Source organism: Suncus etruscus, chromosome 16 (assembly GCF_024139225.1).
Source record: "Suncus etruscus isolate mSunEtr1 chromosome 16, mSunEtr1.pri.cur, whole genome shotgun sequence".
Classification (NCBI taxonomy): Eukaryota; Metazoa; Chordata; class Mammalia; order Eulipotyphla; family Soricidae; genus Suncus; species Suncus etruscus.
In genome coordinates this window covers 13,598,245-13,880,343 of record NC_064863.1, presented here as the reverse complement: position 1 = coordinate 13,880,343, position 282,099 = coordinate 13,598,245, and the positions used below count along the sequence as shown (strand labels likewise).

The 282,099-nt window shown below is 38.7% G+C and overlaps 2 protein-coding genes and 3 non-coding genes across 5 annotated transcripts; 2 read left to right on the top strand and 3 right to left on the bottom strand.

The window, feature by feature from the left end:
- Positions 1–58,444: 58,444 nt before the first annotated feature.
- LCORL (ligand dependent nuclear receptor corepressor like) lies at positions 58,445–183,079 on the top strand (the record flags this gene model as incomplete). The annotated part of the gene is made up of 7 exons (XM_049789968.1): positions 58,445–58,571; positions 116,237–116,302; positions 129,612–129,691; positions 131,027–131,156; positions 166,848–167,099; positions 179,948–180,041; positions 181,348–183,079. Coding segments are annotated over 7 exons (1,791 nt in total), but the record flags the coding sequence as incomplete, so codon positions are not given.
- On the bottom strand, positions 61,600–61,702 carry LOC126033156 (U6 spliceosomal RNA). Its single transcript, XR_007504303.1, has one exon. It is a non-coding gene; the product is annotated as a U6 spliceosomal RNA (small nuclear RNA).
- A 25,725-nt stretch (positions 183,080–208,804) lies between the features above and the next one.
- On the bottom strand, positions 208,805–208,908 carry LOC126033162 (U6 spliceosomal RNA). The gene has a single exon (XR_007504308.1). It is a non-coding gene; the product is annotated as a U6 spliceosomal RNA (small nuclear RNA).
- Positions 208,909–210,169: 1,261 nt separating this feature from the next.
- Positions 210,170–210,333, top strand: LOC126033126 (U1 spliceosomal RNA). Its single transcript, XR_007504280.1, has one exon. It is a non-coding gene; the product is annotated as a U1 spliceosomal RNA (small nuclear RNA).
- A 23,584-nt stretch (positions 210,334–233,917) lies between these two features.
- NCAPG (non-SMC condensin I complex subunit G) lies at positions 233,918–272,414 on the bottom strand. The gene is made up of 21 exons (XM_049789964.1): positions 272,256–272,414; positions 269,289–269,492; positions 267,778–268,006; positions 266,602–266,747; positions 264,252–264,336; positions 262,601–262,793; positions 262,039–262,188; positions 259,625–259,765; positions 258,985–259,108; positions 256,878–256,964; positions 253,242–253,421; positions 249,409–249,519; positions 244,844–244,963; positions 244,017–244,241; positions 241,349–241,530; positions 240,981–241,155; positions 238,864–239,025; positions 238,346–238,484; positions 237,781–237,867; positions 235,555–235,624; positions 233,918–234,315 (listed from the first exon to the last, which is right to left on the bottom strand). Exons 1-21 carry the CDS (start codon positions 272,364–272,366, stop codon positions 234,192–234,194), a joined length of 3,045 nt encoding a protein of 1,014 aa, XP_049645921.1. The 5' UTR covers positions 272,367–272,414; the 3' UTR covers positions 233,918–234,191.
- Between the last annotated feature and the right edge of the window lie 9,685 nt (positions 272,415–282,099).

Genomic DNA, 282,099 nt, shown 5'->3' with positions numbered 1-282,099 from the left:
ATGAAATTGAAAAAAACGAGAACACTCCCAAACAGCTTTTATAAAGCCAACATCACCTTGATACCAAAACCAGACAAAGATGCTGCCAAAAAAGAAAATTACAGACCAATATCTCTGATGAATGCAGATGCAAAGATCTTCAACAAAATCCTGGCAAATAGGATCCAATGCATCATCAAGAAGATCATACACTACGACCAAGTAGGTTTTATCCCAGGAATGCAAGGATGGTTTAACATCCATAAATATATCAACATCATAGACAACATCAACAAGAAGAAAAATAAAAATCACATGATCATATCAATAGACGCAGAGAAAGCATTTGATAAGGTCCAACACTCATTTTTTTTTTTTTTTGGTTTTTGGGCCACACCCGGCGGTGCTCAGGGGTTACTCCTGGCTATCTGCTCAGAAATAGCTCCTGGCAGGCACGGGACACCATATGGGACACCGGGATTCGAACCAACCACCTTTGGTCCTGGATCGGCTGCTTGCAAGGCAAATGTCACTGTGCTATCTCTCCGGGCCCCCAACACTCATTCTTGATCAAAACTCTCAGCAAGATGGGAATGGAAGGAACCTTTTTCAATCTAGTTGAAGCCATCTGCCACAAGCCAATGGCAAATATTATGCTCAATGGAGAAAAACTAAAAGCCTTTCCTCTAAATTCTGGTACAAGACAAGGCTATCATCTCTCACCACTCCTCTTCAACATAGTACTAGAAGTTCTTGCTATAGCAATCAGGCAAGAAAAAGATATCAAGGGAATCTAGATAGGAAAGGAAGAAGTCAAGCTCTCACTGTTTGCAGATGACATGACACTCTACTTAGAAAACCCTAAAGACTTTACCAAAAGAGCTTCTAGAAACAGTAGATGCATATAGCAAGGTAGCAGGCTACAAAATCAATGGTCTTTTTATACACCAGTAATGATAGGGAAGAGGAGGACATCAAGAAGGCAATCCCATTCACATTAGTGTCACACAAATTCAAATATCTTGGAGTCAACTTGACCAAAGATGTGAAGGACCTATACAAAAAAAAAAAAAAAAAACCAATAAAGCCCTGCTCCAAGAAATAAGAAAGGACACACGGAAATGGAATCACATACCCTGCTCATGGATTGGCAGGATTAACATCATTAAAATGGCAATACTCCCCAAAGCATTATACAGATATAATGTAATCCCTCTAAAGACACCCATGTGTCTAAAAACACTTCTTCAAAGAAGTGGATCAAACACTTATGTAATTCATCTGGAACAATAAACACCCTAGAATAGCTAAATCACTCCTAGGGAAATGGAAAATGAGAGGCATTACTTTCCCCAACTTTAAACTGTACTACAAAGCAATAGTTATCACAACAGCATGGTATTGGAATAAAGACAGACCCTCAGATCAGGGGAATAGGCTTGATTTCTCAGAGAACGTTCCCCAGACATACAAACACCTAATTTGTGACAAAGGAGCAAGAAATTCTAAGTGAAGAAAGAAAAACCTCTTCAACAAGTGGTGCTGGCAGAACTGGTTAGCCACTTGCAAAAAAGCGAACATAGATCCCCAGTTAACACTATGTACAAAGGTAAAGTCCAAATGAATTAAAGACCTTGATATCAGACCTGATACCATAGGTATATAGAACAACATATAGGTAAAACACTCCATGACATTGAGACTAAAGTCATCTTCAAGGAGGAATCTGCACTTTCCAAACAAGTGGAAGCAGAGATAAACAGATGGGCTGAGAAGCTTCTGCACCTCAAAAAAAAATAATGCCCAGGATACAAGAGCCACCCACTGAGTGGGAGAAGCTATTCACCCAATACCCATCAGATAAGGGGCTAATCTCCAAAATATACAAGACACTGACAGAACTTTACAAGGAAAAAAAAAACATATAATCTCATCAAAAAATGGGGAGAAGAAATGGACAGACACTTTGATAAAAAAAGAAATACAAATGGCCAAAAGGCACATGAAAAAATGCTCCTCATCACTAATCATCAGAGAGATGCAAATCAAAACAATGATGAGATACCATCTCACACCACAGAGATTGGCACACATCACAAATAATGAGAACAATCAGTGCTGGTGGGGATGTGGAGAGAAAGGAACTTTTATTTACTGCTGGTGGGAATGCCATCTAGTCCAACCTCTATGGGAAGAGATATGGAGATTCCTCCAAAAACTGGAAATTGAGCTCCCATTCGACCCAGCTATTCCACTCCTAGGGATATACCCTAGGAACACAAGAATACAATACAAAAACCCCTTCCTCACACCTCTATTTATTTCAGCACTATTCACAATAGCCAAGCTCTGGAAACAACCAAGATGCCCTTCAACAGACGAATGGCTAAAGAAATGGTGGTATATATACACAATGGAATATTATGCAGCCGTCAGGAGAGATGAAGTCATAAAATTTTCCTATACATGGATGTACATGGAATCTATCATGCTGAGTGAAATAAGTCAGAGGGAGAGAGAGATGCAGAATAGTCTCACTCATCCATGGGTTTTAAGAAAAATAAAAGTTATTTTTGCAACAATCCTGAGACAATGAGAGGAGGGCTGGAACTTCTAGCTCACTTCATGAAGCTCTCCACAAAGAGTAGTGAGTGAAGTTATAGAAATAACTGCACTGAGAACTACCATAACCATGTGAATGAATGAGGGAACTGGAAAGCCTGTCTAGAGTACAGGTGGGGGTGGGGTGGAATGGAGGGAGTTTTGGGATATTGGTGGTGGGAATGTTGCACTGGTGAACGGGGTGTTCTTTACATGACTGAAACCTAATCACAATCATATTTGTAATCAAGATGCTTAAATAAAGATATTATAAAAAAAATGGGTGGAGACACCCTGTATCTCTTAGGCTAAGGGAAGCTCCTTTCTAAATTCCCCAATATTTACCGCACCTTTGCAAAATTTAAAAAAAAACTTGCCACATTTGCTTCCCATTTTTAAATTTTTTATTTATTTACTTATTCTCTTTTACAGAACATAGAACATGAATCATCTTGTTCTGCCTCATATTTCTATGTTTTCCTACAAACTGAGGAAATAATAAAGTGGATGGAACCCAAGGATCAAGTAGTTTTAGGAGCACTGAGTGGATATAAAATATGGTAAAACCTAAATACCCAAGCCAAAGTGAATGACAATAGAATCAAGAGATCCAAACTACAACAAGCTAGTTGTTGTACAACAAAAAGTACCTTTTACACTAGCAGTCCAGAGGGCAAAGGGTAGAGATATGGGAGGTATGCTGGAAATTATGGCAAAGGGAGGTCAACACTGGTGGTGGGAATGGCCCTAATTCACTTGTTGCTATGTACCTGAAATACAACTGTGAAAGACTTGTAATTCACATTGATCTCAATAAAAATTATTAAAAAAAAAAAAACAACAAATGAGAGTTTGGAGCAGAAAAGACAGCAGCTTAGTAGACGGTATTGTTATTTTACTCAGAAAAATAATCCTTTCTAGTTGCATCATTATTTACCATTTCAAAATTTTAAAATAAATTGAAATAACCACCATTTATAATTTTATTATGTATCAGGCTATGCTAAATTTTATACTAAATTCATCTCATTCAATTTTCACAAAAATCCTATAAAATAGGAGTCATTTACCTTATCTTGTTTGTGAAGAAATTTTGGTGCAAAAAAATGTTAAAGAGACTCAACAGAGATTTTACTTGCTGATGGGATCTAAATGATTCTAATATTGAATCCTGTGGATTCATTTTATTTAACTTACTCTTAGCCACAGCGCTATCATTTTTCAATTAGGAAATAAAAAAAATGTCCACATCAACTTCATTTGAAATCTTTATTGAGGTCTACACAGAAAAATTTATATTCCTGATGGGGTACAGCAAAGATCCTTTTATTCCTGCTAACTCTTATTCTCAGCCATTATTAGAACTTGGGTAAAAAACTAACACAAGCTGTCACTAAAAGGTCTCTGTTAAAGATGGGATCAGCCGGGAGTGAGTAAACTTTCAACAGAAAATCTAAACAATTTTAAAATTTTCATATTTTGTATCAAACAAGTCCCATGTTTGGCAGTCCCAAAGAAGGCATGATAACACTTTGATGTTTGAAGGCTCCAAGTTCTTTCTTATATTTAACTCTCTCCTTCCTTTACAATTGTCTCCTTATTGTTCATCATGGCATGAAAGTTCTTTCCTTTCAATACTGAGTCCATGTTGTGGTTGAAAAGGGGAGAGAGACAACGAACATCTGGTCCAGTTGCCTTTAAGAAACTTTCTCAGGAGTTCCTTCACAGAACTTATGTTTACATATTGTCCAGAACTGTGTTTTGTGGCTACTAAGAGCTAAAAGGGAGATTGGAAAAGACATCCGAGTAATTAAATGTATTTCCATAAGATAACATCATCATTTGGTTAGTTGAGGTTGGGGGAATAGATATTTGTTTGACAACTCTGCACATCAATCCAAAGATAAAAGACTGTTCAGATTAAAAAGAAATCTTCCTTGGGACCAGAGCAGTGATGCAGCAGTAGGGCATTTGCCTTGCATGTGGCTGACCTAGAACAAATCATGGTTCCATCCCCCGGCATCCCATATGTCCCCCAAACCAGGAGCGATTTCTGAGCGCATAGCCAGGAGTAACCCCTAAACGTTACCACATGTGGCCCAAAAACAAAACCAAAAATCTTTCTTATTTATAATCATCCATCTTCACCTTTATCTGATGCCTTTAGTTTGGAATATATATATGTATATATATATATTTAAGAATAAAAATATTCATTGTTATGAATATAACATAATTGCTTATGACTTTTTTTTTTTTGCTTCTTGGGCCACACCCAGTGACACTCAGGGTTTACTCCTGGCTACGTGTTCAGAAATTGCCCCTGGCTTAGAGGACTATATGGGACTCTGGGGGATCAAACTTTGATCCTTCTTATGTTAGCACATGCAAGGCAAATGCCCTAAAGCCTGCCTCACCTCTCCAGTCCCTTATGACATGTTTTTCAACAAACATTTTCTTTTTATTTTTTTACTTTTATTTTATTGAAACCATTGTGATTTACAAAGTCCTTCATAGATGGGTTTTAGACATAAATCAGGGTCAATCCCACCCCCAGGGTCAACTTCTCTCTATCAATGTTCCCAGAGTATATCCCAACCACCACCCTTTATACCCCAGCCTGCCAGTATAACAAGCCCACTTAAAGTTTAAATGATTAGAGTTCAGGTCTCTTGAACACCCATTTTCTTTTAAATCTCCATTTAAATACTTTTGACTTTGAATCAAAAATCTCCAGAAATTTCCTTTTTGGTTTTTTTAAATCACTTGTGTACAAAGTTTGTCCTTTTTAATAATTCAGTTTAATACTCTTGAGAATTTAGAGCTATTGCTAGATCATAATAGATAGAATATATTAAAATATATTAAACTTCAGATGAAATATTTTCCTGCAAGAGTACTTTCCATGCATAGTAATTGTGAAATTGAAGAGTGAGGATTAGGATTTCCTAAAAGTTCAGTCTGTGAGCTATTCTCTACTTCCCTTTCTTCATTCTGTCTTAACTATAACAAGTAAAACTTTAAACCATAGGTAGACATCAAGAATATGGAAACTATGCTAAGTAGCCATAGCACCCACCTCCTTGTAGCTCTCCTCCCTTTCTCTTCCATTCCAAGAATTCATGCTTATAGAAAAATCAATAACTAAGCTCCAGTGGTAGAGTATGTATAGAGGAGAGTAAGAAAGCCAGTGTGAAGGAAACACAGCAGGTATAGGCAAAAGGAGAATTTATGTAATCAAGAGGAGCAGAAGCAGGAAGACAAGTGATAAAGCCATCTGATGGCATGGTAAGGACTTTGGCCTCTATCAGGTAGACAACTGGAGGCATATTTGCCACCCAAACATTTACACTGTAAATTGATAAAGCAGCATTTGTATTTACTTGTCTATAATCCAGACATAGCAAATGGACACATCCCCATAGAACTGTTTTTTGCAAGAATCATCTGTAGTTAAGGCAGAGGAAGAATCAAGGAATTGCAAAGACCATGCAAGCCAACCATGGCCCCAGCTCAGATCATCACATTACCTTACCACATAACATAAAATTACCGTATTTTTGTAGCATAAGATGCACATTTTTTCCCCAAAAGATGCGTCTTATGGAGCGAATGCCACTTATAGAGCTGAAGCCTGAGTGCAGGGGAGGAGAGCATTTAAAAACTATGTGCATCTTATGGTCAGGTGCATCTTATAGAGCGAAAAATACGATAGTTTGGAAGAAAATAGTTCTCAGCTAAAATAAAAGGATATATCCCTAAGTATGTTTCTCTTTTTTCTACCTGTCACAGACAATGGTTCCAAAACAAAGAGTTAATTGTTCCTTTGCCTTTTAGCATTTGCATCTCCTGGCTTCACAGAGACACTTTGGTTCCTGTATGTCTTTTAGTCTGGCTGGATGGTCTTTCTTAGTCCTCTTTGATGGTTCTTGATAATGTTCTTTTCAGAAATAAAACATCTTTCGACCTCTTTCTCCATATTCACACTATCCCTCAATGCTTCTTGCAAACTTATTTTTTATTCATGTTACCCCTTTGGTAACAATATTGAAAACCACAATGTCTAAAAAAATAGGAAGAATGGGAGAAAGAGAGGAGAGAGAGAGAGAGAGAAGAAAATGTCTGCTATAAAGGCAGAGGAGGGGAGTGCAAGAGGATAGGTAGAAAAAACTAGAGACATTGGTAGTGGGAAATATGCACTGGTGAAGGCTATTGGACATTTTATGACTGAAACCCAATCATGAACAACTTTGTAATTGTATTTAACTGTAATTCAATTAAAAAATGTATTCTGGGATGGAGGAATAACAATACAGGTAGGGCATTTACCTTGCATGTGGCCATCCACATTCAATCCCCAGCACCTTATATTGTCCCTGAACCTGCAGAAATAATTTCTGAGTGCAGAGCCAAGAGAAAACCCTAAGTACTACCAGGTGTGGCCCAAAACCCTAAATAAATAAATAAAGTATTACAAAATAAATTTTAAAAAGTTAAAACCTTGTTTTTCATTCCATTACTATGATGCTAACAATTTTTAATTTTGCATTTCCAGCCCAGACATTTTTTTGTTTGTTTTGTTTTTGGGCCGTGGTCCATCCTAGGTCAGTATGTGCAAGGCAAATGCCCTACCACTTGCACCACCGCTCCAGCCCCCCGCTCATACATCTTTTTTTAGACTTCAATAGCCTGTTCTGTATTTCTGCTTAACATGTTGAGCTAATCAAACTTATCAGGGAGGAATAAATTAATAGGTTTTGATCTTCCAAAGTCAACCTGTTTAGAAAACATAAATCACATGAAGCTTGTAAGACATTATTCATATCATCTTTCTCCTACCCTCTAAGCTCTTCATTTCATTCACAAGAGAAATGAAAGTCCTTCCAAATCTGCAGTCTGAACTTCTCAGAACTCTCCCCTTCACCTTTTAGATATTGGCTTCCACCTTTATTTTTTTAACAGAACCATAGAATATGAAACATCTTGTTCTGCCTCATATTTCTATGTCTCCCTACAAAATAAGAAGAAAAAAAAAAGTGGATGGGACCCAGTAGCCAAGTGGTCTTAGGACATTGAATAGAAATAAAAAAATGATCAGACCTGAATACTCAAACCAAAGTCAACGACAATAGAATCCAGAAACCCAAACTGTAACAGGCTATACACAAAAGGGACCTGTTATGCTCGCAGTCTAGTGGGCTAAGGGTGGAGTATGGGATGCATGCTGGAAACCAATGCAGAGAGAAGTCAACACTGGTGGTGGGAATGACCCCAATTCACTGTCACTACATACCTAAAATACAGCTGTGAAAAACTTGTAATTTACATAGGTCTCAATAAAAATTAAAAATCATAAAATAAAATAAAATAAATGAAAGACTTATTCCATAAAACAATAGAAACAAAGGCAAATATTATCTATATCAATATTTGTATTAATAACTATAAGGGATATAAATAACGAAATCAAGGGATATAAATAAAGAAAATGATTAATTTCAGTAAGAACTTCATAGTGCTTTATCTTTTTTGGGGGGGCCACACCCAGAGGTGCTCAGGGGTTACTCCTGGCTATCTGATTAGAAATAGCTTCTGGCAGGCACGGGGGACCTTATTGGACACCGGGATTCAAACCAACCACCTTAGGTCCTGGATCCGCTGCTTGCAAGGCAAACACCGCTTACTATCTCTCCGGGCCCATAGTTCTTTATCTTGCCATCTACCTATCCCCTCTTGTAGCTCCATAAAAGCTTTGAAAACAAACAGCTTTGCAATCCTAATAACTTTTAGAAAAGAAACCTACAGGGGCCAGAGAGTACAGAAGGCAGGGTGTTTGCCTTGCATAAGACTGATCTCTAACAACCCATATGGTTCTCTGACCACTAGCAGTAATGATCCTTGAGAGCAGAGACAGGAGTAAGTTCTGAGCACCATCAGGAATGGGGGAAGCAAAAGAAGAATAAAAGGAGGAGAAAGAGGAAGAAGAAACAAAGAAGGGGATGAGGAGGAGATGCAGAGGAGGAGGAGAATAAAGAGAAGGAAGAAAAGGAAAAAGAGAAGGGAGAGGAGGAAGGAGACAGCAGAAGAAGAAAAAGTATAAGGAGGAAGAAGGAAGAAAGAGAAGGAGGAGAAAAAGACAAGAGGAGGAGGAAGAGGAGGAAAGGAGGAGGAGAGAGCTTGGAATCCCCCCAAAAAATATTTTTATTATACATGAATTATTTGACCTGTCTAGTAGCTCCCTGGTGTTCTGTGTTCTTAAATTCTGAGAGTATCTTTATTGTTCAACCCTTACTCAGAAGGTCAAATCATCGCTGGCATCTGTCTCCTACAAATAAGTCAACAAGTCTTTAACTCTTGTGTAAATCGAAAGTTGTGACTCCAGTTAAATTCTTGTCTTCTCACTCAGAAGGTTAGTATTCCCCTACTTTAATTCATCCTTAGGGCTAGTCAGGGGCCAGGAATTTCGCCTAGGTCTAATTTCCCCTACATACAAACCTAGCAGATTAATTCAAATTAGTCAGTCCTGCTCTGCTTATTCTGCCCTGCCTATCTTTCCCTTGAAAACCCAAAGAGTGCTGATCCAAGCGTCTCTTCTTCCAGCCTCATCATACTGAGTGTGATCCCTGAGGTTCTGTAGGGTGCGATATTGTCCCCTTCTCAAAATTACTGCACATTCAAATTTTCTCTCAACAGCCTCAGTGCCACTCAGTCATATCTCCATTAATTAAGTACTGGTAAAACTTAAAAATACCTGAAATCTCCACTCAAAGCTCTCCTTGACCTGATTCAGAGACCAATCAAAGCTTTTTGCATAGAGCATTTCTTAAAAGGGGTGGAGAGTGTTTCCAGGGGAGTAATCTGTGATAATTATTTAGCACCACAGTTATTTGAGTTAGGATTAATTAACAGCTGGAATCAACAAGAAATTAAGTCTAAAACTATTTTTAAGTAATAAAATGTCTAAGGAAAGAATCATAAAAGTTCTAGCATGTTCTTAGAAGTCTAGAAGGTGAAACACATGCTCAGATTTGTACATTTACCCCCAAGAAAGACCCAAGAAAGGCCACTTGTCTCTCATTTCTGCCTGAACTGGAAGATCTTTGCAGGTAGGAAGTGAAGGTTAAGGCAGAATTGCAATTTCTGCCAGTTCATGTCCACAGATCCCTGGAGAAATTGTTGGTTCAAAGCATACAAGCAAATTCCTGTCTTAGCATTAGCTAACCATGATGTTAACTTCAAAAGAAAAAAGGTAATTTGAATAAAATAAAATCATTTACCTTACATAAATGAATTCCAGAAACTGGCTAAATAAGCAAATACAACAATAGCAAAAAGAAAAACAACAACAACAACAAACTGTAGAAAGAGGAAATTTAGTATCCTGAGAAGCCATAGTATTTAAAATGACTACTTTTCAACAAAATTATGAGAAATGAAACAAAACAGGAAAATATGACCATACATCAAGAAAAGAATTCTTTTTCTCCCCCTGTATGGAAATCAAAGTAACTATTAGACTTATTAAATAAAGAATGGAGATAAGCTTGTATGATGAATTCTCCAAGACTACCCACTTTTTTTCTTTTTTTTTAATTTTTATAATAATTTTTTATTTAAACACCTTGATTACAAACATGATTGTAGTTGGGTTTCTGTCATGTAAAGAACACCCCCCATCACCAGTGCAGCATTCCCATCACCAATGTCCCGATTCTCCCTCCTCCCCACCCCACCCCTGCCTGTACTCTACACAGGCTTTCTATTTCCCTCATACATTCTCATTGTTAGGATAGTTCTCAATGTAGTTATATCTCTAACTAAGCAAGATTACCCACTTTTGTGACTCACTAGAACACTAACCAACTCAGGAAGTTTTCATTTAAGTTATTACATTTTATTGCTGAAAAAGTTAGATTAATATTAGAAATCGGAAAAGCATAATGACAGTTTATTAGACAAGATACATGTTTCTAACTAACTTGTCCCATGGAGATATGTACAGTACTTACCAGAGAAAATATGTGACACAGTAAACTGATTACCACCACCCAGGGAAGTTTACCCATGTCCATGTCATAGAACTCAAGGCTTTTATTAAGAGTTAGTCATATTCTCTCATGAAAAATCATGACAAAATTTCACATACAATCATGATTAAACATCTAAAAAACTAGAAGTTGAAAAGAATGCCCTCAACCTGATAAAAGATCACTCCAGGGGCCAGTGAGATAGCATGGAGGTAGGGCATTTGCCTTACATGCAGAAGGATGGTGGTTGGAATCCCGGCATCCCATATGGTCCCCCGAGCCTGCCAGGAGCAATTTCTGAGTGTAGAGCCAGGAGTAACCCCTGAGTGCTGCCAACAACAATAAAAATAAATGTATGATGTCATACTTAGTGATTTAAAAATTGTAGTATTTTCCCAAGATCAGAAATAAGACCAAAATATTCACGTAGAGTCGTAGACCATTCAAGTTCACTATTATACTGAAGTTTCTACACAGAGACATTGACAAAAAAAAAAAAGAAATAAAATAGACACAGAATATTTTTAAAAGAAGTAAAATTTTTTTATTTAAATTTATTTACTTATATATAAAAATTCCAAAGGAATAAATATATACTATTCAACCTAGTAAGTTCAGCAAGGTAATGGTATACAAGATTATTATGTGAAAGTCAATTTTATTTATTCTATATAAGCAACATACATCCCAAAATATGAAATTAAGAAATTTTATTTTTAATACCATCTAAACAAATAAGATACTTAGAAATTAACAAAAATGCAAAAGGTAGACAACTTTTCAACCATAAAACATAGTTGAACATAATTAAGGATGTAATCCCATGATTACCAATTTGTAGCTCTGAGTACTGATATTGCAACAATCCATCTCTGATTTATAAAGTTAATAAGATTATACCTAAATCTCAGCTTCCACATTGGCAGAAACTGACAAGTTGATTTTTAAATTTCTGTGAAAGTTCATCAAATTGATATGCAAAGGAACCCAGAAAAGTCAGCTCAATCTAACATACCACAGTGATAGTACAGTGGGTAAAGCACTTGTGTTCCTGACCAGCTGACCCAGTTTGGTACCCCCTATGTTCTCCAGAGACCAACAGAAATGATCTGGATTGAAAGCCAGGATTGAGAGCTGGGTATGGCCCACCCCTCTTCCAAACAAATAAAGCTGGAGAACTTCCTGATTTAAAAGTTAGTTCAAATCTAATCAGTACAGTGTGATACTGACATAAGATCAATGAAAGAGAATGAGAATCCAAAAAAGAAATCCTACAAACTGATGGTTAACAGATTTTCAACAAGAGTCGAAAACAAGACCAGACAGGAGTTAAGAGAAATAGTACAGTGGGTAAGGTGCTTGCCTTGCACATAGCCATCCTGGGTTGAATCCCTGGCACTGCATCTGGTCTCCTGAGCACTGGCAGGACAGATCCCTGAGGACAAAGTCAGAATAAATGCTAAGCACAGCCAAGTATGGGCCAAAAACTTAAACATTAAAACAAAATCATCATAACCACACAGTGTGGCCCAAAACCCTCCCTTCATTTTTTAAAATAACTATAAACTATTTTCCTGAATGCTCTTAGAAATTCTTTTTAGAATTTAAGAGTTTCAATCTTTACAAAGACGTAACCCTGAATTGTATTTAACCTTGAGACTAGTCAATCACTTGCATGTTTAAAGTATTATGTTTAGTATTATACCAATATTATTGTTTTATACTTGAATGCTGCTGCACCAGGCCCATTGCCAGAGCACCAGGCTCCTTCCAGCATTAGCTCAGGATTTTTCCCCCCTTTCTCCATTTAACATCCTCAATTCTGGGGCCGGTGAGATAGTATGGAGTTAAGGTATTTGCCTTGCGTGCTGAAGGACAGTGGTTCAAATCCCGGCATCCCATATGGTCCCCTGAGCCTGCCAGGAGCGATTTCTGAGTGTAGAGCCAGGAGTAAACCCTGAGCACTGTCAGGTGTGACAAAAAAAATACCCTCAATTCCCAGTATTATTTTTATATTTATTTATATTTATATTTTATATTTAATATTAATTTTTATATTTCAGAATTTGCTTCCATTGGGGATTTGATTGTCTAATCCTGGCTTTGTGTCATCTGATCTTTGTCTTATTCTTTCTGACACTCTTCACTTAACATAATTTAACTTAACATAACTTTCACTTAACATAATTCAACATAAATTAGTAGAACAAAAAGCAGAGCACAAGAAGCAATCAGCTTAGGAAGACATTGAGAAAATTGTACTATCTATATAGTATATATTATAATGTTGCATTCTAAAAATATCTTTTTAATAGAATTCATTGTCTGCTTCTTTTTTTTTTCTTTTTGGGTCACACCCAGTGATGTTCAAGGGTTACTCCTGAAAGTTACTGCTATGTGCTCAGAAATTGCTCCTGGCTCAGGGGACCATATGAAAAGCCAGGGGATCGAACCCAGGTTGGTCCTAGGTCAGCCACGTTCAAGGCAAACACCCTACCACTGCACCACCACTCTGGCCCCTATTGTCTGCTTCTTTGAAAACACATATTCTTTTTAAGTATAAATGACTTTTATTGAAATTATTTTTCTGTATTTGAATTTTTGTCATGACATCCTCTGTCAATCTGTCATACTAAGTTTTAGTATGAATGGGACTATCTCTCTAACATATTTTTTTAAATTTTTATTATAGCACTATGATTTACCAACGTGTTCATACTACAGTCATTTCAGGCATTAAATGTTCCAGCACCAGGGGCCGGAGCAATAGGGCAACATTAGGGCATTTCCCTTTCACGAGGCTGACCCAGGACGAACCTGGTTTCAATTCCCGGCATCCCATCTAGTCCCTCAAGCCTGCCAGGAACAATTTCTGCGCACAGAGCCAGGAGGAACCCCTGACATCACTGGGTGTGACCCAAAAACCAAAAAAAAAAAGAAGGTCCAACATCAATCCCACCACCAGTGTGACCTTCTCTCCACCAATGTCCCTAGTTTCTTACCCACCGCCCCAGCCTCTCCCCTTGCAAGCACAAAGAAATTAACTTCATATTGTTTGGTGCAACTCAAAGGCAAACAGAATTATCAAAACTTAAATTCATAAGTGTCACTTTATAATAACTGCTCTATTTCTCTCCATGATTTTATTAAAATTGGTGTCTAAGGATTTGCTAACCTGTAGTTGATATTAGTTGAGTTTCTGTGCTACTGTCTCGAACATATTTTGTTGAGTTATTATTTCTTTTATTGAGATACTGACATATGTTTTAGGGGTTCAACTTAATGTGTCTTCAAAGTACACATCACTACTCCATACTTAGTACTGGTAATTGAGCTGTGTTCCTCTTGCTATCTCTGAACAGTGTAACAATTAAACTTGCATCTACCATTTAGCTAGAGTCAATATACAAGTGTGAAAGAAATTAAAACCAGATTCTCAAGTTCTTCTACTATTTCAAAATTACCTCAGTGAAACTGACAGAAAGACCCTGATCCCAATTTGTTGGGAGCTGACTGTCAAGTATTTACCAGCATTCTCCCCACTAGCACTTCCTTCCTTTTACTGTCAAAAGTGCCCTGGCCATGAGGGACAAATGCAGAGAAGCAGAGGAAGAGGAGAATTATTGGATTTTCTTTTCTGATTGACTGTTATCTTGAATTATTTCATCCCAATTTTATGTTTTCTAGCCCAATAGAACTCCAGGTATTTTTTAATCCTAATTTGAAAAGTTACTGCCTCTCCTCCTCCTTCTCATCTCTTCTTGTTCTTATTGTTCTTGTTGTTGTTCTTCTACTTCTTTTTCTTCATCTCTTTCTGCTCCTTCTTCTCCTTCTTTCTTCTCTTTCTTTTCCCCAGCATAATCTCACTTCTCCGTCTTTTTCTTTCTTCTGTTTTTCCTCCTCTAACATTTATTGATATATTTCTAGAGACAATGGAATGGTACTAAAGGTGAACTCCAAGTATGTTAACAGCCTGGAGGGAAGCCATTTTAAATCTGCTTATTTGGGGTTTGAGTACAACAGGTAAGCTAATTGTCTTGCACATAGCCAAGCATGGCTTAAACCTGGCCATTACATATCAACTCCAAATTATCTCCAGAAATTATTCCTGAGTTGAGAGCCAGGAGTAAGTCCTGAGCATTGTTGAGTGTGGCCCAAAAACAAAGAAAATCTGCTTCTTTTTAGAGAGATAATATGTGATGCAATAGTGACAGAAATAACTTTAAAATTTAACCTGACATAAATTTAAAAGATATATATAGATAGATAGATATAGATATATTATATCTGGTTCACCTAATTCTATTCTACATATTTCATTGAAGAACAATAACAAAAATAAAGCTAGACACAGATATCTGTATCCTGCATCAACTCTTTGTTCCAAGGAAAGCTTGGTCATCTGTGCCAGAATAAGAAGTAAGTCAGAGAGAGAGAGAAAAACGCAGAATTGTCTCACTCATCTATAGGTTTTAATAAAAATGAAAGACATTCTTGCAATAATAATTTTCAGACACAAAAGAGAAGAGAGCTGGAAGTTCCAGCTCACCTCAGGAAGCTCACCACAAAGAGTGATGAGTTTAGTAAGAGAAATAACTACATTTTGAACTGTCCTAAAAATGAGAATGTATGAGGGAAATGCCTGTTTAGAGTACAGGCGGGGGTCGGGTGGGGAGGAGGGAGACTTGGGACATTGGTGATGGGAATGTTGCACTGGTGATGGGTGGTGTTCTTTACATGACTGAAACCCTAACACAATCATGTATGTAATAAAGGTGTTTAAATAAAGAAAAAAAAGAAGTACAGACCTTTGGGTACAACAATAATTCTGAGCGCAGAGCCAGGAGTAACCCCTTAGTGCCATCGATATGACCCCAACCCCCACCAAAAATTATTAAATTAATTAGGGAGGGTCATTTACTATGCTTAGAAATCTGGAGTACTTCTCTGTGATTCTCAGCAAATCAAATCTGGCAGTTCTCCAAGAAGGCCTGAGGGGGCACTGGAGTCAGAAATTAGCCAGGTCACTGCATGGATGCTAGGGTCCTCCTCAGCTATACCTGGCAATGCATGAGGCACCTCTCTCTCTCTCTCTCTCTCTCTCTCTCTCTCTCTCTCTCTCTCTCTCTCTCTCTCTCTCTCTCTCTCTTTCTCTCTCTCTTTCTCTCTCTCTCTCTCTCTCTCTCTCTCTCTCTCTCTCTCTCTCTCTCTCTCAGCCCTCAATTACATTCTTAAAACAGATTATTTTGAAGTCAGGGTTTTGGTTTAAAGGAATGAATTACATGTTTAACATGCAAAAGATCCCAAACACAAATCTCACCAGCACTGCAGAAATTGCCTCTCACCACCCCCATGAGATCCGTGACCCCTAAATACCTCTGAATCAGAATAGAATCACATCACCAGGTTGACCATGAAACCAATTGGCCCTGTTGCCTGAGTCTCCCTGGAGTTGTTTATTATTTAGCAGGTCGCCACAGAGAGAAGCTATTTTATTTGCCACAATAGCATACTAACTACATGGAAAAATAACAGTTAATATATGTGGGAAAATGTATTCTTTGGTCGAAGGTTATTTTTTGTGTGCATTTGTATTCATTAGTCTCTTGTAAAAAAGTTCAGCTTTCTAACATTCTGAAGGACAATTGCTAGGAAACCAAAGTAAAAGCAGGGAAGCTAAAACCAATAAATTGGTGTTTTATTTCCAACTCTATGCCTTGAGCCTCAGTTTTCTCATTATCAAATCAAAGTACTGGTATTTTTCTTATTACATGTAGTTGGTACAAGAAACAAATGAGACAATAACATGAAAACAAATAGAAATTGCTGTCTGAGATTCGGGTTGTTTACTCAGAGTGATAACATTAGTTGCTTAATTATTTTCAGGAACAAAGGCAAAATTTGCTGGGAATATAGTCAAAATAGAGATAGATATGGTTTTGATGAGTTTGACAACAAAATATATTTTTTCTTAAGAAATAGGAGTCAAGGGCCCGGAGAGATAGCACAGCGGCATTTGCCTTGCAAGCAGCCGATCCAGGACCAAAGGTAGTTGGTTCAAATCCCAGTGTCCCATATGGTCCCCCTTGCCTGCCAGGAGCTATTTCTGAGCAGAGAGCCAGGAGTAACCCCTGAACATCGCCAGGTGTGACCCAAAAACCAAAACTCACACACACACACACACACACACACACACACAAAACAAACAAATAGGAGTCATGGTGCCAGAGTGATAGAACTGTGGTAGGGCATTTGCCTTTCATGAAGCTGATCCAAGTCAAACCTCAGTCCATCCCCAGAGTCCCCTATGGTTCCCCAAGCCAGGAGCAATTTCTGAGCAATACTCAGGAGTAACCCCTGAGTATCACCGGATGTGGCCCAAAAGCCCCCCCAAAAAAAAAAAAATAGACATAGAGTCAAGTAGTCAACTAGAAAAATGGCACCAAAGACTGAAGTACACGCTTTAGTTGCAAGTTCGACGCTGATTGGCACCTTATGGTTCCCTCGTGGTGCTCTACTCATGGCAACTGTAGAACAACGTTGGGAGCCTCTCTCTACAAAATGCATCAAGAATGGTCTCACTGTGTGTGAGACAACAACAGTAGTAACAAAATGAAACTCAATTCAACATGATACAGTTCTGGGCTGCTAAGAGAGTCCCGCATTATTCAAGTGGCTAAAATTGTAAATGGATACACAAAGAGTTAAATAATAGTTCATAACACTATTATCTTATTTATTTCCTACCTGATATAATGGGTTAAAGTTCATTTCTTATCTCCCACTCAAATCATACACTGTTTGAGGACAAAGTTCCTGTTTATTCCATCTTTGTAACCTTCATAGACTCTTTGGACATAATTTGAGATCTTTATAATTAGAAGTCAAAGGTACCCAATAAAAATGAAGCAACTGGGTTTTAAATTCAGGTCTATCTAATATTAAATAGCCTTGACATTTCCTGACACCAGCCCAGTGATAAACTAATCACTCATTTTGTAAAACAGAATTGAGGGTTCTATAGGTAAGAGAGTTCATGCTTACAGGTAAAATTTTAAGGAATTTCAAGACAGCAAGGTGTATTCCTGACTCATGTTCTTTTCCCACACTACCATTAAAACTCTCCACATTTTAACCCTTTGGCCCTTGGTTCTACACAAAGAAAAGATACCCAGGTCCCTTTAATCTTTTGAGCATAAAGCAATTAGCTGATGGCATTTCTCCACACCCAGAAAATCCCCAAGAAAAAAAAGGTAAACTAAATTTAAATTTTAATATTTCAAAAATTTCCTAAGGTAGTCAAACAATAAAACATTTCACCAGTTCCAAGTGCTATATTTCCTATATTGTCACTCTCTTCCCTCTTTAGACTTCACTGTAGCAGGAGAACAAAGTCAAAAGGTGTGTCTCCCTCAATGCTTGCTCATCCTTCCCTTGTTATGTACATCTGAATTTTTCAAAAAAGCAAAGCTGGAAATAAACTCCAGGAAAATCTATTAACAAGTGTTAATTTTTTAAAGAATATTCCTCAAATAATGTCTTCTGAAGAGCTTGACCAGCAAAGAAAGAGAAAGATGAAAGGAGAAAAGGGAGAGAAGAAGGAAGGAAAAAAATAGGGAGAAAAGAGGAATATAGAGGAAGGAGGGAATTAAAAGATAAAGAAGTGGAGTGAGAAAGAGGGAGAGAAGATGGGGTAAAGAGGAGAGGAGAGAAGAAAAGGAGGAGTGAAAGAGGAGGAAAAGAAGAGGAAGGGAGAGAGCAGAAAAACAACATGGAGGAGAGAGAGCAAAAGGAGAAAAAGAAGAACAGAAGAGAGGGGAGGAAAGAAAGGAAGAAATTAAAGAGAGATTAAGAGGGGGAAAAAAAAAAAACAAGGAAATAGGCAAGGGGAGAAAGAAGGCCAGCAGAGAGAAGAAAAAGAAAGAGGAAAAGGAGGCAGTGGCAGATAAAAGAGAATAAATAAGGAAGAAAAAAGAAAGTAGTTTAAAATGCTTAAAGAAACCATATACCTTATATTTGACAAGATATAGTCACTAGTTCTTACTTCCCTAAGGACAAAAGTGATGCCTCTGTCTTTCTTCCCCAAAGACTAGGAGAACTTGACCCCCAAAAGTGCTTAGCAAATGTTTGCTGGTCAAAATTTAAATGCATTTTTAATACTAAGTAGTCTGAAAGAGGCATAATTCAGGGCATGTTATCATTATATTTGACTGAGTTGCCCTTAGATATCTGTGTAGAAAAGCTTTTATTTAATTTCTTGGGAATCATATTCTGGGAAATGTTGATAAGTAAAGAAAAAACAAGTGAAAGAAAGACACTTTACTTTAAAGTCAAGGAAGATTTTGTTTGAATAAATTCTTCACTAGCCCTGGAGGCACTTATCTAGTGGTCTAAATTGGTTTCTTCAAAGAAGGGTATTCATTAGGACAGTCAAGATCTCAAAAATCTTAAATTCGATGAAGCTTCAGACATTATGAGAAAATTAAACAGATCAATTATAGAAAATTGTTTGACTCTGGCTTCTTTAGGTGTTGATGTTCCACAGACTTGGAATACACAAGTTTACTATCTTTATCAGATTTTTAAGATAAAATTTTAATTATTTATCTCAATGTTAAACCAATTTCTTAGAGATTAAGAACAATAACATCAAATATCTTGAGTGCTACTCACTGTTCTAGTTTTACAAGCAACAAAAGAACTAAAATGTCCTCAAGAATTTTTGAATTCTAAAACCTAGGGTTTATATTTTGAATGCTTTCTGAAACCAAATATTTTTTAAACAAGTTGCTGTCTTTTTAAAAATGTTGGTAATGAGTTTTTGCATGAATCACTTTATTTTCAGCTTGGCTGAAGTTTGCTTAGCTCCAGTTCTTCAAAGCAGATGGAAACACATTTAATTTCCAAGCTGAAAGGCAACCAGAACTTTCTTTGTACAATAGTTATATGTTAATGTATACAAACAACAATAAAAATCAAATATGAGTCTACCACCAAAAGTTTATTATCTCATTCTTTTCAGGATCCACTGTGATTGTACAAACCCAAATTTTCAGTATTGGATCAATTAAAGCAAATTAATTAGTGATTTGAAATTTAATCATCATCTTTAGGCATAACTAAAGAGTTTACTACATGAAAGCTTCTTGTAAAACTGTTAGAAAATGCCAATTACACAAAAATAGTAGAATGTTTATCATCTTCAGCCCAATTCACTGCTTTTCAGAAGTTAAAAAAAAAAATTAGATTGAGTGCGGATTTATCCAGAAGTACACAACTAATTAATAGAGAATTAGGAAATGTAAATTGTCTTCCAACATTAATGCTGAGTTATTCTTCTCCCTTCTTACAACAATTAAAAAAGGGAGAAGAAAAATCATGTGAAAACACTTGAGGTGTACAAAGAACTATAAATGGATACAAGAGTGAGAAACTACAGACTAGACTTGATAAAACACTTGAATAAGATGGTACTACTCATAACACTAGTCAGGATAGCACCAAAGAATACAGGTATCGATGAAAAGTGGGAAGCATGGGAATGCAGCTGTTGCAAAGAAGAGATTAATGGAATTAGAAACTGGAAGGTTCTAAATGAATCTTCAACACAAACATAACTGGCCAACACGAACTAACATGCTTTCCTTCACACTACAATGTGATTAGAACAACATAAAATAATTCTGGGGCCGGAGAGATAGCATGGAGGTTAGGCGTTTGCCTTTCATGCAGGAGGTCATCAGTTCGAATCCCGGTGTCCCATATGGTCCCCCGTGCTTGCCAGGAGCAATTTCTGAGCCTGGAGCCAGGAATAACCCCTGAGCACTGCCGGGTGTGACCCAAAAACCACAAAAAAAAAAAAAAATAATTCTGGACTGGAGCGATGGCACAAGCAGTTAGGTGTCTGCCTTGTCCACACTAGCCTAAGATGGACTGCGGTTCAATCCCCTGGAGTTCCATATGGTCCCCCAAGCCAGGAGTGATTTCTGAGCACATAGCCAGGAGTAACCCCTGAGGATCATCGGGTGTGGCCGAAAAACAAACAAAAAATAGAACAACATAAAATAATGATAAACATTATGTTTGTTCATTTTTTGGGCCACACCGGTGATGATCAGGGGTTACTCCTGGCTATGCACTCAGAAATCGCTCCTGGCCTGGAGGAACATAAGGGATGCCAGGGGATTGAACCGAGGTCCATCCTAGGTTTGATGGCAGGGTCCTTCCTAGGTTAGCGAGTGCAAGGCAAATGCTTTACCGCTTGCACCATCACTCCGGTCCCAGTGATAAACATTTTTTAAGGTCTCACTATGTATTGGATGATATTCTTAGTCTAGTCAACATTTCTTTTACATGCAAATATTTTACAGGAAAGCAATAAGGTGAATACTATTATAATTTCCAATTATAAATTAAAAACTGAGACTCTATGTGATTGAATATTTTACTTGGAGGCCAAAACTCAATATGTGATACAGTTAAAAGTTAAATCAAGCCATCTAATATCAAGAACTCATTATTATGCTATATAAAATCCATGTACAGCATCTAATACAAGACTTTCATAAATTTTCTTGTAAATTTTAAGGAAATCATTTTATATAAGAAATATTTGAATTGAGGATGGGAATGTTGCACTGGTGAAGGGGGGTGTTCTTTACATGACTGTAATCATACAACTATATAATCATATTTGTAATCATGGTGTTTAAATAAAGATAATTATAAAAAAAGAAAAAAAAAGAAATATTTGGGTTGCAAATATTCAATAAACTGTCTGATATTGGACTAAAAGTCATTTAAATGCAAAGATCCCAAATGTGATCACTTGACTATTTTTAACCTCAGCTATATTTGATTACATTTAAAAGTAATTTAAAAGCCAAGATCCAAAGCATAAAATATAAAGTGGTGAAAGGTACAAATAAATCAATATACCACAGGAAATAAGATTAGTGTTTTGTATCAACAAACTTAGCAAGACTAGCAGAGTCAGCTCTAAGTTATATATTAAAATATGGTCAGTTACCATGCTTGTGAAGTAGATAGCTTCTGAAATTCTACAATCCTGTTTCTCCCACATCTGCTACTTAACAGATATGCATCATGACATATTACCTCATTTCACCAACCTTCAATTTCTTTATATGAATAGTACAGAAAATGATACTTACTTTACATGCAATAATACTTAGCAAGTGAGGGATTATGACAATAATACAGCAACTGGGTACATGCATTGCATATGGCAGACATGAGTTCAATCTCTGGCACCCTCTATGCTCCCCCAGGCCCACCAGAAGTGATTCCTGAGCAGAAAGTCAGGAGTAAGCATGTGCCTCATATGCCAGGAGTGGTTCCCAAAGCAAAATATAGCTGATCCCAAAGAGAATACAATACCAACATAATAATACTTAGAAGTATTTATCACAGAGCCGGCCACACAACATACATTAAAATGAACATCAGTATTATGTAGGTTAAATTTTGCTTTGAAAATTATAGTTTATTTAAATATTATCATTAACAAATGGAATAAATTGTATTGAATTTTCATTCTCTTCTAAAGCTTTTTGATCCATTTGACCTTATACCTTCTCTACTTTTTAAAACTATGATTTACTACCATTAGTTTTCTGCTCACTTTTCTAGCATTAATTTCTTTCTTCTAATCTTTCATTGTAGGGTAGACAAGTGATTAGCTACTGGCATTCTTTGAATAGTCTTGGTCCTGTATTTTGCTGTCTGATGCTCTAGGTTTCCATCTGTGAATTCTTGCAAATAATTCCCCTCAAAAAAAAAAAAAAAACAACGACTTTTCAGTTGAAATTATATTTATTTCAACCATAGGTCTGGAAAAAACACTACTATCAAATCAGTTTCCTGAAATATCTTCTTTAGTCATAGCATAATTGGCTCAAAAGTTTTCATAAGTTTCTTGCAGGAGAAATGTTTTCGATGGCCATCTGTATCACAGTCTCAAATTAACTGCTACATTTGAATTGTGTCCTGCTCCAAATTTATTTATTAAAATACTAACCCTACAGTAATGCAGAATGTGCCCTAACTTAGAAACAGGATTGTTGTGATATAATTAGTTAAGATAAGGTCTCCTTGAATATGTGGGACCCTAATGTCGTTTGGTTATTGTCCTTATTAAAAAAAAAAAGATCACATGAAAAGAGACACATACAAAAAAAAAAAAAAAAAGCAGACAATGTGAAAACACAAGGTGAGTAGCATCTTCAAGGAACATCATCTTCAAGGACCACTGAGGTTGTAGCAAATCAGAGACAAGAGAGTTGCACAGAACAGTCTTCACAAGGAAATGACCTTGACTATTTCTCTCTCTCTCAGATATCCAACCTCCTGAACCGAGAGTGAATACATTTCTATTTCTGAGGCACCCAGATTTATAATACTATAATTGGACATCCATAACAAATGAATACATGATCTTTCTAGAGGGTAGTTAGACTTACCATTCTCAATATAATGAGTCACTATACTACTCTGTTTATATTTATGTTCACTTCAATTTTTTGTTTTAAAAACGTTCTTTCCAGTCTAGGAGATGTGAGTCAACCAGGGGTCCATTCCCAGAACCACATGGTCCTCCAAAGCACCAGTGGATGTGACCATGGAGACCCAGCATTGTTACTTCCCATTTAAGGAAAGCACGCACCAGACGTGGTTTTTCACTTCCCTGGTGCAGTGTCTTCCTTTAAAAGAATTATTTGCCAAAAGGCCCGCTTAGCGAAGTCAATCATTTGACCCTTTGCGTGGATCATTGGCGGTAATTCCAACATGGCTGTAACATTACATTTTTCTCTCTATTTGGCCACTATAGAAATCCAGCCTCAGCTCTCCTACAGACAAAGAAATGTCAGTACCAAAAGTCCGGCAAAAGCTCTCTGCTGACTAGTTCGTATAACTGCTGCCAACAGCTTGTTTTTCTGAGTCTAGTTCTATGATGGTAAACAATTATTTCTGTCCCCCCAAAATCTATTTTCCGGCTACTACATAAATCACTATAAATATCTCTGTCTCTCTCCTCCTGGTTTCTTGAAAAACCTGCTTTTTGCTAAACCAAAAACATCCCCAGCTCTAATTTCACTGCCCTCCAGCAGAGTTCTTTCTCACCTGAAGAATGGTCTTTTAATATGTTAATTTAAGGCTTGTTTCCCCCATTATACTGCTCTCCTGCTCTTTGAGAACACCTTGCATACCAGAATCTGTCCTTATAAAATGTCATCGGCTGAAAAATAAATTTGTCTCTCTTCCCTTGGGCGAGGGTGCCCTTACAAAGCATTCTGTGTGGTCTCATTTATTTCATATTTCATATTTGTCCACTCGTGCTCACGCTTCTCTCTCCGTGAAAGGTTCCCGGACCCCACGAAGGTTCTGTTTAGCAACAAACCCGTCCACAGCACAGCATATGATGAAGTCTGCCAGCAATATCAGGTACCACAGGGCCCAGGTAGCATCTAATCCTCAAGCCCTATCACCAAACTGCCAGACCAGTCAGTGGAGAATCCCAAGTGGGTCTCTAGGTTCCACTTTCCCTCCAGTCCCCCAAAATGTTTTCTTTTTCAATCCCAATTGCCTCCTAGAAACTTTACCAACTGATTCTCAAATGTGTATGGCAAAAAAAAAAAAAATGCCCAAATACTCTGGCAAAATAGTGTAAGAAATCATTTTATCAGGGGCCGGAGCAATAGCATAGTGGAAGGATGTTTGCCTTGTATGTGGCTGACCCAGGATGGACTTAGATTCAATCCCCCAGTATCCCATATGATCCCCTGAGCCAGGAGTGATTTCTGAGCTCCGAGCCAGGAATAACCGCTGAGAGTGTCACTGGGTGAGGCCCAAAAGCCAAAGAAAGATCATCTTATCAAATGCCAAAATTGATTATGAGGATCCTTTCATTGCCATAGTAAATTATGAGCACAGAGATAAATAAATTGATCACTGGGACAGAATTAGAGTGTCAGAAAACAACCATGTATGCATTGAAGTTTGAATACATCAAAGACATTGGGAGAGAAACCTGGGATTATAATTGTTCAAGAGATCATACTGAGATAGCTGCTTCTCCACGTGAAAAAAATGATCAAAATTAAAAAATAACAAAATAAAAACTATATACAACCTATATGTGTGTGTATATATATGGTAAAGATTTAAAACATAAGAAGCATAGGAGGGAAGCTTAAGACTTGAATAATAAAATAAAGCCTTATATGAGACACAGCTAAGGGAAAAACATACTTTCTTTTTTTCATTGAGAGACTTGATTAAAAAAGTAAAAATGAACCCCCCCCCCGAACAACTGAAGTTTAACTGACATGATATTTTTTTTAGAATATATAGCCTCTCAATAAACCAGAAAACATTTTTTTTTATTCAGGACTTTAAGGAATTTATGCAGCTGAGTATTTTCTATTACATTTCTGCTTTTTATTTGATGATAATATTATATAGGTCTTATTTCTATTTGATATGATTTAATTGTTTTTTCTTAAGCTTTTGGTTTCAGTTACCATAATTTACAATACTATTAATGATAAGGTTTCATGCATACAATGTCCCAGCATCACATACACCCAGAGTGTCATTTCTCCCCACTACTGTCTCAGAGTTCCCCCTAAAGTCTCTGTCCCCATCTCTGTTCCCCCCACCATGGTAAACTCAATCTGGACACTGATTCTCAGATTCAACTGTTTTGGCTCATTTATTATCCCCTTACTATCCCAATTTGGTAGATATGCTTTTAGGGTTCGGGGACTACTCAGAATTTTTCCACATAAGTTAATTTAATTATTTCTGCATAATTTCAACATAGAACGACCTTCATAGGAAAATACTACATCCAGATAGAGTCAGGAAACTTGTACATTCTCAGAAAGTCAGAAAAAATCTTGAGTATTCACAAAAGTAAATGACAAAACATAATGCACGTAGTCCAATGTCCAAAGAAGGAAGGTTAGATATGTTATAATATGTTAACACCTTGGATCTTTGGATTATTTTGTAGCAGCAAACTTCATGATTCAGAGTCATACACAACAATAGGAATATAAAGGTGAAATGGTGAAGGGCGCAGAAGCCATCTTGGGCCATGTGGTTTCCAGCTCCCTGAGACTGGATTTCATTCATCAGGGTTCCTGCCAGCAATCCTGCCTACTACAGAGAGTTCTTGGCTGGCTCTGCCCTCCTGCTGTGCCTTGAATGACCCTGAAGACTTGAAGGGAACTCTTTGCTTTGCTTGTCTGTCTTCCCTGAATACTTGAAGCTCTCCTCAGAGGCCTAGGAAGAGCACCCCCCCAAAAAACTGTCATCTAGAGGCCACAGAAGAGCACGGCTGCTCTGCTTCACGGCCACACACTCTTTCTAACCAATAAACCCCACCACAACATGCAGAAAAAAAATCACACTACAAGCGTGACAATGGGGAAATCTCGCAGGCAAACACCAAGCACAGAGAATGAAGATGATAGCTTGGATGACCTAAAACATTCCAACCATCTGATTAACCTCTCAAATAAGGAACTTAAAATAGCAATATGGAAGATGTTTGTAGAACTCAAAGAAAGCATAAATCAATCTAAACAGAACACAAAGACAAAAATCAGAAAACTCCAAACTGAAATAACAGATCTGAAAAACATGGTAGCTCAATGGAAAACCTCAATGGATGGCCTCGCCAGCAGGGTAACAGGAGCTGAGGAGAGAATTGGAGTACTGGAAGATGAGATGCAGAAAAACTCAACACAGCAGAAGACATTGGAAAAGAACCTTAAGACAAATAATCAGGCAATGGAAAATGTACTCAAGGAATGTGAACAGATGAAAATAGAAGTCTTTGATAAACTCAACAGAAACAACATAAGAATCATTGGAGTCCCAGAGACCCAGGAAGGTGATCCCAAGGAAGAATCAACTGTCAAAGACATCATCAAAGATATACTCCCAGAGTTAAAGACTACATGCAATCAAATCCTGCATGCCTGAAGGGTACAAGCTAAAAGAGACCCAAAGAAAAACACCCCAAGACATATCCTCCTTACAATGACAAATCCCACAGATAGAGATAGGATACTGAAAGCAGAAAGATCAAAAAGGGAAATTACATTCAAAGGAGCATCCCTAAGACTTACAGCAGATATGTCACCAGAAACTCTCAAAGCCAGAAGACAGTGGTGGGATATTGAGACAAGACTTAATGAAATGAAAGCTTCAAAGAGAATACTGCACCAGACCGACTCATGTTTAGGTTTGAAGGAAGAATACATAGCTTCATGGATAAACAACAGCTCAGAAACTTCACAGATGAAAAACCAGTCTTAAAGGAAAAACTGACAGGTCTACTTTAAGACAAGAGAGACCAACAAACACAGCAAACTTATCTACAAAGATGAGATTAAATCCTATGACAATCATCTCCCTCAATGTCAATGGACTAAATTCACCAATTAAAAGACACAGAGTGGCAAAATGGGTCAAAAAGATGAATCCAACCTTCTGCTGCCTACAAGAAACACACCTGAATAGTCAGAAGAAACATAGACTCAAAATCAAAGGCTGGAGGAATATCATCCAAGCAAACAACACCCTCAAAAAAGCTGGGGTGGCCATATTAATATCTCATGACACCAACTTTATACTCAGAAAAGTTGTAAGGGACAAAGATGGATGCTATGCACTAATAAAGGGATATGTGCAACAGGAAGAAATCAGACTATTAAACATAGATGCACTCAATGAAAGGCCAGCAAACTATCTAATACAGTTACTGACAAATTTGAAAGAAGAAATCAATAATAACACAGTAATTATGGGAGACCTCAACATAGCCCTATCAACACTTGATAGGTCAACCAGACTGAAACCCAACAAAAACATACTAGCCCTGAAAAGAGTAATGGAAGAAACAGGACTAGTAGATATATATAGGACACTTCATCCCAAAAAAACCAGGATACACATTCTTCTCCAATGTACATGAGTCATTCTCTAGGATATACTACATGCTGACACATAAAACATACCTCCATAAAATCAAGAGGATAGAAATCTTGCAGGCTACCTTTGCTGACCACAAGGCTCTGAAATTAGATGTGAACTAGAAAGGCTCACAAAAAAAAAAATTTTAACAATTGGAAATTAAACACCCTGCTACTGAACAACCAGTGGGTCCGAGATAAAATCAAAAGGAAATCAAAACTTTCCTGGAAACAAATGATAATGAAGACACAAACTGCCAGAATCTATGGAACACAGAAAAAGCGGTCAAGAGAAAAATTTATAGCTCTACAAGCACACATTAGAAAGGAAGAAGGGGCATACCTGAATAACTTAATGACACAGCTCACAAAATTAGAAAATGACCAACAAAAGGAACCAAAAATACAGAGACAGAAGAAAATAACAAAGCTGAAGCAGAAATCAATGAAGTGGAAAACCAAAAAAAAATCCGAAAAATCAATGAAAGCAGAAGTTGGTTCTTTGATAAAATAAACAAGATTGATAGACCATTGGCAAAACTCACAAAGAAAGAGAGAGAGAAACCTGATAACCTGTATTAGAAATAAAAAGGGCGAGATCATGACAGATATTGCAGAGATCCAAAGGGTAATCAGAGACTACTTTGAGAAACTTTATGCTACTAAACATGAGAACCTAGAAGAAATGGATAAATTCCTGGACACTTATAACCTTCCACAGTTAAATAAGAAGGATGTAGCATATCTAAACACCCCAAAACTACTGAGGAAATTGAAACTGCAATCAAACATCTGCCCAAAAAGAAAAGCCCAGGCCCAGGTGGATTTACTAATGAATTCTTTCAAATCTTTCAAGAGGAGCTACTATCAATCCTAGCCTGACTCTTCCATTAAATTGAAAAAACAGGAACACTCCCAAACAGCTTTTATGAAGCCAACATCACAAATCCTCAGATCAGTGGAATAGGCTTGAGTTCTCAGAGAACGTTCCCAGACATACAATCACCTAATTTTTGAAAAAGAAGCAAGAAATCCTAAGTGGAGCAAGAAAAAACTCTTCAACAAGTGGTGCTGGCAGAACTGGTTAGCCACTTTCAAAAAAGCGAACATAAACCCCCCAGTTAACATCATGTACAAAGGTAAAATCCAAATGGATTAAAGACCTTGATATCAGACCTGATACCATAAGGTATATAGAACAACAGGTAGGTAAAACACTCTATGACATTGAGACTAAAGGCATCTTCAAGGAAGAAACTGCACTTTCCAAACAAGTGGGAGCAGAGATCAACAGATGGGAATACATTAGGCTGAGAAGCTTCTGAACCTCAAAAGAAATACTGTCCAGGATACAAGAGCCACCCACCAAGTGGGAGAAACTATTCATCCAACACCCATCAGATATGGGGCTAATATCCAAAATATACAGGGCACTGACAAAACTTTATAAAAAAAATCTAATCCCATCAAAAAATGGGAAGAAATGAACAGACACTTTGATTAAAAAAGAAATACAAATGGCCAAAAGGCACATGGAAAAATGCTCCTCATCACTGATCATCAGGGAGATGCAAATCAAAACAATGATGAGATACCATCTCACACCACAGAGATTGGCAAACACCACAAAGAATGAGAACAATCAGTGCTGGTGGGGATGTGGAGAGTAAGGAACTCTTATCCACTGCTGGTGGGAATGCCATGTAGTCCTACCTCTATGGAAAGCAATATAGAGATTCCTTCAAAATCTGGAAATTGAGCTCCCATTCAACCCAGCTATTCCACTTCTAGGGATATACCCTAAGAACACAAGAATACAATACAAAAACCCCTTCCTTACACCTATATTTATTGCAGCACTATTCACAATAGCCTGGTTCTGGAAACAACCAAGATGCCCTTCAATAGACGAATGGCTAAAGAAACGATGGTACATATACACAATGGAATATTATGCAGCTGTCAGGAGAGATGAAGTCATGAAATTTTCCTGTACATGGATGTACATGGAATCTATCATGCTGAGTGAAATAAGTCAGAGGAGAGAGAGATGCAGAATAGTCTCACTCATCTATGGGTTTTAAGAAAAATAAAAGTCATTTTTTCAACAATCTTCAGAGACAATGATATGAGGGCTGGAACTTCCACTTACTTCATGAAGCTCTCCACAAAAAGTGATGAGTACAGCTATAGAAATAACTACACAGAGAACTACCATAATCATGTGAATGAATGAGGGAACTGGAAATCCTGTCTAGAGTACAGGTGGGGGTGGGGTGGGATGGAGGAAGATTTGGGACATTGGTGGTGGGAATGTTGCACGGGTGAAGGGGGTGTTCTTTACATGACTGAAACCTAATCACAGTCATGTATGTAATCAAGATGTTTAAATAAAGAAAAAAAATGATGAAATGGTGAAACTTATTAGCCATGAGTGAAAAACAGGCAGAACAGAGGAGGTAACATGAGTATGTTTTATAAGCTCCTTAGCAAGCAAACTTGAACACTGTGTTTACGGATACATACATAGATGGAATTTATTGCAAATATAAACCAAAGGAAGGATAAACATGACTTTGGAATCATTTCTCTGAGATAGAGAGGTGGAGAACATAACATAAAAGAAAGGCTTCTAAAAGAACATATAACATTGCAATACGTTAGGTCACATTCTTTTTAAGTTCAGTTATGGGATCAAAGTTCTTCATTTAATTTTATTATGCACCAAAGGTTACCTGCATATTGCATGTAATATATGATATTACATAATATTTAAATGAATAACAAAAATTAAGGGGACAAAACGATAGCACCAAGGATAAAGTGCTTGCCTTGTTGCAGTCTATCCAGGCTCAATCCCCAGCATCCCATATGATTTACTGAGCACCACCAGGAATGAACCTTGCACACAGATCCACGAGCACTGTTGGGTATATCCCAAACTCCCAAAACTTAATTACAAATATTTCTACATTCTGAGATAGGTTAGTTTTATCGTTTCTTTGCTATCATCAAAAGAAGTATATTTGGGACTTATTTTGCTATGTGAGAAAGAGATATTTTATGTTTACCACTTTTTCTAAGATTACAATATCAATTTCTATTGTTATATAGCACAATAACAAAAACTTAGCAGCCTAAAATATTCTTAACCCAGAGATCTATGAGTCAATCATTCAGTTTGGATGTGATTATCTTTTTACTCAGGACCTTTTGGAACTGAAATTAAGGTGCTGGCTGAAATGTTCTTTTTCCTGGAGGCTCTGGAGAAGAAACTACTTCCAAACTCATTCATTTGTTGGTGGAATCCAACCCTTGTGGTTGAACTAGGACCCCACTTTCAGCCTGGGGCCACTCCACTAAGACTCCTGGAGTCAGCCCAGAGACCTTAGCATCAACAACGGATTAGAATTCCTCTCACTTCAAACCCACTTCCAGAAAGAGTATACACCCTTTTCTGACTTCTGATTAGATCAATTCACCCACATCATCTCCTCCTTTTTAAAGCCACTAATTTGGAACCTTAATTCCATTTGAATTCTTTTTTAAATCTCCATCACAGCACAAACATTATTCATGCTGCATAGAATGATGTGAGAAGGAAATTTTGCTGATGGAGAGGACCACATACATAGCTTGGGAGTCATCTAGAATTCTGGTTAACAGAATCTCTTAGTTACCAAGCTTAATTTCTTTAATATCGTCTGCTCCTGTCACCACTTAACTCTTCTATATAAAACTCCTTAATAAAAATTCTTAAGTATTAAGGTTGCATTAAATAATGTTTCTGCATCTAATTATGTAAGAATTCTTCAAAATGTACCTAACTTCTTATACTCTCTTATAATCTTAGAAATTTAGGGAGCATAAATTCTTAGTCAGAATTTTACAAATTCTAAGAACGAGGTGATCTTATATATATATATATATAAATGAATCTGCTCTTGTAAAACAAATACTTGAAAACTAATACTTTTAAATCTCTTCTTCCCCCTAGATTGTCACCTTGAGAATCCTAGTTAGCATTTTGGGAACTGTTCTTCTTTTGAGTTGCCCCCATCAGCCCAAATCCAGGCCTCTTCATCCAAAGTAATAGGCCTTCAAATGGATCCACTCAGTTGCCTAACCACAATCAATAGAGCAGGTTTGACATTGAAACAAAATGGACTAATGAGATCTTTCTGGAGTTCATCATTGAAAACCTGAAATAAACACATAGGTTAGCAGCAGGTTCTAAACTTCCATGTTGAGGACAAAAACATCACTTAAAAAGTGTTTTTTTATCGCACGCTGACTGACTTATATTATACTCATTTCAAATAACTACTGCATTCTCTTATAACTATTTTACTAGCTATTATATTATATTCAAATAACTATTTGATATTTGTATATGCAACAATCTGGTCATTCCAGTATATCTGCTTACCATATAAAGTTATTAGATTATTTGTTTTTTTAATCCAATGTGAGAACATTTATGATTTACTCTCTTGGCAACTTTCAATACACACTGCAATATCATTAACTATAGTTGCCAGTCTGGATTTTGCAATCCCATGATATTTATTTTAAACCACAGATTTGTAATTTAAGCATCTCTGTTACTCTTCACACATTTTTTCACTTTGTGAGACAACAGCCATTCTGTTCTCTGTATCTCTGACTTCCATGTTGCCTGTTTACCTGTTTTGTTTCATTTATTAGCTTCCATCCTAAAGGAAACATTTTGCCTTCTAAGCAGACGTATCTCAGTACAACTCTTCCAAGGTACAACTCCCACTTTTTGATCAGCCATCTTTCCCCTCCTTATCAATTCTATCAGCAAAGCAAAGTAGGAAAAATAAAGCAGGAGGACAACAGAGAATTAATTATGCAGATAAGCAAATTCTACTTGACATGGTGAGTCCAGAGAGAGAAAAAGACAGAGGATAGACATAAATGACTTGTCAAATCCTGCTTTAGCAAAATACAGTCCTTCTTCTATTTGGGTTTCTTTAAGATATCCTTGTTTCCTTGTTTCTATCAAATAAATCACCCCTTATGATAAGTGGTTGTATTGTGCAGGTTTCTGCTACTTACTAATAAAAATGCTTCTACTAAGTAAAGAAACTGTATTCCATTCTAATCAGTGCTTTATTGTGCAAGACATTTTCGAGATAATTGCTCCAGAATTGCCTCCTGAGCTTCGGTTATGATTCATTTGATGACATACCTTAATTCTTTTTTAAGAATGTTAATAGCCAAAAGTCTTTCAAAGACATAACTTATAAAAGTGAGAACATGGAGAACACTTACGGAATATTCATTATATGTTGAATGACTTAATGGTTTTATAGTAACAAGTCAAGTTTAAGAAATAGACAGGAATTATATCTCCTTGGTTCCAATTCTGTCACATATTAACTAAGTTACTGTAAGCAATTGAAGAGGATAGTTCTGTGAGATGTACATAATATATAACCTTTAAAACACTTCCTGTCATGTACTAAGTGCTCAATAAATGTTAACCACTTTTAGCAGCCTTGCTAATAACATGATTACTTCATACTACGAGCAATGTGGACAGCAATGATTCACTACAAAGAAATGTCTGCTGTATGTTAAGAAATATTTCCGTCTTATGAACACATAGTCTATAAATAATATTTCAAACTCAAGAGAAAAAGAGTTTTAAGTTTCTTAATGACATAAATGGGTGAAGTTGTACACCTTCATATTTTAATTGTTTAAAATAAAATGACTTATGAAATACAGTAGTTTGCTTAGAATCACTTAATGCTTAAAATATTTTCCCACATTTGAGTAAATAAGTTTTAATGTTCTTCTCAGGAGAGTGTCTATTAATGATTCCATTTTTTATTACACTCATCCTTGGATATATATTGAGCATTTACTGTAGGCTCTGCTTTAGAATATAGTACTTAGCCCTGTGGATACAGCTGTGAGGTCCTGCCTGAGTGAAGCTGAAACTTTACTTATGAAATCAGAGAATGAAAAATAGATTATGTGATTACCTTTAACTATTGAAAGGTTATCAATAGTTAAATATTGATATTTAATATTTAAATATTATTTAAATATTTAATTAAATATTAATTTAATTAATTAAATGAGGACAATAAGTAGAACATCGAATTCAGATTACTTGGTGAAGTGCATGTCTGGCTAGGGTCTTACTTGGTGAAAAGTCAGCCTAGATGACTGTGCGTATCTCTCAGTCATGAAATCCACTTTTTCCATAAACTAGTCAAAAGTTCAAGTTCTGGTCATCTTTGGGAGTGGGAATATACCTGGTGATGCTCAGGGGTTAATCCTGCTTCTGAACTCGGGAATTACTTCTGCAGTGCTCCAGGACCATATGGGATACTGGGGATTTAATCCAGGTAGACTGCATGCAAGGCAAGTGCCTTACGTGCTATGCTATCTCTCCAGATACCTTTTTATTTTAATTATAGGTTTTCTAGTTTCCTAGTTCAGTAGTTTTGCTAGTGTTGAGTATAAGGGAAAAAAATGAATGTGATAAAAAGTATAGGTAGTTCAAACTATTTGGGAGGAAGAAGGGGTGAAAGCAGTTGGTCATGCCCAGCCTTGCTCAGTACTCTTTGGTTCTAGTATCAGGAGTTATCACTGAGGGTGCTCAGGATATGTGGTGCTGGGAGTTTAAATCAGGGCTGGATGCACATAAGACAAGTATTTTAACTCATGTTCTATCTTTCTGGCCCCACAGTATTTTTCAAGTGTATTTTCCTTTTTTGCAGCTTAACACCTAGATACAAAACTGAGAAGAGAGAGTGATCATTAAATGTGAATTTTATTTTAACTAACTTGTTCCTCAGTAATCCTTCCTGGACTGAGACCAGTTCAGGATGCCCAGATTTGGAGAATCTTGTATAAATATACAAAGCCAAAATTTATCTTCAGTTTTTCTTTCAGAGATTTCTGGCAATTGATTCCAGTTCTGGAACAATTACTGAGCCTCCTGGGAAACCTGGATGGCTCCAACTCTTAGATGGAATGAAATCTTTGGATATAACATGTATGGTTCACACTTGCTGCAATTTTTGAACAGCTGATAAAGCTAAATTAAACTATATTTATACAACTTTAATGGTAAGGTCTATTAAAAGCTCTCAACAAAATAATGAATTTGAAAGACATAGAAAATAAAAGTCTGATTTGAATCTCTTTCTACCCTTCCAAAAATTTAGAAAAGAAGTTTTGTAGCAGGAAGCTTATTATAGGGGTGTGTGTGTGTGTGTGTGTGTGTGTGTGTGTGTGTGTGTGTGTGTGTAGGGAGCATGTCATGAAGGTGAAGGGACACTGGGAAAATGGTAGAGAAAAATGGACACTCTGGTAGGGTGTGGTGCTGGAATGACTATGCAAGAATCCTAACTCTAATAGTATTGTAAACCATGGTGCCTAAAATAAAGTTGTGCAGATGTCCTATCTCCCACAACATTACCAGAATGCAAGATATATTTTGGAAAGAGAATCACAAGAGGCAAGTATTAAACTAACATGAAGTCCTACCAAAATGATCAGTGAGTCCCTTACCCCAAATGACTGCAGTTCTCATAAGATGGAAGAATGCCATCTAACATGAGGAGAGAGGTGAGAATGAGCATGTATAAAGCAAGACTCCCAAAACTTGCCAAGGAACCACTAGAAGCTAAGAGAAAAGGTGGAAAATTCTCTTACTGGTTAAGAAGGAGATTGATGCTGATAAATGTCTGAATATGTGACATTTAATCTCAGAGCTATGGGATAATACATTTCCATTGTTGTTGGGTTTTTCTGATCTTGAAGTCGTTTTTTCAAGTACTTTATTTAAACACTATAGTTGCACAGTTGTTCATAATCCAATTGTGGGTTTTTTTTTCACAGTTACAAAAGTATTTATGATTGAGTTTCAGTCATACAATGTACAACATCCTTCACTAGAGCATATTTCCCACTGCCAATGTCCCCATTTCCATTGTTTTAAACCATTCTGATTGCAGATTTTGGTCACAAGAAATCTGGCAACTAATACGCTCAGCTAATGTTCTATAAGATCCATTAAGAACCCCCTCAAAAAAATGAATAGCCCCACTGGGTGCTTCATCCTTTTCCCCTTTAGTAAAATAGAAGTTAGGGCAGAAATTGTAGCTCATGTCTGAGTACTCTGTTTACAACAACCAACAACAGCTAACTTGCAACTGAGTTTATGAAAACTATAATGTGGAGCTGAATTTATTTAGCTTAGAATTTTAGATTGTGTAAAGTGACCTTGCTGCCCTGTACCACAGAACTACCTTTCAAAGGAAAGTTAGACATTAGATACTAACAATGCTCAAAATTACACTTTGAAGAATAGTGAGTATCAGGCTTGTCCTTAAGATCTAAACTCTGAAAAAATAAAATATTTCTAAACCTGAAACATCCATAACAATAAAAATGTTTTTTTTAATTTATCTATATGACAAACATGTTTGTAATCATGGTGCTTGAATAAAGATATTATTAAAAAAAGAAAAATTAAAATAAAAAGAAAGAACACATTTTTGTCCTATGGGACAATATCAAGCAATCATATCTACATATAACATGTAGAAAAATAGTTAGGAGGTCCTGAGCAATAGTACAGCAAAAAAGGTGTTTGCCTTGCATACAAGGGTTCAATCCTTGGCATCCCTGGTTTCAATGCCTGGCAACTCATGTGGTCCCTTGAACCCCTCTGGATGAATTCCTGAGCACAAAGCCACTATAAACTCCTGTGCATAATTGTTGTGACCCACAAAACCAAACCCCTTTGAAATGAAGAATATTTCGGGAGAAGATAGTCAACTTTGTCCAAATTTAATAGCATCTCTAAACCACAGTTTGAACGAATCTTAAAAAGAATGTTACTACACCAAATCACATAAAAATAAAATTACTAAAAACAAATTATAACTTAAAAACATAAGAATTATGCAGGAGAAGAAAAGACACGTTATATAACATATAAAAATCAATTTCACGTTACCTAGCAAAAAGTGATAGCTAGGTGAAAATAAGACCAATTCTCAAGAGAAAAATACAGCCAATATAATACGGATGTACAATAATAAAGATGTACAATATAATAAATATTCCAGTATAATAATGAAAAATCTAAAATAAAACATAAATATATATTTAAAATAAATCTAAATATGATTTTAATGTATATCATAAGCAACTTAGTAGGGAAAAAGGGTGAAATAAAAAGAAAATCAATGACCAAAGGGAAAATGAGGCACATTCAGGCCAATATGTGAATAGAGATCTTTCTGGATGTCCAAGAGGAAACTGCATTTTCCAAACAAGTGAAAGCAGAGATTAACAGATGGGAATATATTAAGCTGAGAAGCTTCAGCACCTCAAAGGAAATAGTGCCCAGGATACAAGAGCCACCCACTGAGTGGGAGAAACTATTCACCAATACCCATCAGATAAGGGGCTAATATCCAAAATATACACGGCATTGACAGAACTTTACAAGAAAAAAACAATTAATCCCATCAAAAAATGATGAGAAGAAATGGACAGACACTTTGATAAAGAAGAAATACAAATGGCCAAAAGCCACATGAAAAAATGCTCCACATCACTAATAATCAGGGAGATGCAAATCAAAACAACTATGAGGTACCACCTCACACCACAGAGATTGGCACAAAGAATGAGAACAAGCAGCGTTGGCGGGGATGTGAAGAGAAAGAAACTCTTTTTCACTGCTGGTGGGAATGCTGTCTAGTCCAACCTTTATGGAAAGCAATATGGAGATTCCTCCAAAAACTGGAAATTGAGCTCCCATACAATCCAGCATACCACTCCTAGGGATATACCCTAGGAACACAAAAATACAATACAAAAATCTCTTCCTCACACCTATATTCATTGAGTGCTATTTACAATAGCCCGACTCTGGATACAACCAAGATGTCCTTCAACAGATGAATGGCTACAGAAACTATGGTACATATACACAAAGGAATATTATGCAGTCATTGAGAGAGATGAAGTCACAAAATTTTCCTATACATGGCTGTACATGGAATCTGTTGTGCTGAGTGAAATAAGTCAGAGGAAGAGAGATAGACACAGAATAGTCTCACTCATCTATGGGTTTTAAGAAAAATAAAAGAAATTCTTGCAATAATTTTCAGAGACAAAAGAGGAGGGCTGGAAGTTCCAGCTCATGACATGAAGCTCACCACAAAGAGTGATGAGTTTAGTTAGACTCAGAGAAATAACTACATTGAGAACTATCATAACAATGTGAATGAATGAGGGAAGTAGAAAGCCTGTCTTGAGTACAAGCGGGGGTGAGTGGGGAGGAAGGAGATTTGAGACATTGGTGATGGGAATGTTGCACTGGTGAAGGGGGTGTTCTTTACATGACTGAAACCCAACCACAATCATGTTTGTAATCAAGGTGTTTAAATAAAGATATTAATTAATAAAATAAGAAGAAAAAAGAAAAAAATTAAAAAACTAAATCTTCAGTCCATTTTTTCTCTTCTCTTCTTTTTCTTCTTCCTCTTTCTCTTATTCTTCCTTCTCCTCTTCTTCCTCTTCCTCATCCTCTTCTACTTTTCTTTCTTTCTCCTCCTCTTCTTCATTTTCTTCTTCCTCATCTTCCCCTTCCTGTTTTCTTGTCTTCTTTTCCTTCTTCCTGTTTCTTTTATTCTTTTTCTTCTTCCTCCTACACCACTTCCTCCTTTTATTCTTCTTCCTCTTCTTCCTCCTCTTTCTTCTCTTCTTTTTCTTCTTCCCCTTCTTCTTATTCATTTCGCTCTTCTAACTATTCCTCCAACACTTCTTAATATTCTCTTCTGGGTCCCTGGGACATCAAAGACTCCTATGCTGTTTCAGTTGAGTTTATCAAAGACTTCTATTTTCATCTGTTCACTGTTTTTTATTTTTATCTGTTAATCTGTTTTTTGAGTAGTTTGTTCATTGATCATTTGCTTTAAGGTTCTTTTCCAATATCTTCTGCTGTATGTAGTTGTTCTGCATCTCATCCTCTGGCTCACTGACCCCGTCCTCAGCTGCTGTTACTCCTTTGCAGAGGCTTTTCCTTGAGGTGTTCATTTCATCTACCGACTTTTTCAGACCTCTTATTTTAGTTGTAAGTTCTGTCATTATGATCTGTTCAGATCGATCTATGCTTGCTTTGAGTTCTTTGACCATCCTCCATATTACTACTCTAAACTCCTTATCTGAGAGGCTAACTAGGTAGTTGGTACTTTTCATGTCATCTTCATTCTCTATGCGTGGTGTTGTTTCCCACATTGCAACACTATATAGTGGTTTTTACTATGTGCTGTGCAGGGGGTTCGTGGTTTAAAAGATGTCCGTGCTCCTCTGGCTCCACCTAACTGGGTGGGGCCCTTACCAGATTTGGGCCCTGGAGATTGTGTTAGATGGCATCTTCTTGGCTGTCTTGTGCAGAAAAGCAGACAGGGAGCAAGGCAGCAGTCTTTTATAATGGCTCTCCTTATTGGGTGGGGCCCTTACCGGGTTTGGGCCCTGGGGATTGTGTTCAATGGAGTCGTCTTCTTGGCTGTCTTGTGCAGGAAAGCCCCTTTTACACTAGTTAGAAGAAACAATCATTTAGAAGCACATACTTTTAAATTCTAGAATACTTGCACATTCAGACTTGGGGATGTCTGGAGATGCAGACCTACAAAGATTAGAAAAACTCACTTTTAAAGGTAAAAAAAATTTTTTTGTTTTGTTTTTGGGTCATACCCAGTGGCGCTCAGGGGTTCCTTCTGACTCTGTGCTCAGAAATCGCTCCTGGCTCAGGGGACTATATGGGATACAGGGGATTGAACCTGGGTCTGTTCTGGGTCAATTGTGTGCAAGGTACTGCTGTATTACTGCTGTACTACCACTCCAGTCCCAGAAGCTAAAAAGTTGTATATATTCAAGTCAGAATATTAACTTTTGTTTTTGTTTGGTTTTTGGTTTTCAGGCCACACCCGTTTGATGCTCAGGGGTTACTCCTGGCTAAGCGCTCAGAAATTGCCCCTGGCTTGGGGGGACCATATGGGACGCCGGGACATAGAACCGTGGTCCTTTCCTTGGCTAGCATTTGCAAGGCAGACACCTTACCTCTAGCGCCACCTCGCCGGCCCCCAGAATATTAACTTTTAAAGCAAGATGGTTTATTTAAAAAAAAAATTTCCTAGAATCTACTTTTCGTTTAAACAAACCCTCAAGCGTATATGTAGCGGACTATTAACATTTCCAAGCAAATTTCTTCCTTATAGCACTTTTTAGTAATATAACTAAGTTTAAATTACTCTCCTCTATATTTTAAAAATAAAAATGTAGTGTATTTACTGAACAATGCCAATTAATAAGAGGTGGAACATTGTATAGGAAAGGCTGTGTTTTTATGGATGTTTCTAAAACTACCTCAATTATCTGGGAGAAAAATAAAACTACCAGTTTTTAAACAGTTGATCTTTCTAAACACTTTTCTTTTTTTCTTTCTCTCTCTCTTTCTCTCTCTTTCTCTTTTTTCTTTATTTCTTTCTTTCTTCTTTCTTTCTCTTTCTTTCTTCTTTTTTTCTCTCTTTCTCTCTTTCTTTCTTTCTTTCTTTCTTTCTTTCTTTCTTTCTTTCTTTCTTTCTTTCTTTCTTTCTTCTTTCTTTGTTGTTTTGGGCCATACCCAGTGTCGCTCAGGTTCTGCATTCAGAAATCTCCCCTAGCAGGATCAGGGGAACATATGGGATGCCAGGGATCTAACCCAGGTTCATCCCAGGTTGGCAGTGTGCAAGGCAAATGCCCTACCACTGTGTTATCACTCCAAAACCCACTTATTTTCTTTTTATTCCCTCCCTTTTTTTTTGGGCCACACCCGTTTGATGCTCAGGGATTACTCCTGGCTAAGCGCTCAGAAATTGCCCCTGGCTTAGGGGGGACCATATGGGACGCCAGTGGATCGAACCGCGGTCCCTCCTTGGCTAGCGCTTGCAAGGCAGACACCTTACCTCTAGTGCCACCTCTCTGGCCCCTATTCCCTCTTTTATTTATGTACTCACTAAGCTATTTACTGAGGCCCTGCCTTCTATAAGGAAGATTAACCTACAAACATGGGTTTTATTCTTAAATATTGTTTTTAAAATCATATGTTCGGATGAGGGGGTGTAGTCTTCCTTAGAGAACTTAAGAAATAAAGATTCTACACACACCACAAAAGCACCACCGGGAGAATAAATGATCCTGAACAGAGTCTATAGTTGATCCCATGACAATATATTCCAAGGAAGGAGAAACTCCATATTTCTTAGGCCAAGTGAATTCCTCTTTGAATGACCCCAATATCTACTGTGCCAGGGCAGGAGGGAAAAAACAAAAATACAAAAAGCACAAAACCTCGGGGTTTTTTTATATATTATTTTTTTATCTTCATTTATTATTATTATTTTTATTTACCTACCTATCTTTGGTAGATTTCTCTGTTTGGGTGTGATTATTGAAATTGTTGTCCCCAGTTATACTTATTTTTTTTTCTTCTCTTCTTTTCTTTTCTTTCTTTATGTGCTATGCCATGTTTCTTATTTCAAGACCATGGCGGTTTTCGTTTTGATTTGTTTTTGTTTGTTTCTTTTTGTTTTTGTTTGTCTGTTTTTCTTTGTTTTGTTTTTTTTGTTTGCTTGTTTTTTTTTGTGGTGCTAATCGATATAGCTGGAATCCTCACTGGATATTTGACACTTCTTTTGCTACTGGGGGAGTGTTTCACCTTCTTTATCTCCTTCATCTCTCAAAGCGTTGATGAGAGCCCCTAGAAGGATTCCGCCCATTTTCGGCATATTAGTCTCTTACCCCAGCTTATTACTTTTCTCTTTTTCAAACAAAACCATGCATCTTGAACTAGCTAGTCCTGCCTCCAGTTAGAGGGGGAAATAAGGGAGACATCAAGACCAAACAGGTGCAAGACTACTAAGTAGTAGGTCAGATACAGAGGGGACCACATATTCTAGCCTCCCTGAGGGTGAGGGAAGAGGAAATGGGAGGGAGGACAAAAATGGAGGTATAGGGAAGACAATCTGGTGATGGGAATCCCCCTTGATTTTATGTAAATATGTACCTAAAATAATATTGTCAACAATATGTAAGCCACGATGATCAAAATAAAAATTATATTAAAAAAAGAGAAATAAAGATTCTAAATCTAGCATTGAACCAGAGTCATTGGTACTTTGTATGAGGACAGAATATATCTCCCATTACAGTTACATTGTACTTGACTCAATGAAACATTAATGTGATAATAAGAGAGGTTTTTAATGTTGTGCATTGTCTTGCTTGTCCTGGTGCCAATACAACACATTTTTATGCACAACTTTCCCCAAGTACCATATATCCCAGCAGGAAGCCTGTGAAAAATACATGAACCTGCTCTGCCACCTGGAATCAAGGGGACATGAATCAGAAAAACCAAGAGCCCTTCAAGTTGGAAGAGGTAGGAAATGAATGGAAGGGAGGGTAGAAGGAAAAGAGGAAATGAGAAAAAAGTTAAGGAAATTTTAAAAGAAGACTTGGCTATTCAGTTAATAGAGTCAGACACAGAGACTAATTCTACTGGCATGGCTTTTTAGGCTCAGCCTGTAAGGAAAGCAGATTGTACTTAGATATGATTTCCAAGGAGATGTAAATGCCATCGAGACTGTTGGGAAAATGCGGATGGTGAAAGTGGAAAATGAAAGTGGAACGAGGCAATGGACAAACAAGGTAAGGGTGCTCAATGTGAAATGGAGAAACAAACCTATTGTCTAAGAGAATGAAGTGAGTAATAAAGTATGCAGTATATATTTTATATATAATGGATCTAAGGGTTTGCTAAGACTACTACATAATATTACACTGATGTAAACACAGATCATTACTTTCTTCTACTTCTGGAGGCTTCAATCAAATCTGAGATCCAGTCAGCAGCTGGATACCAATATGAGGTTCTCTCCCTAACTTGAAAGATGGCAGCCCTCTCCCGGTAGCCTGCTATGGTTTTCTGGTCATCACATTTCTGCTGCTCCTCTAAGTTCAAATGTCCTCTTCTTATCAGCACAGCACTCAGATTAGATTAAAGCCTGACCTAATGGCCTCATTTTAACAAAACCACTTTTTTATTAACATGTTGTACTGGTAAAAGGGGGTGTTCTTTTTATGACTGAAACCCAACTACAAACATGTTTGTAATCATGGTGCTTAAAGATATTATAAAAATAAAGACAGTCACATCTGTGACAGTGTAGTTGTCTCTTAAGCAGATAAGTTTTAGAAGTTAACCTAAAACTTCAATCTGCAACTAGAATAAATGTATTTTAAATGCACTGAATTATTGATATAACATTATTGAAAATGTAGATGGTAGAAAAAATGAATCATTTATAATGCCTAAAGTTAAAGTAAAAAATTGTGGTAAAGATATTATTTAGAGTATGGAGGGAATTGGGGACTGCCACGTGCTGCTGTAGAGTTATTTAGGGAACAGGTGATTAGAACAGTTCTCATTGACCTCAAGAATAATTATTAACAATAACAGTGGAAAGGTTCAAAAAAGTTTGCTGAGGGGAACAGGACTGGAAATGAGAATGGGTGTGGCAGATTTGGAGACTTTTTATGTATGTTTGTGTGTTTGTTGTTATTGTTGTTAACTCTCAGGGGTTATTCCTGGCTCTGCACTCAGAAATTGCTCCTGGCTTGGGGGACCACATGGGACCACAGGGAATCGAACCACAGTCCTTCCTAGGTCAGCTGGATACAAGGCAAATGCCCTACCACTGCGCCACCTTTCTGACCCCAGATTTGGGTGTCTTTTTTTTTAAATAAAAAGAAAAATCACTTGGCATTAGTTTTTCTAAATGACATATATTTATGACTTACTCTAATAAAATGCATAAATATTTCACTTCTTATTTGCCTTCCACCTATAATTGCCCTATTTCCAAAACATATAAGCTATTGAATAGCTAAGGCAAAGTATTCTTTTGTTTTTGTTTTTGTTTTTGGGCCACACCTGGCGGTGCTCAGGGGTGACTCCTGGCTGGCTGCTCAGAAATAGCTCCTGGCAGGCACGGGGGACCATATGGGACACCGGGATTCGAACCAACCACCTTTGGTCGTGGATGGCTGCTTGCAAGGCAAACGCCGCTGTGCTATCTCTCCGGGCCCAAGGCAAAGTATTCTTAAAGCATTTCTTACCTCTAGGACCTTGCAGATCGTTCTGCAAAATAACTAGAATATTCTACTCAAACAAACCAAAAAATAAGATCATGTCCTGTAGCAAACCAGCCCTTAAGATGGCCTTGGATGGTGGATGGAGGCCTTTGTTCTTAGGCCCCGGCCACGTGGCTCCATCCCCCATTAACCGGTGGGTTTGGGTCCAGGAAAGCTATGGGTATTGAACTCACTCACAGGCAGGCTTCTTGAGAGATAGCATCTTTATTCTGCCCTAGCCAACAGATGTGGCTGCTAACCATTTACGCATTTAGCCCTGCATTCTCGCTTATCCCTCAGCCATAGCTCTCCATCCAGGTAAAAGACCAAAAGGGCCAATCCTCTCTGGTCAAAGCCTTATCTAACCTTTCCAAGATTCCTCCCAGGAATGGGTGGGGTCTTGCAGGTAAGATCAAGTTACCTGGGAAGAATGGGGGGATGAGGCCACAATGTCCCTCCCCTATTGAAAACATTTCCAAAATCCTGCCATGCCTCCTGAGCACAGAAGGTCAATTTAACATGGCCAATCTGTTCCCAATTTTTTCCTAATCTTTTTTCATCATTCAGATCTTGCCATTTATGTTTTCCCCACATAGCTTAAGGTCCCTCTTCCATGCACTATGCTATACCTATCTTGAGTCTAATTTTAACTGTTAAAAATGTTCTTTTCTTTTCTAAATTTTAGCATCATTGTATTCTCCCAACGCACTGCCTTCATTTATTTTACTTCGTTAGGCACAATGAGAAGCAAAAAGTTTGGGAGAGTAGAAAATCTCATGTTCTTTCTCACTAAATGTACTGCAAATCCTTTAGCAAACTAGAAATGGGAAATGCTTAACTTTTCTGATCCATGTCCCCTTTGTTCCAGGTGGTGTATGTATTTTTCACAGGCTTCCTGCTGGGATATGTGGTACTTAGAGAAAGTTGTGCGTATAAAGGCATTATATTGGCACCAGGACAAGTAAGACAGTGCACAAAAGGAGGGGGAAGACAACACTAAGGATGAAGGTTCACAAATAAGATGGAGGGGAACTTGGTCCTTTTGTGATCTGGCTAAAGCCCACGGTGTGGATTAAAAGAAGCTATAATAAAACAATTTTAATAAAACATAAGCAATCTACTTTATAAGGTTTATATTATAAATATTGATACTGTAAAATAAAAGCACCCAATTTATATAAATGCTATCTGCATTAGAAATTTTTAGGGGAAATGAACAGTAATAGTATAGCTAAATAAAAACTCTAATTATGCTAAATTTGTCAAATAAATTTTGTAACATTTTATATATACTGCAGCTTTGTTTGAACTAAGAAAAGTATGAAAATCTGTTTTAAAGTAGTTGACATTTGGAAAGCTCTTTTTTTATTTTAACTTTCTTAAAGAGTGCTGGGAAACCCATGTTTTCAAAGAAAATGCTGTTTCGGCAGTAAGTTTTACATACTCCTCAAGGTGCGAAAATAAAGCCTTGAATCAAGGGATTCGCAGCAGAAAATGATGCTGCATTTTCAACTGAACTTAAAAAGTATGTGTGAAGAACTTATGCTCAAAAATGAGTATGTGCAAACTGAAATTCTCTGAGGAATAAAGGTGTGCTAACCGGCTTTCTATCTTAGCAATTGAGATTCCCCTAACAGCATGATGCAACTATTTCATTAGCTGCATGTGGATAACTCAATTCTTCTCACTCTCCATATTCCTTGAAAAACCTATCTGGGCAGCTATGCAGCACTACCAGTCAAATGCTGCCTTTACTCTTTCTGCCAAGTAGGACCATAATTGTCATTTCAATGTGATCATCTGTTTCAAATTGCTTCAGCTAGTGAGCAGTGAAAGTACTAGAGTGATTTGCCATTTTATTCCAATTCTTGAAAAGTAGAATGAAGAGCCAGAGAGAGAGAGAGAGAGAGAGAGAGAGAGAGTACAGAGGATAGCATGTTTGTCTTGCTCATGCACAACCCAGGATACTATCTCTCCTGCACCCCATAAATGGTCCCCCAATCCCAAGCAGGAGTGATACCTGAGCACACAGCAGGAGTAAGCCCTGAATACAGCTGAGGGTAGACACATTTTTTTTTATTACTTTTCTCTTCTTCAAACAAAACCATGTAACTTGAACTAGCTAGTCCTGCCCCCCAGTTAGAGGGGGAAATAAGGGAGGCACCAGGACCAAACAGGTGCAAGACTACTAAGTAGTAGGCTAGATACAGAGGGGACCACATATTCTAGCAACCCTGGGGGTGAGGGAAGAGGATATGGGAGGTAGGACAAAAACGGAGGTGTAGGGAGGACAATTTGGTGATGGGAATTTCCCCTGATTTTTATGTAAATATATACCTAAAATATTATTGTCAACAATATGTAAGCCACTATGATCAAAATAAAAATTATATTAAAAAAATAAAAATGAAAAGGAGGAAATAGGGCCGGAGAGATAGCATAGTAGTAAGGCGTTTGCCTTGCACGCAGCTGATCCAGGGCAGACACTGGTTTGAATCCCGGCATCCCATATGGTCCCCAGTGCCTGCCAGGGATGATTTCTGAGCGAAGAGCCAGAAGTAACTCCTGAGTGTCGCCACCGCCATGTGTGACCCATAAACCAGAAAAAAAAAAAAAAAGAGATTAAAAGGAGGAAATATGTGAACACTTTTTAAAATTTCCCTTTTTAAGGTGGTAAATAGAGTATTATTTTGTTTTGTGTTATTTGGGAAATAATGTCTAGTACAGAAAGTGATGATTTTTATGAAAGACAATTGGTTGTAAGAGATGGATGACTGCATTACAGCCTATGAAAACAATCTAAGTCAGAACCATTCTGTCCAATAAAGAGGCATATATCTACCATGAGGATTTGAAATTTAGCTAATATAGCTAATCTGTGTTCATTTACTCTCTTTCAAGTATAATACATAGAATACATAGAATCTCAAAGATAATATAAAATTGTATAAAGTATCTCATTGATAACTTATATTGACCATATATTGAAATGATAACATTTCAAATGTATAGAATTAATAAATCCTTAAAATTAATTACACTTTTATTTCATAAGTGCAACTACCAATTCTTTCAGAATTATTCAGAGAGTGGAGAAATAGTACAAGGATAAGGTACTTGCCTTGCACACAACCAACCTGGGTTCGATTCCCAGCACCCATTTGATCCCCTGAGTTTGCATGGGGGTGATCCTGGAGCACAGAGCCAGGAATAAACCCTGAGCATTATTGAGTGTGGTTCTAAAATTAAAAAGCGTTATTCACGTAGCTTGCATTTACGTTCTATGTTACAGTTCTAGGAAATGAAGCCAGTTTGCTTCACAATTTATGAGTCTAAAATGAGATTAGAATGATTAGAGATGAAACAAAAAGATAGTCTCTTATTTTGAATTACTTTTTAAAATGTAGTCACTGTGAAATTACAAAGTTATTCTTGATTGGGTTTTAGGCATCAGTGTCTACCTCCCTCCAAATATTTCCCCTCAATCCCATTTGCCTCCCACTTACCAGCCTGCTTCTATAAAAGGCATTTTATTTGTATGATATTGCACTGTGGTTTGCAATACTGTTGCTGATAAGGTTTATATACACATAACAGTTCACAATCTTTCAACACCAGGAAGGAGCCATTTTTAACACAAAGACTGTTATCAAATGCTAATATCTGATTTAAAAGTCTTAATTGGAGAAGTAGATTGTCTCTCTGAAGGAGGCCAGGATAAAGAAATATTTTTAAAAAATGATGGGGTTGGGAATGCTGTAAGCAGACCTCAAAGTGATTCTCAAACCATTGGACATAAGGGCTGAGGATATGAGGCTTCTGGGCCTTGTAGTCTAGGGGACACGTAGGTCACCCCAATGAAAAGACCAATGGGAAAATCTGGCTTGGGAATGGAAACAACCAAGAAGAAAGTCACCATAGTAAGAGACAAAGAAAAGCAGTAATTTTGATACTTAAACTTGTTGGATGTGTATAGCTACAGGTTTTTTTTTTTTTTTATAAATTTTTAATTCTGAAATTTCCAGAATTTTAATATATTCAAATTACCAAAAAAGCTCAATTTCAGTCCTTCAAAAACTAAGAAATCTAGAGCCAGAGATATGGCTCAATGGACAAGACTCTTGTCTTGCATGCAGACAAACTGAGTTCATTCCCCAGAACCCCATATGGTTCCCCGATTACTTGAGCACAGAGCTAAGAGTCAGTCCTGAGCATCACTGAGTGTGGCCTCAAAACAATAACAACAACAACAAAAACAACAAAAGGTCAATGAATTTAACAACATGAAATTGTAAGCATAGTGAAGTGGATAAAAAAATTAAATTCATGCAATTCCATAGACATGTCTCTGCTCAAGTAGCAGTGTTGTGTGGGGATGAAGAAAGGCATAAAGCTGTTATTATTGCTAAAATTCTTAAGAAGGTTCAGTCATCATACATCCATGAGGTTATCACTCATTAAGATCTCACTGAGATCTTCCATGCAAGGACTGTTTTTGACTCTGGGGAGGCAAAGACAAAAATTCAATCTCAGATACTGTGATTCTATGATTGTGTATCAACTCCAACTTATTATTCATTCTTTTTTTTTTTTTGGTTTTGGGGTCACACCCAGCAGCTCTCAGGTGTTACTCCTGGCTTTACACTCAGAAACCCTCCTGGCAGGCTTGGGGAACCATATGGGATGCAGGATTCAAGCCACCGTCCTTCTGCATGCAAGGCAAACAACCTATCATGTTGTCATCTATGTCATCTATCCGGCCCTTATTATTCATCCTTCTTGTTCACCCCAAGTGTCCCGATTCCTAGTCAAATCTGTTACAGAAATTTTGAATTCCTCTATCATCCTATTTAGAGTTGAGATTCTATCTGCTCAGTCTTGTTTAAGGAATTCCTTTATGCTCTCTCTCTCTCTCACTCTTTCTCTCACTCTCTCTCTCTATCTATCATCTATCTATCTATCTATCTATCTATCTATCTATCTATCTATCTATCTATCTATCTATCTATCTATCTATCTATCTATCTCTCCACCCTTTGGACTCCCTGACTCTTTGATATAAGGAAATATATTCCACAGCATTTTGAAAAGGAATGTCTGGGGGGGTGAATGTTCTAAGAATTTGAGAAGCTGAAAATCTCTAATCAGTTCCTGTAACTGACTTAGCTTGACCTATTTTGTAATTCTAGGTTGAAGATCATTTTCAGTTATAATTTGAAGATATTGACCCGTGGAGTTATTGCCATAGGTTGAAAAGTCCAATTACATTCCTTATCCATGGTATGTGGTCAGCTTTTTTTTTTTTTCCTCTCTGGAAGTTTTTCTTGTCCAAATATCTCAATATTTCTGAGATTCTGAGATTTCATTATTATGATATGGTTGGTACCATTTAATCTATAGACTCATTTTCCTCCATTCTGGGAACCTTTGTTGTTTTTATGATAATATTCTTCTGCTTATACTCTTTCTTGAATGCAAGCCTGTCAGATGTTGGACTTTGAGAACTGATTTTGAAATTTTATTTCCCATTAACTATCTCCATAGTTTTTACGATGTGACTTTGAAGAAATGTCCTATCTTTATCTTGCAACCTTCATACTGAGTTTCACCTTAATTCCATCTAATACTTTTAATTTCCAGAGCTTTGTCTTGATTTCTCATTGTTCTCTATTTCCATAAATCTTGTTTCCAAGTAATTCCTCTGTGAATGACACAATATCTACTCCTTGAAGATGGTATAATTGGAATTTTTCTTCTGGTCTTTACATTGTCTCTACTTTTCTTTGGATTCCTTTTATCTGCTTTCTTCTTTGTTGATCTTTTAAGTAAGATGTTTCCTTCAAATATGTAAGGATTCAGTGGCCAATGCAAACTTCTGTGTGATGCTCTTGAACTGCTATTGGATGTTCTATGTACACTGCGGGAATTATGAAAGGTCAGCCTGACTAAAGTTTGTTCAAGGATCAGGTAAGGTTTTTAATCTTGGGGCTATTTAAATGTCAGCATCTCTAACTCTTTTCATGAGACTTTTACTTTTCTCTTGAGAAGAATTTCCATTTTTTCTGCTCCAATGTCTGAACCTGTGATAGGTGTTCTACAAACAAGATAGGATGTTTAGCGAACTTTTCCTTAATAATCTGTTTCTTCTGCAACATTAACCTCCTCCTCTACTCATTGCATTCTCGAATTCATAATATCTCCAGTTTTGCTACCTCTAAAGAATAAATTACTGATCTCTTGAAGTAATAAATAATAAAAAGTCTTGAAGAACATCACGGAGGAGGTGGTTCTCACAGTTCCTTACACAGGTTTTCAACTTTTAGTACCAACCTTTTAGCTCTACTTCTCGCCCTCTTCCTTCTGCTTAGCCATTTCTGTTTCCTGGGGGGAAATTGGAGAAATAGAGATTGAGTGACGGATACTATACTCAGTATAGTTGTTGAAATCTATATTTAGATTTCTTTTTCTTTCAAGTTTCTGTGGTTGAGCTTAATGATTTTAGTGCATATGAGTAAGAACAGATGATGTGCCTATTAAATTTAAAAGCCTATAATAGGATAATATTAGACTATTCTCTACCCTCATTGTTGTATAAGTAATTATTAATTATAATTTAAAGCATCATTATAATTGAAATACTTAAATATTACAAATTTTGACACATTAACTACTACATTAAAATGTAAGGAGACTATACCAACTTTACATTTTAATTTTATTTTCTTTAGTAAGAGTTAAATCAGTATAATTTAACTGCTTCATTCTTTTTTTGGGGGGGCCACACCCATTTGATGCTCAGGGGTTACTCCTAGCTAAGCGCTCAGAAATCGCCCTTGGCTTGGGGGGGGACCATATGGGACGCCGGGGGATCAAACCGTGGTCCTTCCTTGGCTAGCACTTGCAAGGCAGACACCTTATCTCTAGCGCCACCTCGCCGGTCCCTGCTTCATTCTTTTTATTCTATCATTATTTCAGATCTTTTCACTTGCTGGGTGAATGAATATGGTTCACTATCATATTTCACTGCTTAACTTAATATGTTTTGGTAATATATTAAAACAAACTTCAACTTACTTGATTTTTTAGCTTTATTTCCGGTCTCTTTATCATAAAAAATTGGTATTTTATACTATTTCAATGTAAAAATAAATATTTTATTTATTTTAAGAACCAAGTCCTGGCTGTTGTCAGTATTTTGGACAATCTTTAAAAGTACAAATTAGGAGCCAAAGCGGCGGTGCAAGTGGTAAAGCATCTGCCTTGCTCATGCTAGCCTAGGTCAGACCACAGTTAGATCCCCTGGCGTCCTATATGGTCCCCCAAGCCAGGAGCAATTTCTGAGCTCATAGCCAGGAGTAAACCCCTGAGCATCACCATGCGTGGCCTCAAAATCAAAAATAAATAAATAAAGGTACAAGTTATGGCATTTTAGTAAGAAAAGTGATATGCTCATTTGTAAAAAAAAAAAAATTGTAGCTTATTTTTTATCAGTTTTGCTATGCAGAAAGACCAAATGACTTTAATATCTTGTTTGAAACATATCCCCCTATAAAATGAGCTCATATCAATTTCTTTTATCACTTAACATTTATGTCTCAACATTAAGGATTAAGCTCAAGTTTGGATTTATGAGTGGAGTTTGAGAATGGGGGTGGAAGTCCTGCATATTTCATGCTTTCTTAAAAACCCCAATTCTCTACCCATTAATCTCAATGAAACAAAATCTTTTAGATACCTTATAAAAGTAGAATACTAGTTTAAAATAATGGTCAATTCCCAGGTCTTCACTCTACAAGGTGGCAGAGTCGAATGATACAGTACCCTCACTAATGATTGATACATGACATCAATAATTTTAAGACAGAGAAGAATATAAGACACATAATCACTTTATCTCCTTTTTTGTTTGTTTATTTGTTTGTTTTTTGGGGCCATACACCTAGTTATGCGCTAAGAAATCGCTCCTGGCTTGGGGGACCATATGGGACACTAGGGGATCAAACCACAGTCCTTCCTAGGTCAGCCGTGTGCAAAGTAAACGCCCTACCACTTGCACCACCACTCCAGCCGCCACTTTACCTCCTTTTAATATCCAGTTCTTGTCCAGAGTTTAATCATCAACTCCCCATCATTGTCATAATGGTTCCTACTCTGTCCTCACTGCACTTCCCTCATTTCTATTGCCTTTGGACATTATCTTCATACTATGTTGGTTTGTATATATGTATATGAATATGAATATATGTGTATATGTATCACAAATAAGTGTGAATAATATGTTTAGGTCTTTTCTTAAGTTTTCAAAAAAATTTTATAGGGCCAGGCTGGAGGTTGGGCTGAGGGTGGGAGTGAATACAAGAAGATATTTGGGGTAACAGGTGTCCAGAATGAATTCTGGTGAAGGGACAATGGATGTTGAAATATTATTTGACTAAACTCAACTATTAACTATTTTTAACTCTCTATCTCATGGTGACTTTTTTTTTCCCATACCCGAGGGTGCTCAGGTTAGTTTTTAAAAATCAAGGGGCGGGGGGAGGATTTTCTGTTTTGTTCGTTTGAGAGTCATTTCTAGTGGAGCCTGCTTGGTGCTCATAGGTTGTTCCTGCGGGTGCTGAATGAGGGGGATATGCAGGGCTGGGAATCGAACCCTGGGCTCCTGCATGGAATGTACTTCAGCCCTTGAAGCTATCTCCCCAGCTCTAGTCCCTGGTCTTTAGATATCTGGTGTGTACTCAGCTTTACAGTTCAGAACTAAAGGAAATATAGTGATATGTTATATTTTGGGGGATGGTGGTTTGGGCCACTCCCAGCGGTGCTCAGGGGTCACTCCTGGCTATCTGCCCAGAAATCGCTCCTGGCAAGCATGGAGGACCGTATGGGACACTAGGATTCGAACCAACTACCTTAGGTTCTGGATCAGCTGCTTGCAAGGCAAACGCCGCTGTGCTATCTCTCCAGACCCGAAATGTTATATTTTTAAAGAAGCATATAGTGGTTCCACAAATATGACTTTAACATTATTAATCATTTCATGATTATCTATAGCATATAATAGACCTGTTTTACTATTAACAACTGTCAAATTTACACAAAGCACTTAGATTTTATTAAGCTATAATATGCATATTATTTTGTGCTACATGTCAATAATTGATAATTATGTAGGTATCTTGCAGTTCTATTAGCTTATAATTTATTTTTGCCGCACAAAAAATTAAATAGCTTAACAATATGTAAGCCACTATGGTCAAAATAAAAATTATATTTAAAAAATTAAATAGCTTTTACTTTTGAATAGATTCTTTAAAAGATACTATAATTATAGCCCTCTTTAATTTTATATGTACATGAATTTCAAACTCTCCTAATATATGTATATGTCTATATAATATGCTCCTAAAGTATACCCCATATTAGAACTTGGCTGCTAGATGGTAAATAGATCAAGAAACCACTAATCTGTCTAGTGGTTTAACTCTACTTGTACCATGCAAGAACTCTGAGAGATGTAAAGTTTTAAACTTATAATAGTAACCATGGATGACTATTATGGTGGTTTTATTATGGTAATGACCTCAGTTTGTTCAAATCTTTCTGCAATCATGCCCATTATTTATGTCGATTTTTGTTTTGTTCAGATGATTCACCTGAACCAACGGGTAAGTAGCAGCAAGTTCTCTTGTGTTGGGCCTATATAAATAGGCTCTAGATAGCCTCTTGATGATAAGACCCATGACTCAGTCATTCACATTACTTCTGTAAATAGGGAGTCAAACTCCAGGCTTGAGTGAGGCCATCTTGTATTTTATGGCTTTAACAATCCCAGCCAAGATCAGCAAAACCACTCCTAGATTTCTGCAGCAATTAACGAACAGTCATACTTTTAAACCACTAAATTATGAATTGGTTTTTGTGTACAACAGAAACAAAATCACATAATAGGCATAGCAAATAGAAAAACAAACCATCTCCCCAGAGAATATGAACATTTTTCTAGCATATATGTTATTATATTAAAATTTAGGAGAGATAGTAGCAGTGGCCCTCAAACTATGGCCCTCGGGCCACATATTATATTTGTATCTGTTTTGTTTCTTCATTGCAAAATAAGATATATGCAGTGTGCATAAGAATTCGTTCATAAGTTTTGTTTTTACTATAGTCAGACCCTCCAATGGTCTCAGGGACAGTGAACTGGCCCCCTGTTTAAAAAGTTTGAGGACCCCTGGTACAGAGGGTAGGGCACTTGACTTGTACATGGTTTGATCGCTGCCCAGGTTTGATGGCTGGCATCTCATATGGTCCCCCAATATGACCTTTTAGGGTGATTCCAGAGTACAAAACTGGGAGTCAGCCATGACCACTGCTTGCTAGGTGTGGCCCAGAAAACAAAACAAAATTATCTGTGACTATATCTTTTTAGTGTAAGATACAAATGTAGATATAATCCTCTCTTTACATTTATTTTATAAATAATAGATGATAGATAATATAATAATAAATAAATCAAATATTTATTAAAACATAAATATGAGATTCCCAATTAGTATTTGGAACAATCTTGGTTAAGATTTAAGACTCCTGGTGCCGGAGCAAAGATTTAAGACTCCTGTCGCTATTATTTACTGAGCTTTACAATAAAATCAAGTTGTTATATTTATATACTATATACTTCCCATCAAAAAGCTTTTACTTTCTCAGTCCAAATTTAGCATCATTTGTATACTTTATTATAGGTACTCATGATCTTATATTTCTTCCACAAATTTTAGAGATTTGATAGTCCCTAGTTCTGTTAATCTTTCCATCTCCTCTTCCTTGGAAATCTAGCCAGGGCTGGACACTGGTAAGGGTCATCCATCTCTGGTCACTCTGATGTCCTAGCTACCCTGAAGAAACAGTTGACTGAGTAGATCCAGGCCAGGCCAGCAAAACTGTCCAACTGAGCCACACACAGATTGCTATTTCCTAGAATTATGAACTGAACAAATAGTGTTAAGCTATTACATTTTGGAAGTGGTTTCTCATGCTTTCCAAGCTACCAGTGACATATCTCCTTTAAAGTTGCCATGACCATATGAACTGCTTAATCCAATAAAAAAAAAAGTCAAATCTGACAGATACCTTTAAGAACTGGATTGTGGTTTAACATCTTTGTTCCCTTATCACAATGGCTGGGGAGATTCCAGATGTTGGAGTCCTGTATATTGACATACAACTGAGGTCTACCCCACACCGACTTTTGAAATGTGAAAAAGTTAAAGTCATAAAAAAAAATCTTGGGCCCAGAGAGATAGCACAGCGGTATTTGCCTTGCAAGCACCCGATCCAGGACCTAAGGTGGTTGGTTCGAATCCCGGTGTCCCATATGGTCCCCTGTGCCTGCCAGGAGCTATTTCTGAGCAGACAGCCAGGAGTAACCCCTGAGCACCACCGGGTATGGCCCAAAAACCAAAATAAATACATAAATACATAAATAAATAAATAAATTAATTAATTAATTAAATAAATAAAAAGAAAATCTTTGTACTCAACTCCTGGGTTTGGATAACCTAGTCCTTTCTGATTCATATAGAACTTGATGCCTAGAAAGAAACACAATTATGAAAGAAAGAAACCTAAAATATGTGGCTGTGACTTAGCTCAGTGGGTGGCTGACAAGGAAACTGTTATGAGAGGCTGGAAAGTTGGCAATCCATTCTGTTATGGTCAAATATTTGCTAAAACTATTCATGTGTGACTCCCATTATTTCCCTTTCTAAAGAGGCATGTTTACCATGGTTATTCTGACCCTGTCCCACCATTCTGTGTGTTGTGTGTTGGGGTGGAGGGTGGGGGAGAATAGAGTCTGCTTTTTCAGGCAGCTATAACAATACAAGCTTTATCTAGTTCTAATGTAGTGACAGCTAAGCATCATCCAGATGCGGGAAGTCGAGGCTAATACCAGTATGGCATAAGAACTTTGGGGGTTGTCTCACTTGTGAAAAGGAGTGAATATATTTTGTGCAAAGAGAGGGAATCTATATTGGTGACTTGATGGAACCACTGTAGTAATTATTGGCTCTCTTCACCATATGTTATTTGTCTTCCTCTATGCAAACAGAGAATCACATTTCCCTGCTCCGTTAAAGATAGAACATGCCCAAATGATCTACTCTTGTCATTTAAAAAAGAACAGAATTGACTTGTATCACTTTCAGGAAGAACCAGTTCGCCATTCAACTTTTCTCTGCCTATCAAGCAACTGGAAGAAATTCTAATTTCCTAAGACTTCTCTCTCTTTGTTGGGTTCAAGAGTCCTACTCTCCTTTTTGAATGAACTTCTCACTAAGCAAGAAACATTTCTGTTGTTGCTGTTGTTTGAAATTACTAAAATGTACCCTTGGTTGTTTTCCTTCCTTCCTTCCTTCCCTTCCTTCCTTCCTTCCTTCCTTCCTTCCTTCTCTTCCTTCTTCCTCCCTTCCTTCCTTCCTTTCCTTTCCTTTCCTTTCCTTTTCCTTCCTCCTTCCTTTCATTTCCATCCTATCTTCCATTCATTTCCTTCCTTCCTTCCTTCCTTCCTTCTTCCTTCCTTCTTTCCTTCCTTCCTTCTCCTTACTCCTTCCTTCTCCTTACTTCCTTCCTGTCCTTCCTTCCTTTCCTTCCTCCTTCCTCCTTCCTTCCTCCTTCCTTCCTCTCTCTTTCTTTTTCTTTTCTTTTCTTCTCTTTTTTTTTTTTTTTTGCACCACAACAGAGTTCATTCTAAGTGATGTCGATTCTGTTAAACGTAGACCAGAAACCTTCAGTGACTGATATTCTGCGCAGTCCTTGGATATATAGGTTCGAGTGACAGAAACCTTCCATGGATAGTTCCAAAAGTGCCTTCAACTTGTGGTTTAAGCTTGTTCTCCTCTGTGAGTCTTCTAGAAGAGGTGATTATGAAAACTCCAACTGCATTTTATAAAAATAAATAAATAGTAAAAAAAACACTGAGGGGTGATAATGATTAATAATGAATGAACCACTTTCTCATATGGAGAAATAAAATAAATAAGGATAAAGCTATTTAAAAAAAAAAAGCGAGTCTAGAACTAAACTAAATTTCATAGGTGTTTCCAACAAGAATTCAAAGTACTGATCACAGATGGGCATGGTCTTAGCAAACTTTTGGTGTATCTTGATGTCCATTCTGTTTCCAGCTTGTGTTGCATAAATGCTCTGATGGATCCATAATGTCATTGTAGTCATGAACAAGAGTTCTCTTTCAGCAGAGAAACACTTTCTCTAACACTGCTAAGAATTCTTTGCATAATATTTTGCAAAGCACCAAGTCTGGTGCCAAGATGTCGCGGTGGAGACGTCCATCGCATAGCTAGCTGTCCACGAGGAATCTACATTTTGGGGACTATCAGAAGGCGGCCCTTTAAACTGAGCCTAGCCTAAACCTCCGAAACTAATATGGATGAAGCCCCATAGGTTTCTCCAATCATGGCAAATACTCTTCCAGTCCTGGAAACCAAAGCCAACTTTGGCAGCATCTTCAGTAGTCATTCAACGTGCAAACAAACAAACAAACAAACACTCTGCTTGCACCAAAACAGTGCTCATTCGAACTAATGTCGATTCCTGTTAAAAGTGGGACAGGGAAATCTTCAGTTGACCTGATGATCCTGCAGTCGTGGGACAATGTAGGTTGAGTGACAGAAATCTTCCGCGGATGGTTCCAAAAGTGCCTTCACTTGTGGTTTAGCTTGTTCTCCACTGTGAATTTTCTAGAAGAGTTTTCTATGAAAATTGCTGAGGCGAGGGCCTTCTCAAAAAAAAAAAAAAAAAAAAAACCCAAAACTTTTCAAAACTTAGCAGCATCCAAGAGCCTGGCTCTCCTCTCCAGGGGTTGCCATGCAGACGATTTCCACAACCACTTGAGCTTCGCAACGCCTCAAGCCTGGCTAGAGAACTGTCAGTCCAGTCCAGCCAGCCCGCCGGCAAGCCACACACAGCCTGGGACGTACAAGCCTTGGACAGCCGGTGCACCGCCTTTCCAGCGGAATACAAAGACCAGCATGCCCCGCGCCGCGAAAGCCGGGCAAGTGTACGAGAGCCGGGCGCGGGGGATGACGGGAAGTGAAGTTTGCGATGTTTCTGAAGCACGCTGAAGGAGGCGGGGAGAGGAAAAGGGGCGTGCCCAACCGCCGAAGGAGGCGTGGCTGGCCGATGTGTGGGCGTGGCGAGTCGGTGGAGGGGGCGTGGTCATCAGGCACGTGGGCGGGTCCGGTGGACGTAGGGGGCGTGGCGGGCGGAAGCGACCGCCGGGCTTCCTCCCCGCGCAGGCGCGTGAGGGCGCGGTGGGCGGGGCGGGGCGAGGCCGGACCACGCCGGGAGGCGCCGCGCCGCGCCGCTCGCGCCGCGGAGGTAGTGACACGTGTCAATCATCGGCGCCCTCCCCCTCCGCTCCCCCTGCCCGCCCCTCCCCGGCGGGGGGCGCGCGCCCCGGCCTCGTGCCTGCGCCGCCGCTCGTATGTAAATGAGGGCGCGTGACGCGGGACGCAGATGGACAAGGGAAGGGAGAGAATGGCCGCCGCCGCCGCCGCTGCCGCCGCCGCCGCCGCCGCCGCCGCCGCCGCTGCCGCCGCCGCCGCCGCCGCCCAGTGCCGGAGCCCGCGGTGCGCGGCCGAGCGGAGGGGCTTCCGGCGCGAGCTCGACTCCTGGCGCCACCGCCTCACGCACTGTGTAGGTAAGGGACGCCCGCTCGCACCCTCGCACCCGCGGCCCGTCCGGGGCTCGGCCCCTCTGAGCTTCGGCCCCTCATCGCCTCGGCCCCTCGTCGGCTCAGCCCCTCGGCGCCGCGGCCCCCCGGAGCCTCAGCCCTTCATCGATCAGCCCCCTCAAAGCATCAGCCCCTCAGCAGTCACCCGCTCAGAGTCTCAGCCCCTCGGAGTCTCAGCCCTTCAAGAGTCTCAGCCCCTCAACCCTCAGCGCCTTAGCCTCTCAGCCCCTCAGCCCCTCGGCCCCCCAGAGCCTCAGCCCCTGAAAGCATCAGCCCCCCAGCACCCTGGCCTCTCAGCCCCTCAGAGCCTCAGCCCCCCAACGCTCCCCCCTTCAGAGGCTCAGCCCCTCAGTCCCCCGACCCCCCAGAGCCTCAGCCCTCGGAGTGTCAGCCCTCCATCGATCAGCCAGCCCCTCGAAGCATCAGCCCCTCAGCACTCAGCCCCTCAGAGTCTCAGCCCTTCAGCCCTCAGCCCCTCGACGCCTCAACCTCTCAGGCCCTAGCCCCCCAGCCCCTCAGCCCCTCCGCCGACTTTGGCCGCGCTGCCCCGCTCCGCCTTTTGTCTAGGGGGCCGGTCCGGCCCGACCCGACCCGACCCGACCCGACCCGACCCAGCCTGCCCAGCTCCTCTCCCCCCGACCCCCCGCCTGCACATGTGAGGACTTGGGGACCCCCACCCCAAGTGGCCCACGCACACCGCCAGCACCCCCAGACTCCGCCGCTGCCGCACCCCACCCCCTGGCTGGCTGTCTATCTGGCCGGCTGGCAGGAGGAAGAGGCGGGCAGGGCCCTTCGCTGTCCACGCGAGTGGGGTGCGAGCTGGGCCGCACCCCCGTCCCCGACACGCACACGCACGCGAGGACCACACACACATGTGTGCGCCGAGGCAGACGCTTGCGCTCACGCCCCTTGGCTCAGCTCCTTGTTTTGCAGTGACAGAGAGAAGGGGGCCCCCCCACGACCACCCCTTCCTTCCAGGCTTCGGGGTGCCCCGCTCCACCTTCCTCCCCCGAGCCCCTCTGTGCGGGTCCCTTTTCGGAGCAGTTGTTCGTTGGTGCGGTGCGCTGACGGTTGGGACTTGAAGTTCTTCTTCCCCCTCCTTGTCTTGGGGAGTCGGGGACACCCGGGCTGGGATGGGTTTGGGGGTTCGGAGTGAGTTAGGCAGGCGTTGCCGTGGCTACGGGCCCCCACCCCATTCCCTTCTCGTCCTGCCTGCCTGTGCCCCCCACCATCATCACCCACATACCCGTGCACCCCTCTCTCGGGTGGCTGATCGCACCAGTGCGAACCTCGCCTTTCCTCACGCAGCCCCCCCCCCTCAATTTATTTCTCCTTTTTATTTATTTTTTCCTGCCCTTTCCGTGGGCTGCAAACTTAGGGGGCTCCGGACTTGCTGTCACTCTGCGGCTGATTCTACCAGGCTTGCTACGACACCCCGGGACCGCCCCTCTGTCCCTGTCCCAGTGCCTGTCGCTCTTCTCCAGCTGGGATTTGCTCCTTGGAATTCTGCCTTTGGGGTGCGGCTTGGCTTGGCTTGGCTTGGGCTTGGGGCTTGGTGCGCTCTGCTCTGCCCGCTGCCCTCCAGCAGGTGGGTCTGTCTGGTCTGGTCTCCGGGGCGCCCCCAGGGGTGCTGCGGGGTTTTTTTTTTCTTTTTCGGAGCAGCCTTGTTGGAATGGGGTGGCCGGCCTGTCTGTCTCGAACCAGGTCGCTGGGGCTTGAGTCCCTCTCCTCCACGCCTCCAGAGAGGCCGTCTCAGCACCCTGCTTTCCAGCTGTTCCTGCGCCCCCTCGCGCCCCTTTTCGCGCTGCCCCTCGGGCTGCGTCCCTGAACCTCTTTGCCCGGTTTCCTGCTGCTGGAGAGAAGCTCGCAGGGCAGAAACGGGTGCAAGGTGCTCTCAGGAACGTGCTCTGCAGATTCCGGGGGGCTGCAGGCAAGAGGGAAAGAAGTGGAGCTCTGTTTTGGGGAGCTGAGTGAGTGAGTGAGTGAGTGAGTGAGTGAGTGAGTGAGTGAGTGTGTGTGTGTGTGTGTGTGTGAGAGAGAGAGAGAGAGAGAGAGAGAGAGAGAGAGAGAGAGAGAGAGAGAGAGAGAGAGAGAGAGAGAGAGAGAATGTGACCGATTTACTCTTATTCTTAGAAGACATGGTTTTATTTTTATTTATTTATTTTTGTCTTCTAGGGAAGAGTCTTGGACTCGGCTTTAGTGGAATACCGTTTCTGTATGTCATTTTAGTTCTTGGAAAAAGTGTAAAACCTCACGGCATTTTCCCCCCTTTTTATATTGTAAAGATTGGGAGTTGGGCATATGGGGACAAAGGGGACGATTGGCAAGCAGAGATTCAGACTCTTGGCGGTGAGTGAGTTCACGTACAGCAGATGCGTGGTTTTCCGCGATACACACCTTTCTGGGCAGGGATTTAAGGTTCTTTCTGCCTTAGTCTGTGAAACTCAAAATTCTTCACGAAACGTTGTAGTCAAGCTTCTGGAATACAAAATGGTTCCATGTCTTGATTGCTGGTGGATCAAGATCTCTCACTGACAACCTGGTCACCACACTGGCCCCTGCTATTCTTTTCATCTTTAATGCTGAGGGCTTGGTGAATTTTTATATATTAGAATAGTTTGGGGTTTTTCCCTCTCATTTTGTTGTCCATTTAGGTGCTCTAAATATAGAAGAGACCTATAGTAAAAGTAGAGGTGCTTTTTCTTTTCTTTCTTTCTTTTTTTTTTTTTATAAAAAGTCAGTTTCATAGAAAAGGGACATTCGAATTCCAGTGCAATCCATTGAAAATTGGTCTTGTATTAATATCTGATATGTATTTTCTGCCTTATATTTTGTACCCTGTAACTGTACTGTACTTATAAGGAACTTTTTCCTGGCATGTAAGTGTACTTGAGGAATTTTTCCCAGCGTACATAGTCGTCCTAGCTAGGAGACCTGTTATGACTTACTATAATACTTTGATTTTGTTATTGTTCTTTTTATTTATTTTCTTCTTTGAACTACGGGACGCTTCATGAATTTGCGTGTCATCCTTGCACAGGGGCCATGCTGATCTCCTCTGTACCCTTCCGATTTTACTAAATGCGCTGCTGAAGCGAGCCCTTGTTATTGTTATTTTTAAATGAGCAATGTAACTTCAATGTTTTATTTTGCTTATTGGGCCACACCCAGCCACTTACTCGGGCTTACTCCTGGCTCTGTGCTCAGGGAGCATTCCTGGTAGGGGCTCAGGAACCAGTACAGGGAGGGGATTGAACCCAGGTTGCTGTGTGCAAGGCAAGCACCCTCACAACTGTACTATTTCTCCAGCCCCACAATGCAACCCTTTAACGGAATGGACACTAGTTAACTTTTTTCCTATGTGAAAAGCACTCATTCATGGTCTGAATTAAGACTGATAATAAGTCATTTTTACTATTGGTTTGTTACTCTGAACACTTTCTAAAACAACCATAGTCTTTTCCTTTGGTTTACTCATTCATGTCTTCAAGTGTGTGTGTAATATATATTTCTGCATCTTGAAATAACTCTTATCCTTTCTTCCCCCTAAGAAAATAAACCAAAAGTCTTTTGTTTTTTAAATGATTTGGAAATTGTAGGGAACATCTTAGAGTTGTTGTGAAACACCAGTGAGATTTTTTTGAGTATCAGTTCTTCGCCTGTTTTTGATTGTGCTTTGTGTAATTTCCCAGAGAAAGGTTTAGATGTTATTTAATTATTATTAATTATTATACAACGCTGCAATGCTGAGTATGTTCACCTCACACTTATAGTCAGATGCTTATTATGGATTATAGTAGATTATTCCCTACTACTCTATATTACAGATGATCTGGGTCTTCTGGAGCATATGGTATAATTAGTATCTGATAACCTCACAAAGTCTACTACAGTAGTGAAAGCTAGGACAAAGGAAATGTATTAATCTATTTAAACGTGATAAAGATTCTGTTCTGGAAGTAGGTCACCTTTTTGTTTTTAGAAGGGTGCTCACCCACCGGGGGGTATCAGGTCTGGCTTAGACTAGTAGTGGTAGAGGAGTAGAAATAATGGGGGAACAATCTCAGGGTCTTTCATGTGTGTGTGTGTGTGTGTGTGTGTGTGTGTGTGTGTGTGTGTGTGTGTGTGTGTGTGTGTGTGTTTCTAATTTTAATCTCTTTCATGTGGTGTGTGTGTGTTTCTAATTTTAATCTCTTTCATGTGGTGTGTGTGTGTGTGTTTTTCTAATTTTAATCTCTTTCATGTGGTGTGTGTGTGTGTGTGTGGTGTGTGTGTTTTTCTAATTTTAATCTCTAAAAAGCCAGACTACGCTATCATAATTAAAACCAGGAGATCTAGCATTGATATAATAATATATTCATGGTCCATGCCCAAATTTTAGCTATCTGTTAGTGTTCCCAGCAATCTAGGATCCTGCATTGCATTTTATTGTCTAAAGTTTTTGGTCCTTTTTGGATGCTACCTTGGCCTTTCTTGTATTTCTTGACCTTGACATTTCTTTAGACGTAGAGAACAGTTATTTTGTAGAATATCCCTCAGCTTGAATTTGTTGCTTTCTCGTGATTAATTTGGTTTTACCTATTTTTGGCAAGATCACAGAAGAGTTGCTCTGTCCTTTTCACTTTGTCCTATCTTCATGTTTCTGGTGTAGGCTTATCTTACTATGAATGTGGAGGAGGAGTTAGGGTGTTTGATATTCTTTATTTTTTCCCCCCGGAAATGTATTTATCCTTTGGTAATAGGAAATTTGTGGGAAATACTTTGAGGAACAGGATGTTTACATCAAAATCACACTCAAAACTTTTAACATGCATTGATGGTTTTCTATATTCCTTATTAAAATTGCTCACTGATACTTTTATCAAAGTAGTTTCTTACCATCTTCATTTTTATCAGTATGTACTTATAGATTCTTTAGTCAGTCATTAAATCCATTTTTATTCCAGTTTTTGGTCAGTCAAGTGAGAGCCCTATAAAGCTGGTTCCTGCAATTTTTGAGAAATCATACCCTCTTCAGTCCTTCCTGCCCCTGTTGTATTTTTGTTTTTATGTTTTGGCCTTTTTTGAAGACTTCCTTCCTGCCAAAACAGTATTGCTATTCCATGTTGTATTTTGCCTGCCTGACTAGCCCTAACATGAGCCATTTTTTCTAAAAACCTTCCAGTTTGTTTTATAAAGTCCCAATTATTTTGTTATAGACTCTAATAATCGGTACAACTGATTTGCCAAAATTAACATTTCAACGACTAAGCAAAGTCATAAAGATTTGATTAAAGCCGAATTGTAAATACCACTTTTTTTTTCCTATATTGTCCAGAGGAAATATATTTGGCATGGATATGTAATTTAAAAAACTTAAATAACCCTGTTTGGAAAAGTGACTTTAAATCTGCATTCCAATATTTTTAACAAAATGTACAAAATACTTTTACTTTGTTGCTTTGAAATCGTGTCTTTTATACATGCAGTGCATTTCATTTTGACCTAGCCACATTTCATGTGTGTAAATGACTGCATGTTGTATGACAAGAAAAATTGCCCCTTTGAACAGTTAAGAGTCCAGACAAGCCTTGATTATCAGATTACTACTTAATTTAAATTTGTTCATAATAACCAAATCTGTATCCTAATTGATCTCTTCCAGATCTTTTATTTGCTTTATATGTATTTGTATATATTGAATATATGTTGAATATTGAATAAGAATATGGATTCTGAATCTATATCACCTACATTTAAATCCTAATCTTTTTTTTTTTTTTTTTTTTGGTTTTTGGGTCACACCCGGCAGTGCTCAGGGATTATTCCTGGCTCCAGGCTCAGAAATTGCTCCTGGCAGGCACGGGGGACCATATGGGGCGCCGGGATTTGAACCAATGACCTCCTGCATGAAAGGCAAACGCCTTACCTCCATGCTATCTCTCCGGCCCCAAATCCTAATCTTTTAATTGACCTTAGCCATCTGTATTTCACTTATATATAAAGTGAAGATTAGGAAGTTTATTTTTGTTTTTTGGACCACACTGGCGGTGCTCAGGGTTTACTCCTGGCTCTGCACTCAAAAATCATTCCTGTCAGGCTTGGGGGAACCATATGGGATGCTGGGGATTGAACCTGGGTCTGTCCCAGGTTGGGCACGTGCATGGCAAATGCCCTACCACTGTGGCTCCGGCCCCCTAGGAAGTTTTTTTTTGAATTATCTGTCAGGAAACATTCCAAAAAAATTAGCTACTGTTACTGATTTAAAATAAAAATTATTAAAGTGCCTACCATGAGTTATAAAGTTACTTATAGTTGAGTTTTAGACATACTATGTTCTAGGACTGATCTCACCATCAGTGTCAACTTCCCTTCACCAGTAATCCCCAGGTTCTTTCTCCTACTTTCCCTTCCCCAATCTGCCATCTTGACCAGGCACCATTGTTTCTTTTGCTTTGTTTTGTTTTGTTTTGTTTTGTTTTGCTGCACCCAGCAGCCCTTACTGGTTACTCCTGGATATGTGAATTCAGAAATTACTCTTGGCAGGCTTCAGGGACCATATGGGATGCTGGGTATTAAACCTGGCTGGTGTGCTATTGTTCTAACCCTCTTTTAAGTCAGGCACCTTTTTAAATTCAGTTGTTAGACCTTGGGTCTCATGATTTTAGTGTTGTTGACAGTATGGTTCATATATTTAACTCTTTCATTCCTAAGCACCAGTGATGTACCTGAATCCCTTTGACCCCTATTCCATCCCCTACTTCTCAACTGTTTCCCTTGCTCCCTCCACTTTTCTTTCCTTCTCACCCCTTTATTCTGGACCAAGAATGATCTGGACATACCCCCTTTTAAGCCATTGCATTCCCCCCATTTAGTTTTTCTAAATAGTCTATGCTAAAACCTTCCTCTGGCTGACTTCATTTAACATGGTATGTTTCCAGTGCCATCCTTATAGCTGTATGGTATTGTATTCTATATATAAATCAAATCTTCACTATCTACTCATCTTTTCTTGGATGATTCCAAATCTCAGCTATTGTTTTGAGTGCTGAAGTGAGTAAGTAATGGCGTACATACATCCTTTTGAATTAATGTTTTTCTGTCCTAAAGATTAATCACCAAAAGTGGGATCACTGGGTCATATAGTAGCTCAATTTTGAATTTATTGAGAAACCTCTGAATTGTTTATCATAGGAGTTGGACCAGACAACATTCCCACCAGCAGTGGATGAGAGTTCCTTTTCACCACATCCCCACCAACACAGATTGTTCTCAGTATTTTTGATATGAGCCATTTTGGCTGGTGTAAGGTGAAATTTCATTGTTTTCTTGATTAGGATTTCCCTAATGATGAGTGATGATGAGCATTCTCTCCCCATTTTTTGAAGGGTTATTATTTTTTTTTGACTTTTTTGATTGATCTTTGTGAATACTTTATATGCCCTGCATATCCATCTGGATATTTATCTGCTGTGTTAAGTGCAAACATTTCCTCCACTCAAATGTCTTTTAATTTTAGCCCGTTTCTTTTACTGTAGACGCAGGGGTCTCAAACTCCAGGCCTGCAGGCCGTTTTCGGCCCTCTGTACCACATTTTGTGGCCCTGCCCTCGAGGAATCTTTTTTTTGTTTTGTTTTGTTTTAGTTGTTTGGGTCACACCCCCCAATGTTCAAGGCTTACTACTGACTTTGCACTCAAGGATCACCCCGACTTTGCCTCCTGAGGCCCCCAGGTAAATTGAGTTTGAGACACGTGCTGTAGAGAAACATACTTGATTAGTCCCATTTATTTACTTTTGAGCTATACTTAGTTGTTGCCAATGATATTGTATTATTGAAGACTCCTTGGAGGTCTAGGTCTTGCATTCTGCCTATATCTTTCTCAGTGTCCTTTATAGATCCAGGTCCTATCTCAAGGTCTGATCCACTTTCAATTGACTTGCGTAAGGTGTGAGATACGGATCCAACTGTAATTTCTGATATATGTTTACAATTCTCCTAGCATTATTTGTTGAGAAAGCTGTCTTTATTCCATTTCATCCTGTCAGCTCTTTTGTCAAAAATTAGCTATGGGGTTTGTCTTTGAAAATTCTTCTGACCCATTGGTCTAAAAGCCTGTATTTATTCCAGTACCATGCTGTTTTGATCACTATGGCTTTATAGCATAGCTTCAAGTTAGGTAATGAGTTGCCTCCAGTTTCTTAGTATTCAATATGGCTCTGGCTAATTGTGGTCTTTTATGATTCTACACAAACTTTATAATTGACTGTTTGTTCTAAGTATTTGAAGAATGTTGCCTGAATTTGATTAGGGATTGCATTGAACCTATCTAGTAGTTTAGGTGGGATGGTCATTTTGTCAGTATTGATTCTTAAGTCTAAGAGCATGAAATATTGTTCCATTGTCTAAAGTCTTCAGTTTCTCTTTTTTTAAGTGTTTTTGAGCTTTCTTGATATTGGCTTATTTCTAGGTACTTGATATTTTTGGACACTATTTTACCTCTTTCTCCTCTGATTTGTTACTTGATTTTGTTATTGTTTTTTGGGGGGATAATATCCAGTGGCACTTGGGTAACTCCTGGTTCTATGTTCAGAAATCGCACCTGGCAAGCTCGGGGACCATATGGGATGCTGGGAATTGAACCAACTGTCCTGAGTCAGCTGTGTGCAAGTCAAACACCCTACCTCTATGCTATCTCTCCGCCCTTTGTTATTTGATTTTTGTGTATTGACTTAGTAGCTTGCCACTTTGCTATATTGATTTATTGTTTCTAGGAACTTTGAGGGAGGCTCTGTAGGGTCTTCATTGTATATAATCATATAATCTGAAAATAGAGATAATTTGACTTCCTTTTCTTGCCTGATTACTCTTGCGAGGACTTCTAATGCAATGTTGAGTTCTCGAGAATGGAGAAGATGGACATAGCTTGATCTCAGCAGAAAGGCCTGATTTCTTCACCATTAAGAATAATGGGCTTTCCCCTCCCTTCCACTCCCTATGGGCTTTTTTTTTAAATAGGTAGCTGTTACTATCTTGAGAAAGGTTCCTTTCACTCCTTTATTGATAATTTTTATTATGAATGGTGTTGGATCTTTTCAGAAGCTTTCTCTGCATCGATTTTTATCTTTACTTTTATTGATGTGGTGTTTTATATTAATTGATTTGCATATTTGAACCATTCTTATATCAACCCCTGGGATAAGTCCCACTTGATCATGGTATTGGTTGTGTGTTTTTTAAATATGCTGTTGTTCGATTTGTTTGCTAAACTTTTGTTGAGGATTTTTACATCAATGTTTAGCAAGAAGATTGCTCTGAAGTTTCTTTTGGGTAATATCTCTGTTAGCTTTGGATATCACTGTCAAGTTGGATGTCAACTTCATTGAAGGTGTTAGTAGGATTCCTGTTTCTTTGATATTCTAATATTTTTAGAAACGCTTAGTTAAGAATCAGCGGCAGTAAGTATTTTGTGACAGTTTTGATAAAACTCACCTGTAAACCCTCTGGACCAAGATTTTTATTCTTGGGGATATTTAAAATTACTTTAAATTCCCTTGCTTGTGATTGGCCTGCTCAGACTTTCTACTTCCTCTTCATCTAGTTTTGGGAGATGATATGCTTCTAGGAATATGTCCATTTCTTCTAAGTTCTTCTGAGTTCTCCAGTTTAACAAAGTAGAGTTTTTCATAATAAGCTCTTATGATGTCTGGAATTTCTGGATGTGGATTGAAATTATTTTTATTGTGCTTCATGTACAGAATGGAATATTATACAGCTATAAATAATTATAAAATCATGTCTTGAATTTTTGTTTTAATTTCTCCCCCCTTCATTTATGATCTGATTTATTTGAACACTTGCTCTTCTTTCTTTGTTCCCAAGTCTAGCCAATAGTTTGTCTCTCTTGCTTAATTTCTATAAGAGTCAGATTCTGGTTTTATTGATTCTTTGTATTAATTTCTTGGTTTCTATACGATTGGCTTTTGCTTTAATTTTTATTATTTCTGTTCTTCAATGAGTTTTTAGATTCATTGTTTTGCCTCCCCACTGACATTTAAGGTTTGCATTTAGGTCAATTTTATCTTTTTTTTTTTTTAATTTCCTTATGTAGGCATATATTGCTATGAGTTTTACCCTAAGTACTACTTTTGCTGTGTCCTATTGATTTGGGTAACTTGTTTCTTCATTTTCGTTAGTCTCAAGGTATCTTATTTCTTCCTTGATTCTTCTTTGACCTAGCTGTTATTTATCAGCATGTTGTCAGTCTTCACATTAAACTCTTAATATTATATTAAGATTAATATATATTAATATATAAATAATATATTAATCATTAAAAGAAACTGTGGGGAAACTCTTAATATTAAAAGTTTCTTTTTATGGTTACTTTCTAGCTCTATGGCATTGTGGTCAGATAGGATGCTTAATATAATTCTTACGTTCGTGAATTTATGTCAATTAGACTCATATTCTAAAATGTGAGAATGTTCCACGTGACTAGAGAAGACCATGTATTCTGCTTTTTGAGGATTCCCACCTTTCCAGTTCCTCCTTTAGTGCTCTTGACTGATATTCTGGCTAGAGGATCTATCCAGTAGTGGCAATGGCTTGTTCAAGTTTCTCTTTACTAGTCTATTTCCAGCCAGGTGTTTCTTTACTTTTGTGAGCAAAAGCCATTCAATCTGCTTATCCAACATTCGGTGTTTTTATATTTATGAGTTAGTACTTTTTGGCCTATTTGTTCCCTTAATCAATCAGTAGTGTCCATCCCTGTCTTCAGTTTCTTTCTTTAGCTTGGGTGCAATTTGGTCTGAACGTTTTTTTCACCCATTAGTTTGTAATTATTTTTCTGACCTTTTACTCTGAGCCTGTGTCTATCCTTTGATTTTAGATATATATACTGTATACAAAAAAATGAAAATATTTTGTTTTCTAATCCATCCGCTCCACAAGTTTGTGCCTTTTGATGGGAAAGTTTAGGCCATTCACATTCCAGGATATTATTCATATAAAGGGTATGTCAGCCATTTTACTATTTAAGGTGGTTGCTTCCATAGTTGGCTATTGGTTTATGTAAGTGGACTCAGTACTTCATTCAGGGATAATTTGGTTATCAAAAATGTTGTTGCATCTTACTTGTCCTTTTATCTCTCCCAACTAAATGAGAGCTTTGTTGTGTAGTGAATACTAAGTTGTGAGTTTTAGTCATTCAGTAATTGATTGTGTCAATCTACTATTTCCATATGGAAGACGAATTGTAATTCTCTTATTTCCCTTATATTTAAGGTTTTTCTTTTCTCATTGCTTTAAGAAGCTTATCTCCAAAAGAGCTCCAACAATACCAAGGAAAAGAAAAAAAAAGAAGAAGAAGAAGAAGCTTATCTCCCTCCCTATCTCTTTTCCATTTTGATTCCTGTGTGTCTTGGTGTACTGTTTGAGACTATATTGTTTGGACCTCTTTTGTCCTCTTAAATTTTCACAGCTGCCTCCCTCCCTCCAGAGTGAGTGTTCAGCTATTATCTCTCCCACTACTTGTTCTTTCCCTTTCCTCTTTTCCTTACCTTCTGATATTCCTATACTTTAGAAATTTACATTTCCTCCTATTCCTTTGTTACTTTTCTGTTTGACTTACCAATGCTGACTTGTACTTGTCTTCAAGTTTGTCTGTATAGTTTTCCTGGTGAGATTCTGCTACTATGGTTTGCTAGTGTGTTCTTTATCTTCCTCAATTCCATTTGCATGGCATCGCTCATCTTCACAAGATGTTCCTCTGAGAGTTGTTTGAAATTTCTCATCTAAATGACTGCGGAATTTCGCTGGCAAATGCTTGCTTCATTTCTGTTGCCAGTGCAGTGTTGATTTTAGGTCCTCATCAGCCATGCTCAAGTGTTTTGATGGGCATGGGAACTTGCCTGGGGTTTATGTTCCTATCAGCAACTGCAGCTGAGTTCTTTGGTTTCCCCATTGTTCTTTGCGTTTTATGGGTGTTAATAGTAGAGGTTTAGATTCCCAGCTATATGAGAACTAATCTGTTGAGTTGTTTATACCAGCCGGCTACTAATAATACATCTGCCGTTCAGATCATTTTCCTTACCATGGAGTGTTATTTGAGTATGCCCAGTAAATTGTCAGCTTGTTAACACTGTTGAGTGGACTGAGATTTAAGGATATGGACTGTCTGAGAAGTAGGAATGCCACATCCCCCTGCCTAAATGTAAGAGATGTGTGTCATCATGCTTTCACATGCTGATGCTAGTGAGAGTGTGATTGTACGGTTTTGCATTTATAGGATAGACGGGATATGAAATGGGCCAATCTCTGGCCTAGGGATGATATACAACAGTGCAGGATAGAAGGATGGACCCCCAGGCTTGCAGGCGTGTGGCTGTGTGCGATTTCAGGATAGGGGGAACCTACCGTTACTGTTTTACACAAGTTTTAATTGCCTTAGAGCGTTATGATTTTTTTTTCAGCTAGATCCTGCTTGTTGAAAATGCTGAGAAACAATTAAAAGATCTTGAAGTATTTAAGAAAAAAAGATAGTAAAGAGCACAAGTGATCTGTTTCCTAGCCTAGAGCCTTAGAAATCAAGACTTCAGAATCTTAGTTTATGATTTAGTCTAATCTTACTTTTACGGGAAGTCCCAAAAGACACATAGCATTTCCATCTCTTAGGAATCTTTTGCCTGTGTAGAAACTATACAATAAATTAGTTTAAATTTTATTTAAAAATTCTTTGTCATATTAGCTCATCTTGAAACCATTCTTTGTTATTGTCTATACACTATTTTCCTTTTTTTTTAAAACATACCATTGTCTCAGAGCTTTGTATTCTGCAAAGTACATTGTACTTTCTGTCAGACTTCCTGCTCTATTTAGATTTAGCAGAATCAGTGGCAGAGGATATTGTCTACCTGTATAGTCCTCCATCTCCCTTTTTTTCCCCTTTTTTTGCTTGGTTTGGGAAGGTGAGAAACACACCCAGTGGTTCTAAGGGGCTATTTCCTATTCCAGATTGTGCTCAGGAATGACCCCTGGTGGTGCCCAGGGGACCTTATTCTTCCCAGGCTTCTAACCAGTCTATATGCAGGCAGGTGCCTTATCTCCTGTGCTCATTCCGGTTTTAACTTCTAAAGAAAATACGGAAGTGTCTACAGCCATACCACCTGAACGCGCCCGATCTCGTCAGAAAATACGGAAGCATTTCCTAAAGCAACCTCATTTAAAACATAGGTTAGACCTGTAAATAACATTTTAGATCATCAACTTGACACTTCTTTGTGGCTAATTTTTACCTTCAGTGCATTTGCCTTTTATACAGACTTTTGCCTCATTTTGTCTCTGTTGGCACATACATTTCAGAAAAGTAAATTTACTTTGTAATCTAGACTTTGATGAGAACTGATATAGGAGGTTTATAGTAAAAATGGCTTTTTCCAGACACTAGCAAATTTTTAATCTATTTGTATATGCATATGTTAGTTTATTTTTCTTCTGTTGGGACCACAGAAAAGATGATTATTGCACACGTGTTAAATAGAGCCACCAATGAAACAGAGTGAGTGCATAATGTCACAGGTCCAGAGTAAAGAATCTCAGAGACTTTGTCAGCTTAGAAAGCCAGAAATGATGTCACAAGTAACATGCATTATGAAAAATGGATAATGAGTAGCTGAGATAATGTATATATTACAGATATGTTATATCTATATTTTTCTGTAAAGTACACATTGATTACTTTTACATACAGAATTTTAAAATCAGTACACTCCTGGATTATTTTATGCTAATAAAAATAGTTTTCGTTTATTACTGTAAAATACCAGGAAAGAGTAAAAATTTTGTGCTCCCACAGACCAAGCAGGAAGAGAATTTTCTACTTTTATAGATGGTGGATAGGGATTATTACAGTGTTTCCCAACCATTTTCTGACTATAGCCCCTTTTGCTTCATTCCTATCCCTTTTTTCTAAAAGTTGTCCACCTGCCCAGTCTCCTGTGGTCACACCTCCCCTTTATATGATTGTTTTACCTGTGGCCCCTTTGGAATATTCCAGGGGACCACAGAGGGCTTGTTGACCCCAGATGAAAATCATTGGACTGCAGGCTAGTCTGGAACTTTCAGAACACCATGCTGTCTTATGTTCATACTCTGTCCTTTGACTCACGACTGTATGCCTCTTCTCCCAACATGGCTGCAATTATGTGGTAATTGGCATTCACCATGTTTCTCGTGACATGGCCCCTGACTTTCATACTTGGTCTTAAGTTCTTCATCACGGTGCAGCCTTGGGTACAGCAGCAAAGGCCTATCTAGGTACTATATATGCAAGTTTTCCTTCCTGGCTAGTCATCCAGTCTTTGAGCTACAACATAAAATGCTTTGGGGATGTGTAGTTCCTTTTTGTTTTGGTTTAAAAATTTTTTCTTCTTGGTATGTTATGGCCAGAATTCATGAGTTAGAGCAGGGTTTCTCAAGCTAGGAATCACGTTAGGATCTAAAGATGATTGTTTTTGAGATGGGATTTTGCCATGGAATTTGTTAGATAGGGAGTACTTTCTTGGATTAGTAATAATTTACAGCTACTTAGTGTTCTTTAATTGAAGACTATAGTAAATCAATTAGATATTTTCCTAATCGAGGTTTTTACTAAGAATTTAATGTCAGGGGTATTATCGGCCTGTTTATGCATCTTAAACAAATGATTTTTCTTTAATTTCCTATTGTCAGTCATCAAATCTCCTCAGTTTTACTGGGTGCTAGTTGATTGGGATGTCATTAGCTGTGTCTTCCTAGCTAGGTTTCTTAACTAGAACTAGCTTTAGGGTGCAGGGATCAAAACACTAGCTTTTTAAATGGTCAAATAGTGTTGAAGAATTCGGTGTGGAATGAAGACCAAAACATTGGACATTGAATTTCTTAACCCACTGTCTTCCTGGCTTGATGGGAACAGCTCAAGCAGCAGATTCCTTCTTGGATACAGGAAGCTTGACTCCAGCAAGTTTATCGTGTGATTTGTTCATTGCTAGTTGGCCATATAGGCAGAGTGAGCTTGACCATGCATGAAAAATGACCTTTGAAACATTAGTCTATCCAGCTCAGAACAACTATCTGGATGCTTTCACTATTAGTCATTCCTCTTTCCCTTGGGAGAATTGAACAGAGGTATAAAGAAAGGGAAGAAACTTTTCCCAAAATATTTCCCCTTAGTATAAATGTGTTGGGGGAGGCAATCCGTGGGTTGGGTAGAAAAACTTAACTATATACCCTAAGAATCAGATTTTGGATTTTCTTTTAATGAGCTCATTATTACCAAGGATATTAAATATTAGAGTTTATATAGATAGATAGATAGATAGATAGATAGATATGATGGAAAGACAGAGAAGGGAGTAATTAATTTTGATTTGAAGGATCTGAAATGCCTAGAGTCAAACAATTGAGTGACATCTGTAGCTGGCAAATAGTAATAGTAATAGTAAATGAGCCAGAGGTCTCAAACTCAGTTTACCTGCATGCTACTAGGAGGTAGGAACGGAAGTTTAAATCATGACCTCAAAAAGGAGGAAATGGCAAGCCTTTGAAGTTGTGTGTGGGGGTGTATTTAATGAATATGGGCACAATCAGATTAAGGCTGCTTGCTTTTGAATATCTATCTGTTGGTTGAGGTTTGAAGAGGTTTGTTTGTTTAATAGGTTTAAGCCCGAATTGAAGTACCATATACACTCCAGGATTAGCCTACCCAAATAGAAATCAACCCCTCCCCCAATTTTACCCTAAAAACTGGGAAAACTTAGTGACTTGAGTATAAGCTGAGGTGGAAAATGCAGCAGCCCTGGTAAATTTCAAAAAATAAAAATACTCAAAACAATTACAATAATTGAGGAATCTGTAGGTTAAATGTTTTTCTATATTTATAGCTAGAGAAAAAAATGTAAACTAGCAACAATAACTTTAAAACTTCAAATAAAATGCAAAAAACCATAGCTTAACAGGTCATCAAGCTAAATCACAAAGGTTAAAATCCTTCAGAACTGGTTTCCTCCTCTTCATTATCTGTATGTCCAAACAGAGCTTCAGTTCATCCAGCAGTATCTCATGTGAGGGTATCAGCATAGACATTGTCATCGTCACTGAGTTCACAGATATCATCATCACTGCTGTCAGTCTCATAGAAAGCACAGAATATTGTGAGTTCAATAGTTCAGTGGCATCCAGTTCAGTTCAGCCACAACTTGTGGACTGAGCTGAAGCACTGTCCCCTCCAGCAGACGGCAGAAGACTACTGGAGACTTCGTGCATTGGATTCAATTCGGTGCACACACACAAAATCAAATAACCTGTATGACCCGAGTATATATGGTAGTCCTTTTAAATCAAATCTGGGAAAATTAGTAATTTCCACTTCAATCTATTTAGATGTTGGAATGGCACAGTATTCTCAGATGATACCCCTCTGTTCCTAAAGAATTTCATAATGAAAGCAAGAAGAAAGATGGAACCCAAATAGACTTCCATAAACTGATAGGAGAGCTGTTAGGGGATTAATGTCATCAGGTCATCTGACATAGACCAGGTTAGCTTATCTGCCCATTCCTAGGCATAGTAGAAAAGCAGAGGAGAATAGGAGCTCTCATATAGGAGAATTGAGCTGTCTAGTGTTTCATTCCAGTATCACAAATTGCACTGTTGTTTTGCTTTCCTAGTGATGAAGAGAGGCTCAGGTTGTCCAAATGAAATATCCTTGATCATAGAAAACCAGGAGCAGGTGATATTCCCAAACCAAGACTGAAAGTTTCTACTGTTCTACCTGAGGATATACATATGCAGTATTATAGAAGTACTGGTACCATCATTATTTTGAGAGCCATCAAAGGAAAATATTCTGGACATTTAAACAGTATGGCTCAAACAGTAAAGCACATGCCTACAAGGCTCTGAGTTTTATCCCCAGAACCATATGTCCACCCCTCCCCACCTCAGCATTGCAGTTATGTTCCTGGTGGTCCCATGGGTAGTACCTGGTGGTGGCCCAGATTAAAAATATTTTAGTATTTGAAACATTTCTTTTCCCCCTTTTTTTTTAAAATTTTATTTTGGGCCTAAACTCTTTCCTTGCCCTGCCTTCAGGAATCACATTTGCCTGATTGTAAGTAATACCAGGGATCTAACCCAGATAGGCTCTGTGCAAAGCAAGTGACTTAACCCCCGTATTATCTCTCTGGCTCCTTTAAAACATTTTTTTTTTTTTTTTTTTTGTGGTTTTTGGGTCACACCCGGCAGTGCTCAGGGGTTACTCCTGGCTCCATGCTCAGAAATTGCTCCTGGCAGGCACGGGGGACCATATGGGACGCCGGGATTTGAACCGATGACCTTCTGCATGAAAGGCAAACGCCTTACCTCCATGCTATCGCTCCGGCCCCTAAAACATTTCTTGAACTCTTGAAATTGATGGTTTCTCTTTATTGTTGTTTTCAAACTTACTGGGTATTTCTATAGACCTATGTAAGTATTTAAATATATATTTGGATAGAAAAGAAGTAACTTTTTTTTCTTTATCAATTTCCAGTTCACTTTTTCAGTTTCTAGGAATCAGTCTAAGAACAGCACTATTTCTTTATGTGGAAAAAGTAGATACTTTGACATGCTGAGTGAAATGAGTCAGAGGGAGAGGGACAGACATAGAAGGCTTGCACTCACTTAAGGAATATTAAGAAATCATAGTATGAGAAGAATATCCAGAGACAGAAGAAACGAGGTCTTGGAGGACTAGTCCGTAGTAGGAAGTTTGCCACAAAGTGGGGGGGGGGGGGGGGGAGGGATGCCAGGGAAATTGGAGACCACTAGTGCCACTAGTGGTGAGAAGAGTACACTAGTGAAGGGATGGATGCTCAAACGTTATACCACCAACCTCAATCTTCAATAACTTTATAACTGTTCTTGTGGCTGTCCAATTTTTAAAAAAAGTAGATACTCTGACAAATAACTATCCTCTTAGTTACCTCTGATTAGGGGTACAGTTTACTCTCTTTAAGTGCCATTCAGCTCTCCTTTGTTTCCTTCTGCTTCCCATTTGAACAATTGGTTACTAACTTGGTCCCCTTGTGTGGAACCCAACAATAGTCCATACAGAGTAGAATTTGAAATTTGGGGCACTATGTCCTCTTAGAGCCTGGAAAGGAAAGGAGGGTCTCCATGTGTGATGTTAACGGGTAACAAGAATGAGCCTGCATGAGACAGCAAGCTGTGCACGATGTCAGGAGTGCTGAGAGGGTCAATATGGTGTCTGAGAGGGGACAGTTGCCTGGGGGGAAGGTCAGCTGGTCTTACTTTTTTAATCCAAATTTGAACAGTGTAAGTAAGTAGTAGTAGTAAGTCAGTAATTAGCATTGAGCTACTCAGAAGGTGGAAAGAAAGGCAGCTTGTGTTGAAAGCTTGAAATGAGGTTAGAATTCCTGCAAGGAGTAATCTTGATGCAAAGTGTTGAAGCCAAGGGTGAGAGTAGGAAAGCATGGTGGTGCGTATGTGGAGGGGGCTCAGCTTAGTCTGGGGTATTAGAGTCTGAGCAGGGCGAAGAGGATATTCTTGAATATCCTTTAGGAGTGGTATCAGACCTGAACAAGGAGGGAGGCTGATACAGTTGGCATAGTATCAGGGATATTGGGGCAGAGAGGGGAGTGGAAAGAGATCATTGAGAAATGAGAGAAGCTACTGTCGCGAAAGGATTAGAAATGTCACATATGTGTCAGATAAGTATATTAGGGATAAGAGGAGCCAGGACTCTCCCTGTTGGTGAAGGAATTTACAAATAGGAAATATACTCTCTATATGGTGTTGACTTGGAAAGGAAATACTCCTGTAAGCTCATGATTTCATTGTTGGGAGAGTTGAGTGTGTGTACATGTGCTTTCTTTTCTTTCTTTCTTTCTTTCTTTCTTTCTTTCTTCTTTCTTTCTTTCTTTCTTTCTTTCTTCTTCTTCTTTCTTTCTTTCTTTCTCTTTCTTCTTTTTTCTTTCTTTTTCTTTTCTTTTCTTTCTTTCTTTCTTTTCTTTTCTTTCTTTCTTTTTCTTTCTTTCTTTCTTCTTTCTCTTTCTTTCTTTCTTTCTTTCTTTCTTTCTTTCTTTCTTTCTTTCTTTCTTTCTTTCTTTATTTCTTTCTATCTTTCTTTCTTTTTTTTTTTTACTGAGGGGCTATTATTAATGGAACAGTGACAGCACAGTAGCAGTAAGCATAAAGTATCATTGTTAACTTTCTGGCTTTAATGTTTTTGTGTTGATTTTTGTTGTTGTTGTTGCTTTCTATTTGGGGCCTCATTCAGCGGTGTTCAGAGGTTTCTCTTGGCTCTACGCTCAGGAATTCCTTCTAGCAGTGCTCATGAGATCAAACTCTGTACCAACTATACTGTCATTGCTCTCTTCTAGGAAATAGTAAAGAACTCAAGGATAATGGGGGCATTTATAATAGACCATTTATTCTCAATGATTAGAAAAATAGCAAACTTTTTTTTGCCATATGTCAAATGTTTTATCCTAAAACATTAAGATTGTTAAAAATTTTTTTAAATAATGGCTTTATTTTGTATGTTGTTGAATTTATTACTTTAGCCCTTAAAATTCTCATAGTACTTTACACATATCTTGCATGTTTTGCTGATGGAATGATAGTACAGTGGATAGGGTATTTGCCTTGCATCCAGATGATCCTGATTTGATCCCAAGCACCACATATGGCCTCCTTACCACTGTTGGGTATATTAGTATATACGTGCACACAACACACATAAACACACACATACACACATATATTAGGTTTGTTCATTCCCTAAGAATTGGCTTTTGGAAAAAACTAATATTTACTGAAAACTTACCAGTTGTCAAACACTACTGAGTGTTTGTACTATCACATTTAATTTTCACATGTGAACTAATACAGTGTTTAACACTCATTGACATGAGAAAAGTGAGATTTAGAGAGACTGATTTGACAAAGAATTTCTGTCTAGTGAATATAACTGTAGAAAGCTCATCCAGGTCTAGTCAGAGTTGGTTTAAGAATAAACAAGTCTAATTAATTCTTCTTGATTAGGTTGTGGTATTTAGCAGTTCTTAGTAATGCTGTTTTATCTTTATTTTCAGAAGTTGGATTTCAGGGATAAGGATAGTCTTCTGTGTGTAGATCTCCTTAGCCTGGAGCAAGAGAAAACAAAAGCATTCTGTCTTTGAGTACACATATGAGAAGTAAAGGTTCCTTTCTTTTATAGTTGGAAGTGAGGGCTAATGAGAAAAGGGAGTAAGGAAAGAAAGTTTTTCTAGGATAGATTATCCATATTTAGTTTCTGTCTGGATTTAAAGTTATTTGTTTGCCAAGTCCAAGAATAGTGGCAATCACATTTCCATCTTTTTTCCCAAGAATTACAAATAGCCAAGTATAATACAGTGATTGATCAAATAGAATATGAAACTTCTTGTTCTATTTTTATTTCCTTTGACTCTAATCCTCTAGATCCATTTAGAGTATAGGAAAGTTCTGTGGAAAAGTTTAACATGGCATTTTTATGGCAAAATGCTAATTGTTGTTTTTATCTCTTAAAATGTTAATATTCCTGTTCTTCACATTGGTGTATATTTTAAAAGGTGTGGATGTTTCCTGTCAGTACATTATATTAATTTAAATTTTCAAGTTATCTTTTCGGTCTGATTCTTTCATCCTTGCTCATAGAGTTTTACTGATCTTTCCATTCTTGAGGTTCATTTTAAAATTGTCTGTTTTGGGACTTGGGTGATGGGAATGTTGCACTGGTGATGGGTGGTGTTCCTTTTATGACTGAAACCCAAACACAATCATGTATGTAATCAAGGTGTTTAAATAAAAAAAAAATTTAAAAAAAAAAATTAAAATTGTCTGTTTTATATTTTAAAAAAGGAATTTTAGGGACTGGAGTAATAGCGCAGTGTTAGGGTGTTTACCTTGCACGTGACTGACCCAGGGCAGATCTGAGTTCGATCCCTGGTCTCGCATATAGTCTCCTGAGCCAGGAGGGATTTCTCAGCGTGAGCCAGGAGTGTCACTGAGTGTGGCCCAACACCCCCCCCCCCCAAATAAAGGATTCTCAGCATTGGACATGGTCATATGCTACAATTCTTTTTTGCATCACTTGTAAAATAAAAATTTATGGGCAGGCATTTTACTAGGGGATTCAGATATATTATCTTTTTTAAAATTTTATTTTATTGAAAGCGTTGTGATTTACAAAGCCCTTCATAGTTGGGTTTCAGACATACAGTGAATCAGGGTCAATCCCATCACCAGTGTCGACCTCCCTCCACCATGTTCCCCAAGTGTATCCCAAAACATCCCCCCCAACCCCAGCCTGCTAGTATAATAGGCCCATTTTAAGTTTAGATTGTTAACATTGATTCCATTGTTGTTGCCTTTGGCATGGATATTTAGTTCTGTCCTTTTTTAACACCAGCAGTGTACCTGAGACCACTTGGCCCCTGACCCTCATCCTTGCATATTTGTGTTTCTCCTCTTCCACTCAATTTCTTTCCTTCTCCTTACTATACTCTGGGGCCAAGGGATTCAGGGCAGCTCCCATTTTAACCATTGCATTTCTTTATGCAGTTAATCTAAATACTACATATAAGTGATATCATTCTGTATTTATCCCTCTTCTTCTGGCTTACTTCATTTGCTACAGTATCTTCCAGTTCCATTCATGTTGCAGCAAATTGCATGATTGCATCATTCCTTACAGCTATGTAGTATTCCATTGTATATATTATCTTTAATGGGCTCAGTCTTGTAGGGAAAACAAGCCTCCCATATTTGAGTACGTAAAGTAAGATAGTAGAAGCAAGTACATAATTAAAGTTGTGATATAAGTAAGTTTAACTAATGGAAAACCATCGAAGGGTTCAGGTACAGAGGGGTGGTTTAATTTGTGGCTTTATTTTTGTACTTTGCCAATAAAGTAATAAAAGAATAGTATAGGCAAATCAGCATGGATATCAGCATAACCTCATTAAGAAAAATCGGAGAGCCTGAAATATAAGAGTAATAGGAATTTAAAAGATGTGAAATAGTTATTAACAGTTAATGGGTTTTAGTCATCAACTCTGGAACTATAGAAAAGAGAGGAAGACTCAAGAAACACACTTCCAGGTTTCTCTTCAAAGGTCTAATCAGATTGAAGAACTAGTATCCATGTTAGAATACATCAAGCATAATTGACTATCTGGGTAGTAGTTTTAGTATGAAAATCTTAAAGCCAGTTGCTAGAGAATATGTTATCAAGTCGTCCAGGGATACAGATCACAGATCAGAATTCCCATTTACTCACAGCAGATCAGAGTTTTCATATCTCAGCTGCTCTTCTGCAAGAATGTTGTGACATAAAGAAGCATTTTTAACATGCACATAACACCTAAGAACCTTAATAAATTGGCTATGTAGTGTTTAGTTATTTTTTCCCCTAAAATATGATCTCTTACTACATTTAGCATAGATGGGTATCTTTATGTTGATATTTTTGTTTATTTTACATGTGGATACTTTTATAATAAGTTCACAGTGTGAAATAATTTCCTTATGTCCCTTTCATTGTATTAAAGTTGGCAAAGTGAAAAATAATATAACTTGCTGCAGTTTTATACCTCCAAACCTTTGACATATAGTGATTTTTATCTTTAAAACTGCTTCTTGACACCTTCGTTTTCTGTTCTTTTAAGTTACTCACCTGTCTTAATATTTGATTTACTTGATCTTTTTCCACTTTTATCTTTTTCAGGTGTACTGAATATAGCATGCTGAAAACTAAACTCTTGATCTTTACCAAACACCAAGTCTATTCCCTGGTTTCATCTCAGTACGCCCACTTTCACAAATTGGAGACCTAGATGTTACTTTTCACTTCTTCTTCTCATCTGATAAGATCTTTTCAAACAATTATTATTCATTGTTTCCTTAAGTTTTTTCCCTCCAGTTTAGTACTTTGTACTTTGTCTCCTTCTATTCTACGGGTTTTCACTAAATAGTTTTCCCTTTTCTTTTGTGATTCTTTAATTTATCTTTTATGGCAATTAGTATCTAATATGGTGTTTACTCTGAACCCAGCAACAATTTCCTTTTTTTCTTTTAAATAATTTTTATTTTGACCACAGTGGATTACAAATCTTTCACAGTAATATTTCAGGTACATAGTGAATCAGGGGCATTCCCACCACCAATGTTGTCCTCTCTCCACCCCTGTTCCCAGCATGCATCCCATATCCCCCTCATTTGCCCCGAGTATCAGGTATCGATTCTGTTGTCATTGGCTCAATTTTTGAGGCAGAACAAGATGGTTCAAGTTATGTGGTTCTGTTAGAAGGAAAGGAAATAAAGGGGGGGGGGCAAAAATCAAACAAGCAAAAAAACAGGAGTCCTTCTAGAGGCTATAAATATCAATTTAAGAGAAGAAAGGGAAAAAGGAAGAAAAACATAACAAGAATACAAAAAAAAAAACCCAAAACCCAACAAAATAAAACCCGAAAAGCACCACAGCATTAAGCACCACAGCAATAAAGACAACAACCAAACAATAACCACGGTCCCGAGATAAAAACAAAACAAAGCACAAACAAGTAAACAAAAACCTAAAAAAACAAAAACAAGCAATAACAACAATGATTGTTTTGTTTTTGTTAAAAGGAAATTGTTGTTGGATTCAGAGTAAACAACACATTAGATAAGTTTTGATTTATATAGTAGGTACTTTATATTTTACTTTATTATTATTTATTGGTTTTGGGTCCGTTGCATGCACCATTTGAGGTTTCTCCCTAACCCCTATTCTTTTTTATCTGTTTCTCAATTTTTTTTGTTTGGTTTTTGGGCCACACCTGATGACGCTCAGGGGTTACTCCTGGCTATGCGTTCAGAAATCGCTCCTGGCTTGGGGGACCATATGGGATGCCAGGGGATCGAACTGTGGTCCATCCTAGGCTAGCACGGGCAAGGCAGATGCCTTACTGCTTGTGCCACTGCTCTGGCCTCCTGTTTCTCAATTTTTATATATTCCTTGAAAGTTAGATTTTAGTGATTACAAATGGGAGAACAAAAATAGGCTTTTAGACCAAACTGAATATTTTTTTTATATTGTCCTAACAAATACAGTTCTTCACAGATATTTGAATAATATTCAGTTAACTTTTTTGGCAGCTTGTTTTTAAGAATTGAGGTTCATCATAGGACAAAAATGGGGAGAGAAGGAAAATGTCTGCCTTAGCGGCAGGCAGGGGGAGGGCCCGAGAGAGATTGTGGGCATTGGTAGCAGGAAATATGTACTGGGGAAGGGGTGGGTGTTGGGCACTATATGTCATTATAATAACTTAGTAACCTATCTCACGGTGATTCTGTTTAAAAATTTAAATAAAGAGTTGAAGTTCATTCACATGAATCATACTTGTTTATGCATTCAATTGGAGTTTACTGTTACAGTTCTCTATTTTTATGGCAACTCTGTCCAACTATAAAAAATATTTGAAAATTGGGTATAATTTGTAAAAATTACTATGGGAAATTTTAGATAAAAATAAGAAAAAAGAATAAAAATAAAATAAGAATAAATGAATAAACAAAAGAATAAAAATAGAAAAGTATAATGAATCTCCTCCATTGATCTAGCTTTAACAATATTACAAATTTTAATTCTAATATTTAATATACATTTTTGTTAGAAAAATATTTATATGGTGATGATAGAATATGGAAATCTATTCCACGTTCTCATTAAATATTCCCTGATTATACATTTTGTTGCACCAGTTGTGCATCTATGCCAGAGTTGTGAAAGGTTTTTATCTTTATGACATCCTTTTGCTTATGTCAAAGTCCCTGAACATTTATCTTTATTGTCATGAAAATTACAACAATTTCTTTAAATGTTTCACGGGGAATTAGTTAAAGTAGTAATGCACATGCCTGGCTTGTGCCAGTTTTTTGAGTTCAATCTCTGGTGCCACATAGCTTTTACAAATGTGTCAATACTCAAAACAGCTTGGTACTTTTGTTTTTAGTATTTATTAAAAGTTCACATCAAAGCCCAGGAGTTAGCTCGACGGGCTGAGCACATGTTTTGCATGCAGAGGGACAAATTTAATTCACAGGATCACATGGTTTCCAACCATTGACTGGAGTAGCACATGAGCACTGACAGGTATGGTGCCCAAACAGAGCAAAGCCAGAGATAATGTAGTAACTCTTTAAGCTAGAGTTACCAGATAGTCTAGGTGTCACTTATTAACCTTGGAAAGTTTTTAGCTCTTCAGTCAAAATTATTTTTAAAAAAAAGTTGTTATATATTGATTTAGAAATCAGTACTTTAAAAGTATTTTTGTATTGGACCTTTGCAAGATTTTTAAATAGTCTTTTCTTGATATTTTTTTCTTCTTTTTTTTTTTTTTTTTTTGTGGTTTTTGGGTCACACCCGGCAGTGCTCAGGGGTTATTCCTGGCTCCAGGCTCAGAAATTGCTCCTGGCAGGCACAGGGGACCATATGGGGCGCGGGATTCGAACCGATGACCTCCTGCATGAAAGGCAAATGCCTTACCTCCATGCTATCTCTCCGGCCCCTTCTTCTTTTTTTTTAAGCTCAATATGTCTTTTTAAATATTTTTCCTAAAGTCAAAAGTGATATATTATTCTCTTTATAAAAATATTTATTACTGGGTCATATGAGAACTCACTTTTTTGAGGAAAGTCCATATTGTTTCCAAAAGGGCTAGACATCCCCCCTGCAGTGAATGATAGTCCTGTTCTCCCTACATTTGTGCCAACAGTGATAGTTCTTATTCTTTTTGATATGTGCCAGTATCTGTGGTGTTAGATGATATCTCATTGTTGTTTTTATTTTCACCTCCCTGATGATTAATGATGCTGAGCATTATTTCATATGCCTTTTTGGCCATCTGTATTCTTCTTTGAGGAAGTTTCTGTCCAACTATTCTTCTCATTTTGCATGGACTTAGATATTTTTGATATTTTTTTCTTGTTAAGCTCTATGACTGAAACTCAATCATGAACAACTTTGTAACTCTCTCATGCGATTGAATTAAATAATTTATTTGAAAAAAATTTTTATTGGTTCCCTACCAACCTTAAAATCTAAATTTTCAAATGGATTCACAGTTTTTCTCCTGTATGAATGCTGAAATAGCAGGTTAGGGCATAGACATTGTTAGATTAACAAATTATAGAGTCTAACAATGTGCTGCACTATAAAGAAAAAAATTTAGGTCTTAGACAATAGAGAATCTGAATCTTAAATCACAGTCCACAATTTTTAAAAACAGTGAACAAACAAAGGAATTCACATGCTCTAATAGACAAAGATACTAGTCCTGTCAAATCATTGAGCACAAAGAAAGCCTCAACCCTCCGTCTTTGTTAATGGGGAACTTAAAGCAATGCTTCATGTAATCAATGGCCAGGGAAATAAAGTAATCATTGGAAGAACAATTTAATTTACTTAACGAAGAACTGATTCAGGGTACCAATGAGACCATACAAATGAATTGAAGGAATTAAAGAGTAAAATAGCCATAACAACAGAAGTCTATACGTGAAGGACCATATTAGTGATCTTGAAGACAAAATTGTGGCCGTCACCAAGAATGAAGTGACAAAAGAGAGATAAGCAAATGGAAGAAAATGTGAGATTCGTGGTAGATAATAGCAAGAGGAATAATCTTCCAGTCATAGGAGTAACAGGAGAAAAAAAGCAAAAGGGGAAAAATAGCTGGCAGAAGAAATAATCAAGACATTTTTCTTTTTTTTTATTTTTTATTTTTTCCTGTTTTTTTTCTTTTCGGGTCACACCCGGCAGCGCTCAGGGGTTACTCCTGGCTCTACGCTCAGAAAACACTCCTGGCAGGCGTGGGGGACCATATGGGATGCTGGGATTCAAACCAATGACCTTCTGCATGAAAGGCAAACGCCTTACCTCCATGGAGAGAGGCTCCTGCAGAGATTCAATAGGCACAAAGAATACCAAACAAAATAACCTAAAAAAAAGAAACCAAAACCCAACACTAACACATATATTAATTAAAATGGTAAAATCAAAAGGCAGGCTACTTAAAGCAACAAGAGAGAAAAAAATATTCACACATAGGGAAACAATATAAAAATAGCAACGGACCTTCCGTGTGATATCTTACAAGACTGGAAAAAGAATGAAAATATTCAGAGTAATGAATGAAAACCATTTGTAGCCTAGAGTCCTCTACTGAAGAATTACTGAAAAGCCATCTATATTCCACACATATACACAAAAAATGACAACACTGTGCTTTGTATCATTAAACTTCCTTAATACCGATGGACTAAATACTCTATAAAAGGACACAGAGTAGTTAGTTGAATGGATCAGGAAAGAAAATGCATCCATCTGTTGCTTAGGATAAATACAGATTCAGAGAGAAAGGATGGAAAATAATCATAAAAGCCAATGGAAGAAAAATGTAAAGTCGGGGCATTTGTAATTTAGGTCTGTACTTACATCTGTACTTTATATTCAAATACCTATTCTTTATAAAGTAGATTATTAGAGACAGTGATGGAAAGTACCTTTTGGTTAAGGGAACAGCAATAGGTCAAGAAATACTTATGCATCAAATGAAGGGTCAGCAAAGTTTATAAAGCAGGGGTCTCAAACTCGCAGCCCGAGGGCTGTCTTGCGACCCTCTGTACAACATTTTGTGTGGCCTACAGCCGGCCATTCAAATACTGCAGTATTCGCGATTATTCGCTTACCGAATAATCACAATAAAACTCGCATTAGTAAGAAAAAAAAATCGCATAAACATTCGCATACCCCAAGCAGTTCCTTTCAGGGTAAGCAAATGTTTAATGCAACTTTTTGCGATTTTTTTCTTACTAATGCTATTTTTTATTGCGAATATTCGTAAGCAAATAATTGCAAATACTTTGTGCCTAGCGCATATGTTATTTCTGCTGCTCCTGCCCGCTGTTCTTTGCATTATCAGAGGCCTAAGGGAGAGAAGGGAGAGAAGTTTATAACAGAATGAGACTTTGTCATACCTTCATCATGACTTCATCAAAGCCTGCAGTGAAGAGAAAGATTGATGATGAGCACAGACAATTTCAGGAAAAGTGGGAGACGCAGTATTTCTTTGTTGAGCACAGGGGCATCCCCACATGTCTTACTTGCTCAGAGAAAGTTGTAGTATACAAGGGATACAACTTGAAATGCCATTATTCAACTAAACATGCTGAGGAATGTGCAGAATATGAAGGAAATGAGAGAGGCCAAGCGGCGTTGCCAGTCTATAAAGCATGTCTAATGAAGCAAACAAGATTTCTTTAAGAAAGCAACCAAAGAGAATGTTGCATCAGTCGAAGCTAGTTACATGGGTTAGTGAAATGATTGCTAAGGCAGGGAAACCATTCACAGAAGGAGAGTTTGTTAGAAAATGCATGTTACAGGCTGCAAGTATTATCTGTCTGGAAAAGAAAGGTCAGGTTAGCAAAATCAGCTTTTCTGCCAACACTGGCAGCGCATTTCTGACATGTCAAGTGACATTTATCATCAACTGTGTGAAAAAGCCAAATTGTTTTGATGCATACTCAGTTGCTCTTGATGAGGGCACAGATATAACAGACACTGCGCAGCTCACAATTTATGTCTGTGGTATTGATTGCAATTTTGAATTGAGAGAGGAGCTGCTCACAATAATTACAATGCATGGCCAGACCACCGCTAATGAGATATTTTGGCATCTGTGTGATGCCATTGAGAATGTGGGTTTGCCATGGAAGAGGTTTAGTGAATAATAACCGATGGAGAGCCATCGATGACAGGGAGGAAAAATGGACTGGTCGGCACTTGTTCAAAAAAATAACTTGAAGAGGTGGGTGTATGAGGCCATTGCTCTTCCCTGCATTATCATCAGCAGGCCCTTTGCAGTAAATGCCTGCCGTTCTTGACAGTGTGATGTCTGTTGTTGTGTAATGCTTCAACCAAATCAGATCCAGGGGCTTAAAGCACAGGGAAGGTTCTGTGCTTTTTTAGAGGAAATGGAGTCAGAATATGGAGATGTGCTCTATTTCACCAAGGTATGTTGGCTCAGCAGGGGAAATGTCCTGAAAAGATTTTTTTGAGTTGAGAGAAGTAAAAGCCTTCATGGAGAAGGATGGGAATGCTGTTTCTGAGTTGAGTGATCACAAATGGCTCATGGACTTAGCTTTTTCTTGTTGAACATCGCACATAAACTGAATGTACTAAACAAGATGTTACAAGGCCTGGGACAGCTTATCAGTGCTGCCTATGAGACAAATGTGAGAGCATTCTCCACAAATCTTATATTATGGAAATCCCAGCTCTCTCAGACAAACCTTTGCCATTCCCAGCATGCAAGGAACTTGTGGATGCAGGCATACCATTCAGTGGTGAGAAATATGTTGATGCTATTTTTAAGCTAGACAAGGAATCTGATCACAGATTTTCAGACTTCAAAAAGCACAGAGCCACTTTTCCCAATTTTTGTGGACCCCTTTTTCTTTGATGTGCAAGATGCCCCTCCTGTGCTTCAAATGGAGCTCATTGACCCTGCAATGCAACTCTGATCTCAAAGCCAAGTTCAGGGAGATTAGTGGAAAAGCAGACGTGCATGGGCAATTTTTGAGAGAATTGGCCCCCCCCCCCCCCCCCCCAGCTTCCCTGAGATTTCCCGAATGTTCAAGCGCACCATGTGCCTTTTTTGGAGCACATATTTGTGTGAAAAGTTATTCTCCACATTGAGCTTCAATAAGTCAAAGTACAGGTCTAGACTTAATGATGATCATCTTCAAGCCATACTGAGGGTCTCAACTGCTTTCTCTCTCAAGCCAAATGTGGTTCAGATTTGTGAGAAGAAGCGCTGTCAAGTCACTGGCAGCAAGGAATAGGCAAAAGATGCCATGTTCAGAGGAACTGTTCATGATCTTCACTCAATGTTCTACTCATGTTCAGAAGAAATAATTAAAACTCGTTAATAATGACGTTTGAGACTTTTTTTTTTGGTGAAATCCCCTTATTCGGCCCTGCCTCACCCCGACTTTACTTCTTGGGGGCCCCCAGGTTAAATTGAGTTTGAAACCCCTGTTATAACAGCTTTAACTTATAACCTAAAGAAACACCATTCATGCAACATAGTAATAGTGGGAGATGTAAACACTGTACATTCACCACTAGACAGATCAACCAAATAGACAAAAAGCTTAAGTGAGGAGTTAATAGAACTGGGATTGTTGGACATATACATAGCTCTTCTTCCCCCAAAGAAAGAATACACATTCTTCTTTAGTGCGCATGGAACATTTTTCAAAATGGGTCATGTGTTAGGTATTACTCAAACAAAGTAAATTTACAAATATAGAAATTCTACAGTGTACCTTCTCAGACTTAATGCCATTAAAGTATAAATGAATCACAGAAAGAAGATGGAGAAAACTTGCAACATGTGGAAGCTGAATAAAACATTGCCAAACAAACAGCAACTGGGTTAAAGAGGGAATCAAGGACAAAATAAAATGATTTCTTGAAACTAATGATATAAGCTGTTAGAATCTATGGGATGCAACAAAAGCTGTATTAAAGGGAAATTTATAGCATTGTAGGCTGACAGAAAGAAGAAAAAGCCCAAATCAATAAATTAACACACATCTCAAAAATCTGGAGGACTGTAAACAAACCTAAAAGGTAGTAGAAGGAGGGAAATAGTAAAAACGTGCAGAAATCAAGACCGTAAATCAAGAAAATAATTAAAAAGAATCAAGGAAATCAGGAAGTGGTTCTTGAAAAGAATAAACAAAATCTTATGATCTTAAACTAGATAAAGAAATGAATATAGAAGAAATGGACAGTTTCTTTCTTCCAAAGTGGATTGAGGAGGACGGAGCTTCAACAGGCCTGTCACAAGTAAGGAAATTGAAGCAGTAATTAAGACTCTCCCCAAGAACAATAGCCCTAATCTGGGGTGGGTTCATTGGTGTGTTCTAGTAAGCCTTCAGAGACAATTCACTACTTTTATTCATTAAGTTCCAAAGCATTGAAGACACAGGAATCTTTTCTAACACTTTCTGTGCAGTTAATAGTACACTAATACCCAAAGCAGAGAAATTTCAGAAAACTGAATTTTAGACCAGTCACCTGATGAACATCAGTGACAAAACTTCTTAACAAATCTTAGCTAACCAAGCCTAACAGCATATAAAAAAAATCATATATCCAGACAATTACAGTTCATCTCAGGTATGCAAAGATGGTTCAACATATGCAAAGCAATTAACATACTACACCACAGTAATACATGGAAAGAACCACATGGTCATATCAATTTATGCATAAAAGCTTTTGACAAGATCCAATATCCATTCATAAGAAAATTTTCAACATAATAGTTTTTGTTGTTGTTGTTGTTTTGTTTTGGGTCACACCCAGTTGTGCTCAGGGGTTACTCCTGGCTCTGTGCTCAGAAATCGCCCCTGGCTTGGGGGGGACCATATGGGATGCTATATATCTTCAATAATATATGAACGATGAAATTGAAATTCTTCCTATCATTTGCAAATCCCACTCTCTGTTTTCTATCCTGGAGGTGTCTGAATTTCCCTCTTGCTGACAGTCATCTATAAAGTACTAATAAATATATATTTCTCTAAATTATTTTCAATTTGAAAGTTGTATATTCTTTATGTTTTCTTCTAAGTGTCTCACAAAAGTTATTCATCCAGGCTTATATGTTTTGATAGTTTATCTTTCCTATCTTTAAATTTAGGTACCATGTTTACAATACTATGAGTATCATTTCAGGAATATAATATAACGTTGGCACACTACATCCACCATCAAATAACATCATCCTGCTAGATCTCCTCTCTATGTTTATTATTACTGCAGTTATTTATTCTCTTACTATGTGTCTGTATATTTCACTAATGAGAAAGGTGACTTCTCCCTTTGTTAAGCATGATGTCCACCTCCTCCATGAGTGTGGTAGAAAGATATTTTCTTATAACTGAGGAATATTCCATCATGTGTACATGCCACAGTTTCTTTATCTACTCATCTACTGTTGGGCTTTTTCCAGATGTTGGCTATTGTGAATAGTGTTGTAAATGAGCCCAAGAGTACAAATAACTTTTTGAATACTTTGGGAGTTTTATTGTTCCCTATTAATTTTAGCAATTCCTAAATTTTATTGTTCCCTATAAATATTTCCCAATAAATTTCAGGCCCATTCCCCTAAAAAAATGCCATAGGGAGTTTAATGGAAACTATTGTTTTTGCATAGTGATTTAGATATTGTCATTGTAACAATCTTAATTCTTCTAGTCCACTAACCAGGATTTGATTCCATTTTCTTGTGTTCAGTTCCTGTCAAAGTAGTTATTGGTAGTTTTCATTAAATCTTTCTTTTACATCCTTTGTTGATTTCCAGTTATTTGATTTGGGGGAACATTATTGTTTTATTTTTACCTCTTCAGTCTCATTGTTTGCATGAAATGAGAAATGTCACATGTACTTTGGTTTTTTCTTTTGTATCCTTCCGGAAATTTTACTGTATAGTTTATGGTTCCTTGTTTTTTTTTTGTTGGAATCTTTAGGGTTTTTTTATGTATATAGTATGTCATCTGTGAATTGTTATTTTTGCTGCTTCTTTGCCAATTTGAAACCTTTTGACATTTCTTGCTTAATCGCTGTGGCAAGGAGCCCAATACTGTGTTGAGAAATGATGAGAACAAACATCTTTGTCTTGTGTCTGACCTTAGAGGTAATAGGTATTTGCCACTGAGTATGATGTTAGTTGTGAATTTGTGATACATGACCTTTATAAAGTTGAGAAATGATCCTTCTATCCCATTTTGCTATTTTTTTTTAATCAATGGCTGTTGTATCTTGAATGCTTTCTCTGCACTTAATGTTTCTCATGGCTTTCATCTCCTTGTATTAATATGGTATGGCCCCCTAATTGATTTGTGAATATTAAACTTTTTTGTGAATATTAAATCTTTGTAGCCCCTGTAGTAAATGTCACTTGATCATAGTATATGATTTTTTTCATGTGTTACTGAATTTGATTCACTAAGATTTTGTTGAGGATCTATGTATCTCTTTGTAAGGGATATTTGTCTAATCATTTTGTGTGTGTGTGGTGTCTCTGCTTTTGGTATCAGTCATATGTTCTCATAAAAGCTGTTTGAAAGGATTCCTATTTCCTTGAGTTTCTGAAAGAGCAGAGTCTGAGAAAGAAAGGAAATGAGTCTTCTTTGAAGATTTGGAAAAATTCAGTAGTAGATCCATCTAGGCTGAGACTTGTTTCAGGGGACACTTTTGATTACTGTTTCTATTTCCAGATTAATAATTGATCTATTGGGGTGTTCTGTTCCATCCTGACTCAGTCTTGGGAGATAATAGGATTCCAAAAATGTACGTTTTCCCCCTAGGTTCTTCATAGACATAAAGTTTTTCATAATAATTTCTGATGATCGAATTCCTACGGTCTCTTGTAACTTCTCCCCTTTTACAACTGTCTTATTTATTGGTTTTCTCTTTTGTTTTTTCTTCTCTGTGAACTTAGCTAGGAGTTTGTCAGAATCTTGTTTATTCTTAAGGAAAATCATTATTCTTGTTTCTTTGGTCTTTGTGGGTATTTGGTTTCTATTTTGTTGATATTTACTCTTAAGATTGATTGTTTTCATTTTGCTTGCTTTGGGTTCCCGTGTGCTTTTTCTTGAAACTTAATGTATGCCGCCGGTAGGTTGTTTATTTGGTTTTATTCTTGTTTCCTGTTGAAGGTTTGCATTGCTATATTTTGTTTATCTGGCAGTTTGTGTCACATTCTCATTTGTTTCCAGGAATCTCTGTGTGTATGATATTTTAGTTACTATGATCTACAATACTGTTGATAATAGAGTTTCAAGCATAAGTGTTTCAGATTCAAATCCATGGCCAGTGTTTTGATCAAGGGTTCCCTCCCTTTACCATACTCATCACATCAAACTCATCTTTTTTCTTTTTTTTCAGTTGAATTCCTGTGTTTGGGACATATGCTTACAATAGAGTTGGCTCTTAACAGTTTTGATGAAAACAGTTAACTCACTGCTGAATCATCTAACCCCTAACGCACAGTGCTCTTTATGTTATCCTCATTGGCTTCTGCCATTCTCCCATTCCTCTTTTTTCCTTAACAGTCTTATTTCTGTAATCCAGAGCTAAGGGGTTGCCTATATTGACAACCTTCTTATGTCATGCTACTCTCTATGTACCACAGATGAATGATAACTTTAAATATTTTGGCTTCTCTCTCTGGCTTACTTCACTTAATATGATATCCCCTCCAGTTCCAGCCAAGTTGCAATGAACCTAATGATTTCATCCCTCCTTGTGGCAGCCTAGAATTGCATTGTATGTATATGACACAACTTCTTTATACACACGTCACTGAATATTTGGATATATCCAGTGCTCTGCTCCGTGGAATCTTTTAAATTCTTCATTATTTTCCTCTTTGACCCAGTTATTTGATAGTAAGTTGGTAGTTTACAAGGGTCTAATTCTTAATTTCAAAGCATTTTGCTTTGAGCAAATACATGATATGATTTCTCTCATTTTTATGGAATTTATGTCACAGCATGTTTATTTTTGGAATGTCCTGTGTGTACTAGAAAAGAATCTGGGGGTGGGGCATTTTGTATATGCCTATAAAGTAGTACTTCTTTTCTATTTATTCCTTGAGGTTCAAAATTGTATTAGGAATTATCTGCCTAACTTGTGTATATAATCTCCTACAACTTTTGTGTTACCATTAAGATATTTCTTATTTATATGATCTTTTGGTATATTTATGTTAATGGTGCTCTGTGCTTTATGTTTGGTGATTTCAGGCCATTGATGATCAGCGAGTTTATTTAAATGAAGGAATTTATTGCCATTATTTTGTATGGCTTGTGAATGCTTGTAAAGTTTGACATTACTTCTTTGTCCCTCTCTTTTTTTGTGAGGAATGTATACATCTGCTTTTTATGAGAAGTAGTCAGGTTCCAGTTGTCTTCATAGTCATGTCCTCTAATTATATATGTCTGAGATTATTGTTTAGTTCACCTTTGACATTATGACTTTATCCATTTTTAAATTCAAAACAGGTGAGCCTCCTGTGCAATGTACAAGACTATTTCTCTCCTTTTCTTGTTGTGTGCTGTCCGATATCTTTTTGCTCCCAAGTAGGGTCTTTGCTTTTTGTTTGTTTTGGGGCAACATTTGGCAGCACTCGGGTTACTCCTCTGGCTGTGAACTCAGAAATTACTCCTAGCATGTTTGGAGGACCACATGGGATGCCGAGAATTGAACCCAGTTGGCCATGTGCAAGGCAAACACCCTACCCGCTGTACCATGGCTCTGGCCCCTGGGTCTTTGCATTTTAAAGTACAGTTTTGAGTGATCCTTGCAAAGGTAGTTTAAATGACCGTGAATTTCTTTAGCTGTTGCTTTTCCATAAAATGTGTTTTACTTCATTGAATTTGAGTGATAGCCTAAATGAATAGCATATTCTTTTGAAGATACTTTGCCAAACCATTCTCTTCAGATCTGTAAGGTTTTGTTTGGCAGATCTGTTGTGGGTCTTTATGGGGTTCCTTTGAATGTGTTCTTATGTGTTCTTACTTTATATGTGTTTTCTTTGATCTTGCTACTCTCCGGACTATTTCTTTGTCTTTTGTCATTTTAAATTACAGTGTACCTTGAAATTCTTTATTTGGGCTTGTTTGTTTGGAACTTGAGCTTCATGGATCTGGATCCAAGGCCTGAGTCCTCAGATTGGGGACATGCTTATCTATAATTTATTTGGCCAGTAGTTCTTCCCTATTCTCTCATTCCTCCCTCCCTACCTCTCTCTCTCTCTCTCTCTTTTTTAGTTTTTGGGCCACACCCAGTAACGCTCAGGGGTTACCCCTGGCTATGCGCTCAGAAGTTGCTCCTGGCTTGGGGGACCATATGGGACGTGGGGGGATCAAACAGCGGTCTGTCCTGGCTAGCGCTAGCAAGGCAGGCACCTTACCTCTAGCACCACCGCGCCGGCCCCTCATTCCTCTCTCTTGAAGACTCCTATAATTCAGATACCATTGCTCTTTAACTTATCCCAATTTTCTGATACTATTTTCATTCTTTCTCCTCCTCTTCTTCCTCCTCTTCCTCCTCCTCTTCTTTTTCTTCCTTTTCCTCCTCCATATCTTCCTCCTCCTCCTCCCCCCACCATTAAAGTTGTTATCTAGGATCTTAAGTGCTAGGGACTTTAATCAAGTTTTTTATTTTTGCCCATTAATGTTTTGTGGACTTCATTTTGTCAGCTGTGCTGTGAGAGTTAGGGGTGATTGACGATCTGGTTTTCTGCAGGCTTGGGTATCAATCTAAGAGTTACATTCATCACTTCCAGTCATAATCTAAGGGTCACATTCACCAATTTATCACTTCAGTGCTTTTTCAACATCGAAGCACTGCTGGAACTTTGCAGTACAGACCAATGCTGCCTCCCTGTTTTCACAGTACCTGGCACCTCACTCTGCCTCAGTTGCTTCACTTTCAAGATTCATCAGTTGGCACACTCAGAACAGTTTTCCTCATTTTTCATATCAGACTTATGAATCTAGGTGTGTGCCTGGACTAAGATAGACTTCAGACGGGTACAGCACTGGTGAGATTCTAAACCATCATCTTAGCCTGAATTGAGCAAGTTGCTTCCCTGCCTGGGTTCACAAATATATGTTTGCCATTGCAAACGCCAGCTCTGGGCCCTTCTAGGTCCCAGTGCAACCTCCCACTCAATCCTTGTATGGATGGAGATCCAAGAGGTGAATTCAGGTTCACTGTTTCACCCCTCCTCCAAACTCAGGGGACATGTTGCTGAATTGCCTTACTGTTTGGTATCCTCTTGAGCAAAAACTAGCAAAATAAATGTTTGCTGGTCACATCTCAGTATTTCCTCTGTGAGCCTACTCGTGGAATCCTTTGGAAGTTTCTGTGTTTTGTTGCATTTTGGACCCAGTACAATCACCCTTCGCCGTTATCTGTCGTCTTGGCCCCCCATCTGTGTGTGACCCAACATTTCTATTGTTACCATTTTCTTGAATGACCACATTTAAAAGAAAGAAGCCAGATCCAAATCTCACACCTTATGCAAAAGGCCATTCAAACTGTATCAAAGACCTTGAGATCAGACCAGAATCCATAAAGTACAATGAGGAAAACATTGACAAAATACCTTCAAGATTTGGACCTCTAAGTTGTTTTTTTCTTTTTTTCTCTTTTTTTTAAAATATAATTTTTATTTTAATTATAGTGGCTTACATATCATTCACAGTAATATTCCAGGTACATATTTACATTGAATCAGGGGAATTCCCACCACCGAATTGTCCTCCCACAACTGCTCCCATCCTGCCTCCCATATCCTCCACTTTCCCCCCCAGGGGGTGCTAGAATGCGTGGTCCCTTCTGTGTCTAGTTTATTACTTCGTGGTCTTATAACTGTTTGGTCTTGGTGCCTCCATTACTGCCCCCTCTAATTGGGAGGCAGGACTAGAAAGTTCAAGTTATGTAGTTTTGTTTGAGGAAGAGAAAGGTAATATAATGGGGTAAAAATCGACTACGCCGACTATGAGCAGAGTCATTCTAGAGGCTCTCATCCTTGGTTTGAGGGACGAAGGGGAAAAGAAGAAAGTGAAACACCACAACAGTTCAAAAAGAGGAATCAAATAAGATATCCAGTGAGCACTGCAGCAATAAAAATATGCACCACATAGTTGCCATGGTCTTGAGATAGGAAATATGACAAGGCGCAAGGAGGAAGAAGAGAAAAGAGGAAAGAAAAAGTAAATATATAATTAAAAAAATGGACAACTACTTCAATATCTATCCCAAAACAAAGAAATTGACAAAAACTAGATAAAAAAATAATAAAAAATTAAAAAATTGAAATAAAAATAAAAAAGGATTATTTAGTGTTTTTTGTCTCCCCCCCCCCTACATAGGCACAGTAAATATTGGGGTCATCCGAAATGGGAATTTCCTTGGCCTAAGAGATACAGGGTTTCTCTACCCTTGGAATATATTGTCACGGGATTATCTATAGACTCCTTTCACGTTCATTTACTCTCCCCTTGGTGTTTTTGTGCCTTATGGAAGACTTCTGCTCCGATCTGGATGTTAAAAACAGACCTCTAAATCTAGAGGTCTCAGTCTGTGCACAGGTCAAGGAGTGGAACTTATGATGAGCCAGTTCTAATATATCCTGACAATGAGGAAATTGGGAGCAAATGGACATAAGAACAGGTTTTCCTACCTTACCAACTAATGATAAAACAAAATCAGAAGACTTACCACACTATGGGCTGTGCAAAAGCCAAGAACGTGATTTACAGATGACCAGCTGATAGAGCCATGACCGGGCAGTATGTATTCTGGGACCAAAAAGAAAGCCCTAGTCTAGGGTTTGGTCTACGTCCTGCATAACAATCATGACCTCCAATTCCAGAGTCCTGACTGAGGCAATTGCAACTGAACGGCTCTTCTGGAAACATAACGAAAGACAATATCCCAGGCTCCATCTGAGTTTCAGTGCAAGGGCCAAGACCACTAACCACAGAAGACAGATTAAAATGACATCGAGGAAACAGAACTTCTAAAATCACAAAGAAAGTCTTCATCATAAGTTCTACTCCTTTTTTTTCTCTCTTTTTTGGGGGGGAGTTTTTGGGTTACACCCAGTGGCGCTCCGGGTTACTCCTGGCTCTGCGCTCAGAAATCGCTTCTGGCAAGCTCAGGATCCCATATGGGATGCCAGGATTCAAACCACCACCCATCGTGGATCGTCTGTGTGCAAGGCAAACACCCTACCGCTGTGCTATTTGTCTGGCTCTCAAACTTTTTTTTCAGTGATACGATATGATTTCATTGGCAAAAGCAACAGATGCAGAAATGAGCAAATGGGACCGCATAAAATGAGTTTCTACATGGCAAACAAATCAGATTTAGGTTTAATGTCCAAGATATACCAAAAAAATTACCAAAAAACCTGTTTTAAAAATATATATGATAAAAGGAAATGAAGACATGTCTCTGACAAAAACAATGGTCTGTAGGGGCACGAAAAAGTGCTCATCATTACCTAATATCAGGAAAATCCAAATCAAGACAATGCAATATCTTACATGTGTGAGAATGATGCACATCAAAAAGAAACTTAATTTAAGAAGGGAGAAAAAAAATGAAACAATTTGTGCTGACAGAGATGTGGTGAAAAGGAACTTTCATCCACTGCCAGTGTGAATATTGTCTGATTCAAGCCCTATGGAAAACGGTATGGAGATTTCTCAGGAAAGTAAGACTAGAGTGTCCATAAAACCAAATAATTCCACCTCTTGGTATCTACCTCTAGGAAACAAAAAACATTCATCAAAAGGATACATGCACAGCATTATTCATTGCAACACTTAGCATTATTAACTAAGATATGGAATAAACCAAGTTGTCTATATGATTAGATAATGAAGTCATACTATATGTATGCAATGGAATTCTTTGTACTGCATAGAAGGATGAAATCCAGCCCTTTGTTCACTGCAACTTGGATGAAACTGGAAGGTGCTGTGGTAAGTGAAGTTAAGTCAGAAGAAGAAAATAAATAATGAATGTTCTCACTTACCTGTAGTATAAAGAATAACAGGACATGGGAATGCAAAGTAGCAAAGGCGAGGACACCTAAATTACCCTTGTCCTATATTATTGAGCAGAGAAAAATAGGGAAGTAAATAAGGGGACTGAGAATAGAAGAGGCAGAGGAAATGAGTTTCTCAAAGTGACTAAAATGTATTCATACAGTGACATTGTTTAGGTTTTGAATGGGATAACCATATATGGAAGATTGCCAATCTTTGGCCTCCCCCCCCCCCCATTTTCAGGGAAAATAAATCATTTGTTGCCTCCCTCCCCCCACAAACCTACCTCATAAAAATGAGCAAACAGAAATAGTTCCTCAGTTGCACCCAAGGCTGCCACTTCCCCCTTGTGTGTTTGTGATACCTACTTTGGGGAAACTGGTGTAAGTGATTTTGTATGGATTGTTTGATGTGCATATGTTACATAAGAGTATGTTAGGAAAAGAGATGAATTATTAAGGTATCATTGTTTTTTCCTCTTTTACTGTTTCTTCAGACATTTTGACCCAGTTTATTAGTGAGCTTTGAACCAGTATTGGCACTATTGATACTTCGAGCCAGACAGTTCTTTGTCACTGTGAGTTGTCCATTGTATTGGAGGGTCTTCCACATCTGTGATACATGTAGATATCTATAATTCTATTCATATGCTCATGCTTGGGCATGAAGGCCACTTTAGCACCTCTTAATAGAGACACCTTTATTAATAGAGGAACCACAGTCCTTAAGTCATTTTTATTAATAGAGCCTCTGTAGTCCTTAAGTCACAGTGGAAAATATCTTTGACATGTGCTAAGTAAATAGAAAGAACTAGAACAGAAAAGGGAGAAATTCTTGAAAGAGTAACAATGAAACTGAAGTGTTTTAGATTCTAAGAAATAGAAAAGAAACTAAACTAAGCAAGACAAAAATACAGTTGCTCTTGAAGCAAGGTAGGTTGTAAATAAGAAAGGTTGTGTGTGATTCTAGATATTTATTTGATCTGAGGAAATATAGCAGGTTGTTTTTATCTTACATTTTAGGTTGTGTTCTAAGCATTATCTTGAGAATACTTATTGTTCTATGGCCTCAGAGTGAAAATACTGCCTTATTTATTCAACTGACATTTGAGTGTGATGATCAGTGTGCTGACATAACAAATAAGATGGCATGGTTTCATCCTTATTGCAGCTTCTATGCATTTTATGATATTTATCATATAAAAGTATCAAAGATTTATTTATGTGATTTCACCCGCCTGCGTATAATTTCCCCTTTTTGCAGGTCTTTAAGTTAAAGGCAGTATACTTGTCTCTTCTTAACCACTTTGTTTCTAGAAAACCTGGTAGACTTACAAATATTTAAATGAATAATAGAGTAGTTGGAAGAGAGGTTTTTGTTTTGTTTTGGTGGCCACATCCCGTGGCACTCGAGCTATTCCTGGTTCTGCACTCAGAAATCTTTCCTGGCAAGCATGGGGAAGCATTTGAGGTGCTGGGGATCGTACCCGGGTTCATCCTGAGTCATTTGTGAGCAAGGCAAATGACCTGTCTGCTATGCTATCGCTCCAGCCCCTGGAAGAGATTTTTAAGAACTGTTCATGATTCTTTAGTATTGTGTTAGTTTCTTCGTGTTATCATTTCACTTAATCTAATATCCTCTAGTATTACCATATTGTTGCTGATCTAAAATTTTCCTTTTTTCTCACAAATAATTTATCTTTGTATATTACATCTTTATTCATTTGCCTGTTGTTCCATGTCTTTGCTATTGTGAAAAATATTGCAATAAGATTGTAGTTTTATTACTTCACATAAATAAGCAGAAATGGAATTGCTACATCATATGTAAGTTCTCTTTTTTAATTTTCTAAGTAACCTCCATTCTGCTTCACTAGGAGTACACAGGTTTTCTTTTTTTCACATCTCTCCAGTTCATATTATCTCTCATCTTTTTTGATGATAGCTGTTCATGGGGTGATATTTCAGTGTGGTTTTTATTTCTGTTTCCCTCTTTAGTGAAGGGTTGAGCTCCTTTTTTGTTTGTTTGTTTTGGGATCACACCCTGCAGCACTCAAAGGTTACTTCTGGCTCTGAGCTCAGAAATCACTCCTGAATGGCTCAGAGGACCATATGGGATGCTGAGGATCAAACCCAGGTTGGCCTCGTGCAAGGCAAATGCCCTACCCACTGTGCTATCAGTCCTTTGAGCTCTTTATTCATGTAACATTTGACAGTTTGTGTATCATCCATGAAAACTCATTTGGCTACACATTTTTTTCATTGGATACTTTATCTTTTTATTTTGGGGTGGTATGAGTCAGTAAATTTTGGATGATAACAATTCTCTAGGATATTTCAAATTTTTTTTCATGAATTTGGTTTTTTATTACATTCCAGTGCATGCAGAAGCTTTTAATTTTAATGACTAATAACCCAATTCTGTTGTTGTTGTTGTTGTTGTTGCATGAGCTTTTGACTTTCTAAGATTATTATTAAGGATCTTTTCCCCCATGTTGTCTTCTAGAAGTCTAGTCTAATGGTTTCAGTGATCTTGAAAATCGGATTTTACGAATGAGTTATCATTATTCAACCATGTTTCTGGGGTAGGAGTGGTGCTTAAAATGTGCTGTAGGCTGCAGGGAGCAGCTTTGTATGAATAGCTAATGCAGAGTTGTGTGTGGTTGCTTTTCTTAGGGTTGGAGTGTTGGCAGGAGTGAGGTGGGCATGAAGGCCTCTATGCTGAATCCAGTATTTCCTCTACTTGATCAATCAAGGACATATCTAAACTTATGATTAGAGAAGTGAAACCTACCAAATGATGGTATGAAATAACAGGTAATTAAATGTATCTTTAAAAATTTATTAAAAAATAGATACAGGGGGCCCGAGAGATAGAATGGAGGTAGGGCGTTTGCCTTGCCTGCTGAAGGATGGTGGTTCAAATCCCGCTATCCAATATGGTCCCCCAAGCCTGCCAGGAGCGATTTCTGAGCATAGAGCCAGGAATAAGCCCTGCCAGGTGTGACCCAAAAACAAAAAAAAAAAAACAGGACGGGCCAGAGTGGTAGCAAAGTGATAAGGAGTTTGCCTTGCATGCGGCTGACCCAAACAGACATGGGCTCTATTCCTGTCATCCTATATGGTCCCCCAAGCTAGGAGCAATTTCTGAGTGCAGAGCCAGGAGTAACAAAAAAAGATACAGGAAGTAATGGATAATTAAAGTTAAGCATAGGATGATGAATAACCATACTATAAACTGATGTATTCTGCATTACCCACTGATTATTTTAATCCTAATCATGAAAACTGATCTGATGGCTATTAGTTAAAATTATTTCTTAATAAAAATACATGTGCTAGAAAGTTTTTATTAAAAATATTAAATAATTTTATTATAACACTGATTTACATATGAAAGCTGTTTCATAATACAATTGTTTCAGGCATTAAGTGCGTCAACACCAATCCACCACCAGTGTGACCTTTCCTCCACCATTGTCCCCAGTTTCCCACCCACCCCCTTTACCTGTTTCATTAGCAGACACAAAAAATAATCACTTTATCTATTTTTTTTGTTTTATTTGGGTTTGGTTTGGGCCACCTGGTGATGCTAAAGGGTTACTCCTAGCTTTGAGCTCAGAAATAGCTCTTGGCTTGGGGGACCATATGGGACACTGGGATATTGAACCAAGGTCTGTCCTAGGTCAGCTGTGTGCAAGGCAAATGCACTACCGCTGAGATACCGCTCTGGCCCTAAAGTGGTATTGGTGATCCAAAGAGATTATGGAAATTAAATGTGACCTTTTACTTTTTTTTTTTTACCTTAGCCACTCTTTTGTCTAGGAAAGGACCCTTCTCCCCCACAAAATCATATTTTTTTCTTGTATATTTGTAATAGATTTAATGGCAATTTTTTTTTTTCGGTTTTTGGGCCACACCCAGCAGTGCTCAGGGGTTACTCCTGGCTGTGTGCTCAGAAATAGCTCCTGGCAGGCACAGGGGACCATATGGGACACCGGGATTCAAACCAACCACCTTTGGTCCTGGATCGGCTGCTTGCAAGGCAAACACCGCTGTGCTATCTCTCCGGGCCCTAATGGCAATATTTTTTAAACCAAAGATGGTTTGAGGACCAGAGAAAGAGTATAGAGGTTAATAATGGCACTTGACTTGCGGTTAATAATGGCACTTAACTTGTACACAGCTGAGGCTGGCTCAGATTTGATCCTGTCCACCCCTTCGAACTGTGAGAGCAGAGATGGGAATAAGCCCTGCACTCCTGGGTATAGCCCCAAAACTAAAATGAAATGAGTTTTGTTTTTGTTGTTGCTGTTTTAGCGTAGTTTAGAGTTTGTTACTATTATAAGCCTATCATGGGATAGAGTTAGCAGTCAAAATACATGAATGCAACTTTGTGTTTTGTGGAAGCAATAGATTTCCCAAGATGCTTACAGATACCCAAATTTCTAAGTCATGATTCACTTTTTGAATGAATTTTAATACTCTTTGAGTTGTAAAGACTTTATTGGACTATATACTTAGATTCTTAAAACGTGTAGCACACTAAGTACAGAAAGCATTTTAGAAAAACATAATAAAGGGGCCAGAGTGGTGGCGCAAGAGGTAGGGCGTTTGCCTTGCATGTGGCTGACCTAGGACAGACCGCAGTTCGATCCCCCAGCGTCCCATATGGTCCCCCCAAGCCAGGAGCAATTTCTGAGCCCATCTAAATCACAATGGTTTCAATAAAATAAAAGTAAAATAGTAAAAAGAAAATGGTTCTTGAAAAACATGTCTTAAGGGGCTGGAGAGGTGAGGCAGGCAGTAAGGCGTCATTTGCCTTGTATGTGCTAACCTAGGATGGACTGTGGTTCCATCCCCCAGCATCCCATATGGTCCCCAAAGCCAGGAGTAATTTCTGAGCACATAGCCAGGAGTAACCCCTGAACATCACCGGGTGTGGCCCCCAAAAAACAAAAAAGTAAAAGAAAAACATAATACGGAGGAATGGCAGCATCTATAGAGCCAAAGAAAGAGAGACAAGCAGCAGGATATTTGGGACTAACTGAGACAAGAAAACAGCACCTGGCTGGAATCAGATTGATGTTTGGGAGAGTATTTTGGCTAAGGTAAAGTAACTTAAATTCTTTACAATTTTTCAAATTTCTAATTAGTATTAGTTTTCTTTAGTTTCTACCTAAGCATTTAGAAGTTAGTTTTATGTCTCAAGGGAGAGACTGGATTCATCTTATGAACTCTTCTACAATATTCCAAACTCGAATATATCACACTATTTTTTTCATCCTTTTAGTCTCAGAATGCCCCTCCTTTTTTTGGTTTTTGGTTTGGGACCCACACTTGGTGGTGCCCAGGGGTTATCTTTTTTGGCTCTAGTATGCTTTTTAACTTGGGAAGGTAGTCTTTCTTGGAGGGTGGGAGTAGGGCAGATATGGAGCTGAGCCACACCTGACAGTTCTCAGGGCTTACTTACTCCTAGCTCTTTGCTCAGAAGTCACTCCGAGAAGGTCACTGGTGGGCTTGAGGGACCATATGCGGTGCCAGGGACTGAAAGTGAGTTGACCATGTGCAAGGCAAACAAACGCCCTTCCTGCCTTTCTATCGCTCTAGCTCCGAGAGGGCTCTTTGTGTTCATGCTGTAGTGTGTTTTTGCTTTCAAATCATTGTTCTGTCACTATACAATAGATGATTTTTCAGGGATAATGGGATTCATAATATTCCGTGAGCATGCAGAAAGCTTGTTACCTTTCCTCTTTCACCTCGACTCTTGACACCCATTATTCATTCTTTCATCTCTACTGTAACCCCTAAAATCATTCCTGGGTGACTTTATTGCTCTGAACAATAAACCCATCAAAACAACTAAACTTCACAGTTGACTTAATTCTCATTAATTATCTTCACTTTTCTTTGCCTCAAAAGTCATCATTTGACATGAAATTTTTTTGACAAGTATTATTAGGTATAATTTACAGAGTGCAGTTTTGAGTTTTGACATGCAAGCAGTTGGAGCACTGGCTCCTCCTCAGTAATCAAATTATTAAACAATTTCACCATTCCCAAAAGCCCACTTGCTCTTTGTGTTGGTTTTTTCATTACCTAAATTCAGAAACCGACAATCATTGATTTACTAGTTTTGATTTTTCTGGAGTATCATATTGATGAAATGATTACTCATATGGTTTATGTTTCATGACTTTACAGTATTAAAGAGCTTCATACTTTCATACTTATGAGTCTGGCTTCCTCCATTTAATAAGCATGTGAGATATATCCATTTCATTGCATGTATCAGTACAATTGGATCTTTCAACACACAAGTCAAACTACTTTGAATCCACTTACACATAGATTGTTTTGAAAATGCATGTTGTAAATTTATCTTATTGACAAATAGTACTATAAATCTTTTCCTCCTTTATTATTTTTCTGACAACATCTTTCATTCTCTAGCTGCATGGTAAAACTAAAGTATATATTAAAATACTAATTTCTCAAAATGATCATTAAGTTTGGGGAGAGATATACATGAAAAAAAATATACATGAGTTCTTGCCTGGAGGTTAGCAGACTGCTGTTAATGCCCATGTTGTTCCTTTAGTTCAGTGTTCTGTTGTACCATAGTTCTTATGGTCAAAAGTTGAAGGTGTTTGTAAGTTATCAGACTTGGGTAACTGAATGAAAATCTATGGCTGCATCTATATGTAAGTGTTGTTGGTGGTTGGCTGTTTATTATTATTATTATTATTATTATTATTATTATCTGTATTGGTAAATATTTTGTAATGAGATTGTTGTTATTATTATCTGTATTGGTAAATATTTTGTAATGAGATTGTTGGATCAGTGTTATGTTTAACTTTTCAGAAATTGTCAACTCGTTTTTCTAGGTTGGTTGTACCATCATATATATTCCACGGCAATTTATGAGAATGTTGTGCCCAATGACCAGCATGAGGTATTAGAAGTTTATTTTTGGTGGAGGGAAAATGTTACAGTGGTGAAGGATGGTGTACCTTTGATGACTGAAACCCAACTACGAACATTTTTGTAACCATTGTGCTTAAATAAAGAAGTTATTATTAAATGTTTATTTTAATATAGAGGTCAGACCTGACAGTGTTTGGGCCTCGGGAACCATTTTTGTTGTTTTTTTGTTTGTTTGTTCTTATCTTCTCTTTGTTTTTGTTTGAGGCCCATACCTGGTGGCACATAAGTTTTACTCTTGGCTGCTTTGCCCTCAGAGATCACTCCTGGCAGGCTCGAGGGACCATATGGGATGCCAAGGATCAAACCTGGGTTAGCCACGGACAAGGCAAATGCTGTGCCTGCTGTGCTCTAGGCCCCTTCCAATTCCTGTTCTTGCTCAAGGGTTCCTGTGGTACCCAGGATTTAACTGTACTTTGTATAAGCTAATCATGTACTTTATTTACTCTAGCCATTTCTTTTTAGTCATTCTAATCGTTTGGTAGGCATTGATACTTTATTGAGGCGGTAATGTCCAAATCACTGATAATGTTGAGCATCTATTCATGTACTTATTTGCTGTGCATGTTTTCTTTGAAATGCTATTGTCACTTTAACCATTTTAAAAATCACTTCTTTATTTTGTTCATTTATTTTATTTTTGCACCACACCTGAAGGTAGTCAGGGTTTACTCCTGGGTCTGTGTTCAGGAATCACCTCTGAAGACACTTAAGGAACTGTACGCAGTGCCAGGTATCAAAGCAGCTTGGCTGTAAGCAAGGCAAACCCTCTATCTATTACATTCTCTCTCTGACCCAAGACTTGTTTGCTTGCTGAATGTTAAGACTGCAAGTCTTTCAACCTGGAGTGATAGCACAGTGGGTAAAGTGCCCTGCACGTGGCTGACCTGATTTTGATCCCTGGCACCTATCTGGTCCCCCAAGCCTGCTAGGAGCAATCCTTGAGCACTGAGCTGAGCAAAGCCAGGTGAGGCCCAAATGTAAAAATACTTTTTCAAGTCCGTTATCAGATATGATTGTAAAGTATTAACAGGTCTAAACAATATTGCTAATATTTTTTTATTTAATCACCATGCATTTACAAAGTTTTTCGTGATTGGGTTTCAGGCATATGATATTTTCAACACCAGTCTTTTCACCAGTGCCCTTCCCACTCCTATTTGTCTCCCACCCACCAGTCTGCTTCTATGATAGGTGTGCGCGCACACATGTGTGTGTGTGTTTTATAAATTTTTGCACCATGGTATCCAGTACTGTGGCTGATACATAACACTTTTACTACCTTTCAGTATCATCACCTCCTCCCAGTTGAACACCCCTGCCTATTCAATGCCCCAGTCCTCTTAGGTGACATGTTTCCTACTGAAGACCAGTCCTCATAGTCTTGAGTGTTCATTAATCCACCATTATATTTTTGTAATTTTATTTTATTGAAACAGTTGTGTTCTACAGACTCCTTCATAGTTGAATTTCACATGTACAATGTGTCAGTGTTCTTCACACCACCTGTTGTCTTCTAGCCTGCCAGTGTAACAGGCCCCTTTGAGTTTAGATTGTTAAAGTTTAGGTCCCTTGAATTTATTTTCGTTGGCTTCAGGTCTTGGATATTTAGTTCTGTCCTTATTTATTTCCCCAACAATGCATCCCAGACCACATCCACCATTATGTTTCTTTCTCTTTTGCGAGGCCACACCGAGTGATGCTCAGGGGTTACTCCTGGCTATGCACTCAGAAATCGCTCCTGAATTGGGGAACCATATAGGATGCTGGGGATTGAACCGAGGTCCGTCCTGATCAACCGTGTGTAAGGCAAAACACCCTATCTATAGCTGTGCTATCGCTCTGTCTCCATTATGTTTCTTTATATCACATAAAGGAGAGAGATCATTCTGCATCAGTCTCTCTCCCTCTGACTAACTTGACTTAACAAGGTACTTTCCAGGTGCCTGCATGCAGCAACAAATGACTTTGTCTTTTCTTATGACAGTAATAAATAATCCATGGTGCCTCCCATCATCTATTCTTGGACACTTCGGTTGTTTCCATATTTTGGCTATTGCAAAAAATGCTGTAAGAAGCACAGGGCTTCAAATGTCTTTTCTCCATTTTGTTTTTGAGTCTTTGAGGTAGATTCCAAAAAGTGGGATTGCTGAGTCAAATGGAAGCTCAATGTCTCGGTTCTTTAAAGAATGTCCATATTGTTTTTCAGATGATAGTCCCATCGGTAGTGAATGAGTGTCCCTTTTTCCCCTATATACACCAGCACTAGTTGTTCTTTTTGTTGTGTGCCAGTCTCTGTGGTGTGAGATATTTCAATGTGGTTTTGATTTGCATCTCCCTAATGATTAGTGACATAGAGCATTTTTTCATGTGCCTTTTGGCCACCTGTATTTCTTCTTTGAGGAAGTTTTTGTTCATCTCTTCTCACCTAATTTTCTTTTAAAGTTCTGTTCGTGCCTTGTATATCTTTGATATTAACTCCTTATCAGATGAATGTTGAGTAAATAATTTCACTCATTCCATGGGAAGTCTTTGTATTCTGGTTATTTATTTTGAGATACAAAAGCTCCTTAAATTTAATGCAATCTCTTTTGTTTATCTTTGCTTCCACTTGCTTGGTCAGTTGACATTTCATTCTTGAAGATGCCTTTAGCTTCAATGTCATCAAGAGTTTTGTCTACATTTTCCTCTAGGTACATAGATTCAGGTCTGCTATCGAGGTCTTTAATTCATGCTAATTTGAATTTTGCTAATAGTATTAGAAAAAGGCCTGAGTTAATTTTTTTGCATGTAGCTGATCAATTTTCCCAACACCACTTGTTGAAGAGGCTTTCCTTGCCCTACTTTTTGTTTCCTTATAAAAAATGAACTGATCATATATCTAAAGGTCTGTCTTATGATATTCAGTTTTATTTCATTGATCTGAGGCCTGTCTATTTCAGTACCATGCTGTCTTAATTACTACTGTTGAGTAGTACAGTTTGAAATTGAGGAAAGTGATGATTTCCATCCTTTTTTTTGTACTTCAAGGATTGCTCTGCGGGGTATGGGGTGGGGTACGGTCAAAGGCATGATTTTTTTAGAGAAGTCAAAGTGGGAAAATATATTTTCTATTTATCTTCTAATTGATCGTTTTGGGGAATCTTCATTAGTTTCTTCAATAGATCCACCTATTGGTGGATCTTATTTTTATGCATGAACGATCCTTCAAAAGAAAACACTTTTCTTCTAGTGCTATGCTGATCTTTTGATAATCAGTACTCTCCAGTTTTGTATTGTCTGAAATATCTTTATTTTCAGTTTGGAAGACTGATGCTAGGTAGACAATACTGTTGAAAGCTTTTCAGTACTGTAAGACTCCTCTGACAGTAGTCTCCCCACTGTCTCATAAGACACACTATAATTTTTTTTTGTTTTTGTGTGTAAGTTATCAAGTGTTCAGAATTTTGATTATTATTAACTGGACACTCTAGCTAAGTAGCAAAAAAATTTTTGTTCTTTTTTTTTGAAGTAGCAAAATTTTAATCATTTGAAGAGGACTTAGGGTTTTACCACAAGTGAATTGTAAGAGAATCGATAGCTATGTCATTGAAACTGGTGGGAGAATACCCAGAACAGATGTACTAAATATGTCAGACACATTTTTGATGACCATAAAAAATATAAATCAAGTCCAAATATATTTATAAATTTTCTATCTTTATTAAAGACATAACTAAGGGGTCAGAGATAACACAGCAAGTATGGCATTTACCTTACTCTGAGCCAACTCAGGTTTGATCCCAACATCCCATCTAGTCTCCTGAGACTTCCAAGAGTGGTAAAACAATAAACAAAAAATATTATTTAAATACTAGTAAGAACAATTTTAATCATAAAATAGTAATGCTTGTTGTTGTGCTCACTCAGAATTTGAAAAGAACATTAATGAAGAACCTAAAAACAAACCTAAAAGGAAATAGATATGTTGGACTACTAAGTTATAGACAACTCATGGACTTGGGGAAAAAATATGCAGATAGATAATATAACAATAGAAACAAAAAGCATGTTTGGTTTGAGGATCAAACTCAAACTCTGGGGCTTTTCTAAGGTGGATATTTTTGTTTAAGATTTCCCCCAAAATTGAGGTGGGACTTCTAAGAATCTACAAGGGTAAAAGCAGCTAGACCTAAAAAATGTTTTCTCTGAGCAGGAATAAGAAACGTAATGAGATACTGAATTATTCCTGAATTAGTGAAGCCCTGAAATTGGTTTGAACTAGGCTACAGTCTGAATGTTTGTGTGCCTCCAAAATGTATACAATGAGCACCTGATACCCTGATGTAATTTCATTTATGAAGTGGAGCATTTCAGTTAGTGACTAGGTCCATAGGGTTGATTCTTATGAGAGAGCTTAAGTCTTACCCTTGTAAAGAAGCCCCTTAATTAGCTTGCTTCTGTTCTTAGGGAAGAAGACTTAATCAGAAGTTATTCTAGGGGGTGGAGCAGTGGCGCAAGCGATAGAACATTTGCCTTACATGTGGCTAACCTAGGACGGACTGCAATTCGATCCCCCAGCGTCCCATATGGACCCCCAAACCGGGAGCTATTTCTGAGAGCAGAGCCAGGAGTTACCCCTGGAGCACTTCCAGGTGTGGCCCAAAAACCAAAAAAAAAAAAAAAGAAGTTAGTTCATATAACCTATAGCACAGCCGCCATCATAGAAGATAGAATGATAAGCACATAATAAAATATTTTCAAAAGCATATAAAGCAAAAAATTGAAAGGTGAAAAGAATTAGACAAAAACAGTTTTATCTGAGATTTTACTTTTTTTCCAACAAATGAGAATGATTAAAAGAACACAAGTTAATATGTTAAACTAATGAACAGTCAACATTTTTTAAATACAAAATTTGTTCAAGCATATGTGTAGACTTTTCAAATATTGTTCATTATATGCTTAAAATAAAATCTACGGTTTGCGAAAGATTAATAAACCAAGCCAGTCAGGCTTCAGTCTGAACCATGAGGTGTCAGCCAAAACTGACTTTTCTTTATTATCCCAGAACAAATTCTACCAGGATGGGGGAGGGCAGAGTGATCCAGGTGGACTTTTACATAGCAAAGGAGAGATTTTAACAAAAAGAGGAAGTTGGGGGGGTACCATTTTTTGGGTTAATTGTGGATAAAGTCTTACAACACATCATTTTCAAAGTTTATATGACAAGATTAAAATCATATTGGGCGTTTTCTTTTATTACAGTGTAAGTAAGTTAGAAATCTATAAAAGTATAGCTTGTGCCTGCATATATGGAACCTTAATGAAACTAGAAGATGTTTTCACTGAATGGTAAGAAATGGAAGAAACTAAAGAATTTGGTAGGTGAAATGAAGAATTCACTGAAAGTCTTCAGCAGCAGAGTCATTGTAGCTGAGGACCAGATCAGTAAATCAATGGTATTCAGCATCATTTCCCCACCACTTGATAGATCAAATAGACTAGGCTATCAAAAGATTAAGCACAAAAATACAGAATTTGAAGGAATAAATGGTAATGAGGGGTTTAGTAGACATGTATAGGGCTTTTCATCCCCACAGAACTGAAGGCACAGTTTTCTCCAGTGCACATGGGGCATTCTCCGTGATAGACAAACTACATGTGCAATTGCCTCCGCTCCTGCCCTTTACTGGGAGAGAATTCCGGCCAGCAGCTTTCTCTCAACCGGGACAGAAGGCAGAAGGCAACTACAAATAATTCGCGAGTGTTAAGCTCTTTTGTGAACACCTAAAAAATTAAGCTGTAGAAGTTAGTAAAACGCTCAGGGTGATGTGTGTGCCAGTCGAGAGGCTTTATTGAGGGGAGAGCAGGGTTTTTATGCCCTGCTCCAGTGGGAGGAGTAGTAACATAGGATTGAAACATAAACCAATCAGATTTGTACAAGTACAACAATTTTAATCAATGGGAGCACATTTTGATGGCGGGAAGGATAAGAAGGAACCTGGCAGGATGGGGGGAGGGGAAGCAAATTCTTAAACAAATAGCTAATTGATATTTACGCAAATACAATTTTTTGTTTAGCCTATATTCCATTTAGATCTTTCTTTTGTGCAAGCAATAAGGATCACAGTTTAAACTTTACAAAAACATATCTATAACTATATGCTTGAGAGCAGACACAAAAACAGGTTCCATGGAAGGGTTAAGGAATCTGGTTAAGCCAGATTCTGTGTGCTGAGCTAAATTTATTTGCAGAGTTTTCTGTTGGCTCGGGGCTATGCAAACTTTATGGCTATCAGGCAGGCGGTGGAACATTGAATCATGTGGGGTGCGTGGTCACCCACATACATGCTCTGCCATCAAGCATCTATCAAAACATACCTCCATCAAGCCAAGAGGATAGAATTGTATCAACCATCTTCTTAGATTATGAAGCATTAAAGTTAGAAGTAAACCACAAACAAAATGAAGAAGTAACTCACACTTGGAACTGAACAGCTCACTACTGAACCAGTGGGTCAGAGAGGAAATCAGAGCAGAAATCAAAAGATCCTTAGAAGCAAACAAGAATGAGGACTTAGCTACTAGAACTGTTGGTACACAGCAAAAGTGATATATGTAAGCATTCATCAGTAAGGAAGACTGTCCTCACATAAATAACTTAACTGCACAGTTTAAGAAATTGGGAAACGAGCAACAAAAGGAATCCAAAGCTGGCAGGAGGAAGGAACACATAAAAGTTAAAGCAGAAATTAATGACTTAGAGCCCAAAAGATTAATTAAACCAAGAGCTGGCTCTTTAAAAAAAATAAATAAATAAACAAGATTGATAAACAAGTAGCAGGATAGGATTTACAAAGAAAGAGAACCCCAGTTAACCTTTTCATTTCATTAAGGGAGATATTACATCAGATATCACAGAAATTAAAAGAATCACCGGAATTTCTTTGAAAATATCTATGATACCAAACAAGAAATCCTAGGAAAAATATGCATACATGTTTGGCTGAACCAAAATGTATACTTACTGAATAGTAGTAATTAAGAATGTGGTACTGGAATAAGGACAGACCCTGAGATTAGTCAAATAGAATAGAGAATCTAGAGACAGGCCCATAGGTAAAGAGTCAGTCAGTCTTCAATAAAGGAGCAAAAAAAGATGAAGTGATGCAAGAAAAGCCTCTTCAAGTGGTGCTAGAAAAAAATGATTAGTTAGCCACATTTAAAAAAAAATAACTCAGACCTCTTTCTAATACCGTGTACAAACAGCAAATAAAAATGGTTTAAAGACCTTTATCATATTGGAACTTATTAGATATATACAAAAATATTGACAGAACGTTACATAACATTGAAGCTCGAGACATCTTTAAGGCTGACATGCCACTGGCCAAACAAATGGAAGTAATGATAGACAAATGGGAATGCATTAAATGAAGAAACTTCTGCACCTCAAAAGAAATAACTACAAGAACACAAAGACAATGCACTGATTGGGGGAAACCTATTTGCCCACCAATCATCTGATAAAGGGCTGATAGCCAAAACATATAAAGCACTGGTACAAGAAAAGAAATTTAACCCCAATCAAAAGATATATAGAAATTTCCTCAAAGAAAAAATGCAAATGGCCAGGGGGCATATTAAAAATGTTCTTTATTACTAAGCATAAAAGAAATGCAAATCTAGTGAGGTGGAGCTAGAAGTAAGGTGTCTGTCTGCCTTGCAAATGCTAGCCAAGGAAGGACCCAGATTCGATCCCCCCAGCATCCCATATGGTCCCCCCAAGCCAGGGGCAATTTCTGAGCGCTTAGCCAGGAGTAACCTCTAAGCATCAAACGGGTGTGGCCCAAAAAAACAAAAACAAACAAAAAAAAGAAATGCAAATCAAAGCAATGAGATGCCACCTAACACCAGAGAGACTGGCACTCATCAAAAAGAACTAGAAGGGACTTTATGGACCACGGCTACGAAGAGACCTCAGTTAAAATTTGAACAACAATAAACCCTTCAGAAAGACTATTTCCAATTTGTATCTATGATGTATTTGTTCCACTATTAGTCAGAACATCCTGTATTTTCTCACCTTTTCCCCTGGAGAGTAGAAGAGAGAATATTGACATTCTTAAGAGGGCAGCATTACTCTGATATCAAAACTAAGTAAGTATGAAAGAAATGCATAGGCTAATTTAATACTTCACGATGGGGCCAGAGTGGTGGTGCATGCGGTAGGGCGTTTGCCTTGCATGCACGAACCCAGGACAGATTGAAGTTCCATATCCTGGAGTCCCATATGGTCCCCCAAACCAGGAGTGATTTCTGAGCGCATAGCCAGGAGTGATCCCTGAACATCCCCGTCCTCGAGTGTGGCCCAGAAAGAAAAAAAAAAACTTCATGGCAATATTGGGGTTTTCCAACCTGAAAGAATGCTGAATTAACTTTCATTGTGTGTCATCATTACTAAAATTTAGAAAGAAACAAAATTTAATGATTATTTAATAGGCTCAAAATAATTTTCACAGATATTAGCAAGTAGCTCATGATAGAGAGCCTCTATCAAAGAAGAAGATTCTTTAATGTGATTGTGTTACCAATTTTTAAAATACTTAGCAAACATTGTATTTAGTGATGGTACTTTTGGTTCCTTTACTATTTAGGGTATAAGACAAAGAAGCTTGCTATCACCCTTAAATTTTAGTATCATATTCAGGATCTTAGTGAAGGCATACAGATACTAAAGCAATAAGGAGTCACAGGAGAAAACCAAGTTATCATTACCTGTAGATAATAATATCGATATGTAGAGACTTATAAGCTATAAATTAAAATTGGAGCTTAGTAGAGGTGCAGAAAGCCAATAAACAAACCTCAGTTGTATTTCTCTAAACCTACAAAAACACATTTTAAAATTAGGTTACCTGGGAGCCAAAACAGCACAGCAGGTTGGGCATTTGCCTAACACACTGCCAACCCCAGATTCAATCCCCAGCTCCCATATGGTTCCCCTAGCCTGCCAGGAGTAATTTCCGATTGATGAGCCAAGAATAACCTGAATGCTGCCTGGTGTGCCCCCTCCAAATAATGATACCACTAACAGTAGCCCCAATACTATGCAGTCTGAATAAATCAGCAGGATTAATAAATTTAACATAATAATTAATATCAATAAACAGATATTCAATTAATATTGGAATATTACTACTTAATATTAATGCTGATATAATGCATCAATTTCATATTAGTAAATTAATATGTATAAGACCTTGATCTTACATAGTGCAGAGTTGAGAAATCCAACAGAACCAAGTATAATTCCTTGTTCTTTCCAGACTTAACTCTTAGAATTGATTTAGAGTAGGCTTATGTGGGGAGACATTGTTCTTTTTTTTTTTTTTTAACTCATTGTAGAATAGCACTTCTAAATTAGGTACTTAATATGTTTTTTAGGATCATATTGAGCACATCAAATAGAATATATTGAGTTTAGGCTCATTCAGCCAGTTTTCCTGCTAATAAGTATTTTCTACAAGTCATCATTAGTTGTAAAGTGCGTTTCTTCGTGATCTATTTAGATGTGTCACTTTTTGACTGATGCATTGATATTAATATTCACTTGATGTTACATGACATACTTTTTTGATAACATTCCTGATCTAGCTATCTATCCATGCTTGGCAAGGGGACTGAAGCTCAGTGCTTGTTCTCGTGCTTGGCTGGCAGTGCTGTGCCCCTGATCTTCAGTGCTCGGGGACCACCAAGACTCTGGGCCTGGAGGTGCAGAAGGGGTTGGGAGGGAGGGGGATGGGAGGGTATAGTGCTGGAAATTGAATCCTGGGCCTTGAACATGCCAAGGCTCTACCACTAGGTCTACATTGCCCCAGCACTTGGGAAAGTTTCTTTTTAAAATCATTTTGCTTTGTAATTTACAACTGAGAAATATATAGTAGATAATTGCTTTTTGAGATCTAGCAGGGCATCTTCATAATTTTCTTTTCTGCCACCCACCAGAAGTCATCCTTAGACTCCAGAGCATTGCTTGGGATAATAGTGCTTCTAATTAGTATTTCTAAATAGTAGAATACTTGTTAAATTTTAAAACTCGATGTTGCTAATCTGACATGTTTTTTAGTAATGTTTTTCTCCTGAAACATGGTGATTCATACTGTTGATCAAAACGTTATATTTGGTTTTTAAATTTAAGCTATTTGCATTAGACTTTCCATAACAAGAATTTTCCCTCCATTGCCAAGGTTGTAGATCAGTGGTAAAACACTGAACTTGCATGCATGAGACCCTTCAGTTTAATTCCTGGGGGAATCTCTTAACAGCTATTCATTCTTGAGGTCGGAACGATAGCATGGAGGTAAGGCATTTGCCTTGCATGCAGAAGGACAGTGGTTCGAATCCCGGCATCCCATATGCCCTAGCTATTCATTCTTATAATTAAAGTCAAAGATAACTACTTTCTTCTGGGGCTAAAGAGATAGCATAGCAGCTACGGCATTTGCCTTACACAAGGTTCGATTCGTGGCACCCCATATGGTTCCCTGAATCTCACCAGGAGTGATTCCTAAGCACACAGCCTATAGTAAGTCCTGAGAACCACTGGGTGTGGCCCACGAGCCCATGTTCTTCTAAGTTAATGTTTTTTAATAACAAATACAAACAGGTTCTCTTTTCTAATTATTTCCCTCTCCACAGATTGATTATGAAAGAAATATGCCCATAATAGAGCTGTGTAATTCTCTGATACTCATTGTGTGGTTCTTTGCCTTGGTATGTTATATATTGTCTAGTTCAACTTAGTACAACTAAAGGTGAAATGTCATAGTATGTCAAATTGTAAAGTTTTGATTCATAGTATTATAGATTTTGATTATTTTGAAGTTAATTTTTCCAGTAATTAATAAGCTTTCTTTCTTTAAAAATGCAGGTTTTGAGAGTATTTTAGAAGGGCTTTATGGACCACGGCTACGAAGAGACCTCAGTTTATTTGAAGGTAATTTTTAATTTTTACTTAAAATCGTTCACTTCAGTTTATAAATAAACATGGTTGTTCTATAGTGACTTCATGTTCAATATAGATTTGTGACTTTTACTTAGAAAATACACTGAAATGAAAATTTCTCAAACAGTATTCTTGTTGTTACATAATAATATTGTAATGGGGGGATTGGGTTTGGGCCATATCCAGCTGTGCTAAGGTCTTAGTCCTGGCCCAGTGCTCAGGGTGGTACTGGAAGGATAGTGTATAATACTAGGAATTGAAACCAGGGTCAGCTGCTTACAAGGCAAGTGCCTTATCCTTTGTCTTGTCTCTCAAACCCCTTTTAATAATTTTAAAATAGCCATGTACACCAAAGATTGAGTGCACCCACCCAGCCTGGGTTTGTAGGACTGATATTTTAAGGGCTCCAACTTTGTTTTAGCCGGGGACAATCAGACTCTTTCAGTTGTACTCAAGGGCCATCAGGGGTCTCCTCCACATTCTTGGGTTGCTAGGTATTGTATAAAATCCAGCTCAGAGCCTTCCATGTACTAGGCATGTGCTCTATGACTCAAGCTGTCTCTCAGGCCCCTATCACAACTTTAAAAAACATTCACTCCACTAATTAAACGGAAAATATTGAAATTACATTTTTACTATTCATTACATATTCAGTCTTAGTCTTAGAGGACTTAGAAAGTTTTTATTAAAAAATTTTCTACTACTTCTTGTTAACAAATAGCTTGTAACTCAGGTTATCACTCTGAGAACCCAACCATTGTTTTCGGAGTTTTCTATATGTTATTCTAGAAGCCCTAGAATAAATGAATGATCTAGAAGATGCTCATCATGGTATGATTTAGGTAGACATCTAAAATTTATAGGACAGTTTGCTTACAAAATAGGTGGTACTGATTTTCTGCTTTGTTTTTGGATTGACAGACCTAATTCTTGTTTCTGATTTATTTTTGTACTAGCTCTGTTACCTTTTATTCTGGCCCCCTCATTTTACTAAGACCCATGTGTCTCTAAAAATAACTATGTTCTGTATATATGGTCTGTATAAATATTTTGAGGGAATGGTAGGATTGTGAGAGTAATTAAAAGTTTTCTTTTCTACTAATTTTGATGTGGATAATTGAATTATGGAGCATAGAGTCAAAAGTATCTCTGAAAGCCTGTTTATTGAATGTTAGCTGTGCAAAACTTCACTTTAAAGGATAAGGAACCAAGATGTATTTATTATTGCCAACATATCTCAACTTAAATTGTTTTTCATCATAGTTTAAGTCTGAACTTGTTAAATTACCTAATACATTTATTGGTTATCTTGACTTACATTGTGATTCATTTTAGTCTTTCTTTTTTTGTGGGGGGAAGCAGTTTCCCATCCTATAGTTTTTCAACTCAGATCCTCACACATGCAGATCAAGTGGTACTTTGTTACTGAGCAACTTTCATGTCATCAACTATTTTTTTTTGAGCTTACAAATGAATGAAGGAGAAATCTAAAGAAATTAAAATTTTATCTGTCTTCATTTTTCTTGAGTTTTCCTTTCTTAAATTGTTATCTTCATTTAAAAATTACTACTACTAGGACCGGAGAGATAGCACAGCGGTAAGGCGTTTGCCTTAGATGCAGAAGGACGGTGGTTCAAATCCTGGCATCCCATATAGTCCCCCGAGCCTGCCAGGAGCGATTTCTGAGCAGAGATCCAGGAGTAACCCCCGAGTGCTGCTGGGTGTGACCCTGTGACCTGAAAACAAACAAACAAAATTACTATTACTACTATCATTTTATGTCACTTTTTGTTCTTTTAAGAAGATATATGAAATTCTGGATTTTCTTGTGGGTAGAAATGTTTGGGCCATACCTGGTGATGCTCATTCAGGTTTTACTCTTGGCTCTGCACTCAGGAGGCTGTGCACTCAAGCTATGCTTGAGAACCATAGGGAATTGCCATAAGAGTCAAACCTGAGTTGACTTCATGCAAAGCAGGCACCCTACCTACTGTACTGTCACTCCGGCCAAGGATATCAGTTCAACTACAAATATCAAGTGACTCTATTACAGTTTAATGGATTTATTGGTTTTGCTGTACTTTGTGTGCAGTTTAATGAATTTAGTACTTTCTTGTACTTTTTAATGAATTTAGTACTTTCTTGTACTTGTGTCCTCTTTTCTTCCTTTGTGAAGATGAGCTATAAAATGTACCATGTTTTGAAACTCAGTTCAAACATGGTCACATGTTTACCCTTTTTATTTCAAATGTTCTAGTTTTTTCTCAATCTTTTCTTCGATAACTTTTTTCTTTTTTCCTTGCTTGTCTTTTTTGAGGATTCCCCCCCCCAAATTGCTCTACTTAAAATTATAACCTTAAATATTATGGTTGTTATAGTGAAAAATTCCTATCTGAAAAATTAAGGCAGCTATACATTTAAAAAAATGTTAAAACATTGTAATAACAGTATAGAATCCTTTGTAATTTGGATATTTCTCAAAGTAATAAGACTAGAGCATCTATATATGCATCAGAGGTCCCACTTTTTGAACATCCTCCCTCTCCCAAAAAATATATGCATACCTATACATTCATTGCAGAACTTAGTTCAATAGCCAGGATAAGGAAACAAACCAAATATCTAATAACAAATAAAGAAGCTCTGGCATATATAGTACATAGACAAAATGGAATATTATGTAGCTATAAAATGAAATCTTGCAGTTCTGCAACTTGGATGGAAATGGGCATGCCGTGTTACATGTGTTACATGAAATCAGTTTGAGGGAGAAGTACATATACTTATTTTACTGCTCTGATATATAGAACAACAAAATGGGGGAATAAAATAATGTCAGAACCTCAGCCTTAAAATACACTGAGATTACCAAGTGGGATTGGGTCAATGAAGAAGAGTATTAAAAATAACATAAGCACATTAGTAGGAAGTCTTAGTATACATGAAACTGCTAACACTATTGGGAATTTCTTACCTAAACTTGTACCTAAACTTACCTAAACTTTTTACCTAAACTGTTGTACTTTTTCAAGTACTTGAAAAAGTACAATATAGGAAAACCAGTAGGGACACATCAGAACTCAATGACTATTGCAGTCCTGGGCCATTCCAGATAAATCTATTAGAATAAACTTTAGACAACCTATAAATAAATATATATATGTGTATATATATGTGTATGTATATATATATATATATATATATATATATATATATATATAAGCTATCCATTATAGATTTATCCGTCTTGTTTTTACCATTATTGAAAATGGTTTGCGTGAGATAGTACAGGAGATAGAGAGCTTGCCTTGCACATAGCTAACTCAAATTGATCTCTGGTACCTCATGTGTTCCCGAGTCACCCAGGAGTGAACTGAGTGCTGAACCTTGAGCAGTACCTGAACAGAGCTGAGTGTGACCCCCCCCCAATATCATCCCCCTCAAATAATAAAAATAGTTTATTAATTAGGTCCTGGGACTACAGATGTAGATATTTCTTTCTCATTTGTATGTAGGGTCTGGAAAGATAGTCCAGGAATTAAGGCAAGTGCCTTTTATGTTGCCAACCTAAATTTAATTCCTACATTTAAGTACCACATAGTTCCTCAAGCTTAACAACAACCCCATAGTACCTCCAGAGCCGCTCAGGTATGACCGGATATACCGAGCAACACTATATTCTCAGGCCCTCACTTTGAATTACAGGCCATGTGGACAGAGAAAGGCCTGCAGAGACAGCCAGGCCTCCAGGAGTGCCACTGGGGAACCTTCCTATTACTCTCCCCTCCCCCCCAAAAAAACATTATGCTTGTAGGAATCACAAATTAGTCTATGTTTTCAGGTAAACTGTATATAGTGACTGACTGGCTAAAACTCAGCAGGAGTCAAATAAATAGATTAGCAGAGTACTCACATATATAATGCATGCATTATTTTTATTATAAAATTAAACATAATATGTTGGCTACATTTATGCAGATTGATTTCATCTTGAAAACCTATTCTTTTTTGTGGAAGTGCATTCTGTTATACTGCTACCTTAAAAATCAATTTTGAAACAGTATTTTAAACTTCAAGTGTTTTTGTATATCTTTTTTAAGAGGTTTATATTTTAGGATTTAAATTTAATCCAGAGCCATCTCCAGGTTGAATAGTTTTGAGAAAAAAAGCTCTTAAAATGCTAATTTTTAATTTGATGAAATAAAAACAAGTTTCAGCCGTCTGTTTTTGATCTATTCTCATGACATTTTGTCCTTTGGAGGAAAACATAACTACATGTCATTTAGAAACAAATCCTCTAAAATGCTTTGAGTATCTTAAAGTTTGAACTTTTCAACTACTGCCAGATAAGTTTCCTTTGTTTTCTGTTCCTCTTAACCTCCATCAAACCCACTTTTTCTTCTGTCATGAGACATATATACAGATTTCTTTTTTCTACTATAGCAAATCCTTTTTTATATTACCAGTGAACCAGTTTTCAAGTATCATCTGTGTGTGATTTGGGTTATTTTCAAAACTCTGAGAAGAGTACAGCAGACTTATTTAAACTTTCTGGTAGGTTCTTTCTTAGTGGCTTTTCTTAGGTCTGTCTAAAGTCTCAAGGGAGATTACATATAAAATCTAAAAGCTCCATGGTTTTCATATTAAAAACAAAGATTAGGCTAGTTCAGAGGTAGTAAGTGGTCTCAAGGTCACCCTAAGATCTAGCTACCTATGGAGAATCAAAGATGAAAACTTGTGATGTGAAAATTACATGGTGCTCAAATGTTATTGTTCAAATAATATTTTGATGGCCAGAGAGATAGTACAGCAGATACAGTATTTAACTTGCCAGGGTTGATCTCCCACGCCCTATATAGTCCCCCAAATCCTGCCAGGAATGATCTTTGAGTGCAGAGCCCAGGGAAGTCGAGCACTGCTAGGTGTGGTCCAACAGCAAACAAACCAAAAAGCATTTTGAATGGGGGTCGAAGATGTGGTTCAAGTCCTAGAATCTATGTTGGGTACCACCAATAGAACCAGGGTCACCACTGAGGGTACCACTTGGGTACCCAGGCTCTGACCACTGCTGAGTATGGTACCCACAAAATATTGTAAAGGAAATTTTTGTTGTAAACAACCCATTCTCATTGTTGACATTATGTATGACTGATTAGGTACTGGACTTGATACTGATTTGGTACTATATAGTTTGTTTAGTCGTGGTGACAAAATCTGGGCTACAAATTTAAAATATTTATTATTGGCTAATATGGAAAATTATCTGCTCTGACTTATACCAATTATGAAGCGTAATCTCTTTTGGTTTAATATTCCTATTTAACCCCACCATGCTGTGATGGAGACACCAAAACTTTTACAATAAATTTTGATTTGTGAACTATTTTGAATCCTTATTTTAAGTGTATTTGCAGGATGAGAGAAAAATGAATAGGTTTGGATTTCTTTCTTCAAGTACTACATGGCCTGACATATTAAAAAGTCAGTATTTTAAATATGAATTCATAGTTACTTATGTTAAAATCAGAGAATATAATAAAATATAAAGATAAGTTTTGCATTAGCCTCTATACATTATACTTTATATATATTAGCCTATATACATTCTACTCATCAAATACGTTATACTTATCAAATGTTTCAGCCATGGTGATTATATAATACTAAGGTTGGAGAAACAGGCTAAAAACCAAACAGTAAAATATTAATCAAATTATGCAATCTTTCTATGATAGACTGTACTTAGCTCAAATAGATCTTAATATATTTGTATATTATAAATGGCCATGTAATATTCTGATCATGATTTTTTTTGGGGGGGCCACACCTGGTGATGCTCAGGGGTTACTCCTAGTTTGCGGGATTATAGGGGACGCCAGGGGATTGAACTGGGTCCGACCTAGGCTAGTGCAGGCAAGGCAGCCTTACTGCTTGCACCACCTCTCTGGCCCCTGCTCATAAATTTTTAACAGTATTTTTAGAGTAGATTTAAATTTACAGAAGGTATGTGTAAAATAAGTTTTCTCATATATTCTCCTCTCCCCACTTTTAGATTCCCCTATAATTTTATTTTTCAATATTGTCCATTTGTTGCCGTAGATGAATCAGTACATGACAATTAAAGCCCAAAGTTACAATAAGGTCACTCTTACTTAGTTATGGGTGTTTGACTATCTGCACAATGTCATAATTTTGTCACTACCCTAAAATCTCTAATCTCCAACCCTCACCTAGCTTCTATCCCTAGTCCATGTCATAATTAAGGAACATTTTTACTGCCTCTCTAGTTGTTCTTCAAAATCATCTGATGGGAATGATGCAGTATATACGTTTTGGAGGCTCAAATTTTTACTGTGTAAATGGCATTTAAGTTCTTCTTTTGTTATTTTTATTTATTTTTATAGTTTGTTGTTGTTGTTGATGATGATGGTGATGATGATTAACGATGTCCTGTATGGTTGTACCAGTTTGTTTATCTATTTTTCTATTTGAAGGATATCCTGGTCACTTTCATGTTTTGGCAGTTATGAATGATATTTGTGTGCTGTAAATATTATGTGCAGGAATTTTCTTGAATAGTTTTTAGCGCACGAGGGTAAATACCTCATGCAGTATTGCCTCATCAGATGAAAAGGCAATATTCAGCGCTGTAAGAAACTGTCAAGTATCTTCATAAGTGTCTGTTATTTTGCATTTCTGTCAACAGTGAATTTATTCATTCCTTTTATTCCACATCCTCATCAACAGTTCATGTTGTTAATGTTTTGAACTTTTAACTATAAAGAATTGTCTGGTTATAATAAGATTAATAGTCGGTCATTTGCTACTTTCTAATGACATGATATTAAGCACTTTTCATATACTTATTTTCTGTCTGCATATGTTCTTAGATGAGCTCTACATATTCGAACAAGTTTTGTCCTTTGTTTGTGGGGGCACACTTACTCCTGGCTCTGCACTCAAGTCCTGGTAAGACCATATGGGCTGCCAAATATCAAACTTACGCCAGCTGTATGCAAAGCAAACACTGTCCAGCTGTGCTATCAGTTGGGCTGCAAGTGTTACGTATTTTGATTGAATAATAGGATAGTGGATAATTGGATAATGATGTAAAAAAGAAATGTGTGAGGAAATGCTTCTCAGCCTACATTTTCTGTAATAAAATATAGAGAAACTGTTGTGAGTTGGTTATCTTGGAAGTACAAAATTATTGATTTAGGGGCCTGAGCAGTAGTTCATGCTTTGCATGATGCTGACTTAAGTTTCATTCTGGCATCTCATATGGTCTTTTGAGTACCGCCAGGAGTGATTTCTGAATGCAGAGCCAGGAGTAAACCCCGAGTATCTCCTAGTGTGGCTCCAAAACAAACAGAATTTCTTTAATAGATTTAGTCCTATTGAGTTTGTATTTTTCTTGTGTGCAATATGGTAAGTGATGTTTTTCAAATATGTCCATTTCATTTAACATCACTAAATTTATGAACAACTATTGTTTATAATATTCTTTCTTTACTCTTTCATTTTTTAAAAAGGCATAGAAGGCTCGAGTGCAAAATGGGATAGTGTGATTAAAATTCTTTGCCTAATTTCACATTTGTAAATATAGAGAAATTTTAATTATGAAAAAATTTAAAAGATATATAGATATATGTACTATTTTGTTTCCTGTATTGAGGATTTTGAGTTATGGTATTGTTTTTGGATCAATTGATTTGCATCTGCTGTGTTTTGAAGTGAAATCCCATTAACTTTTCCCAATATAAAACTTTTTTTTAAAAATGTGGAAATTACTTGATTTCATGGGGCATGAGGCAAGCCCACAGCAGATCTTAATGTTCGGAAGGAGATGCCACCCTTGTGGGCATTAGATAGAGGGCACCGTTCTGGTTGATGTTGTAACCATCTCCAGAACAAATCCACAGCAACAAAAAGAAAAAAATAAATTTTTTAAATAAAAACAAAATAAAATAAAACTTTTTTAATATAAAAAATTGTTTCTTTGAACTTTTCAACATGATATTTTCATAATTAGGAATTAAGTTTTAGTTAAGTTGTACAATTGTTCCTAAAAGTCAACAATATTCTCGACTCTTTTGACTTTTCACTGGAATTTATATTTATAATTGGGCACTCCAGTTTTTTTTTTCTTATGGTAAAAATACTGAAGACAATAAAACATCCTAAAAAAATTAGATGGCAGTCGCATCTATTGTACTTACTAGATAGATGTACTAACTAGATGTTTTTTGTATGTTTTTTGTTTAATTTTTACTACTGCTTTCTGATGCAACATTATCGCTTTCATCTTATAAATGAGAAAAATCCAAGCTCAGAGAAGTTAATCTGCCCCCAGGTCTCCTACTATTAGAAAGCTTTTGGGTTCAGCATCAAGGCTGATAACATTGTCACAGCCTGGCTCTTTTTAAAATCATAATAATATATATCCATAGAAGAAAATTGATCTTTTCAGGTTTCATTATAGCATTCTCTTTGTGTGGGGGTGAGTGGGGGGTTCTCCCAGTCGGTACCCACAGGCTCCACACCTTAGTGATACTGGCTGGCTGGTGGGTCAGTCTGAAGGCCTGAGCTTGGCACACTGCTTGGGGCCCTTTAATGTTGGTGTCTACCACAATACCCTGACAGTGCTCAGGGAGCCCTAGGATCACATCCAGTAATACTTGGGAGGTCATGTGACTCCCAGAATCTAACGTTACTATTTCCTCTGCCTGATATACTCGCCCTTCAGTATTTCCCCCAACCTCCAACATAGCCTTCCAGATATGGTACTTGATTTGACCTTATGGATCTTATACATATCTTCATATATTACAGATTCAAAATTAATTTAGCAAAATGTGGTGACATTTTTATAATTGTGGATTATTTATTTAGCTCGATAAGCATTTATTTTCGGTAATATTTTCTTTTTTTTTTTTTTTTTTTTTGGTTTTTGGGTCACACCCTGTGACGCTCAGGGGTTACTCCTGGCTATGCGCTCAGAAGTTGCTCCTGGCTTCTTGGGGGACCATATGGGATGCCGGGGGATCGAACCGCGGTCCGTCCTAGGCTAGCACAGGCAAGGCAGGCACCTTACCTCCAGCGCCACCACCCGGCCCCAATTTTCGGTAATATTTTCTTAAAGAGAGTAGATTTAATAAAAAAAAATGTAATGATAAGCTAAGAATGCCTTATTTTTATCCAATAGTTAGAATTGTCTCACATTTTTTTGTTCCATGAAATATGGGCTGATCTCATTCAGCTGTAGTATAGAGAAAAATGAGTCAAGATTGTAGACCGTATCAATCTATATTGAATGACCTTGACTACTAGAATTCAGACCTAAGCATGCCAGGTATTTTGGTAAAGGGGGTGAGGGAAATAAATAGGCTGCTGGAAAGTCACATGGGAACATAAGTGGAGAGAGTCTAGAGCACATATGGGAGATCACAGTGGGCACCCAAACCATAACTGTCAGTCAGCACATAATAGGGGGGACAGGGGTAAAGGGACATTGAACTAGAGATGACCAAGAAGTGGAATTGGGGGATTTGTGAATATGTAACTGATGTTTGGGGTATCATAATTTTGAATGCTTTTATAATTAAACTATATAATTTGAAAAAAAATTAATAAGAAAATAAGTGGGTTTTTTGGGCTAACAGGCTCCTCATAAAAGCTTGATAAAACCTTACAGCCATTTTTCAAACACTGTTGTCCAAGCCTAAAAGCTATTATTTCAAGAAACCCATTATCAGATTTTTTTGCATAGCACATATTTATGAGGCTGTCATATAAAGACATTAAATTTCCCTGAACCACTCAGAATTTTGTGTACTTTCCCAATTGTGTGAGGATCGCATTGCATGACAGCACCTGAGCCTGTTGATAGGGCCAAGGAACCAGTTGACTGTAGCGGCTGTGGATGTGCTTTTATAAAATTTCTTGGTGACTCGAAGTCACAGACGAGTAATGGCTTTATTGGGCAAGTTCTTCTCCGTGATGATAGATCAGAAAGAAAGTAACCTGCTATATACCTCCCCAAACCCCAGCTTCGAGTGGTAAAAATGTCTTCCAAACTTTGTCTGTCTATGCTAGAACTCCCAGAAGAATTCTTCATGATTAAACAAACATTCCAGAGTCGGGGTGAGTGATTCTGTTCTAAGGTTGAGGAGAGAGTTAGAAAAACAAACCTAGGCTCTGGAGAGATAGCACAGTGGTAGATTAGGGCATTTAGCCTTGCACATGGCAGACCAGAACAGACCTAGTTTGATTCCCAGCATCTCATATGGTCCCTGAGTCTGCCAGTAGTGATTTCTGAACGCAGAGCCAAGAGTAATTCCTGAGCACTACCAAGTGTGGCCCTATAACCACAAGTCCCCACCCTCTCCCCCCAAAAAAGAAAGACAAATCTACACAGCTCCAATTCCTTCTGTTGTTGGGGAAGAATAAAGGAGTTCTCAGGCAGAGCCTGAGACTAGGACTATTCCCAGAAGCACCCAGTCAATCAGGCTGGATGGTTCAGTGCTTGAGCCTGGTAATGCAATTTCTCTCAGGCTCAGTGACTATCAGAGCCACCCTGGGGTGATGAAAGGCCAGTAGGGACACACTTGGTTGCTTAGGACCCTCCAGGGCTATACACAGTATTACTGGAGTGGAAGGCTGTCAGGTGCTGGGAGTGAACTCAGGTCTTTGTGCCCTTTGACCCCTGAGCCATCGCCATGGTCCCAGTTCTGAGTTTTTGAGGGTACTGATCATTGAAACTTTCTTTTTCTGATTTGTCAAATTGTTTCTTTTTTTTTTTTCTGATTTTTATTTAATGATGCAAAGAAGAAGGACAAGGTAAAGTTACAGTGGAAGAACAATCACCCAAAACAGAGTTCTCAGAAGAAATCCCCCTGCTGACACCTTTTGAACTTACAGTCAAAGAACATTAAGAAAAATAAGACAGAACCCATGTCCAATTACTTTGTCCCTGAAGACCCCAGATTGTAGTACATTATAACATTTCTTAGCAGTACACCAAGCAATCTAAAGCCATGAAATTTATGTAACTCCTTAAACTTGAAGGCATAGTAGTTTACAATAATATGCACTTGCATATTAGTTTAAGTTAACCTCAAAAGTTTAAGTGGGTTTTTTTTAAGGTTTACAGTCCAAGGAGCACAGTAAAAATGGTGTTAGAGTGGCAATTATCATTTGCATAGGCCCACTAAAGTATGGGGAACATGGAAAGGAAAAGCGGCTTAAATACAAGGAGACCCTACCCCTGAAGTTTCCTGGCATAAGACCAACTTTAGGCTCCAGGCAAACTAGTTTGTTCAAGATTTGTCAAATTGTTTACAAAAGGTGATATATTTTCTTTAACGGGTATTTATATTTCTTCTGCAAACTAACTTTATGATACATACATATATGATGGTGTGGGATTTCAGAAAGTTGTTGGTCATTCTATATTGTTGATAACTAACCTTTCTGTGATATCTTGTAGTTTATTAAGTAATGTCACTTTTACAAAATTGGATTCACAGGTTAGGTGGGGAAGGAAATCCTAAAGATGAGGAAATAAAAATAACAGTACTGATTTGACATTACATTACAACTCAGAAATTCTATCCCAGTGCTTTAGAGACTTCAGATTATCTTTCTATTCCCTAGCATCACCTGATGGCCTGATTCAATACCATTTCCAAATGTGGGTGAACTTATTAGGATTATTTCTGAATCGCTGACAAGAACAAAGACAAGGATCGCTATGCTTTCTACTCTGATGAATTGCACTTGTACGTTTCGATAATGCTAAAGTATTTCAGGGGACTGACCCTGCCAGAGATGTATCCATTATTTGGAAAAAGTTTAGCATATTTTCTTTGTAGCCTAGTAAAAACATGGGGCGGGGGGGGGGGGGGGGAGTGGCGGAATGCTGTGTTACTCCCATGGGATTCTCATTCTGTAGACAGCATAGAATCCTCACATGGTAATGGTTTATCTGTTTGAGTTTTTCTTTGTGAATTTATTCGGGAAAAAGAATAGGAGGAATTTACACTTCAAGAACTAAATTTTGGGCCAGAGAGATACAAGTATCTAGGCCAACCTCTTTTTGATCCTCAATTTCCATAGGCTCCCCTGAGCCCCCACCAGCCCCCCAGTGATCCTTGAGCACTGCTGGGTGTGACCCAACTCCCCACACACAAAAAAAGAAGTTAAGTTTTAAAGTCACTGACTGGACCTGTACCAGTAGCATAGAGGTTAGGGCGTTTGCTTGTATGTGACTGGCTCAGCTTTGATTTCCGGCACCCTATATGGTCCCTCCAGCCCACCAGGAAGGAGTAAGCCCTGACCACAGACAGGTATGACCCCAAAATAAAGCTAACAAAATAAGAGACTAATAGGATGATAATGTGTGGTATCTTCAGAAGCTTTTAATATATTACAACAATTAAATTATAAGGAATATTGTTGTGGAAGGAAAATTTTTCTTTCATTAAATAATGTCATTTTACTTAAAGTCAATGACAATAGAATCAAGATTCCCAGTCTACAACAAGTTATATACCAAAGGGACCTGTTATGCTAGCAGTCCAAGGGATCAGTGGGGGGAGGTGTGGGGTGCATGCCTGGAACAGGGGCCGGGGCGGAGAATGGACAATATTGCTGGTGGGAATGGACCTAATTCACTGTCACTGTACCTTAAATATAACTTTGAACGACTTGTAATTCGCATTGGTCACAATAAAAATTTTAAAAATAACGTCATTTTATTTGTTAACCAGCTTTTTACTAACTCTTACAACAGAAACTAATGTGATGGGAAGTTGATCTGACTTTTTAAGCTATGGGTTTCTACTTTATTTTTTCTTAGATAGCATTCTGTTTCTTAGAACTGTCTTTTCCGCTTTATGTTGTTTCTCTGCTTCATGTTATCTTTCATGATGTGCAAAATTTCTCTTTCCCACATGTCCATTTTTTCTTTCATAATGAAAATAAAATCACATAATAGACAGTAATAAATAATCAAGCCTCTTTCAGAAGGTCAAATGACACTGAAAACCCTGTTATTTAAAATTAATATACAACCATCTCATTTTTCTTTCTACTTTGGTCCCATAACAGCACAGAATTACTCTCCTTACAGCCATTTCTGTTTCTTTCTAGATGTCATCAATTTGAAAGTTAGGCATTTGCCCCTTTCTGTCAATAGGTTTTTTTATTTTTTAATATGAGCCATTGCTGTGGAGAGTGTTAATTTTATTTGTTTTTGTAAAGTTAGTATATTTAATGAATATTTTTCCCTCTTTTAAAGACTGTGAACCAGAAGAGCTGACTGACTGGTCTATGGATGAAAAATGTTCATTTTGTAACCTACAGAGAGAAGCAGTCAGTGTAAGTGTTAGTGCTATGAAATTATTTCTAAATTAATTGTAACAAATTTTAAACATAATCTGTTCTCAAAATTGGTGACTTACAAGTGGAAATATAAATACATGATTTTGTTGTGAGGATTTTTTTTTTTGAAGACTTATATTCGAAGTCTAACATTTAGCTTATCTTGCAGATGAAACTTTCAAGACACTCATCTTTTGTGCTTATTTCACATTACTTTCTTTGAGCTTCCTAACTCCAGAAGTCCATCCAGTTCAGATCTGTTTTGGGCTTGGGTTGGCCAGGTGGCCTCTCTTGGTCTGAGATCACCCAACGGTCTGATTTCTTAGGAAGCAGTATTTGGAAAAGAGTGTGATACTGCTTTTGTTTGTTTGGGTTTTTTTTTTTTTTTTTTAGCCTTTTGCCTCTTCTGGCAGTCTTTTGGATACCAATATATAGTTATCTTATATGAATGTCTAAATATTAGTCTAATGTGAATTGTGTTTACACTTTGCAAACAGCATCCTATGTGGCCCTAATTCATGCTTTTTATCCTCTGACAAGGACTTGAGAAGAATTGACAACTCAAGAACCTTTCTGATCAGATTTCTATACCTGATTTATTGTCAAAATCCTTTGAAAATACTGCATTACTGGCATGCTATTTTAGTGAATTTATTCAGTGATATCAATCTTACTTGCTTCCCCTCCCCACTTTTTAGACTATAGTTTTGCTAAGGAGTAAGGCTAGTTTGGCTCTACCAGAGCTTAATTTCTAAGAAGTTTCTGACACCTATCCATGCTTTTATGTTTAAAAGAACCATGCATTCAAGACCATGGCCTACCTATAAAATCGAATGTTTTACGGTTTACTTGTAGCACATTTAGTGCTTTATTTGGGGTAAATGCAGTAACACTTAGTTTTATACTTGTCTTACATGAAATAGATACCAACTAGTTACTAAATATCTTTGTCTATAAAAGAAAAACTATGTATAAAATTTAAAATAATTTCTTATGACTGAATTATCCATTTATTTTTACAATTATGATATTGTACATTCCTGGTACAGTTGATTAGATTTGTATGTAACTTGTACAGGTTTTCAACCAATGCTTGTAACTTTTATTTGATTAAGGCTCTTTAATCTTTAACTGCTTTGCTTGAGTTAACTGTATTCTGTATTAATAGACAAAAGCATCCTGAAATGACATGCATCCTAATAAAGACTTGAATCTTTTTTTATAAGAGAAAGTGAGTGTATGAACATCTTAAGAATTAGTTTTTTTCAATTTGTAATAAAACCCGATTTTAAAATATACGCTGTAACTTTTCCATGTGTCTTGTCATTTTAGGATTGTATACCGTCCCTTGATTCTTCACAGTCAACACCAACGGATGAACTCTCAGCTCAGGGCCAGTCCAACACTGATAAGATTGAATGCCAAGCAGAAAATTACCTAAATGCACTCTTTCGAAAGAAAGGTAATTTTAGCAACTTTATCATTGAAAGTTTGCAATAAACATCTAAAATTATTTTCTCACACACAAACTTTTCCCATATATCCCTTCTACTTGATTCTTTTTCTTTTTTTCTTTGTTTTTAGTTTGTAGTTTTAGGGACAGTAGGACTGTCATTCACTGTATAGGCGTGGTGTTCTGTTTCAGGGGCACGGAATCTTCTTTCTGGCAAGGTCTTTTTGGGAATTTATAACTTCATCTGTGTGCCACACAGTGTGGGGAAAACAGTCTTTGGTAGCTGACAAGAATCGATTGTGCTTACCTCCATCACCTGGCTGGACATTTCCTACTCTTGTTATTAGGATTCCTTTTCCACCATTTCTGGCCTGAAACCATTCTCTGCACTTATCATGGATTTTTTTTTTTTTTTACCTACTGTGTACAAACAGGAAATATTTTTTTAGGGTTCTGGTCTTGCATATTTTGTTGCTGTTCTCAAAGACCTCAAAAATTCTTTCATCTTCAGTAAATGTAGGTATTTTAGAAATACAACAGTTAGATTATCAGCCAGGTTGAATTGAAGTCTTGTGTGCTGGCTTGCAGTTTCAGCATTTTTGTTGGCACTTGAAATATGCTGACCTGACATTAAACTGTTAGATGATTTTGTTTTGTTTTTGCATGCTATCCAAACAGTTTAAACAAAACAGATTTGTTTTCCCTTTTTTCCTTGATGCACATGTATCAGGCAGAATTGCTCATTCTATCTAGTTTACTAGGGGAGGAATAGGAATAGGAACCTTCCAGTTTTTGCTCTTGGTCCTCTCAGCAGCAATAAGAGTATTTTCATTTTTTACCCAAAGAACTTTCGAATAAATGGGTAGGAAGTAAAGAGGATTTGAAAGGGAGACTATCCTGCCTCCTAGTTTTAGAGACTACAGAGTCTATTACTGTCCTTTTATCATTTAAGCTATAATGTTCTTAGGGATTAATTGGTGGCATCAAATATGTTTTTGTTCAAAAATATTAATTAACAATAAATAATAATTAAACAATAATGTTGAAAATAGTTCCCACCTTCAAAAATGAAAGCTTTTTGTTTAGTCTGAGGCTTATGTTTTTTGGGGGGCTGAAATATGAAATATTTGAAATATATGAAAAATATAAGAATAACCATTACCAGTTGGGGCTGTGAGATAACTACAAGCAATAAAGGCGGTTGCCTGGCATATGGCTGACCCTGGCTCAATCCCCAACACCATATATGTTCCATGGAGCAACACCAAGAATAATCCCTGGTACAGAGCCATGGGTAGACCCTGAGATGTGGCTCCCTTCTTCCTCCCCAAAACAAAAAATTAAAAACAAGAATCGGGATTATTATAAAAGATCTAAACTTGGGGTTGGAGGTGTGGTGCAAGCGGTAGGGCATTTATCTTGCACATGCTGACCTAGGACCGTGGTTCAATCTCCTGGCATCCCAGATGGTCCCCCAAGCCAGGAGCGATTTCTGAGCTCATAGCCAAGACTAACCCCTGAGTATCACCGGGTGTGACCCAAAAGCCACACACACAAAAAAGATCTAAACTTAAGAACTACATAATTTTTTATTTTGATAGTTGAACGTCTGCTTATTTAACCAAAGTACTGAACATTGAAAACTTAGCATTGGGCCCGGAGAGATAGCACAGCGGCGTTTGCCTTGCAAGCAGCCGATCCAGGACCAAAGGTGGTTGGTTCGAATCCCCGTGTCCCATATGGTCCCCCGTGCCTGCCAGGAGCTATTTCTGAGCAGACAGCCAGGAGTAACCCCTGAGCACCGCCGGGTGTGGCCCAAAAACCAAAAAAAAAAAAAAAAAAAAAGAAAACTTAGCATTGCCCTTCAGAAATATTTTTTCTTCAAAATATTCAGTCTAAAACAATATTGAATATAATTAACACTCTTTAATATTTTAATATCAGTTTTTTCTGCCAGTAGTTTTACACTTAAGAATTTTATGATAAAATCTATATCACTAAGAGAAGAGGAGAAATGTACATATAAACAGATACATTCAGTAGGTTTCACTCATCTTGGAACTTATTACTCAGTTTCTTTTTCCTTTGAGTAGTTAATTATGGTAGTAGCTAGCACTATCAGTAGTAAATTATAATTTTAATTTTGGATAATATGGAGTTAACCTGTGCTCCATTGCACTATTAAGAGTAATCAGTAAAAACTTGGTACTATTTCAGCTGATTCAAGCATCTGGGTCTCCAAGAGATCTCCTACCAATGGTTGGGTGAGTGTTCATGGATTTAGTGACCTCTTCATTTGGGGATTTCATGGTTTCCTTTGCTCTCTTTAAAGAAGCTCATGGTTCTTTAAGTGAAATATTCTTAGCTACAGTAGTTTACTTGACCTCAGGTCGTATTTTTGTTAATGCCTTCATTGTAGTTCATTCTTGCTTTCTAAATTTAATTAAACATAAGGACTTCTGTCTTTTATATTTAGGATTTTTTTACTTTTAAAATAAAAAGTATTGTAGATGTTTCTCACATGATCTAGAATGCAAATAGATATTAGCAGTGTCTTGACTGATCTGAACTTCTTTATTGAGTTCTATCTACTATTAATGTGATTTAGAAATAAAAAGAGAGATGTCTGTTTTTTTTTTTTTTTTTTTTTTTTTTTTTTTTTTTTTTGGTTTTTGGGCCACACCCATTTGACGCTCAGGGGTTACTCCTGGCTATGCGCTCAGAAGTCGCTCCTGGCTTGGGGGACCATATGGGACGCCGGGGGATCGAACCGCGGTCCGTCCTAGGCTAGCGCAGGCAAGGCAGGCACCTTACCTTTAGCGCCACCGCCCGGCCCCCAGATGTCTGTTTTTTATGATAACAAGTTTATTTCTTGTTCAGAATATATATATATGTATATGTATATATATATATATATATATATATATGTATATGTATACTCTGCTGTATCTCCATCATATTCTTCTCAGCTCAGGACCATATGTTCTCTTCCTTTTCATCACAGTTCACAGTTACTATAGCAGACCTCAGACAGGTCACTCCCACAACCAATCTTGTAATGATCCTTCCAGTTACTATTCATATGTATCAGTGCCACATTGTTTACAAACTGTAAAGTGAGGCAAGTTAGAGAGATGTGTTTTTAAGACAGTTCATTCCATGTTTAGTTTTAATAAAATGTTGTTAAAGCGTCTTGTGAAGCTTGTATTTTGATTACTGAGAAATGAATTCAGCATATTAGTAACAATAGCGTTACTGGTATTTTAGTGTCTTACTTGGTTTGAGAAATACACATCTTATTGGAAGGTAAGAAAATATTTTTGTTCTCCTTCTTTTATTTTGAGGGGCCACATCCAGAGATTACTCCTGGTTCTGCACCAGAACTACTCCTGGCATGCTCAGAGGACCAAATGGGATGCTGGGGATAGAACCCAGGTCGGCTGCATTAAAGGCAAATACCTTACCCACTATGCTATGGCTCTAGCGCTTCAATTCCTTTTTTAACCGTGGTTTGAGAGATATCAACATAAGCTGTTATTATTGAGGACTTGATACTGAGAAGCAATGATGATGAATGTCTTCATCAGTAGTAATTCTGCATCACACCCTTACCTTTATGGGGTCCTCTCCGAGCAGTCCATAAAAGTACCTTGGCCCCTGTGCTATCTTTTGCACGCCCCCTTATAAATTCCTTTTGTGTTTCTGTTCCTATTTACTCTCAAACATCATTTTTTTGTAATATATACCAATTTATTTCTTCAATAAGAAGACAGTGTTCCCTTTGGAAATTTTTTGAAACTTGTAAGAACATTTTTTTATATTGCTCAAATGCTTAAAGAACATTCTCCATTTATGGTATAGGTCCAATGGTATAGGTAAAATGGATCAACACTACAAAATTTGTACCACATTTCTGCCAAGGATTTGGCTATGTTTCTCAAACCTACATGTGGATAAAGAAAAAGATATTTCACCTGCTAACAACATCAGCACCTTGTCTTTACTGCTATGGAATATACAAACACAAAATAGTATGGGCATAATGCGAGGAAAACTCAGAGACTAGGAATAGAGACTTCATCAACTGGAAATTCCTCATTACTTAAAAATTTATAGTGAAGTAGTAGCTGATTTGTTTAATTAGCAGAACAGCTATCATTCCAGGGGTGATATTACAGCTATAAAGTACTTGCTCTGCATGAAATTGACCATACTCCGTTCCTTGCTACCACATATTGTTTCTAATGAGCACAGAGCTAGGAATAAACCCTAAATCTCATTGGGTATGACCTCTAGGCAAAGAAAAAAATGTTTTACTCTCATAAAAATAAAAAGAGAACTTTGGAAAGATTTTTTTTAATTAGGAAGATGATAAAATTAGCGCAAATTATAACATTCAGTGCTGGTGATAAGCAATCTTATCGGGTCCATGCAAAGTTTTTTCATGTGACAAAGGGGGAATAGATCAATTTAAAAACCTTACTGTGGGGCCCGGAGAGATAGCACAGCGGCGTTTGCCTTGCAAGCAGCCGATACAGGACCAAAGGTGGTTGGTTAGAATCCCGGTGTCCCATATGGTCCCCCGTGCCTGCCAGGAGCTATTTCTGAGCAGACAGCCAGGAGTAACCCCTGAGCACTGCCGGGTGTGACCCAAAAACCAAAAAAAAAAAACCTTACTGTGAAGTCCAGCGCAGAAAGGACTATTTTGTCGAACCAATGTTAAGTTTCCATTTAAGAGATCCAAGGGAATTCCTTTTTTAATTACTCCAATGTTTACTGTGCCCATGCCAAAAAAAAAGAAAAGAAAAAGAAACACAATCCTTTTTTAAGAAGTCGCTGATCTGGTTGTTTTCTCTTTCTTTTTCTCTTTTCTTGTTTTTGCTTTCATTTTTCAAACATCATTTTTAATGGAGAGAAGGTAAAGAACAGAGAAGTTAAATATGTACAGTGAATACATCCTTTGAGTTCTCAAGAAGATAGAAACTGGTAAAGACGTTCTGTTTAAGGAACACCTAGATTCCTTACGTGCAAGTAGGAAAACCTCCCTAGTCTGTACTGGTTAATATCCTGGGTTTAAAACTATTTTAATTAGTTAAGCATAGTAGAGAAGATATAAACATAGGAGAGACATAGTAGACATAAACATAGTAGAGAAGATATTAAAGAAATATTTTACAGGGGCCAGAGTGGTGGTGCAAGCAGTTGGGCATTTGCCTTGCATGCGCTAACCTAGAACGGACCGCGTCCCATATGGTCCCCCAAGCCAGGAGCGATTTATGAGAACATAGCCAGGAGTAACCCCTGAGCATCACCAGATGTGGCCCAGAAACCAAAAAAAAAAAAATATTTTACAGAGATTTCTAACTCAATTTTACATAGGTTTTCATTGTGTGTGTGTGTGTGTGTGTGTGTGTGTGTGTGTGTGTGTGTGAAGTATGAATGCTTTTAATTTTTTCTCTTACAGTGTTTTATCTTAGATATTTTGGGTAAAATTTATTCAATTATATACAGTTCAGGTAACTAAACTGTAATTAAAAAGAAGTCAAAGAATAGTCTTCTAGGGTTGAAAACATACAATAATGGTAAGGGATGATTTTAATGCAACATGAACTTTTAGCTAATTTTTTTTCATGTTCCTTAGAAATGTTTCAAGATTTAACCACTATAATGGTTAGCCAAAAAAATTGTCCAGATGCCAGAGTAGAACGAATGCTCTACATCTTGTTTTGTTTTGTTTTGTTTGTTGTGGAATCTTTAGCATCTCTGAAAGTTCTTACCACTACTCAGGTCTTCAGTAAGTATTTCTTGAATCAATGAATAAAGATCACTTAAATTCTAAAAGTATGTTTCAGGGGCTGGAGAGATAATTCAGTGGGAGGATGCTTGCCACTCTTCCAGACTCAGTTCAACCCCTCCCTAACCTATGAGGTACATTGAGCCCTGCCAGTACAGAGCCAGGAGTCAGCCCTGAGCACTGCTGGGCGTGGCTTCAAAACAAACAAAATTGTTTCCGTTTCTGTATACTTCAGTAATATCAGTGCTTTATTTGTTCTCTTTAGAGAAGGAAATTACTCAGCGCATGAATATCATTGTTTTTCCCTATTTTGGGGTCCCTATTTTGTTTATAGCTTGCCTATCAATTTGTTTTGAAATGTAGATAAACAGTCATTTATGCATAGAAAAGAACTTTCTCAAAACTTTCCCAAAATTCTTAGGGATGTAAAATAAAAAATTTGACTTGTAGCTTCATATTCTTTCCCCCAGAAACTTGTTGAGTTACCAGTTTATAATTTAGGAAGGTGTCTCATCTTTTATTTTAAAATTAAGGGCTTTGACTAATTTGGACTTGTAGTATACACATGGTACTTAAAAGAACCAAACTGCTAGATATATAAAAATGAAACCTTCCTTCGTCAAAGATCTGGTGCTTTTCCTGATTGCTCTTTTACCTGCACACATTTCATACACATGGATATAAATAAAAACTGCACGCGCACATTTAAGTGCTTTGGGCAGGATAGATTGAGAAGTAAAGGGACTTGCTCAGAGGTAATGATGACATTATTTTGTTTGTTTGTTTGTTTTGGGGTCACACCTCGTGGTGCTGAAAGCTCACTCATGTTTTAGCCATTTGGAAGACAAGCACCTTACCCACTGTCCTATTGCTCTGGTCCCCCGTGACTTGGGGGCAAAGGAGTCACAACTGATGGTGCTCAGGGATCATTCCTGGTAAGCTCAGGGAACAATGTGAGATGCTGAGCATTGAACCAGGTTCAGCTCATCCTGCTTACTGTACTATCACTACAACCCCAGGTGACCATTTTTATAAAAAGTAGTATGATAACATTTGAATAAAGATGTTTTTTTTTTAAAAAAAAATACCAGGGAAATGTATTTTAAGAAGAAAAGTATCCATTTTGGAAAAAAAAAATCATAGGTTAGTCACAAGCTAGGTCATCACTGCCCCTATTCCTCGTTTTTTTTTTGTTTTTGTTTTTTGTTTGTTTTTTGCAGGTTGTGTTTGCGACCAATCTAGGGCAGGATTGTGGTTTAGCAATAGAGTACTGGCCTCATTTCCAGAGCCAGAGGCTCACCTCCGGACACCTTCTCACACTGGTGTGCATACACATGCTTTGCGCTCAGATTGTGGCCCTGCAAAGCCGGAGGTTTGGAGATTATAAAGAAGTAGTGGCTTAATGACTCGGGCAAGGAACATAGAATGTAAATAATGACAAAGTGATGTGAGAAGATTCGGAATTACCGGTGGCAGCTCGTAAAAGGAAGCATTTTAAAAAATGCTTGAGTAATGGAGTCGCGTGTTAACCAGAGTGAAGGTTGATGGCGAGAGCAGATGGAGGCTTTAGTACCTGCTGTGCTCAATGGTGACTGATGTTAAATCAGAACAAGCCGGTGGAGTGGTGAACGAGCACATGAAGAGCCTGTGGTTTATCCGTAGCCAGGTCCTTATTAATGGAACTGCCTCTAATTGATCCATCTGCTGAAGCCATAGAAAACACAGTGGGATTTTCCTCAATCATAACAATTAAAATGAGGTGAACTGTTATATTTCCTTAGATCAGTAAGTTCCTATTACTAAGACGTTCACTTGTAGTTCTTGTGTAGGTGTGGGTGTGGGTTGTCTGTGTCTGTGTCCCTGTCTGGTGGAGGACACCTGAGAGGTAGGAAGGGTGGTCTCTGTCCCTGTGATCAGTCCTAGAGTCTAGCACATGCGCCTCATGTTATCGACTACTTGAGCCACAGTTCCTGATCCCGTCGCGTCATTTTTTGAATGTGAAGATTCTTCTCATATGAACCAACTCACCTGCAACAACAAACCTTTGATTGGCATATGTGGTTGACCATCTTATTCTTGTTTATGCGTTTTTTGGTTTTGGACCACCTCTAGCTGTGTTTAGGGCTTTCTCTTGCTTCTGTGCTCTAGCATCACTCTTGGCAGGATTCAGGAAACCACAGTCAATGCTCAGGATGAAACCTGGGTTAGCTGAGTCTGTTATTTGTGTAATGATTAGAGACACCAGCACTTCACTGCTGAGGTTTGCTCAGCAATGTGCAAAGTGATGTCAAGATCTTTATAATGTAGCCCTCTACATTTAACGCAGATAGATATATCTATACATATACATATACCTATACATATATACCATAAGGTGGAAGATAAATGAGCTGAATGTTCTTTTAAAAGTTCATGTTCTCTTGGGGCCGGAGCAGTGGCACAAGCGGTAGGGCATTTGCCTTGCATGAGCTAACCTAAGACGGACCACGGTTCAAATCCCCAGCTCCTTATGATCCCCCAAGCCAGGAGCGATTTCTGAGCACCTAGCCAGGAGTAACCCCTGAGCATCACTGGATATGGTCCAAAAGAAGAAAGAAAAAGAAAAAAAATGATACATACACATATAAAACTAGTAACAATTCTTTTTTTAAAGAATCATCTATTTTGGAATCAGAGTGATAGTATAGTGCCTTGCTCACAGCTGGTCCAAATTTTGTCCTTAACATCCTATATGGTTCGCCGAGCCTACCAGGGGTGATTCTTGAGCCCAGAGCCAGTTTTAAACCCTGAGCATCAGAGGCATATCCCCAAAGCAAAATCAAAAAAGAATTTCCTATTCTCTATGGTACTTTGAAACCTCAGTGGGTGGCTAATTCTCACTTACCCTATTAAGCTATATGGGGTTTAGAATTTTAATGGTATTGATTATCTTAAATATATTTGTTTTATAGGGCACTGTCTCATCATTATGAGCTTATATAGACTTATAAACTGTCAGTTACAACTTATTGTTGGAGAGTTGTGTATTACATCCTACACATTATAGTTTATTTTTATTTCTTTTGGGGAGGGCCTCCCCAGCAGTGCTGTAGGCCTTTGGGGCTCATCTCTTGATACTTGCTTAGAATGAGCTTGAATCTGGCTAACATGATGCTGGAGACTTCCAGGGCCACCCACACAGGACTACTTGTAGCTCAGGATGCCAGATGGTAACTTAGTGTTTCACACCCATAGGCTCACATTCCTTCCCTTGTAAGGTCTCTCCCACTCATGTGAGCAGACACTTGTAAGCAAAAAAGTTTGACATCTATAACCAATTCAGCTAACCATTAAAAAAAAAAAATTAAAGAGGGCCAGAGCAGTGGTGCAAGCGGTAAGGCATCTGCCTTGCCCACGCTAGCCTAGGACAGACCACGGTTCGATCCCCCAGCATCCCATATGGTCTCCCAAGCCAGGAGCTATTTCTGAGTGCATAGCCAGTAGTAACCCCTGAGCATCACCGTGTGTGGCCCAAAAACCAAAAATAAATAAATAAAAATAAAAGAATTTTGAGGCCATACCCTGCAGTGCTCAGGGGTTACTTATGGTTCTGTACTCAGGGATTACTACCCTCTGGTTATGCTCGAGGACCATGTGGGATGGTGGGGATCAAACCCAGGATGCCTGGGTACAAGGCATATAAATGCCCTACCCACTGTACTATCACTCCAACCCCTGAAAATCTTTTATGTATGATGAAAGTTCAGATTTTGTAAAGCTGGGCATATTTGGGGACCAGCCATTGTTATAGACTGCTTTTTAACTCTTTGTCTGTTGTTAATAATTTATAGTAATTAAGAATGCTCACGTGTCTATTTTAGGAAACCTTTTTTCCTTAATCATAAGATGTCAAGATGACCTGCTATAGGACTGCCTTTCCCATACACACCACATCAAGCTGCCAGCAGTTCTGATGTGCAGCTGGAACATGGTGTTGGCCACTTCTACCAGTGAGATTATAGGCTCTAATTACCTGGCATTATTTGGACTTGAGAGCCACTTAGGTGAGCTAGGCCTGTGTGACCTGTGCCTGACTTTGCTTATATCTAATTCTTTTAACTGTGAGTTCTATAAAACCATCTGTGAGCTTTTGCTAAATTGCCCCCTCCCCCAGGGAACTTTTATTGATTTTTGTTTTTCTTCAGCACATTTACTCTTTCTTTTTAAAATAAATTTTTTTTATTGAGATCATTGTGAATTACAAGTCTTTCAGAGTTGTTATTCAGACATAGTGACAGTGAATTAGGACCATTCCCACCACCAGTGTTGACCTCCCTCCACCAGAGTTCCCAGCATGCCTCCCATACCTCCTTGTGTTTAAGTTGTTATTGTTTGAGTCTGTTGATTCCGTTGTGGCTGACTTGTGGCTTGAGTATTTAGATCTGACCTTCCTCCCACCCTCACCCCCACTCAATGCACCTGGGGCCACTTTGCCCCTGAATCCCATCCACTTTTATTTTCCTTTTTCAATTTGTAGGATAGACATACAAATATGAGGCAGAACAAAATGAGTCATGTTCTAAGGGTCTATGAAAAAGACGGAAGCCCCTACCCAGAAGTTATAAATAAAATTTAAAGGTGGAGCCAGATGTGGCAATTTGTTGTTGTTGTTGTTTTGCATAGGTGCAGTAAACATTGGGATAATTAGAAAGGAAATTTCCTTGACCTAAGAGATACAGAGTGTCTCTAGCCGTAAAGCATACTCAAACTACAGGCTCCGGGCATAAAACACTTACTCTTTCTAACAGTGATTAGTATTACTGGGACAGTATGTAAGAGAAAAGAACTTTGTTTGGTGAAATAATGGTCAGTGCCCCTTTAGATGAAAGTGATATGAAAGTTATGTTTATTGACATTTGTTAGAATTACAAATCTTCCTTAGTAATAGACCCCATTCATGAATGTCTAGGAAATAGAGAGCTAACACTATGGATAATAAAGACAAGTCTGATTCTTCCACTTTGTTTTTTTTTATTTTATTTATTTATTTATTTATTTATTTATTTATTTATTTTTGGTTTTTGGGCCACACCCGGCGGTGCTCAGGGGTTACTCCTGGCTGTCTGCTCAGAAATAGCTCCTGGCAGGCACGGGGGACCATATGGGACACCGGGATTCTAACCAACCACCTTTGGTCCTGTATCGGCTGCTTGCAAGGCAAACGCCGCTGTGCTATCTCTCCGGGCCCTGTTTTTTATTTATTTAAACAATCCTTAATTTTGAAAATATCTTATACTGGAGATAGCCCTTCATTGTTGTTGAATGTTCTTTTTTTATTAGAGCAATGTTCTTTCTATTAGACTAGCTATGCTTGTGCAGTCATGCTATATATAGTGCTTTCCAAAATTGTATGTACTTGTAGTAATGTTAAATATAGTGGTACACTAAAGTGCAGAGATTTTGTTGTTGTTGAAATGTAGTTTTTACTAAAAAACTTCTCTGGTTAAGGGAACTAAGATTCCTTCGAAAAGCAGTTACTTCCATACTGGGCTGAGAAAAGGCAAAATTACCTTGTGCTTTTGTGATGCCATAGCGCTTATATAAAATAGGAACTTGTTGGTTGGAAACAGGTGCCCAAAACTTCCTATGGTCAAAGCTGAAACAGTTCAGGTAACAAGATAAATAACTGACTCACTGAGTAAAATGGGTATCTATGCTTTCATGCCAAAAGGAAGAAAGGGGGGTGGGTGAAACTTGTCAAAAGGCCAGCTTTATTTACTCAATTTTGGGTTTCCCAAGCATTAGGAGACTTAGCGACCACATAGGGTGATTTTCCAATCAGCGGGACCAGGGGTTCAGTGCAAAGACCCTACCTAGGTGGAATGTTGCTTGAGTCAGTGGTGCCCCATCGAAGCTTAGGAAAATCATATAGTACTAGGGGTTGGACCTGGGGTGGGCTTTATGTATGGTAGGCACCTTCACCCCATGCTTATAGACCTCTAGAAGAACTCCATTTTTAAAGATGTGGAAAGAGCCTGGAAAGAAAGTACAAGGCACTTGCCTTTGTTTCCTGCTGAATCTGGTTCAGATCACTAGCACTTCCAGGGATCGATCACTCCTGAGCAGAGGCCAGAAAGAGGAGAACTGCTAGGTGGGGCCCATAAACAAGCCAAAAAGTATAGGAACAAGGAAAGTGAAAAACACTGTAATCTGCTGGTTAATACTACAGTCAGCAGATGAAGTTGGTTGAGTAATTAGTAGTTTTGTATATTCAAAAATAAAACCATGATAAATATAAAAAAGAAAGCAATAGTACTTTGCAGGAAAGCTGCAACAGTCCTAAGTTACTGGTGATTTCATTAATTATGAAACATCACATACTAGGGGTGCATACAGAATGCACTGAAAAGGAAGCCTCACTTGTGTAGTTTCCTTGTCCAAAATACACAGTCTGTGATGATGAAAAAGCACCAGATATAATGAAGGGAAAAATCTCCCTGAGTAACTGACTAGCACTTATTACAAACAAATATCAAGGATTGTAACAGACAAGAAAAGAGTGAGGAGGACCAGAGCAGTAGCACAGTGGTAGGGTATTTGTCTTGCACATGGCTGCCCAGGACAGACCTGGGTTTGATCCCCGGTGTCCCATATGGTCCCCCGAGTCTGCCAGGAGCAATTTCTGAGCACAGAGCTAGGAATAACTCCTGAGCATCACCAAATGTGGCCCAAAAACCAAAAAGGAAAGAAAAGAGTGAGGAGCTTCTCTGATAGGAGACTAAGGAAATAGGACAAGTGCAGTGGGGTGGGGGTGGGGGGATTCAGGACTGGATTCCAGAAGAGTCAAATGATAGTAGGGGTAAGTGGGTGAATTCCAAATAATGTCTGTACTTCGATTAGTGATATCCTACCATTGTTAATTCTTGAGCTTTGATAATTTGGCAAGAAAGAACCTGGGGAAAGAATATACAACAAATATACTGCATTACAAACTTTTACATTATCTGAAATTCTAAATTAAACATTTAAGAACAGCATAAAAACCAAACCTTTACTATTCTTAGATGTGTGAAATCTTTTCTTAATTGGGCTTTCTATTATATAATCCTGGTCATGGAAAGAAGCTGAGACTGGGGTTTTGGTTTCTTAAAGAGAAGGGATAATGGCAGGGGTGGCGAACACAGGGCTGAGCCGCTTGCCGCTCCCGGCCAAAATGAATGCGGCTCTTATCATTTTTTTTATGCTGCTTCTGAGGAGAGGGACCTCTGAGGAGATATCTCCAAGCCCGTAGTCCCGCCTCCAGGCTGTGTCATCCCGTCTCCCATTCCTCAGAAACAACTGCATGGGCCAGTGAGCTGGGGGACTCGTGTGTCACATGTTGTGTTACATCTTGCCATTAGTTCTTAGTGTGGAGGACGCAGCACACCTTCACCATCACTGCAGGATTTTTACCCTCACTCAAAATGGCAAAATGCAATATGTGTTTAATATATTATTGTTAAAAGTATATGCTTTTGTGTATCTGTTTTGGCAGGTCACTGCGTGATGTGACTCTCTGACTCTCACAGTTTAAAATTTTGGCTCTTTTTGTTGAATTTGTTCGCCACCCCTGGGTAATGGGTTCTTCACACTGGTTTTCAACATGGTGTAGTGGTAGATTCCATTTTGTATGACCAGTTTTAGTCTGTATTGGTCTAGGTCAGGGGTCTCAAACTCGAGGCCCTCGGGCCATTTGCAGCCCTCCGTACAATATTTTGTGGCCCACGGCTGGCCTTCAAATATCGCAGTATTTGTGATTATTCGCTTACCGAATAATCGCAATAAAAATTGCATTAGTAAGAAAAAAATCGCATTAAACATTTGCATACCCCGAGCAGTTCCGTTCGGGGCATGCAAATGTTTAATGCAATTTTTTGCGATTTTTTTTCTTACTAATGCGATTTTTTTATTGTGAATATTCGGTAAGCGAAATCCCTTAGGCAGCCCTGCCTCACCCCGACTTTGCCTCCTGCGGCCCCCAGGTAAATTGAGTTTGAGACCCCTGGTCTAGATAATAAATAGCTTTATATGATTCTGGAGGGGGTCGAAAAATAGCATGGAGGTGGGGGTGAAGCAAATTGCTTAATTTGCACGCAACTAACCCATTTCTCTCCCTAGAGATGCATATGGTCTCCTGAGCCACTTCCAGTAATGACCATAGGGCAGAGCCAAAAGTAAGCTTTAAGCACCACTAAATATGGCACCAAACAATGACTGCTTATTGTTGACTCTTTCTCTACCATCTGTGCTATTTAAAAGATATTTGACATATAACAAAACTTTGAAAAATAATTTATAAATTATATATAATATATACACACATATATTTAAAGGTACATTCTAAATTTTGTAAATTGGTGAAATCATTCTAAAGTAAAATTTTAATAACTCTACTGAAGATACATCTTAGAAATTGAGTTAGTCTTCAGAGTCTGCAATTTGTCAACCGATTGACCAAAAAAAGTTTAATCTCAAACAGTGCCAATAGGGAAAGTTGTAACCAGGGTGGAACTGGACAATTTCTAACTTTAATGAGGCTCAGTTTATTTCCCTTGGCCATCTCATGCCTTTCAAAGATGGAAATTACTCAGGCAGCAGAAACAGAAAGCCAGTCTATGTCATAAGTGGTAAATGAAGATATTCCGGAAGCTGTGGATTCTGCTAAAAATGCAAGTAGATTATAAGAAATGAAACTGGGAGGTATAGCTAAGGTATAACAAAGGTTTGCTCTTATGATAATGATATGAATTTATATGATACTTGTTTTATCACTGTTTACACTCCCAAAATAATCTTACACTATTGTAAGGGCAGCAATCCTACATTCTTTGTTCCTCGGATGTGGATTCCTCGTTCTGCATAGGCAAATCTGAAATGAAGGCTTAAGAAGCCTGAATCCTTGATTTTTGTATTTATTCTTGACAGTGCACAGGGACAGTGACAGGGACACACAGTAAACCAAAGTGAAAGCAACCTAGTGTCTCATTCTTCATTCTTGCCTACCTTTGAACCAATTAGCTGCTAAGACAACAGGGCGGGAGGGATTCCTTTTTTCTATTAATTCCTTTCAGAGACTGCAAAACGGTATACAAAGAGAGAAAGACCAGTTTGTTTACCTGAGTACTTAATAAATTCTTATTAATTCAGGTAACAAAATTTTGTATAAATGGGTAGTGTGATTAACAAGAGTTAACATTTAAATTAAAATTTTATGTTAAAAAAATAAAATGTTTTTATGTGTAACATTATATGTTTTACTCAGTCAGTGAGTAAACATTTAGTGCTTAGTTTTAAGGAGAATACTAGCATGTTCTGGTTAAGATGCAGTAGATACACAGTAGAGAGAGCAAGCCTTGTGGTTTTAGATTCTCTTGGCCTCTCAAGTGAGTGCCGCAGTCAGGAATGGTGAGGGTAAGAGCCCAATGAAGTTAAGAAATAAGTGATCTTTGCATTATCTTATTTTTGGGGGGGGGCCACACCCGGCGGTGCTCAGGGGTTACTCCTGGCTGTCTGTTCAGAAATAGCTCCTGGCAGGCCCGGGGGACCATATGGGACACCGGGATTCAAACCAACCACCTTTGGTCCTGGATCGGCTGCTTGCAAGGCAAACGCCGCTGTGCTATTTCTCCGGGCCCTGCATTATCATTTTTAGGCCATCTTATTAATTCCTAGAGTGGAACATAAATTTTTCTTCTGTTAGTGTTTAATACACATCTACTTACAACAGTAAAAGGTGATGTACCAACACTCTGCCTCTGTAGCTTTTCCACTAGCTTCTTGATAAACCGTTTTTAAAAGATTGTTAACTGCGGTGTATAGTTTGTTATCTTACTAATCTAACATTCAACCTAATGCCTCCCTCAGCCTACATTTCTGTCTGTTACATTCGCAGTTCGGTAGTCTTCATGAGCTTGTCAGTTCCAGAGAGCAGGACATGTGAATCCTGTAGTATCCCAAAATAGGGCTTTTCACACATAACTGGCTCAGAATAAGAGTTTTTGCAGCTTTCTTTGAGTTTGGCACTACTGTCAAAATAGTGCTTATTTTTAATTCTGTTTCATTTTTGTTTTTTTAGTAATGCCCTAGTTTTTTGGCAATCTTAAAGCTTGTCTGGAAGTTGGTGTCTCTGAGTGACACATTAGTTACGATGGATAGATTCTACAAAAAAAAAAAAAAATACTTATGCCACTCCCAGGCTTAATTCTTGCCCCACTACAGCCTCTGGTATTTACCTCTAAGCTCTGTTGAAGGCGACCATGATTGGAATAAGGCATATTGTTGTGTCATATCAGAGTCACAAGCTAGTTAATAGCCAGCAGAATTGCTGCTGAAGAGGCGGGAATAAATCAAAGACAGTGTTTGATAGGAAACAAATGGAAGTGGAATGATTATTGACAATCTGTGATTTCAGAATCTGCAGACCCCACATATTTTGAGAGACTGCATCCTCAGGCTTCATACATACATACCTACATACATACAGATAGATAGATAGATAGATAGATAGATAGATAGATAGATAGATAGATAGATAGATAGATAGGGTGGGTGGGTGGGTGGTAGGCGGGTAGGCAGGTAGGTAGGTAGCTAGGTAGGTGTACAGGTATCTATAGAGAAAGATAAGTATATCTATTTAGGAATGGCAATTCCTCCCTACTTATATTTCATCCTCTCTTCCGACTTTAGCCCTTTTGACAGAGGGGTATAAAGGCCACACCTGGCAGAGCTTGGGGCTTACTCTTGGTTCTAAATTCAGGAATCATTACTGGTTCAAGGCACCAAATGGAATGCTGAATATCAAACTCAGGCCAGCTGCATACAAGGCAGATGTCTTACTTGCTATTCTTTTCTTTTTTTGGTTTTTGGTTTTTGATCACTCCTGGCATGTTCAGGGGACCATATGGGATGCCGGGATTCAAACCACCGTCCTTCTGCATAAAAGGCAAATGCCTTACCTCCATGCCATCTCTCCGGCCCCTGTCTTACTTGCTATTCTATCATTCTGACTCCAGCACAGAATCTTTATTAGATGGTGATAGACTCTCCAAATTCCATATTTTTTTTTTTTGATTTTTGGGTCATACCCGGCAGCGCTCGGGTTACTCCACCTCTATGCTCAGAAATCGCTTCTGGTAGGCACAGGGGACCATATGGGATGCCAGGATTCGAACCACCGTCCTTCTGCATGAAAAGCAAACGCCTTACCTCCATGCTATCTCTCCAGCCCAAGTTCCATATTTTCAATTCATATTATGGGCAAAGTTCTATACTTCTATACTTAATCTAAACTATTTGGGTTAAGTACATATGATCCATCTTTTGTAAGATCACTTTTTTAAATTATGTGAATTAAGGTGATGGGGAGAAAAAGTTCATTTGAGTTCTGTCCAAATTTAAAGACAAAAAATTGTTTTTTAATATTTAATGCATTGTTTGGTAGTTTTTGTGTTTGGAAAAAGACAGTGTACTGAGATCCTTGCTTACTGGCAGTCAGAAAGTATAGAGTTGTCAAATGTGAGTTGTAATTTGTTTTTTAATAGCTTGATATAGTACCATTTCATTTACCCCCAATGTTGAATTATTGTTGCTCCATAATTCAGCTACCCTGCATTCTGAGATTGTCATGATTATTTACATGTTTATGAAGTGATATAATTTGCATTCAGATTTAGGACCTACGATATATCTTTTCTTCCAGAAGCATCAGTCATGTTATTCAGTAATGAATTAATTCCATTTAAAAAAATGTATCAGCACCAGAGCTATATCTTATGAATAGTGTGGCGCATTTTGTGATTCTTGTAAAAGATCTCTAGTGCCATCTGCTGAATAGTTTTTTAAAGTAAAACATTATATGAAAATCAAAAGAAATTTTTTTCACTGATTTTAATAGGTTATTTCAAGCAGTTTCAGGTTTGCAAGATAATCAAAAATATAACACCTTTTATCATTGTATGTTATATTTGATAAAGTCAGTGAGTCTGCTTTGATACATTTTTTAAATTAGGCCCACAGTTTACGTTGGACTTACTCTTAGTATATCATACCATGCATATATTTTGCCAAATATTTTTGCCAAATATTATATGGACTGGTTTCACTACCTTATACATCCCTTCACCACCTATTCATCTTTTTATCTCATGTTCCCAACCTGAGTCAGACACTGTGTTTTTACTGTTCCTGTAGTCTTGCCTTTTTCACAGTGTCATGTAATTGGAATCAGATATTATGTAACTCTTTCGATTTGCACCTGACACTTAGCAATATGAGTTTCAAGTTTTCTCCAATTTACTTGTTCTCTCTCACTATTTCAGTTAACATTACCCCTTACAGTTAGTTCCATTCAAGTTGTGACAGAAAGTTAGGACTTTATCTCTCCTTATACCTGAAGTATATTTCATTATTGCATGGAATATTTTTAAGTAACCGTAAGACATGAGCTATGTATCAGTGCATTCAGCACTGGATAGAAGAATATCCATTCACCTGAGGACATCTTGTTTGTTTCCAGCTTTTAGCAGTTATGAATATAACCTCTATAAACATGCATATGTGTGAACAAAAACTTTCCACTCTTATAGGTAAATACCTAGGAGTGTAACTCATAAATTCTGTAGTTAGACTATTTAGTTTTGTAAGAAAGTACGAACTATCTTCTAGTGCACAACAGGTGTATAAAGGTATCATAATTGTATTAATTACAGTCCCTATTAACTTAGGACACTGAGCATCTTTTAACTCAGATCTTATGCTCATTTATGCACTTTTTCACGAATTGGATTTTCAGTTTTTATTATTAAGCCTTAAGAGTTAGGTATTGGTCTTAAGACTCATTTATCAGAAAATTTTATGAAATCCATTTTTATGTATCATGCTTTGTTATTTTATCTTTAAAAAATCTTTGTTGAATTCTGCCACTAAGATTTTCCCCCTATGTTACCTTTTAATGGTTTTGTGTTCACATTTACTAGGTGCTCTTTTTGAGTTGATTTTTGTGAAAGATTTTTTGTGTCTAGAGTTTGTTTTACACCTGGTTGTCCTGTTCTACCACATTTTGTTGAAAAGATCAAATTTCTTTGCTCTTTTAAAAATTTAGCCTCTCTCAAATACAGGCAGGGGTGGAGGGGGGGGGGCATTGGTGGTGGGAATGTTGCACTTGTAAAGGAGGCGTATTCTGTTTATGACTGAAACCCAACTACAATCTTGCTTGTAATCGTGGTGCTTAAATAAATATTTTATATAAGAAGATATAAAGATTTTTATAAAAAAAATAAAAGAAAAGAAAGTTAAAAAGTTTATTTGTTGGAATTCTTTCTGGGCTCTCTGTTCTGTACCATTAATGTGTTTTTTATTTTGGTGGGGGCAGAATGAGCCTCACAAGCAGGGCTCAGCGTCCCAGGGGTCACTTCTGGCAATTCTCTGGTAACTGGGTCAGAGATTAATCCAGGAACTCAAAAATTCCATGCTGCTTTTACTCTGCAGTGCCAGCAGTTAGGCCACACCAGCTGCACTCAGGAGCCCCTAAGTCTCTCCACCCAGTGGTGCTCGAGGGGACCCTGGGATTAGACCAGGTATTAATCCAGGCAATAGAATCAAGATTTTAGATGTGTACAGGAGTAATTTGGGGTCTCACTGGTTGACTGGTTTCCTGGGGGTTGACTGCTGCCACCTGCAGCTTGCTTTCAGGAGCCTGCAGTTTGCAATATTTACTATGTTGGTGTTCATGCTGACCCTGGAATGGATGAGTTATCAGTAAGGAGTGGCATACAGGATGCCAGAAAGAGTCAAGGAAAAAGTGCATTTTGGCCGGGGTATTGGGCAGCCTCTTGGATCTTACTGAGCCAGCCAAGCTTCTAGCTTTCTACTGCTTTTCCTACCACTTTTATTAGCCAGAGTGTAATATAAATCACCTAAGGGACAGAATTGACATAAGTAAGGGTACTTGTGCTAATTAACTCAGAAAAGGTGAAAGGAAAAAAGATAAAGTGATTTTTACATGTGTATGACAACAGATATGCACTAACCCATGTACTGTCTCCTTGACTCCGGTATTTCTCTATTTTTTTCTGGATCATATGATCAAGATTGGTGTAGCATAATCTACAGCAATCTGACAGCTTAAATGACCTTTGAAGTCAACAGCGTTGAGTTCTCCAAACACCGTTCTATTCTGCTATTATTTTTGAATAGTTATAGTAATTTTTTTCTGTGTTAATCTGGTCTTTAATATTTGCAAAAACAACATAATTTCTATATGCAAAAATCAACACAGATTTTATCTGTGGGGTCAGATTGTTGGATAATTGGTATTTTGGCATATCGAGTTAGTATCTGTGAACATATCTATACTTTTTTCTCCCATCAGAGTTTTCTAAGTTTCCTCACACAGATCTTAAATACGCTTTGTCGGGTTTCTTACCTACATTTTATATTTTTGAGGGTACTAATGTTAAGTGATACTATATCTCTGTTTCAAATCATTCATGTTCTCTAGTGGCTTATAAAGGAAGATGACTGACTAAATGTGTGAATCTTGTTTCTAGAGTAGAACTTGTTTCTACAATTTTGCTATCATGACTTGTTTGTTCCAGGATTGTTTTTCCTTTTAAAAAAAATTTTATTTAAACACAGTGGTTTACAGATTTCCTCATAATACAGTTCTTTCTGACATTCAATGCTCCAACATCACTTCCACCGTTGTCCCCAGTTTCTCACCCTCCCACAAGTCTGTCCTTTGGCAGATACTTAATTTGCTTAATATTGCTTGTTTTAACTTTATTAAATGGTAATGGAATGATTTAAAAAATTCAGTAAAAGTAAATTTGTGGAAATTGCCATATCTCACAATGGGGTCATTAAGTCATTGTCTGAAGTTTTACTAAGCTGGTTTATTTGTTGTGCTTAGGTAGCATCTATGATAATTTCACATCCAGTTTGGGGTACTTTTACTGGAACGTTGGTATTAAAAAAAATACAGAGGTTGGGGCTGGAGCAATAGCGCAGCAGTAGGGTGTTTACTTGCACACAGCTGACCCAGGCATCCCATATGGTCCCCCAAGCCAGGAGTGATTTCTGAGCCTGTAGCCAGGAGTAACCCCTGAGCATCACTGAGTGTGGGCCCAAAACAAAACAAAAAATAAATGAAGGTATCACATGTCTGCAAATGTGACCTCAAGTTCTAGGAATTCAGACAGTAGCACTAGCCAGATGAGCTGACATTACAGTGGCTGTGGGTCTAGGGTGTGACTCCTGTAGCTTTCAGAAGTATGGAAGGGCTAGAAGAGGCCACCCACTCTAATCCCGAAGGTTTCGGAGAGCTCTGCCCCCAAAGAGCACTCCTGAGTTTTAGATGGTTTTGTATATTTCTTGGGAGATCAGTAGAAAAGCGGTGAAGTTGGGCCATGTGGATGGAGGTTGTGGGATATGTGTCTAGCTGCCAAGGCTTCAACAGGATGGGGGACTTACCCTTCCCGCCTTGCTAGGCATCTCAGATCCATCAGCTGTGAGACCAATGTACCCATGAGTTTTCTCTACTTGGCTTGCCTCTTATTTGAGAGTAAAATGAGTATGGTCTCGCCAGTAAGCTAATATTAGGTACAGTTGTGGATCTTGGGCATGGCTGTCAGAGTTTCCGGAAGTTTGGAGATGCTGTGGGAGGCTGCCTGTCCTAACTCCAAAAAGAACCCAGAGTTTGGGGCAGTTAGAAGTTTCTGCAATCATCTTCAGAAAAGTGGTCAAGTTGGGTTATTGGTGTGACAGCAATTCAGGATTTTATTTTCCAGTATGTTCATATTTTATGTACAAGGAATATGTTTTTGAAACATAGTTTTTAACCCTTCCTTTTTAATGTCCTATTATAGAACACTACCATTACATCAGTGGTACAGGTTAGAGGACATAGTGGCTTTGCTTCACATTTTAGAGGATAGATATTAATACTAACTAGCCATCAATAAGTATCTTAACTCTAGACCTTTTTTTTTTAATAATCTTTATCAAGTTAATGGAGTATCCTCTACTCCTGGCTATAATCATTTGTTATAAATGATTTTTGGATTTTAATTAAATACATTTTTTTTGCAGCAGCAGTTGAGATAATCATCTATTTCTTTGCTTGTCCTATTGATTGATTTTGTTAATTAAAGTGTTGAATTAGCGTTGTAAAAATGAAATAAATCCCTCTTGGTTATTGAATATACTTATTTTCAGAAATTATTAATTCTTAACTAATATTTTAGCGGGAGGGTGTTGCACACGTGGAGTTATTTCTGATTCTGCACTCAGGAATCACTCCTGGTGGTGCTCAGAAAACTATATGGGATCCTGACATTGAATCCAAGTCAGTCTCATGCAAAGCAAGTGCTTTCCTGCTGTTCTATCCTTCTGGCCTTTAATTTGCTAATGACTTGTTGAAGATTTTTCTGCTATTATTGGAGGTAAAAGTTAGTATTCCTACTGCTTTTGTTCTCTGGAAAATAGCATGTTTGGTATAGATATGATTTCTTTTTTAAATGTTTGGTTGGATTCATCAGTGAAACCATTGGGCTTTTTTAATTGCTGATTTCATTTTTAATAAACATAATTCTACTCAGGTTGCCTTGTGTAACTTTTAATAAATTGTTATCAAATGGGGAACCAGAGAGATAGTGCAGGAGGTAAGAGACTTGTCTTGTATGCAGTCGACCCTAGTTTGAATCCCCACTACACATAAAGTCTAGAGTTCTGCCAGGGTTAAATAGTTCCTGAATATGACCTCCTGTGCTCTCTCCAAAAAAATAATGATTGGTGGCTATAAAGTTAATTAATATTACTTTAAATCATTTCAATGTTTCTGAGTTCAGTGGTGATAATTCTCCTCTAAATTTCTGAATTTATGTTTTATGTCATTCATCTTTTTCTTGATATCCTGGCTAACATCTCAGTTTTACTAAGTATCAGGCAACCAGCAGATGCTATTTTTTTTAATGCATCAAATATAAACTCAGGTCTATATTAGAATTAGGGGTTCTTGTGCTGAAAGTGTCCTATCATTTACTGAAATATTTTGAGGAAGAAAAACTTATGAAATCAGATCGATCACCAACTCTTACTTAATATATGTTTACTTTTAATTATTGCCACAGGCTCTTTATAATTTGAGCATTGGAACATAAAAGGTACAACAAAAGGTGACAAAGAAATGCTTCCCCTCCTTCCCAAGATAAACAGCTTTGCCCCAACATGTTTTACTGCTGACATTTGTCATCACTATCCTTTCCTATAGGTACTTAATGCTAAATCCCCAGAAACTATAATGAGATTATAAAAACAATGAAAATGAAAGCATTGTCTATCTCTTATTATTCTATATTTAAACTCTTAAAATTTTTTCCATGAATTTAGAGCTACTAGGACACTGAAATCCTCCACTGTATTATTAAATTTTAAAAGTTTTTGAAAGTACATGTCCTAAGGTACATTAATATGTTTAGATCATTTGGAAATAGCATTCTGAATGTTTTGGTTTTTTTTTTTTTTTTTTTTTTTTTGGTTTTTGGTTTTTGGGCCACACCCGCTGTTGCTCAGGGGTGACTCCTGGCTGTCTGCTCAGAAATAGCTCTTGGCAGGCACGGGGGACCATATGGGACACCGGGATTCGAACCAACCACCTTTGGTCCTGGATCGGCTGCTTGCAAGGCAAACGCCGCTGTGCTATCTCTCCGGGCCCTGAATGTTTATTTTTAAAGGCAATGAATAATTTGTTTTTAAATGAATCACAAAAGAATAATCTGAGGAAAAATTTGTATGATTAAAAATCATCTTGGATATAGAATGGGGAACTTTATAACTGAGAAAAATTTGTTTTTGTTTCTGTATATATAAAAGATGTAAAATATGAAACTTTCATTTAATCATCATTGTGAGCCACGCATATTGATTAGAGGAGTGGAGCCATGAATTCTCAGGTGGTCTGAGTTCTATCCCCCACATTTCTCATGTTCCCTCCCTAACATTATGAAATTTACCCCCAAGACTCTTCAGGACCACAAGGGTAGGTGCCACTGAGAATGTCCCTATGAAAAGAAAAGAAACAATGAAAATGCTATTTTAAGAAGTAACACTTTAGGGGCCGGAGCAGTGGCACAAGTGGTAAAGCATCTGCCTTGCAAGTGCTAGCCTAGGACAGACTGTGGTTCCATCCCCTGGCGTCCCATATAGTCCCCCAAGCCAGGAGTGATTTCTGAGCACATAACCTGGAGTAACCCCTGAGCCTCACCAGATGTGGCCCAAAAATTTTAAAAAAAGGAAAAAAGGAAAGAAATATTACTTTAGAGAACAAGAATAGATCTGTATCCAAAGGGACAGATAATGAGTCGTCGTAGTTTATTGTTAAACGTTTGAGGGACCTGATTCATATAATTCATAAATATAAAAATTAATTTAAAAATCATCTTGGTGGGGCCAGCGAGGTGGCGCTAAAGGTAAGGTGTCTGCCTTGCAAGCGCTAGCCAAGGAAGGACCGCAGTTCGATCCCCCAGCGTCCCATATGGTCCCCCCAAGCCAGGGGCAATTTCTGAGCGCTTAGCCAGTAGTAACCCCTGAGCATCAAATGGGTATGGCCCGAAAAACAAAAATAAATCATCTTGGGTTAGAAGTCTCCAAGTGTCAGTGTACAGTTGAATAATAGATTTAAAAAAATATAGCACACGTATATTGTGAAACGTTACTCAACCTTTCAAAGTAAATCCATTCTGAGATTTATATGCTACATTGAGAAGCTTCTAGGAAATGAACCTAAATGAACACACAATAATATCATTGTCCAAATTTTAGGTTAATAAGTTAAGAGTCACTAGACAGAGAGCCTAGATATTTCCAGGACTTTTAAAAGATATGAGTTATTTTATTGAGAGTTGCCTTGTGCTGTTACACAGGATGAATGAAAGATCAGATATAATGGGGACACCAAAGAGAAATTCTTGCAGATAAGCAGAAATATGAAGTTTGCATAAAAAAATAAATAAAGCAAAAAAAGGGCCCACCCTTATATTGAATAAAATCCTCCAGTTCTATCACCAGAACACTGGAGAGATGCGGGTCTGGAAGCGAATGGTCTGGAGAATAATTCCCACACACGCTTGGAGGAAGAAACAGATTTTTAGGAGTTCCCACAGGTTTGCCCTTTTGCTCTTAAAAAGCAGCCAGTTCCCTGGAGGTCTCTAAATACAAGAGAATGACTTCCCCTTAATCCGAGTATTTAATCTGAGGGAAAATGGCCACACCTGGAGGTGGGATCGATGGTCCCAACACCAATAACACCAATCCAAGGTGATACATTCAAAGATGTTTCCAACCAATGAGTAACAAGGCATAGACTGAGTGAGATAGACTCAGATCAATCCCAGTAATTCCTCACACCTTAAAGAAAATACAGTCAGTTTAGATCTTTTTTTTTTTGGGGGGGGGACACCTGTTTGACGCTCAGGGGTTACTCCTGGCTTCCGGGACCATATGGGATTCCCCGGGATCGAACCGGCGGTCCATCCTACACTAGTGCTTGCAAGGCACTACCTCTAGCGCACCTTCCTGGCCCCTTAGTAAAGATCTTTTAAGGAACAGGCAGCTTTCAGGTTAAAATAAGCAAGCCAGGCTCATTCTCTTGAAGGCTTGCCACGTCTCAACTCAGAATGTGTTCTCTTGGTCCTTTTCCCAGTGGAGAAGCCCATGTTCTCTTGAACATATAACACTCTTGCTCTTCATATTTGCGTATAGGTAAAGCTATTTTACTTTATTTTAAAAAAGAAAACTGTGAAAGACTTGTAATTCACGCTGGTCACAATAAAAATTATTAAAAAAAAAAAAAGAAAGCTCTATGGGTACTTCCAAATAATAACAAAAAACCCAGGTTTTATACATACCAAATTATTCATAATATTTTAATTTATACCTGTAAATTAAAAAATAAAACAAATTAAAATTTTATCAACTTAAAATTCTGTGGGATTTCTGGAATTTAGCTTTATTCCTCTTTATAGTGTAGGTATTATCAGCCTCACAGTAATTTTTTCTTTTATTGTAAGCAAACTGATTTTTTTCCTCCTTCAGATTTTCTGGTGGGTGGGTTATACTCAGCAATACTCATTTCACTCCTGGTTCTGCTCTCAGGAATTATTCCTGGCAGTGTTTGGGGAGCCATATGGGATGCTAAAGATGGAGCCCAGGTTGGCCACATGCAAGGCAAGTGCCTTCCCTCCTGTACTATCACTCCAGCACCACATTTACTTATTTTATTGGTTTTGGGAGCCAGACTCAGTGATGCTCAGGGCTCACTCCTGGCTTGATACTCAGCAATTATATTGGCAGTACTCCATGATAGGATGCCAGGGATCAAACCTTGGTTGGAGTGTGGCAACTCAGATGGTACTATCTCAGATGGTACTAACTCAGACTGTACTAATCAATCCATCTCTAATAAGAAATGGGTTTTGTTTTGTTTTGTTTAGGGGACATACTGGCAATACTCAGGTTACGCCTGCCTCTGCACTCAGAAATTATTTCTTGATGGACTCCAGGATGGAAATGCATCAACCTCTCAAAGCAAGCATCCTATCTGCTGTATTATTGCTCTGGCCTCTTTCTGAGCTTTATTAAGACACTGTTATTTTCAAAGTGTTCGTAGAGTTGCTTCAAACATATGATGTTCCAACACCAATTCCACCAACACCAGTATCTGCTTCCCTCCACCAATGTCTCAGGTTCCCTCCCTCCCATTCCTCAGCCTGTTCTATTGGTAGACATAGAGTAAACTTTAATTCTTACAAAGCTTAGTTCGAGGCTAAGTAAATCCCCAAGATTTTGCCCATCGATGAAGCCCAGTATCAATTTTCCAATATGTGTTAGAATCTAGATAATAGAGTATTCTTGAAGTATTCATTTCATTTTTTGCTACTATATCCCTTTATTCTCTTCTGCCTTGTAATCTCATATGATAGATCTACTATACATCTTTATGGGCTTTCCTTTGTATGTAAGTTCCATTTATTGATCTTGCTACTCTCACAGTTCCATCTCCATCTTTGGACTTTGTCATGTCTTGACGTTTTTCTGTTTGGGTCTATTTTTACTGGAACCTTCGGGCCTCTTGGTTCTTGTTACACATTCTGGCTGCATATATTTTTCAACTGTGGGAAATTCTTACTGATGATCTACTTCATTACTATTTCTTCATCGCATTTGCCTTCTTGTTCTTGAAATTTCAATGATCGTTATTATTATTCCTCCTGATCTCATTTCACAGTCTTCTGATATGTTGTGCATTTCTTTTGGGGGGGGGGATGGGGAGTCACACCCGGCAGCACTCAGAAGTTACTCCTGGCTTTGTCCTCAGAAGTTACTCCTGGCAGGCTTGGAGGACCGTCCATATGGGATGCCGGGATTCCAACCGAGGTCTGTCCTGTGGACTGTGTGCAAGGCAAATGTCCTACCGCTGTTCTATCACTCAGGCCCCATTTTGTGCATTTCTTTTTAGGCTACTTTCCACCTTCTGCTGTTTCCTTGGTGGTTTCCTCTTTCTCACTTTGAAGTCCCTTGATCTTTTTCTCAGCCTCTGTTGTTCTGCTATTCAAAGCTTCTGTTGAGTCCTGTGCCCCACCCCCACCCCTAGCCAGGAGCGATTTCTGAGCACATAGCCAGAAATAACAACCCCTGAGTGTCACTGGGTATGACCCAAAAAACAGAAAACAAAACAAAAAAAGCTTCTGTTGAGTTCTTTATATCAGCCACAGAGCCAGGAGTATCTCCTGAACACTGCTGGGTATGACCCAGAAAACAAACAAACAAAAAAATTAAAACACACAGAAGATACTCGTCAAAATGTTTGCATTCTAAAATCAAGAAATTGAGTGTTTTAAAGATTCTGCTCAGGGGCAGGAGCAATAGCATCGTGGGTATGACGTTTGCCCTGCATGTGGCTGACCCAGGTTAGATCTCATATGGTCCCCTGAGCTTGTCAGAAGTAATTTCTGAGCACAGAGCTAGTAGAAATCCCTGAGCACCACTGGGTATGCCCCCCCCCTCATATTTTGCTCATTGTTAAAATGTTTGAAAATTTATATTTTGAATTTTATTTTTTCCTGATAGAACTTGTTACAAAAGATCTGTGTTGCATAAAATTAATTGGGCTATTTCTTGTTCAAATTATGTGATAGGCACTGGTTAAGTTCTCTTTGTACTTTGGCCCAATTAATCTATCGTTGTCCATGTGGGCACTACTATCTCCAGGAAATGCCGATTTGATTTAAGGGTTCCTCATAGGGCTGAGTACTATTGTGTGGATGGTGGGCTCCTTTTGTTTGTTAACTTTAAAATGGTAAAATTGGGGTCAAAGAGATAGTACCGCAGGTCAGGTGCATGCCTTGCACACAACTGATCCAGGTTTGATCCCTCAAACTCAATTTGGTTCCTCCAAGCACTGCAAAAACTTGACTCCTGAGCACAGAGCCAATAATAAATTTTAAGCACTCGTTATTATGCCTCCGAACCCCCCAGAATAAAAGGTTAATTTAAAGGAAATGCTTCTTTCTGGGCCAGAGCAGTGGCAAAAGCAGTAGGGCTTAATTTCCTGGTGTCCTATATGGTCCCCCCAAGCCAGGAGCGATTTTTGAGCGCTAGCCAGGAGTAACCCCTGAGCATCACCGGGTGTGGCCCAAAAAGCCAAAAGAAAGAAAGAGAGAGGGGGGGGAGGGAGGGAGGGAGGGAGAGAGAGAGAGAGAGAGAGAGAGAGAGAGAGAGAGGGAGGGAGAGAGAGAGAGAGAGAGAGAGAGAGAGAGAGAGAGAGAGAGAGAAAGAAAGAAAGAAAGAAAGAAAGAAAGAAAGAAAGAAAGAAAGAAAGAAAGAAAGAAAGAAAGAAAGAAAGAAAGAAAGAAAGAAAGAAAGAAAGAAAGAAAGAAAGAAAGAAAGAAAGAGAAAAAAGCTTCAATGCAATAAAAAGGGAAAAGAATAAAGTTTTCCACCTGCAATATGAACACTCTCAGGTATAGATAACTTTAGGGTACAAGGAAAGCAAAATTATAGAATTTCTAAATAATACTGGTGAAAAGTTGTAGAATCCAGGGTATATATATTTTTTAATCTCTTAGGGTATATAATTTAAAAGTGATTAGGAAAGATATATTCTTAAATATTTAATCAATAAAATGTAAAGAATAAGTTCTAATTTTCTTTAAAAACTAGGGAAAGATAAAGTAAATTAGAATAAAAACTAAGGAAAGGGGGCCGGAGAGGTGGCGCTAGAGGTAAGGTGTCTGCCTTGCAAGCGCTAGCCAAGGAAGGACTGCGGTTCGGTTCTCCGGAGTTCCATATGGTCCCCCCCAAGCAATTTCTGAGCGCTTAGCCAGGAGTGACCCCTGAGCATCAAACGGGTGTGCCCCCCCAAAAACAAAACAAACAAACAAAAAAAAACTAAGGAAAAAAATAACCACAACAAAAGCAAAAAATCATGAAATATACAGGTTACGCAAAATTCTGTTTTGTTTTGTTTTGGGTCAAAAGCTCAGGTGTTAACTCCCGGCTCTGTGCTCAGAAATCACTACTGGAGCTGGAGAGATAACACGGCGGTAGGGCATTTGCCTTGCACACAACCAACCCAGGATGGGCAGTGATTCAAATCCCAGCATCCTATATGGTTCCCCGAGCCTGCCAGGAGCAATTTCTGAGCTCAGAACCAGGAGTAACCCCTGAGTGCCACCAAGTGTGACCCAAAAATCAAAAAAAAAAAAAAAAAGGAAAAAAAGAAATTCCTCCTGGCAGCTTCAGGGGAGCATATGGGATGCCGGGGATCAGGGACTGAACCTGGGTCAGCCACTTGCAAGCAAACACCCTTCCTGCCATGCTAACACCCAGGTCCCTAAAATTGTATTTTGTACAATTAAATGACATATGGATAATTAACTAGACCTGGTTCAACTAAGTTGTCATAGAAATGATAAAAAGTATCACAATACTTCAACATATATAAGAAATATAAGGTTACACATATATTTAAAATATTCTTAACCTATACAGATCCCTGCCCTGTAAGTTTCTCTAAAACGTAAATAATTGAAAGTTCCAAATTTTTAAAAACCCAAGTATGGTATTGATCTACATCAGTGGGGCCCAAGTATTATTTGGCTCAATGTTCCCTTTTCAGAAAAGAATGACTAAATGCTGTCCTGGAAGTCAACCTTCTTAAGGGGAACAAACAGAATCACACCCCCAGTTACACCCAAGGCTACTACTACTACTTTGTGGATCATTCGAACACTGCACAACAGTGGGGTTGAGAAGGTATAGCCTGCCTTGGGAAACTAAACCAGCTGATAATTCGCAAATACGCATAACAAGAGAGCAATCAGTACAAACATGAAGCAATTGCATACTACATTAATAAGGTGACAGCTGGTCAAGTGAGATTTATTTCTGTGATGCTAGAATGGTTCCATTATCAGAAGCCATTTTTATATTATTTTTTATGAATATAATTCAGTTAATAGTCAATAATCCAAGGAGAAAAAAGTTCTTATTTCACTGATGCTGAACAAAACTTAATGTGTATTCCTGATATGCATTTATTTATAAAGCATTATAATATATATTCCCTAATTTGTATATATGTGTACACGCCTACCTATGTACTGGGGTCTTAACCAAGGACCTAATATATGAAAGGAGCTTCATTCCCAGCCAATGTTCCTGATTCGAAACTGTGAGTCTCTTGCATGGAAACAGTGGTACCATGTCCTCAAAGTGTAACAGAATAGGACTCTGCTGTCTCTACTTAACTTTGTGATGGAGCCTTGTGTTCATGCAATCAGGCAAGCAAACTTAGATGCATAAGACTTGGAAAAAAAATACTAGCTCTAGTTGCAAGATGTAATAGAAAACTCAGATCATTAATGGTAGAACTAACTCAAAAGAATTTTATTGTGTCAAGATTGAAAGTTTTAAGATAAAAAATGAGCACACAAAATGATAGGCCATTTACAATGCTTTAAAAAATACAGCTTTATACATGAGTAAACAAGCATGCAGATAATTTCAATTTCCTTGTTGGTATAATTATATGGGATCTCTGTAGAAAGCATACCCAACTTCTACTTGGAACTAGTATTTAGAAATATAAAACTGCAAGAATATGGGCCGGAGAGATAGCATGGAGGTAAGGCGTTTGCCTTTCATGCAGGAGGTCATCGGTTCGAATCCCGGCGTCCCATATGGTCCCCCGTGCCTGCCAGGAGCAATTTCTGAGCCTGGAGCCAGGAATAACCCCTGAGCACTGCCGGGTGTGACCCAAAAACCAAAAAAAAAAAAAAAAAAAAACTGCAAGAATATATTTGGGTTTGGGACCATGCCCGGTGGTGTTCAGATCTTACTCCTGGTTCTTCACTCAGGGATCGATCATTCCTAGCAGACTCGGAATCATGTGGGATGTCAAGGATTGAACCTGGGTCAGCCGTGTTCAATACAAGTGCCCTCTCTTCTGTACTATCTCTCTGAGCATAGATTGTACTATCTCCCAAGCATAGATCTCTTTTTAAAAAGAGCTGGTGGCAGGGTGTTTACTTTGCATGCGGCCAACCCAGAATGGACCCAATTTCCTCCCCTGCATCCCATATGGTCCCCTGAGCCTGGCAGGAGCAATTTTTGAGCGCAGAGCCAGGATTAACCCCCTGACCATCACTGGGTGTGACCCAAAATAAAAAATAAATAAATAAATAAGTAAAAATAAAAAGAGCTGGTAAAATAGCAGGAACTAATTGTCAAAATTTGTAACATTAAAACAGTGGTAGGGGCATTTAATTGTGAAAGAAATTTCACTGAGAAATAAGAAACCCAGATACCTAGGGAAATTTACATGTGATGAAGTAGCATTTCTGTTGATAAGGAAATGATTAACTGTTGAGTGAGTGGTTTGGGAAAAGTTGGCAAAGCAATTGGAAAAGGTAAAAATTAGATCATACTTCATATGTAGACTGGAATAAGTTTCAAACAGAATAAAAAATACAAGTATTAAATAATGTAACTGTGTATTGCTGCAAATATTGATGGCTTCTGTTAAATCCCGCTGTAGGGCAGAGGCTTTTAATTTAATATTAAAATCCAAATGCAGCGAAATAAAGATTAATTACATTTAAATAACATGTGGACCGGAGAGATAGCACAGCAGTAGGGCGTTTGCCTTGTACGAAGCCGATCAGGTCAGACAGTGGTTTGAATTCCATATGGTCCCCCAGGAGTAACCCATGAACACTGCTGGTTGTGACCCAAAAACCAAAAAAATAAATGAATAAATAAGTAAGTAAATAAATAAACAAATAATATGCTATTTTAGGGGCCAGAGAAATAGCACAGTGGTGGGGCCTGTGACCAACCTGGACAGACCCATTTTGATTCCTGTTATCCTGAATGGTCCCTGAACTTGCCAGGGGAGATTTCTGAGCAGAGAGCCAGGAGTAATTCCTGAGCATCGCTGGTGTGGCTTAAAAACCAATCAATTAATAAACTGCTTTAAAAAATAACATGGCTATTTTAAAGAATAAATAGCCTGCGGGCCAGAATTGATAGCACAGCGGATAGGGCGTTTGCCTTGCACATGACCAAATTGGATTCCACCCCCAGCATCTCATATGGTCCCCCAAACCTGCTAGGAGTAATTCCTTAGTCCCACCGAGTATGGCCCAAAACCAAAAAATAATATGTCCCAAAATAAATGCCCATATTCAGTGTTGAAAGGCCAACTAACGAGAAGCAAATACTTGTGTATGATAAAGACTTGATCTTTAAATAGACATTTCTCTTAAAGAGCAAAAGACTAATGTTCAGTGAAAAGGGGGCAGAAGGCATGGGTAATGTTACACAAAATTCTAAGGTGCTCTTATTCCGTATGTTTGTGTGTGTGTGTGTGTGTGTGTGTGTGTGTGTGTGTGTGTGTGTGTGTGTATGTGTGTTTTTAATGGTGAATTCCTGCAGTTAGCCACTGTATGGATGGAACTGGAGGGAATAGTGTTGAGAGAACTGGCTCATGAGAGGGACAGATGTAGAATGTTCTCTCTCCTGTGTGGGATATCACAGAGAAAAGGCCACTCCCTGTAATACTGAGCCCAGCTTTGCTGGCTGGCTTAATGCTAGGTCCTCACCATTGGTGTTCCTGAGACCCATCTGAGGGCCACCAGGGCTTTCTCTCACAATGCTTGCAGGGCTACGCAAGTGCCCGAAATTGAACTCAAGGTCTGTGCATGCCAGGCACTTGCTCCAGCTTTTTGAGCTATGTCCCTAGTCTCAAAGGAATTCTTTTAAAATAAAAAAAATAACGGCTTTCAATGCATTTGTCTTTGGAGAATGGAAGGAGTATCACATGAAATGTATAGGGAGTCAAACCCTTGCTTGTGGTACAAGGATTGCCCTAGAGTAGTGCTTCTCAAATAGTGGGGCGCCCCCGCAGGGGGGGGGGACGAGGCTCCATAAAGGGGGGCACATTTGACCTCAGCAAACATTGTCATAACAATCTAAGCCCTGTGTTTATGTCTCTGTATGTCTCTGGAGCTGAGAGTTGCTGTGTCCTGCTTCAAACCTTTCTTCGAAAAGTTATGCATTGCAAAACGTGCTCATTGTAGCCATTAATCCAGACATCACCTCTGATTAAAAAATTAGCTCAAATTATTTTATATATTTTTGTTTTGCAGGTTAAAGTTTATTTTTAATAAAGATACTATTTACAGTCGTGGAGGGGGCGCTAAAAATGTTTTCTTCCTGGGGGTGTGTGACAGAAAATAATTGAGAAACACTGCCCTAGAGGATCTTGTGGGGTGATTCCAGGAATCCATCTCAGGGTCCACACATGGAAGGCAGCGTTTTTATCACCAAACCCCATGGCCCTAAATTGAGGATTCAGAACTTTTCATGTTGGTAAATCATGTGCAATATTACTTGTGCAATATTATAAGGATTCTTCATCTTATTCTGCCTCATATTTCTATATCTTCCTACAAATTGAGAGGGGAAAAAGTGGATGGTATCAGGGGCAAAGCAGGCTTTGAGTAGAAATAAAAAATGACCAGACCTAAATACCCAACCCAAAGTTAACCAGTAAATTCAAGAGACCCAAACTACAATAAGCTATTTACAAAAGGGACCTGTTACATAGCAATCTAGGGGACTAAGGGCAGGGGTATGGGATTATGCTGGGAGCTATGGAAGAAGAAGGTCAATACTAGTAGTGGAAATTGTCCTAATTCACTGTCACTATGTACCTTAAATATAACTGAAAGACTTGTAATTCACATTGGTCTCAATAAAAATTATTTAAAAAATATTATAAGAATTCTGAACTGGGGCCGGAGAGATAGCATGGAGGTAAAGTGTTTGCCTTTCATGGAGAAGAACAGTGGTTCGAATTCTGTCATCCCATATGGTCCCCTGTGCCTGCCAGGGGCGATTTCTGAGCATAGAGCCAGGAGTAACCCCTGAGCACTGCCGGGTGTGACCCAAAAACCAAAAAGAAAAAAAAAAAAAGGATTCTGAACTTAGAAAGTATGACATGAGTTTAGAAATTAATTTCTTTTTCCAGTTAATATTTTTGTTATTTTACATCATGATTATAAATGTAAACTGCTTTTGCTTTATTATGTAATCAAATCCTATTTTGATTTTCAATTCTGTTCTTTCTGATTTTATAAACAAATTAAAATCCAGAACATCTGCCGAGAGTGATTCTTGAGTGCAGAGCCAGGAACAAGCCCTGTACACTTCTGGGGGCAGCCCAAAAACAAAACACTAAAAATTTAGACAGGATGTATATATAATTTAAGTTCATAAAGACAACTAAAATTTTCATCTGTGTTTTACTGGAATTTTTTGTGGGCCTCATATATGAAATAAAAGCTCTATCACTGAGCCATAATCCATAACCTCAAAAAACATTTTTTAATTACTTAGAATCTCAGACAAGTTTTAAGCATCATTAAATGCTAATTTCATTATAGATGAACTCATGCTAGAATTGAGGGCTGATCAAAGTACTCAGTAATACTAGTGCCTCATCTATAGGAGGATATTAACAAATTCATCAATTGCATGCTGAAACACTAAAGTGTGAAATGGAATTCTAGATAATCTACTTTCAGTTTTTCTGAAAACAAACACTGGAAAAAAGAAAGTGAATGTGGTAGATTACTGACAATTCTTGGACACAACAAATAATTATCAGTGAAGCACGTAAATGAAAAAACGAGAGTCAGAGTGGAGGCCAAGAAGATAATACAATGGATTGTACTCGCTGACAATCCCTAGCAACCCTTATGCCCCCCCCCCTCAGGGATTAATCCCCTACAAGCAATCCCTGAGCACAAAGCAAGGAGTACTTGCTCCTTAGCATCACCAAGATGAGACTCTCAAAAATTAATTAATTAAAAGTTGAAAGAAAAGTCTTCAATGGCATTAATATTTATGTAAACTTTTCAGAATTGAATAATTTATTTGCAATAAAACAGTCATGTTTTAAGTAGTTTAAGAAGTTATATGTGTACTTACTGTATGAGATTAAAAATTGCTTCAAAATTTATGTTTCCTATTTTGACATCTAATTGAATACATTAGAACTATGGTCTAAAAATAAGCTTTTGTGTCTTAATTTCTTATTTGTACTTTTCAATGCAACTGAAAATACTTGTTTTCAGTGAGTGTAGCAATGTGTAGGTTTTTATAGTGTCATACTATCTAACATTTTCTCGTGGTAAGTCCCAAGAAATCACTAGTAAATGCAGACTGATATTAAAAGATTTTTGAAATCATAATTTTTAAATATATATACGTATTTAGTATTTTGCATTTCTATTTTTTAATGCTCATTATGTTTATTTCTTCCCTAGATCTTCCTCAGAACTGTGATCCTAACATTCCCCTAGTTGCTCAGGAATTAATGAAAAAGATGATACGTCAGTTTGCAATTGAGTATATTTCCAAAAGTGGTAAAATTCAAGAAAATAGAAATGGTTCAATTGGACCAAGTCTAATATGTAAAAGTATCCAAATGAATCAAGCAGAAAACTCGCTTCAGGAAGAACAGGATGGCCCCTTAGACCTCACTGTGAATCGAATGCAAGAACAAAATACTCAGCAAGGTAAGACTTTTAGTGTGTGTGAGACATAATCTTTTTTTTTTTCATTAAGCTGAATTTACTAATGAATGGTTGGTTGAGAGACTTAGTCTTATCTTAATATTTTAGTACTATGATTATTGTAAAGATAACGTTACTTGTACTCAGCCATATGATATGATCTACAGAGAAGTACTCAGAGCTTTTGTTCTGCATGTGACTTGGTTTTCAGATAATGAATGTTGATTGACTTGCTTTCGAGCTCTTCCACATTGAAATGGATGGTTAGAGAATTCTCATAATAAGCACACAACTGAAAAGATGATTATGATGAAAACACTAGCATGAAATGTTCAGCTGTGAATACTAAGCACTTGCTTTTTATTGTTTTAAGCATATGTAAAAAATTGTTTATGGTGTACTGTGGAAATAAAAAAACTAATACACATGGGAAAAACATGTGAGGGCTGGAGAGATAGCATGGAGGTAGGGCGTTTGCCTTGCATGCAGAAGGATGGTGGTTCGAATCCCAGCATCCCCATATGGTCCCCCGAGCCTGCCAGGAGCGATTTCTGAGCACAGAGCCAGGAGTGCAACCCAAAAACCAAAAAAATAAATAAACAAAATAAACATGTGATTGACTATAGAAAATGCTTTTTTGTGGGGGATGGGGGCAAACCCGAAGGTGCTCAGAGCTTACTCCTGGCTCTGCATACAAGGATCAGTTTTGGTAGGATTCAGGGGACTTTATAGCATACCAGGAATCGAACACAGATTGTGTGCAAGGCAAGTGCCCTACTTGCTGTACTGTTGTTCTGGCCCCACAGCAAATTGAATTTTTCTTAAGAAACCTGAATAATGAAAAGATCTAGTAGACTTATATGCTAATTGATTGATTTAAAAGGAGCCGTAACTTCATAGACAGAAGGAAGGTCCTTTTTGTGCATATAGATCATGCGAAATAACTTTGCCGGAGGGGAGAGAACAAGTAGCCTTTTTAAAGCATGGTTTTGGGGTAGTTCTGTCAGTCTTTGAAGCTAGAAAATACCAGCATTAAGATTGATCACAGAAAGCATTGAATGTCGTTGGAGGTGCTAATGAAGAATATATTTGTCACTATTTAAAGAAAATAACCTTTGTAGCATGTAAGTCAGTTTAAAATTTAGAAGAGCTGAAATATGGAATAAATTTTCTTTTACTTTCTGAATGTTAGGTTGTATGAGTTTATGCAGAGAAATCTGAGAAAAATAATAAAGAATACTAAATAATACAAGAAGGAAATGTCAATGAAGACTATAAGGTTTAAGGAAGAATGTATCAATACATGGTTTTTGTTTTTTTTCTCTTTTGCTTTTCCATACTTCATATCTTTTATCTCAGGTAGAAGCAGTTCAATGTTCTAATGAACTAAGGACTTGGGCTTTTTCTTATATGACAGATGTGGTTGAAATCCCAGTTCTGCTACATAAATTACTTAAATAAGTGACCTTATAATCAGAGCCTTGATTTTCTCGTGTTATCTGGCCATAATAGACTTGGAACAATATAAAAATTAACAAGTAATCAGTTTCCAGGTATAGCCTTCATCTGAGTCTCTGAATTATTGATACCTTGTGTTATAAGAAAGTAAGTAAATAAGGAACCAATTCCTAAAAGATATTCTAATCTCAGTCTCATCTGTCCTTCACTCCTGTTTCTTACCACCATAGAAAAGAAGCTTTTAGGGGACAGAGTGAAAGGATGGTAGGGAAGGTACTTGCCTTGCACATGACTGACCTGGGTTCAATCCAGAGCATCCCATAATGGTTCCCCACAAGGAGTAATTAATTTCTGAGTACAGAAATAGGAGTTTAAAATAAACAAACAGCTTTTGTAATCTGTAACCATTTGTTTGGCTGTTAGACTAACATAGAACTAAACTTTCTTTGAACGGTACTGTGCATGGAATTAGAATCACTAAATATTAGTCTTTCTTTTGTCGGTTATATTCATAATATGCACTGGGCTTAACTCTTTCACACATTCTCATTTTCTATTTGTTTTCTGCTATCCCTCACATTATTGTATTCAATGTGTTTTTTTTTAATGTGGATTTATTTTATTCACTTTGAAAATTATTTGGTTCCTAAAAATGAGGATGGATCTATTTTTGTAATTATGATTTTTTTTTATCATTGGTGTGTTTCGTTTTTACACACACATATTGCCACTCAACATGACTAAGAAAACTATTTTAGGTCAGGTAATTGGGACACATTCCCTGAAGAAGGGAGTTCGAGCAGAGACTTGAGTAAGTCATCCTGTAAAGATCCAGGTAGGACATTTCATGCAGAGGAAACAATCAAATACAAAGACAAAGAAAATAAAAAATTAAAGATGGGGGAACAAGTATGCAGGAGGAAATTTATGAAGATTATTATCTGTCACTAAGCGATCAAGAGATTGTTAAAAGCCTTATCCTAAAAATCTCAGACTATAAAGTATCAATAAGTAGTCTTTGCAGCAAATAAGCTGATTTTCTCTTTTTTTAATTTTCTAAGGAATAGCATGAACAAAGAATCTTCCTCTTAAGTTCAGGAGGTCCATATTTTTACCATATAAACAAGTCATCAGATTGTTATTCAGTTATATTAATTAAAAAATTGAGTTATATGTTTAAAAAAATTAAAGAAGGCAAGAAAGAAAAAAAAAGAGAAAGATTAACAGAGCCAGAGAAGGTTGTTCAAAGTTTTGGCACCTGTTTGGTACATGGCTGACACTGGTTCAATCTAGCCCCAATTTGATGCCTGGCAAAGTATGTGATCCCATGAATACTACCAGGAGTGATGCTTGAGCACAGAGCCAGGAGTAATCTCTAAGCACTGTCAGTTGTGGCCCAAAAGATCTGAAGAAGAGAGAGATAACTTTTATAATATTGGGCCGGAGCGGTAGCACAAGCAGTAAGGCATCAGCCTTGCCCGCACTAGCCTAGAATAGACTGCGGTTCGATCCCCCAGTTTCCCATATGGTTCCCCAAGCCAGGAGTGATTTCTGAGCACATAGCGAGGAATAATCCCTGAGCTTCACCGGGTGTGGCCCCAAACAAAACAAAAAAGAAAAAAAAAACAGAAAAAAACTTTTATAATATGTATTTTGGGGCCAGAGTGATAGCACAGTGGTGGGCGTTGGCCGTGCACGCTACTGATCAGGGATGGACTTGGTCGGGTTCGATCCCCAGAGTCCCATATAGTCCCCCGAACCTGCCAGGGATGATTTCTGAGCCAGAAGTAACCCCTGAGCACCATCGATTGTGGTTCAAAAACAAACAAATGAAAAAAAAAAAAAACTTTAATAGTAATGTGTTTTAACAGAGTATTTAAGTTAACTCTGTATAAAATGAGATTCTCACGCTCCTGGTGAATAAAGTAAAGCTGCAGCAATTAAAAATATTTTTTTTAGTTTGTGTATCAGTATATGAAGAACATATCTTTAATATGATATATTACATTGTGACATAATTGGCTTTCCTCTTACTCTGCCTCTCTGATAGTGTTCTTTTCCTCTCTTTTTCTTGGTACATAAAAGTTACATCATTTCTTCATTATTCAGACTCAGTCAAGCTCACTTGTATTCAGAACCTTTTTTTCCTCTTACTGATTGCTTTGCCTGGGTTGGTCTGTCTTCATATCTTCATGTTTTCATGGCATTCTCTCTTCCATCGCTTCTATGTGAATTAGATTACCACCTTAACAATAATGGAAAGTTCCAATATGTAAAACTATTTTCTATTTTCTGGACCAGAGCAGCAGTACTGCAGGTACTTCCCTTGAGTGAAATTGACCTTGGTTTTATCCCTGGCTCCTCCATATGGTTCATCAAGTTCCACCAGGAGTCACTCCTGAGCACAGAGGCAGAAGTAAGCCCAGAGTACTGCCAGTTGTGGCCCAAGCTCCCTACCCCTGATGCTTTCTGTGTTTAAAAAAAGAAATGCTACTAAATATATATACTATTAAACATATACATATGTGGCTGTCTATGAAAATGGTATTTAAAATTTATATTATAAAATAAAGGATTAACTAAGAATTTTGTTCCTTTGCTTTCTTCTACATAGGCATGAAATCATTTGGTTATTTGTATGTTATTTTATAGCATACTTTCTTAGCTCAATCTGTATTAGAGAAAATGGCAACATTTTATACTTTTTAGGAACTTTTTTTTGAGGGGGCTCACACCCGGCAGCGCTCAGGGGTTACTCCTGGCTCCACGCTCAGAAATCGCTCCTGGCAGGTTCAGGGGACCATATGGGATGCTGGGATTTGAGCCACCATACTTCTGCATGCAAGGCAAATGCCCTACCTCCATGCTATTTCTCCGGCCCCAACATTTTGTACTTTTTATTAGATGATTAATAGTAGATTGTATATATCTAAAACAACTTAAATGTTTTATTTAGGCAACCTGATAAAAAGTTGGGTAGAAAGTATGTCTGAATAGAATTTCCTCCAAAGCAAACATACAGAGGTGGCCAGTAGGCAAATGAAAAGTGCTCATCAGCCCTTGATCATAGGGAAATGCGAGTAAGAACCCCTAAGAAATATTATAGCATCAAAAAGATAAACAGCAGCAGCCTTGTTTGTATGCTGTTGGTGGAAGTATAAACTTATATGGCCATTATAAAAAATTATATGGAAGCCCATGAAAATGATAAGGATTGAAATATAATCCAGAGAGATAGATATGAACTTGGCTGCACTCAGCTAGCAAGCTAAGGCAGCTCTAAACACTCATTTATCAAAAGATACACAGGAGCCTACTGTTCAAGAGCTCCTTGTTGGCCAAGTAAATATGGGGATATTTCATCAAAAGGAAGAGCGATGCTGCTGGAAAAAAGTTCCGAATACAGTCCGTGAGATGGGTAGAAAATGTGTTCCTCAGTTAGTCTTCAGCATGGGATTCCAGCTTCTCACATGCAAATGAGCAATTACTGTTAAAGAGTTAAGCATTCTCTTGTTTGCTCATTTACAAATTGTATTGTAGAACAATCAGCTACGCTTCATTTAAGGAAGATTCTTAAAGAATTATAGCTCATCAACATGGAAGACATTAAATACTTAAAGTGCCACTTGCTGCAGTTCCGAATGGGATCCTTGATTTCAACTACAGCCCCAGGAGGTGATCTGGGGGACTTGATACTGTAATGGAGTGGGTCAAGGATCGTCTGAACATCCTGGAAAATAAAATGTAGGTGTCTTGTGTTAGGTTGCCTCCCTTGTGAAGGATTCTTACAAGAATGGAACAGAAATTTCAGCAGCTTTTTTCATGTTACCAAGCAGGACCCAGAAAGCCCCAGCCTGAGCACTGAACCTTGAGTATCGCACATCCAAGCTAGCTTTGTCAGGTCTAGTCCCTGGTTCCTCTTCCTGGCTCAGACCTGAGGAGAGGTATATGCTGAAAGAGCATTGGATGTTTAGTAATGGGTAGCTATTGTAAGAAAAAGTTTTATGGGGGCCGGAGCAGTGGCACAGCAGTAAGGAGTCTGCCTTGTGCCTGCTATCCTAGGATGGACCCCGGTTCGATCCCCTGGCTTCCCATATGGTTCCCCAAGCTAGGAGCGATTTCTGAGCGCATAGCCAGGAGTAACCCCTGAGCATCATCGGGTGTGGCCCAAAAACAAAAAAGAGAGAAAGGGAAGGAGGGAGGGAGGGAGGGAGGGAGGGAGGGAGGGAGGGAGGGAGGGAGGAAGGAAGGAAGGAAGGAAGGAAGGAAGGAAGGAAGGAAGGAAGGAAGGAAGGAAGGAAGGAAGGAAGGAAAAGGAAGGAGGGAGGGAGGAAGGAAGGAAAAGGAAGGAGGGAGGGAGGGAGGAAGGAAGAAAAGTTTTATGACTAGTGATTATCTTTCTTTAAATTTTATATGTAAGTTTTGGAGCCACATCTGGCAGTGCTCAGGATTTATTGCGAATTCTGCACTAAGGAATCACTTCTGGTGGGGCTCACGTGACCATCTGGAATGCTGGAGATCAATCACACGTCAGCCACATGCAAGGCTGTACTATTTAGCCCCTATTAATTATCTTTTTTCATGAAATTTGATTTAGAAATATTCACCTGCCCAAATAACACAAGTGTTATTTTCTCCCTTGAAATTTTACTTGCTTCCTTGCAAGCAGCCGATCCAGGACCAAAGATGGTTGGTTCGAATCCAGGTGTCCCATATGGTCCCCCGTGCCTGCCAGGAGCTATTTCTGAGCAGACAGCCAGGAGTGACCCCTGAGCACTGCCGGGTGTGGCCCAATAACAAAAACAAAACAAAAGAAATTTTACTTGCTTCTATGTACTTGAACTTACTACATGTTTAATATTGACATGTGGCATCAGAGATTTGTTAATTTATGTTGATAACTATAAGCTGTGTTTAATTATTTGCCTTTTATGACAACGTGGTTCACTATTTTTAATAATCTTAAATGATACTCATTTACCTGATGAATAATTTTTGTTGACATTTCTGAAATCACATTAGAACTAAGAAATGTAGAAATTGCTCATTTAAAACCATTCTTTGACCTCTTCATCTTTTTTTTTTTTTTTTTTTTTTTTGTGGTTTTTGGGTCACACCCGGCAGTGCTCAGGGGTTATTCCTGGCTCCAGGCTCAGAAATCGCTCCTGGCAGGCACAGGGGACCATATGGGACGCCGGGATTCGAACCGATGACCTCCTGCATGAAAGGCAAACACCTCACCTCCATGCTATCTCTCCGGCCCCTCTTCATCTTAAGCAAATCTTAAGCAAAAATTTTCTTTGAAACTCACCCTTACTCCATATAGCATTCGATCTTTGATTTTATTGTCATTTTCTGAAAATGACAATGGTGAAAAAAGTTCACTGATTTCATAACTGGTTTTGAGGGGTCAGAAATTGAGGTATATAACACTATTTGCTAATTACTGGGGTAACACAATTGAACGAGTTAATGATAAGTAGTGAGTGTCTCCTTAGGGCCTTTGTTTGGGCAGTGACTCTTGTAAGGAAATTAGCCAGTTAATTATACCTAATTAAATATGAATCTTAAGTAAGAGTCTAAGTATAGTCACTAATGCCCTGTAGTGCTACAAGACTTCAGGCACTAAATTAAATAGTGTGGCATAAATCGAGTAAGTTTAGTTTGCTGTAGGAATAAGAAATTAAGCAGACCTTTAAAAAGGATCAACTATATTCCAATTAACCTGGGCCACTTTGACAAAGGACAAAGAACAGATAAACCAAGATAAAGAATGATGATTTGTGCTTTTTTTGGTTTGTTTTTTGTTTGTTTTCATTCTGGGGTCATTCCCAGCAGTGCTGAACTTACCCTATGTGGTGCCAGGGATCGAACTCATGTCACCATATTCTAGGCAGGCACTCTCCCAGTCAGCTATCTTTCCAACTCCAAACGTGATGGTGTAGAGGAGGCTCCGGGGACAGAACATGGGACCTCTTGAGAATGTTAAATCATAACAATTGACTTTAAAACAAAGTTTTTAAACTTTATGTGGACATATAAATTGGGACATAAGTATAGCACCAGGACAGCGGTAGACAGACTTGAGCTCTGAGGCAGGTAGTGATGCTGGATTGCGCTGTGCTGAAACCCTATAATTAACAATAGTGTAAAGCACATGCCTAAAATTTAAAAAAAAAAATTTTTTTAAAGACCATTTCCAGACATAGAGCATCCCATATAGTTCCCCGAGTCCTCCAGGAGTGATCCCTCAGGGCAGATAAAGGAAGGAATAAGGCCTGAGCATCACCAGTGGCCCCCAAACAAAACAAAAACCAGGAAATAAGTGCATACAAAAAACAGTCTTATTCCATGATAAAGCCATTTTGAAAACGTGATGGCAGTTTTTTCAACTGGGTAAAAATCAGAATCAGCAGGTAGGGCTCGAGCAATAGCACAGTTGGTAGGGTATTTGCCTTGCACGAGGCCAACCAGCAGCCCATATAGTCCCTGAACATGCTAGGAGTAATCCCTGAGTGCCAGTGGGTGTGGCCCATAAAGAAAAAAAACAAAACAAATCAGGAGCAGGAAAATGCCTTATATCCTCATTTCTAAACTTCCATTTTATTTTTCCCCAGTCCTTCTCCCTCTCTCCCTCTCCCTCTCCCTCTCCCTCTCCCTCTCCTTCTCCCTCTCCCTCTCCCTCTCCCTCTCCCTCCTTCTCTCTCCCTCCCCCCCCCCCCTCTCTCTCTCTCTCTCTCTCTCTCTCTCTCGCTCTCGCTCTCGCTCTCTCTCTCTTTTCCCTCCCCCCCTCTAATTTGGATATTCCTAGGGTAACACTGATTTTTTTTTTTAGTTTCTGAATCTCGATGATTTTTAAAAAAATCATTTCTACAAAGTAATTTAATATAGGAGATATGATGCTAGCAAGTGAAATATTTTTTGTGGATAACTAAAATTTTTCTAAAAAATGTTTACTTATGTATTTAATACATAAAGTGGTTATTGGTTACAAAATTTCATTGTGGTGGGGCCGGTGAGGTAGCGCTAGAGGTAAGGTGTCTGCCTTGCAAACGCTAGCCAAGGAAAGGACCATGGTTCAATCCCCCAGCGTCCCATATGGTCCCCCCAAGCCAGGGGTAATTTCTGAGTGTGTAGCCAGGAGTAGCCCCTGAGCATCAAATGGGTGTGGCCCAAAAAAATTTTTTTTATTGTGGTAGAAATGTGATTTTTCACTAGATGTAAACTATTTTGTATTAATGAGTGATTCCTATTAGAACAAAACAATGAATATGAACAGCCTCAATATGGAAAAATGATCATGTTAAAAAAAAGGTGGGGGAGGGGGATGTATTTATTTAAGCCATTGTTTCAAGCTCCTAAAGAGGAATAGGGTAAAGGAGAAATGAGAATGGGATTAAAAAGTATAGATGTGATTTGAGTCACTCAAGATTAACCAGGGCTGACAGTCAGTCTCTTCCATTAAATTACAATTAACTCCAACCAGACACTTTTCTTTTTTTTTTATAATAATTTCTTTATTTAAGCACCATGGTTACACACATGTTCGTAATTGAGTCTCGCTCATAAAATGCACACACACCTTTCACCAGTGCAACTTTCCCGACACAAATGTCCCCCATTTCCCTCCTTCCTTATCCTCTGCCTGTCTTCGAGATAGGCATTCTATTTCTCTCATCACTACCATTGTCATGATAGTTGTTGGTGTAGTTATTTCTCTAACTGCACTCACCACTCTTTGTGGTGAGCTTCATATCGCGGTCCTCATCTCTCTTGTCTCTGGGTTTTATTACTATATTGTCTTTTATTTTTCTGAAGAAAAACAATCAGGAACTTTTCAAACCAGCGCGCATGCAGTGATTCAGAAAGGACAGACCCAGGGATGTGACTAGAGGAGTAGTGCTTTGTTTCAAGTCCTGACAACAACCACAGCATCCTGTTGCCCTGAGCTGCTCAGCAATAAAAAGAAGAGTGTAACTCTAACTAGAGTTACAGCTTAATCATTTTATTTTTTATTTGTAGAATAATTTTAAATTATTCTAAACCAAAGCAAAAATCTAGTATTAGAATTGAAGTTTTACATTCATTCTAGACTATTGACCAGGCATAATAGACTTTTGAAAAGTTAGTTTATATACTACAAACCATATATATGAGACAAAAATAAATACAAATAAAACTTGCTAATTTGTGGCAAATCTGAGTTAGAAAAATAACAATTTTTTGAAGAAGATATGGTCTTGACATTTTATTTGCTGAAAAGGAAAATGAGACAGTAAAGTCAAAAACAGTTTTTCTTCTATTAGTAGGTCATAGCATGTAGTACAAATAAATGCCAAGATCCTAGATCTTAAGTGATTCCATCTTATAGAAGGAAAAAACAATACTTAAATCAATAATTAATATGAGTGGGACAGAAGCCTTATAGGATACTGCTGATATAGGAAGACAATAATAATCTTTGGGTGAATCTTTTTTCTTTTTTTTTTTTTTAAACTTTATTGATTGATTGGTTTTTGGGCCACACCCAGTGGCACTCGGATCACTCCTGGCTCTGCACTCAGAAATCAAGCCTGGCAGGCTGGGGGATCATGTGGGAAGCCAGGAGTTGAACCGTTCCCTCCCAGGTTGGCCACATGCAAGGCAAACACCCTACCACTGTACTATCTCTCTAGCCCCACTTCTTTGGGTGAATCTTGATGATGATCTTTTTTTTTTTTTTTTGGCCAAATGAAAAGTAGAAGGTCCAGGCTCATTCACAGCGTGTGTTCTCCCCCCCCCCCCCCCCCCCGCACCTGGAGATTCCATTTTCTGAGACTAGGTGTGCTGGCGCCTTTAAAAAAAAAAAAAAAAAACATGTGGAGAAAGGACCCCAGTTTTTCCCCCTCGATGTCTTTCCCCCACACATCCCAACAAGTGCTGTTCCCCACCATGTATTCTCCCCTATACCCCTGGCACTCAGGGGAAGAGGTTTGGTTTAGGGAACCACGCAGAGATGCTTCTTGGCCCTTATTTGGAGGAGATGCATATGGAATTATTTTATTATTTTAAGGATAAATTGGGGGTGGGAAGGAGGGAGATTTGGGACATAGGTGATGGGAATGTTACACTGGTGAAGGGGGGTGTTCTTTACATGATTGAAACCCAACTGCAATCATATTTGTAATCAAGGTGTTTAAATAAAGATTTAAAAAAAAACTAACATTATGCAAAATCCTTAAAAAAAAGATAAATCAGGAGATGCCACTGGGCACAGAAACCCAAGTGCTACAGTTGTTGGCTCTGAAACTCTGTGTTGGCAGAGCTGCGAGTTGAGATATGAAGGGAAGTACAAAGTGGGGGGGGGGGCTGTTGAGATGACTTGGGGGGTAAGTATTAAGATTGTACTGGACAGATAACGGGGATGTAAGGTATTTCATCGAACACTATCTAGAGACACTACTCAGTTTGCCTCTCCAGTCTCTCTTTGGCCATTCTTTCTCTATAACCACTAGCTAGATTGAATTTTTTCCATTTCTTCAGAATTCTCTACAGCTGTGCTTATTGAGTAACTAACTGTGTGCATTATGAGAGATAGTAGGGATACATTAGTGAATACAGGAGACATGGTCTTTGTCTATAGCTAATAGTCTGGCAGCTGACACTGGTAAGTTCATAAACACCTAGAATAGTTTGCTAAATTCGAAACAAAAACCAACAAAAAGCACACCTGGTTAAGCAGTGCAGGTTTAAGAATCTAGGATAATGCCTGTCAAACCAATCTGAAATGTTTTCTGAATGATTGGATAACATATAAGACTTGGTGAACATTGGGTGAGTTTGAGGCTCGAAAGGGAAGCACTTAGGGGTTTTCTTAGCAGAGGAAACTGACAAAGTGCAAAAGATTGAAGATGAGCAATAACCATGGAACTTACTAATAGGTTGCTCTGCCTTGCTTCGGTCCCTTACAGTCTATTCTCCCCACAGGAGATTGAGTCTTTAAAAGTGGTGTCAGTCTTACCCTCAGAATCCTCCAGTAGTTCTCTGGCTATCGTATCCTACAAGGCCCAGAATGATCTGTTTGCCTACACTTTGTTTCTTATCTTCTCGTAGTCTAAGTAAGCTTCTTTGGCTATTACTTAGGTAATTCTCAGTTAATTAATCTTAGTTAATTCTTGGTTCCCTATCACAGCCTTGGCACAAATTTTCTTCTTTCCCTCAGTCTGCTTGGTTAATAGCCTCACTTTATTCGGGACTTCATTCCTGAGAAAGAGGCCTGGCTGATATATAACACTTGATAAAGTAGCAGTCCACATGGCGTGTTCTCACTACTCTATCAACTTATTCAGCTTTACTTTTTGTATGTTTTACTTTTCTGCAACCTGAAATATTTTTCATAGTGGTGATAGTCGTAATGATTGAATTAACTCACAGATCCTAAGCACCATGAGTATTACTACTAAGGAGACTGAAAGAAATATTTACTTGTTTTTTATTTCTTGGTGTTTTGTTTTGTTTTGTTTTCATTTTGTTTCTTGCCAGGGTATTTAAGTGTTAGGTGGATTCAGGGAGCATAAAACCCAGTTGAAAGCCCAGCTAACTTTCTGAGTATATGTTTTTAAACATGTATTTTCTTCATAAGTCCTTTCTCACAGCTTAAATTTTATTTGTTAGTAAAAATTTGTTTGCACTGTTACTATCGGCTGCTGTATCTGAAATTCATTAGTTTTCATTCCTTTTGATCCTGAAATGTGTGAGATTTAGAACGCCTATATCATTGAAGCTTGCTAAGTATAACTTTCAGTATTGTGCTAGGAGTAAAAATAACTATAATAACCATTCAACATATATGCACAGTTTATCATGCAGTCATTGATTTAATCGAACTCTTCCACAGTTTTTATTCAAGTGGTAAAATTTCATACAGTTCTTAAAAATGATGCTGGTTTTACATAGAATCACAGTTTACTGGAGTATATGTTCTAAATTTTGCTATTTCTGTTAAAAATAGATTGTTGTTTCTTAATAGTTCATCATCATCATACTTTCAATGCTCTCTGTTTTGTACAATGTAAATAATTTGTACTTGACCAGAGAATCCTCTGGGCTGCCTTGCACAAGAGCCACGTGCAGTCGGTCAGTGAGAAAGGTAACTTGGGGTTTTTGAGACAAGCTTCTTATCGCGGTCTGTTTCTTTCTGTGCCCCAGCAGGGCTCATCCCATCTCTGTTCCTTGTTTCCTATGTAGTGCCTTCCCAGTCATGATTCGTGTTCAAGCCATGGGTCGGTATGGCCACATGTTAAACACTCTTATGGATTTCTAGATCATGAATGAGTGGATCAGCAAAATATAAAATGTTAACGTGTAAGGATTATTTCACAAATATAAAGTTTTTTCTCTTGCAAAAATTATAGGGGATGGAGTGTTAGATCTCTCTACAAAGAAAACCATCATTAAATCGGAAGAGTCATCCATATGTGATCCTTCTTCTGAAAATTCAGTGGCTGGGTAAGCAATATCTAGGAAATATAACTTACTCTTAATATTAAAATGAAGTATCTCTGCAGACAACTCCTAACCTACCTCAACTAGATTAACCTCCATAGTTTTCCTCCAGATTTGTCATTCATAACTGTGTGTCTTTCATACCTTTCATTTGTCCTTTCTCTTTCCTTTTGGCTTCTTTCTGTTAAAGAAAAGTTATCAGACAATCACCAAACTTTAGTTCATGTTACTAAAATGAACTAGCAGCTAATAATAGATCACAAACTAAGAAGCAGGACAGGTGGAACCTTCTAAATTTAATCTACTAGAAGCAGTTTGAAGTAAAATATGTAACTTCACAATATAAATGTTTTTAAACAACAAATTGTAAAAGTTCTAGACTCATTCTTTAAAGCTAGCTTAGAGTGTCTACATTTTTATTAGGCCTTAGATGTGGCTGCAAACTAATAGACATCTAGAAAGCACCACAATAATTCCTTCACATTTTGAAAACTATTATTAAATTAATCAATGATTTGTAGTAAAATACTGTTCTGTTGGAATTTTTTTTTTTGGTAACTTTTACACTGTCCCCTTAACAAACTGTGTAGGAAGCTTTTTTTGGTCACACTTAAATTCTTAGAGTGCAATTTGTTGCAACTAAGGCAGTGGGGTTGAAGTCATAGGCTAAATTAGTCAGCTTTCCATTGGAGAAAGTGGCTATTACACTGGTACAGTTAATCTAGAAAACCATTCATACTATCTAAAATTTTATTGAACTAAGTTTGAGCTAGAGAAGAAGAAAAAAAAATAGGCTTGTGGAAATGGGATGTTTGTGTTTGGAAATACTCTTGCTGCTCCAAATTTCCTTTAAAAGGGGTTGACTCTTTTATTACTTGTTTAGCGGTAACGTCACGTTTCTACTAACAAAAAAAACTCCTTTAGGATTTGGATATTTTTTTTAAATAACGGGACTCTTGATTGTACCGATAAAAATTTCTAAGTGTTGCTCTGCAAGCATCTGTCAGAGGAATACAGCAACATCCTGAGCTGATTTTTAACCAATACTGAGTTAGGATTTTATGTTCTTGGAAGGTCTTGCCTGATATACGAGGCCACTGTACGATTGACACATTGTCCTACCAGGCTGGTACGGTAGCCCAGTTGGCCCTGATAAGGAATAGCTACTGCATCTCACAGACTTAAAGGAGTCAATAAGCAGTGATGTTACCTAAGCAAGGCGTATAATAAAGGAGTGGACCCTTCCCTTCATAGCTGTGTGAGAGTCTCTCATGCATCAGTTTACCATCGTTTCATTCCATCCATCCAGGAGACTCCCCAGACACAGAGAGGACTATGTGGAAAGAAGTGCTGAGTTTGCAGATGGTTTGCTCTCAAAAGCTTTGAAAGACATTCAGTCTGGAGCACTGGACATACATAAAGCAGGCATACTTTATGGCATACCTCAAAAAACTTTACTTCTCCACTTAGAAGCCTTACCAGCAGGGAAGCCTGTGTCTCTTAAAAACAAAACTCGAGAGCTCACTGATAGTCCCTCATACAAAGACAGTAAAGATACGTGTGCCGTGCTGCAGAAGGTCGCCCTGTGGGCCAGAGCTCAAGCCGAGCGCACGGAAAAAAGTAAACTCAGTCTACTTGAAACCTCAGAATTAAAATTCCCAACAGCTTCCAGTTACCTCCACCAGTTAACTCTGCAGAAAATGGTCGCTCAGTTTAAAGAGAAAAATGAAGGCCTACCTTACGAAGCTTCACCACCCCAAACCGTGCAGTTAAAAATCCCTCAGCTTCGAGTCACTTCAGTCTCCAAACCCCAAGCCCAGGCCGAGGCCCCAGGCCTGCTGGATGTGATGTACCACGTTTCCAAAACTTCTCCTGTCCTCGAAGGCTCCGCGCTGCAAAAACTGAAGAATATCCTCCCCAAGCAGAACAAGACGGAATGCTCGGGGCCCGTCACGCACTCCAGCGTGGACTCCTACTTCATCCACGGGGACCTCTCTCCTCTGTGTCTTCATGCCAAGAATGGGACCGTGGATGGCACCTCCGAAAGTACCGAGGACGGATTGGATCGGAAAGATAGCAAGCAGCCCCGCAAAAAGCGTGGCCGCTACCGGCAGTACGACCATGAGATCATGGAAGAGGCCATCGCCATGGTGATGAGCGGGAAGATGAGTGTTTCCAAAGCACAAGGGATTTATGGGGTACCTCACAGCACTTTAGAATACAAGGTAAAAGAAAGATCTGGAACACTGAAGACGCCTCCGAAGAAGAAGCTCCGCTTAGCAGACACTGGGATATATAATCTGACAGATTCAGGGACTGGCAGCTGCAAGAACAGCAGCAAGCCTGTGTAGATTTTACCTGTTAGACAAATGTCTGTGTGTGTGTGTGTGTGTGTGCGTGTGTGCGTGTGTGTGCGCGCAGGTGTGTGTTTGTGTTTGAACACACACACGTGGGAATTACAGATGCTCACTCTGACAGGAGACATGAAATTTTACAGTTCAAAAACCACTTACATGCCTTTTGAAAAAAAGTTTTATTCAGGGTTTTCACTGTGGACAGAATTATATAGTTGCTTACTTAATTCTGATAGTTTGTATTTAATCCTTGTATAAATAGGTGAGAGGAAAAAAAGATTCAGGTTTTCTTTAGTAGTCAATAGCATAAAGCGTTGTGGGGAAACAGTTGTCAAGTGAGATATTTTCAATGGTGAAAGACCACTCCAGCCAGACAGTTGAACCATCTTTTAACGGAAAACATGATATTAATTATGAACCTTTTCTATGGCATACTTACAGTGACTGTAAGTATACTCAGCACCCAGTCAAAGTTTAGACCGTTATTCTCCATACTAAAAATCAGTATATACAGTATTAGTACACTACCAAGCATTCTACAGAATACAAAATGCACTCGAGTGCATCTACCAGATAGAGAAAAGAAAACCTTAAATGATATGTATAATGAAATTTAATATTTATCATTTTAATAGTTGATTTAGCAGGAAGTTGGGGTTATAAAGTCTAAAAAATAATAATAAAAGACCAGACCCATAGTTTTAATAACCCCAGAAGCTATAGAACTATTTACTAGAAGATGGAATACTAAGAACAAAAAGTAATTTAAATTTAATTATTAAAATAATTTAATTTTGTTTCATTTGAAAAATAAGCTAATGTGTAACGTTAGAAAAGAAAGTTGGAATGCAACTTAGAGCATGTTTATAATGTGCGCAGGAAAAGCTTGAGAATGATCATTTTGGTTTCAATGTGCTGGTTAGTTGATGTTATGACTACTTTAAATTTTAAGGATCGTGACACACTCCTACTATTGAAAAACCTCAGTGTAACTTTAATATATTTGCTGCTGTGACATGACAAAACATTTTCAGTTTATCAAAATGAATTGCCGATTTCATTTTGGTGGGCGACACATTATTATCATTTTGCTAATAACCAAATTTGCAGTTTGTTCAGGGTCTTGAATAGATTTACAGATATTTAACACTGAAGCTGTTTTGAACTTTTTCAGTAATGTAAACTCTACTAATTGGATAGTTAGTTAGAAGCTGGGCAGTGCATTTTAACTTTTCTTAAACTCGTAAGGAGACCAGTAACTTTTCTATAGCAGTTTTTAAAATGTGGTTCGGCGTATCCATGTCGGATTGATGGAGTATGCAGTTTTAGTGGTAAAATGTTTTAAATAAAGCATGTGCCTCCATAGAAAGAATGGGGATTTGCTTTCACACGTTTAAAAATTCTCCGAGTGCCCCCTCTCTCTGTTAATATTTTCAGTTTTGATCATTTTCTATGCCCATTTTTCTAAGTCCGATAAGAATACTTAAAGCGGAATTTTTAAAATAAGTGCGCCTTGTCAAATACTTGTGTTTTTTACACACCTGTGTTTGTGTGTATCTAATGAACATTACTTGTACATGTAATGCTTAAGAAAAAAGCAGCCTTTCAGCAATTCAATTTTAAAACTGCTTACATTTGTTCAAAGAATCTGAGGAGAGAGAAACTTTGGTCTCTTCCTAGATATTGAACCCCCTTCAGCTCTTAATGTTACCTGCATACTAGGGTATGAATCCTCATCCTTTTTGTTTTTCTCCCCACCCCGTCCCCAGAAAGTATACATGATAGATTGCAAAACAGCAGGTGTCAGGGTCATCTTTCTTTTTAAAGAATTAAGCCATATTTTGTGAGGGCCAGAACTTGGATTATTTACTGTATTTTCCCTCTCCCACCCCACCCATCCACCCCCACCACTGGGGAAAAAAACAAAACCACCAAGTTAAAGATTTAAAAAAACGTTTCGACGCAATTTTATTGACCTCTTTATACAGAACTTTACTTGCAAAATTTGGGGGACTTGACTGCATTGCCTAATGTTTATATTGTATTGAACTTTTTTATTCCTCACACTATATTTACATTAATAAATTGATTGAGAAGTTTATAGTAAAGGGATACTTACAGAACACTTTTATATCATTTAAAAGATGACCTGACCAAAAACTTTACAGGATTCATAAAATCAGGGATCATTTTGCTATTGACTTCACAGTGATCAGTAGTTTTATAGGTAATATTATAGTTAATTTGCAGCATTTTAGTACTTGTATTATTTATTTTTGGTCAGAAATAGTATATGAAAATATTTTTTGATAGTTTATAGGTAATAATCAGCCCATAACTTTAAAAAAAAAAAAGAAACAAAATGTTTCTAATTACTGAGTTAACTTTTGATTATACAAACTAGGAAAGGCAGGGAAATTTGTGGGTTCCCCTTCTCCCCAGTGATTCTATTAAGATGTTCTTTATGTTAAACTTTCAAAATACTTTATAAACTTTAGTTACCAGTTATTATTAATTGACCATTTTCTGGAAAATCCAGTTTCAGCAGACTTTTAATGAAGGTGAAAGCAACTCATGTGTGCTTTCTACTTATTTGAATGTTCCTCAAGTATTTTATATATATTTAAGAAAAGGAAAAGAAAAAACAGTGCCTCTGTTTTTAGAAAACTACTGCTCAGTAAACTTGTTTAAACCATTTCTGGTAGCTAATGACAATTTTATATTAAATTGTATACTAACTTTAGTGAGACTGATTTTTTTTAGTTGTTTACAGTACAAATACTTGTATTTGTTTTTTTAATTGCAGTATTTCCATTGTCGCAGTAATTTAGTAAAACTCTGTGGCTGCCTTGATTTTGACAGATTTTGTTAATATAAACTGATTGTTAGGCAATTAGTTATATTTATGCATAAATCAATTGCACTATAATTCATGAATTATTTATTACAATATTTTCTAATGAATTCATGTATCTGTCTTGTGTTGTAAATGTATTGTAATTCTGTTCCTACTTTGTGTTGTTATATATCTAAATCTGATTGTATGAATTTTAATTGTTCAGTTAACGTGTTTCTAGGTTGTAATTTGTAGTAAAGCACTTCAATGCTTTTGCACTTAAATTTACAACACTGTTGATGTGTGATTGATTTACTCATTCAGTAAAAGAAAAAAGAAAAATAAGAAAAAAAATTGACTACACTGGCTTCTTTGATTCACTCTAGGAAAGTTGTTTTATTAATACTAGAAGTTAAATTTCTCCGAAGAAATATTTCAACAAAACTTGTAATGGTCAAATAAATAATAATGTAGAAAAATGAGATTTTTTTTGTTTTATAAAGCAAACAGGAGCAGTTAATAAAAATTTTTAGTAAAAGAAGTTAACTATAAAAGACATAATTTTAGAACCTTTATATAATTTCTTAAGAATAAATTCTAGGATCAAAAGCGGTAGTACAGTGGGTAGGGTGCTTGCCTTGCACACAGCTGACCCAGATTTGAGCCTCAGCATCCTATATGGTCCTCTAAACCCACCAGGAGTAATTCGTGGTGCAGACCCAGAAGTACCCTGAGCACCACTAAGTATGGCCCAAAACCAAAAAAAGAAAAGAAAAGAAATTCTAGGTCAGACAGTAACAATTAAACTTATTTATCTACACAAGATCTTATGGTTTTTCCTTTGAGTTCTAAGATGCAAGAAATACAGAAAAGAACAAATTTGAAGCTGTAAGTGGGTCCAGAGAAATAAAATGGTACAGCAGGCTTGTGTTGCATACAGCGGACCTGGGTTTTTATCCCTAGTATCGCTTATGGTTCCCCGAGCACATCAGGATTAATTCCTGAGCATTGCTGGGTGTGGCAAAAAAAATTATTTCTGAAGCCATAAGCCTGTTGTGTAGTCTTACAACCTGTGAAGTTGATATTCAATCTCTGATGCATCTTATACATACTCATAAATTATCCTCTAATAAATCTAAGATATTTATAAAGCATTATAAGAAAAATTTTGAACACTTAATTTTTTTATTTCATTGTTTAAAGAACTGAGTAAGAAACTAAATGTAAAATATAGACAATATCGGGGGAAAGACAAAAATTTGCAGTGATATTTCAGAATAGTTAAGTGGAATCACTTGTTGCATTTGACTTGACCTGCAGGAAAAGAAAAAGTTTTAAGGATTTCAGGAGCTGTTATATAAAACACTATCTTAAAACACAATGTCATATATGTGTGAGAAACATAAAATTTCTTTAATCAGGAGCATATGCTAAATAAACATAATATAACTTTTAAAAGTGTTGGAAGTATTTATCTGAAATTTTGAGACTTGCTTATGTGAATGTCACTTATTTTCTGGGCGAGTATAAGTAGAAATGTCACGTATTTCTTCATATTTTATGGTTAACATTCTCCCCCAACTTGGTTCTCTACATAGTTTCAAAACTTTCAAAAATTTCGTGATTCAACTCCATTATTTCATACTCTAATCATGATTAAATTGTAAATTAAAGGGACCGGGAAGGTGGCGCTAGAGTTAAGGTGTCTGTCTGCCTTGCAAGCACTAGCGTAGGACGGACTGCGGTTCGATCCCCCAGCATCCCATATGGTCCCCCCAAGCCAGGAGCGATTTCTGAGCGCATAGCCAGGAGTAACCCCTGAGCGTCAAAATGGGTGTGGCCCAAAAAATTGTAAATTAAAAGTATTTTCAGAAGGCACAAGATAGTAGGATTATGTTATATCTTGGTCAGTCTGCCAGGGGTCTTCAAACTACGGCCTGCGGGCCACATATTGTATTTATTCCCATTTTGTTTCTTCACTTCTAAATAAGATATATGCAGTATGCATAGAAATTTGTTCATAATTTTTGTTTTTACTATAATCTGGCCCTCCAACAGTCTGAAGGACAGTGAACTGGCCCCCTGTTTAAAAAGTTTGAGGACTCCTGTCTAGACTTTATACTCTAGACTTTAAAAGTGTAGGCTTTTTTAGACATTTAAGCTTTTATTGTAACTTCCTATCTCTTCTCCTTTTGATAACTGCTTCATTTCAAACCACATGCCAGTTTCAGTGAAACAGTGTTTGACAATTTTCTTGGAAAAATCTTGATCAGATGTTCAACATTGCTACTAAATTGACAATTTAAAAGTAACAATGATTACAAAGTATAAATAAGATATTTCATACTACTCTGAAACAAGCCATCTTTAGGGAGCAAGTTTTTTCACTTTTCATTTTTAAAAGAAACTTTCACTTTCAGGAAACATGAGTATTGATAACTTTATTTTAGATTATATTCTCTCTAGCAGTTCATAATCAGTAGATTCCAATTCTAATCTTAAATAAAATTCCTACAAATCAGGAGCTATTTATAGTACAAGATCTAATCATCAGTGGGAGACTATTTTCATGTATAGAGTTTGGTGATATGTTTCATTTTACTAGATACTTTTCTGAAACAGAATTCTTTTAATACATTTTATTCTTGATGCTGATATTGGATTGTGGTTTTTTTTTTAATGTACTTTGGTTGCTAAGTAATCCTGAGTTTTAGTTAAAGTTAGTTATATAACTTCAATAGGATATTTTCCCGCATTTGAAATTAAATAATTAGGTAAGTAATGCCTTTAGCTTTTGATGGAACTACTCTTAAATTCAGTTTAAAATAGATTTTATTTTTAATAGTCCAAAATTTTTTCTTTCTAAGTTAAAATGCCTGTATTTCAGTACTAGAGATATTATTATTCTATCTGTATGAAATCTAAGTCCTCAATTTCCTTATGATTACACAAACTCTCTCTGACTAATAATTTTATTACATGTCCTTGACAAAAGACTTTAAATGGAGAATCTTCTTACATCTGATTTTCCTTCTTTTACTAATCTGCTAATATTAACCTAGCATAAAAAATCTACTTTACAAAAATTTTATCTCTTGAACCTCTTTTCACTATATACTTCTAATAAAGCTAAATCCTAAACATTAACATTGTATAACTATATCAGCTTGATAAATAGCACCTTGATATATATATAATAATACATAATATCTGTCATCAGCTTTTGTATTCTAAAACTAGGGCTTTGCTTAGACTAATACTTTGATGACTTAGAAGTGACCAGCGTTTTTATTATAGTCTTGCAAAACAATAATCAAGATAACATTACTGCAGGTGTCGTTATGAGGAAGCCCACCATTCCAAAATAACTTTTGTTTCAAACTCTTAAACGATAACTCCTTATATTAACTGGTGTTTTTGCTGTAATTCATTTTTTGTTTGATTTTTATTTTTAGTTCAACTGTTGATGCAAAATCAAAGGAAGCTACTAAAATGGAAAAAGGAAAATCCGCATTAAGCAAAGTCTTGGCATCTTTGTGCATTCATCACCAGCAACAAGTTTTGGCTATGTTGAAATTTCTAGTCCAAGAGCAGAATGCTGCTTCTCTTTGCTGTTATAATACATCATTTACTGTGACTTCAGACTCTCAGAAGCCCCTAATTGAAGATAATTTCTCTGATCTGTTCTGTAATTGTGAATATAGGCTGGCAGAAAGGGGGTATTCACAAAATGAGAGACAAAGCCTTGATTTTGTGCCTCTGCCAGTCTGTATTAAAGATTTGCATTGTTTCTCTTGCCAGACAGTAACTGCGGAACACATTAAGACCAATGTAAAGAGAGGAATTGCAAACAGTTGTAATTCCCACAGGTGCTGCTCTGGACTGGTACCAGACATTCACTCTACAAAGTCAGCCATTCATGCTCCCTTTCTGAGGAGTGGAGTATGTGATGATTCTGTCAGCCTGAACGAGGTTTGTAGATCTCGGAGTCCCTCCCCCCCACCGTTATCACCAGTCCAGACCGAAGGATTGGAAAAACAGCAAGATGTCACCTCAGAACTTTTGGCCTTGGAAAATAACAGACTTGAGCCAAGTATCAACCAGCCTCCATCTCTCATACCAGCAGAAATAAGCAGGGCCGAGTGTGAGCAAGGTCAAGTACATAAAACCACCAAATCCTGTACTTCAGATTCTTTGCTTTCAGAAAGCAGTAATAATTATTCCACAAACCATGAAAAGGATGAATCTGCTGTAGCTTTTCAAGATTTAATGAATCGTATTAATGAAAAGTTAAAATCAATAGAAACTATAGATACGGCAAACCATGTGAAATTACCTAGCAGTGATTATAATGCAGATAAGGATTTCAAGCTAAGAGATTTAATAGCCTCTCTCTCGCATAATGCATCGGTCAGTGATTGCAGTTTTATGGAGCTACTAAGTCAACATGATACAAAGGTAGAAAATAAAATTATTCAGACGAGATTTCGAAAGCGCCAAGAAGCCTTACGGGCCACGCACAGCTCTCTTGACTCACCCACGTGTCGAAGGCAGTCTTTACAGATCAAAAGACAACTTGCTAGTTTTGAAGAACATTTTACAAGAAAAAAGCACACTGAAAAAATTTCAAAGAAATTGATGCACGATGATAAGGAATTCTCGGTGGACAAAGAATTCAATCATTGCCAAGAGCCTTCTTTAAAGTATCCGAAAAGTCTTCAGGATAATCCTGTAGAAACATCTTTTTCACCAGATCGTATATTGCGTTCACAGCAACTGCCTCATTATAATTTAGAAACTAACTTGTCTTTTGGTGCCTTTTCAGAAAGCTTTAAAACAACTTCCAAGAAAATGGGCATAGAAAAATCATTGGAAAAAAGCTCAGCTGGGAAAATAAGTTTGCAAAGTCAGAGAGAGAATAAAAAATTGGAAAATATTCCAACTCTTTTAAAAGATGATATTCCTGGACTTGTGAGCAGAACAAAACGAAATATTGTGGCTCCAGGGTGGTATTCCATATATGTAACAGATAATTACAATTTAAAAAAATCTAAGACCAAACATATTTCTGAAATTACAGTAAAGAACGCCACAGTAAAAAATACTCATACTGAAAGCTCACGTCACATCAACCTAAATAAAATTGCAATGAGTACTAATTTGCAAGTTGTTGTGGAGCGATTGGAAGATACAATAAATATGGGCCAAAAATCTTCAAATAAACATTCATCTTCACAAGTTTATAAGACATCGAAGAAATTGGCTGAAATTGTTCAAAATCCTAACAGAAATGCAAATCTCACTGTGAGTAGATTGGCATGCAAAGAACAGAACTTATCAAAGTCTGTGTCAGCATCCAATAATCTCAAGAGCAATCCTATGCATTCTATAGAGTTCAATAATGTGAGAACTGATATTATGAAAAAGTCATCTATTTTAAGTAAAGTGAGCTTCGTTTCTGATATTGAAAGTATGCCAACAAAATACGGCGTCAAAGAAACCTCTTCCAACTATTCTAGTCCTGTCAAACTCATGTTCTTATCTGAAGTTAAAAACAGTAAAGGAATCAAGTATACCTTAACATCAGTCAGTACTTCTGAATCAAATGTTGATCCTCATTTCAAGAAACGTCCAGCCCATCATGTAACTGAAAAAAAGGAGACGAATGCAGATATCTTAAATGCCAACTTGGAAAATTACAGATCTCATCCCAATGATGCTCTTCAAAGAGAAAACAATTTTAACTGTACAGAAATAACTGCAGAGTCTCCTACTATGTTGATAGGTAAGAGTGATGAGAAACTACGAGAAGAACCTAAGGGAAACTCAAGCAGTGCTATTGATTTCTCTTTTAAAAGAAAACCAGGTAGACCTAAAAAATTAGGTACCCCAGTTGTGAAACAGATTAAGAGACCAATTGGAAGACCACCAAAACCTAAAACTGAAGTAAAAGAAGGTAGTATTACAGTGACTGTTATTTATGGGAGATCAAGAACAAGACGGCAGGTTTCAGAAGGCAGAATCAACAAAAGCAAGATTATGTCTTTAAACAATATTGAATTTTCAACTAAATATAATAGTTGCAGAAGTATTAGAGAATACAAACTTGACTCAGGTGAAAGAATAGGTGCTATTTCAAGTTTGACTTCTCAATGTAAGATCTTGGGGTCTGACTTTGACGACAGTGGATCTACTAAGAACACATCTTTAATACCTCAGCCCTCCAAGAATGTCATTCGACCCAGTCAGAAGCCTTTGGCCATAACTAGGAAGCCGGGTAGACCTGCAAAATTCAAAATCTCTGGCATATCTGTGACTATTAATCAAACTTCCCCTCAGGAAAGAGAAGTAATTCTCAGTAGCTACTTACCTCCTCTTCAAGAAGCAGATATGTTGGGAAAAAATCTACCTGAAGAAAACTATGATCATCGCCAGTGTCATCAGGTGGATGGTCCTAGGCACACTGAAGCTGAAATACTAAAGAATGCATCTAAAAGTATGGTTGCTTCTACTTCTTTGAGACATTCTGTTAGGGAGAGAAAGCCATCTATTCATGCCTTACATCCATTAACATTGTCTGGCTCACTTATTTCTAGAAAGAATCTGCTCCCTTTGCATGAAAGTAAAAGAGAAAGAAGTCAAAGAGAAAAACTTAGGCAGTCAGAAATAAAAACAATTCCCAAAGGTACTACAGGAACTAGAAATACAAGAAATAAAAGAAAGTGTTTAGAAAATAACTGGTTAGTACCCGATTCTGAAATATCCTTGGACTCTATCATTTCCTCCCATCCTTTGCTCAGGTGGTGGGCTACTTCTACTTCAAATGATTATTTATTAAAGGAGCTAAATAATAGATTTGAACAGATAACAGATGCTTGGGTACAAGTGAGTAGAGATGAAGCTGAACATTGTTTTCATAGAAAGAGAGAGCACACTGAAGATGATCATTTCAAAATAGCTAACCCTTTGGGAACCTGCTTCTTAGAACTTGAAGCTTCCCCGGTAAAAATGCTTTTTCAGAAAAAGTATGATCTGAATGAACTTTGTACTTGGTTTATGCAAACAACAGAAACACAGTCTCTCTCACTGGGTAGAAAAGCTAATGCTAGAAACCCTGTAGAAGTAATAAATAACAAGGAAATCAAGTTAGGAACTAGATCTTCTGAATTTAATATGAGTCCCTTCAAAAATTACTTTAAGAAATTTGCACTCTCTTCCCCTTCCAGATCAGCAGGAAAGTTTCATAGACTTCCTAAAACTGTTAGCTGTCCACTCTTCAATGCGAAAAGTAATTTCACACTAGCTAGATTAAAAGGGACTGAGTGTAAGAGGTTACCCCATGAGGGGTTGAGGAGAGAAGGAAAAGTGCCCAAGCGTGGTGCTGTTGATTGGATCTCTAAAAGGAGAAGCTTGAGATTTTTCTGCCAGAACACACTTTTAAGTAAGGCTAAGAGGGCAACAAAAACTGGCATCTCACTCCAAGGAGAAGATGCAAGTGAGCAAGCGTTGGTTTTGCCATCTGAGATCCAGGGTGACTTTCTGCAACAAAGAGTGGCAGTGTCTCACCTCAAACCACATGCTAGTTCAGAAGGTAAAGTTGAGTCACAAACAAAAGAGAATGGGAGAAAAACCAGTGGGAAAGGTTTTGAAAGGGGACCTGTACTAGGAACTCCATGTCCAAAGAACTGGAAGACAAACTCCTTAAAGGACTGTAAAATCTTTTTGAGGAAGATCAACTATCTTGAGCATACAAATACTTTTAAACTTAATACAGTCCTTGATGCTCCTGACTGTCCTTCCAGTGAGGGTAGCCATCAAACTGATGTAAAAAAACCAGAGCATTTAACCTTAAGATCCCATTTTGTTAGGCAAAATCCTCTAAAAAGACAGTTTACAGATATTAAAAATGGTATTACAAGCAGTTCCTCGGCCCATAAGTGCCCTGATCAACTTGGCAGTAGTAAATCTGATAAGTATGCTAACTCTGATGAGAGTCCTTCCAATAGTTCTGAAACACTTAGCAAATTGAACAAAAGGAAAAGGCCACCATGGAAGACCACAGAAATGCCAACAAAAAGACCTAAACATCAGTCTTGCAACAGTGGACAAATGGCAAACTATTATTCAAAATCCCAGCTAGGTAAGTTTTTCTCTCCATAATCTTAAGTTTCATTGTAGGTGCCTTGAGTCTAGTATGAGCTAATAGGTTTGTCCGTAAGGCAATGAATTTAATTTTCACTTATTTCCAAATTCTTTGGACAGACTTAATTTCTTGGCACCTAGTATGAAACTCCTGCAATTAGGTGCTGCCTAGTATACCAGTGCCCTTCCCCAGAAGTTAACATGTCCAAGATATTAAACGAATTAAAATATATTTGGTGGAGACATAAAATTTCTCAAACATATCATTCATGTGGAACTATATTGTCTACTTTTTTTCATTTGACATATCTAAAAATGCAGAAACTTTAGTATATAAATATGCCCATGAAGACATCTAAAATTTATCTACTACACTTATGAGACACTGATTAGGTCAAGACCCTAATAAATTTAAGATAGTATTAAAAAAATCTATATGATTTCCAAATAGATAAAACTCAAATAACGCATATCAATTCTAGGATATCAAGCCCACATTCACCATTAGGGGTAAAGTCCTTTGGTACTGCTTTGAGAACCACTTTAGGATGCTGGCAGGTGTGTTTGCTTTATTTTGGAGCCAGCAGCATTCTGGGGTTACTCTTGGCTTCACACTCATGAATCACTCCTGGCAGTCTCAAAGGACCTTTTGAAATACCAAGGATCAAACACAGGGTAGCCCCATGCAAGACTAGTGCCCTCTCTACCTGTTGTACTGCCTCTCCAGTTCCATAAGATGGTTTTTAAGCAATGTGAGTAAACAGGTTTCTTTTTTTCAACTAAGTACTACAGGTTTGTTTTTTTGTTTTTTTTTTTCATATTGGGCAGTGAATTGTATTTCACAGAAAGATGATTACTTCTTTCCATAGGTAATCCAGAGCTTGAAAGGGAGAGAGGCATGCAACTTGGAAGTCAAGCTCAATTTCAAATGCAAAGTGAAATTAACTTAACAAGTAATTATTTGCACCACTCAGTTATACTGGCCTGATTCCTTCTTCAAGGACACTACTACCCATGGAACCTAATAGAAATAAAATGCACACTCCTTAGTTGCCAACATACATAACTCCTATAGCTTGACTACTTGATGGGTACTAGATAATGAAATATATGTCAAGTTTGACTGTTTAGTGATTACTTTCCTAAATGAAGGATGTCAGGTTACATTGGACATTTCAATACATCTGTCGTGTAGTATATTGTAGAGAAGTTGCTATGGGGGGGGATGGAAAGCAACTTATATTTTGTTAAAATTTTAAATACCTTTTTTTTAAATACTTTTTTTAAAAAAACTTAAATAGTATTAGGTTTTTAAGTAATAAAGTTATTAAGCTCTCATTTTAAGAGGTTATTATTAAGTAGCTAGATTATAATACCCACCAACTTTAGTTATCAAATTGAGTAATTTTTAAATATCTTGAATTTTCAGTAGTAACTTATGAGCTGAATAAATTTTTAATTTAACAGACAAGGATGAAAATTTTAAATATGGTCAAAGTGTCCATAGTGAAAAAAAGAATCAGACCTGAAAATAATGCTCTTTGTTTCTTGCCCTCAAAATAAGTAAAAATTATAGAGCAAATAATATGTCAGGTAAAAAAGATGTAAAAAAACTAATAGTGACTTTTTGAAAAGCTGTCATTCACCTAACAGTATACATGCATATTTTTAGCAAACTCATGAGTGCTATAAAATGTACTTAAATTTTCATTGTACATTTCATTTCATACTGTTAGAATTTACCAAAGTTGTCTGCATTCATTTATTTTTCAACAGAACTGTGTTTTGACTTTCTAGCTTCTCAGCCATTCTATTTCTATGATATAATACAAATTTTATTTTGATATAATTTTTATCATACTAAATATAAGATTATTTGAGAAACTAGGATGGAAAACTCTTAATATTTAATAAAATTGATTTTAAAATCTTTCTGAGGTTAAAAATCTTTTGGTATTATTAAGTTTTCAACTTTTTTAAATTATAGTGCAATTTACTGTTCTGCTAAAAGTTTTATTTATCTTTTACTGATAACTTTCCTTCTTTATTTTTAACATTTCTTTTTTTAATCTCAATAGGACGTTATTTTTATAAATTTGTATTTAAAGCTATATTTGTTATAGTTATGTTTTTTGACTGTTTCATAAGACTTAAGTTTATTTTTTCTCATTATTCTTGGTATTCCATATTTTTTGACTTTTTGAAATTAACATTAAAATTCATTATTAATTTTATGTGTGTTTTTCTTCATTGAGCAATTACTGAGTGAAGATTTCTAATAGGACTTCCATAGAAAAATTTCTGTGGCAATGTATGTAATGAATTGTGAAATATTTCTATTGGTAAAAAAGTGTTGATTTCTACCGTGATTGTCTTGGTTTTGTACATTCTTTAATTTTATTGTCCATATATAATTTTAATACAGAGAAGTTTACAGATTTTCATTTCACTACATTTACTGTGTGTTGACTATAAATATGGAAAGAACTATAATTCCTAGTTGCATTTCAACAGATAGGATCATGTTGAAGTTCCCAAAACTCCCTTTCTGGGGCCGGAAAGATAGCATGGAGGTAAGGCGTTTGCCTTTCATGCAGAAGGTCATCAGTTTGAATCCCAGTGTCCCATATGGTCCCCCGTGCCTGCCAGGAGCAATTTCTGAGCACTGTCGGGTGTGACCCAAAACCACACACACACACACACACACACACACACACACACACACACACACACACACACACACACAAGGCAAAACCAAACCTCTTTCTATTTAAGTGAAGAAATGAGAATTACTTACCTCATATTTTTTAATAAACAATGTATTTTATGTTTTAGTTCGGATATAATATGCCTTAAAGGGACAGATGGTTAGAGTTATGGTTAAACTTTGGTGGGGGGACACTAGGCAATTCTATAAAAGACAAATGCTTAAATTAGAAAGAGAAGTTGGTTGTAGGATCACAAAAGGAATATTGACTTCAGATTTAGAGAATTGTGCAATACTTCCCTAAGTACCACTTACAAGATTTGAAAGATAGAATCTAAGTCTTAAAAGTAGGGAGAAGGGTATTTCTGGTATTTCTGGTGTGCGCGCGAACACACACATACACACACACGCTCACACAATAGGGCAGGACCCAAAAATGTCTTGTTGAAACACAGAATAATTTAATTCATAAAGCTGGTAAAGGAAATAAGGATAGATTAGGAAGGTGGATGGCAAGAAAAAAGTCTTAAGAAAAGCATAGGGGCCAGAGATAGCACAAAGGTAGGGCGTTTGCCTTACAAGCAGCCAGCCCAGGACCAAAGGTAGTTCGAATCCCGGCAACCATATGGTCCCCCGTGCCTCCCAGGAGTGATTTTTGAGCTGATAGCCAGGAGTGACCCCTGAGTGCTGCCAGGTGTGGCCCAAAAAGAAAAAGGAAAGCATAGCCCAGATGCGGTCACCAGTGATCGTGAAACTGTTTTCTGATAACAGTGGCACTAATGAACAATAAATATATTTGAAAGAGAATGAGATCTGTGATATAGCATCAGTGTGCTTTAAAAAGTTACGTAAGAAAAACTGCCTACATTTTTTGCTTGACATCTAATTGCAGCTTTTACTAAAAATAAAATACCCATGCTCAATTTAGACATAGGGGGCTAGAGAGAAGTGGTAGGGCATTTACCTTACCAACACAGGAAGGACCCGGGTTTGAATCTAAGCATCCCATCCTGAGCCTGCCAGGAGCGATTTCTGAGTGCAGAGCCAGGACTAACACTCCAGAATGCCGCCAGGTATGGCCTTTTAAAAACCAAAAAAGAAAATTATAGACATAAGAAAGTGGTGGGGGGGAATGAAAAATGTTTAAGGAGGGAGAAATTGTTAATATGGGTATGTTGCTGGCTAGAGAAAGTAAGGGGGTTAGGCACTTGCCTTGCATGTGGAGATTCACCCCAATTGATCTCCAGCACTGATGATCCTGTGGGCATTGTCAGTGATGCTCCCTGAGTACAGAGCCATGAATAAGCACTACTGAGTGTTAACGCCAAAGGAAGAAAGAAAAAGTATAGATTGGATGTGTTGCTGGGGAAGTTACCTGAACTGGAGCTAAAGATTTGATCATCAGCATATACTCTATACTTGGAAAATGAAAGGGATTGTTCAGCGTCTGATTGGGAACCTAGAATCTCAAAGACCCAGATACACAGAGAAAAACTATACGTAAGGAGGCGAATAGGCATAGCCAAGAGGAAATTGAAAGGAAATGAGTTTTAAAAACAGTGCAAACCACAGTGTAAACTATTGAAGTCAGTGGTTTGAAACCTCCTCGTTCAATATAAAACATGAGGTTATTTTAGTGATTCAGCAGAGAGCAATTTTCCTGGGCTAATCTATGACTAAATGTCAGAAAGGAAAATGAAGAAAATGAACACAGGAAACAAAATAATTGAATGCATAGGCGATAGGAAAGTTAAAGTCTAAGTGCCAGTTGGACCCATCAAAAATTGAAGATACGAAAACAAGATGACAAGTAGTGGGAATGATACAACACATACATACACAATGCACACAGACACACACACACAATAGATTGTTGAAAAATTAAGACTCGCTAGAAAGATCAGCCTTCTCAGAAAGATCGAAAGAATCACTTCTCGGGGTCAGAGAGAGCACAGCGATAGGACCTTTGCTTTGCATGTAGCAGACCCAGAACAGACAGTGGTGCGAATTCTGCCATCCCGAGCCTGCAGGAGTGATTTCTGAGCTCAGAGCCAGGAGTAATCCCAGAGCACCGCCGGGTGTGACCCAAAAACAAAAACAAAAAAATCACTTCTCACATCAGATGGGGAGAGTCACATGATTTGGGTCATTTTTTTAATTTTTATTGTAACCAAAGTGCATTACAAAATCTTTCACTGCATAATTTATGGTACATAGTGACATGGGGTCATTCTTTAGAAGCTCATGGGCAGAATGGTGAAGATCAAGAATATATTTCTCTGAACCAAGAGGTAATATAAAAGGGAGTATGCTGGATCTGGATATGATTTGAAATAACTTTCACGGAGTTGGATTGAAATGCCTTTTTGTTTTTCCTTCAGAATTCTGGTCTTCACAAGGCAAGTCATTGATGGGCTGTTTTTGAATACTTCCTCAGCTCTCTATTTTACCATAGATTTTGAGTCCTGACTTAAGGGATCAGGGATACCATAAATTTGTATGATCCCTTGGCATAGATATTCCATCCTGTATTTTAATGAACTTTAGAGTTTTTCTCCAAGTGTTTGTACTCAGCAGCATAATTATTTGATGAGAAAACGTTGAAACATCCAGTTTTCTCATTTTTATGTTGATCAACATTTCCAGGTGGAAATTTCCATACACAACTTCCACGTTGTCTCACAAGAGACACTGTCCTCCCAGGAGAGAGTCTGTGTGTAAGAGATCCTAGACCTCCTATATTTCACAGCATAATTGCTGCCACATCATCATAGCACCCTGTTTTTAGGTAATACTTGTTAATCAAAAAAATATTCAATGGTCACACTTAGTTGTTTGGTTTTTTGTTTTGTTTTTTTGACTGACCACACTTAGTTTTTTGCAAACAATTTGGCATAAACTCAGCAGTGGATGTGCAGTGAAACGGGATGATGAGGTCAGGCAGGAATTCTGTTTTTCTGCCTTACTGATTCACAGCAGTACCCTGTTAGCATGTAAAAGTGTATTCTCCACATGATTTACACATTTGTTTCTTGTTTGGGGCCACACCCAGCTGTGCTCAGATATCATTTCAGGATTTGGAGTGCCATGGACCAAACCCAGCTCGGCCACAAGCATCTAGCCTGTTCGGTTTTTTGTGACATATCCAGCTTTGTGCTCAGGTGTTGTCACTGGTGGTTGTCAGGTGGTTGACCATGTAGTGCTGGGGATTAAACCCAGGCTGCGTGCAGTGAAGTACTTGCGCTCAGCCAATGAGCTGTCTCTCTGGACAGGATCAATTCATCATAGCCCACAGGACATAGTTTGGACATTATTGAGAAATCATTGCTTTATAGTCGATCTATATTCATTACAATTTTCAGGAAGAACATGATGACTGTGAAAGTAAAACAAATATATTTGTTTGATTATACATAATTTCAGAGCAATAAAAATGTAATTTTGAGAAGCCTGAGAGATAGCGTGGAGGTAAGGCATTTGCCTTGCAGGCAGAAGGTCCACGGTTCGAATCCTGGCATCCCATATGGTCCCCTGAGCCTGCCAGGAACGATTTCTGAGCGTAGAGCCAGGAGTAACCCCTGAGTGCTGCCGGATGTAACCCAAAAAGAAAAAAGAAAAGTAATTTTGAGGTGGGGCGGAGACAATGTTGAGAGTGACTAGGGAAATTGGTGGCAGGAAATGAACACTGGGGTGAGTGTTGGAACATTGCATGACCAAAACTCAACTATCAACAACCTTTTAATTCTTATCTCATGGCGATTTAATTTTTAAAATATAACTATAAGCATTTATCAGGGTAAGCACACTGTTAAATGCTTGTCAGCCAAAGAGGGTCAGTCTGTTGTGGTTCAGTTTTTTATGGTTTTTTCTTTTTCAGTTGGATCCTATTTCATGTTGAGTTAAAGGAAGTGCTAAGACCTAGATCAGAAAGTTGACAGTACAAACTTAGAGCAAATTTAGGAAAGCATGAGATCAGTATCTCCGGAAGTCTTCATTAACTCGTAATCTTAATTTGGTCAGAATAGAATGAAATCAAGATAGTTTAATGCAAAGCTTAATCACTTCATTAACACACAGGGATCTCATTATAGCATTTCCTTACTACCATTAAAAATTTTACTTGCGGGCTGGAGAGATAGCACAGCGGCTGTTCTGTTGTCGTTAGCTATTTGTTGCTCCCCTGCCCATTTTTTTTTTTCTTCAGAGATTCTAAGTGGGTTTTTTTAGTTCAGAAAATCCTTTTTTAATTTATTTTGTGTTTCATTTACATGGAAATCAAAATCTTGAAAAAAGTTTTATTATAGTTTAGGTAACGTGGTTATAATAGTATTATGAAAGTACTCATGGAATTGATCAACAATGTTACTACTCCTTCGAGCCAAAGTCCCATGATGTTTGACCTTCACCCTTAAGTCACCTTGAGCCGCAGAAATTTTTAGTATTTTTGCAATGGCATTTTGCCCTATCATTGGAATTCTTTTTTCTTTCTTTTGTTTTTTTTGGGGGGACACACCTGATGGCACTCAGGGGTTACTCCTGACTCTCAGAAATCACCCCTGGCAGGTTTAAGGGACTACATGGGAGGCCAGGGATGGAGCCCAGGACAGCAGCGTGTAAGGCAAACACCCTGTCCCTGTGCTATCGTTCCAGCCCTATCATTGGAATTCTTAGAGGAACTGAATAGTTTTAGGTCTTGAACTCTAGTATTCCTGACACTATATAATTTATTAAAATATGATAAAATTGGGGCTGGAAGTAAGTGAGTAAGGTGCTTGCCTTGTCTGTGACCAACCTAGGTTCAATCCCCAGCATCCCATGTGGTTCCCTAAGCACCACTAGAAGTGAATCCTGAGCAGAGAGCCAGGAGTAACCCCAGAGGATTTGACCAAAATAAATAAAAATAAAATATGTAAAATTCTTAGACATGTTTATTTTCTTCCAATTTTGCTGGAATGTCTCGAATTGCCTTGTCAGCCATTATTCAGTTTGTCAAGATATTCTGCTTTTCTCTAATTGCATATCTTTTATGGAAAATTATTGTTTGCTCAACAATTAACTTGATACTTTGTTTTCTTACCTACCATGCATTGTTTTAGACATAATCACACAGCATCTCAGAGAATTTACAAAACAAGTGATTTTCACTTTGGCAGCATAATTAGTAAAAGATAATGTGGTATAATGGAAGATTGTAGTATATACAGAGAAAATGTCCCCAAATAACAACACAAACAGGCCAACTATCCAGTGCCTGTTCTGTAATATGACAACACTGCCATGTTCATTCACTTGCATAGTATCTATTTTTGTGCCTCAAAAAAAGCCAAATTTGGGGCCGGAGAGAGCATGGAGGTAAGGTGTTTGCCTTGCATGCAGAAGGATAGTGGTTCAAATCCCGGCATCCCATCTCGGGATCCCCGAGCCTACCAGGAGCAATTTCTGAGCACAGATCGAGGAGTAACCCGAGCACTGCTGGTGTGACCCCCCCCCCCCACAAAAAAAAAAAAGCCAAATTGAATAGACTGTAGATTACACAGCTTATAGTATTCCCAGGGTCTTAGCAGGAAAAGCCTGCAGACTGCTTCTTATTCTCTCTGGAAAGTTGGCTTCAGTGTTGCTAGAACAAAAAATCTTGAGTAACTTAAAAAAAATGTTTTGCTTTTGGGGCCACACCTGGTGACGCTCAGGGGTTACTCCTGGCTATGCGCTCAGAAATCACTCCTAGCTTAGGGGATCATAGGGGATGCCACCGGGGATCGAACCAAGGTCAAACGCCCTATCGCTGTGCTATTGCTCTGGCACCCTTAAGTAACTTAAAATCATTATGCTACTTCACTTTCCCTCCCACCTCACAAAATGTATTTCTGTTTTGTTTCCTTTGGGACAAGAACCTGCCTTTGTCCTTGAGGGTTACTTTATTCCCTTCTGTAATTTTATTCTCTTCCTGTGAGCTAAATTCAAGGACAATAATTCCCTTAAAGAATAAAACCAAACCAAACAAACATGCTACCACCTGTTAGGACAAGATTGGTTTAAACACATAACTCCTTCAGTTTCTTAAAGTGTTCTTTCCTTTTCCTTCCTCCTTTTCATACTGAATTCTGAATGTTTCTGTTTTGTTTCATTTGGGGATTATACCCAGCAATGCTCAGGGCTTGCTCCTAGTAGGCTCAGAGACCTTATGGGGGCACCAGAAATTGAGCCAGGGTTGGCTGTTTGCAAGGCAAACTCCATACCCGCTGTGCTATTCCCCCAACCCAAGGAATTCAGATTCTTAACTCAGCTGCCCTGACAGTCATGTGGCCCCCTTTATTTTCCTGTGTAGTACATGATTTTCTTTGTAACGGTGCTGAGGATTCTGTGGTTATTTTAAAGAAAAAAAAAAGGAGGGGCCAGAGTGACAGCACAGTAGCAGCAAGGCATTTGTCTTGCACACTGTCAACTCGGGATAGACCCAGGTTTGATACCCTGCGTGTAATATAGTCCTCCGAACCAGCCAGAAGCGATTTTGAGCACACAGCCAGGAGTAACCCCTGAGCACTGCCAGGTGTGGCCTCAAAATCAAAAAGGGGTGGGGAAGGATTTTATCCTGTCAGATTTCTTTCTTGTTTAATTTTGCTTAATTTTAAATAAAAGCTTTGTTTCTTTTTCCTCCCACCAGTGCCAGGCAACCTGGAAAATTGATTTGTTATTTTTGTTCCTGTGTTATATAAGCAATAAAACCTGTTTGTTTGTTTTTTTAAAGCCCATTTCTAGATATACCCATTAACTTAATCTCGTAAGAATATTTTTCTCTGTGTGAAGTATAGCACCCTAGAATTATGGAGTAAACTTGAGTGCAAAATGAGATATTTCTGCCAAGTGGTTAAAGTTTATTTGGAGTGGTAGGTCTTGAGTTAATAATTGTATGGTTCTTACAAGATCTTAAAATTAAGTATGTAGTACTATAAGAAATCTTCCAATAGGAGACTTGGGGCCATCCAATTAAGATTCTTACCTTGCACATGGGAAACCTGGGAATGAACCCCAGTGCCCTGCTAAATGGTCTTCCCAAGCACTACCAGATGTAGACAAAAACAGAAACAAGTAAATGAAAGGGAGACTTGGTAGCGTTAGAGACCATTTCCCTAAGGCAGCAGCTCTTGGGCTGGGCTGTGAGAAAAGGGAGGCAGCGGCCAAGTAGCAGAGGCCAAGGCTGGGCAACTCTCCTGGGAGGAATATTGCAGGCAAAAGATAGGCCAGTGTTCTTGCAGGTCAGAAGGTCAAGTCCTCAGTGGTGTCACTTGAGTACAGCTGGACAGACTCTAGGAACTCTGGGAACTCTAGGAACTCTGGGTCTCTTTCTGTAACTGCTGTGGGTTCCTATTCCTTGTAAATTGAGAGAGATGGGAAAGGTTTGTGATGTCGGTCTCCTTAGTGAAAGAACTCCCAGACAACCTTCTAGAACATGGTGGGACAGAGCAAGTCTGAAGCTATGACCGTCTGGCTTACAGACATCACCGTCCATCAAGTCATCAAGAGCATGTTGTGAACAAGAGGTGTTAAGGCTAACCAGATTCTTCTTGGGAGGGTAAAGTGGGCCTGAGTGATGCTGATGTAGCAGGTCCAGGGGCCACACTTGGGGACCGTTAGAGTGTAAGTTAATTCCATTAATTCTTACTAAAAAAATTCCCTCATAAGTACTACTTAAACCGTTTCAGTTTCATTAAATTAGAACTATCTAGGACCCAGAGTTGTTAGCCCAGTGTGTAGGGCATTTGCCTTGCATGCGGTTGACCCAAGTTTGATCTGCAGTATTCCATAGTCCCCGGAGCAAATAATCTCTGAGCACTGCTGGGTGTGGTTCCCCCAAAAAATATTTTTAAATGTTTTTTGTTTTGGTGCTTTATTCTTTAGTCCTTGTCTTATTTAGAAAGTATATTGTTTAGTTTCCAAATATTTGATGATTTTACAAAAAGATTTTCTGATTGCTAATCTCTAATTTAGTGTTGCTGTCGTTGAGTAACATGCATAGGTTTTGAATCCATGGTCCAGAATTTCTCCCAGATTTATCAAAATAAAATGTTTGTGTATTCTGGAAAATCAAATTCTGTTCAATCGTGTTCTCGAAATGTCAGGTGAGCCAGTTAATTAAATGGTGCTAGTTTGCTCCTCTACATTTTTGTTGAATTGTAGCGTTCTTGTTTTATTTTCCAGAAAGGCACGTTGACATCTGCAGCTCAGTTCTAAATTTTTTTCAGCTATATCCTTTCAGTCCTCTCTGGTAGTGCTTACTATGTTTTGCAGTCCTGAGATGAGGTACATACTTATTTGTGTATTTTTATTTTTTTATGATTTATTCATTTATTGTTATCAATGGAATCTCTTCATTCTTGGAAATATATTTTGCTTTGAGGTCTCTTTTCTGGCAGTAAAATAGTCCCTCTAACATAGTTATCTTTCCTAATGCTTTTATTTTTAGCTTATTGCGGCCTTGTATTCGAGTGGATTCTAGGCACGATAGATTTGAGGCTTGCTTTTTCATCCAATCTGACGATCTTTGCCTTTCTTGTGTGTGTGTGGTTTTTGGGTCACGCAGTGCTCAGGGGTTTTTCCTGGCTCCGTGCTCAGAAATTGCCCCTGGCAGGCACGAGGGACCATTTGGGATGCTGGGATTCGAACCGATGACCTTCTGCATGAAAGGTAAACGCCTTACCTCCATGCTATCTCTCCAGTCCCGATCTTTGCCTTTTAATAACCTTCCATTTAATGTGATTTGAATGGTTGGGTTTTATCAAACCTGCTTATCCCTATTGTTGCCTTTCTTCTCTTTTTCCTTTTCCCACCTTTGGATCAATTGTGCATCTTTGATTCCAGTGCCTTAATCTTGTAAGAATCTTCATTCCGCAACTGAGTTATATCCCCAGCCTCCCCTAATTTACTTTGAAACAAATCATTTTCTGGTAATGTACCCAATACATCCTGCACTTATCAGTGGTCACCTTCAAATAATACTGTACCACTTCACATGTATTCTTAAGAATTTGGGAGGACCTGAGAGATAGTTCTGGGATTAAGGCACTTGCTTTGAGTAATTGATCCTGGTTTCATCCCTGGCACCAATTATGGTCCCTAAACACCACCAGGGCTCATTCCTGAGTACTGAGCCCAGAATATGACCCAATCTCTCTCTCTCTCTCTCTCTCTCTCTCTCTCTCTCTCACACACACACACACACACACACACACACACACACACACACACACACACACTCACATGTGCATGCACATTCAACCAATCTTATTTTTCAGCTCTTTGGACCATAGCTGGCCATGCTCAGCTATTAAAATTGATTCTGTTCACAGGAATCATTTATGCTGGTTCTCAGGGACCTGTGTGCAGGGTCAGGGTCTGCCTTGTACAAGGCTAGTGTCTGAACCCCTATACTGCCCCTCCAGCCCCCCAAAGTAATTCATTTCAGCTGCATCATCTTCCTTCCAAATATTGATACTCTTACTGTTCGATTTTTTTCTGTAACTATTGCATACTCCCCAAGATATTTTTTAGTTTGGAGAGTTCTAATTCCAGAGATTGTTTTCAGTAGGAAAGGTATTTTTTATCATGAATCCCCCATTTCTGATGCTCTTTGTTCTATGCAGACTCGAGCACCTCTCTCACCCTTTCCTTTCTGCTTGAATAACTTTCCTGTAGCATACTGACAGAGAAGTTTGCCATTGACTGACTAAGTTTTGCCTTTTTACTGGCTGAAAAAAAAAAAAGATTTTTCACTGGTGTTTATTTTAGCTGCATCTGGAATTCAGATTCAACTCTGGTTTTTCATGACACTCCAAAGATAACATCTCCCATCTCACTTCCTGGTTCGCCTTGTCTCCTGGAATAAGCTTGTGATCTTCCCTGTGCTGGTCTTTGTGTGCCTTCTCTCCCTCTCAGTTCTCTGGACATCATCTCTTCTTTTTATTTATTTATTTATTTATTTTTGGTCCCCCAATTCACAATACAGACCAGGCAAAGACATCATCTCTTCACCGGTTATGTGTTCTTCATTTTTTTTTTCTTTTTCAATAATTTCTATTTAAGCACCATGATTACAAACATGTTTCTTACTTCCATTTCAAATTGCTTTTCTCTTCTCCTTTCCCATTGTCTTTGTTGAGGTTGCCATGACTGAGGCTGTGGGGGGGAGGTGGAACAGACTAGTACTTGCCTCAGGCCGCAGTACTCACACTCAGCCCGGTGTTTGCCAAAGTTTGCTTCCTTCAGCTGCACACATGCTCATCAGAAGTCACGCTCCTGACCACGGTATGGGCCATCTTGGTTTCTAAGGTGTAGTGCTTGCTGGCGCCATGACCTTTGGTGCCATGGTACAACCAGAAATCAACTGGAGAGCACTGGAGATCATAGCAGTCCTGCTAGGCTGGCATTCCACACATGTGCCATCGCCAGAGCTGGACTGCACGTGGGTAGTGAGCTTGCAAAGTTGACAAAGTAGTCTGAAACTACTAAGCTACTCATCTGAACCATCTGGAGAGTTGTGGAATTATTTGAGTAGACGAATTCCATTTTCATCCATGTGGAAATGTTTCTCTTAGGTTGGAGAAGACACCTAGTATTGCTCATTGATTTAAAAAACAACTGGGAAATGCAGGAGCCAGAGTGATAGCACAGCAGGAAGAGCACTTGCCTTGCATGCAGCTGACCTGGGACATGTACAATTCATCAGTCTATAGTACCTCTGAGGAAAAATGAACAAACTATGTGAAGTATTGTAAAACCTCGCAGATCTTAAATACCACGGTGAGGACCAGTGGATGAGAAGAAATGATCTTATTTGCTACACACAGCAACCAGCTGAGAAATTATCATCTTAAATAAGCCTTTACTACTCTTGAGTGAAATCGGCAAAGAAGGGAGGTCAGAAGTTTGAATCTTGGTGGGCTCCTGTGTCATGGTGTCATCTCTGATCAGTGGGACAAGTTAGGTTTGCTCCACGTGTCATATACAGTAACATATCCATCCACACATGTTCTTACAGAAAAAAGGAAAAGTTTTAGAATAACATAAGGAGCTTTTTGGAGCGGTTGTTTCTTTTTTTTTTTTTTCCATACCAATATTTTATTGAAACCATTGTGATCTACAAAGTCCTTCATAGTTGAATTTCAGATGTACATTGAATCAAGGCCAATTCCAACACCAGGGTCAACCTCCTTCCATCAATGGACTCAGAGTATTTCCTATACCACCACTCTCTGTCCCCTGGCCTGCCATATAACAGGGCCATTTCAATTTAGATAGTTAAAGTTTAGGTCTCTTGATTTGATTGTCATTTACTTTAGCTTGGATATTTAGTTCTGTCCTTAATTTTTTTCTCCACAAAAGCATCTGAGACCACTTGGCCGTGGTCTCCGTCCTCTTTTTCCTTTCTTAGTTTTATAGAAAAATGTGGAAATAGGTGATAAAACTAAGTAATCCATGTTCCAGGGTTCTATGAAAAAGGTGGGAGCCCCTATTTAAAAGATAAGAAATAAAAAATAAAGGGTTGTGTGCAGGGTTTTGTTTTGTTTTTGTCTTTTTGCATAGCACAGTCAAAGATGGGAAAAATAGAAAGGAAAAACCTTTGGCTATAAACAGGGAGATCCTACTCATGAAGCATCCTTTCATAAGACTAGCTACAGGCTTCAGGCATACTACATTGTCTAACCCCAAAGTCTGTCTTTGTGGTCTCAGTACAATTTCTTCTCAATCATGGTTGTCGCAGTCAGGTCTCTATAATTAGAGATCCTGGTTTTTGCACAGATCAGGTTGAACTCAGGGTGTCATGGAGTGTCCTCTGGTTTCATCTCAACATTAGATAGCAATGCAAGGAACCCTGCCCTTAAAGCAAGTTGTTGCTGTTTTCAAGTCATCAGAATGTCACATGAACCCATTCTGGAGCAACTTGGTGCCAGGGCAGCAATGATCGAGCAGTTTTGTGCTTTTGGTTTTACAACCATATTTACTAAAACCCATTAACCCCAGAGAAATCACATGAGTGTCAGGATGGGTGAAGAATTTCTCAGGTGATATATTAAGAAGTGGAGGATGTGTCCTTAGTTCTGGCCATTGATACTTCCTGAGAAAGTAGTTCAGATTGGACACAGAAACCTATCAGCTTCTGCAGGTTTATATGATTGGTTGATATTATTTGGGATCAACAACTTAATCATTGCTTTTAATTTTACATTAACAGAATACTCAAATTTACCTTTTTTTGTTTGTTTTGTTTTTGGGCCACTCCCGGCAGTGCTCAGGGGTTACTCCTGGCTGTCTGCTCAGAAATAGCTCCTGGCAGGCACGGGGGGACCATATGTGACACTGGGATTCGAACCAACCACCTTAGGTCCTGGATCGGCTGTTTGCAAGACAAACACCACTGTGCTATCTCTCCGGGCCCCCAAATTTACCATTTTTTAGCATCTGAATCATGTTTTTTTTCTTTTTTTATTTGAATCCCATTGTAGGTAAGGTAGCTATTTTAAGCCCAGTGTTACCAAGTGAATTGATACCAGATTTGTTCTTTAAAATATAGGAAGTCTTTTCATTCTCCATGGCCAAGGCTAACTTCTAATTCACATCTCAGTGCAACCTGTATTTGCTGAAGAAAGTTGGCCTTATGTCCTGATATGACTCAAAATTTTTTCATGAAACTGAAAATTCAAATATTCTGTTTCTCCTAGATAAAGTGTTTTCCCAAAACCCAGATTTCTTCACGAATTTGCGTGTCATCCTTGTGCAGGTTACTAATCTTCTCTGTATCATTCCAATTTTTAGTATATGTGCTGCCGAAGCAAGCACCACAAACCAGATTTCTATGCCTTGCTCTAAGTCTACTAAGTGGCACTTACTAGTGATTCCTAGTATACTACTAGACTACTAGCAGTACTACTACAACTACTTAGTAATGTACATACTCTACACCACTGTTCCCTTTCTGTTCAAAAGGCGATTTTCAGGGGCCAGAGAGATAGCACAGTGGTAGGGCATTTGCCTTGCATGGAGCTGATTCAAACAGATGGTGGGTTCGAATCCCAGCATCCCATATGGTCCTCAGCATCCTACTAGGAAGGAGTGACATCTTTTTTTTTTCTTTTTGGGCTACACCCTGTGACGCTCAGGGGTTATTCCTGGCTATGCACTCAGAAATAGCTCCTGGCTTGGGGAACCATATGGGACACCAGGGGATCAAACCACAGTCCTTCCTAGGTTAGTGCATGCAAGGCAAACAAATTCCCTACCACTTGTGCCACCGCTCCAGCTGAGGAGTGACTTCTGATCACAGAGCCAAGAGCAATCCATGAGTGTAGTATATGAAAAAGTTTCCATAAGATGATTCTTGGAATTGTTGTATATAAAAGTGTTTCCTTAGGATTGTTCTGTGACTATTGCCCCACCTAGCCCTTCCAGGTGGGGCGCTGTGGAGTTGGGAATAAATAGCTTGAGGGACAGGGGAGAGGGGTCCTTCTGTGAAAGCTGCTGGCTGCAGGAGGATTCTCTGGCTCTCCTTGCCCGATCTTTTACACCCTATCCTTCTTGTCTGTGTGGATTATTATTTGCTGCGGATAAATATTACCAAGGTCTTCCCCCGAAAGGGGACAAGGGGATGGGAAGTAATTTCTCATTCTGGGGACTGTTCTTGGATTCACAAATACCCAGCAAAGTTAACAGCGAAGATACATTACACATGAGCACCGCCATTGTGACCCAAAAACCAAAGAAAAGATGATTTTCAAAAAGTGAAAAAGTCTGACTTCAAGTCCAGGCCTATAAACTCATCTATATCAATCAATATCCTACCTACCCAAGATAATTTTTGCTTTTTTTGTTTGTTTTTTTTTTTGTTTGTTTGTTTTTGGGTCACACCCGGCCACACTCAGGGATTACTCCTGGCTCTATGCTCAGAAGTTGCTCCTGGCAGGCTCAGGGGACCATATGGGATGCTGGGATTCAACCACCATCCTTCTGCCCATGCTATCTCTTTGCCTCCATGCTATCTCTTTGACCCAAAATTTTTGCTTTTGAGATAAATAACTTCTTTAAAAATTGAAGACTTTCATACTTACTTACCTGGCAGGGGAGATACCATGATCACGAGGATGGTTTCCCCAGGGTGAGGCTTATCCATTGCACTCCGGATGTGCTGACCCCTGCAATTTCCCCAAATGTGGGAAACTCAACTGCATTATTTGTGGTAGTGGGGGACTGCGTTCGCACTCTCCCCTAAAAAAAAAAATGAAGAATTTTTGGGGCTGGGGCAATAGCATAGCAAGTAGGGTATTTGCCTTACATATTGCCTACCCAGGATCAATTTCCATATCCTCTGAGCCTGCCAGGAGTGATTTCTGAGCACAGAGCCAGGAGTAAACACTGAACACTACTCAGAAGAAAAAAAAAAGGAATTTGAAAACTGAAGAATTATACTCAGTCTGCCAACGAAAGAGAATATGTTCGTATTAGGCCTATGGTTCCTTGGGAAAAACATGATTCACTGCTAGATCCAAACGCTTTACTTCCATGCTATCTCTCCAGCTCCAAACTACAATTCTTGAAGACACTGTATGTCTTAATTTCCTGGGTAAAGGCTCTTTCATATTTGTCACCATTGACTCCCAGAGAGTCTAAATTCAACAGTTCTTTCTGTCTACAGGTCGTAGGAACAGTAGCTTCATAACCAAACCCTTTATTATTGGTGCTTCTTTTATTATTTCTTTTAAACAGCTCCTGATTTTGGTTCTTTGTGGAGCCTCACATGCAGTGTTCAGTGCCAAGAGCCTTCCTGGAGTTCTTGGTCAACCAGGCCAGGGGTTCCAGGCCAGAGCCAAAAAATGTGGTACTGTTCTGTGCCCTGAGGTGCTAAAGAGAATAAGAGCCAGGCCTGCAGTACTTGGAAACCTCCAGAATTTGTCAAGTCGGGACTCAAGGGACTGTGTAGTGCTAGGGGGTCAAACGAGTGTCAGTAGTAGGCAAGGCACTCACTCTAACCCCCTGTACCATGCCTGTACTCCCCAACCTGGCTTTGGGTAATTTCTGAAAATTGCTCTCCCCTGCCTCCTTGTTAAACAGCGCAATTTGTTTTTTCTTAATAATTCATTAAAATCGGGGCTGGTGAGGTGGCGTTAGAGGTAAGGTGCCTGCCTTGCAAGCGCTAGCCAAAGAAGGACCTCGGTTCGATCCCCCGGCTTCCCATATGGTCTCCCCAAGCCAGGGGCAAATTCTGGGCGCTTAGCCAGGAGTAACCCCTGAGCATCAAATGGGTGTGACCCGAAAAAAAAAATAATTCATTAAAATCATTGTGGCTTACAAGGTTCTTCATAGTTGGGTTTCAGACATGCAATGTTTCAGGGCCAGTCCTACCACCAGTGGTGACCTTCCTCCACCAATGTTCCCAGAGTCCATCCCATGTCACATCCCCTTGCCCCAAATCTTGCCAGCACAATAGGCGCATTTTAAGTTTACATTATTAAAGTTTGAGTCTCATGATTTTATTGCTGTTGACTCTGGCTTAGATATTTAGTCCTGTCCTTTTTTGACACCACCAATGCACCAGAGACCTCAAGGCCCTGGCCCCCATCCTTTCATATTGGTGCTTCTCTCCTCCACTCAATTTCTTTCCTTCTCCTCACTATAGGGCCAAAGACGTTAAAGATAACTCCCATTTAAACCACTGCATTTCTTTATGCAGTTATTCTAAATACCACATATAAGTTATATCATTCATATTTATCCTCTGGCTTACTACATTTAACAATGTCTTCCAGTTCCATTCATGTTGCAGCAAATTACATGTTACAATCATTCCATTGTGTGTGTGTGTGTGTGTGTGTGTGTGTGTGTGTGTGTGTGTGTATATATATATATATATATATATATATATATATATATATATATATATATATGTACCACATCTTCATGGTCCACTCATCTGTTGATGTAGGTTAATTCCAATTTTTTCTATTGTTTGAGTGCTGCAATGAATAGCAGTGTGCATACAACCTTCTGGATGAATTTTTTCTGTCCTGGGGATAGATACCCAAAGTAATATTTCTGGGTTGTATGGTAGATGGATTCTTAGTTAACTTCATCCATACTGTTTTCCATTGAGGTTGAACCAGGCAGCATTCCCATCAGCACAAACTGTATAATTCTTTTTTTTTTTTAATTTTTGGGTCATACCCAGCAGTTCTCAGGGATTACTCCTGGCTCTATGCTCAGAAATTGCTCCTGGCAGGCTCAGGGGACCATATGGGATGCCAGGATTTGAACCATCGACCTTCTGCATGCAAAGCAAACGCCTTTATCTCCATGCTATCTCTCCAGCCCCAAACTGTACAATTCTTGAAGACACTGTATGTCTTAATTTCCTGGGTAAAGGTTGGCTGTATATCTGAGGGAAGAGTGAGTAGATTCTCATCCCCGAGGGGCCTGGCTGACTCATATGCCATCTTCTCAGCACCTAAAGGACTTGAATTTAGGGCAGAATCCTAGATAAACCTTCCTGGAACTTGAAATCACCCATTTCTGAGGCCAGAAAACCCAGACATGTGTGTGCGTGTGTGTGTGTGTGTGTGTCTTTGGCAACATCCAATGATGCTCAGGCCTTACTCCTGGCTCTGCACTCAAGAATCACTACTAAAGGTGCTTGAAGAACCACATGAAGATGCAGGGAATCAATTCCGGGTCAGCTATGTGTAAAACAAATGGCCTTCCTGCTGTGCTATGCTATCACTCTTAACCCAAGATATTATTTTTACATCACAAATATGAGAAAGCAACAGGGAGGAGACAAAGGAATCTGTCCTCTCCACTCCATCGCTGTGGCTACGCACATCTCCTAGTGGTCAGTGAACCCTAGCATAATACATAGAATACACCACACCAGAAGCATGACAATGGGGAAACAATGCAGGCCTCCACCATGCATAGAGAATGAAGATGGCAGTTCTGATGACCAAAAAAGTGCCGACCACCTATTTAGTCTCTCAGATATGGACTTTAGGGAAGAAATATGGAGGATCCTCATAGAACTCAAAGCATCAAATGAGCCACATTAAGAATCGTGGATATGGGCCGGGCGGTGGCGCTGGAGGTAAGGTGCCTGCCTTACCTGCGCTAGCCTAGGAGACGGACCGTGGTTCGATCCCCCAGCGTCCCAGATGGTCTCCCAAGCCAGGAGCGACTTCTGAGCGCATAGCCAGGAGTAACCCCTGAGTGTCACCGGGTGTGGCCCAAAAACCAAAAAAAAAAAAAAAGAATCGTGGATATAGGGGCCAGAGAGATAGCACAGTGGCAGGGCATTTGCCTTGCATGCAGAAGGATGGTGGTTTGAATCATGGCATCCCATATGGTTCCCTAAGCCCACCAGAAGCAATTTCTGAGTGCAGAGCCAGGAGTAGCCCTGAGCACAGGGTATGACCCAAAAACAAACGAGAAAAAATAAAAAAGAATCGTGGATATGAAAATATAAATGAGAAAACTCCAAATTGAAATCACAGGAATGAAAATCTTGGTGGGTGGAATGAAAACCTCACTGGAAAGCTTCTCCAACAAGGTAACAATGGCTGAAGACAGAATCAGTGAGTTGGAAGATGACATGCATAACAACTCCATACAACAAAAGAGATTGGAAAAGAGCCTTAAAACAAATGATCATCCCTGACATCACCTGGTCCTACAAACACTGCTGGGTGCAAATGCCAAGCGCAGAGCTAGGAGTAATCCCAGAGTCCTGCTGGATATAACCCCAAACACAAAAAAAGTGAAAACTTATTGCATTAGCTGTTGTATCCTAGAACAAAGAGCATGCCTGAAAGAGTAGGCACCTGACCAATAAATGCTGTCAATACACTTAAAAAAGAAAGAGAGAGAGAGAGAGAGAGAGAGAGAAAGAGAGAGAGAAAGAAAGAAAGAAAGAAAGAAAGAAAGAAAGAAAGAAAGAAAGAAAGAAAGAAAGAAAGAAAGAAAGAAAGAAAGAAAGAAAGAAAGAAAGAAAGAAAGAAAGAAAGAAGAAAGGAAGGAAGAGAAAGAAAGAAAGAAGAAAGAAAAAGAAAAGAAAAAAGAAAGAAAGAAAGAAAGAAAGAAAGAAAGAAAGAAAGAAAGAAAGAAAGAAAGAAAGAAAGAAAGAAAGAAAGAAAGAAAGAAAGAAAGAAAGAAAGAAAGAAAGAAAGAAAGATCAGACAGTGGGGAAAAATATCCTCAAAGAATGTGAACAGACAAAAATAGAAGTCTGATAAACTCAGCAGAAACAGCATTGGACCCCCAGAGACCCAGGAAGAAAGTCCCCAGGAAGAACTCATCAAGAAGGTCATACACCGTGGCCAAGTAGGTTTCATTCCAGAGATGCAAAGATTTAATAATATTTAATAATGGTTTAATAATATTTGCAAATCAATCAAAATAATACACCTTATCAACAAAAGAAAAATAAAAACTGTATTATATCCAGATGCAGAGAAAGCATTTGATAAAGTCCAACACCCATTCATGATTATAAAAAAAAACTCAACAACATGGGAATAGAAGGAACTTTTTTCAGTATAGTCAAGGTATTTAGCACAAGCCCATGGCAAATATACCCAATAGAGACAAACTAAAAGACTTCCCTCTAAAATCTGGTACAAGACAAAGCTGCCCCTCTCACTACTCCTATTTGCCATAGCAATCAGGCAAGAAAACGATATCAAGGGCATCCATATAGGAAAGGAAGAAGTCAAGCTCTCACTGTTTGCAGATGACATGATACTCTACTTTGAAAATCCTAAAGACAATCAAAAAGCTTCTAGAAACAATAGATTCATATAGTATAATGGCAGGATACAAAATTAAAATGCAAAAATCAATGGCCTTCTTATACACAAATAATGATAGAGAAGAAATAGACATTAACAATTCACAATAGTGCCATAGAAATTCAAACACCTTGGAGTCAACTAAACAACTATACAAAGAAAACTATAAAAGATTGCTTCAAGAAATAAAAAGAGCTAGAACCACAAAGAAAGACTTCATCATAATCTCCATTCCTTGAGCTGTACCAAGATCTCTAGATACAGAGGTCTGATCTTACCATACATGACGAAGCAAAAGTCTTACATACACCACAAAAGCACCGAGGGGAGAGTAAATGATCATGCAAGGAGTCTATAGTTAATCCCATGACAGTATACTTCAGGGGCGGAGAAACCCTGAAACTCCTAGGCCAAGGGAATTCCTTCTATAATATCCCCAATAGTTACTGTGTCCATGCATGGGGGAAAAGAAAAAATGCACAAAATAATCATATTATCCACATATATATTTATTGATTTATTTATTATTTTGACTTCTTTATTTTGGTGTAGATATTGAAGTTGATGTCTCCAATTTTATTTTATCTTATCTTTCTCTTTCTTTTTGCACTCCAGCAAGACTATTGTGTGGTGCTTGTCTTTATTGCTGTAGTGCTCACTGGATATTTAATTTGATATTTCTTTCTGTATTTTTGTGGTGTTTCTTTTTATTTTTTTTATTTTTTTTTTTTTTGGTTTTTGGTTTTTGGGTCACACCTGGCGGTGCTCAGGGGTTACTCCTGGCTGTCTGCTCAGAAATAGCTCCTGGCAGGCACGGAGACCCTATGGGACACCAGGATTCGAACCAACCACCTTTGGTCCTGGATCGGCTGCTTGCAAGGCAAACGCCGCTGTGCTATCTCTCCGGCCCCATTTTTGTGGTGTTTCAATTACCTTTTTCATGTCCTCTCTCAAACTGAGGTTGAAAGCCTCTAGAAGGACTCCGCCCATTTTTAGCTTATTTGATTTTTCTTTTCTTTTATTTATTTTTTTTTACCCCATTCTATTGCTGTGCTTTCCTTCAAACAAAACCACATAACTTGAATTATCGAGCTCCGCCTCTCAAATAGAGGGGGAAACAAGGAAGGGTACCAGGACCAAACATATATGATCACTAACAGTAAGCTAGACAAAGAGGGGACCACCTACTCTAGCAGTCCGGGAGTGATTGTGGGGGATATGGGTTGCAGGAAGGAAACAGGGATGGAGGGAGGACAAATTTGGTGATGGGTATTCCCCTGATTCAATGTTAATATGTACCTAAAATACTACTGTGAAAGATATGTAAGCCAATATAATCAAAATCAAAATAAAAAAAAGATAAAAAGAGGACACAAGGAAATGGAGACATACACTGCTCATGGATTGGGAGGATTAACATCATTAAAATGGCAATATAGCTCAATGCATTTAATTATATAGATATATTTATAGATATATTGTATATCTATATCTATACAATACAAATTGTATAGATATAATGCAATCTCTCTAAGAATACCCATGACATTCTTCAAAGAAGTGCTGCTGAAATTTATTTGGAACAATAAACACCCACAAATAGCTAAAGCTATTTATAGTCATTGGACCCCCAGAGACCCAGGAAGAAAGTCCCCAGGAAGAATTTTAAATTGTATTACAAAGCAATAGTCATTAAAATGGAATGGTACTGGAATAAAGTTAGACCCTCAAGTCATTGGAATAAATTTGAGTATTCAGAGAATGTTTCTCAGACATAAAATCAAGTAATCTTCGATAAAGGGGCAAAAAATGTAAAATGGAGCAAGGAAAGTCCCTTCAAGTATTGGGACAACTAGTCAGCCACATGCAAAATAAAGTGAACTAACACCATGCACAGGGGTCGGAGAGGTGGCACAGGGTGTAAGGCCTTATACACGTTAGTTTAGGACAGACCGTGGTTCTATCCCTGGCATCCCATATGGTCTCCCAAGCCAGGAGTGATTTCTGAGCGCATAGCCAGGAGTAACCCCTAAGCATCACAGGGTGTGGCCAAAAACAAAAGAAGACAAAAAATAACACCATGCACAAAGGTCATATTCAAATGGATTAAATACCTTGATAGCATAGCTGGAAACACAAGGTACTATATTTTCTTGTATATAAGATGACTTTTTAACCCATGAAAAACTTCTTAAAAGTCATGGATCCAAAGAGTGGTGAGTGCAGTTATAGAAATAACTACACAGAGAACTACCATAATCATGTGAATGAATGAGGGAACTGGAAAGCCTGTCTAGAGTACAGGTGGGGTGGGGTGGGATGGAGGGAGATTTGGGACATTGGTGGTGGGAATGTTGCACTGGTGAAGGGGGTGTTCTTTACATGACCGAAACCTAATCACAATCATATATGTAATCAAGATATTTAAATAAAGAAAAAAATTAAAAAAAGAACAGAAAAGAAAATACAACCAAAAAAAAGTCATGGGTCGTTTTATATGCCTGTATACAGCATGCTGAAATTTACTCCAGCTTCAGGGATGAGTGATCCTACCCACTCCTACCACCGCATCCCATCCACCTGCCAGGCATAATCACTCAGTCTTCTGCTTGTCCTGATTCATCTTTCAAGGCACACAGAAGAGCTGAGTTATTGAGCACTACATCCAATCCAGCTGCCAGGTATCATCACTGGTATGCAGCTTTCTGGTGCTCAGTCTTCTGCTTGTCCTGATTCATCTTTGAGGGCACACAGGAGCTGAGTTACCAAGCACTGCATCCCATCCAGCCACCAGGTGTCATTGCTGATATGCGGCTTTCCGGTGCTCAGGCCTCTGTTCAGCTTTTATGGGACACAGAGGAGACACACTCCCTCCCTCTAGCCATCCTATTAATCACTGCACCCCAGCCAGCTGCTCTTGGAGGAGCTCCCTCTCCCTGCTCTCAATGTAGATTACAATTTAAAAAATCACACTCACTACAAATAACAAATGTAAATAATTGTTGGCACTCCAAAGTTTAGCTTTATTAAACATATACTGTTAACCTTTGAGGGTTCTACTTTTTTTCTCTTACATTTTTTAATTTCCATGAGCTGTGCATTAAGAGAGGTAGTCTTATAAGGCAAATATAGCCCAAACCTTATATTTTAACAGGAAAAGTAGGGGATTTTCTTATATGCCCAGTCATCTTATATGCTGGAAAATACGGTATATTGAATATGTAGGTAAAACATTTCATGACATTGATACTAAAGGTATCTTCAATAAGGAAACACCACTGTCCAAACAAGTGGAGGCAGAGATAAAGAAATGGGACTATATTAAACTGAAGTTTTCACACCTCAAAGGAAATCATGACTAGGATACAAAGGCCACCCACGTTATGTGAGAAACTATTCACCCAATACCATTAGATAAGGGGCTAATATCTAAATATACAGGGTACTGACAGAACTTAACAAAAACAAAATATTTAACCTCATCAAAAAATAGGAGAAGAAATGAACAGACAGTTCCTCAAAGAAGAAATACAGATGGCCAAAAGGCACATAAAAAAAATGTTCCACATCACTAATTACCAAGAAGATGCAAATCAAAATAACTATGAGGTACCATCTTATGCCACAAAGACTGACACACATCACAAAGAACAAGAACAATCAGTGCACCCCATCAGGGATGTGGGGTGAAAGAAACTCCCATTTACTGCTTTTGTGAATGCCATCTAGTCCAGCCTTTTGGAAAATACAGAGATTCCTCAAAAAACTAGAAATTGAGCTTCCTTATGATCCTACAATACTACTCCTGGGATATACCCTAGAACACAAAAACAAAATACAAAAATGCCCTCTGCACACCTATGTTCATTGCAGCGCTGTTTACAAGAGCCAGAATCTGGAAGCAACCCAGACTCCCAACAATAAATGAGTGGCTAAATAAAGTATGGTACATATATGCAATGGAATACTATGCAGCTGTCAGGAATGATGAGGTCATGAAATTTTCCTATACATGAATGTACATGGAAACTATTATGCTAAGTGAAATGAGTCAGAGGGAGAAAGGTAGACACAGAATAGTCATATGTATGTGATTGAAAAAAAATAAAAGACTGGGTCCAGTGCAGCGGCACAAGTTATAAGGCAGAGTCTGCCTTGTCCATTCTAGCCTAGAATGGACCATAGTTTGATCTTCGGCGCCCCATATGGTACCCCAAGCCAGGAGTGATTTCTGAGTGCATAGCCAGGAATAATCCCTGAGCATCACTGGGTGAGGCTCCCCCCACCACCAAAAAAACCCAAAACACTATGGTAATAATACCCAGAGACAATAGAGATGAGGGCTGGAAGGACCAGCACATGATATAGAGTGGTGAGTTCAGTTAGAGAAATAACTACACTGACAATTATCATGACAAATTGTAGTGAGTGAGAGAAACAGAATGCCTGTCTCAAAGACAGCTAGGAGGTGGAAAAGGAGGGAATTGAGGGGGCATTGGTGATGGGAAGGTTGCACCAGTGAAGGGGGCTGTTCTTTTTTATGACTGAAACCCAACTACAAACATGTTTGTAACCATGGTGCTTAAATAAATGTATTTTAAAAATGAGAAAGCACTTTTATTTGTTCCGGAAGGCCACACCTGACAGTGCTCAGGGGTTACTCCTGGCTCTAAGAAATTACTCCTGGCAAGCTAAGGAGAGTCATATGAGGAATTGTACCTGGGTCCTCTGCCTGCAAGATGACTTTGGGCTCTGTTATCGCTCCAGTCACAAAAGAAAGTACTTTTTAAAAAAGTGTTTTGTAGTTCAGGTCATGGTGTTACAATACTGTTCAAGTTTGTGGTATCAATATATGTTTTCCTGCCCATTGTTCCCAGAACCCCCAACCCACTCCTGTCACTTCCATTCTGATGTTGCTTCTTCCCAGCCTCCGTGCCCGCTTCATTATTTGTTCATTGGCAAATACTGTTTTGGTGCCCTGCCTCAGCATGCTCATGTGCTCCAGACACTCCATTATGTGACTGTATTACCCTCAATCAGCCTTTTCTTTCCCTTCTATTCACTCCCCCCTCCCCCACTTAGCTGATGCTCTGGGGTCTGTAGTAGTCTCAGGATTCTCAGTTGCTACTGTCGGTAGCCCAGATTTAGAGGAAGCACTTGTCTACCCCATGGAGGCTCCCTTGTCTGTTCCCATGTGTTTACCAGCCTTGTTGCCATATTTGGAGATATGTGTGGCGACATCAGGCCCAGAGAGAGTGCTACTGGGCTTAAACTATCTAAACATTCCATAGTGTTTGCAGAGTTCACATTAGAAGGGAACATTTCCAGAGGAAAATAAAACACACATTCCGGTGCATCATGGAAATTGTTGACATTCTAAATCCCCTTTGAAACCCAGTAGCCGACTTTTCTCTTTGAGCATGTGCACTTGTTCTAGGAAACCCTTGACCTAAAAATATTCAGTGGGATATTTCAAAAACAGGCCCCTCTGCCAGATGTGCCATTTGGGGGGAGAGTGAGTAGAGGGTTTGAGCCATATATAGCAATGTTAGACAGAGTTAGGGAACCATAGGTCTATATGGGGTCCCATGGATCAAACCCAGTAAATAAGGCTACGTACCACCATATTGCTTTATCTCTCTCTGGTCTGTAAGCCTGAGAAATATATGATGAGTAGGCCCTTAAATAGGAGGAAACATACTCTTATTGTTTTCCATAGTGGGGTTCTGATGATAGCCCCACGGAATGACTTTGTGTCTCAAGCTTGTATACCAGACATGCATCTTCTGCCTCCCCAGGAAAAATAAGTGGATATTAATAAGGAGGTAGCAATCATGACTGACTGACAAGTCATAAATGTATTCTTCTGGCAATCAGGTATCAGTCTAAGTCTTCAGGTTGGGTGACCTGGGATAAATCTTACTATCTGAAATATTGCCAGTTGGTGGTCAACAGTTGAAGGGAATGATGACCATGAGGTGGGTAACCGGTCCCTGCAGCTTCTGCTCTGTGAATGATATTTCCAGACCTTTCTTGCCACATTGCTGCAACTGATTCATACTCAGATGTGTACAACAAATAAACCATTATATCTCTAGCAATAAATACATTTCAAACATTAGAGCTAGACATATTTTTATGTATTTTGTTAAAATCAAAAATATGAGTCAGGGCCAGAACAATAGAGCAACAGGTAAGTCATTTGCCTTGCACACAGCTGACCCACGTTTTATCCCCAGCATCTCATATGGTCCCCAGAGCCTGCCGGGAGTAATTTCTGAGTGCTGAGCCAGGAGTAACCCCTGACCAGGTGTGACCCCCAAAGCAACAATAATTATAATAATAATAATAAAATATTTTTCAATTAAAAATTATCAGTGAGTCCAGTTAAACTGTTTGGATTTTGTCATTAATGCTTTTGTAAAACACATATGCTGTGGACTCAGGTGGCAGAGTGGAACTCAGGTTGAAAATACTTAGGTGAGGCGGCAGGAGAGATAGCATGGAGGTAAGGAGTTTGCCTTGTAAGCAGAAGGTCGGTGGTTCAAATCTCGGCATCCCATATGGTTCCCTGAGCCTGTCAGGAGAGATTTCTGAGCATAGAGCCAGGAGTAACCCTTGAGCGCTGCTGGGTTTGACCCAAAAATAACCAACAACAACAAAAAAAAAAAAAAGAGAGAGAAAATACTTAGGTGAAATTAAAGAAGAGCTGGAAACATTGCAAAGCTTAGAATATACAAAGTTCGACCTTTGTTCTTGTCTGTGGCTGTGTAGTTATTTGGTTGATTGGTGGTAGGGGGGTTCTTCATTTGGGTGGGGGGCACACTCAGTAGTGATCAGGGCTTACTCCTGGCTCTGCTCAGGGATCATTTCTGAGTGCACGTGGATAGAATCCTGGCCTGTCACATACAGAGAAAGCACCTTCGCCTCTGTGCTTTGCCTCCAGCTCTCTCTGGTTTTCCAAGCATATTGTTTGGCTCTCAGATCATCAGAAAGGTGTAGCGGAAGTGGCATAGGATATGTCGCGGGGTGTTTCCACAGATAAGAAAGGCGAAGTTACGTCAAGATATGCTTCACCTCTTCAGAACTGGAACCCAGGTCTTCACATCATATTCTCTATCACATCTTTCACTTTGTGACACTGACACAGCAATGGACTTTAACCTATTTATACCCACTGAGCAGTGAAAACGGGAGAAATACTTGTCAAATTGTGAAGGCGAAAATGCATTATTTTTAATAAAGGATCTGTGTAGTCAGTGTTGATAATAGTCCGGCAAAATCATCCACACATATATGCCAGGTGTTGTGTGGCAGAAACTTTCTCCAGGGCAGCAGCAGCAGCACTGGTTGGCTGAATACTAGCTATTGTTGCCTTTTTCTTTAGAAGCCCAGATGAGGAGAAAGGCACTTTATGACATAATTTCAATGTAGCTGCTTCATCTTTATTAATAATGACGTAAAATAAAAGCCTGAAAATAAAAGACTGATGAATGAGATAATACAATACAATGAGATAATACAACACTTCTCATGACAAAAGCAACAACTAATGAATGAGGCTGACTGAGGAAGGGGATGGTGGGGCTAAATTGTGTAGAAAAAAGGATTCTTCCTAATTATATCAGTAAGAAAAGAGATTAACGGGCCAAGAACACAGAAAGGGGAAAATGCAGTTCAGCTGGAGCACACTCGCTTTGCTTGTGTGAGGACCTGGGTTTGAACACCAGAGTGACAAAGAAAAGGTAGTACAGAGGGTAGGTTTGCCCGCACATGATCCCCAGCATCCTATAAGGTGCCCCTGAGCATCGCCAAGAATAATTCCTGAGTGCAGAACCAGAAGTAACCCCTGAGCAATACCGGGTGTGAGCCAATCTCCTGCCCCCTTAAAATAAAAAAGTTTACAAAAAACACAGAAAGGAAATGAAAATGGCTTCTAAGATAGAAAAATAAACAGCTTTCATTATAAGGAAATACAAATAAAACCATCTTTTCTCAATTTTTTTAAATTACGATTCATAATTTTATGATACATTATTGATAAAAAAAAAGTTCAGGATCATTTCTAGAAATGGTAGTATAAGAAGGGCATTTTGGTAACACCTTTCAGTTTTAAAGGACTGATTGAAACATCTACTCCTAAATGTTAACCCCGTGGATATACTTGCACAGCTAAAAAAAAAAAAAAGTTGTCTTTGACTTTTTTTTTTCTTTCTGGTTTTTGGATCACACCTGGCAGCGCTCAGGAGATACTCCTGGTTCTGTGATCAGAAATCACTCCTGGCAGCCTTGGGGGACCATATGGGATGCCAGGATTCAAACCACCGTCCATCCTTTATCAGTTGCTTGCAAGGCAAACACCCTACCACTGTGCTATCTCTCAGACCCTGCAAAAAAAAAAAAATGCATAGATATTTTTAAAGAAAAATCAGAATAGCCCAAGAGTCTTATCAGTTGAAGATAGAAAATAAATCTATAAATTGAGATTTTATGGAGTTATTAAAGAAAGTATTCATTGTACAGATTTGAAATAACCTCGGGGCAGAGAGACAGTACAGCAGGCAGGGTGTTTGCCTCGCATGTGACTGACCCAGATTAGATCCTCGGCATCCCCTTGAGCCTGCCAGCAGTACTCAGGGCTGATTTCCCTGGCTTTGTTTCTGGATCAGTTCTGATAGTACAAAGGGGACCATATACGTGCGGGATCAGCCATGTGCAAGGAAAGTGCCCTACTCACTGCTTTGTCTGTCCTGCCTCTAGACAGAAATTTTTTAAAATTATTTGTAATTTATTGTTTCTTTGTGTTTTTTATTTTTTGAACCAACACTCTCAAAAGAGATAAGATGGTTTTATTTACATACTCCTTTGAATACATTCTTCAGACTGATTCCCAATTGAGAGCATAACATGGAGCTGACCACAAAAAGGCAACCAATCAAATTCATGATCCTTCTATCAGGCTTCACATGCTCTGACTCATCCCATCTATCTATTCTGCTTCTCATGGTTTTTGTTTTATTTTGTTTTTATCTATTTTTCTTGGGGGGGGGGAGCGAGGGGCACACCCAGTGGCACTCAGGTATGCCCTGGCTCTGCACTCTAAAATCACTCCTGGCAGACTCAGGTCCTAATAAAGGACATAAACTGAATATGGTGTCTAGTATGACTGAGCACCAACGTGTCAAATCAGGGTGTCCACCCTTCGTATCGAAGAATCCCTGTGGATAGGGAAGCTGAGAGGTTATTTTCCAGGGTCCTCAAACTTTTTTAAACAGGGGGCCAGTTCACTGTCCTTCAGACCATTGGAGGGTCTGACTATAGTAAAAACAAAACTTATGAACGAATTCTTATGCACACTGCATATATCTTATTTTGCAATGAAACAAAACAGATACAAATACAATATGTGGTCATGGGCCATAGTTTGAGGACCACTGTATACCAAGTAAAATTAAGGCATTAAAACATATTGTTAGGAAACACTGCCGCTTGAGCCTCTGGCACCCAATCATATTCTTCAACGGAATCTGTGTATACGCTCCCTAAAACATTCGTATAGGCCATTGTTGAAAAAGGCTGATTACATACCTGTTTGCTAAACCATTGTTTCTGTTGTTGCTGGTTTCTTCAGTCAAGCCTTTGTGTTGTTCCTCTTTTGCTTGTTTTGAATACTTCCTCCCAGTAGATGCTGCCAACTATAGTGCTTGGAGTTTCTACCCTATTAGACCATTTATTTGTTCCTAGAGTATTGTATGTATATGTGGTGTATATTCTATGTACCTCAGAAAAGTGCTATCATTCTGTATTTATCCTTCATCTTCTGGCTTACTTCATTTAACATAGTATTCTGTAGGTCCATCCATGTTGCTGCAAAATCCATGATTGTATATCATTTCTAACTGCTATGTAGTATTCTATTGTGTATAAATACAGCATCTTTCTGATCCACTCATCTGTGGTTGGGCATCAAGGTTGGTTCCAAATCTTGGCTATTGTACTGATTGCTACAATAAACAATAGAGTGCATACATACTTTGGGATGAATATCCTTCTGTTTGGGGGATAGATACCCTGGAGTGCGATTGCTGGGTCATATGGCAGCTCAATTTTGAGTTCACTAAGCACTCTCCATACTGTTTTCCAAAAGGGGTGGACCAGGCTGCATTTCCATCAGCAGTGGATGAAGAGTTCCTATCTTACCACAATGCCACCAACAGAGATTGAACCCATTATTTTTGATGTGGGCCATCCTTACTGTTGTAAGGTGGCAACTCATTGTTGTCTTGATTTGGATTTCCCTAATAATGAGTGATGGTGAACATGTTTTCATGTGTCTCTTGGCCATCTGTCGGTCTTCCTTGGAAAAGTGTCTGTTCATTTCTTCTCCCCATTTTCCTATGGTTTTATTAGGTTTTGTGGAGCTCATCTTTTTAAGTGCTCTGTATATCCTAGATATTAACCCTTAAACTGATGTGTCAAGTGTGAAAATTTTTTCCCATTCTGTTAGCTGTCTTCTAGTTTTAGCCAGTGTTTCTTTTGCCATGAAGAAACTTTTTAGTTTGATGTAATCCCATTTATTTAGGTTTGATGCTATTATTCTTGCCATTGGCATTCCATCATCAAAGACTTTTTTGAGGTATAAGTCTTGAAGTGTTCTTCCTATTCTTTACTCAATGAATTTTATAGATTCAGGTCTGATTTCAAGGTCTTTAATCCATTTTGAGTTGGGTTTTGTGTAGGGTGTAAGGTATGGGTCAATATTTAGTTTCTTGCAGGTGGTTACTCAGTTCTTACAATACCATTTGTTGAAGAGGCTGTCTTTGTTCCATTTCAGGTTCTTTGATCCTTTGTCAAATATTCGTTGGCCATATATTTAGGGCAACCTTTCTGGATATTCTGTTCTAACCCACTGGTCTGATACTAGGTACCATGCTGTTTTGATGACTACAGCTTTTCAATAAAGCTTCAGGTTAGGTAGAGAAATGCTACTCAGTTTCTTGTTTTTCAGAAGTGATTTGGCTATCCTAGGTCTTTTGTGATTCCAGATGAACTTTATAACAGATTGTTCTAATTACTTGAACAATGATGTCTGAATTTGGCTAGAGATTGCATTGAATCTGTATAGTAGTTTAAGTAGGATAATCATTTTGATTCTATTGATTCTTCCTATCCAAGAGCAGGGGATATTCTTCCATTTCCTTAGGTCCTCTTCAATTTCTTTCTGAAGCGTTTTGAAGTTTTCATTGTATAGATCTTTCACTTCTCTTGTAAGGTTGATTCCTAGATACCTGATTTTTTAGATACTATTTTAAATGGAAACGACTCCTTAATGACTTTCTTCTCTACTTCGTTATTTATGTAGATGAATGCTATTGTCTTTTGTGTATTGGTTTTGTAGCCAGCCACTTTGCTGTAATGTCTTATTGTTTCTAGGAGTTTTCTTGTGGAATCTTTAGGGTTTTCTATGTATATCATCATATCATCTGCAAACAGAGATAGTTTGACTTCCTCTTTCCCTATCTTGATTCCCTCGATTTCCTTTTCTTGTCTGATTGCTATTGCTAGGACTTCTAAAACTATGGTGAATAAGAGTAGAGAAAGTAGACAGCCTTGCCTAGTTCCTGACCTTAGTGGAAATGCTTTAAGTTTTTCTCCATTAAGAATAATGTTGGCTATGAGCTTTTTATAAATAGCTGTAACTATCTTGAGGAAGGATCCTTCCAACCCTATTTTGCTGAGTGTTTTCAGCATGAAAGGGTGTTGGATTTTGTCAAATGCCCTCTCTGCATCGATTGATATGACCCTGTGGTTTTTGTCTTTCTTGTTGATGTGGTGTATGATGTTGATTGATTTGCGTATGTTGAAGCATCCTTGCATCCCTGGGATGAAACCCACTTGGTCATATCGGATAATCTTTTTGATATATTGTTGGATTCAGTTTGCTAAGATTTTGTTGAGGATTTTTGCATCTATGTTCATTAGTGAGATTGGTCTGTAGTTTTCTTCCTTGGTGTGGTCTTTGCCATCTTTAGGAATGAGAATGATGTTTGCCTCATAGGAGGAGTTAGGAAGGATTTCTGTCTTTTCAATATTTTGGAAGAGCCTGAGGATCAGTGGTTGTAATTCCTCTTGGAATGTTTGATAGAATTCCCTTGTAAAACCATCTGGACCTGGACTTTTGTTCTTGGGAGATTCTTACTGTCTCAATTTCCTTAGCTGTGATTGGACTGTTTAGGCTTTCTACGTCTTCCTTATTGAGTCTTGGGAGGTGATATTTTTCCAGAAATCTGTCGGTTTCTTCAGGGTTTTCTAGCCTGACTGAGTACAGTTGTTCATAATACTCCCTCACGATGTCCTGGATTTCTTGGGGTTCTGTTGTAATCTCTCCCCTTTCATTTGTGATCCTATTTATTTGGGTGTTTTCCCTTCTTTTTTTTTTTTTGATAAGTCTTGCCAGTGGTTTGTTTATCTTATTTATTCTTTAAAAAAACTCCTAGTCTCATTAATTTTTTGTATTGCTTTCTTTGTTTCTATGTTGTTTATTTCTGCTCTGGTTTTTATTTTCTTCTGTGTTTGGGTTCCTTTGCTGCTATTTTTCCATATCCTTCAGGTGCCTTTGTAAACTGTTGGTTTTATCATTTTCCTCTTTCCTGGCATAGGTCTGTATTGCTGAGTTTCCCCCTAATTACTGCTTTTGCTGTATCCCACAGATTTTGACAATTTATTTCTTCATTGTCATTAATCTCAAGGAATCTTTTTTGATCCAACTGTTGCTGAGTAGCTTGTTTAATTTCCATGTGCTGGATTTTCTCCAGTTTCTTTTTAAAGTCATTCTTGATCTCTGTAGCATAATGATCTGATGGGGTGCTTCTAACACTTCTTATATTTCTAACTTTGTGTAAGTTAGATTTATATCCTAAGGCATAGTCTATTCTAGAGAAGGTTCCATGCATACTTGAGAAGAATGCATATTCTGCTTTCTTGGCATGGAAAGCCCTGTATAGGCCCATTAGTCCTATTTCCTCCAATTTTTTGTTTAGGGCTCTCACGCCTTTGTTATTTTTCTGCCCTGTATATCTATCTAATGGGGATAGTGGAGTATTGAAATCTCCTACTGTTATTACATTTCCTTTCATATGTTTCTCTAGATTTGTCAGCAAATGCTTTATATATTTTGCTGGCTTTATGGTAGGTGCATAAATATTGATCAGTTACTACTTCTTGGTCTAATGTTCCCCTGATTAGTAAGTAGTGACTCTCTTGGTCTCTGAGCACTTTTTTGAGATTGAATGCAATTTGGTCTGATATAAGGATGACTGTCTCAGCTTTTTTGTTTGTTTTGTTTTCCATTGGCTTGAATAATTGATTTCCATCCTTTTATTCTAAACTTGTGTCTATCCTATTCTGTTAGGTGTGCTTCTTGCAGGAAGCAGATACCTGTTTTTTGTTTTCTGATCCAACCCTCTACTCTGTGTCATTTAATGCGGGAGTTTAACCCATTGACACTTAAGGAGATTATTGAGAGGGTTGTTGTGCTATTGTATTGAATAGAGTGGTTATTGTTACAATTGGGGGGGGGTTGGGTTGTGTAATACATCTTTGAGTATTTCATTTAGGGTTGGCAAATAGTGTGAGTTCCTTTTTGTCTGAGAATGTTTATAGTTCTCCCTCCCATATGAATGGGTTGCTGGGTTGTGGACTCTAGGTTGTAAGTTTCTTTCATTCAGTAGTTTAAATATGTCACTCCTGTCTTCTTGCTTGAATTGTTTCGAATGGGAGGTCTGGTTTGATTTTTATGTCTTTTCCTTTGTACTTAAGGGTTTTTCTCTCTTACTGCTTTAAAGAATTCATCTTTCTCTTTGCTTTTTGCCAATTGGATTACTATATGCCTTGGTGTTGGTCTGTAGGGGTCTATTTTATTAGGGACTCTTTTTGCCTCCTAGATTTGCATAGGTGTCTCTTTCCAGAGGGTGAGAAAATTCTGTTATTAATTCCCTCACTACTTGTTCTCCTCCTTTCTCCTTTTCCTCCTCTTCTGGTCTTCCTACAATTCGTAGGTTATTTCTTTATCTTTGTTCATTAGGTACCTAACTTTGTTTTTTTGTTTTGGGGCCACACCGAAAGTGCTCAGGTTACTCCTGGCTCTGCACTCAGTAATCACTCCTGGCATGCTCAGGGGACCACATGGGATGCCAAGGGTCAAACCCAGATTGGCTGTGTACAAACACCCTACCCGGTGTACTATCACTCTGGCCCACAATCTTTTTATAAAAAGCATCAAAGCTCTTGTTAATGGGCACGTAACAAATAGTAAATAATTGTGTTAACTGATATAGAAAACGAAATGTAAAGTGCCCTGGAAAGTTATAGATCCGTCAGGATGCTCCACATGCATTGTTTCCCTCTTGCTATAAAGCTGGGAAGTGACTATCCCTTTAGTTCCAGTCCCATTGTCAGTTTGGCATTGTTCTCTGTATTATCAGTACCTAAACATTCCACGCATGAAATTTTGTTTTTTTTTTTTTTAACTGTGAGCTGAAGATGTTAGTCAATGTATTATTGTTTTTTTTTAATAGTATCTTTAAGCACCATGATTACAAACATGTTTGTAGTTAGTTTCAGTCATAAAAAGAACATCTCCCTTCACCAGTATTTTAGTTCTTTTTTTGAGGGGGTGGGGGATGGGGTGGCACATCAGGCTGTGCTCAGGAATCACTCCTGGTGGGGATTGGGGAACCCATATGGGGTGCCAGGGATTGAACCAGGTCACAAGTGTGCAAGGCAAGCGCCCTGTCTGCTGTACAATCTCTGACTCCAGAGTTCTTTTGAAAAGCAAGTTGGCATTTTCTTTGCATGCGATTATATAATGCTGTGTACTGCTAGTGTTTCTGCACCATTTGAAGCACACTTTCTATAAAGGGTGTTTCTTTTTTCCTGCCCTACCACACCCCCATCCCAAGCATCCGTCAGGAGAGTTACACCGAAAATTCTCAGGCAGCAAGGCTGACAGTTCAGTGCAGAGGCCCAAAATTTTGGTGCTGTTTGAGTCCTGCAGTGCCTTGTAATTGCCCATGGCACCCATGCCACTGGGACTGCCAATGATGCTGAGAACCACACGGTACCAGGAATTGAGCCTGGGAGAGTACATGCCAGACATGACCCCTAAATGGCTCTACAAAAGGAATGTAAAATTTCTTTGAACTATGAAAGAAAACAATGTAGTCGCTGGAGTACCCTTGGATGCACTTATCATCAGTACACAGTAGACAGAATTGTTTGTGTGGCCATGACGGTCGCTCACTGGCTTTATTCTCTCTGGAGAATACTTTCCACCCCATGGACAAAGTATCTTCCCATAGAACCCTTTGGTATAATCAGATTTTACAGCTTGCCTGGAGTTTCTCAGAAAGGTGGACATCAAAACTTTAAAAATGCAAACAAAATGGGGTTGGAGCGATGGCACAGCAGTAGGGTGTTTGCCTTGCATGTGGCTGACCCAGGATGGACCCCTGGTGTCACATATGGTCCCCCAAACCAGGAATGATTTCTGAATGCATAGCCAGAAGTAACCCCTGAGTGTCACCGGGTGTGGACCAAAAACAAACAAACAAAAAAGCAAACAAAACTAGGCACACTAGGAGCCAGATCAATAGCACAACAGTAGGGTTTTGCCTTGCACACTGCCAACCCAGGACAGACTCAGGTTCAATCCCCAGCATCCCATATGGTTCTCCAAGCCTGCCAGGAGTGGTTTTTGAGCACAGAGCTAGGAGTAACCCCTGAGCGCCACCTGCTGTGGCCCAATCCCCCCCAAAAAAAAGGAGGGGTCAGAGAGGTAGCAGTAGGGCATTTGCCTTGCACGTGGCCAACCCAAGACAGACAGTGGTTTGATTCCCAGCATCCCATATGCCACCCACCCCCAGTCTGCCAGGAGCAATTTGAGTGCAGAGCCAGGAGTAACCCCTGAACACTGCCAGGTATGACCCAACCCCCCCTCAAAAAAAAAAAAAAAGGAACACTAGCAGAACTAGTTCTGCTAGTTGTTTCCTAGGAAACATTTATTACTTAACTGAGTTTTGCTAACTTCAAATAAAAACAAAATCTTAAGACCTATTAGGCAATAGTGGCCTTTTTTTCCCAATTCAGTAGATATTTCTGATGAAAATGCTGTATTGAATCTTTGTCCTATCAAGTCATAGCTTCAGTTACAGTCAAATCAAATCAGGGGTGGCTGTGGAGGGTTTTTTGTTTGTTTTTAATTAGGTGATTTACAACTCTTTATGCTTTGGTTTTGGGGTTATTGGCAATGTTCAGGGCTTACTCCTGGCTCTGCATTCAAGTTCATTCCACATGGGCTGGTCAGTATGTGCAAGGTAGAAGCCCTATGCGCTGTACTATGGCTCTGGGCCAGTTCATACAGATACTTGGGAACATCATGAAGACTAGTATTTTTATTGGTTTTATCAACTTCCCCAGAGCTTGTAGGGAAATGTAACGGAATTATTTCACTTTCAACTTAAATATTAGATAACTTCAGGCCTCTGGACTCAATTGTGATTTGCTTCTAGTGTATATTTTTGCTTTTATTGAAGTATACCAACCTTGATTGGCCTTGGAATCTCAATGACAGTGTCTGAATTTGCCAAACATGGATGCACATGAAAAGGTTGAATTCTTGTCTTTTAGTAAGTTAGAGCAATGTTTCTCATTGCATGAGACAAGAGGCCAGCAGTGGAATTGGGCAGCCAGAAGGAGGAAAGCCAGGAGTGGGAGCAACAGTGAGTTCAAGGACAAAATTGACTTCTTAGGCTTCTGGTTAAAATCTACATGCAATGAAGGGTTCCATCCTTGGTAGCTGCGTAACCTGTCTCAGTCCGGGACTGGGTGCAGTAAGACAGGCAGCGGCAAGACTCGGGCTGAGAAGTGCTCTAGCTACTGTTGAGAGGGTCAAAGGGTGAACTTTGAACTTTCCCTTTACAAGTTCAATGTCATCAAAGTTCAAATAAAACTAAAGTGCTTACGCTTTTTTTTCCCCAGCATGCTACAAATGAAACCCGAGGAGAAATTGAATTTGGCTGACGAGAACACAGCAAGTTGCCCTTTGAGCCCCATTCAGATGTGCCTTAATCACCCCGTAGAATGGAATCTGGCAACAGTGTCCCTCGCAAGCTGTACAGTTCATAACCAAACGATCAGAAATGAAGAGAAATAGACGGCAGCTGTCCATGCACTAGCCTGGTTTCGGACGTCAATCTTCTTTCTGAACAAGAAGCATTTGCTCGACCTTAAAGGATTTCTAGTCCCGTGATTCATCTTTATATTAAGTCAATTACATTAATTATATTCTTTTTAAAAAGACTTTTGCATCCGACCATTGTGGAATTTTGCAGTATAAATGCATTTTGAGGTTTGGTTTTTTAAAATGGTTTGTGAATTTTTAGGACCCGAGGTAAAATACCTAACTGTCCCCAGGTTTATTTCTGTACACAGCTTTAAATAGAACACATGATGTAACTGAGAAGGCTAGTCATTGTCAAGAATGGTGGTGACCCGACCCATAAATAGGAGGTGCATATCGTGGATACCAACTACCTCGAAGCAGTTTGGCAAAAGGCAAAGGTATCTCTTGCAAGTTCTCTTTCAAAGTTATATATGTATAAACGAAGAAAATCATCGTGCATCAACAGCATGTTTCCATTCAGAATGAGCTGATTAGTTCTTTTTCTGTATCTTTAAACCTTGAAGTCTGTGGGTTTTAAGAACGGGGGCACAATTATTGCATGTTTACTCTTCGGCAAACCTGTGCCTCTTGCAGACACAAACACTGCTTTAAGTTACCAGTTTTGAGCGAACAATGGTAAATGGACTCACATCTACTGGTTTCATTGTATTTTTAGTCATTTATTTTGAAGTGTCAAGGGATGTCTCTTCAAATCAAGAGGGTAATTTCCTTATGTTTAATAGTACAAAACATAGCTTTAGCAATGGCTTATGTGTTTGTGTCTAAAATTTGAATGGTAAGAATTATAAATTATCTGGTGCTTAACTTTATTTTTCCCATGCCAGAGAAGCAAGCTTTGGTATTGGGGGGCCATGTCAGAGATGAGATCAGTTCATTCTTTTGGATAGCCTAGCTAGGAGGTAAATAAGATTACGTTCGGTGTTTCTAAAGGACTTTGTTGTTATTGTTGTTCTATCTTTAAAATCCTTATGTCTCCCAACTCCTTCCGAATCGATTTAATTAAAAAACATTAAAAATCGACAACACAAGGTATTAGAAGCACAGGAAGACACAGAGCCAACAAATGTAAAACAACCACCTGTTTATTATTGTTTTATATTACAATTATATCTGCCTGCTCCTTTTGCTTAATAAGCATTACTTGTAACCTTCTTCAGATCCCTTTTGTAATTTTGAGTCTTCTAAAGCACTTACACGTGTGTAATATAGCAATTTGGTTCTAAAAAAGCACAACAATGTTACTTTCCTCCATCTTAGCACCTAGCTATATGGTAAATAAACCTAATAAAGCACAATTATTAAAACGATCCAATGTTAGGATACTCCTATTTTCAGTAATTAAAAAATATATATTCAGAGGAATAATAAAGGTGTGTTCTTGGATGTTCCAGATGGAAAGACTAAGTCTCAAAAGTCAAGCAAGTGCCAATTTCAGAAATGACACTGAATAGTAACCACAAATTAATTAGCATATAGAGAATTTCCCATCAAGCTTTCCCCACTAGTCTTATTATCCACATTACGTATTTTGTTACAGCAAAACCACAATAAGCTGTTCCATGAGGAGTAAGTGTCTGTGAACATCTCAGCCTAGGAACTACCATGTCAAGCATTAACAGCGAACTCGCAATATGCGACTAATTTTGGGAAATGACCTGCAGGTAACATTATTGCTTCTTTTGCCCTTGAGACGTCACTCTTCAGAGGTGATATGAGGTCCTTTCATTGCAGTTGGATCTGCCCCCAAGTTTTTCAAACACTAACGTTGACCACAAGGCCATGATTTCCAGCACTATTGTTTTCAGCAAGTGTCGCCTGGGAAGCCTGTCAGACCCGATTCCAAAGCCTACTTCAGCTTCTCCTAGCTCCGAGGAACATGACTGGTAATTCGGACTGCTTCATTAAAGACCAAAGTTCAGGGGTGCATACGTGGCAGAAAACCCTACCAGACACCAGACTTCTCCTGACTGACATTAGGTAGCTTTATTAGAAAAGAACTAAACATAACGTATGAGGATATTTTTCAAAAAGACCCACCTCCAACTGCTATTCTCCTAACTTGGGTCCTCATTGAGATACTGAATTAAGTTCAGTCTACTTTTCTCTAAGGCCGCTGTTTTGGCTCTTCTTGGTAATCGTGTCTTCACTATTGACTCTGCTGCTGGAACTTCACAATCACTAAACGGATATCAAAAAAAGGCAATTTAAATATAAGCTTTAAAACCAGTTTATTATAATAAAACTTTTGTTGTTGTTTCTATCATTCTATTTGCCTGATAATATTCTGGTTCTATTAACTAAGTTTAAAACCTAAACAAAAACCAAAAATAAAAAGCCTTGCTTAAAAAATATTTTTAACTTTATTTATTGATTAGTTGGTTGGTTTTGGGGGCACACCTAGCAGCACTCAGGGGTCATTCCTGGTTTCTACACTCAGAAATCGCCCGTGGCAGGCTGGGGGGCCATATGGGATGCCGGAAATCAAATCGGGTCCCTCCCAGGTCGGCCACATGCAAGGCAAACGCCCTAACGCTATGCTATCTCTCTGGCGCCAATTTTTTTTTGTTTTATGTTTTTTTTTTTTTTGTTTTGTTTTGGGGTCACATCTGGCAGTGCTCAGGGGTTACTCCTGGCTCTATGCTCAGAATTCGCCCCCAGCAGGCTTGGGAGACCATATGGGATGCCGGGATTCGAACCACCGTCCTTCTGCATGCAAGGCAAACGCCTTATTGCTGTGCTATCTCTCTGGCCCCCCATTTTTTTTTTTTAAATACCTGAAACCTAGAAAAAAACCTGTTTGTAATAATGCTTGTAATTTAACAGGAACCATTAAACAGTCCATTAAAGGTTTTGGGGAACTTAAGAAGTGCAAAACAAGTATGTTCTCTTGATTTAGGTCATAAATCCTGAAAGCACTACAGACAGCAAGTTTCCCCAAGATACTTGAGTCAAGCTTAAAAGTGATGCGCTAAGAAAATGCATGTTAATCTCTTACAGTGCAGCAACAAACTTTCAGCTCCAATAGCGGCTTAATTAGCCTAAATGAAAAAAACACTGTATACCCCCCTCTTAAATTCAAATTATAGCCAGAGTCATTTTATCAATATAAACTAAAGAACCCAAATCTCAAGCTCTCAGAGCCTTTTTTGAACTCATCACACACCAGATCGTGTCATTTAAAAGAACACATGGAAAGAAAAACTGAAAGAACCACTAGCGGGACCTGTCAGCCAGTTATTAAAAGCCAGAACTCCACAGCAATAGGAAGTCAGATAGATGCCCTTAATAAGAGACTGAGACTCTCCACCCAGGACAAAGGGCTTCCATTCTTACTCTCTTGTTATCTATGCTTCACATACAAATTTCCCCCAATTTCCAAAGGGAGCGGCAACTGCCAGCCCTCAGATACCAGCATACCTCTCGGAGGTGGAGTCAGCGGGCCGGCGCCTCAGGTTCATCCGGGCTGAAGTTGCTGCTTTTCTGCGTCCTTAAATAACAGAGCAACTTATTTTCAGCTGCTCCCTGATTCTAGAGGTTCCCAAATACAGCTCCCTTCCTTCCTCCATCCCAGCCCCCCGTTCCAATGACCAAACCCTTGGGGAAAAGACCCTCCGAGCTCTGGTAATAAGCTAGAGAAAGTACCAAAACTGAATCATGAGGAGGCAAGTGTTAAATGGATTCGGGGAAAGGATGTACAAAAATATGCTGTATATATGCAGATACCTCTTACTTGGCGACAGCACAGGTGTGTGTGTCTAAAACGTAAGTCAGGAACAAAGGTTAACTTCATAAACACATGATGCTAAAATACAATTGGGAGGCCTGAGTGAAAGCACAGCAGTAAGGCACTTGCCTTACAGGCTGCCGACCCGGGACAAACCCGGGTTAGATCCCCGGCACACCATATGGTCCCCAAGCCTGTCAGGATCGATTTCTGGGTGCAGAGCCAGATTTCTGAGCACCTCCGGGTGTGACCCACAAAACAGAAAAAAATAAAGAAATACAACTGTAACCAGTAAGGTAATATATAGCTTCGTGCAAAATGTTTAAATATATATATATATAAATGACCAGTTCAAATATGTGATCTTAAAATTTTCAGTGTGAAAATTAAGACAATAATAATATGCTGGGCTGCAAAACTTCTCACTAGAAACTTGTACAAAAATCTTGGCCCTGGATATCTTTATTTGTGGTAAAAAATAATATATAGAAAATATGAATGCGGGGCCGGAATAATAGCACAGTGGTAGAGTGTTTGCCTTGCATACTGCTGACCTGATATGGTCCCAGGTTCAATCACCGGCATTCCATATGGCCCCCGAGTCTGCCAAGAGCAATTTATGAGTGCAGAGCCAGGAGTAACCCAAGTGCCATCGGGTGTGACCCAAAAACCAAAACCAAAACCAAAAGAAAAGAATACCCAAATAAACAAAAGAAAATATAAATGTATTTTGAGTTCTCTTCTTTAAAAAAAGTAGTGTTCCTACAGCATATTATCTGACCAAACACAGTATGATTGAGACAAAATTATTCAATTGGTTAAAAATTATACGCCCTACTTAATTCTTGACACTTGGGTTTTATTTCCAAACTGATTTTGCTTTTAAATATCTACTGTAGTAATTAAATAACTGATTAGCTAGAAAGCATCGAGCTAAATTCCATTTAAAAAAATTTGCATCAAAAAGAACTGCGGAACGATTTTTCAAGGGCTAAAATAATGGCTGGCTCATGGGTGGGTTTATTAGTCTTCTTTATATTAGTTTGCTTGACTGTATTTTCTGATTCTTCTGTAATAAGCATGCACTGCTTTTGTAATGAGAAAATAATAAAACAATAAAATGATCCTAAAGTTCAGATTTTTTTCCAAGTGATCCCTATTGGTCAACATTTACTTTATTCCAAAGAATCCCTTATTGTTGGATGTCCCTTGGGAAATAAGTTGGGAAAAGAAGAAAAACAGAAGCCCAGGAAAACACTAAGGGAATGAAAGGGATAAAAATTCTCAGTCATATGAAGGACAGAACACAGAGTGATAACAGAGTCACCAAAGGTAACAGTCAGCCCTTGGTAACAAAAACCTTCATTTAAACCCAAACACTCCTTTGTACTATGATCTTTTGCACTGTTTCTTTCCATCAACAGCACTTGGGGGTCAGGGAAACAGTAGCAGTGGTAGTACATGATGCCCCAAATCCTACCCCCTGAACTCCTGTCCCCTTCACTCAGTCCCAGAAGCAAGGTGGCTCTGGAACTACCTCGTGGAGCAACACTAATAATAAAATCGGGCAACAAGTTAAGATACCTGAAACAATTAACTAACTATCACAAAGATAAAGAAATCTGCTAAGGTTTCATTTTTTGTCCCCTTCACTCAGTCCCAGAAGCAAGGTGGCTCTGGAACTACCTCATGGAGCAACACTAATAATAAAATCGGGCAACAAGTTAAGATACCTGAAACAATTAACTAACTTTATCACAAAGATAAAGAAATCTGCTAAGGTTTCATTTTTAAATGTCTAATGCAGTTATTCCCAAGAAAACATCCAACAATATGGGACTAATTTGGAACAATATCCACGAATTTCATCGAAAAGGGAAACTGACATGATTTGTAAAGGAAGTCGATCCATACACTACCTCTGTTTGTCTTCTGCTGAGTGGATTTTGCTGTTCTGGTTGCCTTGACACTCCTGAGAGGAGTCATATATGCTTCTTTACTCTGTTCTATTAAAGGAAACAGTCCAACAATATAAATGCAAAACAGCCTCATGAAACATTTTTATTAGCTTCCCAAATCAATTTCCCATGAAACAAAAGTCACAATTAATCCCATTAGTGACTGCTTGAAATTATGTATAAAATCACGCAGCTGATCGAGGTTCGATCTCCTGCCTCCCATAGAGTATCCTGAGCACCACCAGGAGTGATTCCTGAGTACAAACCCAAGAGTAAGCGCTGAGCATCATTAGTTATGTTCCTCCACCCCCCAAAAAAGTGAGCACTGGAAACTAAAATATGCCCTAGTGTGCAAGACCATATACTGAGAGGTACACAAAATAATTATCCAACTACTCATCATTATTGTTTCCCAGGGGTACTGATTAATGCAGAAATATTATCTTTAATTTCTGAAATCCCACCATGACAAAGGAGAGAAGTCTCAGGTAAGAATGAAAGGGACAGAAATGTAGATGCTCGTTACCGTCTTGGTCCTGAGAAACAGTCACAGTCGTGTCAGCAACCTGAGATGCTTCAGTTTGGTCACCAGGCTCTTTATTTCCTTTCTCCAACTGGAATTTGACTTTCTCCAAAGCTCTCAGACACGGCCTGTCCTTTACTTGCTATAATGAAAGTGTTTCAACATTTTGTTAAATAGTATTTTCTAATATCTCAGCAAAGCTAGATACTGCTATCAGGTGGCTTTTGAAAACATCCTAACCCTAAAATTCAATGAAGGAAATATGTACTTTTGACGAACAGTCACAATATACTAACATGCGTGTCACTCATTCATGTAAATTCTACTTGGATTAAATAAACATGCAAACATATTACCATTGTGGGGTGTGCCCTCCACGTGCTTATATACTCGCTGAGTAATCGGAGTAGCCTTATACATGGTACACTTGCCTTGCCCAGTCAACCTGGCACCCCAGGAATGATGCCAGACACCACTAGGTGTAGCCCCAAAACAAAAGAGTTAACCAGAAACAGTATTACCTCCAGAATCTCGCCCAACAGAACCAGAAGATCTTTGGCAATGTCGCTACTGAGTTCTAAACAACTCAAAGCTTTCGTATAGACCCGGATTTCTGGAGCACAGGGACATGTTAAGATCTCATTGCAGATTTTCATAGCCAAATTGTCATGGACTGTTAAGGCCTTTAAAAAGAAAATGAAGAAAAGGCAAGAGAAGTTCTTGTAAACTGAGAACAGTAGGATTATAATACAGGCCTGGACATGAATGCAAATATCAAATAATTCCAAGGGTTTTGTTTATAAACCCAAATGCAGTCTGTGCCCCATTGTTAGGCATTTATCCTCCAGTGCTGGTTTCCACAGAAATAACCCTGATGGAGAGAGTAGGCCCTGCCCTAAGCCGTGCCTCTGCCCACCAGACTGGACACCTGTGTGCAAGGACCCAGTTGGTCGCACATCAAGATAAATCGGTATCCCCAGCTCCTCCTGGCAGGCACATTGAGAAACTTCCTGATATTATCCCAGACTCTTCCTCTGTTGGTGCCTCTCAAAACTTATTCTAGTATATTTTTACGTTAATTTCTATTATTCTCCATTATTACTTTCCATTATTCTTTTCTACAAACTTTATTTCCCATTTTTAAGTCCTTGTGTATATTAATATTCTCTTTCCCTCTCACCACGTCTGACCACCAAATTGTTCTTCCTAGTAACACCCAATTCTATTAACTTTCATAATTCCCCTACTACCTGATACCCAGCCTTCCTGCAAATCAGCCCAAGTCCACATTCCCTGTGCTAATGTTTTGTCCCAACTCAGAATCCTTTGAATTATTCCCCCCCCCCCAATGTCCCAGTATAACTTATAAAACAAGTCACTGTTCACTAAGACTTTGTCTCTATCCTAGCATCCCAAACATCCCACAGGGCCTAAATAAATTACACTCAATGGATTTTAAAATTAGCAATGCTTTATCTGTCACCACTCCAACATGAACCCTGTCTTCTTCGGTAGGGTTAAAATTAAAACACCAAGTAGCTATAATTGTTAACATATGTTCTGCTTGACACCTTTTGTAACCTTCTCTTCCTGTTAGCATGGAAACACAGTGCCTTGCAGGGGAGCCTACAGCTACTAAAATACAAAGGAGAAGGAAAAGACTTTGAACTCAACAGGCCTCTAATATCATTACTCTTATCTTACTTCTCAAAATGGTGACAAGTGTGATCAATTTATTACTGGATTCAAAGTCCTTTATGGAGTCAAATTTGTGGGACAGTTTACAGTTAACTTATCTTTTTTGAATTAAAAACAAAATAAGCTGGAATCCAGGTACAACCATTGAATTCTCCATCCCTGTGCTAGCAACACAGTAGAGAAGCAAACAGTTCAGGACGCACTGAGTCTTCCAGAATATTGTTATTCAGAATGGTTAATGGTGGCAAATAGGAAGGGCAATAGAGAGGGTAATGAATGTTCAGGAATTTCTTTTCAATGGCAAAATGTGAGCAAGAGACTGGACAGATCAGACATTGGGTAAGGCACTCACCCCACCCACGGCGACCTGGGCTCAATCCAACACCACATATTAGTCCACCCAGGCACTGCCAGGATAAGCCTAGGGCACAGGTAGATGGGGGCCCAAAATCAAACAAAAATGGGGAGACAGGCTTCAGTAGTGAAGCAGGAGGTCCTGTAGCCACTCTAGGAAGTGATGCGGGCAACAGAAATTAAGGTTTGGAATGCTGGCATTGACTCCTATTTCTACATATTACAGACACATTGGCCAAAAGACTTATTATTTTTGTAATCTCAAGTCAATATGCAGTTTCCATTTGAAAGTCTGTAAGGGAACACTGGGGACACAGGTTTGAGTGACAGAGTTGAGGCCTTCCATAGTCATGGCCCTGGGTTCGTCCCCGGCACCACGAAAGCACCATCCTCCTCTTCTCTCCCTCCAAACTCTGGTGCCCAAAAGAAAGGGAGAGAGGAGAGTAAGAAGCAAGGAGAAAGAGAGGAGGAAAAAGGAGAGGGAAGAAAGTGGCGAGGGAAGTGGGGGGCCAGAAATCCCTGAGATGGCAAACAGTGATGTGCTTCCTAATCACCCCAACTAGCCCTGAACCACACACTGACCCACCTGAAACTCTTGGGAAGTCTTAGCCTGGGGATTTAACCCACTGGGTCTTGTCAAGTCTACGAGTAACTCGGCGACATTAGAGATGTCCACTTCGGAGAGAGGAGAAGATGCCGGGGCACTGGCCAAGGTCTGCAGAGTTGGGAGAAAAGCTTCTTCGAAGCATTCCTGATTCGTCCTAATGGGACACAATTTCAAAGCGTGTTGGCAGAGACAGAGGGATTTAGAACCCTTCTGTGTACCGCTCATGCCACCCAGGCATAATAAGTGTTTCTCAGTGCAGAAACTAAATCTAGGCATGTGACAGCTGAAGGAACTGGGGGTGAGATGGAGTCTGGTTCTACACAGACTCGGGGTGCGAGTCCCAGTACCTGCTGGCGTAGGCAAACATGGGGAAGAACACGCCCAGGCAGTGGCGCAGGCGCAAGTCCTCTTCCGTCACGGGATTATACCACAGCAGTATGAGCCGGCTCAGAAGCCTGCTGCTGACCAGGCGTCCGGAAAACATCAGCTTGGCCAGACCTTCTGCTGCTCCAGTCCTTAGCTCAGACACCTGTGGAAGGGCCTTTCCTCAGGACTGATTTGACTATTGTTATTTCCCTCTTGACACATTAAAGTGCAGCCAATCCCGACAGTATTTGTTTTGTTTTTGGGTCACACCTGGCAGCACTCAGGGGTTCCTTCTGGCTCTACATTCAGAAATCGCTCCTGGCAGGCTCAGGGGACCATTTGGGATGCCGGGATTCGAACCACCATCCTTCTGGATGCAAGGCAAACGCCCTGCCTCCATGCTATCTCTTCAGCCCTACTCCCGACAGTATTTTTATAGAAACAGTGCAAAAGGTGCTCGTTATTTTTCGATTCGCTTAAGGGATTTAAAGAGATTCTGCTGCCCCCTTGTAGGTTTTACCTTTAGTTGTTAGGTCATTAGCCTAGCTATGACTCTTCCATTCTCTGAAAATTTAGATCCAAAATGCTCATTAAGCGTAGGGCATTTGCCTTGCATGCGGCTGACTCGGAACTAACCTGATTCGATTCCCGGCTTCCCATAAGATCCCTGGAGCTTGCCAGGAGCGATTTCTGAGCACAGAACCAGGAGTAACCCCTGAGCATAGCCGGATGTGAGCCAAAAACCAACCAAGCAATCAATCAATAAAAACTGCTTTAAAAATTACAAAAAATAGGGCCTGAGAGATAGCATGGAGGTAAGGCGTTTGCCTTTCATGCAGAAGGTCATCAGTTCAAATCCCGGCGTCCCATATGGTCCCCCGTGCCTGCCAGGAGCAATTTCTGAGCATGGAGCCAGGAATAACCCCTGAGCGCTGCCGGGTGTGACCCAAAAACCACAAAAAAACAAAAACAAAAACAAAAAATAAAATAAAAGATCTTAAAGAATATTTTGGGGGGAATCACACCCAGCAGCGCTCAGGGGTTACTTCTGGCTCTATGCTCAGAATCGCTTCTGGCAGGCTCAGGGGACCATATGGGATGCTGGGATTCGAACCACTGACCTTCTGCATGCAAGGCAAACGCTTTACCTCCATGCTATCTCTCCGGCCCCGATCTTGAAGAATTTAAAAGAAAAAGATAGTAAAGGACACAAACGATCTGTCTTCTAGAGCCTTAGAAATCAGGAACTTAGAATCTTAGTTTATGGTTTATTCTAATCTTGTTTTTATGAGGATGCAGTGAATGGGGTCCCTCATACCCTAAGGAAGAGAATGTAAAATGGCCCAGTGAACTCTAATTCACTACATAAAATAGTATGGAGTTGGGGTCAGAGTGATAGCACAGCGATAGGCTGTTTGCCTTGCACGTGGCCAACCTGGGTTGGACCTGAGTTCAATCCCCAGTATCCCATATGGTCCTCAGAGTCTGCCAAGAGTGATTTCTGAGCGCAGAGCCAGCAGTAACCCGAGTGCCACCAACTGTGGCCCCCAACCTCCCCCCAAAAAGTATGGAGAGTGCTCCAAAATTAAAAGGACTACCATATGATCAACCACTTCCGCTTCTGAGTAGGTAGAGAAGAGTGAAAACAATGATCTACATTGGGAGAGAGGAAGATGGGGATGTTTGGGGTCACATTAGGGAAAATTCAGGGATTACTTCTGGTTCTGTACTCAGGAATTCCTCCTGGCAGGCACAAGAACTATACAGGATTTTGAGATCAAACCCAGGTCAGCCACGTGCAAGGCAAGCTCCAGAACTGCTGTAATATCACTTGGCCCTGATTTGTCTTTTTTTCTCTTCTGGATTTTGGGTCACACAAAGCAGCTCTCAGGGTTTACTCCTGGCTCTACGCTCTGAAATTGCTCCTGGCAGGCTTGGGGGACCATATGGGACGCCGGGATTCAAACCACTGTCCTTCTACATGCAAGGCAAACACCCTACCTCCATGCTATCTCTCCAACCCCGATTTGTCTTTATGCTATTATACTTCATATGCAATCTGATATAAAAAATTGGGCATCCAAGGGAAAGTTTAATTATAAAATTCAAGAGGCAATTTCTTTATTTTTTTTTGTTTGTTTTTTGTTTTTGGGCCACACCCTGTGACGCTCAGGGGTTACTCCTGGCTATGCGCTCAGAAGTTGCGCCTGGCTTCTTGGGGGACCATATGGGACGCCGGGGGATCGAACCGCGGTCCGTCCTAGGCTAGCGCAGGCAAGGCAGGCACCTTACCTCCAGCGCCACCGCCCGGCCCCGTAAGAGGCAATTTCTTAAAAAAAAAAGTCCAATTTAAACTTTCACACTAAAATAGCATCAAGCGGACCGGAGAGATAGCATGGAGGCAAGGCATTTGCTTTGTATGCAGAAGGATGGTGGTTCAAGTCCCAGCATCCCATATGGTCCCAAGCCTGCCAGGAGTAATTTCTGAGTGTAGAGCCAGGAGTAACCCCCTGAGCACTGCCGGGTGTGACCCAAAAACCAAAACAACAACAACAACAACAACAAAACAAACATAAAATAGCATCAAGAGCACAAACATCTACAATCTGAAAATGACATCTCATAAAAGGTAGGGCTGCGGCTTCTTACCTCGCTGTCTAAGAAATCCGAAAGGAACTTCAGAACGTTCTTGGCTGTTGCCGTCTCTTCTTCAGCTTCGTCGCACTCCTGCACTGCACTGCTCTCCTCGCCACTTTCACTCTCACGGGCAGCAACTTTTTTCGTTTTAAATGGTTCAATTCCAAATGCCATCAGTTGGTCAAAGACTGCCTTTAAAGCACTTATTTTCACTGTCACATCATCAATTTGCAAAACCTAATTTCAAACATCCAACAACAAAGAAAACTTTCAATTGTTTGTTTCATGAAAGTATTCATTTTAAGGGGTCTGGAGTGATAGAATGGTGGGTAGGGCATTTGCCTTGCACATGGTTAACCTGAATTTGATCCTTGGCATCCCATATGGTCTGGTCCCTGACCAGAGAGCCAGGAGTTAAGACCTGAGCACTGCCAGGTATAGCACAAAAGCAAAAAAATATAAATAAATGAAAGGAAAAGAAAAAGAAATACTACTTTTTAGCCTATTTTCAACAAGTATGAAGTCTGCATACATTTTCCAGAAATGTAATTAAAACTCCCATTTTAAAGTTATTACTTTTATTTATTTACTTATTTGGTATCATATTATTTTTTGTGGGGGATAAGGGGCATATCTGGCATTTTCTTGTTTCTGCACTCAGGAATTAATCTGGGTGGTGCTTGGTGGGGTGGAGGGGGAATGATACAAGATGCTGGAAATCAAACCCAGGTTAGCTACATGCAAGGCAAGTGCCCTACCCTCAGAGTTAAAGACACTGAAATACATGACATTTCGGTTTTTGTCTACAAAGAAAAATTAAGTCAAAAGATAAAACCTACCTGTAATAATAATACAAAGTGTTTACTTGCGAAATCCTGGCTCTGTAGTCCACAGCATCCCAAACATAAAATAGCCAAATTTCTTATTACAGGATGAACGTTTACTATGCCAGGAAGAATCTAAAGTGAATTGAAAAGTTAAATATTTTGAGCGGGACAAGAAAAAAGCATCCTAAGAATATGGTCAAGTGAACCGTACTATGTGACTTGCAAAATCTATTTCATTTCCATATTTTCTAGTAACTGAAAAACTCAATTTCCAGTTTGACCAAAAAATAAAATTTAAATACTAGGCTGCTGAAACTGTAGACTATAGAGTCAGAGTGTGATGCACAATCTGATCACAAGTTACTTACCGCCCTACAACTGGCTCAAAGGCTTCCAATGCTTACAGAAGAAAGCTAAAAGCCCCTTAAGACAACCTACACTATCCTCTAGTGCAATTTACAGAATCTAAGATCAATGAATAATAGATACATGGCTAAATATCTGGAGTGTATTGGGTTAAACACTTTAAAATAACAGGGATTTCGGGGAGCCGGGAGTCTAGCAGGAGGAGGTTTGGCAGGCCCCCGCCATGCCGGAGGCCTGCTTGGCCAGGCCTAGGGGGGGTGCAGGACTTGGGTAACCCCAGCACCCCTCTGCCGCCTTGCTCCAGATCTCCAGGGCTTCCCCGGGCCACACGCCTGGGCAAGCCGGTGAGTTGGGTCCCTTGGTGGAGCCTGAAGGTACCCTAGGCCTTCCCCCACTATCCATGCGGCTCCTTAGGGAGGGTCTGGGTGGGGCTCTGAGCTTCTGGTCTCCCAGCTTCTTGAAGGATCTCTCCTTCCTGGGAGCCGGGAGTCTAGCAGGAGGAGGTTTGGCTGGCACTGGTAATCTCTGTCCAGTCTACATTTTCAAAATCGCGCGGGGGCCATAGCCCCCGCGCGCACAAGAAACATTAATAGTACTCTCACAAGAAACATTAATAGTACTCTCACAAGAAACATTAATAGTACTCTCACAAGAAACATTAATAGTACTCTCACAAGAAACTGTAATAGTACTCACAAGAAACTTTAATAGTACTCTCACAAGAAACTTTAATAGTACTCACTATCATTGAATTATGTTTTTATGTATGCAGAATGTCCATTTTGTACTCTGCCCTTTTGCATACCCCTTCATAAGTTCATATTTCTCTTTAACTTCTTTAACTCCTATCATCATTACTCCTTTTATACCCTTTCTAACTTAAGTACTGTTGAGTCCTAAGTCACAGACCAAAGTGGTGCCCTAGAGTTAACACCCACCCAACTATTTTTAAAGGCATAAAAAGGACACATATCTTTTCAACATTTTATGGGTGTTTTCTTTGACGGCTATAACTTTTGCTAAATACTTTCTTATACAGTGATGATCCCCCCCATGTTTTTTATCTTCTCTTTGTGAACTGCTCAATATGGAATTTGGTGTGAAAGAATCCCTCAGTTTAATACTTATGTATGAACCAAGTCATGGGTCTTGTTGGAAATGTTCTTATGCCCCCATATATCTGATAGCACCACGTGGCTTTATATCTTGTTTGCGTAGGCACACTAACATGGAAAAATACTATACATACCAATAAGTTCTTATCTAATAAGAATGGGAACACATAAATCTTGTAGTGCAATGAGACCTTACACCCTGAACATTGACATAAAGACATGGCACAGGCCTCAGAAGAATGGGCATTCTCCATTCACCCCTTGATCTACAGAAGACATTTACAAAACATCCAAGGTTGTATATAACATCACCTGGTGGCATTCCTGTACCAGGAAAGACCCTACAGCTGCTCTGACATCTACTCAAAAGAAACACCCCTTAACACTGAGAAGACAACAAGAACAAAGACCTGCTTACTGGACAGGACTTGCTGTATTGCCCCTTAATTGTGAGGTTTGTCTATAACATCACCTGGAAGCAATCCTCTACCACGGAAGACCCTACCACTGCTCAGACATCATCCTGCTCAAAAGAGACTTCCCTTAACACTGAGAAAACTTAACAACAACAACCTGCTTACAGGAAAGGGCTTCCTGCATTGCCCTTTCATGGTGAGGTGAAACGAGAAGGCACTCCACATCATGACTTCAATGTAGGACATGCAGATTCCAGAATCTTTAATACAGAAACATAAGACCAACAACAGAGACTGTGTGAAAAGTGTGTTGGCACTACAGACAATGTCTTGGATCGAACGATAACTTTCCTGAGGCCTAGAGCTGGTCTTACGCCAGGAAACTTCAGGGGTAGGATCTCTTTGTATTTAGGCCAAGGTTATTCCTTTCCATGCCTCCCATATTTTGGTGGGCCTATGCAAACAACAATTGCCACTCTAACACCGTTTTTACTGTGCTCCTTTGACTCTAATCCTTAAAACGCACCCACTTAAAATTTGAGGTTAACTTAAGCTAATATGCATGTACATGGAAATGTAAAAAATACTATGCCTCTAATGTTTAAGGAGTTATGTAAGTTTGATGGCTTTAGATTGCCTTGTGTGCTGTTAAGAAATATTATAATGTGCTACAATCTGGGGACTTGAGGGACAAAGTAATTGCACATGGATTCTGTTTTATTTATCTTAACTTTCTTTGGTGAAAGTTCAAAGTTAAGATATCAACAAGGGGACTTCTGATAATTATGTTATGGGTGATTGTCCTTCCACTGTAACTTTACCTTATCCTCTTTCTTTGCATCTTTTATTCTCATAATTCAAAATAAAAAAATTATAAAAAAAAAATTACAGGGATTTCTTTTAAATTTTTCAGTACAGCTACTAAAATTTAAAATTCATGTGGTTTTCACACCACGAAAGAAACAAGGGGAGAGTAAATGATCATGCAAGGAGTCTAGAGTTAATCCCATGACAGTATACTTCAGGGGTGGAGAAACCCTATATCTCCTAGGTCAAGGGAATTCCCTCTACAATATCCCCAGTAGTTACTGTGCCTATGCAGGGGGATAAAGAAAAGGAGAAAAAAAAAAAGCACAAAACAATCATTTTTCCACATGTATATTTATCAATTGATCAATTTTTTTTTGACGTCTTTGTTTTGGTGTGGAGACTATGGTTGATGTCTCCAATATTATTTTATCTTTTTCTTTCTTTTTGCACTCGAGCATGATTTGATTCAGAACCGAGACTATTGTGTGGTGCCTGTCTTTATTGCTGTAGTGCTCACTGGTTATTTTATTCGATATTTCTTTCTGTATTGTTGTGGTGTTTCAATTACCTTTTTCACATCCTCTCTCAAACTGAGGTTGGAAGCCCCTAGAGGGACTCTGCCCATTTTCAGCGTATTTGACTTTTGACTTTTATTTTCCTCTTATTTTGTACCCCAAAATATTGCTTTTCTTTCCTTCGAACAAAACCACATACCTCGATTTTTCTAGCTCTGCCTCTTAAATAGAGAGGGAAACAAGGGAGGTTCCAGGACCAAACAGATATGTGATCACTAATAGTAAGCCAGACAAAGAGGGGTCCACCTACTCTAGCAGCCCGGGGGTTGATGGTGGGGTATATGGGTTGTAGAAAGGGAACTGGAATGGGGGGAGGACATAGTTGGTGATGGGTATTCCCCTGACTCAATGTTAATATGTACCTAAAAATACTACTGTGAAAGATATGTAAGCCATTATGGAAAAAAAAATTTGTGTTTTTAATCAGAAACTTTCTTTGACTTACATGTATTATTATTATATCAATTATATTATATGTTATGTTATGTTACTGTATTATGTTATGTTAGTTTACCTCATTATGTTAATCAATTTTGTCTCTTGAATAAATTCTTACAATAAAAAAAATAAAATTCATGTGGTTTGGATATAAAATAATACTGCTCTAAAGTCGTGCAATATTCATAGTTATGTGTCTATGGTTAGGGTGATGGTTATTACAACTGAAGGGTTACTGGAAGCCACTTAGCACATTGCACAGGCCCTGCAATTGAGATTACTGAAGTCACATTCCAGTTTGGGCCACTGTGGTACCTGCTCTGGTGTTCATGTATTAAATACATACAAACCAAGTTCCTCCCTCTTCATAGAGCTTTTACCTTTCCATAATCCATGCCTCATGACTCCAGTACTTAATTAAGATGAACTTTAGCTCTTTAACTACTGTAATAATAAAAATGTCTTCAGGAGAACTAGAAGTGATACAAGGACAGTGGTGAAGGTGTTGGGCACTACAGTGGCCAAAAGGTGCAAGCTCCCTACAACAAAACCAGGAACACTATTGTAACCATAGAACCTAAATGTTGATATTTTTTAATCCAACTTTCCCAGTTTAGTATATTCAGATTTCTTAAAGAAACTATTGTAATATACCCAACAAGTTTTCTGCCTTTAAATGTATTATTTTAATTTAATCCTCACAATGTTAAGTAGCCATTACATGTGTAGCACATACACATAACCATTTATATTTAACAAATGTTAAAACTGTTACCTTTTCATGTTTCTGAACACAGAAGAATATAGTCAAAACATAAAAGGAATGAGCTAAAAGAAATGTCCAGTACTCAACATACCAATGACTCAATTAGGCCATTCATGGTGGCACCGATGCCCACTGAAGCCGGCAGCTGTTTCAAGAGTTCATAGCACAAAATAAGACACTTCTGGAGGGTTTCCACATCATCCTAATATCAAGCACAAAAAATTATTTTGCATTACATACCTCAATGCATTGCAGCACAACGTACAATAGCCAAGACTGGAAAATAACCCCAAAAGAGCCAAAAGACAGATAAGCAGAAAAGCTGTGATATATAAAGAATCTTCTGCTCAACTGGAATTTTGGGCAAGTTATTTGTCCTCGATAAAAAGGAGAACTGGAAGGGGCTGGAGAGATAGCTGGAGGTAAGGCATTTGCATTATATGCAGAAGGATTGTGGTTCAAATCCCGGCATCCCATATGGTCCCCTGAGCCTGCCAAGAGAGATCTCTGAGCGTAGAGCCAGGAGTAACCCCTGAGTGCTGCAGGATGTGACCCAAAACAAAAAACAAACAAACAAAAAAAGGATAACTGGGAGACCAGAGAGAAAAGTACAGCAGGTAGGGCACATACCTTGCATGTGGCCAACCTGGGTTCAATCCCCAGCATTCCACGCCATCCCCTGAGCCCACCAGGAATGATCCCACAGCCAACCAGAGTAAATAGTGAATCAAAAAGCCAGGAGTAAGCCCTGAACACTGCTGGATGTGCCCTCTCACATCCCCCAAAAAATAACTCCAACAAAGATAATAGTACCAACTTCATAAGTTTATAGTAAAACTCAAATGAGTTAATGATTGGGAAGTACTTGAAGCCATGACTACAAGAAAAACATACTCTAAATGTTAAGCTCCCCCCACCTCCCTTTCAAATCAAAACATTTCCGGTCGGAGGTTAATCACTACATCCTACTGAGGATCAGGGTAGCTGTTATAGCCCTCAACTTTCCTGATGAATCGTTCACTGTGCCCAAATAAATGGCCAAAGTTAAATCACAGAGAAACTAATTGTAACCTACCACCAATATTCAGTTTCCCAGCTTCTCAATTTCAAAACCTGTCATTTTTCAGTCTGTATTTTCTTTTTTTTTTTTTTTTTTTTTGGTTTCTTTTGGGCGGTGCTCAGGGGTTCCTGGCTGTCTGCTCAGAAATAGCTCCTGGCAGGCATGGGGGACCATATGGGACACCAGGATTCGAACCAACCACCTTTGGTCCTGGATCGGCTGCTTGCAAGGCAAATGCCACTGTGCTATCTCTCCGGGCCCTCAGTCTGTATTTTCACTTTAATTTTGCTTTGCAAATTTATGAGTCTATAACAGTTATTGTCAACAAAAGAAATGAACTACTAGAAATAAGCAACAATGCATGGGTTTTTGTCAAGAAAGAAAATAAAGTTCAGTCAAACTCACTAAGATGTAAAGAGCAAAGATGTGTATAGCTAAAGATCTAAAGGCTATGACTGACGAAATGCCGCTACAAATTCTTCCCTACCTATCATTCTGAGAACTCTAATTGAGGGTTTAACAAACCTAAAGTACAATAATGAAACATTTACTATAAAAGGCAAAATCATAAGATCTTTAATTAAAAATCATAGCAATTGACAATGCCTTTATTGAAATAAGATTCTCACCAAATATAAATTCTCACTAAAATAAATTTGTGAAATTAAGCTTTAATGTTGCTAAATATAAAAGTATTTCAAATAAAATATCAATTTTTCCAAAAACAGTAACACTTTTTTATTCCAAAAACACGAGTTAGCTTTTAATAGACACATGCAAGATAATTTGGTTACTACAAAAATTATCATCCTAATAACAAAAAACTAATGAATTTTTCACAGATTAAAAAAAATCATTTTCCTTTTCAAAAACATTAGACAAAAGAACACACAAAAAAACCAAACCTATTGAAATTCCCTCCCCGAAGGCAAATTTTTTTAGCAAGGAAGAAAGACTCAGATTCCAGGATCTACTATGACAAGAAAGCAATATAGGTCTGGCTACAATAATTAAAGTTAACACAATAAGATATAGCATGGAGGTAGGGCGTTTGCGTTGCATGCAGAAGAACGGTGGTTTGAATCCCAGCATCCCATATGGTCCCCGAGCCTACCAGGAGCGATTTCTGAGCGAAGAGCCAGGAGTAACCCCTGAGCGCTGCTGGGTGTGACCCCCCCAAAAGTTAACACAATATTAAGTTAACTAAGAGGACAAAAGTAGGTTGGGTGTTACCCCCTCTTAAAGAAGGCACGCACCAGACATGGCTTTTTGCCTTCCTGGGGCAGTGCCTTCCTCCCAAAGAATTATTTGCCAAAAGGCCCACTCAGCGAAGTCAATCATTTGACCCTTTGCATGCATTATTGGCGGAAATTCCAATATGGCTGTAACATTACATTTTCTCTTTATTTGGACACTATAGAAATCCAGCCTCGGGGCCGGAGAGATAGCATGGAGGTAAGGCATTTGCCTTTCATGCAGGAAGTCATCGGTTCGAATCCCGGCGTCCCATATGGTCCCCCGTGCCTGCCAGGAGCAATTTCTGAGCCTGGAGCCAGGAATAACCCCTGAGCACTGCCGGGTGTGACCCAAAAAAACCAAAAAAAAAAAGAAATCCAGCCTCAGCTTTCCTACAGACAAAGAAATGTCAGTACCAAAAACCCGCCAAAAGTTCCCTGCTGACTAGTTCGTATAACCTGGCGCCAGCAGCCTTGTTTTTCTGAGTCTAGCTCTACAATGGTAAACAATTATTTCCGTCCCCCCTAAAATCTATTTTCTGGCAACTACATAAACATCATAAATATCTGTCTCTCACCTCCTGGTTTCTTGAAAAACCTGCTTTTTGCTAAACCAAAAACATCTCTAGCTTTTGTTTCACAGCCCTCTAGCAGGGGTCTTTCTCACCTATAGGATAGTCCTTTCGATATGTAGATTCTAGGCCTGTTTCCCCATTGTACTGCTCTCCTGCTCTTTGTTCTCCCTGAGGACACCTTGCATACCAGAGTTTGTGCTTATAAATGTCATCAGCTGAAAAGTAAATTTGTCTCTTGTCCCTTGGAGGAGGGTCCCCATACAATGCATTTTGTGTGGTCTCATTTATTTCATTTTCATATTTCATATTCGTCCGCCTTGTGTACCCGCTTATTCCAGTGGAAATTTATCTGATCCACTAAGGGTTTTGCTTAGGGACGCTAACACGTCTGCAGCAGTCGGGGACAGATCATAAGCCTCCCCTGCAGGAGAACCCTGGGTTCCATTACTGACAAGGAAGAAAAGGGAAAATGGTGGAGGTCTTTCAAAGCTCAAAACAGAAAGAAAAAGGGAGAAAACTTTTTTTTTTTTTTTTTTTGGTTTTTCGGGCCACACCCGTTTGATGCTCAGGGGTTACTCCTGGCTAAGCACTCAGAAATTGCCCCTAGCTTTTGGACACCGGGATCAAACTGTGGTCCTTTCTTGGCTAGCTTGCAAGGCAGGTACCTTAACTCTAGCGCCACCTCGCCGGCTCCGAAAACTTCATTTTGTATTAATTCACAACACAATTTATAACTTCCTCCAAAGGAGCTTATCTGGCAGCTTTGTGAGTTAAGAAAATAAGGTGAAAATGAGAGAGTAATAGTAAACTTTAGCATAAAAAAACAGCTCATGCGGCCAGAGAAATAGCACAGCAGACAGGGCTTTTTTTGCCTGGTACGAGAACTTGGTTTGATTCCTGGTATCCCATACGGTCCCCCAAGCACCAACAAGAGTAATTCCTGAGTGCAGAGCCAAAAGTAATTCCTGAGACCTCCTAGGTATTGGGTTTTGGGTATGGCCCCAAAACACAAACAAACAATAACCAAAAATAAATAAATAAATAACCCGTATACCTTCTCCACATGATCTTCCTTAATTTCAAGTTGCTCTGTCTCTTTCAATAGATTTGTTCTAGCATCTTCTAAAACTTTTATTTCTTCTTTTAGTTCTGATGCTCGAATAAAATCCTGTAAAGTGACACACTGTTCCAAAGCTTCTTTGGCCTCAATAAGTTTAACTTTTATTTTAGCCATCTAGGGAAAATTATAGCATTTATATAAATATCAAGCAAAATGGTATCATCAGTAGCAAGCTAAGGATTATAACAATTATTAACAATTATCAAGTAAGTTTTAGTCATACAAATACAGGCAGATCTCCCTTTACTGTATTACATCTCACAGTACTTTTTTTTTTTTTTGGTTTTTGAGTCACACCCAGCAGGACTCAGGGGTTACTCCTGGCTCTATGCTCAGAAATCACTCCTGGCAGGCTCGGGGGACCATGTGGGATGCTGGGATTCGAACCACCGTCCTTCTGCATGCAAGGCAAACGCCTTACCTCCGTGCTATCTCTCCAGCCCCCCCCCCTTTTTGTTTTTTGGGTCAAATCCGTCAGCGCTGAGGGGTTGGTTTCTCCTGGCTCTATGCTCAGAAATCACTCCTGGCAGGCTTGGGGGGATCATATGGAATGCTGGGATTCAAAGCACCATCCTTCTGCATGCAAGGCAAACACCCTACTTCTATGCTACCTCTCTGGACCTCACAGACCATTTTAACAAAGAATAAATGTTGTTGACAAAATGGATATAACTATGGCTCTCTACTCTCTAGTGAAATCTACATTCTCTTTTTTTGTGTGTGCTCACACCTGGCAGTGCTCAGGGGTTACTCCTGGCTCCATGCTCAGAAATTGCTCCTGGCAGGCACGGGGGGGACCATATGGGATGCCGGAATTTGAACCAATGACCTTCTGCATGAAAGGTAAACACCTTACCTCCATGCTATCTCTCCGGCCCCTACATTCTCTTTTTAGTGAAGTTCTTATATATATATATATATATAAAAATTTTTTTTGCACTTTCTCTTAAAAACACTCTCTTCCCCTCATCTTAAGGGAGAGTGGGAGAGAAGAAGACTGAAGGAAGGAGGGAGAGAAGGGAAGAAGGAGAGAAGAACAAAGGAGGGAGGGAGGGAGAGAGGGGGGAAGGAAGGGAGGAAAGGAAGACCTGTAAGTTATATGATAAAATCTTCCAGCAATATTCTTTTAATTAAGGTACAACACATTAATAATTTGAAAAGTGCACTGGTGAAGAGTGGTATACATTGTATGACTTAAACCCAACAATGAACTATTTTGTAACCATGGTGCTTAAAGCAATTTTAAAATATTTTTAAATATTTAAAAATTTTAAATGTAAATAAATAAAATTAATTTTAAGCATATTTTATTGTAACTGCATTGAAGTGTCTGGAAATGAATCTGCAATTTCACCAAAGCATGTCTACATAAATAAAATTGTAGTATTCCTAAAACAAAAATTGGCAATTTTTTCACATTGATGTAATCAGGAAGCATTTTAAACTTTAATTTTACGTGGCAAGAACAGTTTTGAAAATGTTACTCAAGAATAAATAACACCCCCAGACATACAATCAATTAATCTTTGATAAAGGAGCAAGAAATGCAAAATGGAGCAAGGAAAGCCTCTTCGACAAGTAATACTACGACAAATGGTTAGCCACATATGAAAAAGCAAAGTCGAATCTCCATCTAACACCATGCACAAAGGTCAAATCCAAATGGATTAAAGACCTCGATATCAGACCTGAAACCATAAGGTATATAGAACAACACGTAGGTAAAACACTCCATGACATTGAGACTAAAGGCATCTTCAAGAAAAAAAAACAGCACTGCCCAAACAAGAGAAAGTGGAGATAAATAGATGGACTATAGTAAGCTGAGAAGCTTGGGTACCTCAAAAAAAATAGTGACTAGGATACAAAGGGAACCCACAGAATGGGAGAAACTATTCTCCCAATACCCATCAGATAAGGAATTAAAATCTAAGATATACAAGGTACTGACAGAACTTAACAAGAAAAAAACATTTAATTCCATCAAGAAATGGGGAGAAGAGATGAACAGACACTTCCTCAAAGAAATACAAATGGCCAAAAGGCACATGAAAAATGTTCCACATCACTAATCATCAGGGAGATGCAAATCAAAACAACAATGAGGTACCATCTCACACCACAGAGATTGGCACACATCACAAAGAACAAGAACAATAAGTGCTGGCAGGGATGTGGAGAGAAAGAAATCTCATTCACAGCCGTCTAGACTAGCCCTTTTGGAAAATATGGAGATTCATCAAAAAACTGGAAATTGAGTTCCCATATGATCCAGCCATACCATGTCTAGGGATATACCCTAGGAACATAAAACACATTACAAAAATACCTTCTGCACACCTATATTCATTGCAGCACTATTTACAGTAGGCAGAATCTGGAAACAACCCAGACACCCAGCAGCAGATGAGTGGCTAAAGAAACTGTGGTACGTATGCACAATGGAATACTATGCAGCTATCAGAAGATATGAAGTCATGAAATTTTCCTATACATGGATGAACATGGAATCTATTATGCTGAGTGATATAAGTCAGAGGAAGAAAGCTAGACACAGAATAGTCTCTCATCTATGGGGTTTAAGAAAAGTAAAAAACATTACTGTAATAAATACCTTCTGCACACCTATATTCATTGCAGCACTATTCACAATAGCCAGGCTCTGGAAACAACCAAGATGCCCTTCAACAGACGAATGGCTAAAGAAACTGTGGTACATATACACAATGGAATATTATGCAGCCATTAGGAGATGAAGTCATGAAATTTTCCTATACATGGATGTACATGGAATCTATCATGCTGAGTGAAACAAGTCAGAGGGGGAGAGAGAGAGATGCAGAATAGTCTCATCTATGGGTTTTAAGAAAAATAAAAGTCATTTTTGCAACAATCCTCAGAGACAATGAGAGGAGGGCTGAAACTTCCAGCTCACTTCATGAAGCTCACCACAAAGGGTGGTGAGTGCATTTATAGAAATAACTACACAGAGAACTACCATAACCATGTGAATGAATGAGGGAACTGGAAAGCCTGTCTGGAGTACAGGTGGGAGTGGGGTGGGATGGAGGGAGATTTGGGACATTGGTGATGGGAATATTGCACGGGTGAAGGGGGTGTTCTTTACATGACTGAAACCTAATCACAATCATATATGTAATCAAGATGTTTAAATAAAGGAAAAAGAAAGAAAAGTAAAAAACATTACTATAATACTACCCAGAGACAAAAGAGATGAGGGCTGGAAGGACTGGCCCACAATATGAAGCTTACCATAAAGAGTGGTGAGTTCAGCTGGAGAAATGACTACACTGACAACTATCATGGCAATGCTAGTGAGTGAAATAGAATACCTGTCTTGAATGCAGGCAGGGGGTGGGGACAGGGGAGATGGAGGGCATTAGTGATAGGAATGTTGCACTGATGAAGGGGGGGGGTGTTCAACTGAGACCCAACTACAAACTACAAACATGCTTGTAATCATGGATCTTAAATAAAGATATGTATTAAAATAAATAACAGACTTGTCACAACTACATAATACTCAAGAATTTAATGCAAAATATTTACCTCGAGTTCATTCTTTCTTGTATCCGGTAGATCAGTAACATCAACAGTAACAATAGGAGCTCGAATCTCAGAGATAATTTCTGTAACCTGGAGGGTCAAATTATAACTCAGATAAGAGAAGATATACTTCAGAGCACAAGTCTTAATATTCTTAATGTTCTCTATCAAAAAATAACACTAAATTACTATATAAAAACTCCATGGGCCCGGAGAGATAGCACAGCGGCTTTTGCCTTGCAAGCAGCTGATCCAGGACCAAAGGTGGTTGGTTCGAATCCCGGTGTCCCATATGGTCCCCCGTGCCTGCCAGGAGCTATTTCTGAGCAGACAGCCAGGAGTAATCCCTTGAGTATCGCCGGGTGTGGCCCAAAAACCAAAAAAAAAAAAAAAAAAAAACTCCAGGCAGTTTCCACAATGTCCTGAAAAACAGCAAAACTACCAGTAAAAAGTTTCACCTTTTGTTGGCAGGACGGTATCAGAAAAAAATGGTCGGTAAATATGTCTAACTAAACATTTTTAGATTATGGGAAGGTAATAAGAAAAAAATAGAAAATAGAAATTAAAGATAAATGATATGTCGTAGAGCCTTTTAAGAACTTTTTTTTTTTTTGGTCACACCCGGCAGCACTCAGTGGTTAGAAATCACTCCTGGCAGGCTCAGGGGACCATATGGGATGCCGGAATTCAAACCAATGACCTTCTGCATGAAAAGCAAATGCCTTACCTCCATGCTATCTCTCCAGCCCCCTTAGAGCGCTTAGGTACCACAAAACAAAAAACAAAACTCTCTAAGAGCAACAATTCCCTCTAGTTATCTCCACAGAAATTAGCATCAGAAAAGAAAATTATGGGGCCGGGCGGTGGCGCTAGAGGTAAGGTGCCTGCCTTGCCTGCGCTAGCTTAGGACGGACCTAGCTTAGGACAGACGGAGGTTCGATCCCCCGTCGTCCCATATGGTCCCCCAAGCCAGGAGCGACTTCTGAGCGCATAGCCAGGAGTAACCCCTGAGTGTCACTGCGTGTGACCCAAAAACCAAAAAAAAAAAAGAAAAGAAAATAAAATTATTACTTTAGTAATAGAGTGAATGAAAAAGAAGAATGAAAACTAAAGGGTAGGGAGATAGTACAGTGGGTAAGGTTAATGACTTATACATGGTGGCCCAGGCTCAATCCCTGGGACCACACATGGCCCTCTTAGCCCAGCCAGGAATAAGCCCTGAGCACCACTGAATGTGACCAAAAGAAAAAAAAAGAAAAACTGTTCAAAACCACTGAAACACTGGAGTTGGGCATTGTAGAAAAGGCTATGCCCAAGATTAAAAATTCTGGATAACTGGGCTAAAGTGATAGCACATCGATAGGGCATTTGCTTTGCACAAGGCTGTCCCAGGACGAACCCAGGGGCATCCCATATGGTTCCCTGAGCCTGCCAGAAGTGATTTTTGAGTACAGAACCAGGAGTAACCCCTGAGCACCGCTGAGTGTGGCCCAAAAACCAAAAATAAATAAATAAAAAATAAATTAAAATTCTGGGTAACTAACAATTGCCATAGAAGCGGTTACTATATTAAGAGTGGTTGAAAAGAGCCATATCTGACTGCAACTCGGAAATCCTAAGACTTGATAAGCCCATCCTCTTTGGGCTATTCTGGAGAAAATAACAAGCAGATAGTTTTATAATACATAGCATTCATTTTTGTATTTGATGAACATTTCATGAACATTTGTCTCACTGAATTATGAAAAGTGGGCTTATTGTTCTGATTCTGATATCAAAGATAAAGGCAAAAAAAAAAAATACCAACCCTGAAAAAAAAAAAACCAAGGCCTGAAGTTAAATCCATTTAAGGTCTACAGAGATTCAAGCTCAGATATGCAAAACTTGGGCCATCTCTCAAGCCCACGGGACCACCTTTCACCTCTGCCTGAATCGACTCACTCCACTCCATTTCCAGGTGAGTCAACACAACAAGCGCCAGAAGAGGTATTTTTCAAAAATGGATGCAACCAATGTGACGAACACAAAAATAAAACAATGGGATTCCAAATAGAAAACTGCAGAGTAATGAGAAACCTCAGAGTTGTCAACAATAAGGAAATTCACTTACAATTTGTGTTTTTTTCTTGTCATCCCCAACGATGCAGAGCAGTCTTTCCACAAGAAAAGAAATCAGAGACATGGGGGTGGTGGGCAAAGTCAGTATCTCCTGTAAAATCGCCAGCAGTCGCTTTCTGTATTCAGAAAGAAGCATTTTAATTTCAAGCTAATGAGTTTTGTAAAAAGTTATCTCTATGATTTCACTCCTGCAGATTTAATTAGGTATTATATAACACGTACATTCTAAGATATAAAAACAAAAGCAAAGGGCTTATTCTTGCACACACATATAAAACTATAGCACTTTAGAAAACTGGCAAGCAATATACAACTTTTTTTTTGTTTTTTGTTTGTTTGTTTGTTTGTTTGTTTGTTTGTTTTTTGGTTTTTGGGCCACACCCGGCGGTGCTCAGGGGTTACTCCCGGCTGTCTGCTAAGAAATAGCTCCTGGCAGGCACGGGGGACCATATGGGACACCGGGATTTGAACCAACCACCTTTGGTCCTGGATCGGCTGCTTGCAAGGCAAACGCCACTGTACTATCTCTCCGGGCCCACAACTTCTAATCACATCACAGCAAGACTAATTCAATCCAGGAAATTCTACAAGCAAATTAAATTAAACAAAAGTTAATATTCATTCAGACATACCTTCCTCCTTCCTCATTGGTATCCAAAGACTTAATGATTAGAATCAATTGTTGACCTATGAATTCTTTGGTCATCAAATTTCCAACATAGGAAAAATCACTTCGCTGTTCGTCACTGACCACGGGAATACTCTGAATGTAACTAAAACGAGCAGAATTTAAAAAACGTGAAATGTGTTCAAGAAATGTCAAATAGTTCCCCTGCCCCGTCAAAAAAGAATCTTTTGAGTTCACAGTAATGCAAATATATGAATGTTTCTACATGATACTACTTTGGTACACAGAACAAATTCTTTATTATTAGAATGAACTTTTCTGATTGCACCGAATCAAGAAAATTTGAAAATGTATTTTCATTAAAGATGCAAAGTTCCTGTAGGAAAATTTATAAGCATGCAGATGCATGCTTCTCACACATTTGAAAGTGATTATTTTCAAAATCACCAGTATCTCAATGACAAAGTATTACATTCTTCTCCATTGCTAATTTTTTGTTTAAAATAATTAAAATTTACACATATAATCCATGATTACAAAAAGCCTTTTTAAAACATCAGAACAGTTTCATAATTTTTTATTATGTTTGTTTAGGGACACTATTTTTTTACTGCTCTTATTTTAGATACACACTGTAACAAAAGCAACTTTTTTTGGGGGGGGCCACACCAGCAGTGCTCAGGGGTTACTCCTGGCTGTCAGCTCAGAGATAGCTCCTGGCAGGCACAGGGGACCATATTGGGCAACGGGATTTGAACCAACCACCTTAGGTCCTGGATCGGCTGCTTGCAAGGCAAACGCTGCTGTGCTATTTCTCCGGGCCAACAAAAGCAACTTTTATTCTTCCTTTCATTCCCTAAATCCAGGCCTTTTTTCTTTTTTTTTTCTCTTTTCTTCTTTCTTCCTTCCTTCCTTCCTTCCTTCCTTCCTTCCTTCCTTCCTTCCTTCCTTCTTTCTCTCTCTCTTTCTTCTTTCTTTCTTTCTTTCTTTCTTTCTTTCTTTCTTTCTTTCTTTCTTTCTTTCTTTCTTTCTTTCTTTCTTTCTTTCTTTCTCTTCTTTCTTTCTTTCTTTCTTTCTTTCTTTCTTTCTTCTCTTCTTTCTTTCTTTCTTTCTCTTCTCTTCTTTCTTTCTTTCTTTCTTTCTTTCTTTCTTTCTTTCTTTCTTTCTTTCTTTCTTTCTTTCTTTCTTTCTTTCTTTCTTTCTTTCCTTCCTTCCTTCCTTCCTTCCTTCCTTCCTTCCTTCCTTCCTTCCTTCCTTCCTTCCTTCCTTCCTTCCTTCCTTCCTTCCTTCCTTCCTTCCTTCCTTCCTTCCTTCCTTCCTTCCTTCCTTCCTTCCTTCCTTCCTTCCTTCCTTCCTTCCTTCCTTCCTTTTTGGCCAAATCGGCAGCACTCAGGAATTACTCCTGGCTCTGTCCTCAGAAATCATTCCTGGAAGACTCAAGGGACTATATGGGATGCCACTGGTTGTGGGCCCCCCCTTCAAAAAAAAAAAAAAAACCAACAAAAAAGTAGCTATTATTAAATATTGCATCAAACTCATTATGTTTAAAACATTTCATTAATTGGGGCCAGAGAGATAGCGTGGAGGTAGAGCATTTGCCTTGCATGCAGAAGAACAGTGGTCGAATCCCAGCATCCTATATGGCCCCCCGAGCCAGCCAGGAACGATTTCTGAGAGTAGAGCCAGGAGTAACCCCTGAGCAATGCTGGGTGTGACCCCCCCCCACCAAAACAAAAACAAAAATATTTCATTGGCCAACTGGGCCAACAGTTCAATGTGAGGAGATATGCTGCTGCTCAGGCTCTGTAATGCCAGGGATTACCTGGGCAACACCAGCACTGCTGGTAGCCTCCAAGATAGCATCTGATATTACTCAGGGAATCACGTGGGATTGGAGATCAATCCCGGATTGGTCATAAATGAGGTACCATCAGTCCTGTACTAAGTCTCCCGTCTGGCAGATAGAGTGCAACAATTCAATTTCCAAAAGTAACACATCATCATTCTCAACGTTATGAGAAATATTCACTTCAACCTAACAGTTTTAAGGAATTATCCGTAAGCACAATCTTGACTTTGATCTTTCGGAATACTAATGGCACAGGAGTCTTCAGAAAAATTAAACCTGTGTACAACACAGGTAAGGCATTTACCCTGCATGCAGTCATCCTGCTTTCTATCTTTGGCAGCCCCCCCCGAGCACCTCTAGGAGTGAACCCTGAGTGCAGAGATATGAGCACAGGCAGGTGCAGGCCAAAACAAAACAAAATTACAGAGCTGTATGATGCAATTACCCCTGCCTGTTCCCCAAAACTGTTTTTACTGAATTCCAGTTAAGTGAGACTGGGAGGGAGGAGATTGAGAAGGTGAACCACATAACAACACAAGTGTAGTTCAGAGCAAAGAAAAATGTTTTACCTCAATAAATACTCTGCATAGACAACAGGCTCTGGCAAAATCTGCTCTAAAAAATCTTCGTGTTCATCTTCTTTTGATTTCAAATACTCACAAAGGACATGCCAATATAAAGCAATTTCAGGAGTTAATGTTTCCAGCGAAATCAATTTTCTTCATTTAAAAGGGAGAGAATAAAAGAACACATAACCTTAGTATCCTTGGAAAATTGAACAAAAAGCAATAAGCAAGCTTCAACTGAAGTCACTCATTACCTTAACCACACAAAACCAAAATATATTCAGTCCAAGAGAGAATCAAATGAGAGTTCACAACCAGACATTTGCTAAGCTTAATGGAAAAAAAAAAAGTAGTCAAATGAAAAAGAGAAAAAAAAAATGCAGCTACCAAAAACAATGAAAAAGTCTTGAGTTCTTATATGAGGTAGGAGAGAAATGACATCCACTCGAGTAACAGGCAAGTGGAGTGAATAAAGGGCAAATTGCAGTCACGAAGGCACACGCTCATTGTAACTCCACCATTTCAATGGAATCCATTTCAAACAATGAATACTTTTTTAATGTACCTGCCATCATTACTTTTACAGATCTCTACAAGTTCATTAAGTGGCATCACTGAAAATAACGCACTGAGAACGGAAACTGCCACTTCGGAAGAATTTTCTATATCCAACCGATGCAGCAACTCTAAGATGTTCCCGTCGGTGAAACGTAGCCAGCCTTGCAGAAGATGCTTCTGAGTTGCTTGTTTCACAGCATCTGAAAGTCAATTGAAGCATTAAGTGGAGAGACAGAGGCTCCCTCTAGCTTCCATTCTTGGAATGCATCTGCTTTCATTAACTTCCATGGGATCAATGTTAATATAAAGTTTTTTTTTTGTTTGTTTGGTTTGGTTTTTTTAGGGCCACACTCCGTGACTCTCAGGGGTTACTTCTGGCTATGTGCTCAGAAATCGCCCCTGGCTTGGGGGACCATATGGGACACCGGGGGATCGAACTACCATCCATCCTAGGCTAGCGCCAGCAAGGTAGATAGAAGCCTTATCGTTTGCACCACTGCTCCGGCCCCAAAGTTTTGTATTTTCCATTTAAATGGTGAGAGATTAAAGGGCAGAAGCAGGAAAAAAAAAGATTTTGCAAATGTCAATGTAATGTTCAAATTCCAAATGAAATGGAAATGGACAAATACCCATCTGCTACTACAAAAAATATCTTTATTTCTCCTCCCAAGGTTCAATAAGCTTAAAGTGTTAGTTCAGACCATAAAATACCTATTATTTCACCTATCCCCTGACTTCATTTATAAGACAGGAGCCATTTTTGCAAGCAGTGAATCTTATCTGTGAACAAATCTTATACTTCATTTTTATTTTTTTTTTTTTTGGTTTTGGGGCCACACCAGTGATGCTCGGGGGTTACTCCTGGCTATGCTCTCAGAAATCACTTCTGCCTTGGACCATATGGGACGCCGGTTCACAAACCACGTTCTGTACTAGGCTAGTGTGCCCAAGGCAGACACCTTACTTCATTTTTAGTCATCCTATTAAATAATCATTCACATTGTTTTAAAACAGATGTTCTTGCTAGCAAAATGGAGTCATCTTAGTCTTCTCACGAGAACGGGAAAATTAATAGTATCGTTCTTGGACTAACAGATAATACAGCAGGGAAAGCATTTGCCCTGCAAGCAGCCGACCCGGGTTTGATCCTGGGCATCACATGTGATCCTCCAAGCATTGCCAGGAGTGAGTCCTGAGTGCAGTCAGGAGTCAACCTCAAAAATATCACTGGGTGTGGACAAAAACAAAAATGAAGAAAATAAGATATTGTCCATCATTCCTTAGTTTTAAGCACAGAAATCATTTAAAATAAACCAACCCTAGAAAAATTATATTATTTTGACTATTCCTAGCTGCTATTTCTGTTAAACAGAATAGACCCATATCAGTATATATTCAGAGAAAATGCATAACTCCTTAATGGAGGAAAGAAGTTAGAAAGAAAATCCTACTGTACTTAAAATACAGATTAGTGCTATAACTGCAAGCTATAGCTTCTCCAACTATGAAGTTACAAAACAAAAATAAAAAAAAATACCCTCTACAGAGGCCTGAGTTCAATGGCCACTGTGTGGCTCCTAATACCACAAGGTGGTGCATCAAAGCAAGCACGAGGGTGGCTACTTATTAAAAACCTAATGAAAAGAGGCATTCTTTACCTGATCTGTCACTGAGGCCTTGCTGAAGAAGCATCACTCTTTGAGCAATGGACAGAGCTCTCATATGAACCTTTTCAGACAGAACCTTAAAGAGAAAAATAACCAGAAAGATGCTCATCAAACTCAATGGTTTAGATAGTCCAACATAATAGTATCGTCTTCATTTAATAACATTATCCAGATCTCCTCAAATATCTCTGCACACTTAATGCAATAAAATTCTATTTACACACTCTACATAATGCAATAAAATTCTATTTACACACTCTACATATTGTCCCTAAAATTCAACTGAAAAAATTATCATGTGCTTGGTATAATTTTAAAGTACCGTATAAACTTGAATATAAGCCGAGTTTTTCCGGCACAAAATTTGTGCCGGCAAAAACCCCAAACTCGGCTTATACTTGGGCATACAGGTTATTTGATTTGGTGTGCAAGCACCGAATCGAATCCAATGTATGCAGTCTCCAGTCACCTTCTGCCGTCTGCTGGAGGGGACGGTGCTTCAGCTCAGTCCACGGCTGAACTGAACTGGATGCCGCCGAACTATTGAACTCACAATATTCTGTGCTTTGTATGAGACTGACAGCAGTGATGATGATATCTGCGAACTAAGTGATGATGACAATGTCTCTGCTGATACCCTCACAGCAGATACAGCTGAAGGTCTGTTTGGACATACAGATGATGAGGAGGAGGAATCCAGTTTTGAAAGATTTTAACCTTTGTAATTTAGCCTGAATACCACTATGGTTTTCTGCACTTTTACTGAAAGTTTTAAAGTTATTGTTGCTAGTTTAGCTTTTATTTAGCAATAATATATATATATATATTTGTTTTTTATTTTTTTGGTCACACCCGGCAACGCTGAGGGGTTACTTCTGGCTCTGCTCTCAGAAATCGCTCCTGGCTCGGGGACTGACTATATGGTACGCCAGGAGATCAAACCGCAGTCAGTCCTAGGATAGAATGCAGAATCACATCCTGGGATTCCATATGGTCCCCAGAGCCTGCCAGGAGCAATTTCTGAGCAGAGCGAGGGGTAACCTGAGTGCTGCTGGGTGTGACCCCCCCTCAAAAAATTTTTTTTCTTTTTAAATTGAAAAACATTTAACTTACTGATTCCTCAATTATTATAATAATTTTGGGTATACAGTTTTATTTTTGAAAGTTACCAGTGGCTGCTACATTTTCCACCTTGGCTTATACTCGAGTCACTAAGTTTTCCCAGTTTTTAGGGTAAAATTAGGGGGTTGGAGGGCCGGAACAGTGGCACAAGCAGTAGGGCGTTTGCCTTGCACACACTGACCTAGGACAAACCGCGGTTTGATCCCCCGGCATCCCGTATGGTCCCCTAAGCCAGGAGCGATTTCTGAGTGCACAGCCAGGAGTAACCCGAGTGTCACCAGGTATGGCCCAAAAAACCAAAAAACAATTTTTTAGGGGGGGGTCGGCTTATACTCGAGTGTATGTGGTATTTTAAGGGGCCAGAGAAATAGTACAGTGGGTAGGGCACTTGCCTTGCAAGTAGCCACCTCAGGTTCAATCTAGCATCCCATATGGTCCCCTGAGCACTGCTAGGAATAGTCCTGAGTGGAAAGCCAAGAGTAACCACTAAGTAATACCAGGTATGGGCCATACCTCTCCCACCAAAAATAAAATAATTTTTTGTCTTGTTTTTGGTTTTTGGGCCACACCAGTGATGCTCAGGGGTTACTCCTGGCTATGCACTCAGAAATCACTCCTGGTTTGGGGGACCATATGGGACACTGGGGGATCAAACTGCAGTCCATTCTAGGCTAGCGCACACAAGGCAAAAGCCTATCACTTGTGCCACCGCTCTGGCCCAAAAAATAAAATTATTTTAAGAGGGACCTATAGTATAGTAGGTAGGGTACTTGCTTTGCATGCAGCTGGCATAAGTTCAATCATTGACAGTATTTATGGTACTCTGGGTCCACCAGAAGTGAAAATAAAACAAAAGAAAAAGTAAATTTAAGTAAAAACTAAATAAAAGAGAAAAAAAGTTTAAGTATTTTAAGAGGGCTTGGAAAGACAATACAAACAGGCAAAAACTTGCAAGTGGCCAACCTGGGTTCAATTCCTGGCACCCATATGGTTCTCTAGCACCACCAGGAGTTAACTCCTAAGTGTAGACACAACATCCATGGCTGTGCCTCTTTCCCCCAAAATAAATTATTTTAAGACTACAGCTGCTAAGGCTTTCTTTGTTTTCACTTCAGTTCTGGGACTCAAACCAGGGCTTCCAATGCAACTGAGCCAGACCCCCGGCCCCAAATATGACTTACCTTTCAAAAATATGCCTACAGTTACTGGAGTTAATTACCTGATATGCCAGTTTTCTGACTGCCTCTTTGACATCCTTGGTGCGGCTGACAATTTTTGACAAAGTCTTTGCTGATGGTGCAATACATGATAACACTGCCCGTCTAACTTCTGGATTGGAATCATTTTCAATCAAAGCTGCATATGCTAAAAATAAAGCAATACATCTTAGTAGACTAGAGAAATATTTATTAGGAGCCCGAGTGGTGGTATAGCAGGTAGGGTGCTTGCACTTGCAAGTGACCAACCCAGGTTCAGTTCCAGGCACGCCTTATAGTCCTTGAGTTAGGAGTAAGCCTTGAGCGCTGTTGAGTGTGACCCAAACACAAAACAGGAAAATATTTTATTAAATCAGTCATAAATCTCAGTGATTCAATTAAAGAATATTATTGTTTAAAAAAATCACCATTGTCATGAATAGCACATTCTTTTCATTTGGTTGGTTTTGGGGCCACACCTGGTGGTCCTCAGAAATTACTCCTGGCTCTGCACTCAGAAATCACTCCAGGCAGGTTCTGAGAACCATATGGGATACTGGAGATTAAATCCATGTCAGTTGTGTGCAAGGCAAGCACATTTCCCACTATTCTATCGCTCTGTCCCAAAGAACATATATTTTGATATTCTAAGATGCCTTTAAATGATACTACCATTTTATTTAATCTCCTTCATATAATAAAGCCAATTTTTTCTGACAACTTTCCTTCAAAAGGACAGAGGGAGAAGATAACTCAATGGGCTGAACATATGCTTTGCAAGCAGGTGGCCTGGGCTGATTCCTAGCCTTGTGAGAAGGAACCAGCATGCTGCTAGAAGCAGCCCCTGAGCCCCAGCAGTGTTACCCAAAAGCAAACAAAAAGACAAGAGAAGATAATTCAAAGATCAGAGTAACTGTGTGTTTAAACGTTATGTAGGACATAAGACAGGCTTCAAATGGGAGTCAAAAAGATACAGGGAGCTGACCAGGGTTCATCCAGTTTGCCCAGAGTGATGCCTGAGCAGTCAAATAAACTGGTCCATAAACCAAAAATAAATAAAACAGGCTTCAAAATAAAATCAATGTAATATTTTTTTTAAATTGAGTGACAACATACATATGAATTTGTAACCAAATACTAGTCTACTGAAAATTAACAAAGTAATGAAAGCTAGAAAAGAATTAAGAAGTTACATGTACCATTAGCCACGGGACATTCCTCATCTTTGGGATCCTGAAGTCGTGAAAGAGCCAGAACTGCCTGTATTCTCACATTTGGAATTTTGTCTTTCAACCTGATAAGCATGGCTTTGTTAATTTGATCAAACAAATCATCATCAATCTGGGCATTTTCTGGCATATTTCCCAAGAGCTTGTTGATGAGCTGGCAGACTCTAAATCTAACAGCGTTGCTGTTTGCTTCATGAGACTGAAAAGAAAACAAACGACGAATATCTTCAGCACAGGTACTATTAGTAAACAATCAACTGTAATCAACTGTTTACAATTCAAGCAGCTGGAACCGAGCAATAGTACACAGTGAGAGGGCAACTTGCCTTGCTGATAATCTGGGCTAGATCTCCAACACTATCCAGGTACCTTGGAGCCCCAGAGGTGTGATCCCTGACACAGAATTAGGAGTGAGACCTGAACATTGTCAGGTATTGCCCTCATACCCACCCCCTAAAAAAAGGATTCAAGAGAGATTATAACAGTAATTCATTATCTAAACTACTCTAACTTGAACCATACGTACACTAAACATAGATCAAAGTCTCCAAAAATACAATCCAGAGCACCTTGTTAAACTGTAGGTTCATATTCTTCTTTGTAAGAACTTACTTGTAAACAGATTCATTTAAAACAAATTTGAGAATTGGTTTAGAGAGATCACTAAAATAACGTATTTTAAAAGTATTTCAAAAGACATGCTAAAAAAAGAAACACCTTTTAAAATATGTTAACAAGTAAGGGTCAAAGCCCGAGTACAGCAGCTGAGCCAGGTTCAATGTTCAGTACCAAGAGTGATCCCAGAGCAAAGAGCGAGAAAAAACCACTGAGCCAGGGTGGCCAAAAAAACAAAACAAAACAAAAAAGCAAAAACATTTCTTAGCATGTAATGATTACTTGTAAATAAATATTTAATATAAAAATATTGAACAAGAAAAAACAGTGATAAAAATACACCTTTTCGGACCCGGAGAGATAGCACCGCGGCGTTTGTCTTGCAAGCAGCCGATCCAGGACCAAAGATGGTTGGTTCGAATCCCGGTGTCCCATATGGTCCCCCGTGCCTGCCAGGAGCTATTTCTGAGCAGAGAGCCAGGAGTGACCCCTGAGCACTGCCGGGTGTGGCCCAATAAACCAAAAAAACAAAACAAACAAACAAAAAAAACCCCATACCTTTTCATCTTAATGATAGTTCTAGCCACTCTATAAAAGTAGACTGCTGAGGGCCGGGCGGTGGCGCTGGAGGTAAGGTGCCTGCCTTACCTGCGCTAGCCTAGGAGACGGACCGGAGTAACCCCTGAGCGTTACCGGGTGTGGCCCAAAAACCAAAAAAAAAAAAAAAAAAGTAGACTGCTGAACTAATTTTCTCAATGAATGAGAGCTATTTTTTTTTTTCTGAAAGTCACAAATTCCAATGGCCCAGTTGCATAGAGTGAAATTTTCTATAACAGCTCCCGGCAAAGTTCTACTTTCCATCATACCTTCAAGAGAAAAGTAAACAAGTAATTTAATATGCCCCCATCTTCCTCCTCCTCGTCCTCTTCCTCATCCGACTGGTGAACTGAAGTAACGAACTTGGCTGCAAAGTCAATCACCCTCTCCACTGCTGGTTCTCGTTTATAGACCACCAGGGCGTACTTAAGGTAATGAACGAACTCTTCGTGAAAAACTGCTTTGTTCTCCATCTAAAAGATGCACAGAAACAAAACAATCCCAAATAAATAAATAAATAAGCCTCCACAAATATAAGATCCTAGGGGGACCAGAGCTATAGCTCAGGGGGTACAATGTTTGCCTTGCACGCTTTCAAGCCGGGTTCGATCCCCAGCATCCCATAAGGTCCCTTGAGCCTGCCAGAAGTAATTTTTTGTGGGAGAGGTGGGGTTTTGAACCAGAAATCGCTCCTGGCTTGGTAGACCATATGGGACGCCATGGAGGAACCCAGCGTCCGTCCTGGGTCAGTCATGTGCAAGGCAAACGCTCTACAGCTGTGCTATCATTCCAGCCCCAGGGGTAATTTCTTTTTTTTTTAATTAATATCTTTATTTCAGCATCATGATTACAAGCATGTTTGTAGTTGGGTTTCAGTCATAAAAAGAACACCACTTTCACCAGTGCAATCTTCCAATGCTTCCCAACTCTCCCCACCCCCCCACCTGTATTTGAGACAGGCATTCTACTTCTCTCACTCACTACAACTGTCATGATATGTCACATTTTATATCACACATATAATAGTTTTTTGTCTTGAGCTGTTCAAAGTCAGGGATCCAACCCTGCCTTTCATACACATGTACCCCCAAGACCTGTGCAAAATGGGCTTCAAATCTCAGAGTCATCTCTTAAATCAGGCTCATTATGCTCTGTACCTCATTAACTGTGTTCAGAATTAAAGAAGATAACTTTATTGCAGCTCAGAGCCCTTCAGCTTGTAATTGTGCCAATGTAGATGGCCAGAAACTTGTAAGGTCAAAAGTAGCGATATCCTTGTGCTTAATACTCAATTTCAAGCTCAAATATTATCAAATTTCTTAATATCATTATTTAAGCACCATAACTACAAACATGTTTTAGTTGAGTTTCAATCATAAAAAAAGGACATCCCCCTTCACCAGTGCAACCTTCCACCACCAATGCCCCTCATCTTCCTCCTTCCCCACCCCCTGACTGTATTCCAGCCAGGCATTCTACTTCTCTCACTCACTACCATTGTCATGATAACCAGGAGTTATTTCTGAGGGCAGTACCAAAGAGTAAGGCCTGAGCACCAACAGGTGTAGCCCAAAGACCAAAAACAAACAAATAAAAACTACACAAAAAACTACCTAAACAGTGTGGGCCATACCCCTCCTACAATGCTCCAATGCTGTTGTTGCAACCCATGATCCAAACCAAAAATCAATTCATTCATGTTTAGCCCAACTGTCAAAGAGCAAACAAAAAATTTGCATGATAAATGAATTATCAAATTCCCTTCTACCCAGGGTGAAAGCAAAAAAAAGAAAAAGAATAATTTGGGGGAAATTTAGGGGAAGGGAATGTGATGTCTTTGATGGTATGCAACACTCTTGGTGGACCATCTGTTGAAAAACCATGTCCTGCTTCTTTTTCACCAACCCCAAATCAACAGGCTGTCCTACTTTTTTTTTTTTTTTTTTGTCTTTTGCAGACCTTCATGACGCAACTCATCTTTGCCAGCCCTGCTGATGAAGATAACCTATATATCTGGGACCCCGTCAAGTCCAGTGTGCAGCTCTAGTAATGGCTCCAAAATCCAAACGAACATTTTAGAGAGTGACTCGCCAGCTGTGTCTAGCTCCCGGCTCACCCTGGGGCAAGGTTGTTAGGTTTCCAGTTGACACCTGTGTCAGTGCTGAGGGTCAAAGACCACCTCCGATAATGAAAGGTGCAAAAGGGGAGTTTATTTGGTTAACCAGGAACCGAGCCTCATCTCACTAGGGGTGTCTTGGCAAGGACCCCGAGCCCAATCGCCAAGCAGTTTATTTAGAAATGACAAGCATTAACAGAACAATCATTTCTGGCGCAACTTTGGAGTGGGGGGACTCTGATAGAGAACCTGGTTGTCAGGGGGAATCTCTTATGCAGAACCTGATTTTGTGTGTGTGTGTGTGTGTGTGTGTGTGTGTGTGTGTGTGTGTGTGTGTGTGTGTGTGTGTGATCTCTAATACAGAACCTGGTTGTGTGTGTGGGGGTGTCTCTGACACAGAATCTGGTTGTCTGGGGGATATTCTGCTTCAGACCCTGCCTGTCAAGGGATACTCGGATCCAAACTTTTGTTTGTTAAGGGATCCTTTTCCCAACCCCTAAATTCCTTATTCCTGGAGGGCACCGACTTTGGTTTTATTTCTTTTTTCTTTTTATTTCTGCTTTTTGGGCCATCCCCTGTGACGCTCAGGGGTTCCTCCTGGCTCTGCGCTCAGAAATCATTCCTAGCTTGGGGGGAACCCTATGAGACGCCGGGGAGGGAAGGATCGATTGTTTTGTTTTGTTTTGTTTTTTATTTCTGAATTAACTCTTTCTCTGCCTTCAGCCAGCCAGGAGTGGCAAAGTCCACTTTAACTTTTGGGTTTCTCCTAGTACAGAGTTTCTTATCCATGGACTTCGAGGGGGAAAATCTTGATCCTTTAAAAGGGGTGAAGTCTGCGGCGGGGAAACCAGGTTTGGGGGGCTACCCACGATCAGTCGGTCCCAGCCTGCCTAGTTCTGGTCCAAAATCACAGTTCGTGCAGACAAGGCCGTGGTGGGGCCTCCTAGGGGATGTCAAGGGGCACCTTTGGGAGCCTGCCTGATGTCTGCAAAAGGGGTGCAAAAGAGCTTGCAAAGAAAAAAAGGTGCATAAAGCCTGCAAGGAAAAAAGGGTGCAAAGGGTGCAAAGAACCGTGATGCAACCCGGAGTCCCCGGGCCCGGCCTGGACGCCCGCGCTTACCGTGCCATAGGTGCGGCTCAACGTCATTACCAGCTTGGCATGGTTCTGGTGCGGCTGCTGAGCCAGCTGGAAGGCCTCCCGGATCGGCAACAGCTTCTTCTCCGCCCCCATGTTTACCTGCCTGCTGGGGGACCCTCTCGGAGAAGAACTCCGCCGCTGCTCGCCTTTCCCTTCCCTGTTGGTCCTAAAAAGAGCTGCCACTGGGCATGGGGGCCGCCATGATTGTTTTTTCAAATCTTCCCGCGCAAAGAAATACCGCGAGACTTTCAACTCTCGCGAGACTTACGAAGGAAGAACGCGACGAAGGCCCGCCCCCTTTCGCTCTCGCTCTCCAGGATTGGCCGTTGCGCGCGTCTGGACACGCCCCCTCGCTTCCGGGGAGGAAGTGGCTTTTCTAAAAGATGGGGCGGGCCTCGGGAGACCGGAAGGGGCGGGCCTTTCGGGGAAAGGCGCGCAAATTGATTAGTGAGCCTGGAGAGAGATTAGAAAGGTCTGCGCGCGCGCAAAAGGGTTCCTTGGACCCAGGAGTGGCTTTTTGGGATCCAGTTGAGGAGAATGCCTAGTTCTGTGTGAAGAGGAGCCGAGGAGGTTTCTTTTGGCTACAGGTCGAGCCTCTCTCTAGAAGGCTTTTGAGGCGTGCCCCAAATCACCTAGATGAAGGCCTCCCCCCCTCCCCATCACTCAGAATGTGGTGGGGTTGGGGGACCCTATTTGCAGGAACTGGGGGTACATTTCTACGGGATGCATTGCATTTAGGACTTGATCCAAGTCACTGTATAGACAATGGGAAGGAGTTGCCTGGGGCGTGTGTGAATGAGGAAATTGTACACCACACCACCACCACCCTCCCAGCATCAAATTCACAGCTAAATGGAAAGCCAGAGAGGAGCCGGTGGTATCAGGCTCAACACACACACACACACACACACACACACACACACACACACACACACACACACACACACACACACACACCAGTGGTATCAGTCTCACCTGACACAGATGTACAGCAGTGGTATCAGGCTCACCACACACACACACACACACACACACACACACACACACACACACACACACACACAACTTATATGCTGCTGGAAAGGACCCCGAGATCCTGTTGACCATCCAGTTGCAAGCTGATCCCCAATACTGCCCAAGCCCCATCGGCCCTAACCTCATCCTGGCCCCAACAGCCCCAGCTTCAGCCCCAACCACCCTGGCCTTAGCCCCCGTCCCCATCCAGGATCGACCCAGGTCAAGACAGTCGTCCCACAAGAGTCCCAAGAGGAGGAAGGGCCAGGATTCTCCACTGGCTCATGCTTGTAGTGGGAGGCTTGGTTCTATGCAGAAGAGACCCTGGCACCTAGTATGCCTTTATGGCAGGTACCCAGAGCCCTAAGGCGATAGAACTCGATAGAACTGTCACTTGGGTGCACCAGCCATTCTCTTCCGTCCTCTAAAATTGTAAGGTTCGGAATCCTCCTTTCTCTGAGGATTCCCCAAAAGATCATTTCACTCCTGAAGCCTTTTATGCACCAATCAACCCATATGGAATGAGTGTGACCAATTGCTCACTGTCCTCTTTACGATGGGGGAGAGGGATAAGACTAGGAGAGAGGGATTCTCAACCAGATGGGAGACCCACCAATGATGAGTTAAGAAACTCTGCTTCTCAACTAACCCACTAAACTAGGATCCTAATTCATCAGAAAGTAGGAAGTGTTTTCAGTACTAATACCAGTATTTATTAAATGGACCCTGGGCAACTGCCAGGTGCCCAGTGAACTTGTCTAAGTGAAATAGTGCAGGAGCGCCAAGAGAGTCCCACCACCTTCTTAGAAAGTGGGCTTGTTGGACGGCAAGGTTTCACATCAGCATGTCTCAGAAGCTGGAGGGGAGTGAAGTTGCAGAGATCTTGTCTTCTTCATCCCTGTGTGTGGGGTCCAATGTACAAATAAAGGACCTGTTTAGAGCCATACTGTTGGGGTTTCCTTATCTCTCCTGTGGCATTTTCCTTCCTCATTACTAGCACTGTGTCCTGCATTTCTAAGAGACTCGCTGGCCCAACTGCTTTAAGACCTTGACTTTGGGAGTGACAGACACCCAGCAGCAAGCCTTGTGGTTCAGGAATTGGGGTTCTGAATGTTGTCCCTATTCTAGTTTGTGTGACCTAGCAACTCCCCTTCCAAAAAACAAAAGTGCCTCTGAGCAAAAATTTTGAATGTTTAAACTTGTTATTTAACTATTTAAGAGATATGACAGCCTTGTTTTTCAGATGCACACAGAAATTTAAAATCCCTTGCACGTTTTTCCTATTAAATTACTGTCCTCAGTAACACAGTATTTCTGAATTTACTATCAATTTTTCTGAATTAGCCATATAAGTCTCTCAATTCTGACTTTTCTTTCTGACAGTATGTGATGAATCATTTTGGCAACTTCATTTTTTTTTTTTTTTTTGGTTTTTGGGCCACACCCGGCAGTGCTCAGGGGCTACTCCTGGCTGTCTGCTCAGAAATAGCTCCTGGCAGGCATGGGGGACCATATGGGACACCGGGATTCGAACCAACCACCTTTGGTTCATGGATCGGCTGATTGCAAGGCAAACGCCACTGTGCTATCTCTCCGGGCCCGGCAACTTCATTTTTAATCAATATTTTGAGGTTTATTGATATTGATACTTTAACAATAACACCTATGGGCAATATTCTCAGATATTATGGATAGTGCAAAGCTATTTTTTCAGAACCAATATAGATATCATTTGTTTTCATATAATGTCAACTGCAAGAAATAGGACAAACTAATATTTGAAAGTGTTTATTTTGTGACTATTTATTGCTCATCACTTTACTTTCATCACATTACCTGATACCACTCTTTCTTAGTTGGTCTGTGAAGTCTCTAACAATATTATTTCTTTTACTATAGTTCGTTTATCTCATAACATTAAGAGTGAAGAAAATTTGTATGGCCACCAGAGGTCACTATAACTATTTTGATTAGCTTATTTTAGGATTAATGGTATGTTCAGTTCAGTTTTATTTTTTTCAAACATTATAACCTGTGGGGAGGTTTTCTTTTACGATAACAGATTACTAAATAACTTCAAAATTTTAAATTACAATATAAAGGACATTTTTTTTTGGAATAGAGCCTATTTGCAGGCTAAAAACCAGAAACCAGAAAACCAAAAGTGTTAATGTTCAAAATAGATAAACTCATACAGGGGCCAAAGCGGTGGCGCAGCGGTAGGGTGTTTGCCTTGCACATGGCTGACTTAGGACAAACCTCAGTTCGATCCCCCAGGGTCCCATATGGTCCCCCAAACCAGGAGCGATTTCTGAACGCATAGCCAGGAGTAATCCCTGAGTGTCACTGGGTGTGCCCCCCCCCCAAAGAAACTCATACAGCAATAGCAAAACAAGTGAAGCAAATAACAATTTTTAATGACTCATCAAGAAGTGAAAGATAAATTTTTTCAAATATGTAAAGGTAAGGAAATCATTTTAGTTATTGAGAGTGTAAGTTGATAGAACCATTATAGGAAAAGGCACAGAGGTTCTAAAATAATTAAAGATACAATTAAAATATGATCTACCAATCCCAATTTTAGATAAATATTTAAAAGAAATAAAACCTTTATCTCAAAGACATACTAGTATGTCATACTAGTATGATTGAAGTATATGATTCACAGTGGCCAAGATAGGAAAACAACCTAAGTGTCCACGGATGTGTGGCTAACAAAGTTGTAAGATGTTTATTTATGTTTATTTATCTATTCAGTCTTGTAGAAATAAGGAAATTTTGCTAAGCGAAATAAGTCATAAGATAAATATAAATGCTTAGGATCTTGCTTATATGTGGAGTCCAAAGGAGACTCATTTACAAAAAGTAAAATAAGGGGCCAGAGAGATAGCACAGCAGCATGATGTTTGCCTTGCACACAGCCAACCCAGAACAGACCTGGGTTTGATTCCCGGCATCTCATATGGTTCCTCGAGCCTACCAGGAGTGATTTCTGAGCACAAAGCCAAGAGTTAGCCCCCTGAGTGCTGCCGGGTGTGACCCAAAAACAAAACAAAACAAAAAAAAAAAAAAAAAGAAAAGAAAATGAGTCACCTGTGCCATGAAGATGGAGAAAATGGTGCTGCTTGTAAGTTATGGAAAATTAATGTACAACATGGTGACTATAATGTATGTATGTATACTAAATTTGCTAAATTTCAATACACAAGAATATCAGCTATGGCACTCCTGGCATTATTGTTACTCCAGAAGGTGCTTGGATTAATTATGTTGTATCAGTGAACAAACCTGTATTCCAAATTTGTGCTCTATCTAGCCATGTGGACTCTCCCTGACCCTAAAAAATATTTCAAGGTAATACAGAATTTTATTGCTTCTGATTAGTGTTGTTTCAGTAGAATTTATTCACTGTTCTAAACTACTTTTAATCTTTGTTTAAAAGACACATAAGTGTTCAAGGTGTTTCTATTGTCAATGAGGATTTGCTACACTGCTTTGTCCTGTTTTAGTGGTCTTCTACACAACTTTCACCTGAGATTTGCTGTACTCCTACTCAGCTGTTGGTACTAAGAAATTTGGAGGTGTTGTATGGCCACATATGCAGCTGCACACACTCCTTGCTATGAAGCTGACACAATTTGGGGACTTGACAGCTTGATGAAGTTTGGTTGAGGAGTCTGGGCCAAATCTGATCTGAGATGGTGTCAGTTGTAGCTGTGGGCTTTGAAGCAGAAAAGAGAATCTGTTTGCCATGTTCTAAGTAGACCCCAGAGTTTCAGTCTAAGCCAATCTGCCTGGGGAAATTCAGCAGCATCATGTTCTTTTGGAGATTTGTTGTGGAGCTGGATTATTTTGTCTAATAAGTGTGCTGATATATACTTAAAATTCTAAAGTAAAGAATATGATTTCAGTTTATATGGAAGTTATGTTATAGTCTGATACCTTTACCAGTATTTCTATCATACATCTCTTTTATTTTTTTTGGCTAGAAAGTGTTGGTTATTGAATATTAAAATTTCTATTATAGCTTTATTTTGGCCCTTGGTTGCCTGATTTTTTATATATAAATAACTATATACACAATTGCCTTTCAATGTGTCTCTTTGTTTTTTATTTTTTGGGACTAACTAAGATGTAATCAGGAATTCTGGTTTTGCACTCAGGGATCAAACCCTGGATGGTTACATGCAAAGCAAGAGCTCTAACTGCTGTATTATCTATATTCCTGTGTCTATTTATTTATTTATTTATTTTTTGGGTTTTGGGTTATACCCAGCAGTGCTCAGGGACTACTCCTGGCTCTACGCTCAGAAATCGCCCCCTGCAGGCTTGGGGGACAATATGGGATAGTGGGATTCGAATTACTGTCCTTCTGCACACAAAGCAAATGCCCTACCTCCATGCTATCTCTCCGGCCCCATTCTGTATCTATTTTAAAGTGTCTTTTTAAAGGGCCTGAGCGATTGCACAATGGGTACGGCATTTGACTTGCATGTACTAATTCAGATTCAGTCCCCAGCATCTCATATAGTCCTTCAAGATTGCCAGGAGAGGGGGCTGGGCGGTGGCGCTGGAGGTAAGGTGCCTGCCTTGCCTGTGCTAGCCTAGGACGGACCGCGGTTCGATCCCCCGGCGTCCCATATGGTCCCCCAAGCCAGGAGCGACTTCTGAGCGCATAGCCAGGAGTAACCCCTGAGCGTCACCGGGTGTGGCCCAAAAACCAAAAAAAAAAAAAAAAAAAAAGATTGCCAGGAGAGATTTCAAAGCACAGAGCCAAGAATAACCCCTAAGTGCCTCCAGGTGGGCACAAAAGCAAAAATAAACAAATAAATATGCAAATAAACAAAAATATAAATATCTTATTAACATGTTATTGAATCTTGTTTTTCAATTCTATGTTAACCTTACCTTTTAGTTATAGATTTATTTTATTTGCATTTATTTTAATTTTTGCCACAATAACACTTCTTGTCATTGAGGATTTGTTAGACTGCTAAGTAGAAGTCTAACCTGTAGAATTAGTTAAATGGCCACAAATTGGTGTCCCAGCAAGAGTTCTAGCATCTAACAGCTCTACAATTAGGACAGGCCCCCTAAAATCAATCCCTACAATTACCTAAAGGTAAAAAGATTACTTTATAGATATATATCTGGAGTTGGGACAAAGGGGATTTGCAACTGTCCAGGTATATACGAGCAGGCTTAAAATGTTACCAGGCTCTCCCCGTTTTGTGATTGTAAGAGTCATTTCCAGTAGGAATATATGCCTAAAAATATATTCAAGAAATAGGAAATCCCACTTGACTTCTTGTTCAGTGTGTATGTTCTTGAGCAGTGATATTACCCAGTGCTTTCAGGCTTTATTGTCATGTCTCTAGTCTTCTCATTCATAGGTTAAGGCTGCCTTTCCAGGTAGTTCAACACCTAAGTCACTGGTTTCCAAGACATTGCACAACTTATGGAAAATACTGGGTTCCTGTATCCCCAGTGTCCTTAACAACTCAGCTTCACCATTCTCTCATTGGACAGTGAGAGCAACCACTGAATCTCTTTTTATGACCAAGTACTTATAATATTCCTACCAGTAACACAGAATACAGAGTATTTCTTCATAATAGCATGGCCTATTGAAACCATGATAAGAAAATCATGTCTACCTTGTCTACCTAAAACCTCTTTTATTCTTGTGAAGCCAGGACATAAAGCAGACTGGTACGTGACTAATACTTTCATACACTAAGCTGGTCCTAAAAGCTGAAATACTATCTTTGTGGTTAAAAAAATATGCAGTAAGCTCATCTGAAGAACTGAAAAGCAGTCTGAGCCTTAGGCATACATATGTTACCTATGTTAAAAACTGAGGAACCAGTAAATTAATCTCATAAAGCTTTTATCTTGTATTTCTGTTTGTCAGTGTTTTGCTAGCTTAGCCCATTTTGTGTGGTTTCCTCTTTCCTATCATAATGGGTCCCTCTCCTGGAGTCATATAGTGAGGAAGAGGGAAATCTATTTCAAGGGTGGTATTCTGATAAAGAAAAGGAGGATGGTTTGGGGCCTGAACTATTAACACATCTTGAGAGTCTTGCCTGGCAAGTTAAATGCTTTTTAAAATATTCTCCAACTTGGGAATCGTTAAGTCCTAATTCATGGTTATATCACATTAATTTCTTGGGTCCAAACACACCAGTTCATATACTTCAAGAAATAGGTCTAAGACTTTCCCATTGCACCTATGGATGGTCTTCCCAAATTTGAATCAGCCCCAAATTGACTCCCTCTGGCTACTTGTGGTATCTAACCTTTTCAGGAGCCCCTTTTCAGAAGCTCTCCAGGGTGCATGACTTTCTAAATAGAGCATTACAACTACAGTTGGTCATTAAACAGTTAAATCAAACACTGAGCAGGGCTACTCAGGTACCTGAGTTCCTAAAAACAGATCCCAGATAACTATGTACCTGATTGTTGCTGTGACTGTTTAACTAAAACAGTTAAGGAAACGGGGCTGAAACGGTGGCGTAGTGGTAGGGAGTTTTCCTTGTACGCGGCACGAGGCTGACCTAGGATGGACCACTGTTGTGTATGTAAACATTTGAATGGGATTATTATATTACTGACCCTACCCTGATCGGTGATTGTGCGCTACCCTAGGGTGTGACCTGGCATTCTGCCCTAGGGTGGTTCCTGATTCTGCTCCCACCATTGGGTGTTACCTGGTCCCACCATTGGGTGGTACCTGATTCTGGGGTATATAAGCAAGGGTCTGTGGAAGGCGGGGGGGGGGGGGGGCGGGGGGGGTTGGGCTGGAACTGATGCTGAGGCTTTTGGCTTCAGTCTTGTCCTCCGAATAAAGCTAATATTTTCACAAGCCTGACTGCCTGCTAGCCTTTTACCTGCCGCATTCACCTCAGAACCTCCAGCTGAACAGGGTGGCAGACACGTGCTCTGAGCTGGAGGAGAAAGACCTCATCCTACATCCCTCTATCAGTCAATCCCATCGAGGGGTTCTATTCTGGCATCCCATATGGTCCCCCAAGCCAGGAGTGATTTCTGAGCTCATAGCCAGGAGTAACCCCTGCGCATCACCGGGTGTGCCCCCCCCCCACACACACACAAAAGTTAAGGAAACAACTTGCATTGAACCTATCAACACAATTTCCTCAGACACTGACTTCCAAAAGACAATTAACAATCTACTTACAGAATTACTATAGAGATCCATCACTGCTCTGAAATCCTTTATGTTGCTAAATAAGAAGTATGAAGTTTACAGTAAGAAATGATTACTTCCTCAGCCAAATTGCCCTATCCTAATCAGCCAAATTACTAGCAAGGCAGGTGGGGAGATAGCTCATCACTAGAGCACGCATATGTGTGAACCCCTTGAGAGGTTATGTATTCTTTTTGTGAGGGACACTCAAACCTAGCCTACACTACAAATCCATTTCAGTATCTGCACTTACAAGTATTTTATATCAGTCTCCCCCCAGGTTATTTCTGGCAAATGGACCTATGAGGTTATACCTTGAGATTTGTTTTAAGTAGACATTTAATTCTGTACAAAATGCTTTTCCTTTACCTTGCACAATCGGGCTTCAGTTAAGAGCAAGTGAGACATTTTGAAACACCAATGGGAAAGGATTAAGCAGTTATGCTTTCGATACTAGCTCCTGATAGATGAAAGTATTTCTTTTTTGTTTCCTGAAGCTGTATTTTATGCACTCACTGTAAAATCCAGAATCTAACTTAAAAGTACCTTACTCCAGATAGCCTCAGCCTAATACTGTGTTGAGTTAAATTTTTTTTTTTTAGCATCTTCACATTTCTCTAGTGTTGGGTTTAGATTATTTAGCTAAACCAAGAAAAGATTGTACACCCATGTGAAAGAATCTTGCCAATATTTAGATAAACAAAAACTATGGGATTTTTTTTTTGCTTGTTTTTAGTCTTTTTTTGTTTTGTTTTGTTTTTGGCCCACACCCGGTGATGCTCAGGAGTTATTCCTGGCTCTGCGCTTAGAAATCACTCCTGGCTTGGGGGACCATATGGGACTCCAGGGATTGAACCCATATCCGTCCTGAGCAGCTATGTGCAAGGCAAATGCCCTCCCACTGTGCTATCATTCCAGCCTCCTGTGTTTTGTTTTTTAATGTGATGTTATTCAATCTTTCAAACACCTATACTATAGAAGGAAAACCTAAATATTAGTAAACAACTCGAAGTGATCTATAATGGATTATTATAGATAAAAATGATCTTTTATGGTTTTGCTTTTGGCTAGCTATAAGGAAGTGCTTTGTCATCAAAATGAGTCACAAATTCTTTAAATGTATATAGGAATTTAAAGGAGAGTAAAGTTGAATTTTTGCTGAGCCTTGTCTTAAAAAAATTGTAAATTGAAATCTATCATTTTGTTTGTGTAGTGAATGAATCAGAAGCTTCAAATGTGATGTTATGTATAATTGGTTTTCAAAATCTTATAAAACCTGTTTTTCTTTACAGAAGAAGTGAGATGAAGTATTGACATCTTGAAATCAAAATGTTTCAAAAGTTAATGTTTATAGGACCATATTAGTTCCTGTGTGTGAAAAAGAATGTTTAGAAAGTTTCTTGCTAATAAACTTGTTTCCTATTCTCACAGAAAGGAAGCCTTACCCAAGCTTAGCAGCTGAATAAACCAACAGCTTTATACACGTGAACAGAAAATGGTCATTGGTTCTCAACTAATGCAGTAGATCCTGCTTTGCTTTAGCCATATTTACTAAGAGTTGAATAGTGTTGCCAATAAATGGTGTACTGATAGAGCTGACTTGAC

Coding starts and splice junctions, on each gene's coding strand:
- NCAPG (XM_049789964.1), bottom strand. CDS start 272,366: ATGGGGGCGGAGAAGAAGCTGTTGCCGATCCGGGAGGCCTTCCAGCTG. Junction 264,337..266,601: donor TCAGAAAACTGGCATATCAG/GTAATTAACTCC, acceptor TTTCTCTTTAAG/GTTCTGTCTGAAAAGGTTCA. Junction 253,422..256,877: donor CAAGAAAGAATGAACTCGAG/GTAAATATTTTG, acceptor AATTTTCCCTAG/ATGGCTAAAATAAAAGTTAA.